A 245,551-nucleotide genomic window follows, 5' to 3' on the forward strand; every position below is an offset into this window, starting at 1 on the left:
GAGAGAACCAAGAGTGTGGATTATGATGGTGAAGAGGTCAAAGGTGCTGTCTCTTGAGGGAAACATTTTTTCTTAGGAAGGATGCAGTGCTGTTCAGTGTTAGGAGGACATGTTTTGGAGCCAGACTCCCCGGGTTCAAATCCTGCCTCAGCAACTTACTAGCTGTGTGACCTCAAGTAAGTCACCCCGTCTCTCTGAGCTCCACTTCTCTCATTTGTAAAATGGGGATAATACTAGAAACAAAACTAAAGCATTGGATTATAGTTAGAGTAATGTGGGTGGGTGAAATGATCTTGGCAAGGTTCCAGGCACATAGTAATTGCTCAAGTAATAAAGGTCCAAGTGTTGGTTTCTAGAAAGTAGTAGGCATTTTGTCAAAGAAACAAATAGCTTACACATAGACTTGTACCCTTGTCAGTTATAACCTATAGCCATTTATTAAAATACCAAAAAATAAGACCTTAAAATGAACAAAACCCTGTTTTTAAAATTTATCCAAGCCCAATATTTAACGGAGAAAGATGGAAACATTTATTCTAAAAACACTTTTGAAACAAAAGAGACTGTGCTAAGGAGAGCCAGGTGTCTCGGTCCACTCCCATCTGCAGACTCCGGCTGCTTCTTTTTTATTTGGTAGCCTGGAACCAAAGAGTTCCTGCATTTACTGACAGGACTGCAGAGCTCAATGGTGGTGCATTCTTTTCTAAAGTGCAGCAACTTGCCCGGCGGGTGTGGCTCAGCGGTTGAGCATTGACCTAGGATCCAGGCGATCGGGGTCCGATTCCCGGTCAGGCACATGCCCGGGTTGCGGGCTCCATCCCCAGTCAGGGGCGTGCAGGAGGGAGCCGATCAATGACTCTCTCATCATTGATCTTTCTATCTCTCTTTCTCTCCCTCACCCTTCCTCTCTCTGAAATCAATAAAGACATATTTTAAAAAATAAAATAAATAAAGTGCATCAACTTGACAGCTAACATTCATCCTAACCCAGCAACAATGAGATAAACACCAGCCACTAGTGGCTGCAAATTCAGCTGAAGTGTGTACTGGATGTGAATACAGTTTCACTGCGAGCCTTCCCCAAGAGCACACCTGCCGTATTTAGTGAATTTGCCAGATTACAGTCTGCAACTCTCAGGTCTGCTGGGGCCTCCTACACTTTCTTCAGCCCCTTCAGTTTCCAGACCCCTGAGCCTGCTAAACTGAGCTACAAGCTGCTAGCGAGGCTTCAAAAATCACTGTGTTAATCTGGAAGAGTGAATATACTCCAAAGTACTTAATTTTCTCCTGGGGAGTCATCTGCTTGTTGGTAGGAAATAGATGACTAAGCAATCATTATCAACGCCTCGAGATAATTCTAGCGCAGGAAGCAAATAATCCCGGGGACAGCATGCACTGCAAAGCTTACTTATTGTGAAATAAAGGAGGCAAGCAGCATTTTATTCAATATTGAAGGACAAATCATGACATCACTGATCACTCACTCTGTTATTACTGTCATATATTTCCCCTGAACATGACAGAATTTCTTTTCTGGATTTCAAAGTAAATATTTCAGGCATAAATCTCAAGTCATAGAGTCAAACATTGGTATTTGCCTTAACACATCATTATATTTGTGTTTCCATGCATTAACAAAAATATTATCTTAAACTGTGATTACAAACAGCTTGAGTCAAAAGAGTGCTTTCACCTTAATTAAAATACAAATCCATACATTAATCTACAAACACTTTTTCAATATACTTTATGGAGAAGGTACTGTCCCAGATGTGGCTGAGTGTAGAAATGAGTGTAAGACATGGTCCCTGTCTTTACAGGTCTTAGAAAGCTATCATTTTATTCCTACTTTTAACATCAGACATGTTTACAATAAAGAATATTAACAGAGCTTAAAAATGACAATTGCTAATGAAGAATCATAGTAAGAAAAATAGACATTTCCAGAAATCATTATTTAATGTTTTTTGATGCTAGTCTTTCTCAAAACAGAAATTTAAGTATGTTACCTTCACAGTGAAGTAATGTACTAAGATTTTCATTCAAATGGCATGATTTCTATTTTAAAGTTCTAATACAGTTTTGCATAAACCGAATTCCAACTTCTTAAGAAATGCCTCTTCTTTCCATCATTTAAACATTTTCTATAAACCATGTATTCAGGTCTTCATATCAGTGAGAGTGATGTCAGATTCTTGGTCCAAACACAGGTACCATTTGGAGATTTTCCTGAACTAAATACTAAAGCAAAGTTCAGCAGCACGTTTTAGTCGAGCTCGGGTCTAGGTGCTGCAGGCCAGCGGGTGAGGGGCAGTCACCTCTCCAGAAGGCCTGGCCCTCCCGAGCCCCAGAAGACGTCACTTTCTTTGTGTATATTCCACCCGGCATTGTCCTTCTGGCTGCTGGACGCCCACCAAATGTAGGGAACGCTAAAAGCAGAAATGAGGGAGAAATGTGGAAATTAAGAGACGGAACCAACAGCTGTAGACCTAAGGTTTATTCGGTTATACTTATCCCTAAAAGGCACAGAGTCCAGATTTGGAAGACTGGAAGTGTTTGCTTGATGAGCCTCATCGACTTGAACCTCCCATTCAAAGGACAGAAAAGATGGCAACCCCTTATTCTAATGGCAATCCCACCACAGTTTCACCTGCCACCCTCCCTTCACTGTGCCTGGCTAAAGAGGGTGCCACAAATAAGACTTCCTACATGCCTGGCCCCCAACTGTGACACCTCCTTTACAGTGGCTGGGTGAGACCTCTATGCCGCATTACAGATGTTTAAAAAGCAAACAGGCCCTGCCAGTATGGCTCAACTGGGTGAGCATGATCCCATGCACCAAAAGTTGGCAGGTTCAATTCCCTGTCAGGGCATGTGCCCAGTTGTGGGCTCCATCCCCGGTGAGGGGCGTGCAGGAGGCAGCCCATCAATATTTCTCTCTCTCTCCCTCTCCCTTCCTCTCTCTCTAAAAGTCAACAAAAAATCTTTTAAAAAAATAAAATTAAAATGAAAAGCAAACGAGGTGCTGATGGTCTGAATGAATCACTTTGACAGTATACCAAAGATAGTAACTTGCAAAAGGATATTTTGTGGGTTCCAAATGTTCTGATTTCTTTCTCTCTAGTTATGAGCAAGGAATGTGTATGGAGATGAGAGGAGGCCAGTTTACTGCAAATACAGAGGTGGTTGAGGCTTGGGAGCTTGAAAAAGAAAAGCTGCCTGTTCTGCCAACCTTGAGGGTTGAGGGGGACATGAGAAGTGAGGAAAGAAAAGATGGATTTAATTTAAGCCATCAGCCTGCCGTCAAGTGTGAGTGCAACAGGGCACGGAATGGGCTGCTTAGCAAGGAGACTCTTAGGGGGGTCGAGAGGATGAGTGCAGGGTTTCTGTGGACCCTATGAAATTCAGTCGCAATTCTGTGTGTATGAAGAGGAGTGTGTTTTTCTAGAAGGGGAATCCAGGTTTTGTGAGATTTCCTATGGATCCACAGCCCCCCAAAAGGTAGAACAGAAAACAAAACAAAACAAAACAATAAAACCCAACAAACAAAATCCCACTGTATTAGCCAAGATGTGCTTGCTTTTGGGATCCAATCATGGACCCTGGGGAGCTCTGTAAATGTTCCCGTATTGTTTGATTCTTAATGGGAGAGAACCTGAAAATCAATTAATTTCTTAAGATCTGAAGTAAAAGAAACACTGGTCTGTTGCAAAATTAAATTGAGGATTCTAGCATCTGATTTTTGCTACTGTGAAAAGTATGTTCCTATGGGGGAGCTGATTTTCAAGTCCAGTAATCTCTCTGCACTTGATAAAAAGAGTGCTCAGAACATGCCCTGGCAACCACGCCTTCCTATAACCTACAAGAACACGGTAATTTGAAGGTCATTTCCTACAGGTTTTTTTTTAAATATGATTTTATTGATTTCAGAGAGAGTAAGGGAGAGGGAGAGAGAGATAGAAACATCAATGATGAGAGATAGTCACCGATCGACTGCCTCCCACACACTCCCCACTGGGGATCCAGCTCACAACCAGGCCGCGTGCCCTGATGGGGAATTGAACCGTGATCTCCTGGATCATAGGTCGATACTCAACCTCTGAGCCACCCTGGCTAGGCCCCTGCAGTTTTTGATCACCTCATTTTACAACTTAGTATAACAGGCCCAATAATTACATAATTTTAATTGACCTTTCCTCTTTCTAGAATAAGAATTATGAAATAAAATGTCCTTTGGGATCATGAGAATTAACTTAGACTTGTACTTTTGACAAACTGAAACAGCATATATTTAAAAAAATGTTCTTAGCAGAATCAAAACAGAAATGGGATGTATGTAAAATAATACATTAAATACAACTAACAGAATTTTTAGCTAGGAAGGAATTGCTGGGAAAATCCTGCCTGGGGATCTGGTGACACTGATCTCCAGCATCGGGGTCATGTGGTTCTGACAAATGTTATCCTTCTGATCTGAAAAGGTGTTTCTGTTCCTTGCTGGTGGGAAAATAGCTGACATTGGGGCGAAATTGTGGCATCTAATTTAGGGGACCAGGGACCAGGATTTGGTGCCTATAAAGCCTGGCTCTGATCTTCATTTTGCCAAAAAAAACACAACACAAAAACCTGTACTCAGCTGTGAACCTTTGTGAAGGGTGTTTGATCCCCCTTTCATTGTAGGACTTTGAGAGCTCTTCATGACTAAGTTACTTGTTCTCAAAATAGAAGCGCAAAAGAAATCAGGGGAAATGCTGAAAGGTGCACTTTTGTGAGTAATACAATATTGTCTGTGCTGCTTATGCACTTACATAATTTCTATTGAAATGTCACCCAAGGGTTTTATTTATCTCTCCATACATTAGCCTTATGATATCAAGAGTAAACCAAAGCACAAAATGTTATGTGAATGACCCTGTGATTGCAATGCTTAATTTCTGAGTTTCACCCTCTGTTTAAATAGCACCTTTTATGCAGAGTTTTCAAACTGACTTCCAAACATTTGTAGTTAAATTGCAGTTCCCCTTATTTCCTTAGACAGTGGTCCTCCAAGTGTGGTATCCAGACCAGCAGCATCAGCAGCACCAGAATTTGTTAGAAATGCAAATTTTTGAGCCTCTCCCTAGACTTAGCGGATCAGAAAACCTAGGGGTGGGGCCAGTTATTCTGTGTTCTAACAAGGCCCCCAGGGGATCCTGATGCTCTCACCAGTTTGAGAGCCGTTGGTCTCTAGAACAGAACTATGGAAAATGGAGGAGTTCGATGATTGGAATATTCACTGGTCAGAGGTTGGAAAGTCATGGCCTTTTCATTTTTGTTACCGTCTTTCCCACTGGGTTCGTTGCTTCCATGCTATTGCTTTCCAAATGGACCAAGGGCTACGACCTGTCTCCAAAACAGATGGTTCACTTTAGGACCCACAGGCATATCTTTCTAGGGAAAGCAGCCCAACACCAAGGCCATGCTTATTTAACCCAGGAAAGGGGGCTAACATTGGTAAATTCATTGAAGACATCCTAAGGCTAAGTGGTGGAAACACTGCTACTAGGTCCTGGTGTTGCGATGATGCAGCACAGAGGCTAGGTGTGGAATTAAGGGAGTTTCTTTCCAGTCTGCTTCCACATTAGACACCTGTTAGGATCAGGCCTAAGGGAGGGAATCAGTAGCTCATCTCTAGTAATTAAAACCAAGAGGTGAGAGTTTATATCAAATTTGAAAGTCATACTATTCAAAATTCCAAAAGCACTTACCGGTTTTGGCAATGGGTCTAGAAGACGGCAGTCATAATAATAAAATAAGAAAATAATACACATCTCAATCTCTAACATCGCAAGCCACCTGGAAGAAAATATAAAATGGTTACTTGGTTATGAAAGTGCATAAATATTCTCCACCAATAGAGGACATCTAGAAAGTGGACATATTTCAGAGCAACTTTTCAATATATTTCAATATAAACTTTTACTGCTGAAAGAATAGAGAGAGAGCTTCCCCTTTTCTTCTACAGGCAGACCTCATTTTATTGGGCTCCCCTGTATTGCACTTCACAGATGCTGCGATTCTTACAAATTGAAGGCAAGACCCTCCACCAGCAAAAAGATGAGGATTCACTTTATTGCAGTGGCCTGGCACTGAACACGAATTATCTCTGAGGGGTGCCTGTATAAAACAGTCTACTCCACAGGGTAGTTGAGATGATTAAATTGCTTAAAAATGTACGTGACATGTTTCACCAGTACAAGCCCTTGATAAATGGAAGCCCGGGTCTCTCTTCTAAGTTTAGACCTATGCTTTCCAATATGGTGACCATTAGCCACATGTGGCTATTTAAATTTAAATAAATTAAGCAAAAAAAATATTTTTCAGTTCCTCAGCTGCACTGGCCATATTTCAAGAGCTCAATAGCCGTATGTATGTATTTAGAACATTTCCATGATCACAGAAAAGTCTACTGGACAGTCTGATCTAGAGCCTTATTGCCCACTGGAAATTATTGCCTAAATGTTCTGTACGCACCTCAAGTTCCCCATAAATTATGTACAAATACTACTGTGCTAGTTTATTGTCTACTTTGTAAGACACATACAAATATTAACTAAAAAAACTGAGAAAAATGTAAATGGAATTGTGTTATTTTTTTTCTTTCACTCCAGTGGGTTGTGTTGAGCTCTCTCTGCAGGTTATGCAAACCCTTTTAGAGGCCATAGCCCCTAATGGGTACGATTAGTCCAAGAGGTCAGGAAACCAGAAGTCATCACAGCCTCACTCCTCTCCATCGCCCTGCGTATCCAGTTAAGCACTGAGACCATTTGTTGTATCTTCTAAATAATTCCCCAATCCCTCTCCTCAGCCCCTTGCCTGCAGTCTCTCCACTCCTCCCTCAGTGTGGTCCTTTATCATTTACTTCCTGCGTTTCTCAGACAGTTTGGCTTCCAGATAGGCCACTCTACTTTCAGTTTCACTTTTCTCCACTCTACCCTTCTCTCTACGACTGGAGTGAACTTCCTAAATCATAACTCTATCACTACCTGCTCATTACACACACACTCACAGAGAGAGGGATGCTTCCCATTTTCCTCCAAATGCTGTAAGAGAACACGATCTGTCCTCTAGCCCAGCCGGCATGGCTCAGCGGTTGAGCACCAACCTATGATCCAGGAGATTGTGGTTCAATTCCCGTCAGGGCACATGTCCGTGTTTTGGGCTCGATCCCCAACAGGGGGCGTGCAGGAGGCAGCTGATCAATGACTCTCATCATTGATGTTTCTCTCTCTCTCCCTCTCCTTCCTCTCTCTGAAATCAATAAAGATATATTTAAAAAACAAACAAACCTGTCCTCTGTTTCCCCAATAGCTTCTCTTTGAATCCCAGCTTTTGCCACACTGTATACCTGGTGGTCCCTGAATGGGAATGCTCCCTGTTGCAAGCTCTTTCCCTGTCTGAGGCTCAAGCCCCTTGGGAGGCAGTCCCTGGTCACTTGCCTCTGGGCTGAGGTGCCCTTCCTCTCCACTTCTGTGGCTCCCTGTGCACATCTCAGCCACAGCATCTCAGCCACAGCATCTACAGCACTGAGTTGTGGTTATTACTTATTTCTCCCCTACAGGAGGTATTGTATTGCTGGGCCTTAGCACAGTGCATAGTACACTACTGGTGCCTAATAATGTTAACTGAATAAATGAATAGATGATGGAAGGTGATTCCTTTTATAAAGCAGATTCAATTTCCTGCCCTTTTCTACCTTCTCCTGTGTTTTTGTGACACTTGATACATCCCTCAATCAACGTCCTTACCCTACAATCCTACTATATCCTACCATATTACAGTTAATCGTTTGTATGTCTGTTTCCCCTTACAGACTACAATCTTCACAAAAAGCAGAAACGACCTCTTATTTATCTTTGAATCCTCAATGTTTGTTGATCAAATGAGTAAATGAATGAATATGAATGATCTGATATTCATATCAGGTAATTAGATTTGTTTCCCACTGGTATTCTTGAAACATCTTGGCCATATTTTATTTCAAATGAAATCTGGAGCACTCCGGGTGTTGTTATAACCCACTTGGATACCACATCAATTCCTGATGAATATTTATGATGCAAATTTAACCCTATTTACTTGTAAATGCTAAAAATAATTTATTCCAACAGAGTATCAATGTCTGTGAAACAGAATGCACCCAATCTTCACCGATTCAAATAAAATTAAGCAGCAGTTCTAAGAAACAGCAATTTTGCTAATTTGTGTACAGGTTTAGAATTTCTCACAACTACATTTTTGTCAAACTTCTTAAAAATTAGAACATCCACTTGTGCCCATGATGGAGAAACAGAAGTCAATGCTATTCTACACTCAAAAACTGGGCAAGGTTCACGGTATAGAATGAAAAGTCCCCAAAAGAAAGGGAGAAGTGAGGTGAGCCCAGCTTACTGCCTGTGGCAGTTTCCAGGCCGCAGGGCAAGGAGGAGAAAGCCCCCACAGACCTGAGAGTCTCACGAAATTAAGTAGACCGAGATCAAAGTGCGGACAAGTTAAAGGAACTAGAATTTTCAGGAATGAATATCAGGGGGGCGAAGTTCACAGGGAGAGCAAAAGTGCTCCAGAGAGCTACCCAGCCGGCTAAGTCCTGATCTCTGCAAGTGTGAGAGAAACTACTGAGGCTGCAGGAGGAAGATGAAAAAGGGAGTCAAAGAGCAAGAAGCTGACTAAAGCCCAGATGTCACACAAGACGTAGAAGTCTGCGTTGCCTCAAGCTGGAGGGGAAAGATCTTGCAACACGTGGACCACTGGGTAGAGTCCTTAAAAGGTATCGCCTTTAAATGCCACCCTGGATTTACCTTAAAGCCTAAGAACAATAAAGGCTAAAACTAAAGGAATACAATAAAACCTCGTATCCACGACACCTAAAATTTATGTCTTGCACCTATTCGAAAATTACCAGGCCTGGAAGAAACAGGAAAATATGACACATAAGTAGAGAAAAATCATTCAAAAGAAACAGACCCAGAAGTGACAGATATTGGAAACACCAATTAAATCTACTCCACGTGTTCAAAAAGGTAGAAGCAGGATGAAGAGTGAAATGGAAAATATAAAAAATATCTAAGTTGAACTCCTAACAATGGCAATACAATATCTTCAATGAAAATATACTGCCGGCCAGGTGTGGCTCAGTGGTTGAGCATAGACCTAGCATCCAAGATATCGGGGTTTGGTTCCTAGTCAGGGCATATGCCTGGGTTGCGGGCTCGATCCCTATCAGGGGTGTGCAGGAGGCAGCCGATCAATGACGACTCTCACATCATTGATGTTTCTCTCTCTCTCCCTCTTCCTTTCTCTCTCTGAGATCAATAAAGGTATATTTAAAAAAAAAAGAAAGAAAAGAAAATATACTGGATGGACTTAAGAGAAGACACAGCAAAAGAAAAGATCGTGGAACTTAATGTAACAGTGGAAAATATCCAAAATTAAGTATACAGATTAAAAAACTGAAAAAAGAAATGAACAGATTATCAGTGACCTATAAAATAATTTCAAGCAGTCTAGCATACATGTGATTTGGAGATGCAGATAGATGGGCAGAAAAAAAATCTGAAGAAGTAATAGCTGAGAAATTTTCAAATTTGTAAAACTATAATTTACAGATCCAAGAGACTCAATGAACCTCAAGCAGAGTAAACATAATGCAAACCATGCCAAGACAAATTACAATCAGATTGCTAAAAGCAAATAAACAAATAAAAACAGTGGTAAAAATATCTTAAAAGCAGCCAGAGAAAAAAAGACACAATAAATAAAGAAAAACAAAATTTAAAATGATCGTAGACTTCTCATCAGAAACCATGCGGTATAAAGAAAAAATACTAATATTGTTTTTTATAATGATGCATTACCTGCTACAAGAGAGGCCAATCTGGAAAATTTGGGGGTAAATATTTAATTTCCTTTTTATGCATTTAGATACCATCTCAAAAAAAAATATTATTTTGGGGAGATGTGTGAAAGAGAGAAAGAGAAAGATACTGGAATGACAGCCGACCATTCGGTCGACAATATGAAGAATAAACCTTTGGACACGTCTTAAGGGAACTGGACATGGTGAGCTATCATGGGCTGTTTTGAAAAGCTTGGGTTTCAAGGACAAGTGTGGACTGGACTGCTGAAAGCCCCCAGTGTTACTCAGACTTTGAGAAATGGACTCATGGAGGAAGGAAGATGGGTACTAGAGTGAAATGATCTCCTTCAGGGAGGGGCAAGGCTAAAATGAGGGCGTCTGCTAAATGAGGGCTATTTTGCGAACGAGAAAAGCACATCCTAGTACACAGGAGTAAATGTCTGGGAATAGTGACTTTCTGTGAAGTGCTCAGCTGAAATACTTTTCTCCTGGACTTTGGGAAAATAAATAGTTTATGTACAATTTTAATATTTCCCTGCCTACGCCGTAATTTTTGTTACCTTAAAAATTTAGTCAAATCTGACACATTTACACTGTCTTGTCTGAAAGCTCAATATAAAGAGATGATAAAGTGACAGAAAGTGTGATGAGTTCATTCTCACCCATGCTGGAGACAGTGAGTGTGAAAGAAACAGCGTACCTGCCTTTCCTCCCTACTCTCCCCGGAAGAGAGCGACATCTACAGAACGGTGAAATGACACTTCGCTTACACAACAAGATAATGAGATCTTCGTTCATTCATTCAATAAATATTGAATATATAAATAAAATAAGTCCCCCATTCACTTACTCATTCGATACTTATTGAGTGTCTGTGTACTGAATATTCTTCCAAGTGCTGAAATTTCAGCAATACACAAAAGCAACACGGATGCTCTCATGAAGATTCAGCTCCAGTAGAGAGGTAGTGAGCAGGCGGTGAGCAAATAAACAAGAAATGCATACATCAAACAAGAGAATAAGTAACAGAATAATAAATAAGACAGGATACGGAGAAAGGGAGTGATGGGGGTAGGTGTGGGTTAAAATGTTTTAGATAAGGAAGGTCTCTGGTAAGGTGACACTTTAGCAGACTCTGGAATCAAGTAAGAGAGTTCGGCATGTGCATAGCTGGGTACAGTCTCCCATGCAGGGGGGTTAAAAAGAGCAAAAATCCAGAGGAAGGAAGGTGAGGGACAGCAGGAAGGTGAGAGTTGCTACAGATGAGCAGCAAAGGGGGGATGTCAGAGAAGTACCCCAGACATATGGAGAGCCTGTGGGGCGTGTTAAAGACTTCATTGTATTCCCTGAGATGAGAAGCCAGCAGAGTTTTGAGTAAATTTGACTTAAATTGGAAAAGGAGCCTTCTGGCTGCTACATCAAGAATAAAATATAAGTGCTGTAGATGGAAGCTAGAAAGCTGACTAGAAAGCCATTACGATTTTCCTGACAACATTAAGTGGTGACAGGGACCAGGGTGATAGAACTAGTCGTGAGCCATGGTCAGAGGCTGAATATGCTCTGTAGGATGGGTTTGCATGATAGATGTGGAGACCCAGAGTCAAAGATGACTCCAAGCTGTTGACCTGAGGAAATGCAAGGATACAGCTGCTATTTACCTCAGCAGCGGGGAAGACGGAAGGAAGAACAGGCTGATGAGTTGCCATATGAAGCTCAGGTTTGGACCTGGAAAGTAGACCTTGCTAAGGACCAGTGCCCTGAAGACATCCACTGCAGATGTTGAGTGGAAGCAGAGTCATCGTTATTCAGACAATTAGTTAAAGCCATGGGACAGGATGATATCACATGGGGAGGATGTTAAAGAGAAAACATAAGAAACCTGAGGAGAGGGCCCTGAGATACTTCAAAATTTGGAGGTCAGGAAGGCGAGGAAGACTGAGAAGAAAGGAGACTGAGAAGAAATAGACGGAAAGGATAAGAAGAAGAGAGTGATGTCTCCAAAGCCCCTGAAGAAAGTGTTTCATGGAGGGCATGAGCCCTCCATCAAATGAAAGGGGTCAGGAGAACCAGCGTGTGAAAGTAAACATTCCAGTTCCCACCTACATCAAACGACCAGATCCCAGGGCTTAGCTCCCTTCCTAGAAGTCAATCAGATGAGATCAATCTTTCAGATATCAGCAGAAGCAGCAGTGACTCCCCAATAGTCAATGTTGACCTAGAATCACTGGAAAAATACTGCACATTTATGAATTATAAAAGTTTTATAGGTTCCACTTTACTCAAACAAACCCTGCTTTCTTATAACTGCTTCTAGCCCTTCTCTGACGCTAGCTTGCATGGACCAGTGCCCTTCCCTGAGCCCCCTGGGGTGAAGGCAGTGCACAAACAAGACACTAAGCAGTGTGGCGAGTGGGGTGGGCTGTTCCAGTGAGGAAGGCACTCTAGCCTGGCCCGCGTGGCTCAGCTGGTTAGGGCGTGGTCCTGTGCACCGAAGTGTTGTGGGTTTGATCACCAGTCTAGGGCACGTACAGGAGGCAACCAATCCCTGTTTCTCTCTCATATCAATGTTTCTCCCTTCCTTCCTCTCCCCTCCTCTCTCTCTAGAATCAATGAAACATAAGAGGCCCTCAATAAGTGTTTCCTCTGTCATGCAAATGAGTAATGTAGACAAGACCAATGTTCACAAGCTGTTTACCAGTACAAATTTGAATGTTTTAGAAATACTACGTGTATTTTGATTAGAAAAAATTAGAAATATTGTTTATCAACTCATTAAAATAGTTGCCACTAGAATCTGTAAGAAAGCATTTCCTTAACTATAGGTCCTGTGATGTTCTTAAAAATCAGAAAACTGCATTTCCCGTGAGTAAAACTATAATTCAGGCTCTTGAAGAATTCATAGTGTGCTTTAATTAGCCTTTAATATTTTTATTCTTTTATTTTTAATGTTAGTTTAGTTATTAAATTAGTATTAATTATGAAAATAGTATTAATATTAATATTACATTCTAGACATTTTTATATTTTAAAGGAAAAGTAAGGTGAATGAATAAGACGGATAACAAAATAGCACGTGCTAAAACTCTTATTCTCCCCCAATCTAAATATTTGGAAATTCTTGCAGAATTACCTCAATTATCCACTAAATGAAGTTCACTGTTCTGCAATGGCAAAAAAAAACCTACTTATGTTTTCAAGCTTTACCATGTTACTGAATTTTGTTCAATGTCTAAAATATGAGACTAACACATATGTACCTGTGATGTTAAAAGTTTTTTACATCAAAGAAAACGGGCCTCCTAAATGTGTATTTTTACAGAAGCTCTTCAGAAGCAAGCTGAGCTATGCTTGTGACGGGAATGTTCTCTTAATACCACTTCTAATGTCAAAACAGTGAAAATAATGAGGCCTATTATTTATAACAGATTTATTTTTTCCACTTACAAGAACAGCATTACTCATCCACAAATAAAGCTCATTAAAATATAAACATGTTGAAAATTCCTTAAATAATTAGTACTTGCAAATTTCCCCCATTTGTAGATAACTGTTTAAGGACCACGCTCAGGCACTGAGAACACAAAGTGTGACAAAACACAGACTCTGGCCTCACACAGCTAGTACCGTACACGGGGAGATGGGAAACGGAACGAGCTAAGATAAGGGCGGGGAAACAAAAGGCCCATTTGGAGTCTGGAGAGAGTGAGCCAACTTGGAGTAATCAATGTTGACTTTACGTGGAGGTGAAACTTGAGCTAGACCTTGAGGGAAGGACAGGCTTTAAATAAGTAGACATGTTGAGTGAGAGCATTCCTGACCCAGCAGATAGCATGAGCAAGGGGAGGGATGGACACTGTGGTCAGGGGACAGAGAGTGGACCCTCTGGGGAGGGCTTTCCCAGGGGTTCAGAAAGGTACAACCGGTGTCACACTTTGGAGAACCAGAACTCTAGGCTAATGAGTTCGGCCTGAAGGCAGAGGCACGAGAGTCTTAACAAGAGAATGACAATCAGAGATGACTTTTTAAGGAAAACGAAATATGTAGGATGTTTGTAGTGAGTAAGATGGACTGAAAGGAGAGACAGCAGAGCCAGGAGAAGGCTTCTGATACCACCCGGTGCCACAGCACAAGACCTGGTTTAATAGGTAGAAATGGGAATGGAAAGCCAAAAAGGGGCACGAGTACAGAGTGTCTCTAAAAGCCCAGGTGTCTAGCACCGTGGTCCCCTGAAAAGGAACAGAGCCGACGACGGGATCGGGGGAGATGAATGCTTTCAGTTTTCGATGTCTTGATCGTGAGACTGAATCCCTCTCTTGAAGTCATCGAGGGCCATGCCAGCATCGGCTGGAAAACGGCCACTGTTGCCAGGAACAAGGGCTCTGAAGTGTATTCCTAGTTGCTACCAGCTGCAGCTTATGAAAATAGAACGATCCGGCCCTGGAATTCGGAGAAGGCAGCATGCAGGCATACTTTCCCAGGCATCCTCGCTGCAGCAGGGCTAGTCGAGTTAAAGGGGAAGCGCTTTTCCCACAATCCCATCCCCCTGAGGCATTTTCTTAGGAAAATATAATCAATTTGGTGGAAAAAGAATCTAGACCAGCGGTTCTCAAACTTCAGCAAGTATCAGAATCACACGGAGGGGGCTCGTTAAAACACACGGCCCTGGGCCCCACTCTCAAAGTTTCTGACTCAGTAGGTCCGGGGAAGGGCCCGGGAATTTGTGTTTTAGACAAGCTTCCAGGTAATGTCACTACTGGTGGTCTAGAGGGGGTGGGGAGGAAGGTCATACTTCAAGAATCACTGACCTAGAGGACCTTGGCAAAGAGAAAGGAGAAAAAAATATGTCAAAAGCTAATAGTTTATCAGACCTTTTAGCTTTAGCACACAAAATTAAAATTACAAAGAATAGCTCAGCTGTACCTGAAACACTATGGCTAGGGTTCCAGGCTTCTGGCTGGGAGTGATGGTGTGGGTATAATCTGGTAGGCATAACCTGATGCTCACATAAATAAGGGGGGAAACAAGGGAATAACATGGGAAGAGAGGGTGGGATAAGCACATGAAAAAGATGAGAGAATGGGAAACGGGGAGAGGGGGTGAGAAGGCAGGTGAGCGGGCGCCCTGATGGGAGACCCTGTTTCCTGTTTCGCTGGGAAGGTGGGCACGGACTCCCAGGGGCAGGGCGCTCTCTGAGGTCACTGTTTCTCAGAGTGGCAGCCAGGGTTGTTCCAATGGCGGTGCTACAGCTACTGCTCCTGGAAGTAAGGCTCTCATGTGTATGAGCTATGGAGAGAAACGTGGGTACTTCTTTTTAAGAAAAAAAAGGAAAGGGCAAAGGAACAGTATTGACTTAAGACCAAGTACTCACTGGAGAGAAATGATCTCCTAATACATTTTAAGTTTCAGACCTTCCAGGAAAAATTTAAGAACTGGCATTTACTTTTGTTTTGTGCTATACCCAATGTAAACGAAACTCAGCCCTTTTACAAAGCACAAGGTATTGAGACAGCTATTAACGGATGTGGATAGTAGATGGTAATATATTATTTCATGGAGTTCAACACATTTTCAAAGAAAATTCTTTCTTTAAAGGAAATTATATTACTTTGGATCCTTTGGTTGCAAGTGACAGAAAAAAAACACATGAGACTGGTTTCTACACCGAAGGGAATACTTGCTTTATGTATCTGAAAATCCTGGAGCTGGGGGTGGCCTCTGGTAGAGATCACTTGGCCATGTTCCCAGGAAGCCAGGTCGCCTCTGCTGCTCTGCTCTGTGGTACCAGCTTCATCCTAACATTGTCTACTTCTGTAGTCTCAAATAGCTGCCAACAGTTTCTAGGATCAAGTCCTTCCTTATTCACATCCTATAGGACACGGTTGGTTATTTGTGACCCAGAAGTCCCAACAGAAACCTTAGTAGTTAATTGTGCTGCTTAAAACAAATGCCAACACCTAAACAGATCGTTATGGGAAGGGAGGGAGGGGTCGGGGATGGGATGTGAGGATTGGCTTAGGGAACAGTGCTCCGCCGGGACAGGGCAGGGTGTGTGTGTGTGTGTGTGTGTGTGTGTGTGTGTGTGTGTGTGTGTGTGTGTGTGTGTAATCAGCACTATGGGCATGTTGTGTTGGGATCTGGTACAGTTTAACAGCAGACGCCTATTCAAGAATAGTCACTGAGTCTGATGAGGGGAGAAAGCCTATCATAAAAGAGGACAGGGGTTGGGGAGACACTAGCCCAAAGTCTCCCTTCTTTCTGGCCATAGAGAAATCCTGCCCAGGTAGTCTGTGCACCACAGAGGGGCTGGAGATCTATTTTGTAAGTTAAAAGAAAAGAGTCCTTTCTGAAATTCTGCTCTGAAATCGGCATGTTTATTTTAGCACTTAGGCCTATCAGTGTATCAGAAGTCACTCTTGAATTGCTTCTTTTGTTCTTGGCAGACTTAAATCTCAGCCTCATAATGAACTGTCAACGTGAAATGGCCGAGAAAATAACAACTACAATTCTGCCGGTGGTTTCTGCGCTCCTTCGAGTGAGTTGCTGCTCCTCAGTAAAGCAGAATGGAGGGAGAAGCGTGGCTACAGATTAATAAAGGCCTCTGCAGCCCGGCTCAGAGCCCTGGTATCGATCGGATCTCCCCTGCCCACCCTCATCCTAACCCTTCTATACACCCCCAGGACATGTGCACACCATGCTGAAAACATTAGGTAACAACTACATAAGTAAATACAGTTCTCTATAAGTAAACGCAGTTCTATTTAACAACTGGAGTTGAGGAGATGCATTTGTTTATGCAACAAATTCCTCAGAATATGAGGTGGGCAAAAGTGGTTTTACAGTTGTGAGTACTCAAAACGCAGTTTATTCTGGTATTCTTTATTAATTAGAATGTTATTTATTTGTACTACAACTGTAAATCTACCTCTGTCCACCCCGTATGCTGAATTTGCTACATCCCCTCAAAAGCGATCAGCTGTTCCTAAGTATAAAAGGAAGAGCCACTTAGGGTATTTCTCAAAGACAAGGTTGTACAATGATATTTCATTAAGGCACAATTATTAAAATGACATTATCTTTAAAATAAACATAGAAACTGTGCTCAGAGCCTCACAAACCCCAAATAGATAGGTGCCTTGCTACATTACCATCCAGTCCATTACATTCCTATGAGCATTTCCCCTTTGTCTCCCCTCAAAGTCTGACACCCCTGCCTGTCGGAAAGGTTCCCACCTAGGCTGTCGAGCCCCTTCTAATGCCCCTTCCTCTGAACTCCTGTGGCAATTACGAGGTACGTGACTCAGCAGGCATTTCTGCTGTTTCTGTGTTGCTATGTCTCACCTCCCCAGCTACATTATAAGGAATTCAAGAACGTTAGGTCTTTGAATCTCTCTGGGGTTTAATAGTGACTTTAGTTAGACCGTAAGTTCCTTGAGGGAAGGGACTTTCACCCTTTATTTTGTTTTCCAAGATAACTCCTAGAGCCCTACCCTAAATACAGCACACATTCAGAAAATATTTGAGTGAAACAATAATCATACTAATACTAGGTGCTCAAGAGGTATTTGTTAGTTTGAATGCTACTACTACCAATCTACTATCAGCTGGATCTACGTTTGGATTAATTTTCCAATAGCTGTGTGATTTTCATTAGCAATTCAAGACAAGCCCATGACTTTGTGGCCTAGGACACATGTGGGAGCCACACACACACACAGAGGTGGAAGTCACAGTTTCTATTCCCAAGCAGTCCATGCTTCATTTCCCTTTCTCAAGCACCGCAGCCTTACTCTCATATAACCCTCTTCTTACCCACGGGTGCCTTCGTACGCACGTTAATCTTGCCAACAATCAGGGTGACTGTTTACGCTGGAATGGGACCCCTATCAGTTAGTGCGATGATACAGCCACCCGGGCATCCTGTTGCAGGAGTGAGAACCAAGGAAAATCGAGGCTGCTGGCGCTGGTGTAGATTCCAGGGCTTGGGTCTAGCAGGCACACCCCTTTCTGCTAAGATCATCAACCCTCAGAGACACCCACACACCACTAAAAACCCCCTGTCCTATTTCTCCATTTAGATTCACAGTTGAGGAGGAGAATCTCCAGTGCAGTGCGACGCTTCGTTTTGTTTGCTACCCTCGCTGAAGCAGCCTGCGAGTTCCTGCCGCTTTCCCCTGTTTTCCTGCACACCACCCTCCTACTCCAGCAGTGGAATTAGGAAGAGTTCCCCTGCGGTGTGTACCCGGGAGCTTCCCAGCTCCGGGAAATGCCTAGCAAGGGGGGCTTCCTCCAAACGTATTTCAGAGCTCCCACCCTTCGGGGGAGGAACTACAGTCCTTTCCGAGGTTTAGCGAGCCGCTGCTGGCAGCACTGAGTGCTCGTTGAGTAATTTCAGCAAAACTTCTGTGCTCACTTGTGCGAGGGGCTCTCATGCTGCCTCAGTGGCCTACACTCCAAGGGGTGACCGCTGGAAGGCCACAAGACTCTGTTCGTGACGAACTTTGATCTCCAGAGACTTTATAGGCAACTTTCTCTGACTCATTGAGTATTTTGTACATGAGAAAATAAATTGGCTCCTGGTACACAAACTAAGGATGGGCGCAATTTTCTGAGGATTATACTCAAGGTTTGTGGGATTAAATTTCTAGCGCAGCCCTGGCCGGTTTGGCTAAATTGGTTGAGTGGGGTCCCATGCACCAAAAGGTCACCAGTCAGGGCACATGTCCAGGTTGCAGGTTCGATCCCTGGTCAGGGTGTAGGTGGGAGGCAACCGATCGATTTTTCTCTCTCACATGGATGTCTCTCTCTCTCTCTCCCTCCTTCCTTCCCTCTCTCTCTAAAATCAATAAATACATATTTTTTATAAAGTTCTAGTGTAAAAATTTCTACAGTTTTTGTATAAATAAGATACTATTGATTGACCTGAAATGTCATGGTTCTCTCTATTGTATCCATTACTCTCAAACCCAAGCAAATGTCTATCAGCCTCAAAGATATTAAAGTCCTAACAGCTCCTCCTACAAACAGTAGTCATCAGTTGACCAGTGGCCTATACTACATGCTTTATTGCCAAGCATTTCAGACCTTAGTTAAAAATATTTCTTGGTCCAGTTTCAAAGATGGTTCTGATAAACTCTTTAGTTGCAATTGGAAATATATATAAAAGGAACCTAAAAAAAGTAATATCTACTCTTTTTAGAAGAGCTACTCTTACAAAATTGATAGTTAATAGGTGACAAAAACAACAAATGTGCTCTTAGCTTAAGAACCACTAATCAAGTAAAAATAATACAAGAAGCACGTATTTTGGGTTTCTGCTATTACTGTTGTTTTTATTTGTTACACTCTGTCTCTAAAGTATTAGACACTCAATTTTCAAGTGTTCACACCTTGGAAACTTTCTAGCGGATATGTCAGCGTGCTTTCAGTTCTATACGATAAAAACTTCAACTAGAACTGCCTTGAAAATCATGAACGTTTATTGTATGTAATAAACATATATACTATATTATTTATAAAGATGAAAAACATTTGTTGTCTAGCATGACAGGAAGTCGATAAGCTCTTCAAAACGGATGATTCAGTGACACAGTGAAATCACAGGACCAGCTTTTGTCCATGTCTGTGTCCTGCAGCACCGTGAGCTTGCTCCACTGGAATCTGCTGCTAGGAAACTGGGCTGCAGCTCCCGTGCTCACGCCTGACGGAAAGGCACCAAGGGGGCCTCTCTTGTCGCCGTGGAAGAAAAATCTCTCCTTTCAGTCTCGTTGGTCAGTTCAGGTCAACTACCTACACCAAACAGCGTCTCCAGGGAAACACTTGGCAACAATCTGCTTACCCTTAGGCTCCTGGAATAACTTCCATTTTTATTGATTTTAGAGAGGTAGAGAGAGAGAGAGGGAAACATGGATTTGTTGTTCCACATATTTATGGGTTCATTCATTGATTCTTGTATGTGCCCTGACCCGGGGATCGCAGCCGCAAACTTGGAGTATTGAGACGATGCTCTAACCAACTGACCTACCCAACCAGGGCTAGAACAACTCCAAAAATGGAAGCTAGAATGCTGATGGCTGGCTAAGACTGACTAAAACCTTTCTAGGGGAGGTGTGTATCGCTAAAAGCACATCGACACTGTCGAACATGAGCAGCAGAACGGACGCTGTGAGCAAGTCATAACTGCAAACATGCACTGATATTACTATCCAAACAAGACAGACAACTGACTTCTTAAATCAAGGGGCTACAACTTTCCCGTATAAGATTTGTAAAGGATCTGTACATCCGCTGAGTGAGATTCTGTTACAGACAGGTAACAATAATTCTCTAACAGAATCAGCACCAGTGGAGAAATGGGACTTGCTTGGAGCAGAGTGCTAGTTTTATGAGGTCAGGGACCATGTCACCTTCCTCACTGCTCTGTCCCCGAGGCTTCGCAGGGGGCCTGGCACAGGTGAGACGTTTCCAAAAAGTTTCTGCTTGAATAAAGAAGCATTAGCTATCTTTCATTAAATGACGAACACTTGCCCCACAACAGGGCATCACGCTGAAAAGAGGTCCTGGGTGCCGGACTAATTTAACTACAAATGGTACCAAAAACGTTTTGATAGAACCAAACCAGCCCAATAAACAAAAGCCGCTTAGTAAGCTGCTGCGATGCTCCATGCTAAAGACATTCTGGAACCCCAACAAATGTGCATGAGGAGGCTGTACTTAAGGAAGTGTTATACCTCTATCTTTATCTTTTAAAAAGGTAAAACTCAAGCGACTCTGAATTATCCTTCTGCGAGAGCTGGGCATTTGAAACATAGGCCCTGCTTGCACCTGGCAGCTGGAACCGTGATATTCTGTCCTCGTGAGGCCTCCCATCAGAAGCCACTTCAGACATCCTCACAAAGACACCGCGCAATACGACCGGCCAACCAAACAAAATGCGCTCCCCTGGCTTTGCCTGCAGCTTGATCATAAAGAAAAGAAAGACGAAGCCAGAGCTCCCCTGCTCGGAGCCCCCATCTTTGTGCAGACTCCGGATAGACGTGGCCCAGCTGTCTCACTGACCTCCCGGGACACTGGTACTTCCCGCTTCCAAAGGCCACGAAGCCGTCCAAGAAAGCGTGCTTCTCTAAATTCGCCTCTTTCCAACGTTCCTGTGGGAAGAAAACATTTTTTTTTTCTTCTTCTTCCAAATCAGCCTTATATAAATAAGCTTAACTTTATTTCTCTAGGCTAAAAATGATCTTGTACAGCTAATCCTTGCATATAAAGTTGCAGGGCTGTTGGTCATTTTTTCCAACCTGTTATTAATATCAGCCATGATTATGTTTGGGGAACATAACTAATAAATAAAAAGATTTGAAACGAATTCTGTTGCGTGGCAAATGTAGATGACAATGTAAATCAACCACAGAAATGACCCCAGAAGAAAGGATATTTACAATAAGGCCTCAGCCTCCATCATGAAGCGCCTTGGTGATAAATTTAGTAATAAGACGCTGACAGCCCTGGAGAGGGGAGCCTGGGGCGCAGAATGAATACATCCGGATGCCGTTTCTGACAGTTTTCCCTCAAGGCAGGGAACAGACCAAATGGCCTCTCAGGATTCTGTTCAGCCCTGTATCTCCCCAGTTCTAAGAAACAGAGGAACACAGTTTTTAATTTGCCTCATTTTTATTTTTTGTGCTCCTTGGAAACCAATAAGGGGAACAATTGCCTGAAGAGCATAAACTAAGTCTTCTATCAAAACCAGGCGTGTTTATTTCCACACGCCCTGCTGGTTTCAGATGAGAATTTATTTCAAAGCTGCTGAGGCTTATTCTGGAAGCTTCCCTATCTGATTTGTTATACACGCTGTGCCATCCGTATTGCAAATCTAATCTGTATTTTGTAGCCTTCGTCACAAGAGAAATATGCTGCTTAACGACACAGTCCTAGTTAATTCATGAATTCATGCTCCTGGTACGAAAAGAAATTAAAATCAAAGGACCGTGTATATTGAAAGACGTAACTTACAGGTTTGAATAATTCCGGTTCAGGAAAATACTTTGGGTTTCTATGGAGCCAAAACGGAGACAACATCAGCAAGTCGCCGGAAGGAACAGTGAAATTCTACGGTAGAAAAATTGGGTCCAAGTCATTTTTTTTTTGAAGTCTGCTTTAAAGATAGTTTGGGTCGTTAACAATAAGGCTACAACTATACTGTGGAGAAGGCATATGCATTTTATCATCAGTGGTGAGAACTTCTCTTTCTTGGGTGGAGAGTTCTGCTTTCCAACTTAGGCAGTGATTGACTTCTAACTCTGACAGTCAGTTATAGGTACATATATATTTAGTTACAAAGGGGTAAAATATTAGGAAAATGTGAAAACTTCAGAAACTAGTATAGGTCCACTCTCATGCAGTGTTTGATGTTCAACACTGAGGTGTGCAGCAAGTGTCCGAGAAAAATCTCACTCTGAGGCAGGACACTGGTCTCAGCACTGAGGACAGGGTCAGCAGGTGTCCCGCCCCTGGGGACGCTCATGAGAGCGTCGGGGCAGGCTCAGTGGATTCTTTGTTTGTTTGTTTTTTCACTCTAGCAGCAGCTGTTGGGGCAGAAGAAATATGAAGACAACTGGTTAGGAAGGCGCAAGGGCGAGGCAAGTGTTGTGCGTTTATTTGGTTGGTTTTGTGTTGGAGGCTGCGGTAGTTATGGGGCCTCAGCAGTGTGATTCCTCAGATAGGAGAGCCTGCGTGGTCCTTCTCTGCTCATGTTCAATAAACTAGACCAAGAATTAAAACCACGTCGCAAAGTCACCTTTACATCACCATGCTCAGAGCTCTCCCAGAGTGTGTGATCACCACCACTCAGCCACCAACTTGACTGAGCGAGGCCATTTTATTAGCAACTCCCCTTGCCAAACACCAGAAGCCACGTCTATCCAACCCGACATAATTTTCAAGTGTCCTCAAGGTACTTGCAAATCACAAAGGTCATGAGTCTAGAATTAGCACCTTACAATCAAAAACGTGTCTTCTTACGGCAGCAGGGAGCGGGGCACGGGGAGGGGTCGTCACTTTTTCACCCAGGAGAGCCCCCGTTGGCTTCCGTGGGAGCTGACTATTGCTTGAGTTTGGTCATTTCAGTGCCAGGACAGCTGGAGAGTCAGAGGCTTGCTGGTGCCCTCTTAACAATTTTTAAAGTTGAAAGAGGCCTGCGAGATCCCAATCCTGTGTGTTCCTTCTCCCTCCGCTGGGACCGAGGCTAGAGAGGTCACGGCTGATCCTGAAATCACTGCGGCCAGGGCTGCAGGCAGCCTGTCCTTCCCTTCCCCACCCCGTCACCCCTTTAGTGCCAGCAGACCTATGATTATGACTGGGAGGCTGCTGGCTGCTGCGGCCACAGAGCAGCTAGCAGAGGAAGGCTTCAAAGGCGGCCTCGATAACACCATTATCCGCAACAGGAGGACACCAGAAAGGCATGCTTGTTGCAGCAGCAAACGCCAGGCTGGCAAACGGCGTAAAGGGATGTGAGAGCCGGTTGTATCAAAGGGGCCCTCTGAGCGAACACACATCAGCACGTCCAGACCAAACAGGCCCTGTCGTCGTTCACAGGACAGGTGAAGAGGGAGACCAAAGGGTCAGGACTGGAACACAGGCCGCTAGCAAAGAGAAGTCACGACTTGTTGCAATGACTGCATCTCTCAGGTGGACAGACCTGACCCCGGCCAGCCCGCCCCATGGAGATACCGAGAGGCCGAGTGAGCTGCATGCGCTGGGCTGGAGATGGGGCTTCTCGAAGGGGGAAGAAAAGGAAGGGCTCTCTGCTGCACCTCGAGAGGAATTCTGAGCGCAAAAGTGGGTGCAAGGAATGCAGGGTCTTCAAAGAGAAAGGAGGAGTCTAATGAAGGCAAAGTCTCCATAGGAGAAGGTCTGGAGCCACATGGATCTCCTCCTAGCTCTGGGCCAGGAGCTTGGTTGCTCTTAGTGGCATTAAAAAAAAAAAAAAACTTTAAAAGTTAAAGACTTCCTTTCTTTATATTGTAGAGTCATTGTGAATAATTTCCTCTCCAATAGCTGTTTAATCTTTCATTGGGGAGGTTAACCCATAATTAATCTGCTCACTCTCTACTGTTTTTTCTATTATAAATGCCATCACTGGAGTCTGCTTCCTCAAAGCATTTTTCATATAAAATCGTTTAACACCGATGTTCAGAAGACACAGGACATGGATATTTTTAAGGTTACTAATACACACTGCTTAACTGCTTCCTCAAATTTTGTAGAAAAATGTTTCTAACTACAACATGAGTGTGTCAGTTTTATTGCCCTCTTATCTGCTAACCTGACATTTTTAATAGGCTATTTTTGATTGCCACTTAAAATGTTATGTCTTTGTTGAGCATTTCCATGTTATTTTCTTCTATAAACTTCTGTGCTCATGTCCTATCCACATTATCTATGTAACCTTGGTGCTTTACTTATTGATCTGTGAATTCCTTAAACACTGAAATTATTTCCCCTTGTGTTACACACATATTGACATTTATTCTTAATTTTTGGTTTACATTTAATTTGGGTTATCCTTGATAAAATAAGACATGTTAATTTATGATATGGTACATTCAAATCTGTTCATCTGCTTTGTGGTTTCACTGATTAACCCTAAACTTTGGTGGCCCTCTTCTCTCTGCAATAGTGGGTTTCAAAGGTGGTTTAGAGATTTCTAGGAGTCCCAAAGACCTTTTCACAGGGTCTGCCAGGTCAGGCATCACTCCTGAGTAAAACACTCATTCAAAGTATAGGATACACCAACGGATTTTAATATAACTTACTACAAAAATGCACTGACATATTTTCAGATTGCAACAAACTTTTAAGAAAGTGCCACTGTTGAATTTTTATGTAGTATCAAAGAGTAGCCACAAATATCTGAAAAGGCTACTAAAAAAACACTATTTTTTTGGCTACATGTCAATGTGAGGCTTAATTTTCTTCATTTCCATCAATAAAAACAATATATCACAATAGACTGACTGCAGATACATACATAGGAATTCAGATATCTTCTATTAGAAGGGTATTAGATTTGCAAACATTTTAAAATGATACTTTTTTTTTATTACTTTTTTGTTTTGGAAAATATGTTTCTTAAAATCATGCTATTATTTAACGTGTAATAGGTTTCTTGTTCTTTTTAAATGAATTACTAAGTAAATACTTGAACAATTTCTCAGCTTTGGTTGCTAATACAGTAAATTATAAACAGATATCACTCACACGGACAAAAGCTCTTTGGGATCTTCAATAATTTTGAAAAGTATAAAGGGAGCCTGAGACCAAAAGTTTGAGAACCACTATGTTTAAAAAAAGTACCCGCTTTAAGCGAGCCATCCCAATCCACATATTAATCTCTTCCCTCTTCGTTAATTTATAATGATTTGCTTATTCTGGTAAATTCTTAGGTACAAGGGCTTTTGTTTCTTTGTTACCTATTCAGTCTGTTCTATTGACCTGAACACCTGGTCTGACGCCAGCATCATGCCATTTTAATTGTTGCAGTTTTATAAACATGTTTTAATATCTCGAGAAGATAATTAATGCTCCTTAACGACTCATATTCTCCAACACTTCCTTGTGTATTCTTTGCTTCGTGTTCTTGCAGATCAGCTTTGTACTAAAAATATGAAACCCTGAAGAGAGAGTACACGTAGGCGTTTCAGAGTTTGCAAAAGGTGGAATAAAGACCAGGAAGAAGTGGAGTAAACCCAAGAAAGCGGATAGCGTTTCTTCGTTTTCATTTATTCAAAAAAACAGAGAAAAGACCACAGGAGCAAAAATAAACAGTGATACCCTGTTCGGACTAGTCTAGGGAAGGCCGGTGGGGCAGTGCTTCTGGCATTCAGAGCAGGAAGCCCTGACCAGCTGTCCAACAGGAGAGACGATATGAAGGAGCCTCTGCCACTAGCGACACAGATGGTCCCATATGAAACGTTTTCTATAATCCAAATCCCTAGGAACATGTTAATATAGTCAGTGAAGACACTCCACCTAAATATATTTGGAAACTACATAAAGCTTAAAGTGGCCAAGGTGTATGAATTTATACTAGGAAAATAATTACTGCCGTACACAGAGATTTCGCTATAAGGACGTTCATCTTTGCACGGTTTATAACAGTGAAAAAACGAAAGCCATATACATAATCAAGAACAGGGGATCGACTTAAAAATTTATACTCTCTCCATATATTAGATTATTATGCTGCAATTCCCATGGCCTAGATGTCCTTTATTGATATAGAACATTATTTGTGATTTATTATTAAGTAAGATAAAAGCAGGTTATAAAAAATTAGCGTAGTATGACCCCAACTGAATTTTTTAAAATGCAAACACTATAGGAATAAAAAAATCTAAAATTATAATAGTACCACGTGTTCACAGTAATTATCTCTGACTTGTGAAATTTTAAGCAATTTTTCATCTCTTCTCTCAGCTCCTTTCTGTGGTCTCCTCTTTTTATTTTCTAATTACCATGTATTACTTATGTAATAAAAAGGAAACTGTGCAAGCTATTATTTTTAAAGGTAAAGTCTCATCTCCACAGGGAGAAATTCAGATTAGTATGGGCCTCCTAAGAGGAAACGCTGCGTTTACAAAAGAAACAGTTAATACAGGAAGCACTGCACCTTTTACAAATGTGAAAAAGATATAGTGGGAAATAGTGAAGGGAAGTGCTGGGACATTTTGGGAAGATGCAGCCTGAGCACAGGTCTCTGGGCTGCTCCAGCACTAAGACGTCCACAACCAGCTGCTGGGGCCTGGAAGGAGACTGAATAGATATGAGCCCCACATCTGCTGGGAAGAAAGTGTGAGTGTTAGGAAGTAGACTATTAATTTTTTTTAAAATATATCTTTATTGATTTCAGAGAGAGGAAAGGAGAGGGAGAGAGAGAGAGAAACATCAATGATGAGAGAGTCATTGATCGGCTGCCTCCTGCACTCCCCGGACTGGGGATCGAGCCCGCAACCCGGCATGTGCCCTGACTGGGAATCGAACCCCGATCCCCTGGATCCTAGGTCGATGCTCAACCGCTGAGCCACGCCCAGCTGGGCAATGGACTATTAATTTTTTAAAATAATTTCTTGACTCATTTTGGATATCCATTATTTGTAATTTAAATTTTTTTATTGAGGTCCCATAGGTGTTGGACTTATGAAATAGTTCTATTTTGCAAGAGGATTGCATGTAGCGAATCATAAATGTGTTTATACTCTCGGGCCAGTAATCCACCAGTAAAGGATAATCACTAAAAAAAAAAAAAAAAATGTACTCTGCACAAAGGTGCAAATAATTACCACATAATAACCATAAAGGAAAGCCATCTAAATTCTCAAGAGCCAGGAAATAATTAAGTATTTAAGCTATTAACTCAATGGACTATGATGTGGCAACTGACATAAATATGAAAACTCTCTGGATGCATGAAGAGTGAAAAATAATGTTAAAAACTTTTTTTAAAATGACACACTATGATGAAAACTAGATTTCTGTACTGATGTCACACAGAGAGAATGTCGGATAGTCGTTACCGTACAGTCATGGGGTTGTAGGACTGTGTAGGCATGAGTGTCCGTGTGTGTGCATGTGTTTTAAGCACGGATGTTTCTTTTGGTAAAGTTGTTGAAATAAGTAAAATTAATTCTGAAAAACTCTGTGATGTTAACAGCCCTGACCGTGCTGGCATGAGGTTAAAAGCTCCCCCAAGAGCTGCTCACTTAAGGATGGAAAAGGGCTTCGGTGGGGGAAGGGATGATGGAATATGGAGTGAGCATAACAGTGCCAATGCTGACGCCTGACCAGCAGACCAGGGAACTGCTGGTCAAGAGACAAGAAATGTTATGCTGAAAAACAAATTCCTTTCTTGCCAGGGCTCTTCTGGTAAAATAAAAATACGGGAAAGGGGGAAATTAACTGAGTCATCTTCAGGGATCCTGAAATGAAAAGTAAAATGAAATACGCACAAAACTAACATCTACCCGGTGGAAAATGCTGCTGGGAGAAGGGAGACAAGGGGGGGGCCCGGGAGACAGGCTTCAGGTGGTTGCACAGCAGGAGCTACAGGAAAAGAAACAGGATGAACCATACAGAACCATAGGCGCAAAGTAGTGTTTACGCGAAGGAAGAAGTACTGGGGTATAAGTATAATTAACCAAATAAAGATAAATGAACAGCGTGAGAATATCGAGAGTCAGGACAGCAGGAGCCAGGAAGGAAACAGTTTCAGGAGCGCATTACCTGGGCTGGAAAGTGGTATATGCCTAAAAGTTTTTGGTTTGTGCCTGGGAAGGAAATCCATTTATGTAACAAATTAAACATTTGTTACTATAGACTTAGGCTGTGATGATCTCAGATACTTAGCTGATGAAACAGCACAGCTCGGTGTCAGGCCCGAGGAGAGAGGCGCCGAGAGGCCATACACGCGGCAGGCAGAGCGACCGGCTAGAGAAGTTCAAGCCACGCAGACCACACTGCAGCTCGCAGGAGAGGAGACACCCGGAGGCAACGGGAAACAAAAGTGTTTACAGGAATTTAGCTATGTGAGTCCTTATGGTTTTTTTCTTCCTGGTTTGGTCCCAGGTATGGTTAGGAGAGATGAAATGGGAACTTTATTCATTTTTTTAATTGATTTGAGAGAGAGAGAGAGAGAGAGAGAGAGAGAGGGAAACAGCGATTTGTCCTTCCACCTATTTATGCATTCACTGCTTGCTTCCTGTATGGGCCCTGACTAGGGATCAAACCCGCTACCTGGCCAGAGCCCGAAATGGGAACTTAAAGGAGAGCAATTGCAGGGTAAAAAAAAAAATGTGAACGATGAGGCCAGAAAGAGGCCATGGGAAGTAAAGGAAAAAGGTAAGGGGGGAGAGGAGAGAACTATACTGCTGACTTTTTCTTTACTGTCTTCCATAAGGAAATACGTGTGGTAGAAAAGAGGGAAGGGAGGGAGGAAGAAGGGAAAGGAGAGAAGCAAGGAGGGTGGAGGAAGGAAAGGAAAGGAAGGGATGTGAGAGTTTAAGAGACGGGGGCAGGACAGGCATGAGACACCTTGTGAGAGATTGTCACGGTATAGAAACCAGACAAAATAGTGCAAAATAAAAAGTGAAGAAAACTGTAGCACGATACCTCTCGTGGACTTAGATGCAAAAATCCTCAACAAAATATTAGCCAAACAAATCTAACAATGTGTAAAAAAAAAAGGAAATTGGATGTATTCCAGGTATCTACAGAAATCCCACAGCTAACATTACACTTAACAGTGAAAGACTAAATGTTTCCCCATAAAGATCAGGAACGAGGCAAGGATATCTGCCGTCGCCACTGTTATTTACCACCGAGCTGGAGTTTAGAGCCAATGCAATAAGGCAGGAAGACGGACGGAGGGGCATACAGGTAGGAAAGGGAGAAATTAAAATATGATCTACGCAGAAACTCCCAATGAATCTACAAAACACTCCTAGGACCAATAAGTGAGGTTAGCAAAGTTGCAGACACAAGGTCAACACACACACACAAAATCAACTGTATTTCCACAAACAAGTGATGTATGACAGAGAAGGAAACCTTTATACCTATACCATTTACAAAAGATTCAAAATAACTGAGATATTTAGGTATAAATCTAACAAAACATGTATAGGATCTGTATGCTTGAAATAAAAATCAAGATACCTAGGCTGGCTGATAAATAATGATTGTGTAATTCAAATAATTCCCTACTAGCCAGAGTATAAATGAGGCTATGATATAAAAAATATAGGAGTGGGAAAGTAGTTTTACAGTTGTTCATAGGGAAAATAACACAATAATTAAATAATAACATGAGAATAAACTCTGTTTCACATACTCACAACTATAAATCTACTTTTGCCCCACCCTGTATAAATATGTATAATATGTGTATATATTTATTTTTATATAGTTATGCATTATAAATATTTATAATATAAATAAAAGTTCAATAAAAATTATAGTAATATTCAGAGTAATAAACACATTGTTCTACTTAATTGTACTAGGTTGTTTGACCATTTCCTCTCAAATCTTATTCTTTTATACTCTTGGTTTAAAGTCATTAAGAATTTGATTATTTAAAAGCAAAAACTGTTAAAATTCCACTAAAACTAAATGCTGTAACTTATGTAAGTTCAGTTAAATGAACAACATCTCTTCTGAATTTAGCAAGTTGCAACCTTTAGAAAATTTGGATTTTTTTGTCTCTTTTGTGTTCTACTACTACAAAATGTTCTTGGTTTGAATCCAGGCACTCTCAAGCTGTGTGTAAAAAAAAGCTAAGACTGGAGGTCCAACTTAATGTCATCTTGCAGGCTCTAAGTCAAATAATTCTGAAAAAATATTTTGTTCCGCCTGATTGATTCAGCAAATATTGAACTGAAATTCTGCCATGTACACATGGTCCTCTCCAGAATTTTCTGCTACGTTGCCCATAGAAAGGGCCTCTCTCACTCACTCAGAGGCTGATTGCTAATCTCAGTTGCTATTATCCATGACATTCCTTCTATCTGTTCCCATAACTGTAACCTGTGGCCTGAATCTGTCTTCCAACTGGAACTTCACTCACACATGAATCCCTTAACCTATGGCTGCTCAGCAGACAAGATATTATCTACCTGCTTGATTGAAGTAGAGTTATACTAATTCTGATACAGAATCACATGGCCAAAATGACTATTAAAATACTATATTGTAGCTAAAAGGGGCCAAAATGGTTATTAAAAGATTATGCTATAACTAAAATCTTCACCAATGGGTAAACACCCAAATTAACAAAATGTTGCTGCACAACTCTTATTAGTAACCTATTCCAGGGTCATTTAGTGCTACAAGAACTTAAGGAATTATCTAATAATATATGGGCAAAACATGTACATTTTTTTTCCCTAGAAGGATTATGTTAAAACCAAGCCAAAGCTTACCAAAATTTTAACTGGTTTCAGCACTTTTCTAGTAATGGCACCCGGGGCTCTTAAACGAATCGTTTCCAAAATACACCATTTAATTAGAGGGAGTTTCTTCAAGTCATCCTCAGACACTTTAATCTTATCTTTACCTGTAAAAAGAATTTCAAAAGAAAATGGACTTACAGAGGCCAGGAAATGACTTAGGTAAGCTCATAAATATAGGTTAGATAATACCTCTGACACCTAGTGTTAATATTACTATTAGATACCAAGTTTAGTAATCTATTGCATCTTTTTGTCATTTTCCTCTTACCAAGATAAAATGCATGGCATAAATAAAACTAAGCCACAGTCTTACATCTATGAAATGACGGAGACAGTCCCTGTCAGAATGGTGTTCAATTTTCACTCATTTCATTCTTTCTTGTCCAGATTCTCATTCCACTTAAGGGGAACAGCAATAAAAGATTGGCATCAAAAGCACAAAGTAAAAGATCTGAGAAGCCACCTGGCCTACTTCTATTTCTTCCTTGCTGATTCATTTCTGTTTTAGCTTTTTTTTTTTTTTTTTTAATCATACATTTCTGAAGTCCCCCAAAAAATATTAGGAAAGGGGCGATGAGGCACATGCGTTTCATCTGGAATGATGATTTCTCTAAACATAAATGCATCAGATGTTCCTAATATAACATGCATAGCTTAGCTAATATTTAGACCCACGGAAACTGAAAAAGGATTGCAGCCAATCTGTTTATGACCCAAAGTAAGAGCAGGGCCTTTAGTCAGATTAGACAGTTTAGCTAATGGTGCCATGTCAGGTAAAATGTTTCCATGTTGCAAATTACTTTAAAACAACTCAGCTTTCAATTTGGTTTGGCAGTAGTTGCTTAATAAAAGTCAACAACATTGTCAGTTTAATTAAGCCAACTTTCATATTAGCTTCCCAACTGTATCGCCAATGAGTAGGTGAGAGTGGAATGTAGGGTCTCCAGCCATGTCTCTCCTAGACTCTGGATGTGGCTCGTTCTAAAAGCAAGCCCATTCTGCAGGCGGGCTGGGTGGGTGCTGCCTGGGACACCCTCTCTGTAGGCACATGTGGAATTCCTGGGGAGCCAGAAGCAAATGTCTTTGGTTAGTGGAGTCTGGGAACCAGGGTTTTTGGACTCTGGTTCTACTAATCCCCGTAGGGGTGTCTACACCCTCCATTAAACTTGATAAAAAATAAGGACCAGGAGCTGAGGTAGGCTCTACTAGCAGGAGGTAAGAAACAAGCTCATAGCTAACTGGTACACCACACAGGCAAGGAAGCTATTCTGGGAGATGTAAAATATCCTGATAGTGAAAAGCAGGAGAGGTTCACATCCAACGACAGGTAAAGCAAAATATTCTATGAGTATCTCTCTCTAAAACTACAAATATAACTAGTTCTTGTATAAGTAGACCTCAGTAAATGCATACAGAATTAACAAATGGTCCAACTTCAACATGGGGAGATGAGTAAGTGGATATTCTAGGCAAACAAAACAGGAAGAGCAAGGCCCTGAAAAAGTCTGGACTCTAGTAATAGTCAAGTTTCCGACCTCTTTTTTAAAAATTTTTTCTGACCTCCTTTTAGGAAAAATAAATAAATAAAGAGAGAGGTTTAAGTAAGAGTTCTTATTAGAGTAATTGAATTATAAAGTGCAAAAATGTTCTGTATTACATAATATAAAAGCTTGTTTTGAGTTGAATATAATATTTAAAATCTGTTATGACCTACAAAAGTCTGAGAGGTGTAGACTACACTTGGAGAACAAGTGTTTTGATAAAATATTTTTAGCTTCTCAAAACCCAACGTGATGTGGGAAAAATCAGGTAGTATTCTTGGACTATTCCAAGAAAAAGAAAAGGAAATATGCTAAGTTTTCAAACAACATCTTTAGGTTAAAGGCCTTTCTTATTATAACTCTCAGAAAAGGCTCTGTGCTCATACTGTGCATATTTCAATGCACATCTGTGGTTTGTTCCCCCAGCGTCTTGACTCTAAAATTAGAAGGCTCCACTTGGAAGAACGCCACGGTAACCATCAAATGGGCTGGAGCCTAAAGTCACCCAGGACCAGTGCAGACGACACCCAGGGAAGACACGATGGGTGAGCTGGGGTAAAATTCAGAGACCGCCGTTTAACTCCTGGCATAAATGCAATAAAAGTCAAACCAAATCTTAGGTTATTTGAAACCAAATAAAAGAAAAGATGATTTTACATTCAGAAATAGAAAAAAAATTTCTAAATTATATGTAGTTTGGGGTTTCCACAGGCATGATGACATGCAAGTTATAACATGGTAACTCTAAATTATATTTGTTAAGGACACACAATAGATTGAAATTCTATTATTTCACCCATTCGCTCACTCAGTAGAAATCTGCTTCCTATCTGTTATGTGCTAGCCCTCGCACAGGTGCTGTCAGAGCCAGGGAGAGACTACTACTAATTTACTGACCCTCTAGCGTTACCGATACTTTGGACCACTTCGTTTATTGCTCACAACCACCTGCCAGCTATCAAGCCTCAGAGAGGTTAACGTGTTGGAAGGCGAGCTCGTAAGTGTCAGAGCCGTCTTCAAACCCACGTCTGTCTGCATTGGAAACCCTTGACCTTGCTCACTGTGTCCCATCACTTCTCTAAAGGGGACTGAGAGAGACACAGTCATTGCCGTAAAGGAGGGTGGACACAGGGACACAAAATCTATAAATAACCACAATACACGTTTCACAAGAGAGGATTCAGGTGTCAGTGGTGTTCCTCGCCTCTTGCCTAGGCCTGGAGCCTCAGCTAAGCCTGGAAGGATGAGTGGCTCACCCAGGCAGAAAGATAAGTCACTTATATACCAAAATTAATCATAAAAGTGTGATTTCTTGGACTTAAAAAAAACACAAAAAACAAATCAAATAGAATCACCAAAGTCAATCCTTCTTTGAGAATGGTTCCTGTGCTGCCTTACTATTTAAGCCCCTCTCCTTACACACACACACACACACACACGAGTAAATAAATAAACTAATTAAATATTTTATATTTTCTGTAGTTCAACTATTTCTCTAGTTCTGGGGTAACATTACATAAAGGCTTAACTAATAATTTGGGGGAAATAGTCCGCGTTCTGACAGAAAGGAAAAGGCATAGTAGCTATCTGTTGAGTCACACAGACTTTTGAGATATATTCTAAGGAGACTGTGTCAGAAGGGGCTGAATACTGAAGGTGCCCTGTGCTCCCCACAAAGGAGAGACACACATAGGTGCGACCAAGGGGCACACGGAAAGGTGAAGAAAAGCAGACAGTAAGCTGCACTGGACTGGGAAGTGCACCCCTCCACGTCCCTCCGCCTCGGCCTTTACTTTCGCGAGCACGGGGTCTTGGTTCCGTGGGTTGTTCTAAACCTACGCTGTGGGTTCAGCTTTCCTTCCCAGGGGCTGCTTTTCCTATTCATGGAGCAGCTCGTTTAAAATATTTAAGAGGTAAGGCGTGTGCCAAAGGTCATTTGTGTGCACAAACGAACCTGGGGTAAAAATGCACGACACAGCCCTGGCCAGTGAGGCTCAGCAGTTGGAGCATCAGCCCGTGCATCCAAGGGTTGAGGGTTCGATTCCTGCTCAAGGGCCTGAGCTGCAGGTTCTATCCCGGCCCTGGTTGGAGCGAGTGCAGGAGGCAACCAGTCAATGTGTCTCTCTCACATCCATGTTTCTCTCTCTCTCTCTCCTCCCCCTTCCACTCTCTCTGAGAAGCAATGGGGAAAAAAATCCTCGGTGAGCATAATAATTAAATAAGTAAATAAATAAATAGTAAAAACCAAATAATAAAAGTTAGTGTTTACTTCAGAGTCTCAGTAGGGAAATTATGTAATAGCTTTGAAAAAAATACAGCATCTCTATGACTTCTACTCAAAAATAATGAAGCAATGACATCAACTGCTGAAAGAGATTAAGGGTAAGAAACTAGTTTCCTGGCATGTTTTCTCAACCACAGACCTCGGGACAGACTTGTGAAAAAGATGGGTTTTGAGAGAACAGAAACAAAGCTAAAGAGGAGCAGTGGATGGCGAGTTTCTAGTGCTCCTCGGGGGAATGAAAGCAGTATCTCACCTCCTTCCGTTCATTTCAGCCATTTAAAAACTTCAACCTTTTAAGTAGTGTTCAAAAGTTCAATTTTAAAAATTATACCTCTCTTTCATTCCAGGAATATATTCTTATATTTACAAAGCTGTTCTTTCCTTTTCAAAAGAAGCCTATATTCACTGGGAAAGTTTAACACCTCGAATAGAGGGAGTAAGAGTGGATAAAAAGTCCCGAAGCAGAAAACATCACTTACTACAGGTTTTATACCTCAAGTAACCCTACAACCCTGACTTACAGGTACTGAGAATATGCTGGTTACAGATTTCTGGAAATTTTCAGTGAGATGAAAATGTGTTTGATGACTTGTCTCCCAAATGGAGAAAGCAATGGTTCCCTTTCTACAATTATTCTTCTTTCAAATTTGAAAAGAAATACTGTGAAACTGGTCTTTGATTATTCAAAGGGAAAATTATTTTTAAATTTTGTATAAAGACCCCAATGACCTTTCCCTTTTCCAAATATGTATTTCCCTCTATTCCTGAGGACCAAGAGACAGCGAGAGAAATGCCTCAGACGGGGGCGGCCCAGAACTGAGAAACAAGGAGTGGCAGAAATAGGAAGAAATGAGTTAGTGAGGAAGTAAAGTCGCAGAGCTAAGTTGGTCACGCAAGGTGCAAGTTCAAGGGGCTTCATTATTCTACAGGCCAAGATGCAGGTTTTTCATAACGTTGCAAATTATGTCTTGGGGTTGGACCTTCCCCACTGATATCAGTAGGACACAGACCCAAAAGATCCTAAACGGTACGTTCAGAAAGGGAGAAGCTTTTCTGGAGGACAGGCTGATGGTTACCAGAGGGGTGGGGGTTGGGAGTAAAAAGTACAACTTGGCAGTTACAAAAGTTACAGGGATGTAAAACGCAGCACAGGGAATATAGTCAATAATATGGTAATAACTATGGATGGTGCCAGGTGGGTACTGGAAATATTGGGGGGGGGGACTTTGTAAAGTATGTGACTAACCACTATTCCGTGCATCCGAAACTAATACAAAATATTGAATGTAAACTGTAATCGAAAATTAAAATTTTTTAAAATGTACTTGTTTAGGGATTTGTTTTAAACTTGAGCTGAACCACGTTTCCCATCCCTGACAATTAAGGGAATAATAAACTGATAAGCCATCAGAAAACTAAGGGCGAGGCTGTTTGGGGGGCGTGACGGAGAGGTCACTAGGCTGTGAGGCCTGAGGAACTGAACAGGGCGTCACCTGTGTCGGAGAGCTGAGCTTGTTAAAAATGCAGCTTACGGTGAAAGAAGGTCCTCCGACCCCCAGTCCCTCTCCCTCCCTCTTCCTCTCCTCCCTGCTGCCTTGCCTTTCCCCCCTCCCTCGTGCAGAATGCCCCAATCCTTCTGCATGTAGTTGGGGGAGACTCTGAACTTATGGCATCTGAAGATATAGAATGGGAGTTTATTGGGCACCTAAAATAATGAGAAAGTATATATAATGTTTAACACACACAAAAAAATAAGAGGGAGATAGGGAGGGAGAAAGAGAGATGAAAAAGAAAATGAATTAATTCAAGAAAGAGTAGAATGCATCCCTGGGGGTTAGTTCAGATATCTCACAGAAACCTCTGGAATGTGAAGGAAGGGCTGATAGAAAGAGGTCCAGTCAGCAAGCTCCAGAGGTGAGAACACCTATGCAGAAGGTAAGCTATGTCCACCCTTCTTGGAAACACAAGGCTCGCACTACCGTGTGAAGCAAATTGTAAGCTTATGGTGCTGAGATCCTTCAAAAATTCAAGTTTAAAAAACAATATTCTAGCCCAGCCAGGCGTGGCTCAGAGGTTGACTAGGATCCAGGAGATCGAGGTTCGATTCCCCATCAGGGCACATGCCCCAGTTGCAGGCTCAGTCCCCATCAGGGGACGTGCAGGAGGCAGCCGATCAATGACTGTCTCATCATTGATGTTTCTCTCTCTCTCTTTCCCTCTCCCTTCCTCTCTCTGAAATCAATAAAGATATATTTTTTAAAAAACAAAATTCTGTTATCTCCCAAATATTTCTTTCATAGAGAAAAAACATATACTTTGTTTTTTTGTTACAAAATATTAACTTCATTAGTGTGCATGTACATTATTGTACAGGTTCTACGAGAAAAAATTCTGAGAAATATATGAAGTTAAATGTATAGCAAAGTCAAGAGAGGGAAGATGAGAGTTGATGGAAGATTGGGAGATTGGGATGTATACAGTAGCCGATGAAGGTCAACACTCTATAGTTCACCTCTGTTTCCTATGAATTCTTTACAGTCTCCCCAATGACTGCAGGTTCTTGAATATAAATTTACTACAACTATTGATAGTTTAGAAACTTTTGCCTCAAGACTGTTAAATAGAATGGAAAAGTTACTTTTCTCCTTTATTTTTAGCTTTGAAAGAAAAGACTGTGAATTTGCTTTCTGTTGGCAAATGGCAAACGAATAAGGGTTCTGCTGATCCACTGTTTTTGTTTTTTTTTCTGTAACAACTGTATTTTCTTTTGTTAACAGCGGCATTATCATCAGTTTTAATACCTGACAGGGCAAATCTGGCCTTGCTAGTTTACATTTCTAATAATTTCGATGTCTAATCACATTTATCCTTTAAATAATATTTAAGTCGCTAAGTTAATTTTTCCCAAAAAACACTGAAATTAATCATCATTAATTGGATATATATTCATTTTAAAAGGCTTGGCATTTAAATTGGTAGGCTTTTTTCTTTCTTTGGGTTGTTTTGTTAAAATATATGTTTTTATAAAATGTTATAATTCCTCCATATAGGTGGTACCTCAACCCAATTTCTTTATTCAAGAAAAATCCCAGTTAGATTAATAGAAAGGACAGATATAAATGGGAAGGAAGGCTTAAAAAAAGCAACTTAAGGTACTTGAGGTGCATAAAGACTGGGGAAAACAAAGAGTAAGCCTAGGGACTGCCCATGGACCCCGAATGCAGGCGGGGGGTTAGGGGTCACAGCTGCGGCCCGGCAAGCCCACCTCCCTTTCAGCTCTTCCCCTCTGACCACCAGCTTCCGCCAAGCATCCCAGTCATTTCTGTGCTTCCCGCTCTGGTTCTTCTGGATATGGCTTTTTGGCATCTGAAGGATTTAGTATAAAATTTTATTATTAAAGACACATATTCCTATTGTTGGGAAAGGCAGTCTCAGCCTTTCGACCCCAACTCAGCCACGTTAGAATGGGCCCTGAGGCCGCACAGCCTGGGCAGGGCTCACCCCTGTGGGAACAGTTTTCCTTGTTGCAGGCGCCGGGAGGGGTACTCTTCCGTCTGGGCTTAAAGTGTGTAGAGCATATGGAACCGGTCCAAACCCACTGTGCTATCTGTCCTCCGAGGGGAGGGGCCGGGGTTGTGTTCCTTGTGGCTGGAGAGGGGGGTACAAATAGAGCAACCGCCCTGCGTGGGCCACAGCAGAGGCCGCCGGCCTTGGGGAGCCGATGCCCGCAGCTGCAGCCGATCTTGGTTTCCTCTGTGACACCAGCTTTGTGCCACCCAGGGCTCCACTGCACTGTGTTGTCCTTGGCAACTCCACACCAAGACGCAGTGGGCAGAAGCGTTCAGAGCCCTCCCCTGGGACTGATGACCAGTGCACCGTAGTCTGCCTGACACCTACTGCTATCTTAGAAGTAATATTCTTTTAAAAGAAGACGCTGCTCAGCTGCTTGTTAGACATTCCCAGCTACAGACCCAGTGTGAAAGAGGCGGTGATAGCAAGGGGTGGAGGGAGACACCAAGGACCTCAATATCGCTCAGAACAGTTTATCAAGACCGAGGGGAGAGAGAGTTAAGAATCGACAGGCTGGCCCTCCCCACCCCCTTCTTCCATCCATACAGGCACTTATAAAAATATATCAAATTTCATTCTATAATTTCAAGAAAAGTTTAATGCTACTATACCAAGTCAACCACGTAAGACTCCCTTCTGGGGAAAAAAAAAAAAAAATCCTGTTATTTTAAGAAATACTTCTCTCATATATTAAAAAGAGGTTATCAGTTTCTCTGTTATGGGATTATAAAATTAACCCTGCTTTATAACCATAATACCTTTAAGGACATAGTCTAATATCTAATACATAAAAGTGTGAGATACTGGCTAAGCGAGATAACACTGGGTAGATAATAAAATGTAAAATAAATGTTGATTCTAAATTTGGATTGTGTTTCCTGGAGAGATGTTGACCCAACTTAAAGACCTTTACCTCAGCCTTTTCTAAAGAGGAAAAAATGATGATCCAGATGCCTGAATAATTCTCCAACAGAACACTCAGAGAACTGCGTCTAAATGAAAAATGTGGGGGATAAATAAAGTGGGTTGCGGGTTGCGAGATAGTGGGGGCTTTAATAAAACAGAGTAGGACCCGCGCCAGAGTAGGACCTTGTCTGGGCTTGTAAATTTGAAGGATATCAAATAATCTACGGCCACCAGAGGGATCTCCTCCCACCTGCTGAAGCTACAGCGTCACAAGGCACACTTCAGGTGCGAGAGGCAGGAAAGGGCAGAGGAAACCTCTCCTGGGCCAGCTCCGTCCACGCAGGTTTCACTTTGGACTTTGCGGCTGGATTAGGGGGTCGGAAAGCAATGAGCTGTCATTCCAAAATGACACCACCTTGGTCTTTAAGGCCAAGGAGAAAAGAAGATAACAGAACTACATATTTGGAGTAGAACAGTTTCAGATGAAATCTCTTGCATTTATTTTGTTGTTGTTTTGTTTTGTGTTTTTAATCCACACCCCAGGATATTTTTTCCATTGCTTTTCAGAGAGAGTGGAAGGGGGAAAGGAGAGAGAGAGAGAGAGAGAGAGGGACATTGATGTGAGAGAGACACATGGATTGGTTGCCTCCCGCATGTGCCCCAACTAGGGCCAGAGATCAAGCCTGCAACCGAGGTACATGCCCTTGGCCAGAATCGAACCCAGGACCCTTCAGTCTGGGGACCAACACTCTAACCACTGAGCCAAACTGGCTAGGGAGCAGTTATTTTTTTTTAAACATACTTCTATTGATTTCAGAGAGAGGAACGGAGAGGGAGAGAAAGAGAGAAACACCTATGAGAAAGAAACACCTATCGGCTGCACACTCCCTACTGGGGATTGAGCGGCAACCCAGGTATGTGCCCTGACTGGGAACTGAACTGGCAACCTCCTGGGACAACACTCAAACGACTGAGCCACACTGGTTGGGCAAAACCTCCTGCATTTATAAACACTTTCTTAGGTAATCTACATATGTTCTTCAAGGTTGATGAATGAGTGAAGTAGTTTGTGAGAAGCTCCAAGATAATTGAATGTTTTCTGGGTCCATTCCAGGATTTAAAAAGCTGGGCTAGGAAAGGACAATGAGACTATGTAAGAAATTTCCTGTCCGATATGCTATAACCTCCAAAATAGCCATATTAGGTTCATATTGCCAGGCTACCAGAAAAAGAATTTTTTAAAAATAACAAAACTTTGTTCATAACTCCATTGGAGTGCCCTTGGCTCTGCTACTTGATCTCTCTTCTCGATATTTTGGTCAACGCGCAGCTCAAAGGGCCAAGAATCTATCACAGACACTACTTGGGCTATCAGCCACTGCGCCCTGGCAGGCTGCAGAGGAGTGATGGGAGTGGGCTTCCTCAGTTAGCTGAAGGACTCAGGTCTTTGTCATGCCATAGTAGAGGCCTCCAAGAATGTTGTTATAGGTTGGCAAGATGATACTAGGACACATCCAAGAATATACAAGATATACATACAAGTTATAATATGGGTAAGACATAACTATAAAGTTTCAAGAATAAATACAAATGTTTAAATGCAATGAAGTAAAACTAATGAGCGATTTAAAATAATGCAAACAGTATGGGGTTTGCCGAGAACATCGAGTAGGATCTGAGCTCCATTTATCACTCTGCTGGTTTTTATACTTGTTTATAACTATAAGCAGAGACAGAATCTTTTCTCACTAGTGTATGGTGAGCGTAGCCATTTGAGTCAATGTCACCATGTAATAGCATCAGGCCACTTGACAGTGTTGGTATGTCCCCTGTCCGGATTGCTACTAAATCAGAACACAGTGGCATCAAAAACCATTATTGCCCGGCTGGGCGTGGCTCAGTGGCTGAGCATCCACCCAGGATGCAGCAGATTGCAGTTTGATTCCCGGTCAGGGCACAGGCCCGGGTTGCGGGCCCGATCCCCAGTCGGCGTGCAGGAGGCAGCCGATCAATGACTCTCTCATCATTGATGTTTCTATCTCTCCTTACCTCTCTCTGAAATCAATAAGGATATATATATTTTTAAAAAACCAGATGCTATTCAGCACCATTAAAAAAAAACACTATTATTCATTGGTTCTGAGTAAATTTTCTCTTTTATCCAAAGTCACATAATTAGTGAGTAACAGGACTGAAACTCATGAATCAAATTTTTGACTCCTATGCAATGAAAATTTTGTAATGTACCTTTAATGATGCACAAATCATGACTTTATGTAAAACATGAATCAATACTATGCGGTGCTTTTCTATTATCTAACCTGATTCATTGCAAATTAAAAGAAAAAGTTGAGTAAATTTTTCCTTATATACATGCACAATAAAACTGAATGGCAAAAAAAAAAAGTGTGCTGTGTATGCTACCCTATATTAAAAAGAATAGGTGGACTGGGTTAAATGCAACTGGTTAAAATACTCAAGTGCATTTTCATTTGTTTTTAAGATAAAATGACCTTCTGCTGGTGGCCGGATACTCAACGGCAAAAGTCCTCAATTAGAAAAAAACGTTGCTTTAAAACACTATCTAAACAGGACCCAAATGTTAATGCCCAGGAGTGCTTAGGTCAGCTGCCCATAACTATGACTAGTTACGCTGCGTTGATTAATCTTTCATGATCTAGTAATCCTTTAGCAGTTATCTTGAAAAAGCAAAAGTACAATGAAGCTAAAAATATAAGAATCACCTAAATACATATTCCTGTATTTTAACTAAAATAAAAAGAAGAGTAAACCATAATGGTAGGTTAATGAAATGCTACCTAAACAAATTAAAATGTAGATATTTAATAATGTCATAATATACAGTTTAATGCTAAAATAAAAATACAAAGAACTTATTAATCTTCTTCTTTATCTCTGTGGATATAGTGATGTTCACTATGTTGAGAACAGATAAAACCCTGTGGAAAGAGGAAATGACCTAGGAAAAATCCCTTCACCAAAACATACAAAACAGTTTGGTTGAACTATCAGGGAGCAGATTTTTAAATGAACAGAATAAAGGAGATGAACATTTGTCTTTGGACAGAACGCACAGTGTTTCCGTTAATCACTGCACTGTTTATTAAAATCGTTCACAGTTCATGTAAGTATGAATTTTCTTGAAAAAAGTCTTAGTCTGCTTTCATGGAATTTATAAGCAAGGGATCACCTCACTGGGAATAAAGGAGGGATGTATGTATATATGCACATAGATATATAAAGGTACACAGTTATATTTATAAAATGTGTTTATATAAAAATTTATTTATATAGTAATATAATAAATATATTTATTTCTTATACTCACATTTTTGTAAAAATACATATTATATTATCTACACACCTTGATATTTGTCAGTTTGGGCTATGCAGTATCTGTATTTCAACAGAAGTTTGCCTATCATCACAGAGCAGAAAAATGCCAGGTGTTTGCTTTCCCTGCCTCCCTTGAAGCTCAGCCATTGCCATGAAAATGAGACTTTGCCAATCAGGTTTTCCAATCCAGACTTTGAACCAAGAACTGGTGATGTAAAGAAATGGAGGCTGAAAGAATGTTCCTTGGTAGCAACTGCAGTCTTCTTTTTTTATTTTTTTCAGAGAGAGGAAGGGAGAAGGAGAGACAGAGAAACATCAATGATGAGAGAGTGTCATTGATCAGCTGCCTCCTGCACGCCCCCTGCTGGGGATCAAGCCTGTGACTCGGCCACGTGTCCTGACTGGGAATCAAACTACTATCTCCTGGATCATAGGTCGATGCTCAACCACTGAGCCATGCTGGCCGGGCACAACTGCACTCTTTGCAAGACAAAGTTTCTGGGGACCCGGCATGATTCAGCATCTGGTGCGAGTGGCCACATGTGCTTGGCTTTGGTGCCACAGAAATGCCACTGATGGTGATGATCTCAGAGAATTTGGTAAGGACACAGTGAGGCCACAACTGCAACCTGACCCCAACCAGCTCTTCCTCTCGACACTGGCTTGTCTAACTCCCAGTCACCTTTAAGTCCTTGCCAATCAGGCCTGATCTGACTATCTAATGCTACCACCTCCCCACTCCGGGCACTCTTGATTTTTTCTATCTTACTCTAGTTTCTTTTCTTTTCTTTTTTACATAGCATTTATAATCATTTAATATTTTTGGAGTTTACTTATGTATCATGTTTATTGTTAATTGCCTGTCTCCCCTACCAGAATGTGAGCACCAACAGGGAAGTAATCTTTGGCCTTTTTTGTACATTCCAAACTCCTGAAACAGTTCCTGGCACATAATAGAGGGTCAATAAATATTTGTTGAATGAATAAGTGATTGTGGCTGGGGTGAAATAAAAAAGGTAAAGGGTGGCAGAGAGATTGTGGGGATGACAAACACCTTCAAGGCCACATGAAGGCTTTAGATTTTATTCTGAGTGAGATATGAAGCCACTGGATGTTGCTAAGCACTAAGATCTGACAAATGAAGGAGAAAGAACCAGTGGAGGAAGAGAAGTTGAACCTACCAAGGGGTTGATGATGAACAGAGGTCATTAGAAGGGTAAGTGGCCTTGGTCAGAAGAAGACACAGATGTACAATAGGCAAAGATAATTCTACACATAAACTGTTAATCAGACCTTTTTTATGGTGTTTATTACCAGTTGCCATTATTTTGTTTGGGTAAATTTTATTGTCCTGACAGTCACACCATATTGTTTTAGAAAACAGTTTGGTTATAGATAGGGTGAACCAAAAGTGAGGTGCATATTTTAGAAAAAAAATTTCAAATCCATAAGTTTACTTACATGCAAAGTCTTATAAAGGTATCAAAATGAACTCACATTTAGTGTTATGAATGTAACACGTCACAGAAAGAAAAGAAAGAGTGCTTTTAGAGAGTAGTCAAATGTCTACCTTAGTTAGATTGAGACTCTGCACCGAAAGGTGGGTCAGAACACCAAGGCCACGGTACCAGGCTCAGGCATACGAACACTACCCCAGGAATATTTCCTGAGTGCATATGTTGTATACAAGGGCTATGGTCTAGGAAGCTTAATATGGAAGCAACGTGAAATGGAATTAAGCTGGAAATTGGACCTAAGCATCTTACGTCAGACATTCTCAGTAAAATTTGACAAGGAGATTTGATCATTTGTATTATCAACTCTAGAGCCAGACAAACTTTGGTTCAAATCACAGTTCTACCATTTACTAGCTGTGTGGTCTTGAGTAAGTTAGCTAATTGGTACTTCATCTTCCTCATGTTTAAAATGAGGGTAAATAATATCATTTAGAAGGGGTGATTCAAGGATTGAGTCAGTAAGAAAAGCACTTATAGAAGAGCACTGAGTAAGTGCTCTGCAAGTATTAGCTGTTCTCACTGCTATCATTTCCCTCCCCTGGGATAATATGAGATATAAGCAGCCTCATGTTATATTTCTGCTGTACTTCAGCCCCTTTACAAGCTAGCCAATTTATATGAAAGTAATTCGCTTATTGCTGTAAACATTCAAGAAAACCATATCATTTCAAAAAAACAACGAGGAATATTTGAAAGCAGAAAGCTCAAAGTCATAACAACTACTAATTTCATGATATGGAAAGATCACAAAATTCCATACAACTAGCATGTTTAAGTCAGTTTGGTCATAGTTAAGATTTATAAGACGGGCACTGTGGCATGTACTTTATATTTGCTATATCTTCCTAATAACTGCATGAGATAGGCATTCTTATTTTGCTATTATCTCAAAGAGAAAACAGGCTTCAAGAATTTGGTAACCTGAATAAGAATATACCATTAGTAAGTGTCTCAGACTAGACTTAAACCCAGGAAATTGGTCTCAGTTCTTACACTGTGTTTCTGAGGTTATGACAAGCTATTGAAATAAGATGTTGTAATTTACAAATTCAAAGTTAAAACTAAATGACTAATTTCCAGGAATCGTACCCCAAAACTGTATTAAAGCAAAATATTCTTTATCAGCTTCTGTATGACGTGATAATGTAGATTGCATTAAAGATCAAGGGATAAAATAAAATGTTAGGCAAGAAAACGCTTTATAGAATTCAAAACACGGGAAATGCTAGCATTCAATACCACTCATACAGATTCTTGGGCTTGAAGCTACTCAGCATCTCAAATGACTGATCAGATATTGGCTGAGACTAGGGCTCTGCTAACTCAAAACTTAAGTGCAGAAAATTGTGAAAACTGTCAGAAAACTTCTTTACATAAAACACTCATTTCCTATAAATGGTTTAATGGGATGGGTGACAGAGCTGCAAGTGAAGGCTAGACCAAGACATCTCTTAAAAATATTCTTATATTTGTGCCCGGCATGGTGTGGCTCAGCGGTTGAGCGTCGACCTGGGATCCAGGCGATCAGGGTTCGATTCCCGGTCAGGGCACATGCCCGGGTTGCGGGCTTGATCCCCAGTCGGGGCCGTGCAGGAGGCAGCCGATCAATGACTCTCTCATCGTTGATGTTTCTAATCTCTCTCTCCCTCTCCCTTCCTCCCTCTGAAATCAATAAAGATATATTTAAAATATATATATATTCTTATATTTGTTCTTTAAATTCATTCAGAAAATATCTGTTGAGTAATTTTGGGGGGTCTAGGCAGTGGAGATACTATAGAGACCAAGACAGACATCGTTCCTGCTGCTGGAGAGATTATGTTCTGGTGAAGGAGGCAGAAGATAAATAAATAAGTACACTAATAAATAAATAATCTTGCGTATGAAGGAAATAAGGAGTAAGATGAGCCAGGGAGTCACTGGGCAGAGCTGGGGAAGTGTCTTTAGACAGCGTAAGTCTAAAAGTCCTGCCTGAGGAAACGGCATTCAAGCTGAATGACCAACAGGAGCAAGGGCCAGGTTCCAGGCACTGAGCACCTACAGAACCCACCAGCAGCTGCACATCTCCAAAGAAGCAATGTAAACACCCCTTTTTCTCTCCTAGCGCCTCCTGGACTCTCCCCAACCTGCCTGCGCTGTTACAGGAAAGCATTTCGGAGCTTCCTTGAGAGCACCGCACCCCACACCCCGCACCGTGCTCGTCTTCACAGCCCTGCTTTTCACAGCGCCAAGTCAACAAACAGATCAGGGAAGGGTTAATCCACATGCATCTGGAGGGTTTCCTAAATGAAATTTTAAAACATAGGGTTCAACCAGCAGGCGTGGCTCAACGGTTGAGCATCGATCTAGGACCCAGGAGATCTCTGTTCGATTCCCGGTCAGGGCACATGCCCGGGTTGCGGGCTCGATCCCCAGTTGGGGGTGTGCAGGAGGCGGCCGATCAATGACTCTCTCATCATTGATGTTTTGACTTTCTCTCTCCTTTCCTCTCTCTGAAATCAATACATATTAAAAAAATTAACTAAAATAAAAATAAAACAAAACATTGGGTTCACCAAGTAGGGGGCATGCAGGAGGCATCCTGTTGATGTTTCTCTCTCATTGATTTTCTCTCTCTCCCTCTCCCTTCCTCTCTCTGAAATCTATAAAAGCATATTTTAAAAACAAACAACAACAACAAAAATCTATGGTTCAGGGTGGTGTCTGTATAAAAGGACTTCAAAGGCTCCCTCTTTAAAACCAATGAGAAATCTGGTAAAAATGGTGAGGATCAACTTTTTCAGAACTCTAGAAATTAACCAAAGGCTTGCAGCAATTCAAGGAGTGCATCTCCAAGAAAAATGGTTCAATGTCGGTAAAAACAGCAACCTTAATGACATTTTAACTTGCCCTATTGCCATCCCCCTCTCTACAGCTCCACGGTAACCTTGAACGCCAATAGCCTGCAGACATACTGCAATCAGTAGCCCAGCAGCCACCAGAGAGGGTAGAACAGGGTTGGAACTACTCAGAAACCTCATTCCTAGAAAATTCTCATTATTTGACCAGTCTGGCAGTTCCCTGGAAAAATCCCACTTGCAAGACTGTCTTGATCTGACCTGACTTGGAGCTCCCCAGTGGAAAAAGTCTTTTCCTCAGGGATGTTGGCTGAAAACTTTTAAAGATAGTTGTTTAACTTGGCAGCTACCTGAGGCAATAGATAACAGTTGGGACAAACAACAAGTAAACCAAAAATATTAAAATAAAAAGCTAGGAAATGAGATGTCCTAAGGGCTTTGAAGAGATCCAGTGCATTCCTGGAAATATTGAAGGCCATGCACTTGTGTACAACTGAACAAGTGCCCAGGACTTTACTCATGCTCAGAAAAGACCTGAGAGGGCCCCGACGTCTCACCAATGGCTGACTTTGAGGTTCTGTGCAAGCAGGAGGTGAAAGCTAAGGCAGGGTCGTCAGCTGCCTGGCCTAGTGTTGCAGGCAGGCCTCAACATGCACACAGTCCTTTGATAAAGAATGGAAGGCACAAACAAAAATAAAATTTTAAAAAAAAAAATTTTTTTTAAGTAGAAAAAAATAAAAATAAAGTAAAAAAAAAAAAAAAGAATGGGAGGCAGGCTGGTTCCTAGTGAAAAGCAATCTCTATCTAATCTCTGTATTGGCTGAACACTAAACTAACAAAGCAGAGACATAAGTGGTCACATATGATAAAGAATACAAACTAAGTCACTAAACAAACAACAACAATGAGCAACAATAACAATAAACCCTGAGAAGAGAGGAGAATCTGATTTCCAGAGTTGCCACATTATATGAGAAATATCCAGTTTTCGCAAAAAATTACAAGACATGCAAAAAGAAATATGAAATAAGACATGAAACAAGAAAATACTCATCATACACAGAGAAAAAAAGCAATCAACAGAACTATCCCTGAAGAAACCCAGATGTTGGTATTACTAAAAAAAGATTTCAGATATTTTAAATCTATTCAAAGAAATCAAGAAATCAAGGCAAAGAACTAAGTAGAAAATATCAATAAAGAGATAGAAATTATAAATAATAAAGATTGGAACAGAAGTAAATGAAAAAGTACAATATCAATAGAAAAAATAAAAATAAATAAACAAAACCAAAAGTTAGTTCTTTGCAAACAATCCTGGCAACTCCTTAGCTACACTGACCAAGGTCGGGGGGGAGAAAGAGAACACATTACCCAGATAAGATGGGAGGTGTTTTCCTTGTGACTAACAGAAATAAAAAGGGTTATGGGGAATACTATGAATAACTGTATGACAACAAGTTAAATAACTTCGATGAAATGGGCAAATTCCTAAGAAGTTACAAAACTGACTCCAGATGAAATAGATAATCTGAATAGGCTTGCAATAAATAGAGAGAATGAATTTTTTAAAAAAGCAGAAAAACCCTCTCACAAAAAAAAAGTCTCTGGACCAGGTTACTTCACTGGTAAATTCTACCATATGGTTAATGAAGAATTAACATCAATCCTTTAAAAACTCTACAAAAAAAAAAAAAAAAAAAGAGTAGGGAACGTTTCTGAAGTCATTCTATAACGACAGAATTATCCTAATACCAAAACCAGGCTAAGACATCGCAAGAAAACTAGACTAATATTCCATATTAATGTCAATGTAAAAATTCCTCAACAAAATACTAGCAAACTGAATCCAGCAATATATAAAAATTATGTCATATGGATGATACACCATGGCTAAGTAGAATTTACCCCGGGAATACAAGGGTGGATCACATCTGAAAATCAAGTAAAACATCACAACATAAAATATTATGTTAAGTAAAAGAAGCCAGACACAAAAGACCAATTATTCAATAGCAGTCTTGACCCTTAAACTTGTTTTATAAGAAAGTTGGGCAAAGTGCCTGTGATGGGCTCTAGGGGTGAGTTTTGAGGCCAGAAAGATGCAGGATTGGAAATTCACGGAGGATACGTTCAAGACGGAAATAGTGACCTTGTGATAGAAAAGAGCATAAAAGTGGGAAAACTGCCATACTGAGTCAGATCCTTGTTCCATGCACTCTAACGTTCTTTCTTTGACAAGATCCTTTGTACGGGTACATGGATATCTTCCTTTCTATCAGCCATCAAAGATCTGTGGTCTCCTCTCACAGCATCTAAAATCCTGAAGGTACTACTATTGGTTATGCATGCATTGATCTGAACTGCTACCAAAGAAGCATGGCAATACATGTTTGATTTTTTTTTCATAAGTTGTTTTCAATTCTACAAGAGTCTTATAAACTGAAAGCACTGATACAAGTATAGCTATTACCCTGGTACCACTATTAGAAGGAGCAAATTTCTGCCAAAGGAAAATAATAGGTTCTAAAAATAACCTGGCGAGTATTATTCGAAATAAACCAGTCAGAGAAAGACAAATATCACATGGTCTCACTTATATGTGGAATCTAATGAGCAAAATAAACTGACAAGCAAAACAGATCCAGAGGCATGGGAGCATGCAACAGACTAAGGATTCTCAGCGGGAAGGGGGGTGAGGGGCAGGAAGAGATCAACCAAAGGCCTTCTGTGCATCTACCCATAACCCATGGACACAGACCACAGTGTGGTGAAGGCCTGGGGGTGGGGGGAGTGGGAAGGAGGGGGTCAAGGGGAGAAAAGGGGGCATCTGTAATGCTTTCAACAATAAAGATGATAAAATAAAAACAAAACCAGAACGTGAAGAAAGAACAAAGGTTTTCTCTTTCTCCATAAGAACTGTGTTCAAGACTCAAGCACAGTAGAAATTAGATAATGCAATACTTGTGTTGTGGCCTTGGGGTCAGATAGGTTTCCCACTTTATTCCCACCATTCCCATCTGTACCTTTTTGTTTCCTATAGACCACTGGAGAGCCCTGAGTCAGGTGAAGACCCTCGTAAGGAAATGTAGGGGAGAATTTGTGGCCATCAAGGACGCATTCCCTCCCATTTGTAGGCACGCAGCATGCACGTCTCCGTTAGCTTTGCAGATGGAAGCTCTATAGAGGCAGCCTTCTCTTAGATCTTAGGTTCACCACGGTCTCTCCCAATCTGCCTTGTTAGCACTGCTGGTCCTCAGTGAGTCTGACGCTCACCCCTTCTGTGAGATGAGGTCCAGCACCTGCTGACTCACACGCAAGGCTCAGAACAGTAGGGCTCAGACAGTCACGCTGGTCAAGCCAATTCGCTTTTGGTTTAACTCAGTAAGAAGTAGTGGAAAATGAAGATCCCAAATAAAATATTTTCAGCAATCATGAAGGGGGGAAGATACATGTTAAATGTCATCTTCTTTTTTGTACTACTATTGTGTTGTTTTCTTCCCAAAAAAAACTAAGTCATGTGTTACTCTTTTCACATTAGAATGCATAATTTGACGTTAATTAAGGTTTTTAAAAAAACCTATTCCAAAACAGGTCAAATTATGTTGAATAAACAAGCAGTCTAGCCCTCTCCATTCAAGATTATTTTTGCTTTTTAGAACAAATGACAAGAAAAGAGCTGGAATCTGAACCAAAGAAAGAAAGGCAGCAATCCCTATCCATGGTTTTAACCCCCCGAAATCTCTAACAACTATAACTTTTAAAATAATTCTTTTGGTGGTAAAATGTTGACTGATCCCTCTACCCCATTAGTACTCTTATGTAATATATGGACTATGTACCATATCACTTTTACAAAACGTGGGAAATCCTGAATTCCAAAACTAAGGACTTGTAAGGGTCAAGAGATCAGGAGAAAAAGCCCTACACATTACACATTTATGTCTAGGTAGGGAAGTTGGGCAAGTCACCACCTCCCTAGCAGTTATGTCATCATTTGGAAAATAAGGGACTTAGGCAAGGTGACCTCTAAAACCCTTGACTGTAATTAAATTCTAGGATTTTACCTGATCCATGCATATCTTAAAACACATCAGTTATGTTTCATTTTGGACTATACTGTATTGAATTTCTATGAAATTACGGGCATTTGACTTCGCCGGCGATGTGTAACAAGCACACGTTATTAGATGTCTCTTCGACTGTGTAATTTAATGCAGCTTTAGTACCTGCTGGGCCAAACACGGATGCTATGCCTTCCGTAACGGCCGTGTGGATACTGGGCTGAGAGAGGACAAATCCAAGGGTCCAGAATGCAATCTTAAAGAGAAAGGCATGTATCAAAAAGTGCAACCTTCTTTGGAAGTAAACAAAGGCGTACTTAATATTAGGCTGAAACATTTGAAAGAAACAAAGAGAATGTTTAAGTTAAACTTAAAAGCATGTTCATAAAGAGCATCTAGGTTTTATGAACAAAGAGATGTTAATCTCTAAAAAGAGATGTTAATCTCAATTTATAATTTTATTCTCTCCCTATAGTTTCACCCATTAATCTATCTTCACTGAAAAATGCGAAAAGTGGGATTTTTTTTACTAATACACAATATATAAAATATTACATAGGCATGCAGTATTTAGAAACAACAAATTATACCACTTAAGAATGTTAATCCAAATCCAAAACAAAAACATTTTTCAAGATTTAATTTCCTTGAAATACAGCCAAATCATATATTCTGCAAATGAAACATGGCAATTTTAAATAAGCCCCAGAAACTATACATAAAATCTCATAAACTGAATTATGAGAGTACTCAATATAAAAAACAGGTCCTTTTGCACCCTATTGAACATTTTAATAAGTCGCTCGACCAAACAAAAGTATTTCAGACCTTTCCTCATTGCAGTACTATAAAATAAAGTTATACTGCTATACGTCTCAAAAATTAGCTTTCTCTTAACTCAAGGAAATGTTTTCACTTCCATTCCTAGGTTACACAATAAAGGAAACCAGTACAAAATCATTAAAAGAAGCTTGAATTTTGCGTTTTTTATTTCTCAGTAAACATGTACTGTAAAAGAAATCTTGTCTAGGAAAACCAGTCCTGAAATATGACTTAGAGACAACACTTTGTGTAACTTAAGTCTTTTTGCCCTTTTTGTGAAGAAACTTTAGGTACCTTAAAATAATTCCAATACTCCCCTCTGTGGTCAGAAGAGGAAGAGCAATTGAGTGGAAGGAGGTGCTCTGCCAGAGCCTAGTTCAGTTTGCCTATTGCTTTCCCCTCGGTGACATTACACTGCAGGGGAGGGGTCACTGTGGTAAAGCCAGGCCACTACGAGCGGAGGCCCACTTTCTGTGGCATTTTCCAGGTTACGAAAGAATTACCCTAGAGATCATCTAGTGTGTTTTCACAGTAGAAGTAAGATGCCCAGAGAGTTCTCTTCTCCAGGCCCTTTCTACTATTATATAGATGGAAGAGCTGAATTACCGTTATTTAATTAATAATGACTCCATACTCAGTTCATCTTATTTAAAGAGACAGAGATCATTTTGGGGGGAAAAATATTAGGGTCGTACATAGATTTTCAGTTACAAAAAAGAGAGTTCTAAGGTTTTAGGTGCTTAGAGTTATAGAGATTCACTAAAATTGGGTAATACTTATTTTTATAAGAAACAAAAGGAATTCAGCTAAATTATAGATAGCTATACAATGGTATAACTATAGCGAGCTATAAAATAGGTATCATTTTTAATGCTTTTTTTCTTAACAGATTTTGCTTCTAAAAAGCCTTTATACTTTAGAAACCCAAATTAAAAATAAAAGGCCTTTGTTCACCCACATGTGGGAAGGGAGTTGAAAAGTGCTCCCAAAAGTACCAATTAATATCTTGCCAAAGGGGTCAAGTCCATGGTGAGGGCTGGGCAGAAGAAGAAGGGCCACCTGGCTTAGGGACCTGCAGAAGCAGTCGCTGCCTTGCCTTTCCACTGTTTTGCAGAGGCAAGAACAAAGGTGATAGGAACAGAGAAAAGCTCTGCCTTGCTGTGTCATAGAGATGAATTGAGTATATTCTTCAGCATCATTTACTCCTTCATTCAAAAAAAAAAAAGATTTAACAAATATTGATGGAGTCTCTATAACATGTTAGAGAGTCTCGACCAATCATGGTAAACACAAATTTGTATGAGCTGTAATTCCGTGCCCTGGCCGGTGTGGCTCAGTTGGTTGGAGCATCCTCCTGTGCACCAAAGGGCGACAGGTTCCATTCCCAGTCGGGGCACATACCTAGGTTTCGGGTTTAATTCCAGGTCCTGGTGAATTCGGGAGGCAACTGACCAATGTTTTTTTCTCACATTGATGTGTGTGTGTGTCTGTCTCTCTTTCTCCCTCCCTTTCTCTAAAAAAATCAATTAAAAAACAAAAGCTTTAAAAAAAGACGTAATTCTTGCCCAAAGAACTTTCACATCTAGTATGGGATATGAGATGAAAAAAACAGTAAATATAGAGGGAATGAATGGCACAGACAATAAATGCTGTGGGAGTTGAGGGTGGGAGGGTGTAGGGTGGGGGCTGAGGGTCACTGCTAAAAGTGTTTAGAAAGAGCTTCAAGGAAGCAGATTTAAAAACGCAAAATGTCAGTTTTGAGATTAGACTTGCAAAACTATTCTTTAAAAGTTCATTTGGCAGTCAGAAATCTCTTGGAACTTGGAAATGGTTTTAGCATACAAACAATTTCATAAATCATGGTTAATATCTTGGGCCGACCCACCAAAGTTCACCTGGGTGATAAAGGAACCTCCCAGTGCCCTGTGCCAAGCCCATCAGGCAGAGTAAGAGTAGGACAAAAGCTAAAAATATTATCTAGGTACCAAGAAATGTCACGCTCGCCACCTACACCTCTGGCAGGATGTTCAGCAGTTCTCTAAGCAGTGATGGGAGACCACAGGAACCAGGACAGCAGCGGCTGCTCCTGCCCTGGGGCATTTGAGTGGTCACATTTTGGAAGCCAGGACAGTTGATTACTAATGGAAAATAATGACTGATTGAAACCATGGCTTTACTTTTCATAAGAGAACAAAACTAACATTTATTGGGCACCTAACTTGTGCCATGGACTGTTAGTCACTTTCCATTTATTACCAATATAACCCTCACAACTATCCTATGAAGTGGGTATCATTACACCTACATTACAGATGAGGACACTGGGGCTGAGAGAGGTTTAACAACTGGCCCGCTGTCACCCAGCACTGGGATCTGGCTTTGGACATGACCTAAAGCCTTCTGGGGTCTCTGCCCGCAGACCAGCTGCCTCCTGGAAGTGCTGACAGAAGCCAGTGAGATGGAACTTTCACTAATCACTGGACACTTCCTTTCTGAAATTAATGATTTGAATCCTTTGAGACTAGTGCCAGGAACAAATTCCAAAGAACTGACTTCCCCTGAGTCAGATCAATGGGGCTTTGTGTCCCCTTCTTCCGGGGGACCTTTCTAATGGGATCTGGAAAGTCAATCCTGGGGCAGGGGGGGCTGTTTTGCTGCTGCTTTGGGAGCTGTTTTGATGTTTCCTTTTTAATTTTGCTACCGCTTAATCAGTGTCCAAGAAAACTGAGTCAGGAAAAATCAAAGATTAATATTCATGGTCCGTGAAGGAAAGGAAAGGATTAATTAGACTGTGTTATATTTCTAGTGGTTGCCACACATTTGGGCAGAGCGGTGGGAATTTCTATTTCTGCTCTTTACCCGGTAAGTTTTGAAACAGGGTAAAGGAAACTAGAATGTCAGTATTTAGAAAGCCTTTAACAACCCTGGCCTTCAGAAGATGAAGAAGATATAAATAATACTGAACATATCGTATTTCCCTCTATTAGAAGAAAAAATGACCACATTTCTCATTAGTGATGATCTGAGCATTCCTGTTAAGTAGAAAACAAATGTATAAAGAAGGTCACCCTTTAATTTCTCAGATAATATAAGTGCAGCTTAGGCTAATGTGAAATCTCCTGACACAGGGAACCAGTGTGCATCGGACATGAAGAGGCAGACAAGTCTCATGGCTTTAATCTAGTTCGTAACAGCTTTAAAAAAACTATTTACAAAGTGTCCGCTCTCTTTAGAAGTACTGTGAGCTCCAACGCCGCCAGGTCCATTCGCCAGAAGGCCTACAGGACCAAGAGGGCAGGTAATGCAAACAGGGCGGCGCAGAGGAGAAGGGGCCCGGGGAGGGCAGAGAACCCTATTCCCCAGGGACCAGGCGGCCTTACCTCAAATCCTCACAACGGCCTTGCAGAGAAATGAGAGTTACTATTAATAAGCATTCAAGTCCTAGGACATGACCAGGAGTTTCCTTATCTCCTTTTTACCCATAAGTAAATGGACGCTCAGAGCTGAGATTCCCTCCATGAGACTCTAGAGCTGTAACTGGGGTTACCTGGATTCAAAGCCAGTTCTACCTGGAACTCCCCGTTGACCTACGCTCTCCCCAGTAAACGGGAGGGGCCAAGCCTTGCTCATCTCTGCAGCCCCCATGCTGGGCACACTGCAGGGCAGAGGAAGGTGTCGTCACAGCGGTAAGCAGGTGTCGTCACAGTGGACCCCCGGGGGCAAGCTTCTCCCTCAGCCTGGGACATGCTGCCCTTCAGACGCAGAATTCACCCAGGTCTCCGCTTCGCCCCCTCTGTGCTCCTATCAGATTTCACTAGATATTCAGTTTTATTTTTCTATCTTACAAACAACTCCACTGCAGTCTTTTTCTTCCCCATAAGAAGTAAAAAAAAGAAAGGAAAGAGAGGGGAACATTGAAAGTGAGTAGACAGGAATGTACCCCCTACTTCGCTAACATACTTACAGGGACAGCGTTGGACAAAGAAGCCCAAAGTAGCAGAAGCCCGTAATTGGGACTTTGCTCATTTGTTTCCATCTCTATGATATCCAGCAAAGCCTGCATTAATGTCTGCTTAAAAGAAAAAAGTATTGTCAGACCACAGCCATGTGACGAAGACTGACGTTAATAAACAGAAGACCACGCATTTTTCTTTTATCCAAAAGGTATTAGTTCTGCCACTCTCAGGTCTGCTGTTTGAGGCCTGCCAAGGGATTTGCACACTTACTCCCTGTGCAGTAATTAGGAGTAGGGACTCCAGAGCTCAACTCCCTTACGGTATTGCTTCAAAATCTGCCTTCGATTTTTTTTAAGACTTTATTTTTTTAGGTTTACAGTAAAATTGAGAGGAAGGTACAGAGATTTCCTCATAACCTTTACCCCACACATGCATAATCTTCCTCATTATCAACATCACTTAGCAGTAAATTACATTTCTCACCAAGGATGAACCTACACATCACAATTACCTAAAGTCCATAGTTTACCTTAGGGTTCACTCTTGGTGTTGTACACTCTATGGGTTTGGACAAATCTATAATGACATATATCTATCATTATCATCCATTTACATATTGAAGGGTAAAACTTCCAAGTTTGGACAATTATGCTATAAGCACTGCTTTTGAGACATCTCAAAATTTGGTAGGTTGTGTTTTCATTTTCATGTGTTTCAAAATATTTTAATTTCTCCTAAGAGCTCTTCTTTGACCCATGAGTTATTTAGAAGTGCATTGTTTAATCTCCACATGTTTTGGGATTTTTCCTTTCTGCTACTGATTTCTAGTTTAGTTACCCTGTGTTCTGAAAGTAGATATTATATGATTTCTATTCTTCCAAATTTGTTATGCTGTGTTTTAGAGCCAAGAATGGACAGGCAAAGCATAGAGGATTTTTAGAACAGTGAAAATACTCTATATGGATTGCTTAGAAGGAAATGGGTAGTATTGATGGGTATATTAGAAAACAAGAAAATTCTCAAGTCAATAATCTGAGTTTCCACCCTAGGAAGCTGAAAGAGAAGCAAATTAAACCCAAAGTAGGCAGAGGAAAAAAAAATTCAAGCAGAAATCAATAAAACTAAAAACAGGAAATCGAAAGAAAAATATCAATGAAATCAAAAGCTGGTTCTTTAAAAAGATCAATAAAAATCAATAAGCCTCTATACAGGTTAAGAGAGGGGGGAAAAAGAGAAACAACACAAATTACTAATATCAGAAATGAGAGGACATCATTATAGAGCCCATGAAAATTAAAAAGATAATAAAGGAATGCTTTTAACAACTCTTTTCCTACAAATTTGATAACCTAGTTGAAATGGACCACTTTCTTGAAAGAAGCTCTCACAAAAAGAAACAGATGACCTAAATAGGCCCATATCTAGGAAAGAAACTGAATCCATAATTAATTAACTTTCCAAAACAGAAAGCACCAGGCTGAGATGGGTTCATCGGTAAAATCTACCAAACATTTAAAAATGAAATTATACCTGTTGTCCATAATCTCTTTCAGAGGATAGGAATAGAGAGAGTACTTCCTAACTCAGTCTATGAGGCTGGCATTATACTAATACCAAAGCCAGACAAAGACATTATAAGGAAAGAAAACTTCAGACCAATATCTCTCATCGATATAGATGCAGCCTTGGCCGGGTAGCTCAGTTGGTTAGAGCGTTACCCCAAATGCCAAGGTTGCAGGTTCAGTCCTCGGTCCGGACACATACAACAAACAATTAATGAATGCATAAATAAGTGGAACAACAAATTGATGTTTCTCTCTCTCTCAAATCAATTTTAAAAAAAAAGCAAAAATCCTCAGCAAAATACCGGGCATTTGCCTGTTGGTCCCTCAAATCTTGGGAGCTGTGGTTTGCCCTGTGCCCTCCCTCTCTGATGGATCCAAGAAGAGTTGTTGATTTTTAGTCTGTTCAGGTTCTTACTTGTTAGGATGAAAGGACAACTTCCAAGATTCTTCCATGTGGAACTGAAACTTGACTTAAGTTATTTAAGAACTGGGTAACCTTGGACGAGTTACTTTAAGCCCTGAATGTCTCACTTTCATCTATAAAATGTTCATAGGATTGTTGTGAGAATTAAATGAGTTACCATTTTTGACAAATGTTACTTTAGAAAAAAAACAAAAAAACCTCTGCTCTTAGGAAAAGAAACACAGCTCTCTGAAGTATTCAGGAGAAAACCCTACTCCAATCGGACATGCAGATCCTCAGGCTACACACCATGGCAGAGAAAACTGCCGAGCCAGCGGATTATAAATCCTGTAATTCTCTAAAACCACTTGGAAAACTGACATTTGCCTTGAATGGTGCCGGGTGAAATATGGCCCCATGCAAGGTTACCTACTATGGTTGCTCTCAGGTCATCACACAAATACCATGAAGGTATTTTGTTCATAGAAAGGTTTCCTCAGATTTGCCTGTGCCTAGTCCCCAGGATGAGGAGGAAATTCAGACACCACAGCAATCTCATTAAGTTACTTGTGCACTTTGAATCTTAAGCAACTCAGGTTCAGATGATGGAAATAACGGCACCTAACGTCTAGTCGCTGCTTGCTAAGGCAAGTGCTGTCTTCGGTGCTTTACAGGCATTTAATCCATTCAACCCTCACCCGACTCCAAGAGGTAAATACTATTATCCTCATCATTTTACATTTGAGGAAACTGAAGTACAGTGAAGTTAGGGGACTTTGCAGGGACATATATCTCATAGGTGGTTGGGCCGCGATGCAGGCCCTGTGAGGCTGATGCTGGCTCCAGGGCCCACACTCAGCCACTGTACTCCGCTGCCCCGTTAGACACAATCCATCACCCTCGTGGAGCAGGGACTAAGAGAATTGCCTTGTCCCACAATGTAGTGGTTTTGCTTCAGATCCTACAACACAGAGAATAACTTTTAAATCACTATCAAAGAAAATATATGATGAGAGACTGTTGCTGTTACCAAGGCACGTAAAGCTCCAAAAGTGATTAACCACTCTAATCCCAGGCTTTCTGGTTTTAATAATCCCCGGTTTTCTGGGCATGAAAGCTGTTGTGAAAAATGAACGAGAAATGAATTTGTGAAATGTGGAACACCATGCCTGGCATGGAGTAAGCACCCGTAAACGTCGGCGGTGTCTCACTGTTACTGGTTTTTGTGACAATGAATTAGCAGAACTGAAAATAGTTTAAGGATAAATTTCATTTAAAGCTGGTTTCCACCATACTTACGATGGAAGCTGTTACAACACCAAGTTTGTATCTCATGAAAAGCCCTATAGATGTATTTCATTCTTTTGATATGCTACTCTGTAAATGGAAATACTAGTTTAATATACATCTAGACTCACATGGAAGAAATTACCATATTTGATATTTATGATGTGACAAATATGTGTATAATATTTAAAAAAACAACGAAAAAAACTTCTTTCAGTCTTCTGCTTAAGTAGGCCATTGAAATCTACTTATGCAGAACACAATATAATCTTTTCTTCTCAGCCCACTTTTCAAAAAAATGTGGGTATCAAAACAGAAGCCTTCCAGAGGGAAGCAGAAGCAATACATACAAAAATGAAGTTAACCTGCTCATGAATGTCCTAAACACAGGAAGAATGTGAGCAAAGTTCAAAGTCTGCCTTGATTCAAATAGGGAGCTACAGTGGCTATGATTTAAAAAGCCTCATTTCGGGGGTGGAGGGAGGTACAGGAGGGTATGAGAGAGATAAATGGTGATGGGGAAAGAAAACCTCACAGAGAGAAAGGGGGTGGGGGTAGTAAAGGGTAAAGGGCCCCTAGCCAGTGTGGCTCAGTTGGTTGGAGCATCGTCCTGTACACCAAAAGGTTGTGGGTTCGATTCCCGGTCAGGGCACATACCTAGGTTGTGGGTTTGATCCCTGGTTGGGGTGTGTACAGGACACAGTCAATCGATGTTTCTCTCTCTCTCTCTCTCTCTCTCTTCCTCCCTCCCTCCCTCCCTCCCTTCCTCTCTTTCTAATATCAATAAAAATCCTCAGGTAAGGATTTAAAAATAAAAGGTAAAGGGGGTCAAATATATGGTGATGGAAAAAGATTTGACTTTGGGTAGTGGGAACACAATGCAATATACAAATGATGAATCATAGAACTGTACACTTGAAACCAATATGACCTTATTAACCAATGTCACCCCAATATATTTAATTTAAAAATAAAAATAAAAGAGTCTCATTTCTTCAGAGTAAGAAAATAGGAGTTTTAGCTGGGACATTCAACACCCTTTATGCTACACCCATAGATTCAGGATCTGTCGAGTGGAGCTTTTATACACACACGTGGTTTTACCCTAAATCCTGAAAAATAATGCAAACTAAAATGTGTGCTTGTCTGGGTCTGTTTCTGAAATAGAATCATTAGCTGAAATGCAGTTTGTTAATAAAGGGCCTTCCAGCACAGCTTCCTAGTCCCCCTATTCAGGAGGGAGACATTCGAGCACTCCTTTTCCTAAGGCTCTCCTCCTCTCCAGTGTTAGAGCTGCCTGTGATAACATTGGCTATACTAACTAGAAACAAACAAAAGCGTCTGATGTGATCTTTATTTTTTTATTTTTTTAAATATGTTTTTATTGATTTCAGGGAGGGGAAGGGAGAGGGCAAGAGAGAAAGAGAGAAACATCAGTGATGAGAGAGCCATTGATCGGCTGCCTCCTGCACACACCCCTACTGGGGATTGAGCCTGCAACCCAGCATGTGCCCTGACCACGAATTGAACCATAACCTCCTGGTTCATAGGTCAATGCTCAACCACTGAGCCATGCTGGCTGGGCTTGACGTGATCTTAAATACTAAAAGATCTGGAGTCATTTCTTAAAAATGATAATAACAATGATAAACTTTCAGGTAGTCCTTACTATGTTCTAAATGTTTTACAAACATTAACTCATTTAATCCCTGCCACTCTATGAGGTAGGTGACCAAACCAAGGAAAGAGATTACTTGTTAACCCAAGGTCATACAGTTGGGGACCAGATTTGGGCCTAGGCAATTCATTCTCAATGAATCCTAGTGTCTGAGGGTGGGTCTGCAGAACCAGGTCATTTTCAAAGCTCCCCCAGATTCTAATGAGCAGCCAGGATGAGAACCATCATTAGCAAGCACTGGAACCGCCTGGAAGGCTTACGAAACCACACTGCTAGGCTCCGCCCCAGAGTTTCTGCCTGCATGGTTTCCAGGTGATGCTGGTAGCATGGCCTGGGGACCATACTTGAAGAACCACAGACCTAGGACATTTAAGACACTGACTCCTAGTGCTCAGCTTTTAAAATTATACCATACTTTCTCCTTGCATTTGAAAAGAGAAACAACTAGAGGCATCAAGAATGAAGTCCATTCTGTAGAGCTTTTTTAACCTTGCGTAATTTGCCATAACTCCCATCTGTCACTGCTGACACAGCCAACTGTCTAATACATGAATAAATAACCTCGCAATTTTGTTTTCTTTGGTGGTCTGTAGCCTCAGGTGTTTCTTGTGTGGGACAGAATTAATACCTAGCTCACTATTGGCAGGATGTAATAATAAAATAATGCATGTAAATATGTCTAACACCAATGTTTGGCACAAAAATGGTATCTAAATAATCTCACAACCTTTAACGAAAACATACATTTAATAATCATAGTTTATTATTGTCTTCAATTCACGTATTTTTAGCAAAAAAAGATAAGATATACTTACCACGGAATTCTCTTTTTCAGATTTGTATGTTTTTATATCTGGAATGTTTTTCTCAAAAAATGCTAGAAACCACCTTTTGGATTTTGACCAGTTTCTAGGTGAGAAAAAAATATGTGTATCAATCAACTTGAAAGCACTTTAGGAGTCACAGGTCACAGTATGAAATGGGGCATGTCTACGGAATTATAACTATTTCTCCAAATTTTTCCTCTTCAGCTAGAATTTCACTAGAGTTCTACCCTCAGGCTTATTAGTCCACAAGGAAAACTGTGAGGGGCAACTTTAGAGTCTTTTACAAATAAATTTTTGAATTCCTATAGGATTGGCACTGAACTAAAAAACCGGGCCCAGGGTCCGCTGGGTCTACTTTACTCTGGCTGTTGTCGCTTACATAAGGATGGAAAGCCAGGGCGGGGACCCGCTGCTGGATTAGGCCAGGTAAAGCGAACCGGCTATAACGCTTTTAATCTTTTCTGACCATTAACCATCGCAGACAAACTGCCAAGAAGTAAAATAATCATGACTTTGCATTCGAGACATTTAATAAACATTCACCCGAGCCGGCTCTGAGACATGCACTGGGCCGCACCTACTTTGGCCTCAGAGTGGCCGCGGTGTCTGATCTGAGACCCGCCACACCCGACAATTTAGCACAGGTCCGACCTGAAGCTGTGACTGTGACGATCCTCTGTGAGTGGGATAAGAGGCCTCCCAGCAAAGGCCTCATTTCACCCTGATGTTCATATTCCCAGTCATTCTCGCCCTGCCGCCTCTCCCATTTTTGTTCCCCCAGATTAAAAAGAAGGGAAGGAAACACGCGTCTCTCTCCTGTCCCTCCTTCGAAAACCAACCTGTCATAAGAAACTGCTCCCTTCCCACTTCCCTGCTGTCCCATCTACTCAGAGCAGAGAAATGGGAGACGGAATTGCTGTGAGGAGCCCGGTTAATGCAGTCGTTACGGGAAAGGGCTGCTTCTACCTGAGAAGATGTTCTGGCATCTGGGACCCGTGCTCAAAACCTTCGTCGTAAGTTTGAAAATGCTGATAGAACTCCGTGATTTTCCTCTTGTTTGTGGGAAACAAGCCTTTTTTAAAGAGCACGTTCACACTGACTGGATAAAGGAGATGCCTGTAAATAAAGAAACATATAAAAAGTCAGACCCAGTGGCAAGAAGAATATAAAACCAGGATACAAAAGAGGGCATTTAATAGCTATATATAAGGAGGAGATAATAATACATGACAGATTTTGGGGGGGGGGCGAGTCACCCTTAACAGGTTTTAGTATTTGCCTGCTGTCAAGGTGACTTAGGAGTAACTGAGCAAGCATTCTCAGCAAGCATTCTTAGATCGTGACAAATGTGAGATGCACAGAAATAAACTGATTCAATGCAACTTCAATAAGCATTTATTTAGCAAATAATAACTAAGATAGAGTCCATGCCTTTAGATAGCAGCAAAAAATAACCAAAGAATCAAGGGCAATACTAGTCACCAAACTTCCTAATGTCTACAGGATCCTACAAACGTGAACTATTCCACATCGAAATATAATGTGTCATCAAGTTTTACAGTAAGTAAATAAAATGATTACTGTGGCATACTCAAGTAAAAGAATATCAGTGACTGTTAATGTGCCCTAGGTTGGTGACACGAAATTTCATTTTTACTCACATTCTCCAAAGTTTCAAAGACAGCTGAGAATTTGCTGTTCTGTTGCAGATTTGGGGCATGCCAAAAGTCTGGCTGCTTGGTTCTTTGTTCCTTTTTCCCCCTCTTTCTAAACCACTAACAAAACATTAAATGTTCTGTTTTATGATGACTCTACCCTCTCCCTTGTCCTCTCAAAGTCCACTTGTTACAATTATCACAAAGTGCACTGAATTTTTTACCGAAATTCTGATGGGTGCATGACAACTGACAATTACCTCTGTATGAGGTAAATCCATACAGAGCATACACAACTGTATGGAATAACTAAGGAGAAACTGCTGTACATGTATTAAAATGTGTTAGCGTATTTGCTCACCATGAAATTGGAGTGCTAAACTGAAACTTGCCCATTAATTGGAATTTAAAATATTAACATAATCTCTTAATTGCCTAGTTAGGTAGGCTGCATTAATCTACCAGATAATTTCTTTAGTACAATGCACAGGCTTCAAAGTTTTTGTTCCAAAAGAGCAAGATGAAATAATATCAAGTTGTCTATTTACCTTACTAAGATGTTCAGGTCCCTTGTCCCCTGAGTGCCTAAGTTCTCCAGTTGTTCATGTAATTCTTCGGTCAGTTGTCCGGTGAACTGACATAGGTTGAAAGTCCCCATTTTCCCTTTCATCAGGATATAAAGTTTTTCATGCAGCGTTAAAAAGATATTCTTTGGAATCGATGCTATAAACAAGAAAACTGTTTTTAAAAGAAGCAACAACTCCTTGAAGCAGTCAATATACTTCTACTATTATTTGATCTGTAGGGAATATAGCCAAAGTTCACTAAATACATAAAATAACCTCCTGCGAATAAAACTAGGTAAAGAGTCAACCTATATTGTGAGACAGTAAAATTACATGAGAGAAAACGGGGAGCTGGCTCAAAAGTAAATATTAACATACTTTGTCTGTTAAACAAAAATATTTAAACATGAAAGACCCCAGGAGGGACAGGTGTAAAAGCCTGATCACTTCCACACACCTGACAGGTAAGCTGGTATATGTTTCTGAAGCAATATGTGACTTTACAGATCAACACGTTTCAAAATATTCATATTATTTGATCTGAAATTCCATAGTCCAATATCAAGGAGTACTAAACAGTCGTAACATTTAACCCACATGTGATTTTCATGACAGCAAGAAGAAACAATAATCACGCTATTGATCACTGAGAGCTTTGAAAACAAACGTTTTGGTCTTAATGGAAAAAATAAAAAGCATGAGAGGAAACACAAAAGGGAACCTCAGAATGAAGCCAAGTGGGAAGCCATGGACAGTAGAAGCAAGCACAGACATCGTGAAAACAGAAGAGCCAGGTACAAAGTGAAGCAGCCCTGCATTCCTGGGAGGGCAAATGGCCTCGGCATGCACATGTGTGACCTGGGAAGAAATACAGGCAGGTAGAGACCCTGGGAACATGCTAGCCAGGACAGTCCAGCAGTCCCTGAGCATAGAGAATTGGAGAAAGGGCACCACTTACCTTCATAGCCCTATGGGATATGTCAGGAAATGCCATTAGAAAAGGGCCTAAGCAGTGGAATTCTACTTTCAGGGAGCAGAGCAGCAAGATGTGATCAAGTCAAGAGCTACAGCCTGAAGAACATTGTATGCACAGTAGCAGAACAGTTAGCCACATCTTGGGAGCTGTAACAGGATACAGATTCCAAATATTTTCCAAAGAAAGCATCAGTGAGGTAACCTCATCTTCTTTCACATGTCTAATTGAGATCTAACTGTGTCAGGCTGCCAATAATTCGTTTTTCAATGACCAAACTCATAATATACTCTTTTCTCCTTCCATCCCTACTCTAAACAATAAAATAATGGGGCCTCATCATTCTTGATATAGGAGCAAGGATGTAACTGTTACCTAAAACTAGTCTTCGATTCCAATGTTGTATTTCAAATGAACTACCTGAAAATATTCTTTACCTGTACGATAGACGGGTTTTTGTACCGCAAGTTCAAAATTTACTTCTTTGGATTTTAGAAATACATCAATGCCCTCTTCTTCAGTAACAAAGGTCATTCGAGTTCCCATGGCAAAGACTGTAAATATTGGTCCATACTGAAAAACACACATAAATACAGATCATATTAGTAAGCATTTCTGATAACTAAGTTACTGGGCCATGGGTTAGGTTTAAGACAGTGTGCCTCAAGAATCCCAATGCTGAAGTTATAGTCAAGAAAAAAATTATCATATATGCTAATTAATTCTAAATTTTGACTGATTTGGCCAACTCTGAAGTATATGAATCCTTATTTATTGTGTCCTAATACTTAACCTTCCTTCTTATCATGTTATTATCTAGTTGCACCTTCCTTTCTTGGAGAAATAATTACTAGAAATTTTACTGAACACTGTGATATCTGAACATTGTTTTCAAGATTCCGTAGGTTATAAGCAACCTGTAGCTCAACTTTGTTAAAAAAAAACACACAAAATTACTGACAGCTTTTACCATAAATTCATGGTCACTCAACAAAGTCTTGTAATCCTAAAAAATTCTTTAATGCATTCACTTTTTCACTTTCCAAAATGACTATTTTACCTATACAACTTGCCCAGCCCTCTCCACTGGGAGATAGCGTTCCTGCTTTGTAACTCACCGAGAAAACAGAAGCAATCAAGTAAGAGCACTCCCACTTCTCACCACCAAATCCTACAAAGTATATGCATTTGCCCCCATTCACGCGTCCCTGGCAAACCCAGGTGGAAGGCCCTGCCCCTGTGAGATGCCAACGTCCTTCTGTGTTATGGATTCCATGCTCTATTCTCTTTGTCCTACGTTTCCGCCTTCTCTCTCCTACAGCATCAGTTCTCCCCTCTCTATCAGATCATGCCTAGTAGCCTACTCTAGTGAGGGGTTTGGTTCCAGGAAGTCCATGACTTTACTGGAGGGAAAATACGTCATTATTTTCATTGACCTCTAATTGCAATTTAGCATTTTCTTCAATTGTGAATGTAGGCAACTAACCACAGTCCTGTCCATGAGTCTATCATTAAATGAACCCATTGTTCCGACTAGATTCTGTGTCTATTTGGCGTCCATCCATCACAGACCCAATTATATATTACCTATTATCCTTTTATTCTTGATGCTCTGGCATGGGTGGCCTCGCTACTAGGGAGAGGGTGCCCTCCAGGGCTAGCCAATTTTTTTTTTTTAAATCCTCACCCGAGGATATGTTTTTATTGATTTTAGAGAGAGAGGAAGAGAGAGAGAGAACCATCGATGAAAGAGAGAAACATCTATCAGTTGCCTCCTATAAGGGCCCCGACTGGGGATCAAACCGAAACCGAGGTATGTGCCCTGATGGGGAATCAAACCTGCAACCTTTCAGTGTACAGGATGACACTCCAACCAACTGGGCCACCCAGCCGTGGCTACCCAATTCTTTATTTTATTTTACTTATGTTATTTTATTTTTTCCATCACCATTCATCCCTCCCCACAATCACCACACTGTTGTCCATGAATTCTCTGTCTTCCTTTTTTGCTCAATCCCTACCTTCCCCCCCCCCCCCCCCACAACTAGAGCTGTCTGCCTGGCTGTCTAAGAGTCTATCTCTATTTTGCTTGGTAGTTCAGTTCATTAAATGCCACATATGAGGGACTCATCTCTCTCTGACTGGTTTATTTCACTTAGCATAATGTTCTTCTCAGCCGGCCAGGAACATACCTTTCCTATGCAAACCAGCCAATCTACCCCTAGTTACCTCTTTATCTAATTCTCAAATACCAAACCAATATTTCCCTGACCCTAAATCATTCCAGGGTCAGGTACCAGGCAACAAGAAACCACCTCTATAGCCCAAAGCCCAGAGGAATTATTCAAAGTAGCCAATCCTACATTGTTTACCCTGCCCTGCCTTGCCCTGCCTTTCCTGAAAAAGCCCCAATGAAGGCTCTGGCCTAGGGTACTTACTCTCTTGCTCCTATCTTCTGCTTCCTGACTGTCACTGGTGCTCTCTCCTGTAGCCCTGCAGGACATGCAGTGACCCCTCTCAGAACTGCGGGCGTAATAAACTTCTTCCTTCCGTGCCTCGTTTCATTTCCTGTGGCCATAGTGACTTTACCATACTTCATCCAACATACACATTCTTAGAACTACCCTTACTTTTATCTCTGAATACAATTTATGCTTATCACCACTTCAGTATTACAGTCATTTCTAGGCCTGCCATGAAATGACATGTGACACACTGTTGGGTACTATCAGGCAACTGAGGGCTCAATAATCATGGAGCCACCAAATAGTGAAGTCTCATTTTCTTTCACTAGTGATCCAGATGTTGGCAGCAAGAATGTAAACAGGTGTTAGACTGGTGGAGTCAGACCAAACCTTGGTTCAGCAACAGAGCCAAGACTCAAACTATCAGAGAAAGCTTATTTAGAAAGTCACAGAGGTAGAAGTGAGCTGTAGAAGGAATGGGCTCAGGAAATCGTGCCTGAGGGAAGGGAGTGGGGAAAGGCGTGGGTGTGCTCCATAGAGAGAGTCCCACTGGGTCCTGGTCTTGAAGGTATTTATCTGGAGGTGTCAGGGGAGGATCCCAACTGAATATTCATCAGCTTTCCAGGTGTGTCCTTTCCATGACTGTGTCCGATCATGGCTTCCACTGATAGGCCAGTACCAGGGCAGGGGTAACTAGTCAATGCAGCTAGTCCTGAGGTCAGCCATGGGGTCCCTTGTCTGATTTGGCTGCTTTTCTGGGTCTGGAGCTGAAACACAACTGAAGACTAGATGTATTTGATGTGGGTCAGAACCTCATTGTCCTGGGGGCTTAATACATAAGGGCTATTCTCCGGCTCCCTTGTTAGTTCCCCCTCAAAGGGGCTCTGACCCACATGAAGAGTAACATGCCAGGGGCAGAAAGGTCAGGGGAGGGTCCGAACCACATGACCAGGGATATGCTAGGGGAGGAAAAGTTACCCTGGGGGCAAGGTCCTTGTTTTCCCAATTTTGTCCTTTGCTAAGGACCCCTGGCTTTCCACCCTGGTGACCTTCTGTACCTGGCTCATTGTCCTTGCTCAGGCATCTACATTGCTTTCCAATATTCTCTCTCTACAATTGTTTGCCAGTCGATACTTAGAAGAGGAGTAATTTTGTTTGTTAAAGCTTTGTCCAAAAGGGAATTCTTAAATCTCCATGAGGAAAGTGTCCTCTTATGACACCTACTGGCACCCAGGCCACAGTGTAAAGCAGCCAAGTTCAAACATACTGGGTAGTTGAGATAACTGCTGACAAGTGGTATTTAAAGTAGCATATTGCAAAAGGACTGCACCGTGTGAATGGTCATGTTCAGTGCTATAAATTCTGTAACAATGGGGTTGGCTTTTTTTTTGGTCTTATTTGCTTTCCTTCCGTTTTCATTTTTGTGTAATGTCAACACTCTGAGTGTTATGAAGTAAAGGCAAGCACATGCAGTGTGTTGTAGATGAGGTGCTTGTATTATTTATTAAACTTTACTTTGAGAACATGTAGACTAACATGTAGGTGTAAGAAATAATACAGAGATCCCGTGTCCCCATTACTCTGCCTCCCGTAGTGTTAACACCTTGCTCAGCTATAGTGCAGTATCATATCCAAGCCATCGACATTAATAAAGTCAAGAGAGAGAATATCTCCATCACCACAAAGATACCACATATGTCCCTTTTATAGCCACACCCATTTCCCTCCCACGCTGGCCTCCTCCTTAATTAACCCTTGGCAACTACTCATCTGTTCTCTATTTCTAGAATACTGAATTTTAATAATGTTATAGAAATAGAATCGTACAGTGTGGAAACCTTTGGACTTGGCTTTTTTCCAAGTGCCATAAATCACTTGGCATCCATCCGGATTGGTGTATGTGTCAACAGTTCATTCCTTTATATTATGAGTAGTATTCCATGGTATGAACGTATCACAGTTTGTTTAAACATTGTTGAAGGATGTTTGTGTTCTTTCCAGTTTCAGACCATTACAAATAAAGTTGCTATGAACATTCATGTACAGGTTTTTGTGTGAACATAGGTTTTTATTTCTCTAGGGTAAGTTCCCAGAATATAAACCAGCATTTCCATGAGCAATTTTACATTCTCTATTTCCACCAGCAATTTATGAATGGCCCAGTTTCTCTGTATCCTTGCAAGCATTTTGGTGCTGTCCATCCTGATTTCTTATTTAGCCATTCTGATAGGTGTGTAGTGATAGCTCATTGTGGTTTTAATTTGCATGTCCCTGATTGCAAATGACGCTGAACATTTTCTCATGTGTTCATTTGCCATCTGTATATCCTCTTAGGTAGATTATCTGTGCATGACATTTGCCCATTTTTAAATTGGATTATTATGTTTTTCTTTAATCTTGAGTGTTGAGAGTTCTCTCTATATATTCTAGATACTAGTCCTCTGTTAGATATGTGGCTTGCAAATATTTTCTTTCAGTCTATAGACTGATTTTCATTCTCTTAACTGGGGACTTTCATGCTAAATATTCCTATTTAACAAACAAAATATGTTAATATTTACTGTTGAGCTGGCTTCCCATTCCTCTCATGTACTCCCCTACCACACAGAAGACAGATGTGTCAAGGTATCTAAACATTATTTTTAATTCACTTATGTAAAATGTAACCTAGATATAACAGAATGATGAAATATAATATTAAAAATTATTTTTTGAAAAAGTTGCTTAGAAGAAAATAAAATAGAATTAAAGCGAAACATAAAAGAACAATGAGTTAAAAAAAATATGCACACTCTCACTACCTCAATCAACCCAACCAGGAGCATGTATTGTGGAAGGAACATAAATACTAATATAAAGGAAATAGTGGGGCTAAAGCTGTTCATGGGGTGAGGAAACTAGACATGTTTATGCCTTTAGAATATAAATCTATTTTTAAAATAGCTATTTTTTAAAGAAGAAGACGGACTTCCAGTTTTGACAGCAACATCGTGGCAACGGCAACTTCCTTCTGAATTTTTCCACTTCTTTCCTAGAAGCCACACAAAGCCAGGAGGAGAATGAAACATATACATACACAAGCAACAGAGTTGGCTAAACAATAAGAAAATCTACAAACCGCAAATGTGTGGCCCATGGCACCTGAAAGCAGTGGAAGTGGCAGTGGAAGCTGTAACTGCAGCGGGGGAAACAAGGAATGCACGGGGATTCAACAGAGGAGAGCTCAAAAACTCGCACTCTGTGACAGCAGAAGGCAAGACACAGTGGGAGCCACTCTGCGATGGCCTAAAATTAGCAGGCCGTGGATACTGAGGCAGGTGGCAAATGATCACACACAAGCTATTCAGAGGGTTCCAGAAGCAGCATCTTCTAAAAGTGAAGAGTCACCTGGGAAGACAAGAGTCACGTCCCTTGGCGGCAGCAGCCACGGGACAAAGGCCGTGAGAGTGCAAGCCGGGGAGGTTAGATGCTGGAAGGCAGGAGCCGCAGATGGTGCATGCACAGAGGGGCTGTATTTTCACTGCAGCAAGACAGGGCAGAAAACTGAGGCTGAGAACCCTGAAAAGCAACCACTTCCGACCAAAACCTCTTGCTGACAGCTGGTCAAAGACAACCCAGCTCTTTAACATATGGTTAAACAAAAGGGAAACATTCAGCACAACAAGGGAAATTCTTAAGAAAAAGAAAAAGGAGAGAATTTCCAGATAAAGAAACCCCACTGAAAATATTTTGCTAAAGAGTACATGAGAACTGAAATGCAAAATTACTGTCGTGATTTTTTTAAATTAATGTAATAATTGCAGCTGCAAGAAAAAAAAACAAAGCAGAAATATAAGAAACCGTGGAAGGAAAAGCCACACAGGAGGAAAATTAGGAAATAAAGGAACTCAGGAAAGGAAGGCTCAATAAAGACATTTCTGAATAAAAGAAAACAACTACATGAAGCACAAGGGAGGCTATACACCCCCCACACACACACACAAAAAAACGTCTAAGGAAAAGAGAGTATAGAAATGAGAAAAATGCAAAATAGAAATAAATGTGAAAAGAATTAAAAGGGAAATGACAGCTATGGAGACGGGCCACGGAAATTAAACCTATGCATAACTGGACCTCTTTCCCAAACTCCAAATTCATTTATCCAACTGCTTAACTCAGCATCTCCATTTGGATGTCAAAATCCCCAACTTCTACATATCTAAAGCTGAACTTTCCTTCCGATGAGATCCTGCAATCTTGCCCACTTCATTTGATGGCAATCTACTTTCTAGTTTCTCAAGCCCAACTTCTTGGAGTCACCTTTACCCTTTTTCATTCCTTTACACACCACATTCAATACACCAGTAAATCGTGTTGCTTTCACCTTCAAAATACGTCCAGCCATTCCTCAAACTGCCACTGCTATCACCATGGCCCAAGTCATTAACCTTAAATTACTGCAATAATCTTCAAATTATTTTCCTTCTTTTACTCTAATGTCCCTGTTTTCAAAGGAGCAGCCAAAGTGACCCTCTAAAATTTAAATCAGATGTTACTTCTCTCTGCTTAAAACACTCAAAAGGTTTCCTATTTTGCTCTAAATTACAAATGCACTTATTTATACTTTGAATCTGATCATTTACAGATATACTTGTACATGCAGAAATGACATTTGTTGCTACATTATTTATAATAGCAAACTACGAGAAAAAAACCATGTCCTTCATTTAGTGACTGTTTAAGTGAGCTATGTTTCAGGGAATACTGTGCAGTTTTTAAAACAAATTCAGATGCTTTTATTTTTGCATAGGATGTGGTAGAACCAGGTGAGCCAAGGATCTCACTGCCAAATAGAAAAAGGTGAATGAATTACAAAGATATTTTTAAAAGCATCAAAGAAGTGGGGAAACAATAAAAACTAAATTGGCTGAAACTCCACAGAGGAGACAACTGTGTAGAAGTGAAAAAACAGTATGTCACCATTTATTTCCTTGGATATTGGCAGAAGGTCAGGACTGAAATAGGCACCTTCGGAAAATCTATAGTTAACATCATACTTAATGGTAAAATATTGAACACATTTCCCCTAAGATTAGGAAGTAGACAAGACTGTCTACTATCACCACTTTCATTCCACAATATATTAGAGCACCTACTGATTGTAAAAACGCAAGAAAAAATAAAAGATATAAACATCATGGGGAAAAACGAAAATAAATTTATCTCTTTGCAGGACATATTGTTTACATGTAAAATCTCTAAGAAATCTACAAAAGAACTACTGGAACTAATAAATGAATTTAGCAAGATCACAGGATACAAAGTTAATATACAAAAAAACCCTGTATTTTTTATATGCCCAGCAGTATACAACTAGAAAACAAAAGTGAAAACAATTTTATCTACAATAGCCTCAAAAATAAAAAATACATGAAAAAATAATTAACAATCACAGGCAAGACCTTATCACAAAAAACTACAAGATGTTTCTGAAATAAATTAAATAGCTAAATAAAGAAACATACAGCATCCATAGGTTACAATACTTAATATTGTTAAAAAGTTTATTCTCTCCTAATTTTTCTGCAGATTTAACAAACTTCCAATCATAATTCCAGCAGCCTTTATAACAGAAATTGACAATCAAATTTTAAAATTTATATTAAAATTCAAATTTAAATAATCTTGAATGTCAAGGCAATGACTAAAAAAGCATGTCAAGAACTTTCACTACCTGATTTAAAGACTTACTATGACACTACAGTATTTAAGACAGTGTAATATTCACAAAGGGGTGGTCATATAAATCAATAGAATAGGATAGAAAAGCTAAATATAGATCTATACATATACAGTCAACTAATTTATGAAAAGCTGCAAAGGCAATGAAATGAGGAAAGTCCTTCAAGAAATGATACTGAACAACTGGACAACCAGATGGGGGGGAAAATGAACCTTACCCCTTACTTATACCACATACAAAAAAATTAATACAAAGTTGACCATAGACCAAAATGTAAAATGCAAAACTATAAACTTTTTAGAAGAAAATGGAATAATCTTTGTGACCTTGCTTGACCTTCTCAGACAAGCTTGTAAAAACGTCTCCTAAACATTATCAAAATCATATTCCTAAGGAGACAAAGAAGAATTTCTTTTAAAGATATTGTTTCGCATCTATTAGACTAGCAGGAATTACAGTTCCTTGTGTGGGCCAGGATATGAGCAGCTAGACAATCCCCTACCTATCCTCAAAACGAAAAAGTGTATATTGTTAAATCCTTTTGCAAGGATAACACAGTAACATAAACAATTTAAATGTTCGTGTTCTTTGGGCACTTCCATTTTTAGGAATTTATTCTGAGGAAACAATTGGCTAAGTGCAAAAAGTACAACCACACAATACATATACTTACACATCAGAATGTTCAGTGAAGCATTGTTTGAAATTAAAATGTTGGCAGTATTCTATATACTCTTTCTGCAAGATATACTATATTTGAAAAATATTTTTAGGACAAAAACATCTACTACAACAACGATTACTAATCTCCTTAGTGTCCCGTGAAAGTGGATTTCATCATCATTAAATAATACCACCAGTCGGAAAAACAGAGCCAGCAAAATGTGTAAACACCAAGTTTGCAAGGAATTTTTACAACAGCCTAGTGTTAACTCCAATTTGGATACGAATTTATTATGCGTTTTCATAAACTGAAATTACACTTGTCTTTCCCAATAATTGCAAGCATTTACTTAATATGTATCAAGGGATTTTTTGATGATGAAGTAATTAGCACTCACAATATCTGCTTCCAAAAAGGCAATTAGGTGCCAGATGCACTGTACTTCATAACCGATTAAAAATATATTTCTTTTGAAAAACCTTTCTTAAGGCATATTGTTAGTTGAGAAATTCATTAACGACTAGATCTTTTCATGAGGGCAGCAAGTATGTTCCCGTGTTTTAACATCAAATTTGAGATCCAATGAAAGAAAATAAAAAAGAAAGCATTACCTTCTCCGGAAACCCCACCTGCTAAGGCCACTTACCTTGATTCTTGCTTTCTCTATAAACTCCAGCGGGGCTTTGCCAAACTCAAATGCAGCTCCAACCCAAGGAATCCAGCCCCTTATGCACGGGGGTCCATTCAAGTTCTTCCACTGGAGGAGTAACAAAAGAGTCACGCAACCCAGGATTATAATCACCGATGGGAATATCAGTTCCATGTTTTTGTCTAGCATCTTCCAGAATCAGAGGAGGAAAAGTCCTGCTGCCATAGCGCTAGTTCCTTCCCTCTGGAACAAGGAGCACCCACCGGACCTCGCAATGTTTTTTGCTGCAACTTTCGCAGCTTTCTCCGCCTTTCTAATTGTAGCCGCCTTTCCCCGCCCCAATTTTTAGATGACTTTTGCATCATCGCTCCCTCCCACTCCTCTTTCAGGTCTTGGCCAACCGGGACACTGTGCAGAGGCTGGACTGAGGTCGGAGGGGGAAGAACACGCACTGTTGCCATGGAGACCGGGGCGGGGCCGTAGCGAGCGCCCCTCTAACGGCCAATCAGAGAACGCGGCCCGAGAGGCGCGGAGCCCGGAGGACTACATTTCCCAGAAGCCTCGCGGGCTCCCGTTGTTTTCCTGCTTTCAGTTCGCTGGACCGCTCCAGGCTGGCGCTGCCAGGAAGGCTGCGGGTGGGCCGGCCCGCCTGGCCGAGCCGAGCACGGTTCATGGTCTCCGCCGTGCCCTTCGTCGCTTGAGGCGGGGGCGCCCTGGCAGGGCGGCACGCCAGGCGCGGCGCGGGGCGCTCGCCGGAAGGGTGCATTGTCGTCCTGTCCTGCCGCTGAATGTCGGTCCCAGAGGATGAGGAGAGGCTTTTGCCGCTGGCCCAGAGATGGCCCCGAGCGAGCAAGTTCCTACTGTCCGGCTGCGCGGCCTCCGTGGCCGAGCTAGGTACCCGGCCGCCCACGCCCGGGCCGCTCCGCCGGTCGTTGAGCCGCCACCCTGGGCCCGAGGGGGTGGCGGGGGTGGGGTAGCGGCGGAGGGGAGGGGACAGGCGGTGGCTTCGTTCCCGGGGCGTGCGGCCCGCGGGGTTGTGCCCATTCCTTGCGCACGTGTCCCGCGGGTGCGACGGGGCAGGGGCCGGGTCAGCTTCGTGTGGAGGAGGCATCGGAGGTCGCTGAGGTCTTTGCCTTCCAGTTTCGTCTCCCTCGGGGGGTGCAGTTGTGCCCAGACATGTCCTTGGAGAAGCTTCCCGAGCTGTCATTCCGGTAGAGGACTCGTTTTCCCTTTCGTGAGGATGACGTTTTGAAAAACACAACCCACTTTCCATCCTGACTGAGCTCATCCCTGTGATCTGTATTCTTACACAGCCTCACTACATCATTGTCTTTGGGGTCCAAATTGTGGAACCGACTTGTGTGACTTTAGTTACGAACCTATCGCATTTATTGAGCATGTACTCGGCACCTGCCAGTTGACCGCTTTGAGCTTAATTCGTCTATACAGCTGTGCTTACCTTGCAGGATTCTGAGAAGGCAATGATATATATAAATGCTAAATCCAAGGCAGGACACCCAATGACGGTGATGTTATTATAATTACTGCAATGCTAGAGACTGGAGATAGAGTTGAAAAGACCCAGCCCTCACTTTGCAGGCTGGTGGGGAGACATGCATTATTATAATGAAGGTATTTTTAAGTACTATAAGAGCATTGAGGTGAACAGGTACATCTGCATAAGCAAGTCAGAGGCCACCCAGAGCAGAATGATGACGCCCTTGCCTGAGCAGGTGGTGTTTCTTCCAAGGATTTTGGGAGTAGTGCCTACTGTTCTCTGTGAAGCCTTCACTGTGCATTTTAAGGTTACCCTTTCATTGCCCATTTAAAACAAACAAAAAGCAACTGCTCCGATGTGATACCATTTGTAAATGTTTGTCCTGTTCTACAATGAGTTTATTTTGTATTTCCAGCAGAGCCAGCACATGATCTGTTGTTCTGCCCTTCGTGCTCCTCCACCCTTGCCCTTTGGACCCTCTACTTTTTTCTCTCTGTCCTCCCGAAACTGATGGAGAACTACTTTGATTCATTGTTTTTACTGAAATAAAATTGATCAACTTTTTTAAAAAACTAAAAGCAGATTGCTGAATGACTAGATATATTTCCCAGTTGTTTGTTTTTTGAACTGATGTTTCCCCCCATGACCGGTAGCTTTTGTAAAGGAACATTTCTTCTGTTAAAAATTTGTGGAGAGTTGTGAGGGGGCTGGAATGGGAGGCAGAGAGAATCAATACATGAGATGGTTTTGAGTGCAAAACAATTTAGGATCAGAACCTGAAGCATTATTTAAGTAACCAGCAAGAAAAACAGATTTATTTTGAGAGGCATAACTTATGCTCATATAGAGGCTCCTATGTCTTAAGACTTTTCAGATTTCGTGTTTCAATAAAGCATTACTTGGCTTTTCTATATGTAAACTACTTCTGTTTTAGAGAAACTATCAGCAAGATATAAACTTTTCCAAAGACCAGTGGTAAGAGTTAATATTCTCTTCCACTCCATTTTCTCTTGGAAAAGGCAGAGCTACGGTTTTGTATCAGGTGGTAGTCACTGAAAAGACTTATGTAATGTTAATAATTTTCATGAACTTACCTGAATCTGGTTATCTCAGTTATTCGGAACATTGTGTATATAAAGTTGTGAGCTTGATCTTCCTAATGTGGACTAGTTAGCTTCACTCGGTTTCAAGCTAAAAGGTCTATCTCTAATTCAAAATGTAATCATTAGAAAAAAAATTTTCAAGTACAGTTGATACTTGTAAGAAGGCCATGCATAAATCTTACGCGCTTTTAATAGGAGGACTATGAGCATGCCGCCCTCGTATATAAATGATGGCATTATAAACTCCATATTGCATCTTCTATATCTCAAACAACAGGTTAGTGATTCATCGGCACATGAACATCACCCATGAAATTGAAGAATTCAGCTTCATCCGGCATTTATTAAGAACCTAGCATAGGTAGCACAGTATTCTAAAAGTCACATTGGATCTTAATCATAATTGCAGTCGAGAGGACCTCACAGAATATGGACACCTGACATTATAACGATTAGAAAGCCAAAATTAAGGACAAAAATAAATTTTAGACTGAAATATCTTAATAAAGAGAACCTGAGGCTTGCCACTTTTACCCTGGTGATTTGGAGGTGCTTTCGTACAGTTGTTTATAAATTTGGGAGTGCGTAAGAATCAACTGATTTCCTAGCAGATTCTGATGTATTCTAAAATTTGAGAATCACTGATCTTGTGGTGACTAAAGTATTAGTCCTGTGGTTTTAGAATTTTTGTTTGTTTGTCTAATTATTATGGGTTTCCCCCTCATTTTGTTTGTTTTTTGTTAGCAACTTTTCCCCTCGATCTCACAAAAACTCGACTCCAAATGCAAGGAGAAGCTGCCCTTGCTCGGCTGGGAGACATTGCAAGAGAGTCTACGCCCTATAGGGGCATGGTGCGCACAGCCCTAGGGATTGTCCAAGAGGAAGGCTTTCTAAAGCTTTGGCAAGGAGTGACACCCGCCATTTACAGACACGTAGGTATTTATCTTTGATTCTGGCTGGTAAGTTTGTTATGATTTCTGTGTTTGTCTCCTCTGCTTTTCTGTTTAGCTATATCCAAAAACCAGTTAGTTTTTCCTACTAATGTTATAAACAAATATATAGTCTCTTAAAAAGAAGAAAATTAACTACCAATTGTTATTAAGGAATTATTGCCCTAAATTTTTAGAAATACATATAAAAGTATCTAGGGATGAACTATCATGATGCCTATAATAGACTTGAAAGTAATTAAGCAAAATAAATAAATAAATAAATAAAGCAAAAATGGCAAAAATGTTAATAATTGATAAACCTTACTGATAGATATTGAGGGAGTTGTGTGTTATTTTCTCTACTTCTCTGTTTCAAAATTTTCCTGATAAAATTTTTTTCAAGTTTAAGAAAGAAAAAATATATAATTGATGTTTTTCTCCACTACAGAAACTTTAAACACAAAATTAAAAATTTTTGTGTTGTTTGAAAATTAAAATATATTTGACCACAATGCCAAATCTCACCATTCTCAGTCCCATATGTTAGAAACCAGACTACTCTGAAGGCAGAAAGCAAGGACAACTCTATCCAGCCCTGGCAATAGAGTAAATGCAAAGCAGGTGCTTTTTGCCTCAGGTCTTCAGGCTACCTAACTAGCTATGTGGGCCTTAGTCACTCTCAAAGGAAAATAGGCGTAAGTACATTACAGCCAATGAGAACATTTTTCTGCTCTCCTTCCTGAGTGGCACTCACAAAGACTGGAGTTGCTGAGTTTTTAGCTTGTGGACAGGAGATCAAAAGGTGGTAGGTGTGGGATTTTTCTCCTCTACATTCATAGTGTTTCCTTAACTTTGAAGGGACCCTTGATCAGAGAACTGCCCAGGAGTAACTACCATCTTATTTTGAAAGCTTCAGTTCTTCAGATGAGTAAATCAGAGTGCATTCAGCAAGAACTATCTAGCCCTGGCCCATCTGGCTCAGTGTTTAGAGCATCAGCTCGGACACAGAAGGGTCTTGAGCTCGATTCCAGTCAAGGGCCTGTAACTCGGTTGCAGGCTCAATCCCTGGCCCTCAGGGGCATGTACAGGAGGCAATCGATGTGATGTGATGTCTCTCTCCCTTCCACTTTCTGTGAAAAGCAATGGAAAAAATATCCTCAAATGAGGATTAAAAAAAATAAAAATTTAAAAAACAAAAACAGCTATCCAGAAGTGTCCATAGAGACTGTTGTTATTTTTTACATTTTTTAATATCTTAAAATATTTCATCAAACTTCCTGAAATATCAATAAATCTCTCTATATGAATATCATGTGCTGATTTTAATTATCTTTATTTTCCAATCTTCTTTTTAGATTTTTTCCTTTGCTTCCCATTGTTGTTTTGAATTTCATTTCTTCTCATTTGTATTTGTTGATGACAACATATGGTTTTATAGTTAAGCTTCATATGTTTGACACTTGACTGTAGTAAATTATCCAATGAAGTTGTATGTGTTCATTGAATGAAAATGTCTACCGTGTACCCAGCTCTGTACTAGAGCATATAGAGTAATGAAAACCTACCTTGAAAAGCTCATGGTCTGATGAAAAGGTGAGCTAGAAAATGAAGTTAATCTCTAATCAGTAGGATAAATGCCGTATTAGATGTGTGCCTGTGTGGTTCTGTGAGAACAGAGGGGAAGCCTGGCAGGTGCCACTGACAGCCTGGAACAGTGGAGGGAAAGTCAGAGAGCATTTCTGGAAAAGTCGTTCTCCAAGTTGAGTTTTGAAGACTGGAAGGAGTTAGCAAAGCAGAGGAGGGAGAGTGCATTCAAGAAAGATCAGACAGCATGTGAGAAGGCCTGAGGCTGAAAAAGGCATGCCATGTAGAGAACCATCAAGAAGTCCACGTGTCAGAAGCATAGCTGCATGAGATAAAGACCCAGGCCACGTCAGAATGCCCTGTTCCTTTATTAAACATAGAGCTGAGTCCACCTTTTCCATGATCTCTTACACAGTGTACTCTGGAGGTCGAATGGTCACATACGAACATCTCCGGGAAGCTGTGTTTGGCAAAAGTGAAGATAAGCATTATCCCCTTTGGTAAGTTTTGTTTTGAAAATAATATGCTATTGCCCCTAAGGCTTTAATGTTTTATCCATTAGGTATATAAAATTGTGCATTTGTACCAAAATTGCCTCAAGTTTACAGGCTTAAAATAATATTTACAATATAAGTCCAAATAGTTGAGCATTTACTACACTTTGTATACAAATGTATATATGTATATAAAATTGTGTATATTATTTAACATTTTAATATTAAAAACTATTCTAGAGTACCTTCTTTATTCCTTTTTCTACTGAGAAATCCTGGGCTTTAGGATAAGGCAGAGATGGGCTCAAACTCCTGCCCCACCAATGTGTAACCTGAGCAGACTATTTGGATTTCAGCTCTGTGGTCTTTTAACCTTTCCCTCCGTAAACAGACAAAGCACCTACTTTCCTCTGATTTGTTCGGGTCTGTTCCTTGCTTTGTCTTATGCTCTTATGCAGGGGCCATACCAGCGTGATATTACTTACCACAGAACTTGTGAAATTAATGGTAACCTTTAAAAATGTATCTCCTTCTATAATCAGGAAGTCGGTGATTGGAGGGATGATCGCTGGCGTGGTTGGGCAGTTTTTAGCCAACCCAACGGACCTAGTGAAGGTTCAGATGCAGATGGAAGGAAAACGGAAACTCGAAGGGAAACCACTACGGTAAGTGCTCTAAGTGACACCTTTCTTTTCACCCTTGCTACCATCATATTTTGAACATTTACCTAGTGAATGTATGCATATTTGTAATTCGACATTCAGTAAAGACATTGATTCCGACTCTTGTAATTTGAAGTTGTATCCATTAAGGGGAGAGCTGAGATGGAGCTTCTCTTTGCATGATAAGGTTTACGTTTTCGCTACAGGCATATGTGTGTGCTGCTTTCCCAGCCCAGGCAGCCATGTAAAGAACTTGATCATTCAAGTTTGCCCTGCTGTGAGTCCCAGTTTTGCCATCATGGCTTGCTATTGTGGAAGTCACTTAACATGTCTAGTTTCTGTTTCTCTGTCTTTACAAAGGACCGTCTCAGAAGGTCTACCTGGCTCATAGGTGCCAAAAGCTTGGGTTCCTTCCCTTTCTCCCTGAAAGAAGGGAAATAGCAGAGTTGACCTTGCAAATGGTTCCCGCTTCCCTAATCCAGTTCCTCTTCTTTTTACCAAGTTTAAGGAATGTTTAAACTTATGCCTTTGTGATATAAAATCCTATTGCATTGCCCTATATTATCGAATTCTGCCTTTCTTCTAAGGGCTTCATGTTCAACAATTTATAAAAATACTGCTTACCAGTTTCCCCGGGAAAGGAGCAAAATCTTGTAGATAGACCCCTCCCAGAGGAAAAGTGCAGGATGCCTTGAGCTGAGTATGAAGGGGTCTAATCCTCTGAGGACTGCGGGTCTGTGGCTGAGCCAGAGCGGGGGGAGGTTTGGGGCCTCCTTTGGGAGTTCACTCCTGACCGCTGCTCTCTGCTCTGCCGCTCCCTGAGCTGACTCAGTGGAAAATGAGGCTGGGCTGGGAAAGAACATGCACCACAGAGGAGAAAAGGGAACCTCTCTGATTTAACCAAGCAGTTCACAGAATCCCAGGGCCTACTTTGTCCTCTGGCAGCAACATCTAATTACTCAGTAGCAGGGAGAAGTGATGTTGCCTTGGTTGGATACAGGGAGAGAACTAACTATTGGGATCCAGAAATATCTGCATTTTTAACTGATTGCCTCAGTTTTTTTACCCCCTCTCGCATCTTTAACGTTGGAACTTTTTGATTTGCTGTAGTAATAAAAAACATTGAATGTTGTTGTAAAGAACATGAATCTTGGGATGGATCAGACAACCTGGGATTCAAATCCAGCCTTTACCACATTCAAACTCTGTAACCCTAGTCAGGCTCCTTAACCTCTCTAAGCTTCAGTTTTCTCAGATGTAAATTGGAATAATAATAAACACTTCCATGGAGTTTTCAGAAATAAAATGTACCTTATGTATATAAAAAAGTCTAGAGCTTAATAAATTTTAGTTACATTGACCATTCGTGAGCATAACTTTCCATTTGGCATCACAGCAATTATGCATGCCTAATAAATACCGTATTATCTTTTCAGAGAGACTCAGAGAGTGTAAGGCCTGAGCAAAAGCCATACAGCTAGTAAGTGGAAAGGTAGCATTTGACTCCAGGTATTTCTAACTATATAAAATCTAGATTTTTATTTTATACTAGAGATTTCCAGGTTTGGTTCATGGTTTGGTACCATTTTTTATCTGGGTATAAAAAATAAGCAAAATAATAATCAAATAGTAAATTCTGATAAAGCCAAAAGTATTCTATTTTAAAACCTCTTATGATGAGGTTGTCCTTCATACTTTTTGGCCTAAAAATATTCTTTTATGAGATCCTCACATATGAGGATCAGTGTTTCTTTATGTTGTTATTTGGTGATATTTACAAAAAGTACAGGTCTCCCACAAAGTAGTGAAAGGAACCCAGAGGTATGATAACTACTGTTCCCTCCTATAATTAATATGTACCCTAATTATATAAAATATCAAGAAAGGAATTTTAATCCGTTCAAAAATCTAAGAAGTATGACACAGTTTATAAATATTTCCATTAAAAATGTTTAATTAAATGTTGTCCTTTTTTCTAAAGGGTTATTAAGTTTACCTGGAAATTAGACTTACGTGGATTGCTTTAATTTCTAACAATTCTGGATAATTAAGATATTATTTTACTCCAAATCATAAAAGCTATAGGCAAAGCTTATCTAGTTGCATTTCATACAAAGGAATGCATGCAGTTTTTACATTTCATTATTATTTTCCTTTAGATTTCGCGGTGTGCATCACGCATTTGCAAAAATCTTAGCTGAAGGAGGAATACGTGGGCTCTGGGCAGGCTGGGTACCCAATGTACAAAGAGCAGCGCTGGTGAATATGGGAGGTAATGGAAACTTCATTGAATGCTGAGAAGCATAATAGCCTTAATCATTGTAAGTACTCACCTCCGGGAAAATGAAAAATGTTATTATTTTTAGTAATATATATTGGCAACAGTCTTCTTTTATGTTGTAATATCATAATTGAATATTGAATTCCCCTAGAGCATTTTCACTTTTTTGTATGGTGATACATGAAAAGGATTATCAAAAAAAAAAGCAAATTGTGACAATAAAGATAAAAGACCAAATTATTTCTAAGGTCTCCTCTCTGGCCCCTACCTTCCTCTGAGATTCAAAAGACATTCATTGTTGAATAAATAAATTTCAGCCTTCTTTTTCTTTCTGTTGCTAGATTTAACCACTTATGACACAGTGAAACACTACTTGGTATTGAATACGTCACTTGAGGAGAATATCATGACTCACAGTTTATCTAGGTAAGTGGTTGTTTTAGTTTTAGGCTTTATGTTTTTTCTTTAGATCACCTTTTCTTCCATGTGTGGTATATACTCGAACTTTTTATCTCTTTTGCTTGGGAATCTAGGGATCTCACACTTAGAGAAAGGTGATAGTACATTTATAAAGAGCAATTTTCTTAAAGTTTGTTGCAGTTAAAACGGGGAAGACAGAAGCAAAGTTGTAGAATGTTTCCTATTAAACCTCCCAAATATTTGCACCTTGATGGGGCCTTTCCAGGCTCAGGTTCTGATAATGGACTCTCCAGCTCAGTTGAACAGATATATTTGAGCATCTTCTATGTTAAAGGCACAGTGCAGGCCCTTGTAATCAGTACAAAAGGTAAACCCAACTCCTTCCCAGAAAGTTTACCAAGACAAGCATAAAAACACTGTACAGTAAATGCTAAAAGAAAGTGACTAGTTACTGTAGAGTTCAGAGGAGGGAGATGTAATAACCACTTGGAAGGACCTACAAAGGAGACAGAATTAGATACCTGTTTTGAAGAGCAATAGAGACAGGAAGAAGAGCATTCCAGAAAAGAGCAGTATGTACCTTAATCTCTTTGCAACACAGTTTCAAATATCCATCAGAGTGAGTTATTTTCTAGATCTCTAATGTCCTTAACATTATAGTGATTTTATTCAGCTTCTGATCTTGTTTCCAAATTCTAGAACCCTGTATGCTATTTAGACAACCCCAAAAGTAAATTAAGTGTCAAACCAATGATATTTGGAGACATTAGATATAGATAAAAATGATTCCTAAGTCAGGTCCACCTTAACTAAATATTCCTAGGGTAGTGTTTCTTCATTCCTCCTCTTTTAAAATAAGTGTTTTTAGTGTTGCTGTGGCAATCTTTTTATATGTCTTTGCTTGCTGTTCTTTCCCATTCCAAACTCTCACCCAGGTGTGTTCTCTGTACCATACCTTCTCTACAAATAGTCCAGCCTCCTCTTTCACAGAAAACTGAGAATTTTAGGGCTCCTTCCACTTTTACCTCCATCCCTATAAATATGTGCATTATATCTGTAGTCACCCTTACTTACTTTCCTCCACTATTTTTGTGCCTGCTGTCCCCTCTACCTGTGAGACTTTCTTCACTAGTTTCTACCTCGTCAAGTCATCGTGAGACTTATCTTCCCAGATACTTGTCTGCTCCAGTGTATGCTGTACTCTGGGAGCAGGTTATTCAGGTCTGTCCGAAAGTCCCACAGTGATATCATCTCTGTTTCTCTTACACCGTCTTTCTACCCAAAGGGTCTTTGAAATCCCACATTTCTCACCTAAGATTCACAGATTTCCCAGCACTAGTAAATCTGTTTCACGTGTACTACTCCACCTCCCAGATTAAGTCTTTTTTGGGAAGACTTAAGATTTCTAGCTGTAATGTTCCAGCCCTGAATCTGTGAAAATATATTAGCTTTATTCTTCTCTAATTCAGGTTTTGAGAAAATGGGATGATTGGTATTTGGCTCATTTTTGAGCTCCACCCACTGGATCAGGTTTTTAAATGGGTTGGTATGAATATGTGAGGCAGCTCAAAAGTTGCTCACTGTGAACTCAAATCTAAGTAGGTAAACAGTGCTTTGTGATCTGAAGGTTGTGGATACTGTGTCATAGGACAAAGTGAATGCTTATGGAGGCGTGAAGGGGTTGCAGCTCTACAGTCAGAGAGCTTTACACAGGCCATCAACATCTGAGGGGAAAGGAGTTTAATGTGAAGGAGAATAGTAAAAATAGTGTAAGCTCTGCACTACACACTTAAACAAGGTAAAAATGGTAAATTGTATGTTATCTATATTTTAGCACAATTTTTAAAAATGGTGTAAATAAAAGGAAGTCCCGGGACGGGGCAAGAGCAGTAGAAGACTATGGTTAGAATTTTAGTGAGATGGGAAGGCAGGTAGCAAGAAAGATGGAAGTTGAATTAATGGTCAGGAAATTGTGTAGAACGTAAAGATCAGGATAATCCCCTTTTTTCTTTTTGTAAAATCATGAGGCTATTAAGAGGTAAATCTGTGCAAAGGTCAATCTCCATTGTGTGAAGATAAAACCTGAGCATGTTTATTTTGTTGATCCTGATGAGTATCGCTCATTCTGACACAGTGCTGATGGATTATTTTAAACTAGTCTTGTAGAGAGCCACTTGTCTCCTAGGGAGAAGAGGAGACTTGTTCAGTCCCTCTGTCCATTTTCACTCTAGCTGTGTCCTGGGCCTCATTTTAGGGTATTACTTGCAAGGAGTGATAAACGTCAGTAGCGAAAGTACCAATGCCCATTATAAGTAGCTTGGCAAAATCTATGTTCCTGTTATTGCTCTATCTTCTTACTTCAACTCTAGGTGCCATCTCACTTGATGCCTTTTCAATACATGATTTGCTCTCTTTTAATGTTTATTTTTTAAAGATGTCTAGCCAGATCATACTGTGGCCTCAAAACAATTTGATATTTTGTGTTAGTTAAGAAATTTCTGTGTGAAAATACAAAGGTATATTAAAGTCAATGATATTAAACTTTGAGTTTCAAAGACTCTGAACCAACAGGAAAGAATATGAAAAGAGCTATAGTCTGTATTACCAGAATATGTATACAATACTTTTTTCCACATAGGTCATTTGCTGTAATATGTAAATAGGTTGTATGGAATCCTTCTCTTGAATTCAAGTAGGTCTGAAGTGACCTTTCCTTTGAATGTTAAGTCCTGATCTGAAGCAGGTGGAAAGAGTCTGGGCACTTCCTGCAGTGGCAGTTTAGAGTAAGAGGAGTATGAAGATTCCTGGGGCAGCTTCAGCTTTCCTACCACAGAGCCTTAAGGCTTCAGAGAGCTCAGTGGTCCTTATCTTTGTGAGGTATTGATGTGCCCGAAGGACATAAAAGTTTTACACGATTTTCCTTTCTAACTTTCCATTAGCAAACATAAGCCATTCTCCAGGCTCCCATGATCCCAGTCCCTGGACTCAGCTGCCACCTTCTGGGGCATGGGCCTCTGTTTTCTGTGATCAGGTTGACCCCTCCTCTTTTCCTCAGATGCCTTTCTCTCGGAAAACTTTTTAAGTAGTTAATGTTAAGTTTTATTTTATTTTTTCCATCACCATTTATCCCCTCGATGCCCTCTTCCGCTTTCCCCCACTCACCTCCACCCCTGAAATCACCACACTGTTGTCCACTTTTCAGTCACTTACTTCCATGCTCTTGATTTACTGTGCAGGACAGTAGGTTGACCACACCCATTTTGCCTCTTTTGAGTAACTGACAAGAAGCCTTTTACGGGGAGTGATTAACCTTGTTGGGTAAAGAGAGAGGGATAAGCAGAAACTCCTCAGACCTTGTGCCTGAGCATAGATTGAGGAGAAAACTGAAGTTTCCAATTATGTGGGGTGCAGGGCATTCCAAATGAAAGAATTAAAGGCATGGAGGTGTTGGTTAGTGTGTTAAGTGCAGAGAACTACACTTAGTTATCACTTAGTTATATTGTTAGAGCATAATGGGCAGAGAGAGAATGTCTAGAATAAACCCAAACTCCTTCGTAGCCTTCATGGGCTGAGCTCTGCCTGCTTTAGTTTTTCATCTGGCGGGGCTCTCCTTCAGGATGCCACAGCCACGTTGGTTGCTTTCTGTCTCTAACACGCCAAGAGTATTCCTGACTCGGGGATTTTACTGTGCTCTTCCTCCTGCTTGCACAGCTCTTCCTCCAGGTCTTCACATAGACACTACTTCTCTGCTGTCACCCAGTGACTCCCTATCACATGACCCCATTTCATTTTCTCGTAGCACTTGGCATCTGAAACTATTCACTTCTCCTCTGCCTCTCCCCACGTGGACCGTCAGTGCCTCGAGGGCAGGATCTCACCATCGTCTTGTTCCCTGTCTAGAAGAGCGCCTCCCTCAGTGGGTGTTCAGTGTATAGTTGACTGACATTCTTTAACGAATTTAGCATTGATTTTAGTGCTAAAAGAGCATTATTGTGAAGAACATTACAGTAATTTATTTAGCGTTCTGTTGCTTCTAAATATTAAATTCCCTCTTCTTAAAATTTAGAGACGGCTGCACATCGTCATTTGATTTCCTCTATTTGCATTTTTAGTTTATGTTCTGGACTGGTAGCTTCTGTTTTGGGAACACCAGCCGACGTCATCAAAAGCCGAATAATGAATCAACCGCGAGACGCGCAGGGCAGGTGCGTAGGACGCCCCCGTGCGCAGGCCTGGGCACCTGTAACAACGCCGCTCTTCAGACATGGCCCCTTGTTTGTTCTTAACAGAAGTGTGTCTGTGTGCGCAGCAGGGAAATTGGTTTTATGCAATTACTTGCTCTTTGGCTGATGGCAAAGTACTGTGCCTTTGGGGAAATAAGCCAATTTAACAATCGTATTATTTAGACACAAGATACTTATCGTGACTTTATTGTTTTCAAGGAGGTTTTGAAAACATACTCTGCTGAGAATTTACAGAGTACTTTCTTCTGAAGCTTATGACTTGCAGGTGACACGGAGAATCTGATTTGACCTAAACCAGTACGTTCTCTCTGAAAGAGATCAGGTAGAGTGAATTCTGAGTATAAGACCAAGGGTGGGATGAGTCAGAAGAGTCAACCTTGGAAATACCTTCAAACTCAAAAGAGGTGATCTCCACACAGCAGGTCCTCAGACAGTATCATTCACTCAGCATTGTTTCCTTTTAATGTCAATGAGATGCCGTAGGAATTTAACTCTTGTTTCTGTCAATTGGCCTGTGGTAAAATTGATTTTGCTATACATCATTTTGCTTAAAGTCACAGAACCTATCAGCATTAAGTGAGGACTTACTGTATACAGAACCACAAGTAGTATTTGTTCTAAACTAGCAGGAAATAATTTAACTTACAGTAAGTTTCCTTAGGCTATTTTTAATTTTATATTTTATTTATACATGTATGTACACACAAGAAATTTAATAGAATTGTCTTGTTTCCTTTTTAGGGGACTTTTGTATAAGTCATCCACTGACTGCTTGATTCAGGCTGTCCAAGGAGAAGGGTTCATGAGTCTGTACAAAGGCTTCCTTCCATCTTGGCTGCGAATGGTAAAGTTAGGTCTTGCCTTCCTTTGTTTTGGTTTTCTTTGTACTTAAATTACTTTTTATCTATAAATATTTTCCCTTTTCTCTTCTGGTTTCTGCCATGGCCCTGCTCCCAAAACACAGTTCTTTTTTTCTTTTTTATCTTTCTTGTTCTCTTTTACCTCTCCCCAGAGTTCTATTACCTTCTTTGGTAGATTAAAGTAAAATAATTTAGTTACCTCCAGAAATTAATAGTTTGATATTCTGTTGTTATAAAGCCATTGGATAGATTCTTCTGCAATATAAAGCCTTTAGTAGTCTATTTAGCCAAAATATCTAGTTCTGGACAGGTATACTGATACAATACTAGGGATCATTCCTATGCAAATGCTGCTGTTTCAAACAAAAGTTGTTACTTTGATGGCAAATGTTGCCTTACCCATTCTTAGTAAGAAAGCATTATGTCATTTTTATTTGGTTTAGGTGTTGTTTTTTACTAAAGTAAACCAATATGTAGAATTAGACAGACTTATTTAAAAGACATAAAAATATAACAAAAACAAAGTACCCAGGTATTTTGTAAGTTAGAAAATATTTGAAAGAATGGCTGAGTTGTGAGTTTAGAAATTCAAACAATCAATACTTTATAATATCGAGGGCCTGCTCAGTACGGGCTTTGGGAGGAACAGAAGTCTCAGCCCCTGCCCCAGTGCTGGAGCTTCTAGTCTAGGTGAGGACAAACACAGAATAAAAAACTAGACTTCATGAGCGGTAGGGGAAAGTGCACGGTACTGTGGAACTATATGGCCAGTGAGCATAGCCTGGCTGAAAGATTGAGAAAACCCTTGGAGAATAGACTTTTGAATTGAGAGTTGAGGAATGAGTACTGCTTAGCCCAGTAAAAAAAGGGGTCAGAAGGAACATTCTAGGTGGACAGAGTAGTTGGAGTGGACAGAGAACTTCATGAGTTCAAGGAACTGAAGGAAAAACATGAGGCGAAGGCCCAGAGATGTGGAGGAGAGTGGCACAGGGTGAGGCCAGGGAGAGGCAGGGACCAGATTGGGAAGCGCCCATGATCCGTAAGAGTAAGGGGACTAGCTGGCTGCCATGGGGTTCCAGAAAAGTCTAGGAGTAGTGATAGATGGAAGATAACGATAGCTTGGACTAGAGTGTAATAGTGGGGACAACCATGGCTCAAAGTATTAAAAACTTGCTCAAGTTCATATAGCTGGTATGTGGCAGAGCTAGGAATTGACTGTTCACCTCTAAACTCATGCTCCTGAATAATGCAGTATACTGAGTGACTGCTCAACTCTAAACCCATGTTCATAAATAATGCAGTATCCTGAGTGTCTGCTCAACTCTAAACCCATGCCCCTAAATAATGCAGTACACTGAGTGTCTGAAGATCCTACAGCTAGTTATAGAAGTTTTAAACAAAAAGAGAAAGTATGTAGTGATAGAGAGCTGTTACCAGAGACAGGCTGGCTAACCACCAAAGATCACCAGGGTGACATTGCCCTGTTGATTTGCCATAATTCATGACCCTGACCTTAGGAACCTGACTCATGTGTATGTCCAAGATAACTGGCCTTGCAAATACAGGTTCACTTCAGCTGAACTCACTGAAATTGATGAGCAAACTGCAGTATCACCTCAACCACATTGAGACACACTTAGCAAGTGGTTCAGATGCTGAAGTCCTCTGGACAGCTTGCTTCCTCCTTAATTGAAGCAATAAGGGGAGCCGAGTTACAATCAGAAGATTGCTTGCTGAACACAGAATAATAATAATAAGGAGGAGCTATTTGTAAACTTAATACTAAAGACTATCAACCCAAGAGCCCTTATGTATTCAGTTCCACAGTAATAGGCTTGGAGAAGGACTCTGCTCTTTTCCTGAGAGTTATGGCAGTGGGTAGGCCAGAGAAGACAACACGGGCTCATATATACTTGGATTATTTTCATTGGTACAACTGTGCCAATGAGGAAAAAACTAGTAAATATGTCCTACCCACATATACTCCTTCACAGAGGCTCAGTGTACCCCATTTCTATACTACACATATTTTCTGGCTATGTGGTCTCCCTCTTTACTTTCCATTCAAAACCCAGCTAAACTCAGTCCCAGTCCCTTCCACCAGGTAGAGGCAGTACGACCTCGGCTTGCTCAGTCCCTAATGAATATACATTTCATTTACATATAGTTTGGTTGTTGTGTCACTAACATGAGGAAGAAGTCTAATTACCAGAACAATTAGGAGTAATTGCATAGTCCATTCTTAACTAAGACCTCTGCTCCTCGACCCGACTACAGTTATGTTCTTGGTTCATCTTATTGTTATTGTCACAAGAATCTGATATCATCACAGCTTCGCATTCTTATTTTGTCTATGTGTTTATACATTTAACTGACCCAGATGTGGTCTCCTAAATCGACTCTTTAGTAAATTCTCAGTCTACCAGTGTAACATATTAATATTTCCAAACACATTGACATATATTGCTTTATAGACTTTCTTAACCAAATACATTTTATAATCTAATTGCTTAAGCTTATTTCTCTAGTTTGATAGAGTTTCTCTCTGATCAACATTACCCATCACCTGTGAACCAAACTAGACAGGAATTGGATCCAAAACACCCTTTCTCTAATGGTTACGTCCAGTGTTTACTCTGATTTCCCTGTGTTTTTAGCATTTATATCTTCTATTGTCAAATAACCCTCATTCCCTTATATATATAATTCCTTCTGACACAGTTATAACTTCACTCAAGTTAGTCAAATCTTTCTGAGCAGGAAGCTCTTCTCTATTAAATGTGAATTTTTATACCCATTTTGTGATACATGAGGTGTTAGTTTTGTGACCTCTCAGGATATTCTTTCATCTTCACTTGCAAGTCCGTAAGTGCCTCCTTGTCGTGCTCCATATACAAACTACACATAGAGGAGCCAGCCTGGAGTTCAGGCATGCTGAGCCTGCTCCTTTAGGCAGAAATGTGCAGTAAAAAGAGCTCTAAAAAGGAGGCCAGAAGCCTGTGGTCTAGATCCACAACATTCTAGTAGGCATTTGATGGCTAAGCCTCAGTATCCTCATCTGTATAAAAGGGATGTCAACTGTAAATTGTTCAGAGAAAATATACAACATGAAAATGTTCTGTGAGAAATACACAACACGAAAATGCTTTGTGAGTTATAGAGTGCTTTACAAAGGCAAGATAAAAATATTTGTTTTCAGCCTAGGCATATTCAAAACAACTTGGTCATTCAAAGATGTGTATGCATGCATGTAGAATATTCATAATTGCTTTGAAATTTGCACTAACTTCTTTGGTTAATCTTTCAGACCCCTTGGTCACTGGTGTTCTGGCTTACTTATGAAAAGATCAGAGAGATGAGTGGAGTCAGTCCATTTTAAGCCCTTAAAGATACAGTGTTCAGTATCATTGAAATATGGGCATCTGCAACACACCCCCTATTATTTCTACCTCTTTAGGAAGACACCTTGCTCTTCAGAGACTGTGATTTATAGGGGGCATCACTTTCTTTTTCTCTGGAGTTCCCTTTGACTCCTCTTTGTGCAGAAGCAATCTGGCTGGATCACATAGGCCACCCAGTGAGACCAGCAGAGCACTTCCTAAAGAATGCAGTCCTGACATTACCCTGGGAGATCTGCCCTTTGAGGTGTTATTTATGCTGAAGAGCCTGCTTAGAGGAGGCGAGCCAGAGGGAGACAGCATCTCAGACCTGGAGTAGACAGCAGAATGGGGAAGAATACATCCATACAGAGTGATGAAGAACTATATTTTACCTGTTACATCAGTCTTTCCAATTGGAACTTGATAACTCACTTTCTGTTGTTAAAGTGTACACACTGTTAATTAAAGAGAGGTGAATGAAAATTCATGAATAAACACTTTGAATTTCCCTAGTGTTGAAGGAAGTTAATGTACCTTTTCTTGCCAGGATGATGAAAAAAGTCAAGTTGGTAGGATGTTTGGATGAAGGAAGAAGCTGCTTTCTGTCAGTGCCCCATTGTTAGGTCTGCATTCATTTGTCAGCACTCCACGCACATGCTGAGGGCCTCCTGACAGCCACAGACTGAATCTTGATGAAAACAGAGTATTTACTTTGTCAAATATCCTGTTACAACTTGGATTTGTTGCTAGCTCTCAAGAAACTTCAATATATTAAAAATACAACTTGTTTGATTAAAGTGCAGGTGCATAGATCTTTCTTATAAAGCAACTTATCGTAAGCCCTTTAGTGGCATTTTAAAAGCATGGCTGAGGTTAAGCCATCCAGTCCTGACATGCACCCTTTCTTGTCTCCCTTTCGCTAACACTGAGGACCCTAGAAAGAGAGCGAGAGAACTCAGAAACCATACTGAAGCTGTCCCTAGCCTGAATCTTACCCAGTTTGACAAAGCTTCCTGGCAAAGATGATAAGTATAACCTGACTATGATATAGTTATATCTCTCTCCAATCCCTGAATCACGTCCATTTTCTAATTTTAGAAAGATGAGAGAGCTTTTGAGATTCACCCATATCCACCTGCTCCCCCAACACCAGACGGTGGGCATGTCTGGATGGATGGCTACAGTGATGGGTGGAGACTGTAACTGTCAAAATAGGAAAACTTAGAGTCCAGGCCCAAGAAAGACCTTGAGGCCAACTGAACAGTTGTTACCATGGGCATGGGTGCTGTTGGACAAAAAAGTTTACAAGTGTTCTGTGGTCGCACTAATGAGTAATCACTGCCATTTAAGAGGGGAAGTGTACTTTAAAATATATTTTACTGTGATGTACTAATTTATAGTTGCTTATCGTTTTTCTGTACAGTTTGCATGAAATCTTCAGATGGTGTAGTTTCCCATTGCATTTGTCAGTCTGTATGCATTGAGTTGGTAAATACATTTAAAATAATATTATGTTATTAAATTCCCAAGTGTTCTGCATTAGAACCACTTGGGGAACTTTTGTTATTTTGAGTTTTATAGTATTTAATAAGTAAAGACTCGATCAAAAGAACTACATGCAGACTGGACCATAAAAATTTTATTCAGCTTTATTCTTGAGGGACTCAGGGTGAAAACATTGCTTAAGTACTGAGACTCTTCCTTGGTATCTGGATTCAACATGAATAATTGGACTATTTTAACCTGAATTGACTCTCTGGGATCATCTGGTTTAACCCTTTCATTTTATGTGTTTGGAAACTAAAGCCCAGAGAAGTAGAGTTGTTCATGTTTACAAGCTACTTAGTAGCAGAGCCAGGATAAAAATACAGATTTAAGTACAACTAACAGCTATTGTACAGATTTTTCTTTATGGCATTTTTTTGTCATACATGTTAAATTAACTTGAATTGCCTTTAGCATAAATTTTAGAATGGAGTCACCATGCTTTAGCTTGAACATTAAGACCCTCCATACTCTGACCAGATCCTGTGTGTTAAACACATATAGCCCATTACATTCATACTTTTCCAATGAAATCACACCCATTAATGTATTCTGGAACTTTGCTTTACTTTCACCAACTTGAAATCATCTTGTTCCTCTCCAAAATAATCAACAGTAAATAGAAAGTACTAAAAAGTTCAGTAATTTGTGTCCATACTGAAAGGCATAACCATTTCAATCTCACTTTCTTATTATACTACATTTAGTATTTACCTTCAGTTCAGTATAACACTTGATAACACATAACACCTAAGTTTCTTTTGCTTAATCTCCACATCTTTTCTCAAATCATTTTTTTTCCCTCATGGAAAAATATATATATTCTTACTTTTAATTATATAGCTATTTGTTCTTTATAAGTGAACTAGCATATATATCTAAACAAAGAGGTAACATTTCCTAAGTTTGCTTTTAGTACGGGATAATGTCTTTATCAACTTCTCAAATCCTGTTTTGCTATAAGTGACTAGTAGTGGTAAGACTAAGTTTTGTTTTTATGTAGCTCTCATTGGTAGCATTTCTTTGATGTTAGGTACTGAACAAAAGTTGATTATAGTTATAACATGAATCAATTAATTTTTGTCTTCATTATTTTAAGAATCTCCCTATCCTAAGACTAGTCAGAAATTTCTTTCACTTTGATAAGAAAAAGTAAACAAAGTCAAGGAGGTTTTAAATGTAAAAAAAAAAAAAACACAAAACTGTCATTTTCAAAGTTTTAAGCCCAACCATTTATTAACAATTGAAATAGTTATGTGTGTTCTTTGTTAATGAAAATAGACCCCCTCAGGACCTCCACAGGTTTGATTTTAATACCTGTGGTTAAAAAAAAATTAGGCGGGGGGGAGGAATATTCAATTCTCTTCTCCCCAATGAAACCAGGACTCTTTAAAACAATTACAAAACAAGTATATATTATTATTAAATGCCAGGTAATGTGGAAGAAAGACAACGTGGGTTCTAAAGACCTTTATCTGACTGGGATTCTACTTCTGACAAAGTATAACTATGATCAGTTTCCTTCTCTTCGCTTGATTTCCGTTTCTCCATAAGATGAAATGACTGAACTCTAGAAACTTAAATTGCAGGTACTTGAAGGGGGCCATTATACCTGTGCCATGTGGAAAAAAAAGTAGGATTAAAAATATTTATTGGGATTTGTTTTTCCCTGGATTTAATTTCTCATAATTCAAGATTGGGAAAGGTTTACTCAGGCCTTAAAGTATAACACAAACTTTAAAAAAGAAAAAAAAACAAGATTTTTTAAAAATGGTATCATACAAACTTGGTATATGGTTGGCCTGTCTCACCCAGAAACCCACAGGGTAGCAGTCTTCCTTCAGACAACTCTGGGCAACTCAGTTTGACAAATTCTCACCTTCAGTGACTCCTTTCTATACACAGTAAAAATTTAAATCCTTAGTACTACATCCAAGGACCTCTCCATCTGACTTCATTTCTCTAACCTTGGTGTTTCACTGCCTGCCTGAACTCTACCTCCTTTTACATGCATTGCTTGCTGATTTCTCTAGAGATGCTCTTGGCTGCCTTTCATGCAGTTTGTGCTCTGCTCTCCACCTGACTTCCCTCCCATCACCACCACCCATTCCTCCTCACTTCATTGGTTAAATCCAACATTCACGTCTAGAATGATCTCCGAGGACTTCGACACCTTCCACCCGGCGCTCCCATCGCCTCCCCTACTGCGGCTGCATGTCTGAATGTATGGATGTCTGCCTGCTTCCCCTCTGCAGAATGAACCCGCGGGCAAGGACCATCTGCTGCATCTGTTTCCCTTACACAATTCAAACAGAAGCCAGTTAGGAGGTGTGGGTTGAATTCAGAGATCTTTGGAGCATGGAGAGAGAAAAACATGTATGCACACATGATTAAGTCATTTGTTGTTTTCTTCCTAACGTCAGAATAATTAGGTTGGGTCAGTAACACTTGATTTCATGAGATTCTTAACCATATTAAGTGCTTAACTGCACTTTCTCAAGATCATGTGTGTTTACACATATGTAATTATTATTTTAAAGACGTATTCATCAGTTTAATAGCTATTCCACAAAAATCTAGAATTTGAAAGTTTTAAATGATATATTTGGTGAGTTGATGGGGTGACTTTATATTAATATTCATTTTAGAGTGTATATGGAACTTATCACTCTTTGGGCCTTCATTGATGCCATCCAGCTGCACATTTTGCCCAATCAAGTGTTTTAATTTTATTACTTCTGAATTTTGAGGAATACATGATTATTTTCCTTTCCCCATACTTTGCCCCCAACAGGCTGCTGTGATTGTCAACAGCAGCAGGATCCACATTGAAGGTTTGATAAAAGCAGATGAAGATGCTTAAAGATGTCTATTTGCTGAAAATATCTGGTAACAAACAGGAATATATGTGAGTAAATACAGTGCGTTACTCTGATTTTTAAAATAAATGTTTTAAGTCACCTAACTGGCTGTTAAGGGTTTTGTTTTGTCCTGGTGTGTGGTTTTATCTTGGTGCACTTTTTAGTTAAGATGGTAACATTTAGAGATGATTTTTAAATACTGATCTTCACTTTTTACAAGTGAAAAAGAAACTGGCTTAATTTAGGATGTCAGATCTGAAACATTTATATTAGGGAAAGGATGCACATACGTTATCACTATACATTTACTAATTTATAATAAATTATAAATTTATATATATAATAAATTACACATAATCCAATTCATCTATTAATCCAGTTCTCCCTACTAATCTAATTCTGCCCCGACTACAAAGGATGGATAACTGTTAATTGCAATGATGGACAAGCTCACTGGCTGAGGACAGAAGAGGCAAATAAAATGGGGATTACTTTAAGCATCAGAGAATTAGTCCCTTCCTTTCTGATACCACGTTCTTTTATTTCCACACTGTTCCCTCCTATCATTTGTTTTTCCATTACTACTTTTCAGTCTCTACTGTCTGTTTCTTTACTGACAAATTCTTCAATTTTTGTTCTCAAGGTTCTATTCTTGGCCCTCAATTTCATAAACATTTATGTACATACAGGTTTTCGTATGAACCTAGGTTTCCAATTCTCTGGGACACATGCCCAAGGTTGCGATTGCAAGGTCATATGCCAAGTACATACTTACTTTTCAGAAGGTGGTTCCACCGTGTTGCATTCCCACAGGGATGTGAGGGATCCAGTTCCCTCCACATCCTGGTCAGTACTGATGTTCTCACTAGTTTCCAGTCATCGTAGGGCCGTAGTAATATACAGCTGTGGTTTTGGTTTTCTCTGACGGCTGATATGCTGAACACCATTTCATGTGCTGCTTTGCCATCTGTTTGTTCTCTTCAGTGAAGTGTCTCTTCGCATCTTTTGCCCGCTTTTCAAATTGGATATTTTTTACGGTTGAGTTTTGAATGTATTTTACAGGTTATGGCTATAAGTCCTTTGTCAGACACGTGGTTTGGATATACTTTATCTTAGATTGTCTTCTCATTCTCTATGAAAGGCATTTTTTTCACTTGAATAATTTTTTTAAATATATATTTATTGAATAGTAATTTCCTAAGTAAGCATCTTTAAACGGCTAACCAGTGGTGTGGAAACTACAGATTTTAACGTGTACTGTGTTTCTGCTTCGAGTTCTCTCATAAAGGAGAGGTCTAAGATGGCACAGAATAAAATGTCATCTGTTTTGCCCAGCTTCCCTTCATCTTGCTTTCATAAAAATTATTTAACTCACGATATGGGATCCCAATACCTCTCAGACACATTTCATCCCTCACCTTATCTTTTTTCTTTTAACTCTGAAATATTCATATTAGAATAAGATTATTTCCATTCTCACCATTTCTGAAGCCAAGGGCCTCTGAGTCTAATAGGAAGTTTTTTTATTTGCTGTGGAACTCAAGATATTTTGCTTACTAAAGCATCAGAAAGGTGTGGCCGAAGTTAATCTTCACTTAATCTGCAATGGTTGAGGTTTTTTTTAGTTGCCTGTCCAGAAGCAGAGGAAGACAGAGCAAAGTAGAGTTACCCATCCCAGACACAGAAGAGGTGGGACACTGGAAATATCCGGGAGGATGGGAGAAAAGGGCCCCAAGTGGCCACACGATACACCTCAACAGCCAGGATTGAAGGCCTTGAGCCATGGAAGAAGTTGGGGGACAAGTTAAATAGGAAGCAGAAGTCACTAACTATATCTACAACCCTGTGGTCGGTCTCTGTAGGAGTTTCGTTACACTGCTTAAAGTGAAAAAGATTAACTGAAATCTCCAACAATCCCAAATGATAGTGAGACCATTTTATAATAAACCCCTTCCTTCCACTGTGAAGAACATACTGCCAGGCTAGCTCCTCCTTCTTTGGTTAAACATCTATTGTGTGCGGGCTGAGAGTCCCGCACTGTGCTAGGCATTGAGAATATAAAATAAAGAAGAGCTCCTGCTTTCAAGAAGGCCACACTGGTAGAAGGGAGAAATAGTAAACAGTTGCAAGACGCGATAGGTAATACAACAAACGTGTAAAAGGAGGGGATAGTAGAGTCATGAAGAAGCAAGATTTCGGCTAGATCTTGCTAGATATCTTTAAATCAAATGCTTTTCTTACATCATGATTGAGACAAGTAGAGTCCATCTGGAAAATGGAATTGAATTTTCAAGGATGAGTTTATGGGTAAAAGTCTAGCTTTTTTTTTTCCCCAGCTTCTATAGAGAATACTCTTTATTGTACAGGTATATACGAAACAGTTTAATTTGTGAACATTTACAGGCATGGAGTTCAATTCCAAATCTCCATGACACCCCATACACTGCAGGGTGCACTCCTGTTTGGGATCAGCCCAACAGGAATGAGACACAAAGTTACTGCTTTGCAAACAGCAAGCTTCCCAATTAAAAATTCCCTGTTTGGGTTTTGCAAAACATGTAGAAACAAAGCCTGCTAAGGATTTTATGTTTTTCTTAAGGCTTTGAAAATTAACTCTTCAAATGGCAAGTTCTGTGAAATGACATGTTCCTTTAAGGTCCTGAAGCTTTATTTGCATAGTTATTTCACATCTTGGTGATTTGAGTAAACTTGAAAAGTTTATTCAAAGAGAAATCAATTTCATTCTTCCACGTATTCATTACTTGAGTATTTCATTGTCTCAGCCCCAGGCTAGATTCCAGGAATGCAAAAAGTGCTTGCCAAAAAGAGCTTTTAAACTGGTGGGATGACAAATTGCAACACAAGGTGCAAGTGCAAAGTAAACCCAGGAGGCTCTGGAAGCACTGGGTAGCCTCTAATCTGGATACATGGAAGGCACTGAGACTTGCAGGGTTATATTAAGCACTGCCTTGACTTTATATTGTATCTGATGATTCTTCAGGATGTTAAGGAGTGAAATGGAAAAGTATAAGGAACTCTGATGAATGTGTCTAACATTGCAAATGAACAAATCTAATGCAGACATACCTCTGGAAGCTACTCAGTGCCTGCGCTTCTCCATTCCACTCCCTCCTCCTTGACAAATGGAGTCTCCCAAGGGCTCCCTTGGTTAAGATTGGGGGGAGGGGGCAAGGAACAAGGGCCCAGCCAAGAGACCCTCTGCCACAGAAGATACAGCAAGAATCTAAAGTCACGCTTCCTCCATTCCTCTTGACCTTTTTGAGTCCAGTTCTGTCCTAGCTCTGGGAGTAAATGAAGAATAAATGCCTGAAAAGTTAGGGTGCCACAGTTAGGCAAACTAAACAGCAAAGAAACCCCTACCGGGTAATCGGTAGCATATGGAAGCATTTACGCCTCTATATAGTCTCATACTTCATTTTAACCCTTGTAACAATTCAGGTGATCAAAGGGGTTCAGAGAACAGAGGGTCAGCAACTTGCTGGAGATCGCAGCAAACCCTGTCCCATGCAGGGCACGAGTGCGCTGGCACCCCTCAGCCAGGGAGCCCCTGGGAGTTCGGGGCCTAACGCCCGGAACGAGCTGTTGGCACGTCATTTCTCCTGCCTTTTCCTCCCCGGGGAGCCCGAGCCTGGCTCACAGGGCTCATCAGCACTAATTAGCCGAAGGGGAAGCTCTGGCCTGGGCTCCCCGCAGCCCTTGTCCAGGCCTCCACTCTGCGTCCCACAGAGTCCTGTCCCAATCCTGCCACCTCCTGGCCTCGGGAACGGCCCCTGAAGTCTTTCCTGCCCTCAGGCGGCCCGCAGCACTCCCGGGGCGGGGACCGCATCCCGCCCGGCTCCCCGCCGCCACCCGCGGCCGGAAGCCAGGGGGCGCCACGCGCTGCAAATGCCTGCGCGGCCACGCAACCGTGGGCTCAACCGTGGGCGGTTGGTCACGCCGCCGGGTCCTACCAGTTGGTGCGAGTCCGGGAGGCTCGGCGACTGGCGCGTCGCCTCGGGTGGCCCCGGGAGCCTTCCCAGTCCTGCTGTGCGCGGCCTGGGCTGCTCCTTCAGGCGGCGCGGGGGTTTCGCGGGCCCGGCCGCGCCCTGACCGCCCTGTAGGCTGCGGCCGCGCCCCGCCGGCGCGGAGATGAGCTCGACGCCGGGGCTGCCGACGCCCGGGGCCTCGCTGGCCCTGCGGGTGTCCTTCGTGGACGTGCATTCTGAAGTGATCCCTGTGCAGCTCTGGGGGCTGGTGGGCGAGCGGCGGGACGAGTATCTGCGGCTGAACCAAGAGATCCAGGAAGCGGCGGCCACGCGTGGCCCGTGGGCGCTGGGCGGCGCCTCGGCTTTGCCCGGCGAGCTGTGCCTGGTGCAGGTGGGGCCCCGGTGGCACCGCGGCCGCGTGTCCAGCCGGCAGGGGCAGGACAGCCGCGTCTTCCTGCTGGACGAGGGCCGCACCATCACGGCGGGCGCGGGCTCGCTGGTGCCCGGGCGCAGCGAGTTCTTCCACCTGCCGTCGGAGGTGCTGGGCTGCGTGCTGGCCGGCCTGGTGCCCGCGGGCGGCGGCGGCAAGCCCCAGCACTGGCCGGCCAGCGCCCTGGATTTCCTCAGCCACCTGCAGGGCAAGGAGCTGTGCGGGCGCGTCCTGGACGTGCTTCTCCCGCACCGCCTGGTCTTTCTGGAGGTGCCCGCTCTGTTCCAGCAGATGCAGGAGCTCGGCCTGGCCCGGCAGGTGCCCCACAACCTCTTCCGCTCGCTGCTCAAACGCTACCTCCCGGCGGCCTCCTCTGGCCTGGGCTCCTGGGCCCCCGCGTCGCAGCGAGTCCCGCCCAAGCGCGACCAGCCCAGCCTGGACTACTTCTACCCGCAGCTGCAGCTGGGCGTGACGGAGCCCGTGCTGGTGACTCAGGTGTGCCACCCGCACCGCATCCACTGCCAGCTCCGGAGCTTCTCGCAGGAGATCCGCCGCCTCTCGGAGAGCATGGCCCACATATACCAGGGTTCCACGGGGCCGGGGGGTGAGGGCCACAGCAGCGCCGCCTGGGGGGAGCGGGAGGAGAGCCCGGACAAGTCGGGCTCCCCGTGTGCGTCCTGCGGGCTGGACGGGCGCTGGTACAGGGCGCTCCTGCTGGAGACCTTCCGCCCCCAGCGCTGCGCGCAGGTGCTGCACATAGACTCGGGCAGGAAGGAGCTGGTGAGCTGCAGCAGCCTGCGCTACCTGCTGCCCGAGTACTTTCGCATGCCCGTGGTCACCTACCCCTGCGCCCTGCACGGCCTGTGCGACGGCGGCAGAGGCTGGTCGCGCTCGCAGGTGGGCGGCCTCAAGGCGCTGATCCTGGGCCAGGCGGTCAATGCAAAGATTGAATTCTACTGCTCCTTCGAGCACGTGTATTACGTCACCCTGTATGCCGAGGACGGGGTCAACCTCAACTGTGTATTTGGGGGGCAGTCCTGCTGCTTGACGGACAGATTCCTGCAGAGCCAGGGCCCCGAGGAAGACGAGGAGGAGGAGGAGGAGGAGGAGGAGGAGGGGGAGGAACCAGAGGTGGCCCTACACTGTCAGTCCCCTGAAGAAGTGCCTGAAGAGCTGGCCCTCCCGGCCTTAAGGTCTGTCCGTTTAAAGACAAACGCCTTCTACGACGCCCAGGTGGAGTTTGTCAAGGACCCCTCTGAGTTTTGGATCGGGCTGAGGAAACACAGGGGCACCTTGGGCAAGCTGATGCGGAGAATGTGCAGCTTCTATTCCTCGGCCAGGAAGCTGGACGGCGTGGTCCTGAGACCCAGGGCCGACGACCTCTGCTGCGTCAGGTGGACAGAAAACGGCTATTACCGGGCCTTGGTCACCAGGCTGGACGACAAGAGCGTGGATGTGTTCCTGGTTGACCGAGGCAACTCGGAGAAGGTGGACTGGGGCGACGTGAGGATGCTGCTCCCCCAGTTCCGACGGCTGCCAGGCTTGGCCCTGAGGTGCGCGCTGGCCGATATTTGGCCCCTGGCAGAAACCTGGAGCCAGGAGGCAATTTCCTTTTTTAAAAAGACCGTTCTCCACAAGGAGTTAGTGATCCACGTCCTTGATAGTAAGCAGGATAACCGCTACGTCGTGGAGATTCTCGACGAATCGAGGCCAGGGGAGGAAAACATTGGGAAGGTCATTGCTCAGGCTGGATATGCCAAGTATCAGGAATTTGAAACAAGGGAAAATGGCCCTGGATGCGCCCAGTCCCTGGGGCACGTTTCAAACTGTTTTGGTGGTGAGGAAAATAAAATGTCTTCTGCCAAGAAGGAAGAGGGAGAGCAGAAAACTAAGGGAGGTAATAAAACTGCATGTGCTGCAGAAGCTGTGACAGACACCGAAGTTGCTACAAATGTTTCAGCGGGACTAGTGGTGCAGGAAAAAGAGAGGAGAGTGCCTGTCTATGCTCCTCTGATACAGAATTTCTTGGACACTGAACCAGGCTCTTGTAAAGGAGAGATAACAGTGGGAAGCACAATAGAAGTCAAAGTGTCTAATGTTAAAAACCCTGGCTATTTCTGGTGCCAGCTGACCAGGAACATGCAAGGATTTAAAGTTTTAATGTGTGACATTCAGGACTATTGCAGGAATTCCCCTGCCCCTTACCAGGGAACCACCCCCGCGTGTTTGGCAAAGCGAACAGCAAATGGGAAATGGTCCAGAGCTCTGATCAGGGAGACACACGTGTCTTCGGAGCTTGTCAAAGTAGTATTCGTAGATTATGGAGACAAAGATACGGTGTCTGTGAAGAATATCTGTTCAATTACCGAAGAGTTTCTGCAAGTGAAGGCTCAGGCTTTTAGGTGCAGTCTTTATAATTTAATTCAACCAACTAGTCAGAATCCTTTTGCTTGGGGTGAAAAGGCAATCAGAGTTTTCCGTGAATTTGTGGTCAATGCGTGGAAAGACAACCTGGAATTAAAATGCACAATATTCGCCGCTGCATCAACGGGTGATGAGAAGCTGTTTTATATCGTGGACTTGCTCACACCCTCTCAGAGCGCAAGCCAGATGTTGGCAGGAAAGGGACTTGCAAGACCGATCAAACTTCCCACGTCCCTGGCGTTCCCTGTCCAGCTACGTTCTTACTACTATTCGACATACGATATAAAAATCAGAAGTGAAGAACCGGTGCGTATAACACATGTTGATGACCCTTGGACATTTTATTGCCAGTTGGGAAGAAATGCTCATATTTTAGAACAGTTGTCGTGCTCTATTATTCAATTAAATAAAACTTCGCTGAACGTCGCGAAGTCTCCCTTGACCCCTGGAGCCTTGTGCCTTGCCAAGTATACCGACAGAAACTGGTACAGGGGGATGATGGTAGGAAAAGACCCAAATAAAGTCTTCTTTGTTGACTTTGGGAACACTTATGTGATGGCAGATGCTGATCTGCTTTCAATTCCGAGTGATGCATGCGATGTCTTATTTTTGCCCATGCAAGCTATTAGATGTGCATTATCTGATATTCCTGATCATATCCCAGAAGAAGTTACAGCGTGGCTTCAGGAGACTATTTCAGACAAGTCACTGAAGGCTATGATCGTAGCTAAAGATCCAGATGGAAGACTGATGATAGAACTATATGATGACAGTATTCAAATTAATGCTAGTATTAACGAGAAGTTGGCGCTGCTTGGCTACGACGGTGGGAAAAGAAAGATAGAAGACAGTGAAGTGCTCTCTACGACAGAAACCCTTGGCGTGAGAAAGGAAAATATGAAGTCGTCACCTACAGAACACTTAAGTAAACCAGGAGAGAGCAAGACACACAGCACGGAGACCCTGGCGGAGTCGTGCAAACCTCAGGCCAGCTCCGCATGTAGGGAACTCAGACTCCCAGCAAGCTCGTCGAAGACAGGCATCGACACGCAACAGCGGGACTCCGAGGGGAATAAAAAGAGTGATGTGTCTTCCTTAACAACAGAAAAGGAAGAAGGAAGTTTTGCTGAGCCACCCCTTTTGAAAGTCACAAAACCAGAAGCCACTCCTTTAGAGGGGAAAACGGGAGGTTTCCGTAACAGAGACGCGCCTCTAAAATTTTCTGAGTTCCCGCAGAAGACTGTAATGCCTGGCTTTAGGACAACTGTGTACGTTTCTCATGTAAATGACCTTTCAGACTTTTATGTTCAGCTAACAGAAGATGAAGCCGAACTCAATCGCCTCTCGGAGAGATTAAATGATGTTCGGACAAGGCCCGAATGCTACGCAGGTCCGCCTTTGCAAAGGGGAGACATAATATGTGCCACGTTCCCGGATGACAATTTGTGGTATCGTGCTGTGGTCAGGGAACAACAGCCCAGTGACCTTCTGTCTGTACAGTTTATAGATTATGGCAATGTTTCCGTGATCCCTGCTGACAAGATAGGTCAACTTACGCTTGTTCATGCCCTGTTACCACGGCTGTGCATTCACTGCTCCTTAAGGGGACTTTGGGTTCCTGAGATTCTAAGCTGTAAAGAAATGATGCGCTACTTTTCCCGAAGGACAGACGAGGCTCAGATAAGATGTGAGTTTGTTAAATTTCAGGACAGGTGGGAAGTTATTCTTGCTGATGAACATGGGATCATAGCAGAAGATATGATCAGCAGATACACTTTCAGTGAAAAATCGGAAATAGGACTTTCCACCCACATAATGAATGGCGACACCTTTCCAAAGTCCGCTGACAAAACCAACATTGACACTTCAGTATTTCTTAACTGGTATAATCCCAAGATGAAAATGATGAGAGTTTATGCCACTGTGATAGATGGGCCTGAATATTTTTGGTGTCAGTTTGCTGATACTGAGAAACTTCAGTATTTAGAAGGAAAAGTGCAAACCGCTGGGGAACAAGCAACAGACTGGAGAAGTCATATCTCGTGTCCTCATATTGGAGATCCTTGCATAGTAAGATACAGGGAAGATGGGCACTTTTATAGGGCGCTGATCACCAGTATCTGTGACGATTCTCTCGTATCCGTCAGGCTTGTGGACTTTGGGAACATGGAAGACTGTGTGGACCCAAAAGCACTCTGGACAATTCCTCCTGAGCTTCTGGGGGTTCCCATGCAGGCCTTTCCCTGCTGTCTCTCGGGATTTCACACTTCAGAGGGCGCGTGCCCTCAAGAGGGAAATGACCTTTTCTACGAAATAGTAACGGAAGATGTGCTGGAGATAACAATAGTGGATATCAAGGAGGATATCTGCGATATCCCTCTGGCAGTCGTTGACTTGATAAGCAAAGGCGAGAGTATTAATGAGAAAATGAGAACGTTTTCTAAGACTGGCGTTAGGAACAGTGATTTGCCCTGTGAACAGCATGGCCCAGAGATGAAGGGAGCTCTTGGCTGCCCTGATCCTGATGTTGGACTCCAGAAACCTAGTAGTGAGGCCGGACAAGAGAAAACACCGTATGTGGAACCACGGGCAGACGAGCTCTCTGAAAGAACTGAAAAAGACTTAACCATGATGGAAACCAAACCAGATGAATTCCATGACCCTGAAACAGATGACATTTTTGAAGCTTTGGAAAACCTCTGCAAAGGTAAAATCGGCAGCGAGGCGCCGGAAGGTGAAGTGGAGTGCCCTTCGGTCAACAGAGCGAAGCTTGATGGTAAACACCTAACTGCACGATTGAACACGCTATTGCTGGGTGCGGGTGAAACAAAGGAGATATTAGAGCTGAGTTCCCTGGAGGTGACACTTTCCCCTGATGATGAATCGAAAGAATTCGTGGAGCTGGAATCCATGGAGCTACAGCATTCTCTAGTCGGGGACGAAGGAAAAGAAGAGCCAGACCTGGTGCCTCCTGTAGGGCCACTCCCCCTGGGCTATGACACCCAGGCCACCCTGGACCTATTTACAACTCAGCTGCCCCTCACCTGTGAAGCCGAGAAGCAGCCAGAGCTAGAATTACCCACAGCCCAGCTGTGTCTCGAATCCGTGGGCGTCGAGGACTCGGCAGAGCCAAGCTGTGTGCAGTGTTTTGATGACCAGCGTGGGTTGTCATCGCATCTACATGGAAAAGATTGTGAGCCCAAAGAGCAGATGGAAATGAACATCTATAAAGAAGAGTTTACGGAACGTAAAAACAGAGATGCCATTTCCTCACTGACGTCTTCGTTCCCTGAAGAAGGTTCCAGAGACGAGAAGAAACACGGGGCTTTACCTGATTGTGCCTCAGGTATGTGAATTTTCTTCTTTCACTTTCATTTTGGTTTAACCTAGTGTCTTTCAAAACTACTTATTTGTCTTAAAGAAAAGAATAGTTCTTATTTGAATTTTTAAGTTATTTTGGGGGGTGGGAAGAGAAAAACCTGCAAAGAGAATCAGATTAGGAAGGTATTTTCAACATAGAGAAATTAAATTGTGAAGCAATACTTCATATGCTGGGTGTTTTAAAATAGAGTGTTTAAAATGTGTCTCCAAAAAGTGATCACATTTAAAATGTAAACAAAACATCTTTAAAATAAAGAGGTTATGTTTTTTGATGTTTGAAAGAAAAGATGGTGTTTTTGGTTTGGTTCGTTTTGTTTTTTGTTTTTTTATTGCCAGGCACTACTGTAGGCAGGAATTTACGATAGGGATCGTTTATTTAGCAGAGTTTTCAAATTCAGCTCTTTTGTTTCATGCATATACCTTGCCATTCATTTAGAACCCCTTAAACAAAAGCTAGATTCAGGGAGCCTTTATTAACCAAAAAAAGTTAACAGCCAGGAGTGAGTATTGGAAAACGTTTATTGTAAATTAGCTTTTCTGTAAGTTATTACTACTGCTATTTTCTTGGCTGCTTAGTAAGATTTAAAAGTTAGATGAAATGGCTAACTAGTTTTTGTTTTCTGTATAACCAATGTTAAACTTTTTAGTAGTTGTTATATTATTAGATTTAAGCCATTGTACAAAATAGAGAAACCAACAGACTGAGCAGAATGAAAATTACCACAACTGCACCACCAAGAAATGACCACCGTTAAATGTGGTGGGCTTCCTTTCCATTGCCCTGCTCCCTCTGTGTGTGTGTTTATTTACAGAGTTTAAAAAAACTAAACAGAGATCAGACTCTTCTACAGTGTTCGATGCTGCATTTTAATCTCTTAAATATGCTTTTGAAATATTTTAATTCTGTAGGGTGCCATCCTGTGGATATATTACAGTTTATCCAAATATTATGCTAGCTTTTTAGACCCCATTGTGACATTTTTGAATAGTAATACCTTTGTGATAAGATTGTACTTTTGCCATATGCTGCTTTGCTATTGAAAGGGTGGTTGTAACCGTAGACCATACCACATGTGGCAATAGTAACCGGCTTTTAGTAGTAATTTTTAATGTTAGAATCAGACTCACATCCTTAAAAAGCACAACACATGGTGATGCTGTTTTGTTTTGTTTTGTTTTGTTTTGTTTTGTTTTTTGAGGAAAACGGTAAGGAATCATATGGGGAGGGGACCCTGGTAGAATTTAAAATAAAATCGAGGGAAGATGACAGACTTGGGACATGCTGTACAGTACATATGGATTGTATAGGACTAGCTGAGGCACGTTAGGAAAATGCTTTGCACGTGCATCTTACGTTTAGGAACTAAGCACTGAGTCTCACTCTGTTCCATCTGGCAGCTCAACCAGAGGACACCTACACTCTGAAAGGGTTCACTGTTGGGTCCAAATGTGTTGTGTGGTCAAGACACACGTGGTCTAAATGTGAGATTTTGGAAATCGCTGAAGAAGGCACAAGGGTGAGTAAAGTTGAGATACTTTATCTCAAAATGCACTTGCAGACTCTTAAGGAAACTTTATCAGATGAGAAAATGCAACAGATGTTCGCCTGTTCATTCCCCCTCATGTTTTGATGCAGTGCAAAAAAAAATCATTTTAGAAGTTCATAGATAAGCATCCTAGCAAGAAATTGTGTTGGGCTCTTTCATCCCCCCACCTTACCCCTGAAATCCTATCAGTCCCCAACTTCCACACTCCACTTCTTATCTGTTAAAACTTTTTAAATCTCTTGCAACTGTCTTGGTTAAGTCCCTCATTTCACAACCAGATTACTGTACTCTAATAACCGTCTACTTGGTTTACTTCTAGTCTCCCTTCCATTGATTCTCCACACTGCCAGTGTGAAGTTTATCAAATGCCAACCTGACTACATCACTCCCATGTGTCAAGTTCTTGGGGACTTGCGGCTGATTGTGTTTCTCCTGTGATCTGAAAACCACTTTGTCTCAGAATCACCTGGTGTGTGACTTAAACTGTAGGTTTCTGGGCTGTGCCCCGGCTGGCTGGTTCAGGACTCCCGGCAGTAGGACCAGGACTATGCATCCTTATACCATTAAAATTTAAGAACCACTGGTCTAGAGCAGAAAAGTCAAGCTCATCAACACGGCATGGTCCTCCAGGGTTAAGCATCAGTGTACCTCTCCACCCAAAGGTGTTACTCCTGTAGGTTTTATGCCTTATATCCGGTGAACATCAAACTGTGTGATTTCTCTTATATATACTTGGCTTCTTTGATGCATTTAAAAATGCAGTTAGTTCTATTGGCCTGTATTCTGTCTCCTTCCCAAACTGGTTAATTTTTAAAGATTTACTTTAGCCCTTGCCTCTTCCTGGAAGCATTCCCTTGCATTACTTTCTAAATCTCTCCATCTCTTCCCCTCCCCTCCCCACAAACAGCTTTCTACCTGCTTTATATTCTATATGTCCTGCTATCTGTACTTCCTACACTGTATCATAATTTCCTGCTCAGAGGTCTGCTTCTCCACTAAGTTTTGAACTTCTCGAGATCTAAATTTTATCCATCGTTGATCTCGAGGCGTGCTCAGTGTATGTTTTGTGAACTGAAATACCATCGAGTTGCAACGTAAGATTTAAATTTAATAAAAATCATTTTAATTGCCTTTTAAAGTGTTTCATTTTTTAAAAGGATTGTTATGGCACAAAAATCAGTTACAGTTTTTGGACACTACCAATTTTTACCAATTTTTTTTTTCCTGTGGTAGGTCTTGAACCTTTCGAATGGTGTGGAGGAGATAGTGAACCCTGAGAATGTCTGGAATGGCATACCCAAATTGGATAAGAGCCCACCTGAGGTACGGAATCATAGAAATAGTAATTAATGAGAGCACCGTCCTTCATTTTGAAAGGTGATAGCTATTGCCAAAGACCCTGTGTTTAGGAATAATGGAGAAAAAAAATACTCATATTGTAATAACAATGAAAAACAGCAATAACAGAATCAATGTTTCTGGACTTTATGCTTCATATCACTTTGGGCAAGCTAGTTATTAATGTTTTACTCCTTGGTTTCCATTTTGGGGATTTAAAAAATGAAAATTGTTTGTTGTCCATGACCATAAAATATGTTTGATGCAGAAAACCTGGGAAGCCTGGCCAGGCATGGCTCAGCTGTTGAGCATCGACCTAGGATCCAGGAGATAGCGGTTTGATTCCCGGTCAGGGCACATGCCCGGGTTGCGGGCTCGATCCCCAGTCGGGGGCGTGCAGGAGGCAGCCGATCAATGACTCTCATCATTGATGTTTCTATCTCTCTCTGTCTCCCTCTCCCTTCCTCTCTCTGAAATCAATAAAGATATATTTAAAAAAAAAAAGAAAGAAAATCTGGGAAAATGGCAAAGTTAAAAAGGAGGAAGTATCAGCCTCCTCCAATATGTCCATCCAAAGATGAACAGATCGATCAATGTGGTTTTTCTTTTATAGTTTTTCCTGATTCTGTGGAATGTAGGAATATCATCTACATATTTTGAACATAGTTGGTTTCATTCTACATAGTTTTATATTTTGCTCTTATTTTATTTTTTAAATCCTCACCCAAGGATATGTTTTTTACTTGATTTTGAGAGAGAGAAAGACGGATCAGTTGCCTCCGGCAACCATGCCTCTGGGTGGAGTCTTGAACAAAGCGTCTCCCTGCGGCTCCCCATGGGTAATGTGTCTGAATAGCAGCTCTGGAACAATGCACCGAACACCAGAGTTGCGGGAGTTTGGGAGCTAACGTTTGGAAGACGGTACTTTGTTCCCTGTGCCAAATGCTCCTGTGGCATGGTCCAGAGACACGAGTAGTTGAAGAATAAAAAAGGCACATGAGGTGTAGTTCTTCACTGTACAATCAGATTGTCATACTTTTTACAGGATTGCTTTTTGCTCTTTACCATTTGTCTGGTTTATCTATGGTTCCCTTTCTGATTTTTATTATTTTGTGCCTATAATGAAGAACTGTTTGTAATCCAAGAGTTCCTTTTGTTGGGCTATAGTCCGAACAGTGGGAAAGATCTCTCTTTCATGTCATTGGATGATACCACCATTAAAAGAAACTTTTGTTTGTAAAACAGATTGCCAAATTACTTAGATACCATTACCCCGAATCCTCACATAAAAATGGTTTATCAATTTCCTTGGATGCTGATAGTAAGGAATAAAAAACCTCTTTGCTAAAAATGTTAAATGTGCTTGGGGGGGGATAAATAACCAAGAGGATTTCTTGAAATAGGAAATTTGTTGTTGATTGAATTTATCTTGAAAGTTTGATTGTGAATCTGATAAAGTCATAGTTTAAAGGATTTTTTTCAATGTTAATTTGCTCATATGTTCACATGATCTACGTATTAGTTAAATGGTCTCTTGGAATTTCTTTCAGGATTTTTCATTTTACATACACTGTAGTTCAGTTCGTTGGGGGTTCCTGGTCATTGCATCGTGGTCATGCTCATAAGTAGCAAGCTGGTTCTTAGACTTGAGCAAACTAAGAACGAAATTGGCTCTTGGTGGCTCTACGAGAAAATAGACACTAATCAAGAAGAACTGGCTACCAGCCTTGTTCACATCATTCTAGCAAAAAAATATACCAATTGCATATTTCGGAGAAACTTTGTTTGATAATAGGTACTGTGTGAGAACCAAAATACTAAAAAGAAAACATCTTTGTAGGGATAATTCTCTGTAGTAATTAGAAAACTCACCTGTCCCCTCTTCCCATTTTTAGAGTACATTAAATTTGTTGTGGTAGCTCCCATGTAAGTAATGTTCTTGTTTATCTGCTTCTTTCTCAACCCCAGAAAAGGGGCCTGGAGGTGATACAGATCTAGCTGTGGATCCAGTCGGAAGCTGCTCTTAAACAAGAGGGGTGGCATCCAGACCAACAGAGCGTTTGAGCAAACCGAGAGTCTGAATCACAAGGAGTTGTCATTTTTTGGGGAACTCTGATGTGTTGGAAACAAAATAGGTCTCAGGTTGACTGTGCAATGTGTTTATAGTCAGATCGCTGAGTATATATGGATCGGGGAATCTTTATTGTGCTAACCAATTTGCTAACACTTTTTTTTTTAAACTATTTTGGTTACTTTTGAATAGTGTTTAAATTAAAATAGAAAATTTTAGGTTTATGACAAGTATATTATATGATGCTACTTAGGAGGATGGTTTTGTAACTCCTTCAGGTTTTTTGTTTTGTTTCCTTAGCTTTGTCTTCTAGCTAAATATTTGACTAATGGTCTGTTTGAATTTGGAAGTATTCTCATACGACACAATATTTGAATAAAGTTTATCCTTAAAGATGTAGTGGTCTCATTTCATTAAAAAATATATTCTGAAGCTTAATCAGTAACAGGGGGGAAAAGGAAATAGAATTTTGGGATATCCCTAGTAAAGAAACGATTCTAAAAACTGGGGGAAACACAGCAATATTAAAGCTCTAGGTTTAGTCTCTCGGCTGGTACTTTAAATGCATTTTCTTATTTACTCCTCGACTCTAAGGTGCATATTAATAGTATCCATATTTTACAGGTGAGAAAACTGAAAGTTTTCAGAGAGGTTAAATAACTTGCCTAAGGTCAAAGAGCTAGAGGCTTGATCAAACTGGACCTGTCTAACTTCAAAGTCCACACTTTTAAAACCATGGTTTTCTCTAGGTGGTAGAATGCAAAGTACAGATCTTAGCTGCAGGAAACAGGTCCTGGTTATAGGCTGCTTACTATATTTGTGACCTAGGCGGGTTATATAATACCTTGAACCTTGACCTTCCTCATCTGTGAAATGGGGATAATAAAGCCTCTCTTGCGGTGTTTTTAAGATTAGAAATAATTTATGTGAAGTACCTGAAAAAGGAGTAGGCATTCAATAAACATTTCCCTCTTTTCCCTGAAGGATAGTCCGTGTGCACCACGCTGGGTGTTTTGTTTTTAAGCTCAACTCATTGAATACTTTCAGTAGTTTCCTCCTTCCGCACCAGCACGTGCCACCCACAAAGGATTTTAGAGGTGCTCCCGAATGGGACATCAACACAATCGGAGTGGCTACCCACCTGTAAAATGAGCTTTGCTCCATGAGAGTGAGGGAAAGATGTTTGCATAGGAAACATTATCAAGCCCCGAAGCCTGCTGGGAATAGTGGGAACAGAACCTTAAAAGCTGGGGGTAAGTTCAATAGACAGAAGGAGACGGTTTCGCATGACACGCAGTTGACATAGACACGTATGTTGCTTGTTCCTGAGATAATGAAAAGACAAGTTTGGATTAACAGGAGTCACAGTTGTGAATTACTGGGAAAAAAGACAGGGCGTTTTAGGGCCAGATTATAGAAAGCCTTCAGTTGCATGCTGAGGAGTTAAACCTAACTCTCTATTTAAACATCTTTACCCTAAATGGCTATAGGATAGGAGAAACCAAATGTCTCAGAATGAGTGATTTTGCACCTTAGAAGACTAAGATAAACTGATGATGAACGATCATCAGACAAAGATGATTGTTCATCAGATGATGAACAGTATCGTGAGACAAAGAAGCATGGAACAGACTGACGAATCTCAGAGGGAAGGTGGGGGTGGATGGGTGGGAAGAGGTTAATAACCGAAGAACTTACATGCATCTATGCACAACCCATGGACACAGGCAATAGTGTGGTGAAGGCCTGAGGCGGGGGCCGTGGTGGGGTAGAAGGGGTCAAGGGAGAAAATAAGGGGGCATCTGTAATACTTTCAACAATAAAGGTAAATTTTTTTAAAAAAAGAAATACAGAATTTTGGGTGATTAAAAAAAAAAAAAAGAAGACAGAACACACAGTAACTTATGAACTGGGCAGAAGGGGTGGGGATGGGATAGTTACAGTCAACCGAGCTTGCTTACCAAGTACTGGCTACCCCTGTTCACAAGGGCTTAATTGTAGAGAAGTCAGAGAAACAAGGCCATACTTAGACCAAAATATACTTAACTAAGCAGTGGCATACATTTTTGTACCCTTTGGGAAACTAAAAAAAAAAAAAAAGCTTTTCCTTGACTCCTGGATATATAAGTGCATAATTTTTTAAGGTATCTGTTCCCCTCCGTTTATTGGGATCTACTTCTTTCAGTACTACCTATAGAATTAAAAACATTCATTAAATAAAACTAATTGGAAAACAAAGCAGTTAAAATTCGAATGTTTTCTTTGTTGTCCCAGTCTTTGGGTGAATAACTGACTGAATGTGTTATGTAGCTGGAACCTCTGCCCTGTCTTAGGCACCTTTCTTTCGTAAGTAGAATCCACCAGGGATAAACCATTAAAGCAAATGCAAACCAATTACCCACTTTCTTTAATCTGATTTAATGGGCTGCCCTTGCCCAGTCTCCAATATTCTTGCCCTTGCTCACGCCCCATTAGTCATCACGTCCAAATTGTATCGCTAATCCTGTGGTACAGTAATGACCTTGTTACCTGCTTGATCTCAGTTTTCTTAACATGACCAAAAAGCAAACGGAAGTGCTACCAAATTCCACCTAGAATACCATGCTGCTGAAACCCAATTCTACTGCTCGTGATAGAAAAAAGAGGCAAGCAGATCTGTTTTCATTATATTTTTAGGGAGTGTCATGTCCTTGCAACATGTTTTCATCAGCATTGTGCCTGTTTTAATATCCTTGTTTATTAATGTAATGTAAAAACAGTTATTAACTTGATGCTAAAAAAGGATCACTTTAGTAAAAAAGTAAAATTTAGGCTGGCATGATTTTTATATACTGCAGTCTTTCTTTACACTTAAAGGAAAAAAATTTTAATCCAAGCTTCAGTCACTATCATGGTATAGCCTAAAAAATCATACAACGTACACACTTTAGTTTTCAAATCAGGCTCTAAAAAAGCACTTTTAATCTAAATTCTGTTTCTCCATTCCTGTAGAGTTCTGTAGAGGGCCATGGTAGTCTGCTGTGTTAATATTGGTCCCTGGAATCAGGTGATCATCTTCCCCTTCAACCAAGTAATCCCACTTATCGAAATCTTTCTTAAGTCCTGTAAAATATAAATGTGAATAAACATTCAGCTTTTGAGTGTTAACAGTTGAGTGCCACGAGGTGGCATCAGAGCATCGCAAATTGCATAATCTGGAGCCTGGTCAGGGAGAAGGTAGCCAGGGCCCAGTGGCTGCCTCAGAGGCTGCATTTGAATGAGCACAGGTGCATTTTTCTCAGCACAGAAGTCTGTCCCAGTCTTACCAAGAAGACTGTCAGCCTTAACAGGTACCCTTACTGTTTGATATTTAGTACGCCATGCAGCAAAATTAAATTTCTCAAATTTTGGTTTTGAAACTGATTTAACTGCTATGTTTAATTGTAAACCACTGGAAACTGTTAAGATGAGACTGGTGGTGTATTAAGATAGACAGTTTTGTCTGGAGGATCATTCGTTTTATGGAATGAAAGAATATTAGTTTCTTACCTAAATGCTTTTGCAAGAATGCTAATGAAGCTTTGTTGGTAAGGTCAATAGCTACATTTGAATCTATTTTTCCTTTTAATGTGAATATATATCCAACTATTTTTCCCGTTGCAAAAGTGAAATCAGCAAAATTCTGATGGACCGAACCCCTGAAAGATAAATGAGACATTTACAAATTACATTGTTTGGTAAAATTATATTTGCAGTTAGGGTACAGGAAAGACACTGGCCTGGTTGACTCTTTTTTTTTAAGATTTTAAAAATTGATTTTTAGAGAGGGAGAAACATTGATCGGCTGCCTCCTGCACATCGCTTACCTGGGATCAAACTGGCAACCTTTTGGTGCCCTGGACAACACCTAACCAGCTGAGCCACACTGGCCAGGGCCTGGTGGACTTATTTACCGAAAACCGAGGAAATAAGACTTACTGATTTAATCTCCTTATATATGAATTTGAGGGTCACAGACTGTTCATTTAGGAATCCTAGAGTATATACAGTATTTGTCTTCCCTTCTAGATAGACAATACAGAGATTCCTATTTTGCTTGGCATTTTGTCTTTAAAAGAAATGACTCCAGCTTTTTAAGGGACTAGAATACTTCCAATCTCAGTAGATGAGATGTGTCATATGTTGAACTCAGAGCCAAAAGCCACCACCACTTACTTGATGTCTAGCTGAGGCTAATCAGAACACTGTGGATGTAAGCCTTGGATTAAGTAGATTAGAAAGACACTTTTTCTTGTATTATTTAAAGTGTAAGCACCTTACAAATACCACTATGCTGCATTTAAATTCACCAACAGCCTACCATCAAATGGAATGGCCTTTTTTATTACACATTTTCTATTTCCTCTGGGACATTTGACACTTGATTTCATTGCATTTTTTTCTCTTTGTCTCCTTGACATTGCGCCTGCCCCTCTTTCCCTGTACTCTCTTCTTTCCTGGCTCTTTGCCTAAAATGCAGGCATTTCTCAAGGTTCTGTTCTTTTCTCACTCTGCGGTCTCTTCTACTCCAAAGGTTTCGTCTAGAGAACATGCAAAGTCTATGCATTTCCTATTTGTGGCCGGACATCTCTACCCGGATTCCCCAGTCTCAAGCTTAGAAATACCAAGGTTAAAACACATTTTTTCAGCCCTACTTGGTACAATTCTTTTTTTTTTTTCCTTTCAGTTTGCTGCTGCTTATAAGCAAACCATGTATCCTCTTGGCTACCTCTCCTCCAACCAGAGCCACCTGGCACCCGCTCACTCCTCCCCACATTCCAGTCAAAACCTGAGAGTGGGACTCGGAAAGAAGGGAGGTGCGGGTCGGGGGCCGCAGAAGCCTGGATGCTACCCGCGGTAGAGGAGGGGCCCAGGAGAAGGAGAGGGTGGCGGCAGGAGGGACGGAGCAGTCTAAAGGATGGGGGAAGCAGGAAAGAGCAGGGCTGAGTACCCTGGGGAGGAGATATGGGGTCCGCACCAATGGCACCAATGTCGAATGGATCCAAGAGAAAGGCTGAGACTGCGGGTTAGGCTGCTGGGCTTCTTCCAGCCTCAGCAGGGCCCTGGCGGCCGCTCAGGAAGCTAACCCGCAGGAGTCAAGAACAAATGGAAGGAAGGACATGCACTATTCAATATGAGCTATTCTTTCAAGGTTTCTAGCAGAGAAGGGAAGAAAAAGAGAGCCTAGAAAGGGAGTAGGGTGGAAGACAGGTTAGGACTCCTGTACTATTTCTCTGTTAGATATAGACTTGCACCTACAAATACGCTACAAAGTCCTTGCCTTCTCTAGAGACCTTTCCTCGCCGTCTGTCTAAACTCTCTCGATCCTCCAAGACCCAGCTCTACTCCCGTCTCTTCCAAGCAACCTTTCCTGACCATCTCAGTTGGAAAAGAGCCCTCCATTCTCTGATTCCTAAGTGTTTACCACGTGTACCAGGTATTTCCTTCCTGCGTCTCTTTTCTCCCTGGAAATCAACCAGGTTTCAGATAACATCCCATTGTGAGTTCAACACCGTACTGGGGTTTCTTTTCCACATCCATGAGATAAGCCTACTGCCAACACTCAAGAGGACCCTATTATAATCTGGGATATTTCCCTCTACCCGAGCCCCCAAAATGTGTAAGCCTGCTCTTGTGTTTACACAAAAGTGGCATGGACCCCGGCGCAAATTTTAACGATCAGTATATGAGCTACATGTAGTAACACCACTCAAACATTTTAAAGGGAGTAAGTCTAAATGCACTCAGAACCTGAGGTTTTTCTAACGTTCTCGCTTATCGAAAGTCTACACAACAAGTTTAACAACCCTTTCATGGCTGATATCTGTTGCGGTTTATCCAAGTTTCAAGTTTCTGTTTCAGAAGATGAAATAAGTCGGTTGCTATTACCTGATTGTGATCATTTTTCTTTCTCTACCAGGTACATAGCATTTTTTCATTTTTATGATGTTAGAAGGATATTGGAACCGTTCGGAGTTGATAAAAAAGAGGGGCTGAGAGAACTTGGAATATATGCCCTCATCCAGGGGCATCATCCACGCATCCAGGGCAATACCGCATCTGCAGGTGGTTGAGACGACAAAAGAAGGCAGGTCACACACTGGCCAACACACCGGGCTTCCTGATAGAGCCACAATTGACGGACACACACCACACAGGTCTAGGGTGGGCCATCTCACTGGTATTATTCTTCGCATGAGAAGGGGGTGTGATTAGCTTTATAAGGTCGCAGATGTGGGATTACAGAATCATTTCTTCTAGGAGGCATTTAGGAATTGAGACCTTTAGAATGACACACAATCTTTGAAATTTTCATTCACTTTTTATATTACTTTCAAAATAATTTTCGAAAAGTAATTTCTTCAAAATTGTGGGTGTCTGAAAAAAATTCAATGGATGCACTATTGCTCCTATGTTTCTGGACCTGGATATTCCATAGTCTATTTATTATACCTTTTTTTTTGGAGCAACAATTGTACCCATTGCTTTATATTTTTATTTTTTATCCTGACCTGAGGATATTTTTTCCGAGGATTTCTTTTCAGAGAGGGTGGAAGGGAGAGAGAGAGAAACATCGATGTGAGAGAGACACACTGACCGGTTGCCTCCCGCACATGCCCTGACTGGGGCCAGGGATCGAGCCTGCAACGGAGGTGCGTGCCCTTGGCCGGAACTGAACCAGGGACCCTTCAGTCCTCGGGCCGACGCTCTAACCACTGAGCCAAACCGGCCAGGGCTGGACCCATTGCTTTATATTTACAGGTGCTTTACTTGGAAAAGTGGACATTGAAGAAAAATATATGGGGCATATCACTTGAAAATAGAACTTTCTTTTTTTTTTAATCTTCACCCAAGGATATGGTTTTATTGATTTTAGAGAGAGAAAGGAAGGGAGAGAGAGAGGAGGGCGGGGGGCATGGAGGGAGGGAGGGAGAGAGAGAGAGAGAAACATCAGTGTGAAAAACAGAAACAGGGATCGGTTGCCTCCCTGACCCTGTGGTTCAGCTGGTTGGAGTGTCAACCCGGACACCAAAAGGTTTTGGGTTTGATTCCCGGTCAGGGCACATATCTAGGTTGAGGGTTCTATCCTTGTTTGGGGCGCATATGGGAGGCAATCCACCTATATTTCTCTCTCACATCAATGTTTCTCTCTCTCTCTCTCCCCTCTTCTCTCTAAACATATCCTTGGGTGAGAATTCAAAAACAAAGTCAGTTTATCCTATGTTTCTTGACCTTTTTGGACACTGTTTTATGTGCTAAATAGACTGAAGAAGACTCGCCTTATAGTGAAACAGATTTTAAGAAATGTGAGATGAAGTTTCACAAGTGATCCTCCCCTTTCTATGGGGTGGGATCTTCATGACCTCATCGGTCTGGGATGAAGTGGTTCAAGAAAGAAAATATTTCCTCAAGTTAGAAGACTGGAGTCTGGTCCTGACTCCACCCAATAAATTCAGACCTCACTCCAAATTAAAGATGAAAAAAATTAATTACAAATACCCTACCTATTGGGGAAGTCTAGACTATAAGATGGCAACATTATTATCACAATCTTTATGTCACAGATAAAACGTGTATATATAAAGGAACATTCCAAGTAAAATGTTAAGCCCTCAAACAGAAATAAGACTGATGAGGGAAAACGTATGGGGGAGGGGAGAGTTTTTCACATGGGTTATCACTCCCCCTCTTCCAATAAATGACTGTTTTCTCTCTTTGCCTCATTCTCTTACCTGAATCTTGGGTCATCATGAAGAGCCTGAATAACTGTGGCCCCACCAAAAGAGTGTCCGATTATTGCTATTTTAGCTCTATCGATAGAGTCCTGTGTGAAAAAGCATGATATGAATCCATAACTATCTCGCAGGCCGTTAGAAGAACAGAGTAAATGATTTTGTGAATCATACAATTTGTATTCAATTCATGGGCACAGTTAAGTACCTTGATTTCTTATAAAAGAAATGCACACACACATACAAACATACACACACACAGCACACACACAAATACGTATGTACAAATGCATCCACACATATATATGTTAAGCTTGCGTAAAAGTTCAGAAGGGAACTTGATGGCCTTCCTAGTCACCCACACTTGAAACACGGTCAGTGCCGGCTTCTTCCTCTCCCCAGTTCATACGAATCAGTTTGTTCATTTTACGAGGATTTATTGTAGCTCCTTTTCAGTGAGCTCACAGTCGACTGGGGAAGAAAGAGATACAGGTGCATGACGCAAATAGGATGGAGTGGTAGCAAGGACGAGATGTGATACACAGCTAACCCAGTCCCCTGCTGGGCAGTGGGTCCGAGAAAGCTTCTCTTGGAGGAGGCGACGCCTGACTTGAATTGAAAATTAAGCAGCACGTAGTCGGGATGGGGGGTGAGTCAGGCCAGGGCGGGTGAGCACGAACAAAGGCTGTACGCTTGGTCTGACATTCTTCCCCCCCCAACGTTTTGTCTAAAACTTCTGAACCAACTTTCCAGGACCAAGCTCAAAAACATGCAGAAGCCATCCAAGAAATTACAGCACTTCTCCTGGAGGCATGAAGTTGAGCCACGGAAACTGCCACTTTCCTAGACTGACTTCATACAGAGTTCAGCCTGATGCAAGGGCCTTGCTGTGACACTTCACCTGCGCTTTTTTTGCAGCCGTCGGTCACGCTGTACCTTGTATTACAGCAGAAAAGTAGACAATAGAGAACAATAAAGAATGAAGGGGAAGGCCAAGGGGAAAGGGCTTTTTTACCTCACCTGCAGCTGTTTCATGTCGAAGTCTAAATCTAATACGTTCGTCGCTGGCTTTCTGGAAAGCATCACATCGAGAGCTTGGGAACACTCCTTTGCTCTCTGCCGCACCTGACACGATAATCAGAAGGGAATGACAAAGTGAGAAGCTGTAATACTTAAAGTTTGCGTAGAGCTTGCACGTCGGTACAACAGTCAGTTGCTTACCAAATGGACATGTGTGAGCAGTGAGTGGTTAGCAAACAACCCAGCATCGTGAGGCAGGCACCGGCCTGGCAGGGTCCCCATCCCGGCTCTGTTGCTTACCCACAGTGTGGCCTCGGATGACTTACTTAACCTCCCTGATTACTATATATTGCTGCTACCTCCGTGAAATGTGTGATTAAATGCAAGAACGTATGTAAAGCACCCACAGGGTGGAAGCCAGTGCGCTTGATTTTATTTAATTTCCCCAACAGCCCTGTGGGAAAGACACTGTTATTACCCATTATTTTATAACAGAGAAAACATGGAAGCAAAACAGGGACAGTAAGTTGCCTTCGCCAAGATCGCCCCACTGCCAAGTGACTGCGCCAGGATTCAAACGGAGGGAATAGGATTCTAAGGCCTGAACTCTTTTGGTGGTGGTTGTTAATCCCCACAATGAAGATAATTTTTCCACTGATTTTCGGAGAGTGTGGAAGGGAGGGATGGAGGGAAAGAGTGGGCAGGCCAACGCTCTAACCATTGAGCCACGTAGGCCAGGGCTAAGGTCTAGACTCTTAATGCAATCCTATACCCACTCTCTGAAAAGTAGTCTTCCTTATGGCACTGTGAATTTACCTTGAGATTTTATTTTATTTATTTATTTATTTATTTTAACATATCTTTATTGACTTCAGAGAGAGGAAAGGAGAGGGAGAGAGAGAGAAACATCAATGATGAGAGAGTCATTGATCGGCTGCAGCCTGCAACCCGGGCATGTGCCCTGACCGGGAATCGAACCCTGATCGCTTGGATCCTAGGTCGACGCTCAACCGCTGAGCCACGCCCGGCTGGGCTACCTTGAGATTTTAAAATGAGAAGTTCTAATGCGAAAGAATTCTGTATATTCACGGTCACCTCCCAGAACTGTTGCACGTCTCGGATTTCACGCGGGCCCACACATTTCATTAGGGGGGTTTTCCTACTCAGAGCGCCTGCCCACAGATCTGCGGGGAGTGGGCAGTAGGAGCGGGACGGGAGGGGCACAGCCTGCCGGGTGGGAAACTACATCAGCAGGTGCCATCCTGTTGCCTGTGGGTTTTAGCCCCCACGCCACCTGTCCTGGCCTCGGGGTACCTGCTCATTTCGTAGCGACACCTCTTCTTTCTCCCCTTGCGGTGGAGTTTTGAGGTAGAGCCAGGACTTGTTCCCCGTTTCTGCAGCAGACTGGTCATTGAAATAGTACGTGGCGGAGGCAGAGCCGTCTCTACAACACAAGCGGAATCGATTACTTGCACTTCCCCATCTCACCCGGGCTCCCCCCGCACCCTGCACTCAGCCTCGCTCTGACCTTCCTGGCTTCCCTTTCTTCCTCCCCGCTACATTTTTTTAAAATCAAGAGGCCCCCAAGGGACTGCTATGAAAAAGACATCTTTGTGAGCAAACATCTTTGAGTAAACTAAACCCGTTCTATCTTCACAGTTCCCAGAGGCCACACTGAAAACGCTCCTGGAATCAAATTCAGTGACGTCACTTACTAGCTGTGTGGCTTGGGGCGGGTTACCCTTTGTCGGCTTCATCTTCCTCCCCCTGGAAGCAGTGACAATGGTAACAATCACGCAGGGCTCTTTCGAGCATTAAATGTCGGTGTGCGAACAGGACACACAGTAAGCCCTCTAGACGTGCTAGCTGCTTTTGCAATTCTGGACCATCTAACTCAGTCTCCCTTTTTTTCCTCATGGTGTAATCATAGTTGACAATCCAACTTTTTTTATAAACCTTTAGGAAAGTTAGAGCCCAGCTACATACCAGATGCCATACCTGTGCTCTACAGTAGCAACGATAAACCCATGAGATGCCAGGTCATTGCCAATCGCAGAATAGATTGTCCTTCAAAACAAAAAGAGGGAAGCATTCAACTGCCAGTCATGATTACAAGGTGGGGTCCACTCATAAACCTGGGCACGTGGAGGCTGTTACACCCAGTAGGAGTGCCCTGGGGTAAAGCAGAGAGCTGTGATTCTCAAAGGGGGGCAGTTTTGCCTTTAGGCAAACTTTGAAATTATCCAGTCCAAAGCATCAGTAGTAGCAAGACTGAGAATCCCTGGTGTGATAATTATAAATATTGCCTTTGAGAGCTCTGAGTTTTAATCGTGGCTCTTGCCACTTACCAGTTACACGATTTTAGGTAATGACATTACTGCATTTTTGTCCTCACCTGTAAATTGGGGTGATAAAGGCTTTGCTGTAGGAGAGCTGTAAGGTTTTAATAAGACAATGGGTACAGGAAGGCAGTACTGCGTGGTGCTTAAGAGAACAGAACCTGCAGTCTGACCAGTATTCGAATCCTGGTCCCACCACTTATTAGCTGTCTACCTTGGATAAGTCACCTATCTTACTCTATCTTGGGTTTCTTTTATCTGTAGAAGGGTGATGCTGTAACAGTATGGCACCTAGTGGGATTATTGTAAGGATTAAGTAAGTTAATAAATTTCCAGTGCTTATAATCATGTCTAAAACAAGGTCATTACCGACCATGTCAGCTGTTGTTTAAAAGATTGGACAGAGTGAGATGTTTAAAAAATCATGTGCAAAGCCATTGCCTTTGTAATCCCCCTCCAGGTCTTCATTCTGCAAAGTCTTCTCATATCATGTATTCAGTAGAAAACGTCCATAAAGAGTAAAAAGGAGGTAGGTAGGAACTACATCATCTACTCTTGAAGATGCAGGACCTACTCAGTAAGGGACAGTAATCTAGTACAGGGGTCAGCAAACCAGAGAGTATATGTCCAGTTCTGTGGGCCATAGGAAACTCTGCTGTCACATGGAAGTAGCCACAGACAATGTGGAAAATGCATGAGCATGACCATGTTCCAGCATAACTTTATTGATGGAAACAGGCAGCAGGCTGGATTTGGCCCTGGGAGTCTAATTTCCCAACCACTGGTCTGGTGGACATCAAAAAGCTAGCTAGACCACAATTAAAGAACTGGAAATAATTTCTCATTGCAGATGCTACCCAACTTTTTTTTAGCTAAAAGCCACCTTTTATTTTCTGAAAGTTGTATAATCCTCTGAGGTGGAGGGAGGGGAGGCAGATGAGAAAAGGTAAGAAGGAAGTGGAAAGGGTGTGGTGATTATGAAAATATGCCGCTCAGATATCATGCTATGGAGGCTATAGTTGCCTGAAGACCTCACCCCTCTCGATCCGTTGATGAACAGTTTGGGTCAAGCACTCCCTCCGGTTGCCCTGGCCAAATCTTGCAGTCTGAGACTCTTCATACCTAATCGTCCTCAGTTTCTCACCTTGTTTCCAGTGTCCACCCCGCGTCACCGTCTGAAGGCTCTCCCCACCTTTTTCTGACCCTCCCCCTCTATCCTTCACAGGCAGTTCCCACAATAAATGCCTTTCACAGCTAGTCCAATCTTGGTGTCTATTTCTCAGAGGCCCTGAACTAACACGGTGGATGATCTTGAGAGTGTAAATATTATAATACAGAAGGACAACAGCCAAAAATACCACATCCTCTCTCCTCTGTTGTGAGGTCAGTCTCTGGGAGCTGGTAGGAGAAAAAGACAGGGCTGGGACTGATCAATAGACCACAGCCAACTCCTGAGGAACCCCAACTCCTCCAGGACAGGGACCGGCATGACACTCCAAAATCTGCTATTCTTTTTTGCGGAGCAGGAAATACATTCAGTCACTGATCCCTGAAGGCTGAAACTGTTCAGCCTCTCAAACTTTACCTGAATGCTCCAAGACCATGAGATAAAACAATGAGTGGATATTTTTCATCAGTCTTCACTGGGGCATTCCAGCTTGCAGGAGTCGTCACTGAACCTAGACAACAATGGAAGATTATAAATAAGGTTTTTACTTGAATGTTGCTGGTTAATTTAACTTATATCTCCTTAGTATAAAGTCTTCACCCATGCAATTTATATTTTTATGCATTCATAGTAAATTCATTAAGAAATCACCTACTGGATACCCACCAACCGAGTATCTGAACCATGTGTTTTTTTCCTAAGACCACAGGATCATTAACTTTCCGTTCTCCTTGCCATTTCTGAGCTTAAGGTGAGACATTTTCCTACTTACAGGTATATTCAGGAAGGCTATTCCTTACTAGCAGTACCAGGTTTGGGCAAAACTTCAAAGGGAATGTTCTGAAAGCAAACTAAACCTTGGGGACATGACACTGAAAGCCAAAATCTTTGAATAGCAGACGCCTCTCATTCTAGCTGGGTCACGATCAAGAGAAAGGTGGAGAGACAATTGACTTCATACTCAGACGTGGCTTTGGACACAGCTCTGCCACTCACTAGCTATTGATCTTGGGCAAGGTAAGAGAACTGTCGGGCCCGGCCGGGTGTAGCTCAGTGGTTGAGCGTCGACCTAGGATCCAGGTGATCGGGTTCGATTCCCTGTCAGGGCACATGCCCGGGTTGCAGGCTCGATCAATGACTCCTCATCATTGATGTTTCTATCTCTCTCTCCCTCTCCTTTCCTCTCTCTGAAATCAATAAAGATATATTAAAAAAAAGAGAGAGAACTGTCTGAGCTTCAGATTCATTTTCTGTGAAAGGAAGGAAAGGATAACTAACTCATCCGGGTTTTGTGAGAATTATATTTAAGTAAGTAACATATGTAAAGCACCTTTGCAGTCACATAGTAAGGGGCATAGAAATGGAAGCTACTGCCTTCCCTTCCTTCACTTCTCATTTGTTATTGTCATTATTTTTATCAATTATTTGTGTTTCATTTTCTCATCTATAAAATGGAGATGTGATCATGAGGATTGAATGTAACGACTGCTATGAAACTGATTTATGTGTTATTCAAGCACCATAACGACATGTAGTTTTTAAGAAAACTCCAAGGAGATTTTTTAAATAAATGCCAAAAGCTGTGGGTAGTTTGAGGGGGAAATCTGAAGACATAGTGAACACCAGGCCAACAGTAGTGTTTAGTAAAACAGATAAGGAAGGAAAAGTCTATATTCGTGAAATGTAGACAAATTAAGTAATGAATGCATATCAGGTTGTCTTCAGGAAGGGCTGGTCCCTTGGGGGTGAGTGATGGGAATGAGAGTAGAGCCTCCTCAGGTACGGCAAGTAGGAAATTAGCATTCACTCCCTTGTTTTGGATTTGGTGGCTGCTACTTTCTTTCTGGTTTTGCCCAACTTTAGAAAGTACTATAGCATAGAGCAGAGGGGATAGTATTCACATCAGCCCAGCTGTGGCTCTTACCACATTATTGCTCCCCCACAATATGTAAGAAGAAAAACTAAAGACCAGCCATTGAAACATGTTCGAACCAGTCTAAGAGTCTGATATGTTCGTTCCCTCCACCCATCCACCCCTCATATTCAAAATGGAAATGGAAGGTATTTCCATTTTATCTCACCTGGGTTTTGTGAGAATTATATTCAGGTAGGTAATATATGTAAAGCACCTATGCAGTCACATAGTAAGGGGCATAGAAATGGAAGATACTGTCTTCCCTTCCTTCACTTCTCATTTGTTATTGTCAGTGAGAACCCTTGATTCCCCTGACAGTTACCTGGCCTTCGGCCTTTTAAGAAATATGTACTTTCTTTTTCATCTTAGTAGAAGTTTAGATGGGTGAAAATCTACTTTGGTTCTTAACTGCCTGAAACTCTTGCTGTTTTCAAGACTTTCTTATATCCTAGAGCGTACGAAGCAGGATCAGCAGAAATCTTACCAAAAAGTAAGCTCAAAATGTTGCCCATAATCCAGTGTGTTCCAAGAAATTTGCTAAGTCCAAAAAAATATTCTTTGTTTGGAATCCAAATGGTGTCGGGGTGATCATTATCTTGGGATGGATAATACAGACGCAAGAAGGTGCTCTGTAGAGGGAAGAAATTAATGTACTTTTAGTCAAGTTGCTTCTCAGATTCCAACAGCTATTTTAGGAGGGATCCAAATACTTCTGTTGTGCACGGAGAGGCCCAGAGAACTTTTTTTTTTTTTTAAATATATCTTTATTGATTTCAGAGAGAGGAAAGGAGAGGGAGAGAGAGATAGAAACATCAATGATGAGAGAGTCATTGATCGAGCCCGCAACCCAGGCATGTGCCCTGACCGGGAGTTGAACCCTGATCGCCTGGATCCTAGGTCAACACTCAACCGCTGAGCCACGGCCGGCCGGGCTCCAGAGAACTTTTTAAGCTGCTGTCATGACTGAATGCAGTTGAAAGAGAGGAGAAACAGAAGAACAAGCTTTCTCAGTGAAAAGAAAGGGAGCTTGGTTTCAGCCGTTAAGGAAGGAGAAAATAGAGTTTATAGTTAAGTTAACCAGATGACATCAATGAATTGGGGAATGACTTAACTAGAAAAGAAGGCTTCCCATGAAACAGAACAAATGGCGAAATGAGTCATTCTCAGGTAAGGGCATGGTCAAGTTTCAAACCCTCTAGGGAGCCATAGCAACTGTCAATATTACAATACAAGGGTAAGTGGTATTAAAGCATCACCTTATTAGTATATTTAGACATCAAATCTGTACAGCCGACGGAATAAGGTCCACTTCCTTTGGGGATTGTAGTTTGGCCAAAGATTGCAGCAGCCATCAGAGCTTGTATTTTATTGACCCGTGCTGAAAAACAGGTGAATGTTATCTCACTTGTCATCCATTGCACCCCAGACTTTATTATGCAAAGAAATTCCAAGGGAATCAAGTTCTTACCCATAGCATCTGGCCTCCTTCATTTCTTTACTAACTAGCAAAATACACCAGTAATTATTGTGAGCCTGCTGTATGCAAAGTACTGTGTGAGGAAAAAGATGGGGTGACATAGCCCTTCTCCCAAGAAACTTAGGACGATCGCCTCCTTGACCTCACCTTCTGCCCAATGCAGAGCACATTAAAGCCCACTTCCCAAATCTGTTTTTCCTAAACACGAAACTTATCTCATTCCTGATTTGCACTTACAACTTCCCATTGCTTATCCCCACCGGATGTCCTTCCCATAGGAACATCAAAGCCAATGGCCCAAAATGAAACTAAATGACCATCCCCCAACTTCCCCTCCTCATCCTCCAACCAGAAACCTGGGGATCATCTTACTCTCCTACCTCTTTCTCACCAACTCCCTATATCCAACCAAGTCTCAATTTCGAACATTTGTTTTTACCTTAGGGTTCTCTCTCCAATATACCCTTGACCCTCTGGTTCAACTGTCTCACTCTTACCCTCACTGTCTCTTGACCAGATAGTTGCCATCCCTCCTAACTGTTCTACTCAGCTTGGAATTTAGCCTTTTCAAATGCATAGTTCGCCCAGCTCCTGGAATGACTTAAAACACAAAGCTCACCAGGCAATTCTTTGTAAAATCCTTCAGTGGCTTCCTATGGCCACGTGGTTTTTCTTGAAGGGGGAATGTACTGGAATCTTTTTGGAAGGCAGTTTGTAGATGGTATTTAAATCTACAGATCTCTTCCTAAGGGACTTCCATTCCCACCTGGGGCACAAATGTGGCCTATCCTCCCAGTGTTCTGGGGTTAAAACGTGTTCATAGGCACACAAGTTAAACCCCCAAGTCCTGGGCACTGTAAGAGAGACCCTCCAGGATCCGGAGGGTCCACTGCACTCTCCTTTACCCCTTTATCTCCTTTCCGTGTGCTCCAGGGCTCCTAAGCCACTCGCTGGGCTGCCTGATGCCTCTGCACCTTCGTGTTATTCCCTGTTTGAAATCCCTGTAGCAAAGTCTTATTCAACCGTCAACATCCGGATCAGAGGTCAGGCCTTCTCTGAAGCCTTCCCTGGTCCCCAAGACTTCATCATTCTCTCTTCAGTGCTCAGTCAACTCCCTGTATATTTTTAATCATTCTTCCTATCATATTATATTGAAGTTATGTGTCTGCACACTCACTCTCCCATAGTGGGCTGTTTCTTAAGAGCTGTATCCATGTGTTTGTATCCTCAGATCTACATAGTCGGGGCTCAACAAGCATTTGTGAAAATGAGCAGAAGTTAGCTTTTCACTGCCGCTGGTCTGTAATTCCCATCAAATGCTTTATGATATTCATTCTCTTACCCACCCACTCTTGCAACTCACTCTCTGGTGTCAAAACCCTTCAACACAACCACAGCTTCACTTCCTCTGTTCTCCTTCTAAACCCCAATCAAGTCCATATTTAATTTCAAGATGCTGAGTCCAGATGCCACTGTTCTAGATTCAGCTTGCCCACTCCTTTTTCTCCATTGGACTTCTCTGTGAGTTGACTGCTCTGCTAGACAAACACCTTCATGCCTTCCTTCACGTTCTGCCTCTGCCACTAAGACAAAGAACTGTTAGGAATAGCACCTGCATTGACATCATAAGGAATCACCCAGAAAGGTTTTGAGTCATAAGAAGAAGCCCATTTATATCCTTCACATTGGTGACTAATGTATGAAGCACCTATCGGAAATGAGCCCTTCAATACATAAGGCCTTGCATCATTGGCATCACCTGGGAGCTTGAAAATGCAGGATCTCAGGCCTTACCCCAATTCTACCGAACCACAAAAGATGTGCTCATTAAAGTTTAAGAAGCACTGGGCTCAGGTACCAGGCCACCTTGGGTCTGTATTTCACAGTCAAATGGTAGCAGGTAGTTCCAAGAAAGGCAGGGGGTGAGATGAATGGAGCCTGGGTCTTGGAGTCAGGTGATACTATTTTGGATTCCAACTGTACCTCTTGTAAGCTATGATGCTCTGGCTTAGGTGATTTACTCCCCTCTCTCATCCTCATTTGTAAAGTGGGGATAAAAACACTTGACCAGCCTAAGGTTGTAAGATGCTGTGATACGTGAGTCAAGTACCTACCACAGGACACAATATATAATAGGCAGACAACTAATATCATCTGTCCCTTACCTGGCTACCCAAATTCAACCCCTTAGAGGAGTTTTAGGTGATCTAAGCTAAACTGTACCATTTTCCCCAAGGCATTCCAAGGCATTTCCTAAGAGATTTTTTTAAAACACACATAACATTACCTGTAGGGCTAGTTGATTTAGAATTACAATAAGACCTTTCCCATTTAAGATGATCTACTGACAAATAATCCTCTTTAATGTGGTGTAACAGGGAGATGTCAGGTCCAGAGAACCATGGGATAGGCCACATCTGCCTTATGTTTTGCTGTGCCCCCCACAGGCAGCCATGGTGGACTGCACATGGGTTGAGAGGAAGGCTGCTGGCTCAGAGTTTGGTGAGGAGCCCCAGGGAACCCACAGCTCCCAAGGAGGCGCTACCTCTGGAAGTTTACTTTTAGAACCCTGGGAGGGTTCAGAATGCACAAGGTTCCCCCTGTGAAATCTCAATTCCACCTGTGCCCTGGGAACCCCTTCCAATAATCTAGGAGTGCCCTGATTCTCTACTCTACCTATAAGCATCCTCACTCAGCTTTCAGCAACCACAGGGCAAGGTCAAGCTATAGGCCTGCCTATTCCAGGACCGCTGACCCCCGAGAAAGTCTTAGGAAACTTCGAGCTCACCCAAGTTTGGGTAAAGGTCTACAGGGCCTGTGGCCAGCCAGTGCCAAGGGGTCTGCAGAAAGGTTCACCAGCCTGCAGCTAATCAGTCATGTCTTGGATTTCCTGTTCTCTAACCACCTATCAGGACTCATCATGAAGAGCAGGGAAGATGATTGTCAGGTTGATGGCCACCCTTTAGATGACATAATTTTGTGGTTCAGAATTTATGTCACTTCCTATATCTCAACTTTATTTTCATAATAGCACTGGAACCCTTGGTATGTTACTAATCCTATTACACATTTCTGGTGGAATTCCTTTGTCAGGTACTCCTGATATTCACTTCTGGTTTTGGAGATGGACTGTATACATGCTGGGGACATTGCATTCTCATATGGCTTATGTCCTCTGGGAGCAAATAAGATATCTCTAACCCATACTTGTAAACCTTTTACGGTTGTATTTCCTAGGTATTTGTTTAGTAAGAGGAATATAAATAATCATCTCTAATCATGTATTTAATAAGCAATTTCTAATAATTTAAAAAATACTTGTGCATTATTTCTGAGCATTTAGAAGGAATGGGACATTGGGCTCAGTGCAGGAACTGCAGAGATAAAGAAGTGTCTTGAGCTTCTTCCAGTCCAAAGGCAGCTTTCCAATCATTTTCGGCCATGAGAGGTAATGGGAAAATTAATTTAATTGGCTGCAAGTTCCTTGAACTTGACTACAAACTCCGGCGTAGTCACCTGTGTATCGCTGACGCTTCAACTTCCTGTTAAGTGTTGTTGAATGAATGGTCCCGTGAGATATTGCACCATTTCCCATGTAAATGTAGCTATGAGATGGAGTCCCTCTCCTACAGATGCACTCATTGCCCCAACTATGAAGTAGGATGAAATTTACCTATAAGGTACTGGGTTATGAAAGGCTTTTGTAGATGCTACAGAGATGAGTCAGTGCCAAGCCTGAATAACTCGATCCAGAGGGACCATATCTATCCAGGTGCACAGGTGTGCGGGTACAGACATTAGGACACTATTCAGAAGCCACCCACACTGCTCACCTGAGGGGACTGGATAAAGAAGTTCATGCATCACAACCCTCTGGGATTAGCAGGAATGCGCAAAGCTCCATAAGCAATCTCTTTGCAACAAAGGTCCTTCTTAGTGCTGGGAGGTGTATCTGCCTAGAGATGGCTGTCCCACTCTGGCCACCCACTCTGGCCACCTTGTCCTGGACTCGTATGTGCCTTCCTCCCCTCTCCTTCCCTCCCACAAGGTGAGAAACAGCAAGCGATGCAATCCTTTCTCATCTGGGGCTCCTTAGTGTTTGCTTCTCCCAACTTCTCCCTGTCATTAGGTAGAAAAGGTTGTTTCCTTCCCGATCTCCACGCCCTAAATTGCCATCGTCTCACACCACAGCCAGCAGGACTACACCTGCTGAGCATGAGCCCTGCCTCTTCTCCTCCAGAGGCAGGTTTGGAGGTTGCTCCTGAGGAGCTGCAGGGGAACCGGGTTCCTGCGCAGGACTGGGAGTGGGGCAGGGCAGTGAGGGGGGGTTTCTCCGTGGGGACTGCGAGCTGAGCTTCCAGTTTCCCTGGCTCTGCCCTGCAGTCGTCATATGTGAAGAAGACAGGTGCGTGGAGTGAGGGGAAAGGGAGGCCCTCTCCCGTGCCCCAGGAGAATACAAGGCGTCCGCGGGCATCTTCCTGATAAGACTTGCTAAGAGCCCACTTCTCTGAGGCCACTGTGAGTCCGGCCACAGGTCAGTGGCTCAAGCCTTGAATGAATGCACCTCTTACCTGATGGTTTAACATGGGCAACAGGGTTTAGGTCTTGCCAGTCAAAAGGGTGACCGAGGGTGAAGCAGCCGCAGAGGCAGAAGAGCACATGCAATTTGCGCAGCAGCATCTCGAAGCGGAGCAGTGGTTTCAGCTTACCCTTCTTCGAGGCGGGTTATTAAAAGAAAAAACAAACATGCCATAAAGAAGATTTAAACAAGCTGACGAATCAGTGTTATTAGATACTAGTAACGTGATTTTATACATTATAAACAAAGAAGGCACTTGGGGAAAATGGCACATCCATTTCCTGGGCTGGGTTTTTGACAGGCACCAGGGTGGCAAAATCCTTGGTGATCTTTTTGTAGAGCACAAAAACGGCACATTCAGACTGTTCGATTAGGTTTCTAGTCACTAGTTCTCTAACTTTGTAGCAGTCTAGTTTAAATATATAGGACAGTGTAAACATATAATGATTATAATAATCGTATAATAACATCCACAGGCGTGTCTAGCGCATAGAAAACATTCAATAAGTTCGGGCTAATAGCTTCATCGCAATTATACAATGATTATATTGTTACAGCTGTGGGTATGTTTGGTATTGACACTATATTTTTGGTTATCTCTGTAATACTGCTATACGGAAAGCTTCCCAAAGGCAGGGGTCAGGTCTCCTTACTGTCCCCAGTGCCTAATAGGCGGCCCAGTACCGCTGGTGTTGAATAAATGTCTGTAGAATCCATGAAGAAATGTCTGTGGTCCAACAAATAGAATATCAGACTCATGATCATGATAAATGATATTACAATTAGGCTCATGCTAACATCTTATCAGCAAAAACTATCTCATATTTGTGTATCACCTTCCCCCTTTAAAATGTCTCCCTTCAACTTTTTGGGGTGATGGAAATGGCCCAAACCATCACCATCTCTCACTTGAACTTTCCCTGCCTTTGCCCTGGTCCCAACAGAGCAGCCAGATTGATCATGTTGCTCCTCTGCTCAAAACCCCCAAATGACTTTATATCACACAGAGCAATAGCCACAGACCGAGTTACGTAGAAGGTTCTACACAGCCTGTACTCAACAGACCCCCCAATCCTGCCCCAGCGCCTCTTGCAACCTCACTCCAACCACACTGGCTTCCTTGCCATTTGGCAAATATATCAGGCACTTCCTGCCCTGCCTCAGGATCTTCACTTGTGTCCCTTCTTCCAGGAAGGCTCTTTGGCCTGACAGCCAAATGATTGGCTCCCTCACCCCTAGGTTTCTGCTTCCCTGTTATCTTCTCAGTGAGGCTTTCCCTGATCAATTTAAAATTACAACCCAACCCTCTTCTCTATGCTAATATATGCCCTACCCCCACCCCCAGGCTTTATTTGTCTCCATAATATTTACCACCAACTAATATGTATGCTCTGGACATTATCTGTGAATTGTTCCTCTCCCTCTACTAGAAAGTCAGTCCTGTGAGTGTAGGGAATTTTGACTGTTTTTTTTCTGCAATACTCTCAAGACCTACAGTAGCACTTGGCACACAGTAGGCACTGCTAAATGCGTGTTGAATAAATAAATTCTGAATCTTACTAGTTTCTAACACATACAGTGACTAACACATACTGAGCCAAGTTAATGACTGATGTGAATGTTGGTCCCACTGATACCGATGGGGTGCTAACTAGTTGACACAGTTATTCTGCTGAAAGGTATAAACGTGGAGCGGTGGGTGGCCCACAATTAGTGCTCCTGGGTATCTATGTGCTCCCCTACATTTCCTGGCCTTCCTTGTGGCTGGGTGGAGCCATGGGGCTGATTTCTGACAAATGGGTATTTGAAGTGGTCTAGGACACTTAACAGTCCGTATGTCTTCTCCATCCTTTCCTTTCCCTGATACAGCAAACTCAGAAACCACGTGTGGTTCTCAAGATGGAAGAAGCCTGGGTCACTGTCACTGACAATCACATGGCCTTTCACGAGAAGGAAATAAACCTCTGTGGTGTGAGGCCACTGAATCTCCAGGTTGAGCTTTACTGCATCACTGCAGCCCAGCATGGCTTATCCTGACTAATATCAGATGTGCAGCCATTCAACCAATGGGTATTTATTGAGCAAATACTACACACCCTCTGCTAAATTAACAATTGTGTAAATGCTCGAGAATTTGACACAATCCCTGCTCCAGAAGAGTTTACAACAGGGTTTCCAAGATAAGAGGAGCACAATTAAGACAAGAAGATAGCAAATTGCAGGGACTTTTAAAAATTCTTAAATGATGTGGTACAAATTCTCAGGGCAGCAGAAATTCAGAGAGAAAAGTTTCAGAGGAGATGGGGCCACAGCAAGGTCAGCTCTTATCACACAGGTTATAAAAATGCAGACAGGTCACTGGGAAAATTGTCGCTGGAACTCTACGCTGTTTGGGCTGCTTGTAGAATGACTGTATTTCCTTACTTTATATATATTTTTTAGTCAGAAAAAAATGTGTATAGTTTAACTCTTTAAATTATAATTTTGTTTGATTATATTTTACCTTATATCAGTATTATTTTTAATTTTATATATGACCATACATGATTTCAAATCATGTTAATGCAGGTTAATACATGATCTCAAAAACCCAAACATGGCAGAATAAAGTAAATAAAAAATTGAGTTGTCACTGCACTCATAATCACTTTCTAACAGATTTTTTCCATATGCATCTCTATGTTAGAATACATGCACATATACACAATATTCACACATACATATAAATATACATATACATATATAAATATGTAGTTTAAAAATTTACTTACAAAATTTCATACTATAATTCCACTTACATTTTTAATTTGATAATACATTGTAGATACCATTTCATACGAGTACATAGCACTATAATGTGCTTTTTTATTTTAAAAGGGCACTTAGGACTTGCTCCAATAACGTCTGTTCACTAGTTGAGTAATAATACTGCTGACACTTGAAGGCTTCTTATGTCCCAAGCATTCTGCAGTTTCTGGCATTGTTATCTCACTCAGTCATGACCAAAACAATCTGTGAGGGAGGTTTAATTACCCCCATTCTACTGTTGAGGACGTTGAGGCCAGGAGAGTTGAACTAATTTGCCCTAGTCAACCAGGAAGCTAGTGCTATAACCACGACATACCAACTTCTGTAGCCTCAATTCCTGCTCAGCCGGAAACTATAACATTCTAAGTTAATAAATAGAACAATTATTTTAATGATGCTAAGGAACTAACTGAATTAAGAAGCTGACTTAACAAAAAGTTAGAAACTGCTCTCCAAAGAGATGAGACTGTCTCGTTGCTTCTGCCCTGATAAATATTTGGAGCAACAGGCTAAAAAGCTGCACAGTGCTGTGTACGAATCCAGGGAAATAGCTGCTGAGTTTCCCAAGTAAACAACAGAAGTTGAACTAAAGTCAGGCTGTCTGCTTCCACCGCACCCCCCCAGCTGTTACACTGTCACCACTGGGTTTTTCATCAGATAACACCATCCGCAGAAAGTATTTATACAGTAGAGGGCTTTAGAAAATTCCATCCCTGATGCTTACAGCCTTTAACTGAATAAGGGGAGTGTCATTCATCCCATTTGGAAAATCACTGGAGGTGAAAACAAGAAAAAAGGAAGATACGTAAGGAGATCAACGGCGAATTTTAGGAACATTGCATGGCCCACAGCGACTTGGTATTCATCGCATCTTTCCTGTCAATAACCTCAGGAAGGATTAGACATAGCCAGTTGCTGGCAGGACTCCCTCAAGTCTTCCAAGCAGGACTGGGGTGCTCTGCCCTCCCCCCATGTTTCCCACCAGATCAGGGCCGCTGCCATCACCTTTGTTCCCCAGAGTGGAGCAGGGCAGCTAAGGCCAGGCGAAAGGGCACGCTGGAGTTCCCAACCTGACCCCACCCCAGCTACAAAAGGCTCTTGAGGGACCTTTGAACGTACTGATTCCCAAGCCCCACCCCGGACCTACTGACTCAGGACCTTCAGAAGGCAGGTCCGGCCGTCTGCACTGTAGCTCCTTAGGGATTTGGACACAGCCGACCCCTGCATGTAGTGTTTAGAAACTGCGGCAATGGGACGAGTGCTAATTGATTTTTCATCACCCTATCACATGTGCAATCTGATCTCACCCTCTGAATGATTTAATGATTGGCTGACTCATTCCTTCATCCATTCGGCTATGATTTCATTTACTCAATTTTAAGACTGCCTGTCAGTCACTGGGTATGGGATAAAAAAAATTTTTTTGCACAATTAGACTATTTCATTTTATTTTTCAATTACAGCTGACATAATATCATATTAGTTTCAGGTGTACAACATAGCCGCTAGACGTTTATCTAACTTATGAAGCGACACCCCAACAGTCTAGTATCACCCTGACACCATACAGTTCTTAGAATATTGCTGACTCCTCCCTGTGCTGTACTTTACATCCCGGTGACTATTTCCGTAACTGCCAATGAGCACTTCTCAATCCCTTCACCTTTTTCACCCAGTCCCCTCCACCGTCCTCCCCATCTGGCAACCATCAATTTGTTCTCTGTATCAATGAGTTTGTTTCTGTTCTGTTCGCTCATTTATTTTATTTATTGGATTTCACACATAAGTGAAATCATACGGTATTTGTCTTTCCCTGTCTGACTTATTCAAAATAAGTGTGATTTTTTTCTTCAGAATCCCCTAAGGAAAGAGACTTTCAAATAATCACAATGAATGCTACAACTGATCGTTTATAAGACTTGGTGGAGATAAAGGTGTAGTGGGCATACGAGAACAGAAACAAACTTTAGCACCTCCATTTTTCAGTTGTGGGGGGATGAAGATCGATGAGACACAGAAAGGCTATGCAACGTGCCTGAGGTCCCACAGTGGGCCTTTGGCGTGGGCAGGTCTGTGGCAGGTCTTCTTCCTTTTACCCCTGTGCACTGAGTGGCAGAACGACCCAAAAGGGATCCCCCTCTTCTCTCCACTTTCCCAGTGCCACAAAATGCATTGCCTTCCTCCACTCTCTCTGGTGTGCTTTGTGGGATGGAAAGAAATGCCAAGACTGTCCCCAGCTGATGGCAAGACAGCTATGTCCAAAGCTTCCCTGAAGTCAGAAAGGAGGTCCTCGCTGGGCCTGACTCCTCAAGAGCACCAAAGAGAACACACCCCCCCACACTTCACGGAGCAGAGGCTCATCAGTCTCAGACTCTAGGTAGTCAGGCCATGGGGCCTCCAGCAGCACAGAAGGCTGCCCCCTCTTTGCTCGTGTAGTTTTCTGTGCACACCTCCACTGACCCACTTTTACCCTCTACTGCAGTGCTCTGTTGACGGTATTGCTTCACCTGTGTGCTCCTCCGGGGCAGAGGCTGGTCTCATTTGTCTTTTTTTTATTACTACTTAAGAAAGGGCTCAGCATATAATGAGCACTAGTAAATGCTTCTAGAAGGAGGGTGAAAAATCTTGTCTTCTTTTTGGTGTGGGCTATCAGGTAGCCCAGAAACATGGTTCCAGGTGATTTTCACACTAGGTTGTGACTTCTCAAAAACGTCACTGAAGTGGGGCATGGTCAAGTGCTTGGGCTTTAGTGCTTAGAGCCCAACTGTTTGGATCTGAATCCCAGCCTGGCCACCAGCAGTGTGACCTTCTGCAATTATAGAAAACTTCTGTGCCTTATCTCTTGACCTGTAAAGTGGGGCTGAGCATGATAATAATATTACCCAGGGTTAAATGACAAATATTTGTAAAACAGCCAAACATTTCTAGCATCATGCATCGGCTATAGATAAGCAGTTGTTCAATAAATGTTAACAAATAAAGGTTAAGGTGTCAATCAAGACATTGAGATAGGAACAGAAAGGATTTGTCTTTGCTGATTGAAGTCATTTGTGGGTCATCATCTCCTCTGTCCTTAGTTGGTTCTGCGGAAAAGATCTTGTGGGTCTCACCTGGCCGGCATGGCTCAGTGGTTGAGCATCGACCTATGATCCAGAAGATCAGGGTTCAATTCCCGGTCAGGGCACATGCCCGGGTTGCAGGCTCGATCCCCAGGTCAGGGGCGATCCCCAGTGCAGGAGACAGCCGATCAATGACTCTCTCATCATTGATGTTTCTCTCTCTTTCCCTTTCCTTTCCTCTCTCTGAAATCAATAAAGATATATTTAAAAAAAAAAAAAAAGATCTTATGGGTTTCACTGAGGGATGTAACTTCCCTGGCACTATAATTAGCATTTTTCCTACATTCCCTGGAGAACTTTGTGTTCAGTTCCCTTCTTTCCCTCTTCAGGCCCTGGTAATGCCTGGGGCACCCCTGAAGTTTACCACCATGGCCTGCCTCTTCCAAACTTACCAAATGGTCCCTATTCTCAGCTCCTTACACTTGGCTGCCAGGAGGTACTGGTGTGCTCAAGAGCCTTTCCTCAGCAACTTACAAATAACAGCCCTTTCATTTAACAGAGGTCTCTTGGAGGCATCAAGACCTCAGAATTTTACTCTAAAGGAAAGAATCACATGCTGTTGGGGAGAAATGTTTTGGAGAAGAGGACTTTTCACGACCTTTGAATCAGGTTCCAGGAGCAGAATCCACTCTGGTATCCCAGCACTGCGTGGCTGCCAAGCTTCAGACAAGAGTGAGACTGTGCTCTGTCCTAAATTAAGGGCATGAACGATTCAGAGCCTGGTTTGTGATGTAACTTCTGTGTTTGAGGGAGGAGACACATAATAGGAAATACTTAATGTGGGTAGAGAGGGAAGGAGAAAACCCCAGAGCAAATAGTTTTGTTCTTGGAAGGCTACCTGTCCTCAAACTGCAAACAAAAATGGGACAATTGTTCTTTTCTGAAAGTAATGTTTTTCTTACTGTGGGGAACCATAAGCCAGTCCTCTCTTGGGAGAGTTAAGAGTGAAAGGGGCAGTCCTGGAAAAGAAGTCCTTTTGAAACTCAATTACTGATGTTATGGCAGAAGGCTAAAGAAGTCAAGAATATTTTTATATCAGTCTTTTGAGTATATTTTGAGCATTTTTTCCTACCAGTTCTACATTTTCTAAAATCCTGAATGAGAATTCTTTGGCCCAGGGAGAGGACTTGATGAAGCAAGCTTCTGGAAGAACTCAAGATGGGGAACTCAAGAAGTTAAACATTTTAGATTTAGTTATATAGTTAATAGGCTCGGTAATTAATGCACGTAGAAAGCTGTTGTTCCAGAGACTGGAATGTATGACAGGACCTGCCCTGACTCCTGCAGTTCGACCTTTGTGCCCCAGGAGGACTGCAAGTGATCAAGATGGTATCTGAGCCACTGTGCTCCAGCGACAGAACGTCTGCCGCCCAGGATGCAGATAAAGAATCAGCGGTGAGCAGATGAAGGGACGCTGGGAAAATCGCTGGGCTGCAGCTTTCATCTGATTAACCTTTTCCCTGAATGCCAAACCCTTTACCTACCCTTTTCATGCCCTGATAAAAAAGGTCGGCTTGAGATGAGATGGAAGTCGGTCTTTGAGGTACATAACCCTGCGGTCTTCTCAGATCACTGGCCATCTGAATAAAGTGCCCATGATCCAACCCTCATCTCTACTCACTAGTTCTGGGAGTGACAGGGAGCACCAATGGCCACCTTTCCAGTTTCAGAACCAGCAAACGCTCCTGATGACATGTCACAGGCATCTGAGAAGAGACCCAGGGATTGGTTTCCCGATGTCTCGACTTGCTGATTCTTGTTTTGTTTTGCTTTAATACTAGCAGAAACTCTTAAAGATAAGCAAAGAAGAATCTTGACTGCAGCTCAAACCTTTGGAATCCAAACTGGATTAGGTTTAAGTAAGTTGTTGGAGAAAATCATGGAGAGGGCATGACCTCCTTCCTGCTGACCCTCAGGCTGGACTCGGGTTCCTCACTGCCTCCCCTGTCCTGGGAACATGCACTGTGCTTGCCTTGGTCACGTTAGAAGCTGCCCAAGGACACAGCCGTGAGACAGCAATGTGTGGTTGAGACCATCTGGACAGTACACACGACTGAACCCAGTTAAGGCCTCTCTGTAAACTTTAAGATTCTCGTGAAGTCTACTCATCTTGTGGTTGCCCGAAACAAGCCTCGTTTGGAAGTTCCCTTACTTTTTAAACTGCCACTTACCCACCTCGAGTGGCTTGCATCTCTCTTGAGTCTCTCCCTGCCCTCTGTGTATATGGGGCCCGGCTTCACATTCTCCCTGGCAAGCTCCTGAGGCTGCAAACTAACAGAAATTTTAAAAGGTATGAGGGTGTCAGAGAGGTACTAAACTTATCGGGGTAATCACTTTGCAAGTTATGTAAATGTCTAGTAAGTTATACAAATGTTGTACACCTGAAACTAATATAATATTATATGTCAACTGTAGAGGATGGGTATAGTGTAGTATTTGCCGCACTTGTACCCTCTACAGGGCTTAATTCTGCTTCGGCTAAGTGCCGAGGAGGCATGGAGACAGCTTTTGGGTTTTTTAAATGCAATTTGAAGTCTGAGATGTTTGGACAGATGTGACTTCAGTGCGGGCACAGAGGAGGATGGTCGGTCTGGGGTGGGTGGTGCTGGAAGGGATGGAAAGCGTTTTTAGAAGAGGTCACACTGGAGATGACTCTCAAAAGAAGAGCCATAGGAGACTGACTCGGCTTGATGGGAGGAAGGACGGCATTGCACAGAAGGGACACTGAGGGGCGCAGGCCGGGATCAGTAAGAGGGGTGCGAGGAGATGTTAGCAGATGGGTGTTGGGAGGAAGGAGGCTGGAGGCAAGAGCAGGGGCCAGAACACAGAGACCCTACACGCAGCACATCTGAGTGTGGACCCCTGTCCCACGCGTGGTGGCATTTCCCACTGTGCCCCACACTGAGGGCCTTTCACTCACCAGGGGTGCAATGCACGTCTGCAGGAATGACTTCGGCACTGCAGTGGTGTCTCCTTGTGTCCTTAGTCCAACGGCATGTGTATGTGTGTACGTGGGGGGGGGGTAAATAGAGGGGCCTGGAGCCTCAACCTGTTCCTGAACCAGGTGTGCCCACCGCCTCAGATCAGCTAAACGCGGGCCCTTGAGATTTGTGGCAGCCCCTTCCTCATTCCTTAGTGCGCCTCTCTCCCCCCGTCACATTAGGGTCTTCTCTCCGTAAATCATACACCCTCCCTCATCCTGTTCTATCCTTTACACCTGAGGACCTGAAACCATCCTTCTCAGAGGAAAACAGAGAACACCTTCTTTGCCTTCAATCCCAGTTCGGAGCACAGGTTACCCTCACCTCGTAACCAGCTCTAGCTCCCAGGCTCAAGGGGACCTTGGCTGGGTCAAGGGCAATATCAGCTTCCCCCAGTGCCTCCTTAGCACCCACAGACCATGCTCACTTCGCAGTATTATCCTGCATTAATTCATGTCACTTTTTAACATTTAAAATATTTTCTTTTTCTGTCCATTTTCTTTTTCTAAATAGATTGAAGCTGCTCCTTAAAAAGGTCCTTACCTTTGACCTTTTAATTTTTTTAAAAAAATATATCTTTATTGATTTCAGAGTGAGGAAGGGAGAGGGAGAGAGACAGAAACATCAATGATGAGAGTTGTTGATCCGCTGCCTCCTGCACGCCCCCCACTGGGGATCAAGCCAGCAACCCGGGCATGTGCCCTGACCGGGAATCGAACTTCGATCTCCTGGATCCTAGATCGATGCTCAACCGCTGAGCTACACCCAGCTGGGCCCTTTGACCTTTTTAGATTTCTCACAGTTCTATGATGTACCAGCAGGCCCTTAACAATACATTCCTCTAAGCTTTATTTCTTATGTACCCTGTTTTCTTGTTTTTTGTGATTTTATTATAAGTAACCTCCAATCCTCTATGCAAATATGTATTTTAGGGGAATATGTTTAGCAACACTTCCCATGTTACTAAAATGAAAACAGTGCTTCTTGCTTTTCTGAACAAAGGACTACTATGTATGGCCACAAGTCCCATCTTCCCGACACTGGAGTCTTTCATCTTCGGATGGTCACTGAGAACTCTGAGAGAATGACCACAAAGGATTCTGAATCTGAGCACAGAGGAATAATTCATAAGAAGTCTTTTAACTCTCAAAGTTTCCTCACCATAGAAAAGTGCCTTTTTTTTTCAACTCAGGGATATGAATTAGCTAGAAATGCATTCATATTTGAGAACTAGGACCCTGAAAAGTCTAATGTTTGTTTAGGACACTTAGAACTGAAGAATCCAAGGTGACAACACTAAAACTCTTGATACAACAGTCTTCATAATCGTAATTTATGAAAACTCATTATTGCCACAACCAGCCAATACAAAATTTTCTAACTGGCCACAGGGAGCAATAACTGGTAACCCAAAATCCAGAACACAGGACTTACCTATTCTTTTTTATTTATTTTTTCAGTTATAGTTTACACTCAATACTATTTTGTATTAGTTTTAGGTATACAACATAGTAGTTAAGACAATCATATACTTTACAAAGTGGTTAACCTATTCTTCAATGGTGCAAAATTTACCAAAGCAAAGTCAGCAATTCTAGTGGGAGTATAAGTGGGTTCACTGATTTTTGGGGAAGGTAATTTGGAAAGCCTCCAATTGCTTATATCCTTTGACCTTTACATAACATTTCTAAAATCGGCACACAAAAACATCTTATACACTTGGAAGTAAAACCCTAAAAATGCACTATGGCGTTTATTTCAACTCTATTTATAAGAGCCAACACACACAGACACACACAGAAACCGTACAGATGTTAAACAATAAGATAATATAATCAATGGGATTTTACTGTTATTAATGTGATAATTTCAAAATAATTCTTTGACTTAGGAAACTGTTTACAATGCAATTTTAACTGGAAAAAGAGTATAAAATTGCCATGTAAAAATTCATACTAAAAAGACTATTAATTAATATAATAAGGGTGATGGAATTATGGGTGTTTTTCATTATGTTTTACATATTTTACAATACAATGTATTGCTTTACTAATAAAAAATAATTTTAAGAAGATATTTAAGAGGATATTTAAGAAGAGTTTGTATGACCATGAAAAGTGTTTATGTTTAATATTTAGTAAAATGTTATATAGAGATTTAAGAGAATTATCCATGATCCCAGATACATAAAACAAAAGAGGAGACAAGAAGAAACAAAATAAAGAAATAACAAATATTTACAAAGCTTATATTCTTTAAAGGGTTTTGTATAGTTAGAAACTAAATTTTTTTTTAACCCTCTACTTTTCTCTTTTCCACAATTTTAAATCAATGAGAATATCTATTTTTTTAAAAATCAACAATTTCTTTAAATACTAAAGGCTAAAAATCATTTTCTTCTACTTTGGTTCCTTGACTACTAGATAAAATATCATTCTGGCAGATCAAGAAGACCTTTATTTACTTTTTATTTTTTTAAATATATCTTTATTGATTTCAAAGAGAGGAAAGGAGAGGGAGAGAGACAGAAACATCAATGATGAGAGAGTCAGTGATCGGCCGCCTCCTGCACACCCCCGACTGGGGATCAAACCCGCAACCCGGGCCTGTGCCCTGACCGGGAATTGAAACCCCGATCGCCTGGATCTTAGGTCCACACTCAACCACTGAGCCACATCCGGCTTGGCAAGAAGACCTTTAAATGAGAGCTCAGAGAACACATCCTATTTCAATCCATTTAGAAGTAGGCATCTTTTTGCCTTTCTTTTGTGGACTTTGTATCTACCACTGAAACCACGGTTTCCTATGTGCTCTTCAAATCTCAGCAAGATCTCCAAATATCCTACCAGACCTCTGCAAGTCCTGTTTACCCTATTTATCTGTCACTGTTAAATTCTTATCAGGCATCATTTCCCCTTTGAAATAAAAGATAAACTAAAACAGTAGGTAAAATATCCATTCTCAGGTCTGGAATTTCTGCCAAGTAAAACCCAGTCCTGGCAACAGATTAGGGTATGTGCCTTAACTCTTCTGCTACCGGTGAAGAGAAAGAAAATTCTCGTTCACAAGTATCAGTGGTCTCTTTGTCAAACTCTTTCTGATTAACCTTTAGAATGGGAGTATATGGCAAGCAGAACAATGACACTACTCCCAGCCCCCACCCCCAAAAAAGTCCACATCCTAATCCCCAGTACCTGTAAAAATGTTAATTTACATGGCAAAGGGGAATTCGGGTTGCACTTTTGTATTGTGGAAGCTCCTGCTCATAATTAGATGTAAATGACCTCATACATTTTTCTATAACAATATTTTTAAAGCAACTATACCCTTGCTTGATAAGGAAACAATATTTCATTCTGAAGCAAGCTAAACGCAGCCAGAATATCATCCTATAGCAGTGATTCTCAATCAGGGCTGTTTTGCTTTCCAGAAGGTATTTGGCAATGTCTGGAGACAGTTTTGGTTGTCACAACCGGGAGTGCGTGCTTCTGGCTTCTGGTGGGGACAGGCGGGGGATACTGATAACCATCTATGATGCACTGGACAGCCCCCATGACAGAGAAATATCCAGCCTGAAATGTCAGTAATGCTGAGATTGAGAAACCCTGGTCTAAGGGATGCAGGCGAAACCAAATCCTTGTTTACTAAGGAAGAAATATTTCATTCTGAAACAGGCTATAGGGAGGCAGATGCCTGGTCAATACAATGGAGAACCTTTTGATAATCAGGCCTTTTGCGATGTATAACTCGCAATGTCATGAGAAGGCTTCAAACACTGCTAACTGGTCCCCTGCCGGGGGGGGGGGGGGGGGGGGAGGGGGGTGGAAAAGAGAGGGGTGCATGGGTGTAGTTGGACTCTGAGGTCCCGTCTTTATCTGAGAAATATGATCCCTTTTAAAACCATCGACAAAAATTACCTTACTTCATACTTGTTAATATTTAAAATAGGAAAGAGAAAAAAACTACCTACTCTATTAATATTATTTTTCTCTCTACCACATGAACTAATGGAATCAAAACTTAGTCTGGAGATTGTCTTAGATGTATAACATCTAAGTAAGTGACTTCTGCAAAAGACTCTAATGCTTCTTATCTTGGGAAGTAGACACAACTCTTGTGAAATCATTTCACAACCTAAGAAACTCAATAAAAGTCAAAAGAAAAATAAGCAGCAGTTCCCTATTGTGGAAGTAATTTCATAAAACAGCCATATATAAGTACAAGGACATAACAGCTGCAACTAAAATAAAATCAATTTGTTCTACTTACATTTTGAAAATGGGACCTCATCTGCACCCAGTGTGCAAATGTCCAGATGTCTGGAGCCCTAATCAGCTATAAGGCCATAGACATTAAGAGTTTTCTAAGACCACTATCACTGAGCAGTTTGATGCCATACTGAAAGCACACTGGGACATTCCACCCCAGTTAAAGCACATCTCATGGAAGTGCTGGGGCTTCAGGGACTTGAACAATGAAAGTTGAGTCAAGGGAACAATAACTAGACTGGTGAGGGAACAATGCAGCAAGTCACATGAGGAGCTGTTGAAGGAACTAGGGATGTTTATTCCGGGGGGAAACCCAGAGAATACATGACAGCTACAGATTTATGGAAAAGGGACATGTTCTACTTGGATCCAGATTGTAGAAGTTGGTCAGGAGCTTGACAACAATTACTGTATTCTCTTTATTAAAGGAGCAGTTTAAGTGCAGGTCTGAGGAATACCAGCAAGGATCCTGAGAAGGGATTCCTGCATTGAATGAGGGCAAGAGTGGAACAGCCAGCCAGATAACCCTCAACCTGAGGGTTAAGATCAGCCAGGCAATGTAGATGAGTTAAGCAGAACCCGTGTAATAGAAAAATCAGTGGTGGGCACTGTGACAAACAGGACCACCTAAAAGGGAGTCACACCCCTCTTCAGCTGATTGTTGTCATGTAGGAATGAGAGCTCCATGTCACCAGAGCTCCTAGCTTATTTTTCAAGAAATGCTGTAAAACTACATTCTTCTGTAAAATCTACTGATTTATAAAGGAGAGCAGCTAATTCAACATTTCAAAACATATAACTCAAACAGAATAGATGAGTGGCCTCCAGGGAGAACTAGAACAACCCTCCTTAAAGATGCCCCAGCCACGCTCAATCCTAAGAGATGAAGATGGTAAATATGGCAGAAAAGAAGCCATACAGATCCCGGAATTGCTGTCACATTCTGTCTGCAATTTGAATCACCAGACTGGCCACTTCGAGCTGAAATTCAGACGCACTGACCAATAAATAATGAATGGGGTCTGGTAAGTGCAGATAACCAAGTCTCTAAGAGCTGGCTCTTGCCCTGCACACCACGTAATTGAGGAAGAGCTTCCATTCGCTTGAAAACAGAAACATCTCACTCTAGGGCCGTGTGTGTCAACATGAGGCAGGAAAGAGAAATAGGGTTGCTTCACTGTGGCAGTTGATTGTCCTGTTGCTGAGGTCATTCCTACCCTAGGTGGTAAACAACACTGAAACTTTTCCCTGGCTCTCTAAAATCTAGTCAGTGGTCAACTAGGGAACGTTCAAGAGCTTCCTTAGACAGTGAAAGCTTCACTCAGGGAAACAACCCTACTCAAGCCCGGTCCAACGCCCCCACCAGAAATCCTGCTGCCGCGTGTAGATTTTCAATGATCAAAAGGCCATCGTCACACAGATATCTGTGCACAGCCCTATTCAGGACAAAGGCAAAGCTGCTAACTCTTTTCTGTCCTTTTTTTCCAATTCCCTGTTTCAAATACTCTATTTTGAATTTTACCTGATCACTTTCAACTTCCCAAAGTGGTCTATCAGTTTAGCATTAAAATCACAGCATTCTATGATGGCATGTTTTATAGGTAGCTCTTAGTTAAAAGTTCCCAACACTATGAACAGAGCAGAACATTTTTTATGTATAATAAGTTACATTATTTGAAAAGAATAAGATAAATAAAAAGACACTGAAATTTATTATAAAAATTTTGAAAATGATGCACAGGGAATTCAAAGTGACATAATATTAGCACATAAGGATAGTAATAAAACTCTTACATTATCCTAAGAGTATATTCACAAGCTTATTTGTTTTTATAAGATATAACAATGTCATCCTCATTACATAGATGGGGAATTTGAAACAGAAACATTAACTTCCCACTCTACCTCCAAATATAGCTCTGCCTGCCTACTCTTCCACGCTCCACTAGATCACTACCAATACACCCGAGCTGGTCTCCTTTCCCCACCATCAGCCATTCTTCACATAGCACCCAGAGTGGCCTCTGAAAGAATGTAACTCTTATCTTCTCATGCCTCTGCTTCTAGCTTCTCACTGCACGTAAAGCCCAGAGGGCTTACCTCAGCCTACGAGGCTCTGCAGGCCCAGGCCCCTGCCCCTCCACCTCACTCCTCAGTTCTCCCCCTCCCTCACCTCCATCTAGCCACACTGCCTTTCAACTGTGCCTGAAACACACTGAGCTTGTTCCCAGGACTGTGCACTTGTAATCTTGTCCACTGGAACTGTCTGCCCATCTCCTTGGGGGCTCATCTGCAGGCCATCTCTCAAAAAAGCCTCTCCTCAAAACCCAATCCAAGAAGCTGGGCCCCTGCCCGGCTGGCATGGCTAAGTGGTTGAACAACGACCTATAATCCAGGAGACTGAGGTTTGAATCCCAGGCAGGGCACATGCTCCGGTTGCTGGGCTCAATCCCCAGCAGGGGTGTGAAGGAGATGGTCAATCAATGAGTCATCATCAATGTTTTTGTCTCTCTCTACCTCTCCCTTCCTCTCTCTGAAATCAATAAATAAAATACTAAAAAAAAAAAAAAAAAGCTGGGCCCCTCCCACCTCTCTCCCTTTCTCTCTAACATACACACAATACTCTACCACAGCACTGTTTCCTTTTCTTCAAAACTTGCAATACTACATGAATTTACTTTGCTCATCCCTCAGTTGTAGAACGTGAACTCCATGAGAACAGAGCCCTGTCTTAATCACATTGCTCTATATTCAGTGTCTGGCATACAGTAGGTATTCAATAAATCTTTTTTTATAATAGATTTTTATTGATTTCAGAGAGAGGAAGGGAGAAGGAGAGAGAGATAGAAACATCAATGATGAGAGAGGGTCACTGATTGGCTGCCTCCTGCTTGGCCCCCCTGGGGATCGAGCCCAAAGCCAGGCATGTGCCCTGACCAGCAACCGAACCACGATCCAACTGCGATCTCCTGGATCATAGGTCGATACTCGACCGCTGAGCCACACGGGCTGGGCTCAATAATTATTTCTTGAAGTCAGGGAAGGAATGCACAAAGCTGTACTAGCAATCAACTAGCCCCTTAATTCAATCAGTATCTATTCTTACAGTAGGCTTTTCTTTCTCCTCAACTGCTAAGTTTATTTTTGAAAAGAAACTATAAGCCTATATAATAGACTGTTTCTATTAAAGTGCTATATCTATAAAACGGTCAAAGTGACAGTGAGAGTACATAACAGATGATTGCTTCACAGAGAAAGGCAGTCAAAATCCACTGCCCATCCCTTCAAACCACAAAGCTTCCACAGAATTCCAGAACAATATAAATTTTGAGCTCAATGTTTCCCCTTCGATTTCTTATCACTCAATACTTTCTCTTCAGTGCTTCACTTTTATGGAAATTTCTCAATGTCTCAAGAGGTCAGTGGGGCCAATAATCATGGGTGTTAAAATCAGGCTTGCCCTGGCAGGTGTTGCTCAGGTGGTTGGGTGTCATCCCATGCACTGAAGGGTTGCCGGTTCGATTCCAAGTCAAGGCACATTCCTGGGTTGGGCTTGATCCCTGGTGGGGGTGGGGATGGAGGACTTGATGTGTGTGATGTGTGGGAGGCAGCCAATCCATGTTATACTCTCACATTGATGTTTCTCTCTCTCCGTTCTTCTCTCTCTCAAAATCAATGAATTGTTAAAAAAAAAAAATCAGGCTTAAGATGAACAAAGGTATAAATAACCTGATTACAGGGGCACTGATAATTTCCAAAGATTGAGCACCTGAATTAATCTGAAATATAATGATATTACTTATAATATTGTAAAACACATATACTTATGTAAACAGGGATTTAAGGGGTTTTTTCCTTGTGCTTCTTTCTCCTAGGCCTTTGCACCCTGCACTCCCCTTGGACTAAAGCAATTAAGGAGGTGGCACAGCTGTGAACAATGGGTTAAGATGTCACCTTATCAAGACATCCCTAGGTGACCAAGATCAAAAGAATGACTTCCAGGGCTGCAGGTAGCTGCTTTCCATTCCCAGCCTCAGTTTGCCCCATATAACCCGATCCCTCAGGCCACTCCCGAAGACAGGTTTTGGATGCTCGCATGCTCCCTGTCTTCTTGGTTAGCCAGCCTTCTCAATAAACACCTTACATGATTCCCAGCCCTGAGCCCCTTTCCTTTCCAGAAAGTATCCATTTTCTGAGGTGTCAGGGAAAGGAAAACAGATGCCAAAACTCCAGCTGACTTTCCCAGGGGGCCCATTCCAGTTGCTCAGGTACCTAGTCAGCACTTTCCTTAATGCCCTGTGCTGAGAGTCTCAAAGAGGAAGGAAAATTGTATTAGTCCCCAAATCTAACCAGGTGAGGGAATGCATATTCCTCACCACCGAAGTGCACAAGCACAGACATAAAGTGGAGAGGAAATGAGGAACCAGCTTCCCAGGCTTCTGTTTTCGGGGAACAGTTGGGGTGCTAAGCAAGCCCTTTCGCACCTCAGAAGGGATTTCTCAATTGTCAAATGAGTTGCTGAGCCAGATTAACATCCCTCCCAACTCTGCTACTCCCTCACTGCTAGTAGCTCTACCGACACTGGAAGCCCTGGTGACAGTCTGTGATGACAGAGTGTGGTGTCTGCCTTGAGAACAAAGGGCCCACTTCAATGAAGGGCATCACCACGCTGTCCACAGCAGCAACTCCTGCACAAATGTCTGGGGAAGAGAGAGAACCCTTCGTGCCCATGGGCAGTGAGTGGAAGTGGGCAAGCTGGAAAATGCCACTTGGGTGGCTCTCTCCCCAGGGCCACCAGAACTCCCTCTGTGACGAAATCTGTCCAGGTCCTGGCAGCTCACCCGTCCCTCGTGGGGGCCAGAAGGCCATCTCCTTCTTATGGATCAGACCAATACTTAATACCTTCGTCCCCGAGTTCCATGTTAGCCCAATACTTGGTCCTGAGCCTTTTGGGATGGCCCACAGTTTAACAACAGACGCATTTTCCTGCCCTTACTCACATACCAGTCTCCCAGCTCAGCATCTCATTCGGGTCAAAGGCAATTTGTGCAAGCCTGATTTGTTAACACCAGTCCCTCCCAACCTGAACCTGTGTGTCCTTCAAAGGTGGCAAGCTCCCCTTAGGAACCCGCCACACCTCTCTCCTCCCTCCCCCTCACCTCGGCAGCTGCCCCAAGAACCACGGGTCTGATGGAAAGCCTGGCCTTTTCGGGTTTTTTGGAGACAGAAACTTCTAGGAGAAGCTCCAGGGGATGAGGGACAAGAGCACATTCTCTGCTCCCCTCCCGCCCCAGGGCTGAGCAGCCCTGAGCCTACCTGGCCCGAAGTGGGGAGCTCTGGGACGCGAGGAGCGACAGAGCCGAGCAGGGACAGCACTGCTTTGTTTTTATAATTCTGGTCCTAAAACAGCTACTCGGAGCTGGGCTGGTGCAGAAGCAATACGCCCTAAGGGATGGTTTTGCTTTGTTTTGTCCCAGCGAGAGGCCCATAGAGGAGAAAACGCCCTGGGTTTCCAGTTCCCCTGGCCTGATTCTCCCCTTCGGCACCGAATCGGATTCTTCCTCCAGAAAAGCTTTGGGCGACCTGGGTTTGAATTCCGTTCCGCCGATCGCAAACACCCCAGCGCTGTCCCCGAGGGCAGCGGGCACCGCGAGCCCGGCGCCGGCCAGGAGGCGGGCACGGCTCCAGCTGCGCCGCTTCCCCGAGCTCCGCGCGGCTCCGGCTCCTCCGCCTCGAGCGCCGCGCCGGTGCAGCGCGGGCCCCGCCGCCCCGCACCCCTCCCCCGCCACCCCGCACCCCTCCCCCGGCGCCCGCCTCTCACCGTGCGCCGCGGCGAGCTGCTCTCCAGAGCCGGGTCCCCGGGAGCGTTCCGCTGCGCACCGACGGCCCCCGAGCGGGTCGAACGCGGCTCTGCACCTCTGCCCGCAGCAGTCCCCGCGCAACTCCGGCGCGCACGGGCGAAAGGGCAGCCCCAGGGCTTTGCCCTCTGTGCGTCCTGGGAGGTCTTATGGCCCCGACTTCCCCTCCCCCAGCTGCGGGAGGAGGGGCCGGGGAGGAGCGTGCGGCCACCAGCTTCTCACTAGCAGAGGCAGCTTGGGATGCGAGGGTGCTCTGGCGCACCCAACACCCACCCCAGGGCCCGCGATCCCGCAGCCTGGATCTGCGAATTCATTTAACCCGCCCTGGGATGGACTCAGACGGCGCCTGGGACGGGTGCTGTGGCCCCCCCCCGTCCTGTTCTCAGACTCCATTCTGATTCAGATTAGATCTGTTCCCTGTTTAATTCGCCCCACATCAAGCCAACCGTGCTTGTTGCACTAGATTCCCTCTGCTGGCATCTGTGCCATGGCATGCCCTAAGCATTCCGGTACAGCGCAGGGTGGACACCAAGTCAAAAACCGTGTAGACTGTGCTGTGGATTGGAAGGCCTGCCACAGTGTTGGTTTCATTTCTCCTTGGAAGTGCAGTGCAAGGCAATCAGAAAGAGCAATTATGGCCTGGGGGGAAATGGTGTAAGAAGGGCCATCTCACAGCTCAGTTTAGCCCAATTTTTTGGAGTTTAACTGAAATTCCCTCCCTTTTCCAATGCTTCCTCCGCAATCCACTTCTAATAAAAGCATATTTATTAAAAGTTTCAGTTAGAGACTCAGGGAACACGGTTTGACATTTATGTCTAGTGTTATTAAAGTTTGCATGTTTTAAATCTTGATTTTTGTGAGGTTTTGTGGATGGGTGGGTGAAAGAAGTGTAAATGAAATTTATTTTATTTTTATTCTGAGAACTCAGGAGTAAGAAGACATGGATAACAGCTCCTTTCTCCCACTTACGAGTGCTGCGACCTTGGGCAAATTTTTCAGCCTTTCTGCTTCTCAGTTTCTTCATCCCTATCAGGGAAATAATCAAAGTACGTCAGTGAGAGTCACCTTGTGGGAATGAAATGCAAATGCACATGAAATACTTAGGGTGAGCCTGGTCACGGCCAACATTCAACAGTGGTATCTAATATTAATATCTATAAAGAAGCAATGACTTATGTAAACCCAATGGATGAAAAATTAAATAAAACTGTATTAGCCTAATTACATTTTCCTGTACTACCCGAGAAAACCTCCTGTTTAACAAATTGCCCCAGAATATTAATCTAAATGGGCACTTGTATTCTAAAAGGATACCCAAGAGATCTCTCAGACTCTTTTCCCTTTGGCCTCAAAATGAGATAAAGCAGCTCGATATTCTGCATCACACTCCAAAAGATGGTGGCGTTTGAAAGCAGGTCTTGAAGGCAAATGGGAAGTATTTTATTTATTTCTCTCAATGCCAACTCTATGCCTCGCCGTCATCATCAGATCATATTCTCTGAGGCTGACGGAGTGGTTGGCATTTAGCAGGTTCGTGCCTGGAGAAAACACTCAGGGTAGGGTTGCCAGATTGAGCAAATAAAACTACAGGACACCTGATTACATTTGAATTTCAGGTAAACAGCAAAAAGTTTTCAGTATAAATGTGTCCCATGCAATATTTGGAATATAGTTTTACTAAAAATTATTTGTTGTTTACCTGAAATTCAAATTTAACTGGGCATTTTGTGTTGTACCTGGCGATGCTAGTCTGCTGAAATGAATAAAGAATGGGCCTCACTTTCGGAAAGGAAGGCAGGTCGACAGACATAAAGGTCACAAGGTGGGTCTGGTGTCGGGTTTGCTTCAGTGTTACTCAGTGAAGGAAAGAAATAATGTACTTGTGTTTATAAGTTGATTCTTTGTTGAACTATTTCTTATCTTTTATTTTTACAAAATAAAATTTTAATGTTTTTATTGGTTTTAGGGACAGAGGAAGTGAGAGGAATAGAGAGATAGAAACATGGATGAGAGAAACATCAAGCAGCTGCCTCCTGCATGACCCCTACTGGGGGCAACCCGGGCACGTGCCCTGCCCCGAGTCGCACCAGGGACCTCTTTGTTCATAGTGTGGACAGAAAGGGGCCACATACTAAACCTGAAAAGCTCAGAGCAGGCCTGTGTGGCGGCCTTGCAAACTCGGAGGCCTAAAATAACCACAAAAGATGGTCTGAAATTAAAACTTTTGGACATAAGCTCTTTATGGTTGGTAGCCATGCCCTGAGGCAGTATTTTTCCCTAACAAGAGTTAATTTTCACTCAACTAAGCCTGTCCAGTTGTCTTTTACATCTGAAATAAGCATGCCTGATTAACACACGCCTTTGCAAAACAAAGCAGTTCTTCCCCCCCACCCCCCCATGTACCAAGGCAGAGACCAGGAATCTTCACATTGTTATTTATATCTTGTTAACTATTCACTGTTAATTGTCCTGTACCCACCTATGTAGAAGTATGTGTCTATCATTTTACTTTTTATCCAATCCCAGAGGTTTCCCCACTTTGCTTTCTCCCTCTTCCCTCATCTATCACCAGTGATTTTCACGTAACCCACTTGTGTCTTCTCCTTTGATTGTAATGTAAAAAACAAGGTGCAAAACTGCCATTCTCTGGAGCATTATTTCAATCCATTGAGATTTTAGCTCTTTAGCATATGTTGACAGTTTGGCTCAAACTCACAAAAAATTCTTCACAGGTTTGAATGTTTTCTTACGTTCACAATGCGTCAACACTCAACACTGAGCCACACCAGCAGGGCTATTTCTTATCTTTTAATTCTCACTCCCATTTCCCACCAACATAGTGATAGGGACACTTATAATGTCCAAGGATTGAGCACCTGAATTAATCTGAAATATAATCATATTACTTATAAAATTGTAGAACACATGTACTTACGTGAGCAGGGCTTTAAGTTTCTTTTTCCTTAAGTTTCTTTTTCCCAGGCCTTTATGCCCATATACTACCCTTGACTCTGGACAAAGCAATTAAGGCAGTGACGCAGCTATGGACAATGTGTCCTTGAACAGACATGGTCAGGCTGGCCCAACCAAGAGTCAAGATATCATCTTATCGAGACATCGCCAGGTCACCAAGAACAACAGCAAAATTCTACAACACATCATCTGTACACTGTATTTTGTGTTCATCGCCCCAAGTCAAGTCTTCTTCCCTTACCATTTATCCCCCTACACCCTCGTCTACCTCTCCCATCCCTCCCCCTGACCAATCACCACACTGTTTTTCAAGTCCATGAGTTCTTCCTCTTTTTCTCCTTTTTTACTCAATTCTTCCACCTCCACCCACCCAGCCTTTCCCCTCCCACCCACACGGCACCCAGACAGCAGTCAGCCAACTCGAGATCTATGAGTCTGTCTCTATTTTGCTTGTTCATTCTGTTCATTAGACTCCACATACAAGTAAAATCATATGGTACTCGACTTTCTTGGACTGGCTTATTTCACTTAGCATAATGCTCTCCAGGTCTATCCTTGCTGTCCAAAGGGTAAGATTTCCTTCTTTTTTATGGCTGAGTAGTATTCCATTGTGTAAATGTCCCACAGCTTTTTATCCGCTCATCTACTGATGGGCACTTGGGCTGCTTCCAAATCTTGGCTGTTGTAAATAACACTGCAATGGACATAGGGGTGCATATATTCTTTCTGATTAGTGTTTCGGGTTTCTTCGGACATATTCCCAGAAGTAGAATCACTGGGTCATAAGGCAGTTCCATTTTTAATTTTTTGAGGTGACTCCATACTGCTTTCTACAGTGGCTGCCCCAGTCTGCATTCCCACCAAGAGTGCACGAGGGTTCCCTTTTCCCCACACCCTCGCCAGCACGTGTTTGTTCATTTATTAACGGCAGCCATTCTGGCAGATGTAAGGTGATACCTCATTGTGGTTTGATTTGCATTTCTCTGATGATTAGTGATGTTGAGCGTCTTTTCTCATATATATTGGCCACTTGTATGTCCTCTTTGGAGAACTGTCTACTCATGTCCTTTGTCCATTTTTTTTAAATTGGATTGTTTGTTTTGTTAGTGCTGAGTTTTAAAAGTTCTTTATAAATTTTGGATATTAACCCCTTATCTGATGTATTGGTGAATATGTTCTCTCATTCAGTGAGTTGTCTTTTCATTTTGTTGGTTTCCTTTGCTTTGCAAAAACTTTTTACTTTGATGTAATCCCATTTGCTTATTTTTTCTTTTGTTTCCCTTGCGCAAGGAGATATATCAGAAAAAATATTGCTACTAGAAATGTCTGAGATTTTACAGCCTATGTTTTCTTCTAAAATTTTTATGGTTTTGAGTCTTTTATGCATTTTGAGTTTATTATTTTGTTTGATGTAAGAAGGTGGTCTAGTTTCTTTTTATTTTTTTTATTTTGCACATATCTGTCCAATATTCCCAACCCCATTTATTGAATAGACTATCTTTACCTCATTGTATGTTCTTGCCTCCTTTGTCAAATATTAATTGACAATTAAAGCATAGGTTTATTTCTGGGCTCTTTATTCTGTTCCATTGATCTATATGTCTGTTTTCATGCCAGTACCATGCTGTTTTGATTACTATGGCCTTGTAGTATAGCTTCATATCAGGTACTGTGATTCCTCCAACTTTGTTCTTCTTTCTCAAGATCACTGTTGCTATTTGGGATCTTTTTGTGGTTCCATATAAATATTTGGAATATTTGTTCTAGTTCTGTGAAATATACCACTGATATCTTGATAGGAATTGCACTGAATCTATAGATTGCTTTGGGTAGTATGGACATTTTAATGATGTTCATTCTTCTTATCCATGAACAGGGTATATGCTTCCACTTATTACTATCTTCTTCAATTTATTTCTTCAGTGTCTTATAATTTTCTGAGTACAGGTCTTTTACACCCCTTGGTTAAATTTATTCCTAGGTATTTTATTCTTTTAGAAGCAATTGTGAATGGGATTATTTTTTTAGCGTCCCTTTCTGATAGTTCATTATTGGTGCATACAAATGCAACTGATTTTTGGGTATTTATTTTGCATCCTGCTACTTTACTGAATTCATTGACCAGTTCCAATAGTTTTTTGGTGGAATCTGTAGGGTTCTCCATACACGGTATCATGCCATCTGTAAACAAGGACAGTTTTACTTCTTCCTTTCCAGTTCTGACAATGGCTTTCAAAAATGAATAAGAGCTCACCTGGGAAGAAGAGAGGAAGAGAATTCTACAGAACGTGGAACTGCATGAGCAAAGGCACAGGGGCCTACAGTGAACAACATGATGTGGGAATGCCAAGTTCTCCACGTGGCAAGAGCATTAGGCACATAGGATGGAGCAGAAGGTAAGGATGTGAAGGTGAGCTGGGACTAAAGTAACAGTCTCCTGAGTCATGTAATAGAGTTTGCACTGTGAGCTTCTTGATGACAGGAACTAAGTCATTTTTATTAGCCTGCATCCAATAAGAAACCTAACACATAGTAAGTAGTTCCCCAATAAATGCTTTCTGAATGAATGAAAAATATCTTGGGGGCAATGGGAGCCATCATAGTTTTTAAGTAGAGTAGTTGTGTTTCTTATTTTTGGAAAATAATTTTGTACTGAGAAAAGATGCATTGAGATTGGAGAAACCAAAAGCAGGGGATGGATTAGGAGGCTACTAGGAGAAAGGTGATGATATAAAACAAGACAGTGACAGTGGGAATTGAGATTGAAAGTTCTACTTGAGAGATATTTGCAAGGCAGAAATGGGTGTGAGGATAAAAAAGAAAAATGAGCCCAGCTGGGCATGGCTCAGGGGTTGAGCATCCACCTAGGATCCAGGTGATCGGGGTTCGATTCCCTGTCAGGTCACATGCCCAAACTGCAAGCTCAATCCCCAGTTGGGGGCGTGCAGGAGGCAGCCAATCAATGACTCTCTCATCATTGATGTTTCTATCTCTCTCTCCCTCTCCTTTCCTCTCTCTGAAATCAATAAGGATATATTAAAAAAAAAGAGGAAAGAGTCCAAAATGGCCCTGAGATTTCTAGCTGGGGAAGCCAGGTAGATGATGGGCCATTAATTGAGAAAGAAAAATAGGAAAAAAAAACAGGTTGGAGAAGTGAATTAATAAATGAAATTCTGTGTATATTGGTTTGAAAGACCTGAGGATGGTGTTTTAAAAATTGTGAGTCTGGAATTATTAATGGCTTATGAAATATACTTGGTGAACATAGACAAGTAGTTTTTGTTGTTTGTTTTTGTTTTTTAAATATCCTTATTGATTTCAGAGAGAGGAAAGGAGAGGGAGAGAGAGAGAGAGAGAAACTTCATTGATGAGAGAGTCATTGATCGGCTGCCTCCTGCATGCCTCCCGCTGGAGATCAAGCCCGCAACCCGGGCATGTGCCCTGACGGGGAATCGAACCTCGATCTCCTGGATCCTAGGTTGATGCTCAACTGTTGAGCCACGCCCTGCCCGGCTAGACAAGTAATTTTTAATGAAATGGTACTTGACAAATTTTAAAGTGTATCATATGTGGTAAGGTTAAGTGTTGTTTCATAGAACTTTTATTTGCACATATATAGGTATGTATGTAACTGATTTAAAATGTGTTTTCCACCATATGTCATAAAAATATTTGAGATCCTCTGCCTTTGGATGCTGGAGGGAGTAAGTGATGTGGGGAGTCGCCTTATACCTGCCTGGGAGAGCCCCCTGTGCACGCTTCTCTCCAGCTCTATTCAGCAACTTCACATTGATAGCTAGAAATCGGTCATAGCAGGGACTTCATGCCACAGAAATCAGCAAACACTGGAAAATGGGACTTTTCCCTCTGTAGTGAGCTAGGACACCTCTGGGTGGAACCATCTCACTGGTAATTAGTTATGAAGGTCTGAAGCTCAGTATGGAGACCTGGAAAGAAGTTATTTGGAAGTGAAAATGCCCAGAGTGCGTGAGGCTGCCCACTGAGAGCTTTCAGAGGGAGCAAAGGTAAAAGACAGAATTCTAAAGAACACTACATTCAGGGGAGGTAGGAGGAAAGGGAGCCAGTGAGTGAAACTGAAATGTTGGTCAAAGTGATGACAGCGAATGGGAGAAAGAAGCCCTACAGAAGTCGAGGGATGCCCAGCCAGGCGCGGCTCAGCGGTTGAGCATTGACCTAGGATCCAGGAGATCGAGGTTCGATTCCCCGTCAGGGCACATGCCCGGGTTGCGGGCTCCATCCCCAATGGCTCTCTCATCATTGATGTTTCTCTCTCTCTCTTCCTTTCCCTTCCTCTCTGAAATCAATAAACATACATTTAAAAATAAAAATAAAAAAGAAGTCAAGGGAGAAAGAGATTTTAAAAGGTAAGTATGATCAATACTGTTGGTTAAATAGAATTCATGAAGACTGAAGGAAGGGCTGTGGGATTTAGCAATTAGGAGAACAAAAACCAATTTTAATCTTTAACCCCCAAAACCAATTTTAGTGTAATCAAAGGATAAAGGCAAGAAGTCAGTAAGGAGTAGAGGTGAGGATACAGACTCTAAGGGTAAATTACTTTTAAGACATTTTATGGAAGAGAAAAGGAAAGAGACATGGCTGTATCTTGAGTGAGGAAAAGCAGGAGAGTGGAAATCTGGGGAACGGTCGTGAGACCTGCCTGAGGATGTTCGAAGCCTCCTGAGCCCCACGCGGCTGGAATTCACTCGTTAGTCGTGCAGTCGGTCTGTCAGGTGATGTGCTTTCCCGGGAATGTGTGCCAGTCCAGAACACGACCCGAAAGGAGGGTGACCTGGGCTTGGAAATTAGGAAGGAGACTGGCCAATGGCTAAGAAATAAGGGAATTGATGGTAATTTGAAAGGATAGATTATTTTTTCTAGTTAAGGTGTCATACATTTGTATTGTTGGAAATCTAAACAAAACAACAACAAAATAGAAAGTGGGAGTGCCTCCATAACTGCAACCTCATTAGGTAATTATTTAACAGTGTGGTACATATCTTCCAGACAGTTCTCCAGGCTGAGACGTGATCATGCAAAGGGCTGAGTCAGACAGACCTGGGCTTGTATCCAGTACTACTTTACTAGCTCCAAGGCCTTGGGCAAGTTACACACAGCCTTTTAACCGTCAGTTTCCTAATCTATAAAATAGAAATAACAAAAGCATCTATATCACAGGGTTGCAGTGAGGATCAAAGGCTCATACATGCAAATTGCTTCGAACAATATTTGGTAAGCAGAGTGAACACTTGAGATACACACACACACATACACAAACACACACATATATATGTATACACACACACACACACCTATGGGAAAGAGAATACACACATACATACATAGCATGAACAACCAGGAAGAACTGAAAAATATTGGTGATTTGAGTAGGTGGGAAGCACCTACCCTAGGCAGAGTGACAAAGTGGGAGGGTAGAATGTCATGGTCAGAGAAGGGAATTTGAAGTACAAGACTTCAGAGGTGAAGCCCTTCCTGAAGACAGCAGGTCCCAGGAGGTCATGCCTCTAAGTTTCTAAAGTGGAGAGAAGATAAAGATTCCTCTTTTTAATATTTTAGCCAGTTCCAAAATTTATTATTCTATGCCAGGCTTAGTCTTCATTCCTCTTTGACAGTGTCTTAATGCCTATTTAGACTCAGTTTACCTGGAGACTCTGGAACTGTGGATTTCAAATCGACTTGTTTCTGAGCTCTAAGACCTGGCCTGTCGAACCTGTCTCCAGGATGTTTTTTCTTGCTTAAGTCATAGATAACACTTCTATTAACCTCAATCAAGATGTAGGCGGTTTTGTGCTACCTCCAAGGCTCCCAGTGTTCCTCTGTGGCGCTATGATTCACAGTCGCTTGGCTCCTTCCTTTATCCAGGCACTGAGTTCTTTGATTCCACACACACGATGTCATCAATTCCCTCCTTCCCACTCCTACTATTACCACGCTAACCAAGGTTCTCAAAAGCTCTACCCTTGACAACTATCTAATGTTTCTTTTGTTAGACAAGTTATACATGCTCCTTGTAGGAAAAATGCTGTTTAGCTAATACAAATTCAATGTTCACCCACCTAAGCTTTTCTCCACATAAACAAGTCCATGCATATATACTAAATTATTGGTCAGTTTTATAAGGTTGTTTTTAAATTTAGCAATATAATACTGATATTTTACAAGCCATTAAGTACACATGTGCAGTATCACAAATGGTTCTGTATTTCCCCTTAATAGTAGAAATTTGGATTATTTGTTAGAAATTTGGTTGTTTACAATTTTTAGTTTTTGAAATAGCACTTCAGTGAATACCACTGCGGTTAAATCTCTATGCATGTTTTAAATTATTTCTTTGTGATAAAAGCCTGAAAATGGATTTTCTGAGTTAAAGTATATGCCCTTTTATTTCCTTTTTATTGTTTTCCCCTCCTTCATGGCTGTCCCTCCCCCCAGAATACCTTATGACCTTCTTGTGGCAAAATTACTTCTCTAAAAATGATGGACTTTACTTCCCCATTCAGAAACTGTCAACATTTCCCACTGTACACAGAGAGAGATCAAGTCCAGATATCTTGCCATGGCATTTGTGGCCTTTCAGGATCTGACCTCCACCTTCTTTTGCCCTGGCCAGTTGGCCTGAGCACTAAAGGGTCATGGGTTCTATTCGAGTCCAGGGCACCTACCTCGGTTCCTGGCTCTTGATCCCCTTGCCCAGGTGGGTGCATGTGGGAGGCAACCAATCAATGTGTCTCTCTCCCATGGATGTTTCTCTCTCTCTGTCCCCTCCTTCCCTTCTACTCTCCCTGAAAAAGCAATGGAAAAATATCCTCCGGTGAGGATTAACAATGACACCAAAAAGATCTTATCTCCTCAACTAGATGCATAACTCTGTAAAGAGAGATATGGGCTTTTTTGGCATGTGTGATCAATGTTTAGAAACTAGGGGGAAATTTGTTGTGAATTTGTCCCCTACAAAGGGACTTCCTCAAGGCAGTTGAGCCAGAGGCAACAGGTCCACAGGAGACAGTAAAAAAGATGAAATGTCTGGACAAGGGCTGCTACATGGAAAGGGTGTTAGGTACAAAAACAGTAACACAGAGCCCTCATATAAACCCTTATATAATCTAAAGCCGGCATGAGGGGGCTGCATAGACCCACATTCGGGTTGTGCAGCACCCAGTAGCGGCTCAGAGGAGAACCAAGCTATGCCTCTGAAGGACACAAGATGACAAAGTAACACCTTAGCGAAAATATGGCCAACTCGGAAATCCTTACTCCCCAGAACAAGACTCCAGAAGCCTCGTGCTGGGTTGGCCACATCTCCAGTGTGTGCTGATCAGCAACGATGCTGGAATCCCAGGCCCAGCACATCCCCCTTCTCTAGTCTAATCCCAGGGATGGACCAAGGTGTCAAGCTAAGTCCTTCCTGACTAGGAGGCCCCGTGAAAGCTCCCACAAGATGTATATAAGCAGAAGGGAACAAATGATTCAGAAGCCACAAATGAAACTCGACTCTCACCTTCCCGGTCCCAGATACAGAGACTGAGTTTGATCAGCTCTCCCCCCTCTCAACAGGAGGTAGACAGCTCTGGTCTGAGCATGCTTAAGCCCTCTGAGCCTCCATTTCCTTGCTTGTAAACTATATCTCCCACTTAGAACTGATGAGCTAATGCCCATAAAACACCTAGAACAATGCCTGTTGCACAAACTTATTCAACAAATATTTCATTTCCTTCTTGCCACTCCCAGTTCCCATGTTATCATTCTGTCCACCTCGATGGATTGCCTCTTTCACAGGTATTGGTTTGAAATGGAAACTGCATCATTTCAATTTCATGATGGGGAAGCCTTAACTTCAATAACTCTTACATGTGACTCTGACTTATCATCTCAGGAGGCAATGCAGCAGAGTAGGTAAGACCACAGTTACTGTAACCAAACTACCTGAGCTGGTCTAATGACCAGCTTTGTCACCTTAGGCCTTACTAGATTTCTATGTGGCCTTAGGTTGCTCTCCTGTAAAGTATGGATAATACTTGTACCTGCCCCACATGAGTAAACTTATTAATATATGTTAAAACACTGAGAACAAAGTGTACATGGGCTTGTTATTGTCATCTTCTTTAGAATGGGAGGGAGGCAGAATAGAATCAATTCACAGTGTCTTGAGCAGGGCTCAATAGTAGGCAGTAAATATGTAAAGGAATGGCAAAGCTGCCCAGTCCACACTTGAACTTGTGGTCACTGTACATCTACTTTGCAAGCTGAGCTTAACTAGGGTGGGGAGCTTGTAAGAGATGAATTAAAACCCAGTAGCAGTGAGACTTCCATGAAAAAGTTCGTGTCAGTAGGTCTCAATATTCTCACCTATAAAATGAAATTTTGACTCATGATTTCTAGGGTCTCTTCCTGATTTAAAAATGACTTTGATACTATGGGGGAAAAGACTTCATGGAAGTCAAGAAATTGGGGGTCAGAAACCTATTGCAGGTTTCCCCCGCTATGGAAATTAAGCTTCCTGTGAGCCTTTCAGTAAACTGAAATGGCCTAAAGCAAAGATGCAGTTGATATTGGACACAATGGGTCTGAGACTACCTGTCACTAGTTGAATCACATATGAGCATTTATTCCAATAATGCTGGCAGTATGGGGAGAGCAGTCAGTCACCCTGGAAATTCTGCTCTGACCCCCTCACCAGTTGGGTGATTACATACCAGGGAGGGAGAGGATAACTGCATGCAGCTACGAGCTGCAAGTGTAACAGGGAAAGGAGGGTAGGGTCTGCAGTCTGGCCTTGAGGAGCTCAAAGTCTGATAACAAGGTGGCTAATCTACGATGTTACAAACAGCTCAGCCAGTTCCTAGGACCAGAGAATGGTCAGGGTTCCTGAGGCAAACTCCCGGAGGGGGTCAGGGTCCAGTCACAGCAACCAAGTCAAAGCATGCCTTATCCTTGGTCTGCTTTTAAAATGTAATTCTTTTTACAACCCTGTCTTTCTTCTTGCAACACATCCTCTAGTTTCCCAGGATCTGTAAGAAAACCTCTTATTTATAGTTAGTAAGGTGAATAATTATTAAACAACTGTGGCTCTATTCTTATTATGTGCCCTTCTCCCCATCACAATTATCGTTAATTTATATAGAAAAATTTTGAGCATTCCCAGACCCCAAAATAAGCTAGCAAATCATACCAAATGTGCTTACTTACATCTGGTTTTACGCTTAGCATAACACCCTAACGGGCTCTCTGAGGCTTCTCTGATACCTCAGGACACATCTTGCTAACAGATGCACAAAACGAATGGAGACGAAGCACAGATGCTCACAGACACGCTCAAAGCTCTGGCGGCTTGACGCTGAGATGCTGAGTGCGGTTCCCGGGCAGGAGCTCGGGGGGCTCGCGCTGGGGGGTGCGTGCTGCCTCTATGACAACTGCTGCAAAACAAACACTGAACTATTTTCGTCTTTTCTCTTAAAAGTGAAAATCCTCTTTGGATTTCTTTCGGTTAGCAAAAATAGGTACTGATATAGGCCTTTCATAAGAGCAAAGTGATGTAATGAGAACTTCTGAAAAGTGGGGGACACATGTTTCAGGGAAGGAACCGTGTAGGAGATGTGGCCCCAGATGTATGCAGTTTGCGGATGACATGGCTCCACTTCTTCCTTGGGGACCCTTATCAGACTGCAGGTTCCTTGAGGGGAGGCCTCTGTCATTGGAACCTTGCATCATTCCACACTTATTAGTTACTTATCAAATACGTATTTGTTGAATAAAATCAAGCTGAATTGGAATTGTTCTGATGCTTAGAAAGCATGATAAGACCCTGGGCTCTTTGAGGTGGGCAAGGGGTCTCATGTGACTCTTTTCCCTCCTGTTAAGGCATTCATTAAACTCTACCCCCTTTGACGTGGTTGACCGTCACTCCTCCTAACCTTTAGCTTCTGTGACGCTATATTCTCCTGCTTTCCCTCCTACCTCCCTGGCAGTGCTCTTATAATGTCCTTTGATAACTCATCCTTTGCTACCAGATCTCTGAATGATGACAGGCCTCAGAACCTGGATCGCGCTCCTTTCTGTATCTGCTGCCTTTAAATACCACCTATATGCTGACAATGCCAAATGTGTATCGTTAGCCCAAAAGCCACAGCATTTTGTACTCCTGTTTGATATATGGATGCCTTACAAGCACCTCAAAACTTAACCCATTTAAAACAGAATATTTAATTTAAACTACCCTTCTGCTACCCAAGCCTGTCCCCCCTCTAGTAATCACTATGCCATCAAATGTCACCACCTTCCCACCAAAATGTGAAGCCCAAGATCATCCTTGATCCCTCCATTTCCCTCACCGCACATGTAGAACCCATTGACAAGTCCTGTTAATATTCCCTTCGAAATTATTCTTGATTTCAACCATTTCTCTACATCTCCACTGCCAAATACAATAAGCCACTACTCTTGTCTGGACTTCAGCCACAGGCTTCTCAGTGATCAGCCTGCTTTTTTTTTTTTTTGCTTTCTTTTTTAAAAATATATCTTTATTGATTTTATAGAGAGGAAGGGAGAGGGAGAGAGAGATGGAAACACCAATGATGAGAGAGTCATTGACCAGCTGCCTCCTGCACGCCCCCTACTGGGGATCATGCCCACAACCTGGGCATGTGCCCTGACCGGGAATCGAACCTCGATCTTCTGTGTCATAGGTTGATGCTCAACCACTGAACCACACCAGCCAGGCGGCTGTCCTGCTTTTAATCTTGTTTTCGTCAGTCTCTACCCCATGTAGAAGATAAAGTCACCAAATATATATAAATTGCACCATCTTAAACCCTTTCAATAACTTCTCCTTGTACTTGGAATAAAATCCTGAATCCTTGCTGTGTCTAGCAGACCCTGAACTATAGACCCTTTGCCTGTACTAAACACCCCTTTTTCCACTTGCCCCCCACCGCGCAGACCAGCGGCATCCCCCTCTTCTTTATTTCCCACCTAATCAAGCGGTTCCCCTCCCTCGGCCTGGAACGCCTTCCCTAGCTCCGCGGATGCCTGGCTCCTCTTGTGCCAGCTCTCAGCTCAAATGTCACCACTTCAGGACGACCACGATCACCCTCCTCTCCCATTATTCTCTGACATTGCCCCTTGTTTGTTCACAAAACTTCACAGAAGTTGTAATTTGACGTGTATACATTTATTTGTTTTCTTATTGTTTGTCTTTTTTCTCTGGACTCTAAGGTCAAAGAAGAGAGGAACAATGAGTGGCTTGTTCTCTACAGGGCCCAGTGAAGTGGCTGTCAGAGACAAGGAATTCAATAAACACTTGTGGGGAGAAAGGTGGAAAGAAAAGGAATGACTGTAGGAAGGAAGAGAGAAAGCGTGATGGGGGGGCGGGGAGGAGGGAGGTGAGGGACAAAGAATGGCTGGAAGCGAGAGAGGGGAGGGAGGGGGAGTCTTTTAGACCCGCACCATCATTAGAAAGTAGGTGCTTACAGTGGGGAGCAGAAAGAAGAGGTAAGAAGAAAGCACCTAAAGTTTCCCTCCTTCCTGCCTCTCCCCCTACCCTGTGCCAGGTGCTTCATAAATCATTTCAGCTACTCACCTCTCACAGCCCTAGGGAAAGGGGTAAAAACTTCATTTTATTAATGAGAAAGAAGAGTCTCAGCAAAGTTAAGGGCCTTCTGAAGATTCCCCCAGCTGGTTCTGAGTGCGAGGGGCCCACCCAGGCCCCACGACTCCTAGTGTCATGCGGACCGTCAATCGCTTTTTGTTTAATTTTCGTGTTTTGTTCTTTTATTAAATGCTCTTTGAAATGAACCTGTTAGGAGCCACACTTGGACTGCAGGAGCAGGCTGGGTTTGCTGGCCAGTTTCAGTGCGAAGCAGAGGGGCTGTCCCTGTCCACTAGACGGTCGTCGCCCAGGGAAGCCAGGGTTGATTGATGGCTTTGATGAGGAAGGAGGGGTTCGTTTCCATGGCGAGAAACAACAAGACTTTGGCAGCTAAGGCTCCGTGCCAGTGCTGAGCTCCTCAGTTTTAAAGAAGACAGTAAGTATTTTTATATTTCTCTTGTCTTCAGATGTTTACTGCAGTCAGTGTAGGTCATTCATATTTATTACAGCTTATATTTACTGGTAATTTTTTTTTTTTACATTGACACACCTGTATCAGGAAGATAGAAATTCAAGTGCACTTAAATATACAGGGATTCATGTGAAGCGAAATTTGCGAAAGTTTGTAGTTAGTCATAGGCTACTGAATTGTATGTGTTTTCTATAAATACTTTTTGTTTTTATTATAAAGAAAACACCTAATTTATAGTATCATTCATGTTTCAAACAGCTTCTTTGAGACATAATTTACATACCATAAAATTCACCTGTTTAAAGCACCCAATTCAATAGTTTTTAATATATTAAAAATTGTAAAAGCATCACCCTCCACTATTTAATTTTAGAACTTCACCACCACAGAGAAATCCTGTGTTCCTTCTCAGTCATTTCCCACCCCGCCTCATTCCAGCCCTTGGCAACCAATCGTTTACATTCTGTCTCTATAGATTTGCCTATTCTGGGCATTTCACATAAATGGAATCATACAACATACAGTCTTTTGTGACTGGCCTCTTCCACTTGGCATGTTTTCAAGGTTCATCCATGTTGTAGCCTGTATCAGCCCTCACTTTTTTTATTGTTAAGTAATATTCCATTGTATGAATACCCCACATTTTATTTATGCATTCATCCATTCGTGGGCATTTGGATTGTTTGCACTTTAGGGCTATATGAATAATGCTGCTGTGGACATTTATGTACAAGCTTTTATGAGGACATATGTTTCATTTCTTTTAGGTATTTATCTAGGATTGGAATTACTGGTCGTATACAAAAATTCTATGTTTAACCTTTTGCAGAACTATCAAACTGCTTTCCAAAGTGGCTGCCCCATTTCATATTCCCACCACAGTGTATGAGAATTTTCCAACTTCTGTCCATCCCCACCAACGCTGGTTATTATTTGTTCTTTTTATTATAGTTATTCTAGTGGGTGTGGCGTGGTGTCTCACTGTGGTTTTGATTTGCATTGCCCTAGTGACTAATGCTGAGCTTTTCATGTGCTTATTGGCTATGCGCATATTTGTTTTGGAGAAACTTCTGTTTATATTCTTTGTCCATTTTTAACTGTTTTTTCATTGTTAAGTTGTAACAGCTTTTTATGTATTTTGGCTACAGATTTCTTATTGCAAATATCATTTGCAAATATTTTCTCCCATTCTGTGTACGGTTGCCTTATACTTTCCCAAAGGTATCGTTTACAGAACAAAAGTTTTTAATTTTAGCAAAATACAATTTATTTAATTTTTCCTTTTGTTGCTTATGCTCTTGATAGTGGTTCCTATCTCTGAACCACTGCCTAACCCATTGTGATGAAGGGTTACAGTTTTAGTTTTAGGCCATATATTTAGGTCTGTGATATATTTTAAATTAAGTTTTGTTTATGGCATGAGGAAGGAGACCAACTTCATTCTTTTGTATGTGGATATCCAATTGTGTCAGAACCACTAGAAACTATTTATTCCCCATTGAATTTTCCTGGCACCTTTGTTGAAAGTCAATTGACCTTAACTGGGCCCCTCAGTTCTATTCCATCGCCCTGTATGTCTCTTTATGCCCCACAGCATACTCTGTACCATAGTGTCCTGAATGCTGTATCTTTGTAGTAAGTTTAGAAATCAGGAAGTGTGAATCCTACTTCTTCTTTTTCAAGATTGCTTTGACGGTTCTGAGCTGCTTGCATTACCATGTGAATTTTTAGGATCGGCTCATCCATTTCTCTGCAAATAAATTTAGCTACCCATTGAGAACATCTTCTTAAATTACAATTTATCCATGGGAAGTTGTGGAATTTCCTTGGTATGAATTCGAATGTGGGACAAATGGGGTTAATATAAGTGTAAACCTGCTTATAGGTTTGTGCGAATGGGAAGCAATGAGGCTCCCACACGCTGATTCTAAAAATGGTTTGCCTTTCTGTGATACCTGCAGGGTAGAAACCATCTGGTACCTCTATTTACCATTTCATCTTACCATGGATCGAATGCTCCAGTGTAAGGGTTTTCTACTAAAACAAACAAGCCAAAAAGACAAACTTCTGTGCCATCTTCTGTTACCTAACATATGTGCTGAGCACCCTCTCCATGCAAAGAGGCCAGTCCTCGCCCTACGCGCTCGGAGATGCTGAACCACTTTGGGCTGAGGCCCAGGCACCTGTTGTTTACACCCGGCAGTGATTCAGCCGGACTGCCTCTACCTTACTTCAGGCCTCTCTGCTGCCTCGTAGCTAAAGAGACATTGCTTCTCAAAGTGTGGCCTGTGAACTAGTAGTTGCTGTGGGACTTGCTGCAAACGCAGGATCTCAGGCCCTATCCCAGTCCTACTGAATCAGGATCTGCATTTTAACATGATCCAAGATGCTTTATATTGACCAGAGCTTGGTCACTGTAATCTACAGGCCAAACCTGGTTCCCTCCCTGTTTTGTAGGTGCACGGTGGCCCCCTGTGGAGGTGGGCCTCACTGGGCATGCACTGTGAGCCTCACAGAGCGAGTTGAAGTCACTCTCTGTGCCAACATACCCCCCTCTGCTCCTGGCACTTGCCTCCTGAGCCACTGCGGTGCTGGCCACTGCCCAGGGCCCTGCTGGTCACCACCTACACTTTGGGCTCTCTGCTATTGGCAACTATGGGGCACTGAGAAGTGGAATCGTAGTCCAGTCCAGTTGCCTTGCCTCCTAACAGCTGTCAACTTGTGACAGTTGGGCTCCTGGAGGGGAGAGAGAGCATGCTGAGATGTGGGTGCCACTGGGGCAGAGTGGAACTGACCATCCCAAGGGCCGGGCCCTTCCCACTGGGGCAGGTTGCTCTTCGCCCTGAGAATGTCTCTGGTTGAGGGCTAGTGGTCACAAAGCATGCTCACCCACCACCACCACCCCTGCCTCCCCCAGGGTGGCCCATCCCTGATAAACAGAGCAGGAGTGTTTCTTCTTACATAACAGTCTTTTTTTAAATACATCTTTGTTGATTTCAGAGAGAGGAAGGGAGAGGGAGAGAGAGAGAAACATCAATGATGAGAGTCATTGATTAACTGCCTCCTGCATGCCCCCTACTGGGGATCAAGCCCACAACCCAGGCATGTGCCCTGACCAGGAATTGAACCACAATCTCCTGGATCGTAGGTTGATGCTCAACCGCTGAGCCACGCCCGGCCGGGCCATAACAGTCTTGATTTTGCCTCTTGGCCTACAAAGCCTAACAAATCTCCTATCCGGCCTTTTCCAAGAGTAGCTCATGGACCCTTGGTCCACACATTAAAGGTGGAGCTACTTGCACTTTGCAGAATGCGCGTGAGCTGGGACCCTCCACCAGTGTCAGTGCCCAGGATGACTCATTCATCCTCTCGGGACCCAGCTTAGGGCACTTCAGAGAGAAGTGCCTCTTACTTCCTAGTCTGGCAAATGGTCCTTTCCTTCTGTCCCCAGGAAATCACCGCCATCCTAATGCTTCGGGAGTTGCATGTGGATTTGGTCACTTCCCTCTCATCTGTCCCCCTCTGGGATGGTCCTCATGTCCACGCACATTAGACTCACCTGGAGGACCGACTCTAAGAGACTGCTCCTCCCACCTGAGTTTCTGACCCAGTGGGTCTGATTTAGGGCCAATCATTTGCTTTTCTAGAGTGTCCCAGGTGCTGCTGCTGGACCGCCATTTGTACGGTTGACTCTAACTTCTTGAGCTCTCACTTCAATGTTGAGATGGAAGAGGCATTTCTAATGGCCCCTTCTCAAGTGGCTCTTTTCTCATTCTTTTTTTTCTAGATCTCAGCCCCTTTTTTGTTGTATCAGTAATCCTCAAACTTTTTGGTCTCAGGACTCCTTTACACTCTTAAAAATTACTGAGAATCCCAGAGGGAGCTTTTTAAATGTGGATTATAGCTATTAATAATTACCCTATTAGAAATTAATACAGAGAAAATTGAAAAATGTGTATTAATTCACTTGCAAAAATCATGAGCCTAATAGACAATAATATAAATATTTTTATGAAATATAATTATTTTTTCTAAAACAAAAAATGTGAGAAGAATGGCATCATTTTACTTTTTTGTCAAACTTCTTTAACATGTGGCTTAATAGAAGACAGCTATATCCGCATACCTGCTTCTGCATTCAGTTTGTTCTGGCTGAAGTATGTAAAGAAAATCTGGTTTCACAAGTACATGACATCGGAAAAGGGAGGAGTGTTTTATACCCTTTTCCGATATTGTGAATATTTTTCTTTGATACTACACCCAAACTGGACAAGTGGTAGTTGGAAATGTTAGTTAGAATCCAAAATTATCTGTGTGCATTTCATAGTCTAAATTAAAATTTGTTAAACTAAAATCCACTGGCCTGTTTTGAATGGATCTCTTTACCCACGCATGATTTTGTACCATTTTACACTTGTCCTACAGAAAATACTGGTTCATGGAGTGATGCAGCTGTTCCAAATGTTGACATATTTCATTATTTGAAAATCCCTTTTACGAAGTCATGTAATCAAGGGTAAAAATTGGATAAAAACTAAACATTCTTACTGCTTTAGTTTCTTTACTGAAACTAGCTTTTTTTTCTTTTTCTTTTTAACTGCTCACTTGTGGTGGTAAAGGATACCATGACTGCTAGTCCAGTCTGGGCCGCTGCCCACTACGGCCTCTCTTCATGCTAAGGTGCCAGCAGTTGTTCTACACTTTGCTTGTGAACCATCAGGGCAATTGTCAGCGCAGTGTCCAAGGCCAATGACATTTTAATATTATAACAAAAGTAGTTTTGACCTCACGAATCTCCTGAAAGACTCCCAGGGATTCCTAAGCTCCTATAAACTAAGTTGGAGAACGGTTGGTTTATGTCTTTATGCTGAAAATAATTTTAGCCATGTTATCTGTATGCTTATATTTTGTCTGTCTCCTGAATTGATGGAGCAATCGTATTTAATTTCCACGGAGTGTATGTTCCGTATCCAGTATAACATAGTTTGTCACTGTATCCTCACCACAACCCTGGCAAATTATACCCATTCTACAGGTGAGGAGCATAAGGCACAGAATTTCACAATTAGCTCAGAGTCACACTACTAGCCTTGGAAGGTGGTTTGAGGCCAAATAACAAATGCCAGCTCATGGCTTTAGCCTGTAGTCCTGTAGGCTGAGGGGAGCCATTGATAGATTTGGGTGGGTGACTGGCATGCACTAGCCACAGTAGCTAAGATCTAAATATACACTCAGCAGAGCACACACATGAAGCAACCTTGGATGCAAATTTAGGATAAAGAATCCTCACTAGGAATGAAGGCTTGTAGAGAATTTCCTAAGTGGCATGTTTTTCCCACAGTTGTTTTTTGTCATGGAGTTGGCCAAAATGTCAGACATGACAAAGCTCCATCAAGCTGTGGCTGTAGGGGACTACAATTTAGTGAAAAAGATTTTGAAGAAAGGTCTCTGTGACCCAAACTATAAGGACGTGGACTGGAATGACCGAACCCCGCTTCACTGGGCTGCAATCAAAGGTGAGTGGGCAATGCTTAGGCAGAATCCATCCCTTTGAATCCATCATTCATGATGGTACCAGTAAGTAGTAGGAAGAACGTGTCTTTTTTTTTTTTAATCGTCACCCAAGGATTTTTGTTTGTTTATTTGATTGTTTGCTTATCTGTTTTAGAGAGAGGGGAAGGGAGAGAGAGACACTGACGCCACATGGAACATTTCTATTCTGGCACCACCATAACAAGTTATTTAATGTCTCTAGGCCTTAGTTTATTCATCTTCATAATGGGGACAATAATGCTGCCTTGGAGTCTTGTAGTAAGGATTCGGTGAGATGATGGGTGCACAGTGCCCAGCAATAGTCTGCTCTCAATTAATACTAGTCTTCTGCCCTCTTGACCTCTAATAGGACTGAAGCATCATTCCTGTAGTAGGACAGGCACTTTGTCTTGTTCATTGCCGTACCCCTATGCCTAACATGGCTTAGTTATAGAACTGGAGGAGTACAGAGGCAAACATTCAGCCAATGGGCTCGTCAAGGCCTTTCGCAATAGAGCACCATTGAGGAATGTTAAGTAAGAAAGTGTTACAGCCAACTTTGCTTTCCAAAACATTGTCTTGGCTCCTGTATGGAGAATGGGTTAGCAGGAAGCAAGGCCACTGCAGAAAACCAGTGGGGAGGATTTTGCAGAAATTTAAGTACAATGTCATGGTAGCAATACTAGAGCACCTCTAGCAAACACTTGCTATATGATGGGTACTATGCTATGTACTATAGATCTGTGATTTCATTTGTATTTCACAAGAACTCAGTGAGGTTAAGTGGTGATATCCTCAATTTACAAATGAGAAAACTGAGCCTTAGACATATGTTGTTTGTCTGGGTCCCATAGTTAGTAAGTGGTATTTATTGTCAGGTATGAACCCCCATCCATTTGGCTAGAAAGCCTGTGAAATTACTCTTTGCTAGCTATAATGTAATTGGGACTTTAAATATTTTTAATCGAGGTATAATGGACTTATAACATTATATCAGTTTCAGGTGTACAACATAATGATTTGATTTTTGTATATATTGTGAAATGATCACCACAATAGTCTAGTTAACATACATAGTTAAAAAAATTTTTCTTGTCATAACTTTTCCCATCTGTTCTCTTAGCAGCTTTCACGTAGGCAGCACAGTATTATTAACCATAGTCACCGTGGTGTGCATTACATCCCCATGACCTTTTATTTTATAACTGAAAGTTTGTACCTTTTGATCACCTTTATCCATATCACACACACACACACACCCTCTAGAACCCACCAATATAATCTGTTCTCTGTACCTGTGAGCTTGGTTTTTGTTATTTAGATTCCACATAAGAGTGAGATCATACTGTATCTGTCTTTCTCTGTCTGACCTATTTATGTCTTTCTCTGTCTGACTTAGCATAATGTCCTCAAGTCCATCCATGTTGTAGCAAAATATTTGTTTTTGAAGTCAGCCTCGAGACTACCAAAAGCAGGGGCCTTGCTGGTGCCAGCACAGGCAGGCGGAGAGTCACTTGGGAGAAAACGCCAGATTTCTAGGCAGGGCAGGGAGGGGAGTGTCTGGAAAGGAGTAGAGGGAATACTCAGAGGCCTCAGCCCCTGGTGAGAGCTTGGTTCCTGGGGGTAAAGGTGAGGCACCAGGCCTTCCTAAGGAGAGGAAAAAGAATAATGCTGGGAAGCTAGAGGAGCCTCAGAGGCCAATGTCTTTCCCTCTTGTGCTATCTAGACTAGCACTGGCCTCAGGCCGGCAGAGACATTTTCATCTTAACCTCCCCTTCTCCCATTTCTTCTTGGTGCATCTAAGGGCATATGGAGGTGATGAAGCTCCTCATACAGTATGGAGCCAGTCCCTGCCTGGTAACTGATGTGGGCTGGACCCCAGCTCATTTTGCAGCCGAGTTGGGCCACCTGAACGTGCTCAAAATGCTCCATGCACTGCACGCTGCCATTGACGCTCCCGACTTCTTTGGAGACACCCCGAAGAGGATCGCACAGATCTACGGGCAGAAAGCCTGTGTGGCGTTCCTGGAGAGGTAGGTTCCATTTATTTCCCACCACAGGAAGGGCAGAGAAACAGGGGCCTGTAGTCAAGGTCTTTGCTGGCTCAGTGATCTCAGGTCCGTGAAAACGAAATGAGGAAATCCAGGCAACTGCTGTTCGAGTTTTCATTAATTTTTCACTGAAGTGACTAAGTTGGTGTGGAAATTACAGTGTGTTCGATTATGTAAAATCTACTCTTTTTAAATTATACAAAATTATAATTTTTATAATTATACATTATTATAATTTTAATACCATAACATGTAATTATTATAATTATTGTTTTAGATTATATAAAAATGATCTCAGATAAGAGAGGTGGGACACCAAGTTTGAAAATGGGGCACGGTGTAAGGTTTATCATTGTGCTGAATCAGCGCTCATCCAAGTCATCAGGGAGTCTTGTTGCTAAATCAATGGCCTCTTCTCAGTTCACGTCTAACCTCCACTAAGTTGATGTCTCATATTCTTCAAACTCTTCACTCTTGCTTCATCTGATGCCACTCTCTTCTAATTCTCCTTCTACCTACTTGACTATTTCTTCTCATAATTTTGTCCAACCTTTTATTTTCACATGCTTTTTTTATGCTGAAATTCCTCAGGGCCCTGTCCTTGGCTCCCCTCCACTGACTTTCTCTGAGTAATCTCAAGCCCTCCCCGGTGGCCAATGGGTGGCTGAGCAGGAAAGACACCCCAGAATAACTGAAGCGGGGGAGGAGGGGTTCCTCCAAATAGCCGATAGTACCATTACCAAGAAAGCTGGGCACAGTGCTGAGCAGGCAAAAAGCACATCATGTGTCAGTCATCTCTGCTTACCATCTCCCACGAGGAACTTCCCTCCGACAGTCATGGGGTTTAGACAGAAGGAATTTGGGTAAGGAGGTATTGATCTGGACCTTGAAAGATGGCTAAGACCTGGCTAATGAAGGAGGGCGAAAGATTCTTGATCGGGAGGAAAGACATCAAGTTGGAAGTGTGCGTGGGTTGTGTGTATATGTGAGGAGGTGGAAGACAGTGGAGAAGTGAGAGGCCTGGCTCGGTAGGATGTCACACCGGAGAGAAGCGTAGGATAAGGTCGGGTGGACGAGTGGGTGGCCATAGTGAGCCAGCTGGGCGAGCACATGAGTGTGAGCTCCTTAGGAGACTGATCAGCAGTCACTCCCGTAGTGGAAGAGGCGGCGGTGGTTGCACAGAGGATTGGAGGCACTTAGACTCTAGGCAAGGAGATGGCTTAAGGAATTTCTTAAAAATGCATATTGCAAGCAGGTGAGCTCCTAGAGGAGGCTGACGGAGAGAAAGGATGTAAGAGCTTTCAAAGAAGCCTAGGCAGTTTTGGACAATTTTCTGAACACTTTAGGGGGCCTAGCGTGGCAATTCAACTTCCCATCCATCCTCGCCGAGTGAGTACATCTCTCATTCGGCAAATACTTTGGAGCCCTACTGTGTGCATGGCGTTGAGCTAGATACTAAAAAGCATAGAAAGAGAAATCAGACATAGTACTGGGACTTTAAGAGTTTCCCTGTCTGGGAGAGGAGATAACTTATTTACATAAACAACAGCAATACAAGACACGGGTCCGAAGAGCAGGGCAGAGGAGGGACACTGACTGTTGAGAGGACACAGTGTATGTGGTCTGATTATGCAGAGGTCACTCCAGCTGGTTGGGAGACTGGGGACTGAAGGGCAAGCCGATTTGCTATCCTCTGAATGAGCTGTGCTTTGCATAATGCTTTGCACGTAGAACACTGTTCGCCCTGCCTGTACCACCATCTTCCCTCTCAGACTCCATTGAGCTCATGATGGCTCAGATTTTATCTCTGTGAAGCCGCTTTTACCAAAATCTTTAAGCAAGTCACACACTCACCTTTGGCCTCATATTCAAAATGGTACATATGTGTACTTCCCACTGTCCGTGTGTGTATGGCAATCTATTCATCTGCCTGCCTCTCATCTCTCTCTCTCTCTCTCTCTATCTATCATCTATCTATCTATCTATCTATCTATCTATCTATCTATCTATCTATCTATCTATCATCATCTATCATCTATCATCTATCTACCTACCTATCATCTGTAACTATTCTTTACGTGAATCAATCCACACATACAGTACATATGCAATTATGAGTCTAATATTTTTATTTTCTTCCTTATATGTTTCTGTACTTTTAAACTTTTTACAGTGAACAAACATGGCTTTCATAATTAGGGAAAAATAAAATTACAAGTAAATTAAGGGAAACAGCCTTGTAATAATATGCTGTTGCTATATAAACGTGAGCACTTTAAGAAGTAGCAGCGCCTTTTTCAAGCTCAGTGCCCAACTGTCGGATTCTGTTAACATCTCACCCTGGTGCCTTGGTTTTCTCCACCTCCAAGTAGTTTCTTTAGCATCCAAGATCTCCCTAAGTGTACACGTGGAAATGCTTGACCTTGGCCTCCTTCCCTTGGAGAGGCGTGGGCCTCTGAGGTGCCCGGGCTGTGTGCAGAGGGCGGGAAGACAGGCCCATTTCAGATCCTGGCCAGGCTCTCCTGCGCGCTCCCTGAGAGCCACTGTCTCCCCCTCTCCCAGGGCCGAGCCCGAGTGCCGGGACCACCGCCACACCACCAGGCAGACGGGGCTGCTGCTGGATCAGAGGGACCCAGACTGGGATGCCAAGAAGAGGGAGATGGAGCTGTCTCTTCCTTCCTCAAATCAAATCGCTGATAAGAAAAAGCAGAAGAACCGTCGAGGCCCCGCCAGGCTCAGCAATAACAAGGAGAGGAGGGTGTAAGAAGGTCTGGGCCAAGGGGACTGGAACCTGTTTTCTGGTGGGAGACTCGCTGGCACCAGGCGAGAGGTTGTCAGGCGTGTGTTGTCTTTAGCAGATTTTACTCATAGGACATTATCCAGGTGGCTCCTACTGGTAGCTCAGGACCTGTCATTCGACCTGGAAGGCTTGTCCTGATGCTCTCCACACGGACTGCTGTCTCCTTGCTGATAATACCTGCTGGCCACAGAATTACTAAAAAAAAAAAATCTCACAAATCACCAAAATGTTGTTCAGTCAATCTATGAAAAATTTATTTGTTGCCACATAGGCTAAGCGAAGAGGTGAACGAACATATCTTGCAGTTTCCAGCTATTTTTGTTGTGGGTAGAGGCCCACCAGCTCAGTGTGGCAGTGTCACTGATGGTCGCCTGCACAGGTGCCCAGGGGGAACAGTCTGGGCAATAGACTAGCTCAGTGGGACAGACATACCTGAAGACCCTGACGTGAATTAACCTTATCCTATGTAACTCATGAGAGAGAGTATAAAATAATGCAACATGATTACTACTCTGCTTATTTAACTGTACATTTTAGGAAGTCTAATATAGATTAGGTATTTCCAGTGAAAATATTGCATACAAGTTGAGATGTGCTGTAAATGTAAAATACATATCAGATTTTTGAAGACAGTACAAAAATGTAAAGTAGATCATTAATACTATTTAATATTGATTACATGTTGAAGGGATAATATTTTGGATATTGGGTTAAATAAAAGATATTAACATGAACTTACATCTTTCCTTTCACTTAAAAAAAAAGTGCTACTAAAATGTTTAAGATTATGTATGCAGCTTGCTTTTTTTTTTTTTTTTTGCTTTTTCTTTAACCTATCAGACAGCACTGCCATAGAAACTAAAAAATATTTACATCAGGCAACTGGCCTGGTGCACTTTAATTGGCTACCCCACATTCTAGGTTTACTAATTTCTCTGTCTAAAACAATTATTTTGGGGCACCTAACATTTTTATTACACATTCCTCAATTAATGCTTCTGTTAATATCAGTTAGGTTTGAATTTTCTGAAATGAATAAATGCTTGAACTTCGTATAGGAAAGTGGTATGGCTAGGAGGATAGCTTTCCAGTATTCACCCGTCCCCTTTCTCTATGCCCTGTGATTCCCAGGGGGTGGTTCCTGCTTGCCGTGTTTGTACTGGCCCCCAACCAGGACCAACAATAGAAGACACCTGACTCAAGCTGGACCAATATGACTCTCCTGGAAACTTGAAAGAGTCTTTATGAGAAGATGGATCAGTAGCATATAACCTCAGAAGTATGAAGTGGCCGATTCTACAACAGGACTGAGGAAGTAGAGACGCGTTCTTCAGAGAGGAAGAGAAGACTGAGGGCAAAGATGGAGAGATAGAGATAGAGAACAACTTTCTAGTTTCTACTTTTGGTTTCTTAGGAAATCTGTGAAATACTACTTTCATAATACTATTTCCCCTTTTGATTCCCTGCCCCTCCATTGCAACCAGTCTTTTCTAATAAGTGCAGTTTTAAGATCATGGGCTTATGAGTCAGGGTGATTTAAGGTTGTGTCTTCTTCAATAAAATAGGCAAAATAATCTTTACCTCCTGGGGTTGCTGTGAGGATGAGCTGGGAGGGCTGTGTAAAATGCTGGCGTTGCCCCTCTGTAACTGGCCTGAGTAATGGCTATTGCATCACTATAGAAATGAGCTAACTTTTTCACTGGGAATCCTAAGAGGGCCCAGGAATAATTGCTTTTACTAATCAAGTGAGGCTCTCCATGTTCAGCCTATAAATAACCCCTGCCTCGTTTTCTGACATGGATAATTGCCTGTCTTCCATTGACCGTCAGACTTGGACTAAACTGAAATAAGAGTTCTCAGAGGTCTCTACTGTGTCCATAACCCCGTGGTCTCCCAGTGTCCTCACTGAGCCCTCCTTTCATTCATGTTTGCATTGAAGCATTAAGAGAAGGAATATATTTAACCTCCCATGAGTTTGGGTGTAATAAATGAGACCAACAGCAAGAGGACACTAAAATCACGTTCTTGTTTGAAGAACCTGTTGCAGTGTAGAGTCTGTACTAAGCCCTTTACAATATATGTATTATATCTAATCTTCATGACACACCTAAGAGGCAGGTATGATAATCTCCAGTTGACATCACTGAATCCTGAAAGGTGAGTGACTTGCCCTAGGCCTCCTGGCTGATGCCTGCACAGCCTTGAAAGTCTGCCTGGATTGGATGGAGCTCTAGTTCTTTTGGCTGTAGGAATTTGGGTGGGGTGCTTAATTTCTCTGCTTTTCCCATCTGTAAGTTGGGGAGAACACCAGTGCCTATGCCATAGGGTTGTGGTGAGAACTAACTAAATGAGATAATGCATGTCGAGCATTTAGTGCAATGCCCTCTACATGGTAACATCAGTTGTTGGGATGGTTATTGTTTTCACAGCCTTCATCGTCTTAGATAGGTAACAAAGAAGAATCGCTGACTAGCAAGCATTAGCATCAGTCCACAGGGGGAACTGGGGGAAAGTGTTCTCTCTAAGCCCATCAAAGCTATGAAGGAAAATATCCACCTGTTTTCTGGCCCCTGAGGTTAAGATCTGAACCAAGTAGCCTCAAGACTGAGATTACTTCACAATGACCATGGGCTCACTCCTCAGAAGGTACACAGGTAATAACAGATGGACTTCACTTGTCCCACCCTCACTCCGAGGTGATACCCAGTCCACCTCAGTGATGCCTGTGCGAGGATTTGCAACCTTGGCAGGGTCTGGTATTTGGTGTATTCATCTGCTCTCTCCCACCCTCATAGGCAAGGAGGAATTAGCTGTTTATGTGACCGTGTAGGAAGCAGGAGCAGCATCATGATATAAAGAGGACAGTGGAGAGGAGAGAAGCCATCCGAGGCTTGACTCATCAGGGAACTGGCTATGTGACTGTGGGCCATGCTTCTAGGACAGGGTCCCTTCCCTGTAAAACCCCAGGGTAGAACTGGATCTCCAAGGTCACATCCGATGTGTGTAAATGAAGGTTCCACAGGGCTCTTCTGAGCAATTAAACAGTGTTTTATTTTTATATGATCTGCAAATGAAAGAACATAGCCTTTGGCCTGAACCGAAGACACTCTCTGAGGCGGAAAGAGTAAGGCAAGTGTTTTAAAAGCAAGAGTCAAAGGATAGGTTGCTAGGGAAACAAGAACATAAACTTACATCAGTCATTTTCTGATGAGGGGCAACTGGACTTTCAAGGGCCGGCTGACTCAGTGGTCAGCAAGTGGGGTTGGGAGATAACAATGGGTAGTTTGGGCTGACTCCTGGGCAGCAGGTAGAGTCACGGGATATGGCCAACATGCTGATATATATGAGAGTCTGAGACCCTTAGGCCTAGGCTGTCTAAGAAACCAGAATAAAGTAGGCTATTGTCCCTCCCTTGTCAATGTAAGAAAACATTCAAACTTGTAGAGAATTTTTGAGTTTGAGTAAAACTGATGACAATTGCGGGGAAACAAAATCTCAACAGATTGAGAAAATGCTTCGGAGAATGGCAGTTTTGCAGCTTACTTTATACATTAGAATAAAAGGAGACGTAAGGAGGGCTGCATGAACTCCTTTGGTTGTAGAGTAAGGGGGCAGGAGAAAGCAAAGTGGGGAAGTCTCTGAGACTGGATAAAAAGCAAAACTGAGAAAGAAACAAGTACTTCTTTTACATTGGTGGGTACAAGGTAATTAATTAACACTTGCAGCACATGGAGATGGTATTCCTGCAACAACATAACAACAAGGGTAACTGTGCAGGGCGCCAGGTGGGTGTTTGAAATATTGGGGGACCACTTTGTAAAGTATATGATTGTCTAACCACTATGCTGTACACTTTAAACTAATGCAAAATAATATTGAATGTAAACTGTAATTGGAGGGGAAAAAGATAACAATGAAGGGCTCTCTGTGATCTCCCGCTCTGGTGCCTGCGGTTGTGCCCTGAGGGGTCTGGAAAAGGTGATGACTCTGACATTTCAAAGGTCTGTTATCTTAAGTGCAAAAAGACAATCGGCAGGCTCACTTAAGGTAAAGATTGACCTTTGCAAAGGAACCTACAGGCCTAGGACATGACTACCCTCCATGATCTGCTTTTAGTGAGGAATTAGGAATTTCATGCTCAGACAATCCTATGTGGTTACATTGACCTCTCTGAATTTGTAAGGCTACCATGGAGGCCTCCCTTGAGCTTTCAGATTTAGTAGGTGGCTCCATTTTGGTCCACACCCTGATGAATTTACACCAGGCATCTGATCTGGATATTTAAATTAAAATTTTTACATTTGTTAGAATCAATGATTTTGAACTATACAAAGCCTTGAACTAATCAAGGAAATGACAAGCAATTCCTTTTCTTTATCTCCAGGAAAGCTCTAAAGCAAGCAGAGTCTTCCCTCCTTCCCTCTCTCCCTCTTTCCTTCCTTTCTTTTTGCCATTCTTCAAATGTTTATAGACCCTTTATTTTGGGGCTAGCACTGTGCTTGGTTCTGAGAATCAAAAGATGAGTAAGAGGGATGGAGAGAGCCCATGTACCAGATTATCTCATTGGTGTTGACCAGAAAATCCTAGACTGATTGATTAAGATTATGTTTCTGGGAGAGGCTGAAACAACAAGTAGGTCAGGTATTGAATCTAGGTTTAGTATCATGGGATTTACACAAGTGATGCAATTTTGAGCCTGTGGTTTCCTCTTTAACACCTCACAGTCCTCAGAAGGCATCAGCTCTGCTGACACCTGGATTTCAGACTTCAACCCTCCAGAACTGTGAAACCATATGTCTCTGTTGTTATAGCTACCCAGTTCCTGGTACTTTGTTATGGGAGCTCCTGCAAGCTCTGAAAACTAATACAGAAGTCTTTTAGATGACAGCATTTGTGATAGTTAATTCTGTGTGTCTACTTGACTGGATTAAGGGATGCCTGGATATCTGGCTACACGTTATTTCCGGGTCTCTCTGGAGGGTGCTTCTGAATGAGATTAGCATTTGAATCAGAGGACTCAGGAAAGCAGATTGCCCTCCCCAACGTAAGTGGGCATCATCCAGTTCACCGAGGGCCTGAATAGAACAAAAGGTACAGGAAGGAGGAAGTTACCCTTTTTTCCTTCCTGACTGCTTGCTTGAGCTGATGTGGCAGGCAGTTAGATGGACATGAGCAGAACAAGGACGATGGGCCAGGTACAGAAGGTCACCAGGGTGGAAAGCCCCGGGTGCCTAGCAACGAATAATTGTAGGATGAGATCTCATCCACAGGGTGACCTTTCCTCCCTTAGCATATCTCTGGTCATTCAGTTTGGGCCTCTTGATCTTTCATATCACTGGTCATTCCGTTTAGACCCCCTGACCCTTCCTCCTTAGAGATAACATCTAGGCCTCAGTTGTATTTCAGCTCCAGGCCCAGAAAAGCAGCAAACACAGACAAGCAATGCCACTGCTGACCTCAGGACCAGTTGCATTGACTAATGACCCGCTGCCCTGGTGCTGGTCAATTAATCAGTGGAAGCCATGGCCCTGAAAGGACACTGGAAAGGTGCTGAATATTCTATTGAGATATTCCCCTGGGACCGCCCCTAAAATCTCCACCCTTAAAACCCTTAGGATGGAGGATCCAGCTCTCTCCTTCCTGGGAGTACGTCTTAGCCTTTCCTCTCTCCTTCCACCTCCCCACCCTCCCAGGCACATTACCTTGACCTTCCTCAGTTCTAAGCTCCAAGGGCCCTTTCTTTGCCTCTATAACTTGTTTCCTAAGCCCATTTCTTCTACAAATTACTTTTTCTACCTCTGTGATTTTCTAAATAAATGTTCTCTTATAGTCTGAGTCTTGGCCCTGAATTCTTTTCTAGCCAGAACTCAAGTACTGAGGTTGCTGAACCCAGGTCAGGTCTGACCTCACCAGTCTAACACCTGGTGATGTTCTTGCCACCACCAACACTGAGACATCAGTTTTCTGCTGCCCTTGATCTGGTATTTACCTCTTCTACTCCCCTGGTTCTCAGGCCTTTGGACTTGGACTAGAATTACACCACCAGCCTTCCTGGGTCTCCAGTCTGCTGAAGGCAGATTGTGTCCTCTGTAATCGCATGAACCAACTCCCTATAACAAATCTAATAACAAATCTCCAAATATACATATATATAAATGTATATATGGTTCTGTTTCTCTGGAGAACCCTAATACGGTATTGATCACAGAATGAAGACATTCCATCGTTACCTAGCACATCAGGAGGATTTAATGAATGTTCTTTAGTGGTGCTATTAACCACTGTGCATTTTGAAGGGCAGAATCAAGATTACAACCCATAACTTTTGACTCTTAGTTCAGAGATATTTCCAATATATCAAAAGGATAAATAACATTGAATACGTATTGTTTGGTTTTTATTTTGGCCAATGATTATTTGAATTACATGGAAATCTCTTCTGGCTATGGAAAATGTTTATATCTTATTCTTAAAAATCAATATTTTACTGATAGATTCTAAAAACTATACCACAGAACAGAACATTCAGAGTGTATCTTCATGAAATAAAAGCAACTAGTTAGATAATGCAATCAAGAATCTTATGTAAGGAAAGGTTTATTGATTGAGAAGGCATTAACAGAGAAGATGGGAGTCTCAGTAGTACCTCAAATCCATCTTAAGAAAGTACAGAGTTCAGCCCAGCTGGGTGTGGCTCAGTGGTTGAGTGTCGACCTAGGATCCAGGAGATCGCAGTTCAATTCCCGGTCAGAGCACATGCCCGGGTTGTGGGCTCGATCTCCAGCTGGGGGCCTGCGGGAGGCAGCCGATCAATGACTCTCTCATCATTGATGTTTCTCTCTCTCTCTCTCCTTCTCCCTTCCTCTCTCTGAAATCAATAAAGATATATTAAAAAAAAAAAAAAAAAAAGGAAGTACAGAGTTCAGGCTTCCTTTATGTCTGGGGAATGGGAGGGGCTGTTTTAGTAAAACTCAAACCTCAAGCAGAATTCCTCCAATGATAAACATGAGTATATGCAAGGCTAAGCAGAAACTATGAGCTTGAAGGCCACGGGAAAAAACAGGCTTGAACAAGGTAGAACCTGAGAGACCCAGCACTTTACTCTGTTACGTTTGGACGGTCATCCTTGAACTTAAATTAAGGGCAACACTTTGTTTTTTGTTTCTGTCCTGTATACTCCACTGGCATTTAAGGAGACAGGCAATGTCTCCTTAAAAGCTGTAGGAAGAGAAACTTCATGGGTGAAGACAAATAAAACCATCTAACAAACAAATGAGTCAACAAACTCCCATATTTCACACTGAATTATCCTGTAATAATAAAATGACCACCAAGTTCATCTTCTTTTATTGTGGCTTGGGAGATAGTAATATCTTGACTCCTAATTTCCCTCCCCACATGTTTGGAATTAAGTAAAGAGATAGCAAATTCAGAAGAAAAAGTGACTGAATTGTGGATTAAAAAATCTCTCAGGGCCCGGCCGGGTGTGACTCAGTGGTTGAGTGTCGACCTGGGATCCAGGCAATCAGGGTTCGATTCCCAGTGAGGGCACATGCCCGGTTGAGGGCTTGATCAATGACTCTCTCATCATTGATGTTTCTATCTCTCTCTCTCCCTCTCCTTTCCTCTCTCTGAAATCAATAAAGATATATTTTTTTACAAAAAATCTCTCAGGAAGGAGACTCTTAAAGTTACTTGGATCAAGAATAATAGTATTTACACGAAACTGCAATTTTCAGAGAAAATATTTTTAAATGGAGTTAATCCAGAAATCAAAATTATGAAGAATAATAGAATGTTTATTATCTGAACCCAAGCTCCCAATCTAATCTCACTTCTGGACCCTCCTCCTTATACACCCCTGGTGCCTGCCCAGCTGGGCTGCTTGCTGCCCCATACTATCTGTACTGTGCACTAAGCCATGTTCCAGACTCGTTGCTATGTCCACTCAACAATTCTTTGAGGTAGATGTTATTATAAGCGAGGACACAGAAGTTGAGAGAGGTTAGGTAATGTGTCCACGTCACACAGGTAGCAGGCGCCAGAGCTGGAACTTTGACTTAAGCAATGTAACTTAGAGCCTGGCCTCATATCCTGCCTCTCTGCATGGGGCCCAGGTTCCTGTTGTCTCTGCTAGATACAATCCATTCCCCCCCCTCCCCCCCGCCTCTCCAAATCTTATTCTCCCTTCAGTGTCCACCTCCACCAGGAAGCCTTCTCAGATTACAAGGGCCACACTATCTTGCCCTGCTTTGAGTTTTAATTGAATTTATAATAATATAGTTTTCTTTTTGTCTTAATTGGTTCATGGATACCACTTTTCTCTACTTTAAGCTTATTTCTATTTTGAACTCTAAAAAGCAAGCTCTCTGCGTATACTTATTTGGTTCCCTCATAGGCCTAAACACTCACTAGTTATTTGTAATGCTCAGTACACATTTCTTGACTAAATTGGAGTCACTGATGTGTTCTAAATGAAGATGAAGGATTTTCCCCACAAACACCAAAAATAACTTCAAAGGACCTATGCTAGAGTATGTAAAAAATTAAGGATGATTTTCCCTGCAACTTGCCCTCTCTGTCTTCTAAGCCTAATGTTTAGAAACTGGCACAGGTTTAATTTTAACTCACATTACTGAGTGCGTTGCCACGGAAAATAATAGAAGCTTCTATCTAGTGGGCAGTGATTATATGCCAGGAGTTTTGTATCAATGTCTTTAAAAACATCACACTGACCCACTAAATTGAGTATATTTAAAGATAAAGAAATGAAAATTTGGGAAAGTTATTTGTCTAAAATCAAACAGTCAATAAATTACTAATTCAGGGTTGCAAACCATGTCTGCTGCACTTGAATCCTTAAGCCCATTCTTTTACAGTTCTCCCAGCTGCCTTTCATTTGGATTTAGCTAAGTTCTTGTTTTTTAACCTTCATTCAAACTGTTGCTTGGCAAACTACTTAACACTTCTGATCTCAGTTTTATCTTTTATAAAGATGGCATTCATAGTTGACATGATTGTTTATTTAGAAAATCTCAAAGAATCTGGCAAAAAGCTACAGAGCCGATTAGATCACTGGATCACAAACATGCCAATGAGGATGCTGAACAGTAATATTTCAAAATGACTAATTGAAATCAATTGTTCTTATAAATAAGACTGACCTAACTAGTTCAAACATGAAATTTTGCTTTGATTTGGAATTATGTCAATTCAGTGAGATAACCCTAGTTCCTTTATGTTAGATTGATTATGTGACTGAAAGTTTGATAGTTTTTAATTAATAAAAATGGGATAACTCTACAAAAGTTAAAAACTCAACAAGGAATACTATGAACAACTCTATGCCAATAATTTGACAACTTATAGGAAATAGGAAAAATACTTCGAAGACCCAATTTGTCAAAGCTCACTCAAAAAAAATAGATAAATAGTTCTATACTTATTTTTAAATTAAATTTGTAGTTAAAATTACTCGAGAAAGAAAACTTTAGGCCTAGATGGTGTTATTGGCAAGTTCTACCAACCATTTCAGGAAGAAATAATACCAATTCTACATAAACTCTTCCAGAAAATAGAAGATGAGGGAACATTTCTCAACATCTTATGAAACCAACACTACCCTAATAACAGAAATAGACAAAACATTTCAAGAAAACTACAGAACAGTATCCCTCATAAAGGCAGATACAAAATTCCTTAAAAACAATAGCAGGTGGAATCCAGCAATATATAAAATATATACAAAGAAAATGCATCATGATTAAGTAGTTCTTCCACCCCAGTCCAGAATTTCAGGCTGGTTGAACATTCAAATATCACTAAGGTAATTTACCATTAGCAACAAACTAAAAAAGAAAACCCATATGATTACTGCAATAGATGCAGAAAAAAACCATTTGACAAATTCAATAAAACAAAATAAACACACTTGAAAACAAGAAAAGCCTACTTGATAAAAGCCATCTATCAAAAGAGCTATATTAACATCAGAATTAACGGTGAAAATCTGAATGTTTTCTCCCTTGGATTGGGAACCAGACAAGGATGTTTGTTATTCATATTCCACATTATACTGGAAGTCCTGACATATGAAATAAGATAAGAAAAGAAAAAGGAATACAGACTGGAAAGGAAAAAATAAAACTATCTCTATTCAGAACATGTCTATTTATAAAATTCCAAATAATCTGCAAATAAAAGTTACTGGAACTAGTGAGTTAAGAAACATTAAAGTATGCAAAGTCAATTTAAAAAATCAGTTCTATTTCTATATACTTGCAATAAGCTATTGACAATTGAAAAATGTAAAAAGTACCATTTATAATACCACCAAAACCACATGAAATAAATAACAAAATATAAGCAGCATCTGTATGCTGAAAACTATTAAACTTATGAAATAAATTGAAGAAGATCTAAATAAATTGAGAGATGTGAATGTCCATTGATTAGACGACTTAACATTGTTAAGATGCCAGTTCTTCCTGGGCAGGGGGTGCTATTCAAAAGATACTAAGTTTTTAAAACCTGGAGAAAGTCCTTGCAAAATATATATCTAATGAAAGATTTGTATCTAGAATATATTTTTTTAAAGTCCAAAATTCAATAATATAAAAACAACCCAATTTACAAAATGGGCAAAGGAATTGAATAGGTAATTCACCAAAGAAAATACACAGGTGGAAAGATGCTTGACCTCATTATTAGCCATAAAAGAAATGCAAATTAAAACCACAATCAGTTACATTACACACCTACTACAAAGGAAGAAAAAAAATTGAGACTGGTAATAGCAAGTGATGACAAAGAATGCAGAACAACTGGAACTCTCATTCATTGCTCATGGGAAGGTAAAATGGTACAGCCATTTTGGAAAACCATTTGGCAGTTTCTTATATAGTTAAATATACATTTAACATAAGACCCAGCAACTCCACTCCTAGATATATGCCCAAGTGAAATGAATCTTACATTTAAAAAACAACAACAACTGTGAGTATTTATAGCAGTTTTATTCACAATTGCCAAAAATTATGAAAACAATCCAAATGTCTGAAAGTGGTAAATGAATAAACAGACTTAATGCATCAATACCATGAAATAAATATTACTTAGAAATAAAAGGAATGAACTACTGATATGCACAACAACATGCATGAATCTCAAACACATTGTGGTAAATGTAAGAAGGCTAGACTCACAGGCTACATACCATATGAACCATTTATATGATACACTAAACCCTATAAATTTTATTGTATGTAAATTATACCTTAAGCACTTTTTATAAGAGGAAGAAATTAATAATTACTGAACTGATACACTGGGACAAAGCCTTTCAAAATACCAGGTTCCTGATAGTTAAGGGTGAAAAAAGGAATATATACCAGAAATTCTTGGAGGAATTTTTTGGAAATACTAGGAGTTCAGTGAATTTCCTAATCAGCTGTGCTTCAGAATCACCTTTGGAATTTGTAAAATTACACAGATCTCAACTCAGAGATTCTAGTTCATTAAGTTATAGTTACATCCCAGGAATTTCTATTTCTTCAATATTCACTAAATTGTGAAGCCCATTTAGGTTTACAGCCCCTAAGACATATAATCGCTAAAGTTCTTTCCAAACTAAACATTCCTGTGCTTGCATAGAACTTAGGATGTATGTGAACTTCTCTGGGGGGAAAAAATCTTTACTTTTTTTTTTTTTTTAAATATGTCTTTATTGATTTCAGAGAGAGGAAGGGAGAGAGATAGAAACATCAATGATGAGACAGTCATTGACTGGCTGCCTCCTGCATGCCCGCTACTGGGAATGGAGCCTGCAACCTTGGGCATGTGCTCTGATGGGGAATTGAACCTCCATCTCCTCGATCATAGGTTGATGCTCAACCGCTGAGCCACACTGGCAGGGGAAAAAAATCTTTTATTAGCCCTAACTGAAATTTAGCATTTCCTTCAGCTATAAATTTTGGGTAACAAAACTCAGAGATATTAGCAGTTCCTGTGACTTTGCTGCACACAGACATCTCAGATATCTTCACCTTATATTAGCATCATATTTCAAATCATATTTCAGATTATGAAGTATTTTCATATTCAAATATGTTTGGAAATTATGGTAACTATTGGAATGATCTTTGTGTCTAGTTATATAATACATTAATAAACATAGATATACCATAAATTATTTTAACATTTTGATAATTGTATTTTAACAAAATTGGTTTCCTATGTAATCTTTTGCATTTTATTTTGTGAATTGAAAAACACTTTCTCTAGAAGAGGTCCAGTGTTTCACCAGATGACCAAAGGGGCCAATGGGACAAAACATGTAAGCATGGTCATGGTCAGTCTTCCTGATTTGAAGTACAATGGCTCCCAAAACTGCAGACACACCCATATTTAAATGAATACAGAGCGGGGAAAACTAGTCTAAAATACAAGTGGTGACTCGGTTTTGGATCATCTAAGATACTTCTGGTGAACAACACCCCTGTACTTAGGTTTGAGCCGAGCTGGCAAGTAGAGGGTAATAAGCTTGGGTCCAGAGAGAAATGTTGATCAATAGTGTGTGTGTGACATGAGCAGTCTCATATGACACACACACACTATGTATCCTGGTGTAATTTTCTCCAGCTATTTCAAGAGCATGACAAACAAAACAAAAAGATAAAAAAGGAACAGCCAAGGTTGTGAACTGAGTTCAAAGGCATCGGTTTCTAAAAGGAACAGATATTGTGGAATACACACAAGTATACACACACACATACACACACACACACACAACACATGCACAAAACCAAACTGTAAATATTAAGCTCTATGGGAGAAGGAACACACAATTTAAGTATTCTCTTTTAAGATACTATATTTCAGGACCTGGTCATAGTCTTAGGGGAGGGACACATAACAGAAATAGAATCACAGTCATTTAATAACTACTCACTATAAAAAATGAGATTTTCTTACAGACCCTGGGAAACTGAAGGACATGTTACAAGGAGAACAGGCCTGGAGATAAGGCAGCCCGGAGCCCAGATCAAGGACAGAACCCATCTGAAGGGAGGCAGCATTCTAGTGCTAATCTTTGCAAGGACAATGAAAGAAGGCAGTCCCTGGGAACTCGCTAACTTTAGGTTTTTCCCACCCACTAACCCTGTATAAGAGTTTGTTTGAAATGAAATGTCAGGGGAGCAGTTTTAGGTTTTTTTCAGGGCATGAAGCCCGCTACTCACTCTCTATTGCTGTAAAAATGAAAAACGCTCATGAATGATTCAACCTGTCTCTGCTTTTTGACTCAGTAGTGACAAGCAGCCTGGGACCCATTTAGTATCCTGTTTCAGCAACAGAGAGAATAAACCCTGAGCTGTCTTTGTTTTGTTTCCTTTGTCTATAAAAGATGTCAATTGCTTATGGAAAAAATGCTCAGTAGAAATCAAGGATTTCCAATCTGGGCACTTACTTGGTGCTGTGGGCTCGATCCCTCAGCTGACTGAGGTTTCTCCTCATCAATGCTGTTTCTCACTCTCCAAAATCAATAAAAAATAAAGAAATAAAGATAAATAAATAAACAATAAATAAATAAATAAATAAAAATAAATCAAGGAAGATTGGCCAAAGTGAAGGAATAATGCCTAAGCTTTGGAGAAATGCATGTCAGAGGGCATTAGAGCACAGGGGCAAGAGTCTGGATGTGGGCTCTTGTACTTCCCAGCTCAGTGACCCTGAGTCAGCTGCTAGCCTTGGTAAGCCTGTTTCTTCATCCATAAGGCAGATCTCACCTCCTGCATTGGCACGTGGGATGACTACATGACATGTGGCCAGAGGGAAGGATTGAGAAAGCTTGATGGGAGAAACCTTTCTCAAAATTAATCAAAACCAAATGATTCCTCAAAACATAAGGTCGATTGATGGCTAAATGACTCGATATGTGACAAAGCAAGCAGTAAGAGCCAGTAGAACAGGTATAAAGGTGTTCACTATAAAAATTCTTTCAGTTTTTCTGTGTGTTTAAAAGTTTTCTAAATACAGTGTTGAGGGGAAATTTAAAGGCTTTTCTTATAGCAGTGAATGACCTTGGGAGTCTGGATATCATTGTTTTATAAAAATCTTAAGCTACTACGTAAGATTTTGAGATTTTTTTTCTGCCCTCAGAGAAACCTCTGGAACTGGGTGGCAAGGAGCCAGCAGACACTAGATGGGTTTTCTTCTTTTTTAAACAAAATTATCGAGGTATAATTTACATGCCATAAAATGCTCTCATTAAGTGTATAATTTAATAATTTTTAGTAAACTTACAGACTTGTACAACTATCACCATGATTCAATTCCAGAACATTTTTATCACACCAAAGAGATCCATCCTGCCCATTAGACCCAGAACAATGTTTGATTAAATATGTGGGCATCCTGTGGCCCAGTTAACTTGACATGTAAAATTATGTGTTTTGCACTTGCTGTTCTCTCTACCTGGGTTAACAGGAAAGGTAGTAACTGGGGTGCCATTTTATAAAGGGGAGTTCAGAGGAGGCATCTACAAGGAGAGGCTATGTGCACAGTGACCTAAATGAAGTAAAAGCAAGAAGCTGTGGAGGAAGATCATCCCAGGCAGAGGGAACAGCAAGTGCAAAGCCCTGTACCTCGGACAAGTTTGAATATTGGAGCCACAGTGAGAAGCCTTCATGGCTAGAGCATGCGTTAGGGAGGGAGCTGAGGTTGAGGTCATGGGCAGCAGGAGGCTCATGTTGACCTTGTGGGCCAGGGCAAGAAGTGGCCACTTTGTTTTAAGGGTCATGAAAAGCTACTGGAATTTTAACCACATCTCTCTGGCCACTGTGCTGTAAAGAGGCTGTACAGGGGCAAGGGTGGACTCGGGGACGCCACTAACTGAGCCTATTGGCGTCATCAAGCAGAGATGATGCTGGCTTGGACTGTGGTGGCTGCCATGAAGGAGGAGAGAGGTGGTGGCTTATGGCTGCACTTTGGAGAAAGAGCAGAAGACCCAGTTGTAGGGCGAATGGACAAATTGATAGACACGTTAGTAGAAAACGGACAAATGCTCTGGATGTGCCTCATCAGCCCTTTTCACAGACCTTGATTATGTTTGGTGACAGCTCAGCTTTCACAGAGGGAAACTTCTGCTGGGGTGGCCTCTGTCAGCTGACTGTTTTTCTGAATGGTGACGGATGTGCCTGCTTTTCTGGAATGTTGCTCTTGCTTTATGCATAGCTATATGCATCTGTCCGTTTGCCAGGAAGCTGTCTCTGTACACGGCCTTCATCATATCTTGGTAGCTCCGCTTTGCTTTGCGAGCTCTTTTTGGCCAGTTAAATATCATAGTTGTGTTTGCTTTGTTTTGTCTTATTTCTTCAAAGAACTAAAATGTTATTGGGGCATAATTGACATAAGTCAAATGCACAAAGCTTAAGCGAAAAGTTTCATGTGTATACCTGTGAAATCTACACCCTAAATAAGGTGAGACCATTGCTATGGTTCATGAAAGTTCCCCCAGGCTCCTCTCCAGTCAATCTCTCCCATCCCTGTCCCACCCAACCTCTGTTCTGATTTCTGTCCCAGGATTTAGTTTGGCCTCTTCTTGAACTTCATGTAAAGAAGTCATTCGCGTGACTTCTTTAGCACCTGGCCTCTTTCAGTCAACATGATGTGTTTGAGATTCATCTATGTTATTGACTGAGTCAGTAGTTTGTTCCCTGGATGAGTATAGCACAGTTTGTTTATTAATTTACCACTTGATGGACAGTTGGGTTGCTTCCAGTTTGAGGTGAGTATGACTAAAACAATGATGAAGCATTTTTACAATAGTGAAGATGTGGAAGCAACCTAAATGCCCAACAACAGATGAAAGGATAAATAAAATACTGTATATACACACACAGTGGAATAGTATTCAGTCTTAAAAAGAAAAGAAATCCTGCCATATGTGACAACATGGATGAACTTCGGGGATATTATGTTAAGGGGAAAAAGCCAATCACAGGAAGACAAATACCATATAATTCCACTTATATGAGACATCTAAGAGAGCCAAGCAAAAAGTGAAATGGTGGTTGCGAGGGGATGGGGAGAGGGGGAAATGGGAAGTTGTTATTCAATGGGAATAAAGCTTCATTTATGCAAAATGAGTAAACCCTAGAGATCTGCAGTACATTGTACCTATAGTTAAATACTGTGTTTTGTTAAAAAGGTAGATCTAATGTTACATGTTATTATTACAATAAAAACTGCAATGAACATTGAGACATGACTTTTCATTTACACATATTTTCATTTCTCTTTGGTAAATACTTAGGAGTGGAATTGCTTGGTCGCAGGGTAGGTGTTTGTTACGTTTTATCAGAGTTTTGTTTTTAACTTAGCTCCCATGCATGGGAAGCCACAGAAGCCTTTAGCTAGGTATGTCCACCTGAGACTTTCATCATTGGGCCTTAGAAGGAAAGCAGCATTTGGTGTAGTGATGAAGGTAAAGATGACAAAGAGGAGTAGGACAGGCGGATCCTGACGATGGTTGTGTTTTTGTAGCACTTACCGAGGGCAGCTTTATATGTGTTAATTTATTAAACGCTTACACAATGCGCAGAGGTAGGTATCATTATCCTCATTTCTACATGTTAAAAAGGCCCGTGTAGTCTTCCTACGAATCCCACAGCCTCATCTAGGAGCCCTTCTCAGGGGCATGGTCTCTCACATCTTCTCGTGGTGCCCCGGGCAGCCTTCTTGGTGGCTGCTTGCCTTTCACGAGACCTCCCGAGTCCTCCTGGTGTCCAGTTGGATTGACATGCTCTTTAGTGTCTCAAGTGCCGTCCAAAGGTTTGCCTGCCTACAGGGTCCCTTGACTATCAACTTGTCCGTCCTTCCCCATGACCCTCCACTAAATCTTCCAACCCCTTTCTCTACCGTTCTTTTAGTCCTATCAGCCTTGTCCCACCCCTTCATCTCCACCGTCTCCATCACCAGACCCCATTATATCTTACCCAAAGCCCATAAGGGGACGTCCTTGAACCAACTTCTCTCAGTCAGTGGTTAAAAGAATCTTCTCTCAATACTACTTATTTGTTCTCCAAAGTATTTTGTGTGTGTGTGTGTGAAGAATTGTGCCCAGAATCATTTTTGTAATGAAATGTTTGACTCAGTCGCCTTATTTTGTTTGATAAAGCCACCATGTAGCATAAAAGCAATGAGGCAGTTGAGTGCAGGCTATTTATGTGGGTATATTTCTTCTATTTGATGGAAATTTCTAGTAAATACATTTCAAAGAGAAAAGTGTATCTTCTTATGATTCCATTTTACCTTTTTTCTCCTACAAATATCTAATTATAATTAACACACATCCTGAGTCCTGATTTTTCAGCAATAAACTTTGTCTAATAATAATAGCTTATATTTAGATAGGCTTTCAAGTCATTTTCATATACTTTAGATTTATTCCCATAAAGCCCTCCGAGGTAAATCAAACAAAAGTAATTGTACAGTGATAAAGTAGAAATTTGGTCAATTAATTAATTGAGGGTTCTCTGTAGTGCTGAATAAAACCCCAAGTCTCCCTCCAGACAAACTTGATGTATTTCATCACTCCAAAACCATGAGTAAAACCACAAACTCACCCTCTGTGGAGATACCCCTTTTTAAAAAATTGAAATAAATTTGTACTAACAGTTATCTTTTGAAACATCTAAATAAGTTACAGGTGCATTTTAAATTGCTTATAGCCTGTGCTGGCTGGAATTTTTCTGAGATTTAAGAGAATGATTTCGGAGACTCCAAGGCTGTGTACAGATGTTGGATTTACTAGAAAGTGGGCGCCCTCTTGTGGACCATGTAAGACAAAAGACAAAATTCAGTCAGGAAGTATTGAGCAGTCTAAACACGGTAAACCTCACCAACGTACACACTGAATCTAGCTCTGAATTAAGAAAACAAAATCTTAAAAGTGGATGGTAAGTCTATTCAAGACATCAGAGAACCTTAGAATTTGAGATGTTGCATCATCGCGTTGTGACATCATCTGACAGGTAAGAAAACCAAAGCTCAAAGAAGTTGGGTGAGTTGTTCTCAAATCACAAAACATCACACACCTGAGGTCCTGCTAAGAATTTAAGACCTTTCATGAAAACAGCATTAACATGCTGAGTGTCCATGAAAGACCACGTAGAGATATGTGTCGAGAGACATACATATGTGTAATATGGCAAATATAAAGAAAAGTTTAGTAATCCTTTAGTGTTGTGTGTTCCTTAAACATTCTTGAAGTTTCTCATCCTACACAGAGTGGGCTTGGTGGGAGGTTAGTCAGGAGGCTGACGCAGTGCTGGAGGGAGTGGTGATGCTGACCTGTGATGGGGGGCTATCGGGAAGTAAATGGTTTTGAGACTTGTTTATGGGGGTGAATCCGCACAGCTTATCGAGACTGGTTGCTAGGAGAGGAAGGAAGCAAGAACAGTCGCTGGTTTTCTGGTGTGGGGCAGCTGGGCGAATGCGCAGCCGGGTGAGGTAGGGAGTGAGGGCGCGAGAGTGGGCTTGAATGAATAAACGACGGCAGAAAAGTTCAGAGCGGGCTGCCTGCATGTTTGTTCGGTATTTTTAGGGTTGGGACACAGAGTTGAATCTGGTGTGTGCGTGTGTCCACATGGTTACTTATTTGATAGCAAGGAGATTAAAGAGACTCCATGCCTGGCTTGCAAGTGTTAGTGGGACTTAAAAATGATAAATTCAAAGGCATTATAGAGGCTTTTTCTTCTCTGTCTTAGTTTTGCCAGTAAACGTTCAGAATGCCCCAGTTTTAAGACATAATTACAGTAGAATTAGGTAGCTCTAAATTATATAAGTACATTTAGTTTTAATTATAATCACTTATTAATTCCTTCTTTGATGTTTGTAACACAGTCACATTGGTGAACAACTGATTAAACCTGGTCGGTCCGTTTATTCATAGTCTAGGTAATTAGACTCATGTTCGGAAAATTTCAGGTGCTCTACATACCTTTGGGAAGGGGACTACATGTCAGATTCCTTGGCTTAACGTATTATTCTTTCTAGGGGTTTCAGAACTTTATAGGAGATTCCAAAGAAGAGAGAAGACTTTAGAACACTGGGAAAAGATTCTTTAATGCCGTATTTTCAGGAACTGAAACAGATGACATAGCACATTTCTTGGGCCTAGAAGGGATGAATAGTATCTCAAGTCACGCTTGAGAGACAGCCACCAATTTTCCCTCCTGTAGAGTCAGGGGGATAAAACTGATATAAAATAAGCTGTGACAGAAGACAGATAAATTTAAAAGTTAATTACCACTTATAGTGTGACCTTGTACAAATTATTAACCTTTCTCAGTTAAAGTTGTCACACCTAGGGCATAAATGATGGTGATGATACCCACATGGTATCAGCCTGCTTGAGCTGCTATAACAAAGGACCACAGGCTGGATGGCGTAAATAACAGAAATTTGTTTTCTCACAGTCTCTCTAAGATCAAGATGTTGGCAAATTTGGTTTATGCTTCGAACCCTCTTCTTGGCTGGCAGGTGGCTGTCTCTTGCTTCCAACTCACATGGCTTTTCCTGGATTCATGCCCTTGGAGGGAGAGCGAGCTCCGGTGTCTCTTCCCATAAGGATCAGGCTCCACCCTTATGATCTCATTTAACCCTAATTATTTATTTAGAGGCCCAATCCTCAAATGTAGCCACTCTACATTTGGTGGTTAGGGCTTCAACATATGAATTTGGTGGCAGTGTGGGACACAAACATTCAGTTCATAACATACAACAAAGGGCTTGAGTAAAGATGAAGGAACATAATGATGCTAAAAACAGTCTCCGTCTGGTTGTAGCAAACAGATAACGAAATTCGACCTCCTTTGTGCCTCAAGCGACCTGTCATGTCTACCGTGTTCATAGGCATTATTCCATTTGAAGGGTCGACTACAGGAAACTTAAGTTTTGCCACTCTTGCTAAATATTTTATTATTTGTATCACAGCATCTAACAAAGAACGAAAGAATGGACACTGCTTTGGTCATGTTATTAGTCTAAATAGTCCTCACTTTCGTGTTGGTTTGCCTTCTGTAAGCCACCAAAACCATAGTATTTTGTTCCCCTCTTAAAGAGCTCATTCCTGCATTATTACTGTCCCTGGCTAAAGGAGTTCAAACTGCCTTTATGTTTCTGTGACTTGCTTTCAGATGAGGGGAGGGGGAATAGAAGATCTTTTGTAATTGCATTTCTTTAAAAAAAAACACAGAGCAGCTCAGTACATTTTGACTCAGCGATTCCACTTATTGGAATTTGTTCTAAGGCAATAACCAGAGATACATATAATCACAAGTGCAATGTGTTTACTGGAGCATTGCCTGTGCTAAGCAAAATCAACTGAAATCAACTCTACATCCACAACACAGGCTTGGTTAGTTAAACCCAGTATACTCATTGAATGGAATTATATGCCATATCTGATAAGCATGCCATTGATGAGTATCTATCAACATGGAAGAACATTTGCAAGCCAGGCTATAAACCTAACGTAACTAACATTTTTATGAAGAAAAATAAGCATGGGGGGAAAATCTAGGACATATGCCAAGATGTTAGCAGTGGTTATTTTGGGCAGTGCTATTTTAAGTTAGCTTTTTCCTGCTGTGTTTTCCAGTGTTATTTATTTATTTATGTATTTGTTTATATTGAAGAACTATTAATTGTAAATATAGAAACACTTAATAAACATTACTATCTATTTATGTATATTATTATTTTAAATATATCCTTATTTATTTCAGAGAGAGGAAAGGAGAAGGAGAGAGAGAGATAGAAACATTAGTGATTGGCTGCCTCCTGCAAGCCCCTGACTGGGGATCGAGCCAGCAACCCGGGTGTATGCCCTGACCAAGAATCAAACTGCTATCTCCTGGATCCTGGGTCGATGCTCAACCGCTGAGCCACGCCTAGCCAGGCAATAAACGTTATTTTTTAAAAGATGAGGCATCCAAGGACCCACAGTGTTTCGGTGAGGTTGTGCCTTGGTGAAAGCCTGCTGGGGAGGGCTGTGCACTGATGACCACTCTCAAGAGGAGTCATGTAGGAAAAATAAATGTCATTCCATCTCAGTGGCTCCTTGAAAGCTCTAGTAATCAAAATTTCAGTGGATAAAAATTTACATTACTATAAAATATGCATACATAAATAACAAGGAAGGAAGGAAACAGTGTGTGTCAAGAGTGGGATTCATTGAAAACAGCCCCAAAGCCCATCAGTAGACGAGTGGATAAAAAAGCTGTGGTACATTTACACAGACAGTGAAAAAGAAAGGAGTCTTAGCCTTTTCAACAGCATGGATAGATGTGGAGTTTATGGTGCTAAGCGAAATAAGCCAGGCAGAGAAAGACAAAAACCATATGATCTCACTTATATTAGGGATTCGATGAACAAAATAAACCTGATGAACAAAATAGACACGGAGGCATGGACACATGGAACAGACTAACAACTGTCAGAAGGGAGGGGAGTGGGGAGGACCGGATAAAAGAAGGTGAAGGGATTAACCAAAGAACATATAAGTATAATCCTTAGACACAGACAGCAATGTGGTGATGGCCAGAGGAAGGAGGGGACCGGGGCTGGGTAGAGGTGGGCAAAGGGGGTGGAGTGGGGCTGGGGACATCTGTAATAGTGTCATCAATAAAAAAAAAAGAGTGGGATTCATGGTGATTTTTCCTTTTTCTTTTTTTTAATATGTTTTTAAATTCTAAAAATATTTCATAATGGACATGTTTTAATGTTATAAACATTTTTTTTCTGACCCAATAAAAGAAGAGGCCAAACTCCCAGGAAAAGTTAAATTTTAAGGCCTGAGGACAAGTAATGTGCACTGTTCTTAGTTTCTCTCAGCCTCAGCAGGGGCCCAAGGGTATATTAGTGACTGGCTAAAATACTGGCTGGATGGTTAACAATTGAAATGGATTATCTGTGCTACTCATATTTCTTCTTTGTGCGGCTAGTCTCAAAATTGGTAACATATTGAACTGTAAAATAAATAAAATAAAATAAAATAAAATAAAATAAAATAAAATAATAAAATAAAATAAAATAATAAAATAAAATAAAATAAAATAAAATAAAAATTGGTGGCATAAGAACTGCTTTCAGAATTGAGACAAGAACATTACTGCTTCTTCGGGAAAACAGCCAGCACCGAGGAGATAAATCGCTGGAGGAGAGTCAAGGAGCTTTTCTAAACACACAGCCAGCCATCAATTGCTTGTTTTGTTCTGTGACCAGGCTCCATGGGTCCACCCTCAGCATTGGTCTCTTATCCTGCCTGACAGAGGACATGGGCTTGTTAATTATGTAGGGGGGTGTGGTCATTGGCAAAAAGTTTCAAAAGAGGATGCTTCCATCTGCTCAACCCCATGATGGTCCAAACTCAAAGCAGATGGCCGGGTCTTCTCTAAAACATGCTGGCTCAGGGTTATGAAGCCCGTCGTGGCCTCTGAGGCTGCCCTTCCTACAAGAAGATCAAAACCCAAAGTGTTATGAAAGCTATCACATTAAATTCACTGTAAGCCTCTAAGAATTGAGATGGAATGGTCCTCAGTGGGGGAACAGTAACAGTGACGTTACATAATTACATAGCATTTAATTCTTGGCAAAGTCTTTCTCCTGCACTTTTGAAATTCTCTTGACCTAGTAATAAAAGAGGCAGAAGAGTTCTTTCTCATTAGCCCCATATTATAAAAGAAGAAACCAAAAGATGCATTCAGTGTTCTGACCAATGTCACCTGATATGTCAGCCAAAGAGGTGGGATGTGGACCTCAGGGTCACTAATTTTTTAAGTCAGATTTATTGAGGTGTAACTTACATACAATAAAATTTACCAATTTTAAGTGTACAATTCTTGAGGTTTGATAATTTTATACAGTCACATAGCCACCAACAAAATCAAGACATAAATATTTCCATTACCCCCCAAAGTTTCCTCTTGTTGTTTGTAATCAATCTCCCTCCATCCCCAACTCTGGACCTTGGCAACTGCGGATCCAAATCTATTCTTATAGCTTTGCCTTTTTCTAGTATTTTATATAAGTGGAATCACATAGCATGTAGTGTTGTATCTGGCTTCTTTCCCTTAGCATAATGCCTTTGAGGTTTGTCCGTGCTGTTGTGTGTATCAGTAGTTCAATTCTTTTCTGTTGTATTTTATTGTGTATTCTATTCTAGTAGGAGTCTACTGTGATCTATAAAAACATCACAATTTATTCATCTATTTACTTGTCGACCCATCTTTACTTTGGAATCTACTAAAATGCTGGCGGGTGCTCGCCTTTCCATGATGTTCACCCCTGTCTAAGGTCCACGAGAGCAAGGGCAATGTCTGTCTGGTTCATGGCCGTTTCCCCAGTACCGGCCACAATGCCTGGCCCAGAGGATGGACTCGATAAAAATTTTACGGGTGAATTCATAGATGAACAAATGAATGAATTAGTCAGTCTAACTAATCAACTAAGAATGAAGGCTGCCCTGGAAACAGAACAACATCATTAAGCTAATTTCTCCATTTTGATATTTTTTAGGTTCAGGGTACTACACAAGGTGGGGCAAAAGTAGGTTACAGTTGTCCATAGGGAAAATAATACAAAAATTAATAAATAATAATACAAGAATAAACTCTTGTTTTGTGTACTCACAACTGTAAACCTACTTTTGCCTTACCCTGTACATAACCTCTCTGAGCTGAGTCTTTTCTAAAATGAGGGCAACAATTTTTACCTGTGGGGTTGATATAGGAATTAAATGAAACAGCTTATGTAAAGCATGTTATACAGCGCCTGCCAGGTCAAAAGTGCCTAATAAATCATCTGGGTTGTTAAATAATGGCTATTATTTAAATAAGAGGAAATACCATTTAAAGTAGGGAGATTCTTAGGGGATTAGCAAACTGCTCTTCCCAGAAAGTCAACTAAAAAACCAAGAGATAGCTAGCTTTCTTCCTTTCCTGTTACGTAGAGTCATTTGACCCATCTTTTCACAGGTCACCAGTGACTGACATTCTCGTTTGCCTGTTTCTGCAAAACTGATCTCATTATTGTGTGATACATGGCATTGTTTTGGAAAGTGGCTGCCACGGTTATCTACCCACACCCACCGTTGGTATTAGAAGATGAACTTATGTTTAAAAATTTGATTCATCATGTGAATGAATGTAAACAGACTTGCTACTAATTCAGAAGGCCTTCTTAGCTAGTCTATTTACTTTGACCAATTACCTCTAGAATTTCCAATAGTGCCCCCACACTGGCTGTCCCATTACTTTGTCCTTGTGCAGGACTCTAACTCAGAGTCCTGTCGAAGTGTCAGATAATGCAGCTGGCCCCCAACTGAGCTGCTGGCTGCTTGCATAAAACAATCAGCTGTACCAAAAACAATTCTTCGGTTTTCAAAGGGAAATGGGATTACAGTTCTCATTTGTTTCCTAAGAGGGCTGAGCCTCTTGTTCTTTGGATCAAGTTACATGTATGACTTATCATCATCTTGCTTCCATTAAATGACCTCAAAACTGGATGACTTTTCCCAGGACAAAGAAAAATCCCCAAACCAAGCAACACTCATTCTTTCTTCAGTACCACCTCTTTCTGAAGAATTGCATCTGTCCATGCTTGCCTACCGCCACCCCCAGCTGTAGCGTTGACATAATTCTCTATGACTAACACTATCTCTCTCCTTAAAACACTTTTAGGATCCAAGAATCCTTAGATGACCAGGAAAGTCTTTATATCTAACAATTAAGTGCCCCTTTTGCAATTTAAGCCTGTTTCCTTGTACCCTTACTTCAGAGACCGTGGTGTTGAAATACATTTCTAGGCCCAAGATCTAGTCACTCCTGCCCAGGGTGCCATATCAGCAAATGAGGGTTTATGATCCCTTAAATGATCTGCTTGACAAGAGAGGAAGTATACCAGTCAGCCAATTCCCAAATGCCAAGACAACTCCAGGATTTATACAGAACTTATTTCTTGGTTCCTTCATCTTCCTAAATGAGATGAAATAAACAACCCCAGCCAGTCATGCCCTGTGTTGTGTTGCTGCTTCTAACTCTCTATTAAACTCACTTTATCCCAAATCCCCCAGGAACAGTGCTCCACTGCTCGTGAGACACTGTACTCCCCCAGTCCATGGATTGTTTCCCCTTGTTACTCGATTGTGTTAATTTGTCATTTGATGGTAGAAAACAACTAGACCTCTTCCTCTTTAGACTCACGTTTCCTTTGGGAGAAAAGCCCGTCCTAATGTGTCTTCCCTTTACTCAACAGTCCCTATGTGTTTAGTCTTTCCTCCTTGGTGCCCTGGTCCAACTTGGTCTCTTGGGCATTGACCTTGTAATTAGCAGAGGTTAAAGACTTTTCCTGAAATAAGAGGGCTATCTTGCAGCTCTCAGATGAGTCAGCTTCAACTGCAAGGACTCTATCAGGATTTAAGAAGTAGGAAGAGGTTTGGCAAAAAATGAAGTAAGCCTCTGGTCTGATTCTTCCCCACACCGTGAAAGATGGGCACACTGGGGCAGATCTGGGAAACAAAACGTGGACCTTGCCCAGCGGAATGCATAATCTACTTTTTATCTGCAAAGCAATAAACCCGTCAAACCTCGGACTTAAGGTTTCAGTCTCATCCAGTTGACATCCTGGTACATGAAGTGCCTAAGATTGCAAATAACTGGTAACTAATTAACACCTGCCATCGAGATCATGAAAGAAAACCACCAGGGGCAAGTTGTGCCTGCTGAAGACCTACGCGCCCTGCAGCGGGGGTTCTGCTGAGCGAGGGAGGGTGTGCTGCACAGCTGTGTCCTTTCTGGCCTGTCTTTTGCCAGGAGGCAATGGGTGTGGACAAAAAGAGCTTGTCTGAGTGCTTCCTTTGTTTCTGGTACCCATGCTGCACATAGGTTATCTCCCTGAATCCTTACATTAGCCCCATGAGGTAGACCCCACTATCCATTTTACATGTGGAAAGCAGATGCTCAAAATACCAGCTAGTCCATGGTAGAGATGGGATTTAAATCCCTGTCATCTGACTCCAAAGCCATCGTTACAGTATATTGTTCAGATATGTTTTAGAAGGAAGGGAAAGATAAAAGTACGTCTGGAGGCAGGGGAGAGCGGAGAGAATTAAACAGCCCCATTACTGCCTGTTTGAAATGCTAACACCTGAGATCTCGTAGGAAGCTGTACCTAAGCAAGTGTGGGAGAGGAAGAAATGTTCCTCTACCCTCCTAGGGTTTTTCAGCCGGTCTAATAATTAAATCGACATGAGACACATTAACAGGAGAACCAAGTTTAATTACATGGGAACCCTGCGTACATGAGCAAGTCAGAGACCCTACAGAAATGAGAGGTTTGAAGACAGAAAGAGAAGTGAGGTGTACATACTCCTGAGCTAAGGATGAGGTAAGGCACCTAGGGCTCGGAGGGTCACTGCAGGACAGTAAGAAGAGCAGATGTTCAATAATTAGTAGTTTGCCCTGCCATATAGATAGGTCAAAAAGATATCTCCTGATCATCTCTTATTATGGGCAAGGCCCCTAATTCAAATTCTTTAAGGGAGAGGTGAAAGAGTATCTTGTGAGGCCCCAGGGTTTTGATTGCCTTCAGCTCAAAATAATCCACCTCCCAAAGTGGTACATTTTCCGGAGGACTCTTCTGAATCACCACACAATAATACTGCCTTTTTCTTTGGAGAACAACATAACAGAGTCTTAAACCCTACTTTCTGGTCTCCAGAGTTAACAAATATTAATTTCTGTAATAATTATTTCAGAATTTGAAAAAATATTAAGTAACACGTTTAAGAAATAAAACTCCCCTGAGTTTTTATCATTGTTCTTAGAGCCAATTATTCTCATTGAAGCTGATGTTCGTCAAGTCCTGACCCACCAATTTTTTTTAATCACAAAGATTATATTTGCTAACCTGAATCTAAGCCATTTTAGCGGTCGAGCAAGTTCAGATCCTTTTGGAAAACACTGGAGGCTTCCAGTGGTCAGAGAGGCTGGGACACGACTCTCTGCACCATCTTCTAGAACCTCATCAAGAGCTGTGATAAAGCGGGTCAGTCATAGCCCTCCTCTGCCCATCGGAAGCTGGCCCTAGCTGTCATGACTCCTGTTTTAGCTCAGGAAGCCCCACTCTCTGCTTCCAGAAATGCTTTTCTGACAGCAGAATGGGCCCACCTGCCTCAGGAATAGGTTTGAGGTGGAGACAGGCAGGCTCTAGACCTTGAGGTTTGCTCTGACGGCCAAGACTTATTACCTCAAGCATGCAAGAGCAGGGGTGTGTAAGTATATGCAGTGCTGTGTCGGGGCGGGTAGAGCCCATGGTACACATCTCTTCCCAGCCCTGCATTCAGTGGCACAGTGCTGGTGGCTTGAAACTGACCACGGTGGGAGTATTTACACCCTAGAAATCAGCAAACACGAAACGCTCTTTCCTCAGAGAGCTGGTTTTTAAACATTCATCTGCACATGACTGAATTTACCCCATATCTTCTTCTAGTATAAATATATCTTCCAGTTCTTTACTATCACAAAAAAATACTGCCATAAATATATCGTATTTTGTGTACCTATGTGTGTGTTTCTTTAGGGTACACACCTGGAAGTGGAATTTCTTGCTTATAAACTATGCACATTTCAATTTATTAGATAGCTTCGAATTTTGTCACAGTATAAGATTTTCTGTTTCCTCATTCTTGTCAATACTTGGTATTGTCTGCCTTCTTCATATATGTCAATCTGAGGGTAAGGATGTTTCATTGTTATTTCAGTTGATATATTTCTGATTACTTGTGAGGCTGAACATCTTTTTATGTGTTCATTGTCCATTTGGGTTTTCTCTTTTGTGAACTTTTTGTTTATATTTTCCCTCATTGTTCTTTTAGATCCTCTCTCTCTCTTTTTTCTTATTGATTTGTTGGAATTCCTTTATATATCTTGGATAAATTACTCTTGTTCAATTATGCACAATATCAATATATTCTTCCACCTGTGGCTTGTCTATTAACTATGTTGTTGTGTTTTTTTTGTCATAAGGAAGATTAAATTTTGATGTAATCAAATTTATTATGATATCTATGTTTTTTTCATGTTTAAACCATCTTTTCTGGCCTCTTGATTTAAGGCATTTTCCTATATTTTCTTTTTAAAGAAAAGTTTAGATTTTTATATTTAGATATTTAATCCATTCAGAATTTATTTTTTATGAATAATGTGAGAATTTTATTTTTCCTAATAAAGAAATGCTATTGTCCCAGCATCATTATTCAAAAAAACAAATTTTGCTTTTTGACCCTTTGTTTTCTCTCATGTATGAAACCTCCATATATGCTTGCACCTGCTTTCATACTCTCTATTTCATTCTGTAAACCCAGTGTTCTTGTCTGACAATATTACACTCTTTACCATAACTTTATAAAAATTCTGAGCAGTTCCTTTCCGGTCCTTCCTCTTTTGAGTTTTCTTACCTCCATTTGGAGGTTTACTCTTTCACATAAACTTCAGAAACTTTGTCAGTTTGTCAAATTCCACAAAGACCCTGTTAAGATTTTTATTGGAATAATGTTGAATTCATAAACTAATATCAAAATAATGGCCATCTTTATTATACTGAGTCTTCTCACCCATGAATGTTTATATATACAAATATACATGTATCTGTTGCATATGGATAGATAGATCTTTTTTATGTCCTTTGATAATTGCTCTATAACATTTCCATAAAATTCCAATTCATTTTTTATTGTATTTATGTACTTTATTTTATTTTATTTATTTTTTTAAATATATATTGATTTCAGAGAGAGAAAGGGAGAGGGAGAGAGAGAGATAGAAACATCAATGATGAGAGAGTCACTGATCGAGCCCACAACCCGGTCATGTGCCCTGACCAGGAATCAAACCCCGATCGCCTGGATCCAAGGTTGACGCTCAACCGCTGACCCACACCCGGCCAGGCTATATTTTATGTACTTTAAAATCATTTTATAGGTCATTTTTATTTCTACCATGAAATTGTTCTTTTACCTGTTATATTTTATGAGTGGCTATTGCTGGTATATAGGAATGTTATTGGTTTTTATATGCTCATCTCACTATTAACTTTTGGAAAAGTTTTCCTCATTTCTGGAGCTTGAGCCTTTATGTTAAACTTAGTATCTGCCCTTAGTATCTGTCAATGACATTTTCATTGACAACTTTTTTTTAGTGCTATAGTGCATATGGAAGGGTCAAAGTTTCCAGTATGATAGCCGGGGCAAGGTCCAGGAAGCATTTATCACAAAGTGTCTTTGCTAAGGTCTGTTCACTTGCAACAATGGATTGGACTAGGTCCACTTGCATTCTCTCTTTCATCTTGTTTTTTGCTCACATATCGGCTGTGTCGGTAAGTCGAATTCTACTTTTTTGGGCATTTAGAAATATCAATTGCAGTATATGTTATTCACTTTCTGTTTATTTCTTTTCTTTCAGATTAGGCATCATTCTGAAGGAAATGGTAAGGCTCAATTGAAATGCATGGAGAGTGTTTCTGAACTTACTTCTGTTCAGCAAGACTAGTAACAATTTCCCCCTCACTTTTTAACAGTACATGATGCAGATTTTAATAAACAGAAGGATATTTCAGAGATCAATTTAGGTGAGTTCAATTTCTGCATTACTAACACCTTGAAATCATTTCAAATCCTGTGATAGAATTACTGAAGAGCTATTACCTTCATAATAGGATATTGGGCAATTTGTGGGGAGAATTATTGATTGGTGCTTCATTAGAATTTGCAGAGTTTCTGTAAAATGGAAATGGGGAAAGACAACGGTTGTCAGATCAAATTTTCTAGGAGACATAGTAGATCTACAAATACGTAACACGATTGTTGTTTATAAATATTTCATTTTGCCAGTTTCCATTTTGAAAAAAAGAAAAGTAGATGATTCTGCTTGCTAAAAAAATACACCAGGAGCATGCTATGGTTGTATTAAGTAGGTGAGGGAACCCAGCCCTTCTCCTGGGCCATCACACTCACTAGCAATTGCTTACTTGGGACTTAGAGAAGAGTGCAAAGGTGTTTCCGTTTCAACATCTCGTCCACAAACACAGTTCTTGAAGAAATCCATCAGCCTCATTGGTTCCTGAGAGCAGAGAGCAGCTGAGTTATCATCCCACTTTTTCCTTTTTTGTCTTGCTTCTCAAACGAGGGAGAGGTCTCTACATTCCGGATGTTTGTTTAGGTTTGGTGGGAAGCAGAGGTCTTCATGGTGACAGACACCTGTAGTTTACAAAAGCTCTCATACTTAACTGCACATTTATTTGTCAAATCCTGTAGTGGAGTAAAGTGCTATTTTCATGGTGCAGGAAGGGACAGCAGGCCCCTTGGGGTTGAGATGACTCGCCCAAGGTCACAGACGGGTGATGGGGTTCACCTCCAGGTCTTCTGACTCATAGCTCAGTGCTATTTGAAGACTAAAATACCCCATACCTGGGGGTTGCATTTCTCTGACCTTGTCCCATTTACAGGGAAGGCAGGCTAGTTGATATTTCATTGGAGAAGCTTGAGAATGCCTTCATGGGAGGAGTAGAAATAGTTTAGCGAGGTAAATGGGTTTAGAATCAGGCAACCAGTGATCTCTTTATCTTAGAGTCAGGTAGTCAAGGTGCAGTGATTGAGAGGATCTGCTCTACTTTAAAACAGGCTGGGCTTAGAACTAGAGTTTCCTAATCTCATCCTTCCTCATCTAGTAAAAAATATTTCTTTCACCTTAGAGCCATTTCTTATTCTTCATGTCCACCACTGCCTCTGACCTATGACCCCAAGGGAGAAATGCCCCCCTGTGCATTCTCTTTCTCTTTAAGTCATCCCGGCCGAGCTATCGAGACAGACTGGTTTAGCCACACAGCCAGAACTGACAAACTGTTTGGGAAAATCACAGAGAAACTTGTCACCTTTTTGTGATCTTCTCTCCATGCCTCACAAAGCTGATATAACCTGTTTTACCCAAGATCTGCTCCTCTCAGTCTTTTTCGCTTCAGTAAATGCACTTCCCTCCTCCTAGATCTTTAGGCCCAGAGCCTCAGAGTTTCCCTCTTGCCTGTCCTCACACCATACACACCATCCGTCAGCAAATGCTGTTTGATCTGCCATCCAATTATGTCACAAGTGTGGCTTTTCAGCACTCTTTCCTTTCCTGTCCTGGTCCAAGCCGTCTCATCTCTGGCCTGGTCCTTGCAGTGGCCTCCTAACTGCTCTTCTTCTTGTGCCCTTGTCCCAACCAGGCCAATCTCCACAAGGCGACAGAGCTCCCCTAAGGTCAACCAGGCCACGTTGCTTCTCTGACGCAGTCTTCCCGTCTGAAGATTCCAATCTTTCATCTTTCCAATACTGACCAGTGTTGGTTGACAGGTCATCTAGCACAAAACAAAGGCCCTGGAGTCTTGATTCTCCAAGTGTGGCTCACAGGCCAATATCACCTTACCACGCAAGAGCTTCCTTAGAAACGTAGCATCTTGGGCCCCAACCCAGACCTACAGCATCAGCATCTTCATTTTGACAGAGGCAGGATTAACTCCTAGGCAGCTTGAGATGACCTGACCCCGGCCAGCTTTCTCACCCATCAGTTACTTCCCCCCCACGCCCCCTTACATACTTGAGCTGCCCAGTCACCCTGACCTCATAGCTATTCTTCTACAAAAGTGGTTCTCACTGTGTGGTCCCCAGCCAGCAGCAGCAGCAGCACAGGGAACTTGTTAGAAATGAAAATTCCCAGGCCCTACCCCAGACTTACTGATCAGAAAGCCTAGGGGTGGGGCTCAGCAAACCTGTGTTTATCTCCCTCGGGGAGATTCTGATGCTAGCATTTGGGAAGCACTGCTCTAAGACATCAAGGCTTTCCTGCCCCAGGGCCTTGCTATTTAGTGTTGCCTTTGCCTTCAATACTCGTCCTTCACTCCCCACTCCATCAGATTTCTGCTTAAATGCCACCTCCTCAGAGAGGCCTTCCCTGCCCACTGTTTATAAAATATCCACCCTCCCTCACTTCAGTGTTCTCTTCCCCCTTACTCTGTTTTATGTCGTCGTTTTTTCCTATTGCCCTTTTCACCATCTGCCCTGCTCTATATTTTTGTCTGTCTGTCCAGCTTCCCTCCCCAGTCAAGAATGCCATCTCCCCGAGGGTTTCACTTTATTCTCTGCTGTATCCCCAGCACCCAGAACAATGCCCAGGACACCTTAGGCACTTAAGTGGATGCTACACGAACAAACTGGGTAGTGAATAGCTTGGGGCTGGCTCGCAATGGACATGCACTTCTTTGGGGAGCACTCTTCTTGCCACACTCTCTCACCCCTCTTTGAACCATCTGTGCTGACCAACCAACCATTGGGGCCGAGGTCTCAGTGAGCTTGTTCATATGACTCTGGAAGAGGCCTCCCCTCACCGCCACCCCGGATCCAGCCCAGGTGTCAGGAGATGCATAGTGTTGCTCATGACAAACCCGACAACCTCAGGCGAGAGTGTGGCTAGACCAGCACGCAGGACTCCTACCAAAACGGCAGTTCAGAGCCTGGGTCCTACTGCTGGGGGGCGGTGGTGTCAGCCACCTGCTGTTGGTGGGGCTGCTGTTATACACGTCGGTTAGGTTCTGGAAGTTAAGGAAATCAAGAAAATGAGAAAAGGGGCGATGCAGGGACAGCCATAGCTGCTTGGCTTGGAGAGTACCGTTGGTTTTCATGGGAAAGAGCAAAATCAACCCACCTGCCTAGGGTCAGGAGGAAGGGGTCTTGGGTGGGAAGGTGGAAGTTTTAAAGCTCAAGCAGAGCTGACCACCTCGTACCTCACTTCCTGTCGCAGGAATCCATTTCACCCACTGGAGTATGACAGGTTTGGAGTCACTCATCAAAAAGATCTCTTCCAACTCATGTTAAAATGCTTGGGCAAAGCTTCTTGTTCCAAAAATAAAAACAGAGGATGTGAGAATATATGATATTTATTGGCTATATACATCTGCTTCCTTAGAGGGAATTTTTGCATTGTTTCAAAAAGTTTTGCCACCTAAAGATGAATAATTAAAAGATTTGTAATGGAAAAGATGGATTTAATGATGAGAGATGCTTTTTAGTAATGCTCATTCAAATATTTCCTTTTTTTGTTTTTAAATCCATGTCTAGCTGCGGGGTTGGACCTCTTTGAAGGGGACATCGTCCTGCCGGTGAGTACCTGCCCACGACACAATAGTGTCCCTCTGGACTGGCTGTGATGTCCTGTGAGCCTCCACTCTGTGGGCCCTGGGATGGGCACTAGGCATCGTGGGGGAGATGAAAGAATCTAATCTATAATCTGTACCCACAAGGACTTCCACTATGGTCAGTGGTGGCAAAAACAGATAAAAAAATTAGTAGACATCACACGAGTCTATAATTATTAAATTGCTTTATCCACCCAGTTTTCCTAATAAGTGAAGGGTGAGAGAAGGAAATGCATGGATATGTTTAAAGTGGCTATTTCAGTTTGGGGGGAATTGCAGGTCTCCTTTATTTTGTTTTTAATAATTCCTCTAAATTTTCCAAATTGTCTGTAATAAAGGGTCACTTTTATGATCAGAAGACAAACGCTACTGAATGACTGACTCGTGTGACAGATTATTTGTGGTGTGAGAGTCTGGTGAAGGAAGGGACCTGAGGATGAGTCTTCCTGTGACCTCTGCCTTTGTTTTTTCACAGAAATCCAGGAATGGGCTGAGAGACCCCAGCGCCAGGTGGAAGTTCCCCATCCCTTACATTCTGGCGGACAATCTGGGTAATACTAATTGCTCTTACTTCGGGCTTAGCTTTTCTCCCACCCCCTCCTCCTGTTCATCAGCTTCAGATTGGGAGTAAGCAGCAATGCTTAAGAGGGCTTCCAAACCCTGACCATTCTTCACCTCCTGGGACGAGAGGCATGACATTACACCAATGCAAGGTCAGCCCAAGATGCAGAATAGCAAATAATTTTTAAAAGGCGGGAGACATTGACATCTTAATAATACCAGAAGCACCATCAAGAATGAAAACACAGTGAAATATCATTTGGCATCACAGCAATGAAAAACTTGCACTTTAAATAATAGTATGCTGGACGGGCGTGGCTCAGCAGTTGAGCATCGACCTAGGATCCGGGAGATCGGGGTTCGATTCCCGGTCAGGGCACGTGCCCTGGTGGGCTCGATCCCCGGTATGGGGCACACAGGAGGCAGCTGATCGATGCTCTCCCATCACTGATGTTTCCATCTCTTTCTCTCCCTCTCCCTCTCCCTTCCTCTCTCCGAAATCAATAAAGACATATTTAAAAATAAATAACAGTTTGCTTAGGTGAATCTAAATACGGTATAAGGATACTATTTTCGGCCTATTGATCGTCCCTCTTTGTTACAAGACAAACATGCCACATTTTTGAGAAACAGAAAAGTCTGTATTACACACTTTGTGGTTCTCATTCCTCAGTATTCATAAAGTATATTCTTTTTTCTCCCTTAAGATAAAGGACTAAGTTATATTTTACTCACTGTTGGAAATAATACTTGGTGGAAATAAGCAAGTTTTAGAAGCCATGTGTGGACACTGTCTGAGCACCATGGTGATGCAACGCCCATGAGGCCCAGAGGGTAGACAGAGGCAGATGAGCCAGAGGGGAAACCAGGACAAGCTTGCTCGGGCCCAACGGGCTGCCAGGCTGCTCCGCTCTCAGGAGATGTTACTGTGTTTCCCAGTTTTCCACCAATTTATCAGAGCTGCCTCCGCTCCCTTTCCTGGAGAAGAGCTAGATATAAACAAAGGCTGTTGTTCTGAGTTATTTTATGGAAAAATGAGCTGAGTTGTTTTTCCCCAGTGTTTGCCAACACACTTGCAAATTCACGGAGCACTTGTATTTATCGGAACTGTGATTTAAGAAGCAGCAGCTTTAAAGGCTGTCGTTTTTCCCCCCCATGACAATTCCTCCTGTTTGTCACACCAGAGCTACCCTCCTCCTGTCGAAACACAGACATACTTATTGAGTCTCTGTTATCTCTCACTCACTACTGTCTTCACCTGATATTTGGTTTGCCTTCACCATGCCTCTGGGAGGTCTTAGCGTTTCTCAGACTTCGAAGTTAGGGTTCCCTGAGGAGCTGGTTAAAACGCAGAGCAGGTCCAGGTGGGGCCCAAGATCCTGCATTTCTTAACACTGCTCTAGGTGAGGCTGTGCTCTTGGTCTGTTGGCCACACCTTGGGTAGCAAGGTCTCTTTAGCTGCAAGGCAGGTGACAGATGAGTGGAGAGCAAGATTGAAGATGGGTGGCCTGAAATAAAGCAGCAGCAGTAAGGGTACAGAGGTAGTTCGCAAGCAGCCTCACATGAGAATCACCTTTACCCTTGGGAAAAGTGAACTCGCTACTCAGAGGTCAATATTTGTACACAGTCCCTTTATTCAATTTACATAGAGTGAAATACACAACTCAGTGTATAAGTCATTGGCTTTTGAAAAAATGTATAAGGCCCAGAAAGTCCCATGTGCTCATTTCCAGCCAATCCCCATCCCCCCTCCCCTAGAGAAAACTACCATTCTAATTTTTTTCCTATAGATTAATTTACCTGATTTACAGATAAATGGAATCACATAGTATGTCCTCTATTGTATCTGCCTTCTCTTGCTTAACATGTTTTTAAATTTTTTCCATATTGTTGTGGATCAGTAGTTAATTCTTTTTTATTACTCAGTAATATTCCTTTGTATGAATATATTGCAACTATTTACCCATTTTTTTCTACGTATGGACATTGTTTTTTCAAGTTTGGGGCTATCGTGAAGAAAGTTGCTGCAGTCATTCTCATACAAGTCTATGTGGCATATGGTTTTTATTTACCTTTGATAAATGTCTAGGAATACAATGCTTGACCATATGGTCAATGTATGTTTAACTTTATAAGACAATGCCATTTTTCATCTCACTAGCAATGTGTAAGTGTCCCATTTGTTCCATGACCTCACCAACAGTGGTGGTGCTAATCTTTTTAATTGTAGCCATTTTAGTGGTTGTAAATAGTATCTCATTGTGATTTTAATTTGCATTTTCCTAATGAATATCGGTATTTAGCAAATTTTCCTGTGCAGTTAGCCATTTGTGTATCTTCTTTTATGAAGTGTCTGCCCAACTCTTTCATGAATCTTTATTGTATTATTTGTCTTTTCATTATTTGTAGGAGAAATTTATATATTATAAAGTCCTGTGTTAGATATATATAATGAATACTTCCTGTCAGTCTGTGACTTGCCTTTTTTAAGCTGTGTATTGATTTTATTAACCTATTTATTTATTTATTTACTTATTTATTTTTTTACTGATTTCAGAGAAGGAATGGAGAGGGAGCGAGAAAAATAGAAACATCAATGATGAGAGTCATTGATTGGCTGCCTCCTGCACGCCCCCTATTGGGGATCAAGCCTGCAACCCTGGGAAGTTCCCTGACTGGGAATTGAACCATGACCTCCTGGTTCATAGGTTGATGCTCAACCACTGAGCCATGCAGGCCAGGCATAATAATCTTTTCTAAGAGCAAATTTTTGACTTGTTAATTTTCTCTTGTTTCTCTGCTTCCTGTTTTGTTGCTTTCAGCTCTTATCTTTTTTAGTTCCTTTGTTCTACTTAAATCAGGTATAATTTGCACTCCTTTTTTGTATTTAAGGTGGAAATTCATATCATTGATTTTTAATCTTCATATTAAAATATAACATAATGCTATAATATGACATCTAAAGCTATACATTTTATTTGAAGCACTGGTCTTACTGTTTTCCACAAATTTTGATGTGTTGTATCTTTATTAAAGTTTATTTTAGATATTTTCTAATTTCTGTTGTGATTTTTTTTTTTAATCCATGGGTCAACTAGAAGTGTGTTTTTAAATTTTCAAATATTGGGAGCTCTTCTAGATAGTTTATTATTGATTTCGAGTTTTTGTTGAGGTCAGAGAATAGATTCTATGAGATTACAGTCTCTTGAAGTTGACTGGGACTTGCTCTGTGGTCTCACTTATGGTCCATCTTGGTGAATGCTGTGTGGACCTCTGTGGATTTCATGTGGTCGCAAGATTTTCTCTAAACTATGTTGTGTGTATCATCCAAGATATCATTAATGCTCACTGATATTTTTGCTGATTTCTGCAGAACTGAATGCCAAAGGAGCCATTCTTTATGCCTTTGAGATGTTCCGCCTCAAGTCCTGTGTGGACTTCAAGCCCTATGAAGGAGAGCGCTCCTACATCATCTTTCAGCAGTTTGACGGGTCAGTATGAAAACTTTACACTGTGAAAATCATACATCTTTTGGTTTATAAAAAGCAACATATCTCTTTCAAAGGCTAAGAGGAGAAATTGGAAAGAAACTGAAAACAAGTTAAAATTTTTCACTGGGAATTTTAAAATTAAACAATATTTTTAACATATTATGTAGAAAACGAGCTGTTTGGAAACCTCTGGGCCCGAGGATATTGATCTCAATTCTTTTCGTAGGTTTAGGTCATGTTTTAAATTACATTGCTTTTCCAAAGTCAAGTTTATTAAAGTATAAATTATACCTTCATTATGGTACTATTTTAAATTATGGTTCTCCATTGACTGGAACTCTTTAAAAATTTCTAGAGGTAAATTTGCCCTTCATGTTTATTTATTTCTAAGAAGAAATAAGGGGTATATCAAGAAAAACAAAGCCAGTTTTCTTCAGCGGTGTTTATGTCAGCCAACCTGGGCTAGAGGAGGTTGGAAACAAAGCTGCCACCTGCTGTGACTCTGTGTCCACAAGCCGGGCAAGGAGGCCTTCGCTCAGGCGCAGTTCCCTCCCATCACTGGCTCTAGGTGTCGCCTGGATTTAGTTCTGATTGATGGCGGGGTTTTGTTAATCATGGGTGGACAACAGAGATGACGAAGGAAATTAGCCTCCTAAGACAGAGGTATGCAAATAATAGCAGTTAAAAAAAGTAAAATTCTGATGACTACTTAGATGCAAGTTAAGTACCTTACTTACCTAAGTGATGCTTTTCTTAGCTCATTTGTTTATTTAAAGAAATAGACGTGGGCCTTTATTAGGTACCAGAAAGAATGCTGGTCTGTAGGCACAAAGACACAGCCTCAGACCCACAAGGTTTGCAGCTGGCAGGTGTGTGTGTGTGGGGGGGGTGTGTGTGAAGGGACAACAAGTAAGTGATTCTAATAGGCTGTGGTGCATGCCATGGGCTGTAGGAGGGCAGAAAACAGGATTCCTAACACAGTGGGAGGTGATGTGCCAGGGAGAGCTAGGTTGCCAAGTAGAGAGCTGGAGGGACGTGGAGGCAGAGGGGAGAGGAAGAGGAGGGGAGGGGAGGGGAGGGGAGGGGAGGGGAGGGGAGGGGAGGGGAGGGGAGGGGAGGGGAGGGGAGGGGAGGGGAATGGGGCACGGGAAGAGAGTGCTGGAGAAGAGGCGGAGGAAGGAGGAGGGGAAGGGAGAAAGAAGGGAGCAAACGTGAGAGAAACCTGGCTTGGCTGAGAGCTCGGGAAGCTCAGGATGCCTGAAGCTGTGCTTGCAAAGGGCAGTGATGAGTGCTGAGCCCAGAAGACAAGCAGGAGCCTGGGCACAGGCTGTGACGTGTAAGGGGATCAGCTCTCGTGCCGAAATATGTTCATTTTCCGCTTCAGAAAGACTATTCTAGCCACAGTGGGTAAAGAATTGAAGCTGGGCAAGACTGTTGGCAGGAGACCAGTTAAGGATTCGAGTTCTATCATTTCTCTCCCCGTCGCCCAGGCCAGAAATGAAAGGGACCTACACTAAAAAGAGGGAGTTGAAATGAAGAAGAGAGAGTGGGCTCTAGAAACATGTGAAGAGGCGGCTTGTGGGGAGCCTAGCGATCAGCTGATGTGAGGAGGGGAGGGAAGGATGACCAAGGCTTTCGGTCTGGGTGACTGGCGGCTGGGAACCCTCATTCACTGAGATTGGGGGGTTGCCAGAGGAACCGCTTGGGGGACAGGATAGTGGATTTGTTTCTGGACATGTAGTTTATTGTATGAGGTTTTATGGGTCGTAGAAATGGAAATAACCAATATCCAGATAAGGGTAGTTTGTTTCTATGTGAAGGGGAAAGGTTTAAAGTACCCCTCAGGCCTTGCCGAGAGCACAGATTTTAGGGGTTCTCTGCGTTTGACATCTCCTCTTGTCCCTTGGCAACCTCTGAGCTTCAAAATAGTACCAGCACCTCTCATTATTCATTGACAATTTTCATTTTCTTTACACATTTAATTTCTATTTTTTACCACTTTTCGAATAATTTTTTTTAATAAAGGGAAAGAAATTATTTCTCTTAAAATAAAGTCAAAATGATCACTTTCTAAAAGTTCTCCTCTTCCCAGTAAAATTCTCTTGGCTTCTTTTCAGTCTGTAACTCAGTCCCCAGGTACCTAATGAAGAGGTGGGTCAGCTTTGAAGGATGTTCTCCATAAAACCTGAATCTGGGGGACGCATTGCCTGTGGCCAGGAGCTGTCTCTGCTACATTTAAATTAGAAGAGGGGGAAAAGGGAGGAAAAGGTCTGGGCAAGGGGCTGGCCTAAAGTGCCCCAAGTCCTTCAGGGCCTTGGTCCCTTGAAAGTGGAGGTTAACTGGGTTCTTTCAAAAAGACAAGGTCAAAGATTCAGAGTGGTGAAGTTACAGTATTTTTGCAACTCACATCTTTATGTTGGGGAAGGGATGTTAAAAAAGAGAGAAATAATAAATGCTTCCTGTGGTTTGTGGATATTTTGCAGAGTAATCTCCAATTTGGTAATGAAATTTTACTGTCAGAAAGGCAAGCTGATCATGTTGGATGTTTGCACAATTTAATAAATTTACTAAAGATCATTGAATTGTACACTTAAAAATTGTGAATTTTATGATATGCAAATTACACCTTAATAAAGTTGTTATAATTAAAATCCATCTTTGAGTAGAGACCAAATCCATTGGCATTTGAAGGTATATGGTGTTAGCAATCTTGGGAAAAACAATGGCAGGTGAGACAATGTGATTGTCACCAAGAAACTTGCAATCGACTGGTAGCATTTAAAACTATTGGCAAATATTTTATTCTGTTGGGTACTGGTTGGAGTATAGATTCTTGTTCTGTAGCTTAAAGCAAGTAAGGAGACCATTTGTGGAAAGCTTTGGGTTTGCTAATAGAGGTGGAAAATCAGATTAATGAGAAAAGACCGAAATAATTGGGGGGAAATGGGCAAAAGGCTATAGCATGAGGAATTTAGAGTATCTGCTGGCAGTTCCTGAGTTCATTGTTTTCTGAGGGAGGTTTTGGGTCCTCCTTGTCTGGAGCCCTTCAGAAATAACTAGGCAGCCTGGTCTGTGCTGCCAATAATGAGGCTCTATCTCATGATCATAAAGTTTACATCTGCTCATTATAGGAAATTTGGAAATTCATTAGAATATAAAGGAGAAAATCAAAGTCAACCACAGCCATCACTCAGAGGCAATATTTTGGTATAAAACCTATTATATTATTCTTTGAAATACCCTACGGATTTGTGGAGGTGAGGAAGAATGTCCATTTTTACTTCTTTCTACCTGATGCATTGTTAGGATTAATTGGACACTTTTATAATGGACCATCGTTTTTTAAAGCCTGCATAACATCCCTCCAGGAAATTAACCGGTCTCTTATTATTGACCCATCAGCATATGAAAACACTATTGATAATTTCTTTTAAAATAAACCTAACTTCCTTCTCATTTGAGTTCTGAAATCCTATGAATTACAGCCACTTAAGCATTACCTAGGAGAAAATTTCCCTCTTCTCTTTAAAGGTGCTGGTCTGAGGTTGGTGACCAACATGTGGGGCAGAACCTTTCCATCGGCCAGAGGTGTGACTATAAGGCCATCATCCAACATGAGATCCTTCATGCTTTGGGATTTTACCATGAGCAGTCAAGGAGCGACCGGGATGATTATGTGAAAATCTGGTGGGATGAAATTCTTCCAGGTGTGTACCAACCCAAGGTGGATGGGTGGAATGCGCTATTATATTTATCACTTGCTGAGACCAACCCTGGGAGGCCCAGGCCAAATCTGTGCGTGGGCAAGTCTTTCAGATTCTCCAGTGGGAACATAAAATATAAAGAAGGCATGCCCTGGCCAGTGTGGCTCAGTTGGTTGGTTGTCGTTCCATGCACCCAAGGGTTACAGGTTCATTTCCCAGTGAGGGCACATGCTTGGGTTGGGGGCTTGATCCCTAGTTGGGGCATGTAGGAGGCAGCCAATCGATGTTCCCCTCTCATGGATATTTCTCTTTCTCCCTCTCCCTCTCTCTCTAAAAATCAACTTAAAAATATTTAAATAAAAGAGGGCATGATGTGTTGACCTATCCAGTGAACTGTGCTCATCTGGTCATAACTGATCCCACACAAGGGTCTCAGGAGTGATGTATATTGAATAACTTTAAGTAGGGGTTAATTGAAACTTAATCAGAAGCCTTTGCCTAGTTTCAATTGAAAATCTATCTAGACTGTGATTTTCTGTCTTAGTGAGTAAAGCGAATTAGGTCTCTGAGGATGTCAGGGTCGTTTTTCTGGATAGGAAATCTCATATAGCTCTAGGAGCCTCAATAAGGTTTATAATTTTTTTTTTTAAAATCCTCACCTGAGGATATTTTTTCCATTGCTTTCAGAGAGAGAAAGAGAAAGGGAAACATCAATGCGAGAGAGACACATCGATTGGTTGCCTTGAGCCTGCAACTGAGGTATGTGCCCTTGGCCGAAATCGAACCCGGGACTCTTCAGTCCGCAGGCCGACACGACACTATAACCAATGAGCCAAACCTGCCAGGGCAAGGTTTAGTTGAATATAATGGCCCTAAGACATACTCAAGACTTTTTTTTTTTGGTGCTTTACAAGTCAATGATAGGTGTTTAAAAACAAAGCAAAACAACAACAAAAATGAATACTTTTCTCCGAAATTGCACCCCCCAATCCTGTTAATTCTGCTAGGAGTCTGAGTTCTGGTTAATCAAAATTTACTGGTGTTTTCTTTCTCTTTTCTAAGCACCCCTCTTCTGCCCCCAGCCCATGCTATCTTTACACAGGATAACACTGCTTTATTTCAATATTATCATGCAGTTATGTTATTCTAATAGTTTCAGTGTTCTTTATTTTTGTTAGACTTCCTTGGACACTGCTTTCCTTAATTGAGACAACTAAGTAGAGTGCTTTTGAGTAAACCATAATTCATCGAAGTTTCCCAATGCGCTGGTAAAAAGTGTCAATACCGTGTTTCTGAAAACATCCAGGCTTTAATTAGGAATTAGTTCAGGGAGTGGGAAAGCATTATTTTTGGAAGTAGTAGGTTAATGAAACTTTAATGTATTAGAAATATCTTAACTCTTACCACACATGGTTTTTATAATGCAGATGATTGCCTTGTAATTATCTTTTTTTTTAGATCCCAGTTTCATATATGAGTTCATATATTGAAGTGTATCTCTAATAATTTTACCTTACGGGACTTGGAAGAACTGGTCATACTTTAAAGTTGAATCTGAATCCTCAAAAGACTGGTCAGAACTAGCTCATTTTGGAGTAGGGAAGATCAGGGGTTCTGACACGGCTGGGAGAGCATGGCTGATCACATCAAGGTCGCCTATGGGGTTTCTTATGCCTCCCAGTACCCCTTATCATGACTATGATATTTTCATGCATGCGGAGTACTGGCAGAAGGAAGGAAATGGGTGTGGTTTGTAAACACCTAGCACTTTCCCAGGATTGGATCCCCCCACACTTTCAACCTGCCACCCAACCCTAGAGCGAGAGGCCAAGTGGCATTCTTCCCTGCTGCCCAGTTCCATCTAGGGAAGTATTAGAGAGTATTCACCCCGATATGAAATAATAGATGAAATTTAATATATTTGTCTCTCTGGGTAATTGCATTATAACTGGGTCTTTGTGGAGGGGAAAGGAAAGCGGGGTCACAGGTCAAAGGACCGAATCTCTGCCTGTGAGACTCAGGGCACTGTTAGGCTTTATCTACATTTGCCTAGAGGCCTGAATTTCTTACCTTCCCATACATGCACTTGACTCATTGAAAAATACGTGCGGAAGCAGAAAATGTTCACATTTTTAAGTCCTGAAGAACACAATGCTTAGTGCTTTTAAGATGGCTTTAGGCCAACTGAGATCCCCTTTGCCAGAGGGAGCTGACTTGCTCAGCTCCGGGTTGAGCATGGGTTACTCAGCACCTGTTCGCTCATCCTGTATCTCTATTTCCATCAGGCATAATTCCACATATCAAAATTGCCTGCAGTCGCTGAAGAACTGTTCTCAGATGAGACATCAAATGCAGTAGGATCATAAGCAAGGGCAGTATTCTCGCAGGGTAATTCACGAATTTTATTGTATCTCATCTTCAGTTGATGACCATGTTACCCTTTAATCTAAGAAGACACTACTGGCAATGTAGTTCTCAGCCCAGATCTCTCCCCATGTCTTAAGACAGAATTGTGTTTTCTGGGTCTGTTTCCTTCCACTAAGGAAAAAAAAAACTTTTGAGGTCTACTAGGAATTTGCCAACTACAGCTGGTGGGCCATATCTACTTGCTTTTGTAAATAACTGTCTTGGGAACACAGTCACATCCATTTATATTGCCTATGGCTGCTTTTGTGCTACAATGGCAGAATTGTGACAGAGACCATATGGCTTGAAAGGCCAAGAATATCTTTAGCTGGCCCTTTACACAAAAGGTTTGCTGACTGATCTCTGATCCTTCCCTCTTCAAGGCCCTCAGCTGTGAATTCTCTGAAGGCAGGACCATGCTTGTCCTAGTCACTGCCAGAGGCCACCCGCTACCTAGCACAGCTCCCAGTAGATACTGAGCATGACAAAATGTGCTAAATAAAAATTTTATATTATTCAAAACATTTATTTGGTAAAGCATTCTAATAAGAATCCTTGATTAATAAAAGAATAAAAATATTGATTCTGATGTGATAATTTTACTGAAAGCTAAAGAAAACATACTCAGTGAGTCAAAAGTGCCTTCCTTAAGGTGCCACCAATAGTCACCAGGAGGCCTCAGACCCGATCCCCAGTCCTCACACCACCCGATGCTCTTTACGATTCCACCCCTCAGCTGACACCTAGGACCACGTGCTCTGGAAAGAATTACTTCCCCCTTCCCTGTTTGGGGCATTTGTTCCTTGCAGTCCTGTCTCACCACTGAAAATGCTTTGACCCTGTCAAGTTCAGTCCTCTTAAAATCCCCGTGAGCTGAAAGGACCAAGCATCGGTATTCTCGTTTTACAGTTGAAAGGCCACACGGTTTCTCACTTCAGCATGTCACACTGCGGGACATAGCATCTTCTTGGGCTAATCTCATAGAAAGATTTTCCTTTCTTATTTTGAAAGGCAAGTCAGTTTTCTTCTTCCCACTTTATCTTTCTTTCTGGAACAGAAGGATGTGAGCTTTGATGGAAAGGGTGCCCCTTTCTAGACAGCTACTTACCTTTCCCTCTGCCCCTCAGGGCTCCTTTGCCTGGGAAGAGCTGGCCAAGTGCAGCTCTTGGTGGGTGAGGTACTTAGCTACTAGCAAGACGCATCAATTCTGAACATTCTTCAGAACCCAGAAATTCTGTTTCCTGCCATTTGGAATACCTCTCTCCCTTTTGATATTTTATCTTCTCTTTCTTAAACCCTTATACATATACATACACATTTATTTATAAAAAGAATCTTTGATTTAAATATATACATATATTGAATAATTCATGTGTATATTAATTACAATCATAAGTGCGTATTAATTATGTATTTTAATATCCATTATTATAAATTTGCATGCTATTATATAGTATATGGTTATCAGCTAATATTAATTAGTAATATGTATTTTATATTTCTATGCTAATTATAAAATATGTATATATAGATGTGCATTATCTCCCTTTCCTTTCTTGGTCTCCTGTTGAGTATCTAGTCAAAGAGGGTAGGACAGGAAAATGATATGACCTGTGGATTCTCTCGCTGACAGGTTATGAGCACAACTTTAACACCTATGATGACAGCTTCATCACAGACCTCAACACGCCCTATGATTATGAGTCTCTAATGCACTACGCACCTTTCTCATTTAACAAGAATGAAAGTGTCCCCACCATTACAGCCAAGATCCCCGAGTTTAACTCCATCATCGGGCAGCGCCTGGATTTCAGTGACATCGATTTGGAGAGGCTGAACCGAATGTACAATTGCAGTGAGTACCCCTGGGGCCGAGGCCCAGGTCAGCGAGCCCCAGCAGGGGTTCCCCGCCCTACAGGTCTCCTGGACATTTTCCTTTACTCTTCTTTCATGTTCTAGCTAAAGAAGACGGACAAACTACATAACCTTATTTCTCTCTCTAGAGTAGAAACAAATGGTGGCACCTAATCACAAGGCGGTTATGAAAATCAAGTATGTAGTTGTGTTTTGTAAAGTGAAAGTATTAGAGCAATTTAAGAAGCTGTGATTAACCAACTTTTTTAGCTTCTTTCAGAAGGGTGCATCATTAGGTAAAGCTTGAGATAGGTGGTAGGCTTGAAAGTATTTTGTGTCTGGGAAAATTCTTTACCCAGGTAGTTGCCCCTAGAATATTCTAATGCTTAGAATTGGGATAGTTTCTAAAATGACCCCACTAGTCTTCAGAGACACAGTCTTTCATTCTCTCCCACATGTATATAGAGAGGATCTACAAAGTCCAGTATCATAGGTACCTCGTCCTTGATCTCCAGGAGTTTGGGTTGGTGTTTCTAGAAAAGCACAATGAGAGGCCTTCTTATTATTTAACTCCATGGTTCTGTGTGGTGGGTAGGACTGCATGTGTGTTGGCAAGTTCTAAGATCTGATGGGTGACAGTAGGATTTGCATTTGAGGAAAGTCAAGAAAATGAAGGGCTCATGATCCTGTAGAATCTGAGCAATGAGGTGTTAGTGACCTAAGACATTAGGTATTTGGAATAAGATGCCTTTAATTTTTAACCAGGTGACAAAAATGTCATTTACAGCCACAACTCACACCCTTTTGGATCACTGTGCTTTTGAAAAGGCAAACATCTGTGGGATGATTCAGGGTACCAGAGATGATGCTGACTGGGTCCACGAGGACAGCTCTCGGCCTGGACAAGTGGATCACACCTTGGTGGGACGATGCACAGGTGGGTGAAGGTGGAAAGTAAACACCTGCGGTGGTTCATCAGGTTTAATTGGTAATGGCAGCCAGCACATCTTGCCTTGGAATGTTAGTTATTAAGCCTGGAATTCTAAATGTGGACAAAGAATATTTCTCTTATCTTTATTATTAACTCAATAAAAAGCACCAAGGTTCAGGGAATGCAAAAGAAAGGTGCATTTAAGCAATGACAAAACTGATGTGGTTGATAAGACATGACTTCATAAATAAGGGTAATGTCTCTACAGTAGTGCCTCCAATGGAACTGTAATCTGAGCTACATATAAAATGTACAATTTTCTCACAGTCACATAAAAACGAAACAATGGAAAGTCTCTTTAATAATGTATTTTACTTAATCCAATATATCTAAAATATTAACATTTCAATGTGTAATCAATATAAAAATAATTGATGACTGACACTTTTTTTTGGTTAATCCTCCCGAGAAGATATTTTTTTCCATTGATTTTTAGAAAGAGTAGAAGGAAGGGAGGGAGGGAGAGAGAAACATCCATGTGAGAGAGACACATCGATTGGTTGGCTCCCACATGTGCCCTGACTGGGGCTGGGGATAGAACCTGCAACCCAGGTACATACCCTTGACTGGAAACCTAACCTGTGGCCCTTTGGTGTATGGGCCACTGCGCTGACCACTGAGCCATGCTGACCAGGGTCATCACGACATTTTTAAGCCATGTGGGAAGCTCATTTAAACATCGATGCTCACCCCCCATCTGAAAGGCACGCACCCCATGTGGGAGGCAGGATGAAGCAGGGACCCTATTGCCGCAGCACCTAGGCCTGTTCTAGATGCTCTCTTCATTTTTACTTTGTGGGATGTTTTGAGTGAAACATTTAGTAAGAGGTTAAATTCTAGAGTACTGTTTAAATGACTTCTTTATATGCAAGAACTGTTCTTTGAGCTTGACTTTGAAAAGTGTGCTGGTTTTTTAAGTGACGTATTCATTTAGCTGGCTGCTTATTTGGGGAGAGAGAATTTCGAGATATCTGACTTGGGCAAATCCCAGTTCTGGCACAAATGTGGACACTTTCCCCCCTCTTTTTCAGTGTTCTTTCAAAGCTTTCCTTATATACAGGAGAAATCCTCAGTAGTCCCTACTATGCTTTGAATGCCCCTTCTTAGGACACAGTAAGGATGATTCTATACCACTCCTAACACACCCAGGCATTAGGCTAGACACAGGTGAAACTGAACCCTTAACAATGTCAATATTTAAAACCTAAACCTTGGAATCCCACAGTTTCTTATACAACTAGGAGGCCAGCTCTTGTCCTTGGAATGAATCTCTAATTTAAACAATGAAGTCAATGAGGAAAATAGAATTCCCCTCATAGGCACTAAATTCCTTCAAACTTTGCTTGAAGCCCATCTTCCCTGAAGTCAGAGGTCTGCGTTTCACCAGCTTGGGAAGTAAGCCAGTCAAAACAAGCGGTGGGGAGCTGCGGGTTTAGCCAGCGAGTCCGTCCATGGAGACTAACAGTATAGACTGACAAACAGCCGCCTTTTGATTTTCCCCAGAATTCTAGCTTGTGTTCCCCCGCTAATGGCTGTTGCTCACTATGTCACTTGGCGGGGTAGGGGCCCCTGGGGTGTGGGCAGCCAGCGATGGGCCTCGGGCGCTCTCTCTGCAGGGGCCGGCTACTTCATGCTCTTCAACACCAGCTCGGGGCTAGCGGAGGAGGCAGCCTTGCTGGAGTCTCGGATTCTTTACCCAAAGAGGAAGCAGCAGTGCCTGCAGTTTTTCTATAAGATGACAGGAAGCCCTTCAGACAGACTTGTCGTCTGGGTCAAGAGAGATGACAGCACGGGCAATGTGCGCAAGCTGGTCAAGGTGGAGACCTTTCAAGGTACGTGGAGGCGTTCCTCAAGGACTCGTTTGGCTTACAACCTGGGATCCTGGTTCTTTTTTCCTTCCCTTCCCCCCTTTCACCCCTCTTGCCCTTTCTTCATTTCTTCTCCATTTCCCCTCTCTTTCTCTTCGTCTTCCCTTTTCCTCCATCCCCCCAAATGTCCCGCACAGCATCTAGCATATTCGAACCACGCAATGAATGTTTTAACCACTCAGAAATTAGAAGCAGCCGTGAGGGGCTAGGTGAGGCTTGAGCACACTTTGTAAGAGGCCAATCAGAATATATAAATCCAGTTTTCACTAGAGCTTTGGAGAAAGCCCAGGCAGAGAAAATTGGTGATTTTTTAGAGACAATTCGTGATTCCAAGGTGGAGGTTGGAAGGTGGAAGGGAAGCAGGAACTGAGGCTGCTGGAGAGACAGTGGTCAAATATTTGACCGATTGTGTTTTTGCATGTTTCAGAAAAATGAATGACCCCATTATTTCATATGCTGAAGTCACTTAAAGTTATGAGAACTAAGCCATTTGTATATGTGAACTTCATTATAAGCATTTATGTTGACTTCATTATAAGCATTTGCATATTACTAAGGGATGTTCTATGTATTTCTAGAAGAGGGTCAGCACGAAAACCTTAGAATGCTAAGGTAGTCAGCTGGATGGTAGTCGGTTGGCTGTAAGTCAATACCCGGGGTTCTAAAGCTCAGTATTTACATCATTTTATTGTGGTGGTGGTTCATTCATAACCAAGGAAAGCGAGACATGATTTCCTATTTTTTCATTCAATAAAGAATTTCTCAGGGTGAGTCCAAATGAAGGATGAATTCTTTGAGAACTTCTGGAAGAAGCTGCTGCTTTTGAAGGGTGGGAGCTTCCTTAGGGGCCGCTCATAAGAACAGGTGCCCAAATGACCTCCCCCCAGGCCACTCTGGGCTACCCGGGAATTCTGCAGGTAACAGTTTTGAGGGGTTCACTCTTCTGGCTGAAATTTACAAAGCATCTTCATCAAATGGAGGAGTGACAGCTAGGTGCCCTTTAAGAGTCGAGAATTCGCTATGTCACCAAGGATTATAAGTATTCGGTGAGAAAATGAATTAGAGCCTCATCAACATTGATGGGATCTATTATCCCTCACTTCCATAGGAAGCTGTGTTATCCTCGTAAGTATGAATCAACCAAGCAACCTTTTCACACTTGATTTAGTTCATTACACTGCTGTGCATTGACTTCTACTGAATTCAAAGTATGCCTAAGTTCCCTGGAAGTGTCATCTGGCTGGATTTTTAAAGCAGTACATTCTGATAATGATTTGTCAAGGAAACTTTTCTAAAAGTTTGGTTGAATATCATTTGGTATTTATGTGATATACAAGTCAAGATAGTTACAACCGTTTTGAATAGTTTTTAACTTGTGCAAAATGTGTTTTTTAACCAAAATACTTACATACAAAATATATCTCTGTCTTTTGTGTCTCTGTCTCTTTCCCTTTCTCTCTTTCTCTCCACATATATATATGTAATGTTTTTATGATAACTTACATGCAAAATACTTATGTTTTTATAAAGGCCAAAATCCCCTTACAGATGATAATTCTGAGCTAGCAAGGATGACAGCTGTCTGTCCCAAGCAATCTTAGTACTGTCCATTGCCTGCCTGATTCAGCTCTATGGAAGCATCTCAATGAAACATTCTTAAAGATGAGCCACTGCCCATTTGGTGATGGCCCCTCAGGTCTTCCTCCTGGTACCAAGTCCACATTTCAATCTCATGATAACAACCCATATGAAGAAAATAAAAAGAAAGCAAGAAAGGGATCCTTAATTCTTTTTTTTCTTCAGAATTCCCATGATCCAACCCTCCTGGGAACAGTCCAAACCTTGCGTCTCTGTTCCTATTCCAGACCTCCTGGTGCCCATTACGTTTCACAGCCATGTGTCCTCCCCTTGACCCCGGCCCTGTCCCCAGGAGACGTCAGTTACATTAGTTCGTATGGTACAGGTGCCGCTATATGCCTTCTTCAGCTCTCTCCTATGTATACATATAACCCAGCCACACAGGTTACATAACCAGCTCCACTCCAGAAGACAGAGTATGATTAGGCCTGTCCCTTGAAGTTGTCCTTAGCGAGAATGAGGGAGAAGAAAGGTAGATAAAAGGGCTCTTAATTTGGGGGTAAATTGAGCTCTATGAGAAGATTTCTTGTTTCAAAGGAAAGGAGACAACTTTCAAAGCCCTCTGGCCAGTTGACCTTCAGGTTAAACTTCTGTAACACTCATCTGTACGAATTCATTTTAGCCAACACGATGCCTACTTGTGATGTAGCATCTGACTTCTCTTCTTTAAGCCCAATGCTAGGGTACACCCTGGGCACACTATCAAAGCAGGGGCAGATCACTGGGGGATTCCAATTGCTCTAGCCTGGCAGTTTCCTCTCCCTAGACCCTCAAACTCTTTTTCTGGCTTCTTATGCTGCCAGGTCCAGGACCCCACGTTCTAGAACAGCCTTCTCACCTTTTATCTCAGCTCTTTATTCAAAATTCCCAGTTCAAGCTCAGAAAAAAGAAGTAGACCCAATATTCACTAGAATGTGGGAATCTGGATAGTGGTAACTCTTCTGTGATTATTTGTTTTTTAAAAGGGGATAGATTCCCTACTTGGTGGAATTTCAGATACTATGAAGAAGAGAGAAAAAACGATGTTAAGGAGTGAGTCAGTGTTGCATAGGGGAGATCCAGCTCATCCTCTAAGTTATCATCTGCTCTAGAGCCTTCTTGATCTCCCTGGCATCAAGTCACAGGTGGGACCATATGAAATTGCCATTGTGTGACTTTTGGATTACAAAATGACTCTTGTATAAGGCTCAGCCTAATACTTGGGTATCCAGTACTAACATTAGGAGGCAGGGGCGTATTTATAACATCAAACCCAGAGGAAACATGGAATCTGTGAAACTGAATGATAATGGAAAAGAATTTCATGATTAAGATTTGAATATGAATTTTAAAATAAATCATAGTGTGTCTTCATATAGCTACTTTCCCTTACTAGACATGCAGCTTCAGAAAAGTTCCCTAACCAGTTTAAAACAGGACCTATCCTGTAGGATTGTTGTGAGGTTTCAATAAGGTAATTCACGTGAAGTAACTGGCACAGCACCGGGGTCATAGTTGCTCAATACATGTTGTCACCAATCCTATTTGCTGTCCGCAGGAGATGCTAACCAAAATTGGAAGATTGCCCATGTGACGCTCAGAGAAGAGAAGAAGTTTCGCTACCTTTTCCAGGGCACAAAAGGCGACCCTCAGAACTCGAATGGGGGAATTTACCTGGATGACATCACCCTGACAGAAACTCCATGCCCCGCAGGGGTCTGGACAATACATCACTTCTCCCAGGTCCTTCAGAACACGGTTAAGGGCGACTCGCTCCTGAGCCCTCGATTCTACAACTCAGAGGGATATGCGTTTGGGCTGACCCTATACCCTCATGGTAGGCTGAACTCCAGCAGCTCTGGCTACCTGGGGCTCTCTTTTCACCTGCTCAGCGGGCAGAATGACGCCATCCTGGAGTGGCCAGTGGAAAACAGGCAGGCGATCATGACAATACTGGACCAGGAACCCGATGTCAGGAAAAGGATGTCCTCAAGCATGGTGTTCACCACCTCTAAGTCCCAGACATCTCCAGGTAAGCGGTTCTAGGGGCCGCCCTCAACCTGGAAGGGCCAACAGACGTGATTCTCTGTGTAAGAGAGACTAACGTTTCTCCCACGTCTTCTCCTCAGGCACATCAGTGACATAGCCATGCTGGAGTGTTAAGTTAAAATTTTCAAAGCCATCTTATCTTCCTTCTCTTTTCTGAATTCACTCATCAAGTATCTATTCAGGGCTTGCAGTGTGCCCAGCTATCTGCTAAATCCTTAGAATACAAGCAGATCAGGCGGTCCCTGCTTCAGGGAGCTCGGTCTAAATGAGAAGACAGAAGACTGCTAATCATTTATCAGATTCTCAGAATGTGCTAGGCTCTGTGCAGAACCAATGCGCTGGCTTCTAAAATATTTCTGATCATCAGTATATTCATCAAACAAACGCACCAATACATAAATGGACAAACTATTTTTTTTTTTCACATGAAGAGAGTTAAGCCTTAAAAGGAAGAAGCTATAGTTGCCTCTCCCAATTCATTGAGGAAGTCACTCAGGAGTAAACAATTGATCATTCAGAGCTGTGCTTCTCTGCTCTTCCCCCTTCCAATTCTGAGTCTTAATTCTCCTGGAAAGAGTCAATAACCTGATTTTTTCTATCTATTTTTCCCCCCTGATTAACAAAGCTCTATATACTCATTAAAGACAAATTGAAAAGTGAAGTGTGAAAAGGTAATGTGATTTTGTGTTACCTGTAACTCTGCAGCAATAAACAACTCAGTCATCTGGGACAGACCATCCATCGTGGGAACTTATGACCAGAACTGTAGCTGTTACAGAAGCATTGACTGGGGCTGGAGTGGTGTCATCTCCCACCAGATGCTGAAAAGGAGGAGTTTCCTTAAAAATGACGACCTTATCATGTTTGTGGACTTTGAAGGTACTTGTCTTGATCTTCCTGAATGAATAACCCTGTCCTGCTGATTTTATACTGATTTTTAAGCATCTCCTGGAGAGTGTTTTTTGTTGTTGTTGCTGTTGTTGTTTTGAGGACTAGGTTTTTAAAAAGAAAAGATATGTTGTGAGAGAACCACACTTTACTCTATTGCAAAAGGACCTCCATCTTTGATGTAACTGTCCTTGGCAGAAACTACAATTTTAGTGTCACCTTTTTTGAGAACTTATCGAATATGACATTTCGCTGGCTTTAGTTTCAGTCCGCCTATCCATGCAAACTTTATATTTGCTTTTTCAAGTTAAATAAAAATGTGATTGGATGACTTTGAAAATAAAAATAACTATGAGAGTCAGCTGGGTTCAAAGTCGCTTTTCGTGCCATTGAAGGTGATGTCCACAAGGGATAGAGGCCACCCAGGGAGTGAAGTTGGTGTAGTCAGATGTTAACCATAGGTCTTCCTCCTTAGATATCACCTACCTCAACCGGACTGAAGTCACCCCTAGAGACACAAGGCTGAACCCCCAAGGCCTTGTTCTCCACGGCCAGGAGCAGCAGGCCTCAGGAGAAGGCCAGGAGCAGCAGGCCTCAGAAGAAGGCTTGGTAGAAAAGGCCCTACCCGGCAGCCAGGGCAAAGGGCAACCCAGCAGGCAGAAGCGGTCAGTGGAGGGCACGGGCCCCCTGGAAGACCACAACTGGCCACCATACTTCAGAGACCCATGCGACCCGAACCCTTGCCAGAATGAAGGCATCTGTGTGAACGTGAAGGGCATGGCGAGCTGCAGGTAGGCTGTGCGGCTGGGGAGGCGGGTGGTGGGTCTGCAGAGGGGAGCCGAGTGCTTCAGCTGGTGAAAGGCACTGTCCTGGGGTTGGGGCAAGGACCCCTCAGATGGGCAGCTGGGCGTGGCTGCCCTTGGCTCACAGAGCTGCGCCCCAGCTGCCAGGGCAGAGCAGGGGTCTGGCGGGGGCAGAGGAGTCCCAAATCTCCTATCTCTTGACTTTTTTCACTTCCCTGCCTCTGGGGCATTGTCAGCAACATCTTGAATGTTCTTGGGATTTCGAAACTTCACCACAGTCTCACAAACAACCAGAGCTGTTACCCCAGGGGCTTTCTGCTGCATGACCTGCCACAGCAGGACTCAGGACCAAGCTTCTATCATCCCTGACTGCCCATGTTCTTATTAGTTATTAATTTTTATTACTATTTCTATTGCCTATTAGTTCTGCTGTGCTATTATTATAATTATGGTTTTTACTAAGAGTAGTGAGAGTACCTGATATTTTTGGGCTGCCTGCTATGTGTCACAGGCTTTCCTTAGCAGTATACACGTATCACATAAATTATCCTCGCAGTCACCCTGTGACACACTGGCCCTGCTATCTCCAGTTAGTACATGAGGAAGTTAAAGCTTAGCGAGGTTAAGTGATTTGTCTAAAATACCCAGATGGTAAATACTGCAGCTGGGGCTTGCATCCAGTTCTGTCTGTCTGCACAATTTGCTCTATTAATAATTATTTTTTAATGGTTGTTATTTGCATTGAACTATTTCATAAAAGGATTTACATGATGACAGAAGTATCAGTTCCATTTGACAGAAGAGTAGCAGATGTAGGAACCGTTCTGCTTGGCTCATCTACATTTCTTCTGAGTTCTTTTCGATTTCCAATAGTTCTATTTTTGGCTTTTATTTTGCAACAATTTTAGACTTACAAAACATTGCAGAAATACTCCATAGTTCCCCATACCCTAATGCTAACATCTTATCTGACGTGACCATAGAGCAGTTAGCAAAGCCAGGAAATAAATGAACACGAATGCAGCTAAATACTATGAACAACACTATTAACTAAATTATAGGTCTTCCGATTTTCCAGTTTTTCCTCCAATGTTCTCTTTCTCTCCCAGGATCCAATTCAGGATCCCACATAATTTGTAGTTTTCATGTCTCCTTAGCCTCCTTTTATCTGGGACAAGTCCTCAGTCTTTCTCTATCTTTCATTACCTTGATACTCTTGAGTAGTACGGGTCAATTAGTGTGTATTGTTCCTTAACTGGGGTTTATCTGATGCTTTTCCATCATTATATTGAGGTTGTACATTTTGGGCAAGAAGAGCAAAGATGAGATAAGCCCTTCTCAGTGTATCATTAATCTAATGTTAATATGTGTTACTACTGGTACCTTGATCGCCTGGCCAAGCAGGTGCCCACCAGGCTTCTTACCATTCCTAACTCTGTAGGTAACACATATCTTGCAAGAGACACTCTGAGACATGCAGACATCCCGCTTTTCTGCATCCATTGGCGGATCTCACTGGAATAACTGCCACTCTAATATTTTTATGGTGATTTTCTATTTTTTCCATTCTCTCTGCATGAATGAAGTGAAATTCTTCTATAAAGAATAGCTGTCTCCTCCTCCCCATTCATTTATCCATACAATGATTTATTTACAGCCCCAAGGATTCATAAATATTTACCTTACTCTCTGGGCTGTATTCCAGTATGCCACTATTTATCTTCTTGCTTGTACTGTCCCAGGTTTGGTCTTGGGGGGCTCGTCCAGACTGACGCTTTCTACACAAGCCTCATTCTTTCAGGAACACTACACTACTTTCTGGCATCATGGGGTGTTCCAGGATCATCCTTTATTTGCCCTACATCAGCCCCCGAATTTATCACTTTTCCAAAAAGCCATGGTTCCTTCTGTTGGCGAATGCCCACCTTGTTTCTTGAGGGCTCCCCAGTCACAGGGCTGCACCTGTTTGCTGCCAGGTCCTTGGATACCAGATTTCAGCACGTGCCCGACCAGCTTTACCCTTCTCAGGGTTAGGAAGGTTAGGAAGGGTTTCTACTTGTGTGTCAGCCTCTCAGCCAAACTATTCCTCTCCCACAAGCCTGCAGCTTGGAGTTTTTGTGGAATAAGCTCCTCTACGGTAATCAGCAGCATTCGGAGGGGACTGGGCTGGAGAAACACCGCACAAATTTGCTAGGATTCACTAATTTTTAGGAAGCCCATTTTTAGGCTAGAGAAGAGGCCTTTAAAGGTAAAATAGTTCCAGGGTTAATAAAGGAGGCCTTAACTTCTGATCATGTCATTCCGCTCTGGGGTAGACTCGATGATAGAAATGCTTAGGACACTAAGGCTGGAATTGTGCCCCTGGAAGAGTTGAAACACCACCCTTAACACTTTGGTTCTCAGATTAGTTGATCATTATAACAAATAACATTTAAAAAAAAAAAAACAACATCAAGGAAGGCATAGCCATTATGGGCCTGTGGTGTGCCAAGCACCTCCCCTTACAGTAACACTATGATTGATATTGCCTGGGAGCTTTCAGGGTCCAACCAATGCACTGAGACTATCTGGAGAATTTCCCCTGTAGCTTATAGTCTGAGCCAGTGTCAGGCAACATATTCTTTAAGTAGCCCAAGCCTTCCTCCTGAACTTTGCCTGTGCAGGCCAAGAGTACCGGGTCTGGAAATAGACCTGGGGGGGTGAGACTTCATGTGTAAAACACTAACCTCGTGACCTTGAGCAAGTTATTTAACTTTTCTGTAAAGTGAGGTTGGTGAGAATGCCCTGTGGTAAGCGCCACCTCAGAGGATTGTTACAGGATTCAGTGACTGGCCCACACGAAGCATCGAGTGGGGCCAGGCACGTGGAGCGGCTCAGTAAGCGCTCGCCGCCGCTATTGACGTGTCGGTGCTTGTCGCTAGGAGGTGCGGGAGGCTCCGGGTTCCCACATGACCCCTGTGTCCTTTCCCCAGGTGTGTCTCGGGTCACGCCTTCTTCTACACGGGAGAGCGCTGCCAGGCCATGCAGGTGCACGGCAGCCTCCTGGGCCTGGCCGTCGGGGGCGCGGCCGGCGTGATCTTCCTGACCCTCAGCATCCTCTCCATCCTCTCCAAAAAGCCGAGGCAGTGACCCGCCCGCTGACATCGGCCAGACCAGAGGGCTCCTCCTCTACTCTCGCCTCTGTTCGTGTGCTGGGCGCAGTTTGCGGTGGGTTTTGTCCGCTTGTTTGAATGGGCCTCCGAGGACCAAGGCCTCCATCCTGCCGTGTGACCGGTGTGGTTTTTCTGCACCCGGCCCTCGCATGTTTCTGTTACCCTACTGTGTGCTCTGACTGTATCCACTGTGTCCTGTGACAGCACACCCTGCGCTTCTTTGTAAATCGCTTGTTTAATCTTCTGTCTTTCCCACAGACTGTAAGCTCCACGCAGGCAGACTCTTATTGATCGCACCAGCTCCAATGCCTGGAAGCGAGCTGGGCTGGCCCATTGGGGGATTCCATGATTGGATGAATGAACCAATAACTGAACTAATAACTAAGCTATGTGAACTCCCTCATTCCTTCTGTGATGAGATATATACAATAAAAATCGTGTGTCGTCTGTATTAGACTCAAATATCAGAGTGTTATTACTCTTCTAAGGTCTCCTGTGCTGACGGGTTTCAAATAGAGTCCTCCTGGCAGCCTGCTTTCCTCCTCTGAGTCTGAGAGCAGGTTTTAACAAATTCAATAAATATTGAGTCAGTGCCTTCCGTGTGCTCGGCATACTGTGCGTTGTCTGTGTGTGTGGAAGGGGGTGGAGGAGAGTTGACCCGAAGCTCTTTCTCAGATCCTTTTAAATTTTAAAGTATATTTTATATGCTATTCATGTATAAAATTATTATAGTAACAAACTGAAAGTATCAGGTAGAAGAAAATTTTAAAGAAATATTTTTAGGTACACTTCCTTTCCATGGTTACTAAGGAGATGAAAGTCTAGCCAGGGCAGGAAAGTTCCCAGATAGATCGAGTTAAAGGAGAGCCGAGGTTCCCACTCCCACCCGGCACAGAGAGCTGACTCCGGAAGTTTACTCCAAGAAAACATTTTGAGGAGTCTGAGTGGTCCAAGCTTTAGGGCACCAGGCTTTCCTAGTATATACTTTATGGACATTCTGGAAACAAACATGAGGGGTTCAGAAGAGTGTGTGTAATGCACAGGCTTGAGAAGAGTTTGTAGCGTGTGCTAACAGCACCTCTGGGAAGGCTGGTTAAAACTCTGATGGAGGTTTTACCACCCCAGAGGTTCTGATTCAGTGGGTCTGGGGTGGGGTCTAAGAATTTGCATTTCTAACAAGTTCCCAGCTGAAGCTGATGGTGTGGGGGCCACACTCAGAACCTGCTTTAGTGGATAGAAAATGGGTCTGGAAGTCAGGCACCCCGGCTGCAGGCTCGGATTGACCATCTACCTAGCTGTGCAGTTTTAGCAAAATTACCCAAGTTCTTGGTCCCAGTTTATTAATCTGTTAAATGGAAGTAATAGTTAAATACTTTCTCCCACCTGAACTTAACCCTGCAGGGTTTGAGAGAAATGGAACAGATTAATAGGTAAGAACATATTTTAGAGTTAAAACTGCATGCAAAGAGTGCTGTTGAAATTTCAGACTAGATGAGAAGCTGTCCAGCCACCTGCTTGGTCTTCCATCTCCAAAGACCAAATTGGAAGCAAGCTCCACCTTTCCTTCTCCATGAGCTTCACTGCATCACAGCTGGGCCTGGGGATGGCATGCCGTCTGCATGCTGTCAGTGTCCCATCTAAGGGAGCTCCAGGCACCGTGGTCACTGCTGTTGTTTTTCTTTAGCTTTATTAGAAGGACACGTGCTCTGGGCCACACCTGGTTTGGACCTGGCCCAGTTCAGTGGAGAGGTCCCATTCCAAAGCAAGGGGACCATTTCTTTCCATGTGAGTTCTCTCTGGAGGGAGCAGAAGCCTCAGTTGCAAGGGTAACTTAGTATTTGGATTTAGTACTATACATTCAAACTGTTAGGTCAAAATAATGATAAGGAGGAACCAGGCTGAAGGTCAAACATTTCATATTTCTCTGAAGGTTTTCCGTCCCAACACTGCCACCTCGTCTCCGGGTATCTCTCTGTTGATGACTGATGGTCATCTCTGTTGATAGATTAAGAATCTGCCTCATCACAGACTGGACATTGTATTCAGCTTTTCTTTGAGTCTGAAGCCTTGGATCGTTCCAGGGGGACGATTTTTGAGGTGTTGGTGTGTTGATAGAGGAGTGGACATGTGTGAGAGGGAAGGAGTAGAGAAATAAGCATTTTGTTATCTCTAGATAGTGTGTGATTTGGGATTTAGATAAGCAAAGTGAAAAGGTGAGAAAGTCTCTCTGTATCTGGTGCTTGGGTTCCTTGGTCTTACAGAGTGAAAGTGAAAATATCTCAGGCCTCCTCCCATCCCACCCCTTGTCCCTTCTGCGCTGGTTCATTTCCTTCTGTGAGCTGACCTGAGCAGGCCTGGCCATTCACACGTCAGGTACTTTAAGGAATATCTGGAGCCTCTCATTAGAAGCGGCTGAGAACTGGAACCCCTCCCCCACGATGTTAAAATGAGTCGAGATTCTAAATTCTGCCACATTCACATATTTATTAGCTATCCAGCCCCACCAAGTCATCCAACCTGTCTTGTAAATGTTATAAAGTCTCTATTCTGTGAGTTTAGGCTGCCCAGCAAGCATCTTAGGTTAAAGGTTTGTTCTAGGCACGTGCAACCAGATAATCTGAAGGCAGGAGTCAGACAACTGTCTACTCCAGGGTATCTCAACCTTGCCAGGGTTTGTATTTTGAACCCAATACTCTGTGTTAGAGAGCTGTTCTGTGTACTGTAGGATGTCAGCAGCATCATGAGCTCTGTTCGCTAGATGCCAGTAGCACCACTTCTCCAGTTGTGACAACCAGATATACCTCTGGATGCTGCCAATGTCCTGAGGGAGGGTGGGGGGAGGACAAAGTCATCCCTGCTTGAGAACTGCTGGTCCACTTGGATAGCCAGTGGACTATTCCATTAAGTGAGGGAGGTCAGGACCAAATAGAGTTCTAGTTGAACTAGATTCTACCCCAAAATTGAGTCCACTGGGCCTGCCAGAGTTTTGTACCTGTAGCTGTTTGGACAATCCATTTTATTAATGCAAGAATGATTTCCAGCATCCCTTATACAATAACAAACCCTCTGGGTGGCTCGCGATAGCAATATGTAGAAGTGTTTGCCTAGGTATTTCTGCAGTACAGACTTTTGATCAGGGTCCTTCAGGGCTAGCTACCTTTGCTGTGTTTCGGTTACTTTGATGACTAATCTCCTCTAGGCGTAGAGTATAGTCAGCCTGCCCACGGTATCCAGCATCTCACTGATAATGACGTATTTACAAGCAAATTGCAGACAATCTAACGCCACCCCGTCCCAAGCTCCTTCTTCCTGATGAACTATGCCATCTGTTTTATGGCTTGAGGGAAACCTACGGATCCTGAAGTTCAACTCTGGTTCTTGAGTAAACTGAGGAGATTCCAGAGAGAACAGGTGTCTTAAGCAGGTCAAAAGTCACTTAATAGCAAAATTTATTATCCCTTGTTGGCTTCCAGAGAAGCTTAATAAGATCAGTGGTTTGAGGGGGGAGCTATGAAATGTAGGCTGATCTACACCTACCGCTTTGTAAAGACAGTTTGCGCTTGGTTCTCTTTGGCCCATTTCCTTAAATTTATGGCTATGGCTAAAACAATACTCCTATATTAATTAATATAATCATAATATGCTTTTCCAAAATCTTCCTGCCAAATTAATTTTCAGAAATACATATTATATGTATTCTATAGTTATGAGTACTGTTTAGCAAACTTTCGAAAACCCTAGTGGATGGGGGATGGGATATAGTAGGGTGAGATGATTGTACCCTCTAATGAGTACTGACATGGAAAAAAATGACAGAAAGATTTGACATGGGTCGGGGAGCCCAACAGAGTGTGTGTGTGTGTGTGTGTGTGTGTGTGTGTGTGTGTGTGTACACACAAATGTGTGTAAGAGCTGGGGTTAAAAGTGAGATGGGACAAGATAGTGACGACAAGACTCCTGTCTCTCCATCTTTCATGTTTCCCATGCACTGGTCCTGGGATCCCAGAATAGATTGAGACGTGGCCTCATCTGGGTCACAGCGTCCCTCAGGGCCTAGACAAATTTAGAACAACTTGACCCATGTGTGACTCAACAGCTCAATGGAAATCATCAGTAACATTTAAAGATATCTATCTGGAAAGTGGGATCACGAGGAAGATATGAGGAGAGAGTGGGAGACAGGAGAGACATTTAGATGATCATACCAGGGCAAAAATGGTCACCAATAGCCATCCTTTCTCTACCCACTCATCCAAATAGACTCTCCAAGTCCCAGCTGGTCAAATAGCTACCGGGAATATAGTTTACATTCTTCCCTTCCCTGGCGGGTAGGTGGGGCTGTGTGACCAACTTCTGGCCAATGGAATGGAGGCAGAAATGTTGAATGACAGTTTCTGGGAACTTTAAGAGGCCTTGGTGCACACACCTTTAGTTTCTTCTTCTGTTCTAATGACTGATAAGGGGACATGATGGCCAGAGTGGGAACTGCCATGTGGGGCTGTGAGGTGACCCTGGGAAGAGCAAAACAACAACAAAAAATTACTGGGTCCCCGAGAACTCTGTGGAGCCAAGCCCACCATACCAGTCTGGGAGTGCCTATCCACACACTTTTATGTGCCAAAGAAATAAACTTGTAGTTTAAGTCTCTGTGATTTTGCGTCTTTGTAGCTCACAGGAACACAGAAAACATACTCCTCATTGATAATGACGGTTTCTGAAGGGTCTGCAGGTGACTCAGGTGAAATCGGTCACAATGCCTTGTGCTGCCCGGGGGTGCAGTACAGGTGGGGAAGAAAACAGCTGCTCTTCCTTTTAGATCTCAATCTATGGTTCGCAGGCCTTACAGGCTTCTTTCCTCAAAGGTCTGTCTTGGAATGAAATGAATACAGAGAGGGAGGCAGAGCCTCAAAGGGGAGAGGGAGAACTGGAGAACACTGAGCTCCGAGTCCAGCTGTATCCCAAGGTGTGCCAATCTAGTATCTTTTCCAGTGACATGAGCTAATAAATGTCCATGTTGCTTAAACTAGTCTAGCTGTGGTTGTTTCCTGTACCAGAGAGCCTTAGCTGACTCTACTGCTGTGGCACATAACTGGCCCATCTGCAAGGGAAACAATGAGATTCCTTTAAGGATTAAATAAAAATTTGTGTTACTTAAGTTTTCCAAAGCCAGTTTGAGAAGCAGACACTGGGAAGTTAACCAGGCTCAGTCATTTGTTAAGTGACTTCTGGCTTCATAGTGGGCATGAGTGAAACTCAAGCCTTGGTGAAATGATTTCAGATGTCATGTATCTTCAGGCTTCCTTTCAAAGACTCCCAACCATGAATTAAATGCAAAAATGTGGAGGGTATATGTTATTGTGATTCTGAGTAGCGACTGTGTAAATCTGGGTTCTGTGCTAGAACATAATAATGGATAACTTCATTCAGTAATTACTGTGGGCTTTTATAAGGGTGACTCTTCACAGCAACCATGCTTTTACCCCTTTTATGTTGTGGAAATTGAATCACAAGAGAATTACTTCATCTAAGATCACAAAACAAGAAATGATGGACTGACAACTGGAAAGCACAAAGTAGGGCTCCAGCTCTTAACCCCCTCGGTGTGCTCACTAACCGGCTGTCAATCAGTCCCAAGGACAGCCCACGGGGCCCACCCCTGCAAAGTGAAGCTGAGCCTCCAGGCAGTTCCAGCAGCCCAGCAGCTGCTGCTTCAGCCCACATAGCACAAGGGAGATCACAAGGTAGCCAGGTTTATTAGGACAAACGTCTCCATTCTCCACTTGTGTTTAAACACAGACTGAGAAACACTTCATTTCTGGGAAATCATGTTTTCCTCCTTTGTGTCTCAATGGCATCCCACAGTCCGAGAATGCTTGCTAGATCTCTGGCAAGAGCAAAATGAACGCCACCAGCGGTGGGGGCCTCATGGAAGCTCCTTTGTATGGAGACTAAAGATGAAAACGGCATGTACGGTCAAGCTGCTCCATGAGGGGAGTCAACTAAGTGGCTGATGTGAGGTCTGCTTTCAATAAAGCCACACAGCAGGAATCCCTTCACGCTCCATCAGGGGTGACCAAAGGAAGTGGGCCGACGCCACAGCTTGCCCAGAACACTGGTCGTGGTGCTCTGGGCTGCCCCTAGGAGAAATTATAAAGTGAGATGAAGGTTGGAGATGCCTTAACTTCACCACCCTTTCTGTCACCATTGTTTTTCTGTCACCTCCGTGGTTTTGTGTGCTCGGAGCCCTCCCCACTATGGGATCTGCGTGCGTCAGGTTGCACAGAGAAGCAATAGAGAGTGAGGTAGAGACCTGCACGTTTGAGGTCAGACACTCTGCATTCGCCACCTGGCTCTACCATCCTGGAGCTGTGTCACCTCTCTGCCCTTAGTTTATTCATCTGTAAAATAGAGAAAATGGAAATTTACTCAACCCGGAGTTGTTGTAAGGCTTCGATGAGATTATATGCATGAAGAGCTGAGGAGGGCATCAAACAAGTGGTAAGGACGCTGTAAGTGGTAGCGAAGGTACTCAAACAGTTATCAGCCATTTTCAGAGGAGGGTAAATTGCATTTAATTTCCATGTACCTACCCCGGGAATTTCTGCATGGTTAGCCCCATCTCACCTTGAGATCCTGTTTTCTGTTACAGGAAAGTCCAACACAAGGGAAAAGGTGTGAGAGAGGTTTTGAGGGGTTATGAGCAACATCCTGAGGCGCAGGGCATTCTCCCACAGTCCGAAGCTGTCTGTCTGATTGCGCAAGGCCAGGTCAGCTTGTCCCTCTGCCCCAAGGGCCGGCCCTCTCAGCAGTTGGTACTGTTTACCTCTCCTGGGGCTTCTTGGATCACACTTTGGCAGGCATGTCGTGTCCCGAGGTCAGCCTTCCCAGCTGGCCTCAGCTGCGGGCTGGTGTGTCAGACAGCCCTGGGACAGCTGCGGATTCAACATGGATTGCGAAAGAAAACCCAGCCCGGCAGGAGTTTCCTATGGATGAGCTAGAAAAGCAATCAGACCATCCCACTTCCTCCTTTTGAAGGTGTGCTGGTGGAAAAAGTGTGGGAGTCCCGTGAAACATGGAAGGCACCCGTTTTCCTTCCTCAAACTACCGTCCGGACCCTTGTCTGGAAAGGGGATCAGGTGATTTCTGCAGCTGCTCAAAGCTGTGCCTTTGGTTCCATAAATAAGATGCAGTCAGTGAGGGAGGGAAGAGACAGAAGGGAGCCATCCTGGCTGGTATATCTCAGAAATGGACACGTGCCTGGAGATCCATCTTGTTCACAGAAACTATGTGACTAGCATGCTCACCCGCCCCCTACCTCTAACCTCCTTTCTGACTTCTTTTTTTCCTGCAAGGACAATGATGTAAAAGGCTTAGGAAAGAGGCGGGCCCTGGTCGGTACGGCTCAGTAGGTTGAGTGTTGTCCGATGAACCAAGAGGTCACTGGTTGGATTCCTGGTCAGGGCACATGCCCAGGTTGCGGGCTCCATCCCCAGTAGGGGACATGCAAGAGGCAGCCAATTGGTGGTTCTCCCTCATCAGTTTCTCTCTCTCCCTCTCCCTTCTTCTCTCTCTAAAACTAAATAAAAACTTTTTTTTTTTTTTAAAAAAAGAAAGAGCCTTAGCTGGTTTTGTTCAGTGGTTAGAGCCTCAGCCTGTGGACTGAAGGGTCCTGGGTTCGACTCCGGCCAAGGGCACCTTGGCTGCAGGCTCGATCCCCGGCCCTGGTCAGGGCACGTGCAGGAGGCAGCCAATTGATGTGTCTCTCTCTCACGTCTGTGTTTCTCTCTCTCTCTCTCTCTTCCACTCTCTCTGAAAAGCAAAGGAAAAATATTCTCGAGTGAGGATTACAAAAATAAAATTAAATATTAAAAAAAAGGAAAGGGTAAGGAGTGAGAGTGACTCTTCCCTTCCTCGTTTTGGCCATCTAGCAGGCCTTGCTTCCACCTTCACTCTGTTCACACACCAGAAATTGCTTTTCCGCACGTTTCCCGTGGCCATGCCTTCCACAGGCCTAACGCTGTGCGCCTCTTGAGATTCTCCCCAGGGGGACCCAGAGGGACCCAGAGGAGGCGCCTCCTCGTAACGACCACCAGGTGGCGATCGAGCCTCAGGAGAAGCCAGCTGGTGCCGAGACCCCTGCCAGAGGCCAGCTGTCGCCGGTTCGCCCAGCTGGAGATCCTGGTGGGGCGGCTCTGACCCGCGCAGCTCAGAGAGCCCCCTGGGCGTGGGACACGCTCCCAGCTCCAGGGGAGCTGTAAATGGAAGTTCGATTTTCCTCGGTTAATCAAAATCAAACACGTCTTTCCACCACTACTTAGGGGCGGGGGGCAGCTTGGCAGGGTGGAGGGTGGTGCTGATCCAAACTGGTTACAAAAAAGCCAAAGTCGGTCTGGGGTGGTGTTGCTGACCTTCGGACGCGGGCTGCAGCCGCAGGCTTCCCACCACTTCCCGGGTCGGTGCCTGTTGCTTTTCATGCTGAGTAAAAGCCTTTTTTTCTGGCCTCCTGGGTTTGTCTGTTTAGATTTGAATAGTCTCCAGCTAACTTCGTTTGGGACTTGGCTCTGTCTTAAAGAATAAAAACCCTGGGGTGTGAAAGGGGTTCACGTATCCCCCACCCCAAGGCCGTTTGTGCAGGGAGAACGCTCGAGACTTTCCAATTGTTCGTCTCAAAGTTTATGGGTAAAAGGGAAAGGACAGATTCTACAAAATCATTTTTAAAATAGGGCCCTGGCTGGGTGGCTCAGTTGGTTGGAGCGTTCGTCCTGTATGCCAAAAGGTTTCGAGTTCAATTCCTGGTCGGGCACATACCTAGATTGAGGGTTCAATCCCCGGTTCGGGGCGCAAACAGGAGGCAACTCATCAATGTTTCTCTCTTGCATCGATGTTTCTCCTTCTGTCTCTCCCCCTTCCTCTTTCTCTAAAATCAACAAAAAAACAAAAAACATATCCTCGGGTGAAGATTTTTTAAAAAAATACACAAGACGACTGTATCTATATCATAGGAGACCATGCGCAGCCCACACGTATCTAATTGGAGATAGATACTTAGGCCATGGCATCGGGTGGGCTCTAGCACAGTGCCCATCTTTCCTTCTTTCTTTCTCTGTCTACTCCATGTTCGCTAAGAGTAGAAGACTTATTGGAATTGTTTCCTCTCTAGAATGTGCTTAAGGATAGACTTAGGTAGCGATCCATCCAGGGCAGAGGAAAAATTGGGATGGGGAGGGGCGTGGGTCCCTAGCCTATGAGACTGGGGAATGGCAAGTCTCCGGTGCTTCTCGGCTGCCCCACCACTGATGGGAGCAGAGAGGGTGTGACTGTATTGCAGGCCGGGCCCAGGGGGCCAGTTCCAGCCTCTGACTTTGGCCCACAGCCTGACACCTGCAGGGGTGAGGGATAAAGTGATATCAGTCTCCTGAGGGCAGGGTGGGATTTGAACGATGCTGCTGCTGGCTGCCACAGGAAGAAGGGGCGCCTGGAAGTCTGCCACGTGGACCCATTTGGTGCTAGTGGGGCACTGCTCAGAGCAGGCCTCCTCTGGGCACCCATTAATCACAATTGTGGGGTTTTCCTGCTTACCCCACACTTCCATCTCTGGGGCCATCTGGTCTCCAGGCCTGAGCTTGAAGGGCACTGAAGTAGCTGTAGCCAGAAGTTGATCAGCAGGGGCTCCCCACCCTCAAAAAGGTGCTGAAGGCACCTGGGGTGTGGGACAGGCCTGGGCCTCTGATAGTCCTCCCTATACCACTGAGCAACAGAGATCTGATAATTCCCTCTGGGCAGGGTTGCTAGAAGCTGAGTCATGGCCCGATGACTCAGCATTCTGAGGCAAAGAAGCGGGGCCGGACTCTTCTGGGAAGCAGGAAAGGTCAGTGTGGAGGCAAGTCTTTGGGTAACATTGTTAAAACTCTGCCAATTTACATATGTGCTTTGGGGCCTTGTAAGAAAAGTCATCTCGCCATATACAGAATTAGCTTGAAGGAAATCTTCAAAGTCAACAGTTTTTCCAGCCCTGTCTCACTCCCTCATGGGTGCCTGCTGAGCTGTGTCCTACCCCGCCTAATCCAGTGCCCTTCTGAAGACTCCAAGGCGCCCAGCTTAAAGTGCCCTGGAATCGAGTTAGAGTTAATGCCCCCTCCGCATCACTCCCCTGGGGTCAGTCTCTCTGCTTTCACAGAGCTGTGGAAATAATCTGTTATTTGCACAATACTTGATAGTTTATAAAACATGTTTGTATAAACTATGCTTTTTGAGCCAGACAACAGCCCTGAGGGGTAATTAGAATGATGCTTATTTTTCAGCTGAGCAAACCAAGGGCCAGAGGAATTTAGTGAAGGGACCCGATGAGTGAGGAAAGGCGTCCCCCCAGGCCAGGCGCCTAGTTCTTTCTGCCTCACCTTGGGAATGACACAGCCAGCTCCCCTCCAGGACAGAAAGCCGATGGGGACCCCCAGGCACTTCTTCCTTCCTGGAAGATGTGAAGTTGTGATTTTCTGGGGCCAAGGCTCTGTGAGTACCAGCAATCTCCCAGGAGCCTTTCTGTCAGGGTGGCTCTCAGGCCAGCTCAGGGGCAGGGGTTCCATGCACAGAGCCTCTGCATATCCGAGCCTGAATCACGTCGTACAGGCCTTGTTTTAATTTTATTTTTCTGCCCTGCTGTCAGGAGTGAGTAGCAGGAAGCCTTTGTCCCTGGTTTGTACTCTAAACTGCGTTGCCCAGTGCAGTAGCCTCTGGATACGCATGGCTGCTAAGCAATAGAAACGAGGCTGTTACCACTGATGGGTGCCGTAAGTGTGAGGTACACTCTGGATGTAGGACAAAAAAATGTAAAATATCTCAATCAGTGTACATTAAATACATCTTGGAATAATGATTCGGATATGTTGGGTTGAATAAAATGCATTATTGAAATTAATTTTACCTACTTTTTAAAATGGGGCTACTCAAAAAATTAAAATACACGTGACTCACATAATAATTCTCCCAGATAGTGCAGCTCTCAAGGCCTTACCGAGTAGTTCAGAGAAAACTGCGTTCACTTTCATGTACAGTGTTTATAGGAGGCACTCTTTTCTCCCTGTTTATATGAGCAAACTACAAACTTCATAAAGCCAGGGAAGTCTTCCAAATACAAAAATACACACCTTCCTTCTAAATAATGTAACGTTAACGTATTAAGAAAAAAAATCAGTTCAAATGAGCTGAAAACTCACGACAAGCTGCTGTGACCATCACGCATATGACGGCAGAGGTTTAACCCCATGAGAGATCCATGGCCTAGTGAGGTATGAACCCTTCCCCACTTGTGGGCATAAGATGCAGGCTGCAGGTGGCAGAATTTCATGGGCAGGTCTGAAGGGTGAGAAGTGCCCAGCGTGAGAGCGGCATTTTGACTTTATTTCTAGGGACTGGGAGGTCAGATGCATAAAAGCTCAGAGGTGTGGTTGGCACCTGTGTGCTTAGGTCTCTGATCTGTTGGCCTAAATGTCAAGGGCACATTAGCTCCTGCTCACTCTATCTGGCCCACCAGACACACACCACACTAGGAAAGGTTGTCAGCTCCTGAGTGGGTGTGCCTCTCTCATCTGGCTAAATCCAGGTTTTCCAAGCCATACCCTTTCCCTGAATTCCCACACAGCTGGATGCCATCCCCTTAAGAAAGGTGACTCCCTTCACATTTGCGTCTTCTGCAGACAGAATATTTGCAGCCTGAGTGCTTCATTACTGGTAATCCCCCAGAGACCCTTTTAAATGTGATGACCGTCATGGATAAAGAAATGTTTACAGGTCACATGTCCACAGCTAACACCTCATACAGATTCTGCAGAGCAGTGGTGGGTCCTTAACTTTGTTGGCTTGTTTAAACTATCTGATGGCCCGGCCGGGCGTGGCTCAGCGGTTGAGTGTCGGTCGACCTAGGATCCAGGCGATTGGGGTTCAATTCCCGGTCAGGGCACATGCCTGGGTTGCGGGCTCAGTCAATGACTCTCTCATCATTGATGTTTCTATCTCTCTCTCTCCTCCTTTCCTCTCTCTGAAATCAATAAAGATATATTTAAAAAATAAAAAAATTAAAAAAAATAAACTGATGAAATATCCTGTATAATCTTCTCCCCTTGACTGTGAGTAGCACCTGTGAATATATCACTCTCCCTAGTAGATTACATTACATGGAAAAGGTGAAGGGATTTTGCAGATGTTACGGTCCCTAATCACCGGACTTGAGTTCATCACAAAGGAGGTTATCCTGGGTGGGCCTGACCTAATCAGGTGAGTCCTATAAAGGAGAGTCTAGAGATCAGAGACTGAAGAAGTCAGGGATATTTAAATCAGCACAGAAGCTGTCCAACTGACTTTAAAGAAGCAAACTGTCGCCCAGCCGGCGTGGCTCAGTGTTTGAGCATCGACCTAGGATCCAGGGATCAGGGTTCGATTCCTGGTCAGGGCACATGCCCAGGTTGCGGGATGCAGCCAATCAATGACTCTCTCATCATTAATGTTTCTCTCTCTCTCTCTCCCTCTCCTTTCTTCTCTCTGAAATCAATAAAGAGATATTTTAAAAAAAAAAAAAAGAAGCAAACTGTCATTTTGTGGATCCGTGGCAGGAGACAGCAGGACACCTCTAGGAGCTGAGGACCTCAGTCCTATAACCACAAGGAATGGAATTCTGCCAAAAAGCAGTGAGCTTGTGGGAGGACCCCTGCAGAGACCCTGAACAGAGGACCCAGTTAAGTGGTACCCAGACTTCTGACCTACAGACACTGCAATAACAAATGAGTGTTGTTTTAAGCCTGTAAGTTTGTGGTAACATGCTACAATAGAAAACTAATATAAGAGATATGAGGTCGTGTTGCAGAAATATCTATTGCTAACAAATCCTGGGGCTCCGTTTCAGCTGTCCA

At 42.2% G+C, this 245,551-nt stretch overlaps 6 protein-coding genes across 18 annotated transcripts; 4 read left to right on the forward strand and 2 right to left on the reverse strand.

The window, feature by feature from the left end:
* Positions 1 to 408: 408 nt before the first annotated feature.
* CYP39A1 (cytochrome P450 family 39 subfamily A member 1) lies at positions 409 to 74,549 on the reverse strand. 2 transcript variants are annotated; one of them, XM_081139720.1, is made up of 12 exons: positions 74,200 to 74,549; positions 65,140 to 65,275; positions 63,712 to 63,886; positions 62,475 to 62,624; positions 61,497 to 61,590; positions 55,757 to 55,861; positions 51,136 to 51,226; positions 30,865 to 30,998; positions 21,902 to 21,997; positions 20,951 to 21,039; positions 5,748 to 5,835; positions 409 to 2,429 (listed from the first exon to the last, which is right to left on the reverse strand). In XM_081139720.1, the coding sequence occupies exons 1-12, from the start codon at positions 74,389 to 74,391 to the stop codon at positions 2,358 to 2,360; spliced, it is 1,422 nt and encodes a 473-aa protein (XP_080995846.1). In that variant the 5' UTR covers positions 74,392 to 74,549; the 3' UTR covers positions 409 to 2,357. The 2 variants fall into 2 exon arrangements, with proteins under 2 accessions (XP_080995846.1, XP_080995847.1); XM_081139721.1 differs by lacking the exons at positions 30,865 to 30,998; positions 51,136 to 51,226 and having other exon boundaries at positions 74,200 to 74,521.
* A 218-nt stretch (positions 74,550 to 74,767) lies between these two features.
* On the forward strand, positions 74,768 to 96,168 carry SLC25A27 (solute carrier family 25 member 27). Of its 6 annotated transcripts, none has more exons than XM_081140348.1 (9): positions 74,768 to 75,096; positions 77,548 to 77,739; positions 79,735 to 79,819; positions 80,356 to 80,478; positions 82,635 to 82,747; positions 83,098 to 83,182; positions 87,289 to 87,381; positions 88,162 to 88,264; positions 91,588 to 94,944. In XM_081140348.1, the coding sequence occupies exons 1-9, from the start codon at positions 74,991 to 74,993 to the stop codon at positions 91,657 to 91,659; spliced, it is 972 nt and encodes a 323-aa protein (XP_080996474.1). In that variant the 5' UTR covers positions 74,768 to 74,990; the 3' UTR covers positions 91,660 to 94,944. The 6 variants fall into 6 exon arrangements, with proteins under 6 accessions (XP_080996474.1, XP_080996475.1, XP_080996476.1 ...); XM_081140349.1 differs by lacking the exon at positions 91,588 to 94,944 and adding an exon at positions 96,000 to 96,168 and having other exon boundaries at positions 74,776 to 75,096; XM_081140350.1 differs by having other exon boundaries at positions 74,776 to 75,096; positions 91,738 to 94,386.
* A 4,047-nt stretch (positions 96,169 to 100,215) lies between these two features.
* On the forward strand, positions 100,216 to 111,633 carry TDRD6 (tudor domain containing 6; the record flags this gene model as incomplete). Its single annotated transcript, XM_081140584.1, has 4 exons — positions 100,216 to 106,252; positions 107,686 to 107,804; positions 109,068 to 109,157; positions 111,141 to 111,633. 4 exons carry the CDS (start codon positions 100,216 to 100,218, stop codon positions 111,168 to 111,170), a joined length of 6,276 nt encoding a protein of 2,091 aa, XP_080996710.1. The 3' UTR covers positions 111,171 to 111,633.
* A 2,535-nt stretch (positions 111,634 to 114,168) lies between these two features.
* PLA2G7 (phospholipase A2 group VII) lies at positions 114,169 to 151,025 on the reverse strand. Of its 4 annotated transcripts, none has more exons than XM_081139722.1 (12): positions 150,490 to 151,025; positions 131,485 to 131,626; positions 126,693 to 126,814; positions 125,921 to 126,065; positions 123,939 to 124,032; positions 122,013 to 122,081; positions 121,329 to 121,458; positions 120,015 to 120,119; positions 118,995 to 119,086; positions 117,151 to 117,321; positions 114,772 to 114,920; positions 114,169 to 114,345 (listed from the first exon to the last, which is right to left on the reverse strand). In XM_081139722.1, exons 2-12 carry the CDS (start codon positions 131,591 to 131,593, stop codon positions 114,203 to 114,205), a joined length of 1,329 nt encoding a protein of 442 aa, XP_080995848.1. In that variant the 5' UTR covers positions 131,594 to 131,626; positions 150,490 to 151,025; the 3' UTR covers positions 114,169 to 114,202. The 4 variants fall into 4 exon arrangements, with proteins under 4 accessions (XP_080995848.1, XP_080995850.1, XP_080995849.1 ...); XM_081139724.1 differs by having other exon boundaries at positions 131,485 to 131,623; positions 150,490 to 150,621; XM_081139723.1 differs by lacking the exon at positions 150,490 to 151,025 and adding an exon at positions 149,985 to 150,434.
* Positions 151,026 to 165,481: 14,456 nt separating this feature from the next.
* ANKRD66 (ankyrin repeat domain 66) lies at positions 165,482 to 181,814 on the forward strand. 4 transcript variants are annotated; one of them, XM_081140801.1, is made up of 5 exons: positions 165,482 to 165,561; positions 170,939 to 171,113; positions 172,934 to 173,162; positions 175,743 to 175,940; positions 177,112 to 180,863. In XM_081140801.1, exons 2-5 carry the CDS (start codon positions 170,951 to 170,953, stop codon positions 177,164 to 177,166), a joined length of 645 nt encoding a protein of 214 aa, XP_080996927.1. In that variant the 5' UTR covers positions 165,482 to 165,561; positions 170,939 to 170,950; the 3' UTR covers positions 177,167 to 180,863. The 4 variants fall into 4 exon arrangements, with proteins under 4 accessions (XP_080996927.1, XP_080996928.1, XP_080996930.1 ...); XM_081140802.1 differs by having other exon boundaries at positions 165,488 to 165,561; positions 175,743 to 175,948; positions 177,112 to 181,814; XM_081140804.1 differs by having other exon boundaries at positions 165,493 to 165,561; positions 173,012 to 173,162; positions 175,743 to 175,948; positions 177,112 to 177,559.
* Positions 181,815 to 205,347: 23,533 nt separating this feature from the next.
* MEP1A (meprin A subunit alpha) lies at positions 205,348 to 232,626 on the forward strand (the record flags this gene model as incomplete). The annotated part of the gene is made up of 14 exons (XM_081140429.1): positions 205,348 to 205,416; positions 205,503 to 205,527; positions 205,618 to 205,668; positions 209,189 to 209,229; positions 209,741 to 209,816; positions 213,200 to 213,317; positions 216,849 to 217,024; positions 221,061 to 221,282; positions 222,069 to 222,218; positions 223,889 to 224,104; positions 227,316 to 227,789; positions 228,512 to 228,685; positions 229,170 to 229,485; positions 232,470 to 232,626. 14 exons carry the CDS (start codon positions 205,348 to 205,350, stop codon positions 232,624 to 232,626), a joined length of 2,265 nt encoding a protein of 754 aa, XP_080996555.1.
* Between the last annotated feature and the right edge of the window lie 12,925 nt (positions 232,627 to 245,551).

The sequence above is a fragment of the Miniopterus schreibersii genome, assembly GCF_964146895.1.
Source record: "Miniopterus schreibersii genome assembly, chromosome: 6".
Classification (NCBI taxonomy): domain Eukaryota; kingdom Metazoa; phylum Chordata; class Mammalia; order Chiroptera; family Miniopteridae; genus Miniopterus; species Miniopterus schreibersii.

What these genes read in the sequence shown, in the direction of transcription:
- CYP39A1 (XM_081139720.1), bottom strand. Translation starts at nt 74,391, where the DNA reads ATGCTAGACAAAAACATGGAACTGATATTCCCATCGGTGATTATAATC. An exon ending in TAGAGAAAGCAAGAATCAAG is followed by an intron (nt 65,276 to 74,199) that starts GTAAGTGGCCTT and finishes TGTGTTTTTCAG; the next exon opens with TATGGACCAATATTTACAGT. An exon ending in AACCGGAATTATTCAAACCT is followed by an intron (nt 21,040 to 21,901) that starts GTAAGTTACGTC and finishes TTCTTCCCACAG; the next exon opens with GAACGTTGGAAAGAGGCGAA.
- SLC25A27 (XM_081140347.1), top strand. Translation starts at nt 74,991, where the DNA reads ATGTCGGTCCCAGAGGATGAGGAGAGGCTTTTGCCGCTGGCCCAGAGA. An exon ending in CCGCGAGACGCGCAGGGCAG is followed by an intron (nt 87,382 to 88,161) that starts GTGCGTAGGACG and finishes TTTCCTTTTTAG; the next exon opens with GGGACTTTTGTATAAGTCAT. An exon ending in TTCCATCTTGGCTGCGAATG is followed by an intron (nt 88,265 to 91,800) that starts GTAAAGTTAGGT and finishes TTTTCTCTGGAG; the next exon opens with TTCCCTTTGACTCCTCTTTG.
- PLA2G7 (XM_081139722.1), bottom strand. Translation starts at nt 131,593, where the DNA reads ATGCTGCTGCGCAAATTGCATGTGCTCTTCTGCCTCTGCGGCTGCTTC. An exon ending in TGTCGCTACGAAATGAGCAG is followed by an intron (nt 120,120 to 121,328) that starts GTACCCCGAGGC and finishes TTATCGTGTCAG; the next exon opens with GTGCGGCAGAGAGCAAAGGA. An exon ending in AGAAAAATGATCACAATCAG is followed by an intron (nt 114,921 to 117,150) that starts GTAATAGCAACC and finishes TTTATCTTTCAG; the next exon opens with GGGTTCGGTCCATCAGAATT.
- ANKRD66 (XM_081140801.1), top strand. Translation starts at nt 170,951, where the DNA reads ATGGAGTTGGCCAAAATGTCAGACATGACAAAGCTCCATCAAGCTGTG. An exon ending in TCACTGGGCTGCAATCAAAG is followed by an intron (nt 171,114 to 172,933) that starts GTGAGTGGGCAA and finishes GGTGCATCTAAG; the next exon opens with GGCATATGGAGGTGATGAAG. An exon ending in TGTGTGGCGTTCCTGGAGAG is followed by an intron (nt 173,163 to 175,742) that starts GTAGGTTCCATT and finishes CCCCTCTCCCAG; the next exon opens with GGCCGAGCCCGAGTGCCGGG.